The 288,358-nt window shown below is 41.8% G+C and overlaps 3 protein-coding genes, 1 long non-coding RNA gene and 1 pseudogene across 8 annotated transcripts; 4 read left to right on the forward strand and 1 right to left on the reverse strand.

The window, feature by feature from the left end:
• Positions 1-1,787: 1,787 nt before the first annotated feature.
• On the forward strand, positions 1,788-58,543 carry Lvrn (laeverin). 2 transcript variants are annotated; one of them, XM_021150951.3, is made up of 20 exons: positions 1,788-2,574; positions 16,889-17,031; positions 18,594-18,733; positions 25,680-25,806; positions 28,577-28,731; positions 29,925-30,038; positions 32,154-32,297; positions 32,792-32,857; positions 32,948-33,013; positions 33,739-33,911; positions 35,940-36,016; positions 36,350-36,489; positions 38,454-38,509; positions 41,057-41,210; positions 42,433-42,527; positions 45,303-45,410; positions 46,194-46,370; positions 46,537-46,674; positions 52,209-52,284; positions 56,699-58,543. In XM_021150951.3, the coding sequence occupies exons 1-20, from the start codon at positions 1,889-1,891 to the stop codon at positions 56,837-56,839; spliced, it is 2,976 nt and encodes a 991-aa protein (XP_021006610.1). In that variant the 5' UTR covers positions 1,788-1,888; the 3' UTR covers positions 56,840-58,543. The 2 variants fall into 2 exon arrangements, with proteins under 2 accessions (XP_021006610.1, XP_085689585.1); XM_085833459.1 differs by having other exon boundaries at positions 35,943-36,016.
• Positions 58,544-71,688: 13,145 nt separating this feature from the next.
• Arl14epl (ARF like GTPase 14 effector protein like) lies at positions 71,689-83,510 on the forward strand. 2 transcript variants are annotated; one of them, XM_085833522.1, is made up of 4 exons: positions 71,689-71,769; positions 78,279-78,382; positions 80,666-80,805; positions 82,703-83,510. In XM_085833522.1, exons 2-4 carry the CDS (start codon positions 78,287-78,289, stop codon positions 82,923-82,925), a joined length of 459 nt encoding a protein of 152 aa, XP_085689648.1. In that variant the 5' UTR covers positions 71,689-71,769; positions 78,279-78,286; the 3' UTR covers positions 82,926-83,510. The 2 variants fall into 2 exon arrangements, with proteins under 2 accessions (XP_085689648.1, XP_085689647.1); XM_085833521.1 differs by lacking the exon at positions 71,689-71,769 and adding an exon at positions 73,866-73,913.
• Positions 83,511-105,481: 21,971 nt separating this feature from the next.
• On the reverse strand, positions 105,482-110,640 carry LOC147000289 (uncharacterized). The gene is made up of 3 exons (XR_015046043.1): positions 110,395-110,640; positions 108,813-110,305; positions 105,482-106,509 (listed from the first exon to the last, which is right to left on the reverse strand). It is a non-coding gene; the product is annotated as an uncharacterized LOC147000289 (long non-coding RNA).
• On the forward strand, positions 110,596-241,981 carry Commd10 (COMM domain containing 10). Of its 3 annotated transcripts, none has more exons than XM_021150690.3 (7): positions 110,596-110,698; positions 112,172-112,262; positions 115,514-115,624; positions 119,597-119,752; positions 140,228-140,338; positions 240,247-240,306; positions 241,019-241,981. In XM_021150690.3, the coding sequence occupies exons 1-7, from the start codon at positions 110,658-110,660 to the stop codon at positions 241,055-241,057; spliced, it is 609 nt and encodes a 202-aa protein (XP_021006349.1). In that variant the 5' UTR covers positions 110,596-110,657; the 3' UTR covers positions 241,058-241,981. The 3 variants fall into 3 exon arrangements, with proteins under 3 accessions (XP_021006349.1, XP_021006350.1, XP_085689586.1); XM_085833460.1 differs by having other exon boundaries at positions 110,616-110,701; XM_021150691.3 differs by lacking the exon at positions 115,514-115,624.
• Positions 241,982-275,806: 33,825 nt separating this feature from the next.
• On the forward strand, positions 275,807-277,183 carry LOC110285160 (arfaptin-2-like; annotated as a pseudogene).
• The last annotated feature ends 11,175 nt before the right edge of the window (positions 277,184-288,358 follow it).

Here is a 288,358-nt window from a genome sequence, read left to right on the forward strand (position 1 = left end):
GTTATTACTTATCTCATTATAGATGGTTATGAGCCACCATGTGGTTTCTGGGAAATGAACTCAGAACCTATGGAAGAATAGCCAGTCCTCTTAACCTCTGAGCTATCTCTCTAGCTCTGATGTCACTTAGAAATATCAAATATAATGTCCATAATAATCTCAAAGAAAATATCTATAGAATGTGCACATAAAAATAGAAGGAACTGGCCATTGTGTCTATGCCTGTAATCCTATGATTCTATTTCTCTTTCTGTCTCCATCTCTATATATCTGTCTCTCTCTGACTCTCTCTGTGTCTCTCTTTGTCTCTGTCTCTTAGTTTCTGTCTCTCTGCCTCTGTTTCTCTGTCTGGGAGAGTGAGGGTGGGAGGGAGAAATGGGGAGCATAAAATCAATGTATTAATCGATTTATTAGTTGATCAATTAACTAGCTCAGTCACAGTTTCCATCTGATGACAAACCTTGTGACCTTAGGTCACAGCAGAGAGGAAACTTGCTTCTCATGTCCACCCAAAATCTTCTGAGAATCAGGCACATGGTCACAATTATTTTTAAACCCGATTTTCTCTTTTCTGAAGAAGCAAAGCCAACCAAGGAGCAGGAGACTGGCCCACAGATGACAGGGCATCTTTACAAGTTTACTATCAAACTGACTTCTACCTCCGCGTTTTAGTGGTGTTGATTTGATTGATTTCGGTTGGAGGAAGGAGGAAACACACATTTCCCTCGGGGTTCGGTGCCGTCCACCCTCAGCTGAAAGGATTTCATCAGTGGGAGAATTAAGGGCAAAATGGAAATGCTAATCCTCTGTCACAGCTGCCAGGCAGAAGCTTTTCCACCAACAACTCTGGAGGGAAAAAGATGTTTAAAGACTGGATACTCTGAAACGCATCTTCAGCCTTCAACAGATCTTAATCATGGCTTTTTAAAATTCGCCCAGCAGCTTGTACTCTGGTGCCTGCAGAGCCAAGACAGGACTCCGCGCACAGGCGGAGAACCCGCCCAGACACACAGGCTAAATAGCAAACAGATGCCTGGCGTGCCAAAGAACGCTTTAAGTTAGGGCACCACCAGAAAACAGTGCAGCCCCTGGAGAGAGAGCTTTATCTTCTTTGCTTGAGATGATCGGATTTTATAAGCAGGAGTTCCTCTTGCCTTATGAATAAACAGAGACCCAAATCCTGCTCCTGGCAAAGTCGCGGACCTAAGCGGAGGCTTTTCGTCCGTCCACTCGCTTCGCTCCTTTCCATACACTAGGTATCGCTCTCTGCTCCCTGCTTTTGTTTGTTTGTTTGTTTGATTGATTGATTTTTAGTCTCCCAGATCCAGCAAAACCCCTTAACTCACGCTTGCTGTCTGAGCAGCGTGTGTACCCAGTTTAATCTGAACGTGACTTGGGGACACCAACTTTGGTTCAGATGTTTGTTTACTAAGGCGCCTTGGTCGCTCTTTGCAGACTCAGCTTGGAGAGCGTCTTCAAAACTTCATCCCACCCCCTCCCTCAGGAACCTGACCCTTTCTTACTCAGTCAGTCCCAGTAATCCAAAATAACAAACAAACAAACAAACAAACAACCGTCGAGGACATCCAGATGGGAGCTTTGTTTGACGGTGCCTCCCCGTGAGGACCAAAGGGAGTGAGGGGTCCGCCCTTCCTCCCAATGTCTGATGGGGCGCGGGTAGGTAGGCAGGATCTGGATCTGGTTAGGGGAGGGGAAAACCGTGGTCCCAGGCGCTTTCTTCAGTCCCAGTCTTCTCAGGCTCCTAGAGGAGGAGGGACAGAACAAGAGCGGAGGGACTGGGAAGGTGTCCCATCCTTGCACATCCCGTCCTGGGTTTAACCCGCTGTCTGTCGCTAGTCTCCGAGCTCTCCTACCCCAGTCTCCCGCCATGAGCCGTCCTTTCAGCTCCGGCGTCTATGTGAGCCGCGGGGTGGCCCTGCTGCTGGCCGCGCTGACAGCCGTGCTCCTGCTGGTGCTAGTGGCTCTGGCTTCCTTGTATGGCAGCTGCGTGCACGTCCAGCCTTCGGAGCAGGGTAACTCCCGGGTGAAGAACACCTCATTGTGGCCTCCCGGCGGCCAGGAGTGGGCGCTACCAACCCCTGCACAGGAGCCTACGGTGGGGACCTCCCAAGACTTGGGACCTCCGTCGGGGCCCTGGGATCATCTGCGCCTGCCTCCCTGGCTTGTCCCACTTCACTATGATCTGGAGCTGTGGCCCTGGCTACAGCCGGATAAGCTGTCCCCACCGAATTTGACCTTCACGGGTCGCGTGAACATCATTGTACACTGCACAGTGGCCACCTCGAGATTGTTGCTGCATAGCTTCCTTCTGAATTACAAGCAAGTGGAAGTGTGGGGTCCTCTGGCCCCAGACACTAGGAACGCCACTGTAGGCCGCATGCCGGTGGAGAATGTGTGGTTTGCGCCGGACATGCAATTCATGGTGCTGGATCTGGGCCAATCCTTGGAGCCAGGTAGCAGATATGAGCTGAGTTTCCACTTCTCTGGCCAGGTGCTTCAGGTTGGCTTAGAAGGACTCTTTCTGAACCTCTACCATGATGAAGATGAGCTCAGGTAAGGGCTATGGCCCGGTCCTGCATGCAACCCCGCCTGCCCTCAGTGTTCATCCATCTTCTACCCTGAGAAATACATTTTCTCCTCTTCTAGAGATGAAGGCTTCCTTCTTTCACCTCTGAAACTCTGAAGACATTGAGACCCAGGTCTCTCCTCCGGTTACTTTTCAGCCCTACTTCTGCTCATCCAAGTTGTCCACATTGGGGTTGTTTTTAATCTCAGAATTTTTCGGTTTTGTTGTTGTTTTAAGAAAGCCTTTCTCTATCCAGAACATTTTAACTCTCTAAACAAATGATTTCGTTCTTAAAGATTGATATTTGGATCAATTACTGCTAGTGACCAAGAGACCCCAGAAACACACCTGTTTGCATCTACTCTCCACCAAAGGGTTCAGAACCATCCAGTGCTTCTGGCCTTAAAGTCGGGGAGAAGCTAGAAGCACCTTTCTTTTCTCAATATTCTCTGCTAGGAAGCTCTGAGCTCTCTCTCAGCTTTGCTCCGCCCTGCTCCACTCAACCCGGATAGCTGCAGCTCTAGAAACATACCCGAGGCAGGGTTGTCTGTCCCATATCCTTTTCTGTGTGTTTTGTTTTACTAACAGAATAGCAATTCAATTTTCTGACCTGCCTCCATCAGGGCTCTCATCTCCTTTTGCTGACAATCTGTGGCATATGGCGCGTTCTACCAAACCCTGAGCCAGACCCTTCTGCAATTCTTCTGTTGGGATTCGATCCCACCTAACTGTACACATGTTCTTCATACACTCGCTTTCGGTAATTTCTCTGACAGGGGGGTGTTTCCAGCCACTGCTCAAGAATCTTGCACTCTCTGAGGTCACACTACTGAAAAGCTGCCAATATTGTGAAAATTGGATAATAACTTCCTTCATTCACTCATTGGGGGAACATTTGTACTCTCTGCACAGATCTGTGTATACTGCCCTTTATTAGAGGAAATGTTTTTGGATGCTGAGGGGCAGCAACCACATTGAAGCAAATGCTAAACCACCTCTAACAAGTTTTTTTTTCAAAGTTTCAAAGGTCTTAAATACGTTTAATGAGCCCCTTTAGTGGATAAGCCATCTTAACTTTTAAAGTGCAATGTGTTCGCTTTTCCTCTGTCAATGCATTAGTTCTTGAAAAACAACTTGAAATTTTCTCTTAAGAATGATGTGAAGCCAGGCAGTGGTGGCACACGCCTTTAATTCCAGCACTCCGGAGGCAGAGGCAGGAGGATTTCTGAGTTCAAGGCCAGCCTGGACTTCAGAGTGAGTTCCAGGACAGCCAGGCTATACAGAGAAACCCTGTCTCGGAAAACCAAAAGAATAAAAATAAAAAGCAATGGTGTGAGAAACAAGTCACACTACACTGAGAATGGTTTGACATAACCGAGCCTCAGTCTTGCAGACAAAAGAGCTGAAACACAGGGCACGTGGCAGAGGTTTCTACTGTCCACACATCTTGGCTTGTTTGCTGGACCCTGCCTTTCTTTCTCTCTGTCTTGGTAGGGAAAGCCGACCTGTCCTGTCTCTCTGTTCTGTCCATGTCAGCTAACACGGGAGAGGAGAGAGCCAGTCCATTTTCCTATTGTACCAGTCAAGATGAACCAGATTTTCAGAACATCAAAGCCCAAAGAGAGTTCAGATGGGAGTTTCTGAAGAGCTATTACCAACAAGTTGTTCTGCCTCTGCTTCTAGACCCAAAACAAAAATATGCTTGAAGCTGGGGTCACAAAGAACCTGTATAGAATGATATCGGGTGGTCCAGTACACCGTGACTGCTGCCCAGACCCTGAGTTTGCTGCTGAGCCTGTCTCTGCACTTCCCTGAGTCTGTTCCTCCATCCCTGGAATAGATACAATTAACAGTAGGTGTTAGGACACTGTGCAGAGTATCATTAGGCATCATTCCATTGATTTTTTTTTTTAACCAGTCGAGTTTGGTACTACGTAAGTCTTTGGGCTATCCAGTCTCTGGTTCCTGGCCCTCCAGGCATTGTCAGACACGAGCTCAGTCTCACAGCATGGGTCTCAAGTTGGACAACTTATTGGTTGGCCACTCCCACAACTTCTACATCACTTTTACCCTGGCACATCTTGCAGAAAGGACAAATTGTAGGTTGAAGGTTTTGCAGCTGGCTTGGTGCCACTAGCAGCCATGCCTTGTTATAGGAGATGGAGGATTCAGGCTCCACAACACCCCATCACTAGGAAGGAGTCTTTGCTAGGGACACCCTCATAGATCCCACAGAGTTTCCATTGCGCTAGGTTTTAACTTCACTCCCAAAATGCCACCCCACCAGGTCCAGTCGTTTCCCCATTGAGCTCTTCCTTCATTCCTCCAGTCTGATCCCTCCTGTTCCCACCTAGTTCCTGCCCCCAGTCCACCTTCAAAATCTATTCTATTTCTGCTTCCCAGGGAGATCCTTATGGTAGGATGGAGCAACCTTTGAATACATGCCCCAAAGTGGTACAGCTATGTCTTGAGGTAGATCAGTTCCCAATTTTCTGAAAAACTGTCATATTTCTTTTCAAAGTAGCTGAGAATTCTGAGGCCTCCCTGAGCATCACTCCACCCAAGCACATCAAGTCAGTGCAGGACTAGCACATCCTCTCCCAGTGAGGCCAGGTAAGGCAGCCTGGGGAACGGGATATGCAGGCAGACGACAGATTCAGGGACAGACTCTACTCCAGTAGTTGGGGGACCCACATGGAGACTCAACATCTGCTACATATATAGGGAGGGGGCTTAGGTCCAGACCATATATACTCATTGGTTGGTGGTTCAGTCTCTGGGAGTCCCCAATGGTCCAGGTCAGTTGACTCTTAGTCTTCCTGTAGAGTCCCTATCCCCTCCGGGTCTCTCAATCCTGTTAATATTTCATTGTTTTTCTTTTTTTGTTATTTATTTATTTATTTATTTATTTATTTATTTATTTATTTATTTATTGGCCATTTGAGATTCCTCTTCCGAGAATTCTCTATTTAGATCTGCACCCCATTTTTAATTGGATTATTTGGTGTGTTAATGCCTAGTTTCTTGAGTTCTTTATGCATTTCGTATGAACAGTTGTTGGACTTTATGAAATACCTTTTCCACATAATTTTTTGTGATAATATGATTTTTCTTCTTTAGCTTCTTAACATAACGTATTATATTGGTTAATCTTGAATATATTGATCCAGACTTAATTTTATACTCTTTGGGTAAAAAGGTTACTGAACAATGAGGTAGGTGAGTCCCTTTACTATAGGGAGGCAGGAATGGAGGGGAGAGAGAGAGTGAGAAAGAGGGGTGGGATGGAGAGAGCAAGTATGTTTGACAAGGGTATGAACTCAAATTCTCCTGGAAAAGTAATTTCTTTTTAAAAACCATTTTATTTTATTTTATTTTATTTTATGTGCATTCATGTTTTGTCTGCACATGTGTTTGTGGCTGTGAGCTTGCCTGGTGCCTACAGAAGCCAGAAGAGGCCATTTGATCTCCTAGGACTGGAGGTAGAGATAGCTAACCATCTCAGTGCTGGGAACCAAACCCAGGTCTTCTGGAAAAGTAGCCTGTGAGCCATCTCTCCTGTGCCCTGAAAGCGATTTTTTTAGAAAGTGTTTCCAGGAAAGAAGAGATACAGACTGGTGTGGTCTGACTGGGGGAAAAGTCAACATAGGATGTGAGATCAGATGAAGCCCTAGCAAAAAACGTTCCCAAGACTGAGCCACACCTCAGAACTGTTCCTACTGTAAGCAAGGGAGGAATGTTTGTAGTCTCCATATTGCCTGCAGATTGACCCTGAGGTCAGATTAATCCAGGAACTATGTAGGAGTACAGTCAAAGTAGTTTCATGGGAGCCTTGTCAGCCTGACACTACAAAGAGCGTGGTTCCTAATTCACAGAATACAAGTGTCTTAGGTCATGGACCCTAAACACTGCATTGGAGGTCTGAGGGACTCTAGAGGATGGAGGGTGTTGGCTAGATAGCTACACCATGCCAAGAATAAAAATAAATATTGTAGTGGACACTATAGAAGCAACTGTTTAAGATGGCTTCAAAGGGAGGTTAGCCAGGCTCTGGTGAGGGACTGAACACGTAGGAGCCCAGAAGAGGATCTTTGCATCATTGAAAACCACTGAGCCTTGGTTATTGTGAGTTATTGTGACTCATGTCACGCCAGTCCAGAAAACGCTGTCACATGGATCCGGTTAGGAGGCAAACTCTTCTCTTTCTGAGAAGTTTCATCTTTCTTTTCCTTTTTCACTAGGACATCTGGGAGTAGAAAGATGCATCTTAGATTTTTTTTTTTATCCTAAAGAACTAGTGCGTCTTGAAAAGAAGTTTGGGTTTTGAACTGGCTTTTCCCTGGCACAAGATTGATTTACACGGTCACAATCAAGTTCCTCTAATTGATGAGCCTGCATGTTTTTTTTTTTTTTTCTGTGTCTTGAGTGAAAAATGTAGATCTCGGAGTGTGAGACAGTTGGTTTTACACATCTGAGTTCTGAAAGGTAAATTTTGGTGATAGCCTACCAGCAGCTCATCACCCAGCACACACAACCGAGGTATAGTATTGTTTCATCGTTTCTAATCAATTATTGAGACGTCCATAAGACATTGTACTACCAACTCTGCTGTGTACAAGTGCTATTGTCCTTTGGAATCCACTGCAGGGGATTTATATCATGTTCTTATATGGAAGCACATTTGTTCATTTGGTGATGGTTGCTTCATCATTAGAGCCTGTGGGTTTTTTTGTTTTGTTTTGTTTGTTTGTTTTTTTCTGGTATATACCACATGAGTCAGTCAAACATTCTAAATTCCTACAACTTGACCCTGGCCATTTTAAAGAACTAATGAAACCCTTGATGAATACAATCCTGAGGGTAAGGTTAATGCCACCAGCTCAAGAGTACTGGGCGTCATGTTCTGTTTCTGTTCCTTGAAGATGAGTACACTGATGTAAGAAAGGCAGGTTTTTTAATTTTGTTTTTGAAATAGGTTCTTGCTGTTCAGTCCAAACTGGCTCCCAAGTCACTATCCTTCTGCCTCATCTTTCCAAGTGCAGGCATGTGCTGAGGAAAACAATATTTAAAACAATACCAGAGGCTATGGCCACTTACTACTGTTGCAACATAAATAGACTTTGGGAGAGATCTCTCTCTCTCTTTTTTTTTTAAAGACTTATTTATTTGTATTGTACATTCAAATGTTTTGCATGAGTCTGTGTTCCATGAGTGAGTGATAGCCATGGAGGTCAGAAGAGGATGCCAGATCCCCTGGAACTAGAGTTACTGGTAATTGTGGACCACTATGTGGGTGTTAGGGGTTGAACACAGTAATATGTGCTCTTTAACCACTGAGCCATCTCGCCAGACCCCAGAGTCAGATCTTTAACCTGAACCCCTCAGAAAATTTACTAATAAAGTTCAAACCTTCGTTAGAAATTCCAGATTCTATGCTCCTGTCTGCAAGCATACCAGAGTATCATTAATAGTCTCAGGGTTGGCTCTCTGCCATGAGATGGGTCTCAAGTTAGGGCAGTCATTAGTCATTCCCTCGGTCTCTGCTTCATCTTGCAGGCAGGACAGATTTTGGGTTTTGTGGGTGGGTTGACGTCCCCCTCCTTTCACTGGTTACAGGAGATGCCCACATCAGTCTCCATATCCCCAGCTGCTAGGAGTCTCAGCTAAGGTTGCCCAATAGACTCCTGTGAGCCTCCCCTGTCCCAGGTTTCCAGTTTGTCCCAGAGATGCCCCCATCAATTTCCATTCTCACTCCCAGTCCTTTCCTACACCTCCTTTCCCCACACCTGATCCCCATCTGTCAACCTCCTCTTTCAACCCCTCTCTCACTCAGTTCCCTTCCTCCATCCATCTATGACAGCTATTTTGTTTTTCCTTCTGTGTAAGATTCAAGCATCCTCCCTTGGGCCTTCTTTGTTACTTAGTTTCTTTGGGTCTGTGGATTATAGCATGGTTATCTTGTGCTTTCTGGCTAATATCCACTTATAAGTGAGTGCATACCATGGATGTCTTTCTAGGTCTGGGCTACTTCAGTCAGGATGATAATCTCAAATTCCATCCATTTGCTTGCAAAATTCATGATGTCTTTGGTTTTTGTTTGTTTTGTTTTGTTTTGTTTTGTTTTGTTTTGTTTTGTTTTTTTGGTTTTCTGAGACAGGGTTTCTCTGTGTAGCCCTGGCTGTCCTGGAACTCACTTTGTAGACCAGGCTGGCCTCGAACTCAGAAATCCACCTGCCTCTGCCTCCCGAGTGCTGGGAGGCTGATGTCTTTGTTTTTAATAGGTGACTAGTATTCCATTGTGTAAACATACCACATTTTCTTTATTCATTCTTCAGTTGAGGGATATCTAGGTTGTTTCCAGTTTTGTGCTATTACAAATAAAGCTGTTATGAGCCTAGATGAGCAAGTGTCTTTGTAGTATGGTGTAGCATCTTTTGGGTATATGTCCAGGAGTTGTATGGCTGGGTCTTGGGGTAGAACTGTTCCCAATTTTCTGAGAAATTGCCAAACTGATTGCATAACTGTCTCCCAAGAGGCTTAATTGAACAGCATATGAAAACAGTTGCAGAGACCCACAGCCAAACAGCAGGCAGAGCTCAGGGAGTCTTGTCAAATAGTGGAGAATAGAGGGTCAAGGACACCCCAAGACGACCTACATAGTCAACTAGCCTGGGCCCATGGGGCATCACAGAAACTGAACCATCAAACAAAGAACATGTAGGGGCTGAATCTAGGCCCCCTACACATTTGTAGCAGATGTATAGCTTGGTCTTCAATTGGCGCAGGAGTTGTCTCTGACTCTGTTGCCTGCCATTGGATCCCCTTCCCCTGTATGGCTTGTCCTCTGTGAAAGGATGAACTTAGTCTTTTTGTGACTGGATGTCCTAGGATGGGTGGTACCCAAGGGGGCTTCCTCTTCTCTGAGTAGGGATGGGAGTAATGAGGGGAGGGATTTGTAAGGATGGGATTGGGAGGAGAGGAGGAAGAGGGACTGTGATCGGATGTGAAGTGAATAAAAAAAAGAATTGAAAAAAAAAAAAAAGAATTCCAGATTCTTCTTGAGCTGTCCACATCAGCTTTCGAAAGACTGTTCAGGGCAGGGTCCATTCTCCACCAGCATCTTCCAGTCTTCCTACTCCAGCTTTCTAAAGCCTGAGTTCCCACAATGTATCTTTTATTGTCCATTTGTTTTTAACCTATAATTCAGAATATTAAAAATGACTTTCCATTTGTTCTCAAACACATTTATAAGATATTTAGATCATTTCCAGTATTACAAAGAAATCTACTACAAAATATTTTGTTACAAAGAAATCTACCAGGCGTGGTGGCGCACGCCTTTAATCCCAGCACTCGAGAGGCAGAGGCAGGCGGATTTCTGAGTTCGAGGCCAGCCTGGTTTACAGAGTGAGTTCCAGGACAGCCAGGGCTATACAGAGAAACCCTGTCTCGAAAAACCAAAAAAAAAAAAAAAAAAAAAGCTGAATTTTTGGGCTGGCGAGATGGCTCAGTGGTTAAGAGCACTGACTGCTATTCACGAAGTCCTGAGTTCAAATCCCAGCAACCACATGGTGGCTCACAACCACCTGTAATGAGATCTGATGCCCTCTTCTGGTGTGTCTTACATATAATACTTACATATAATAATAAATACTTACATATAATAATAAATAAAACTTAAAAAAAGAAAGAAAAAAAAGAAAAAGCCCGTGGCGCACATCTTTAAAAAAAAGAAGAAGAAATGTGGATATTCCAGAAATATCCACACAGAGATCTTTATGTAAATTTGCTTCTTTTGATACTGTATCAAGGGTAGAATGGCTGTATAACATGGTAGGTGTATGTTTGAAAAATGCAAAAAACAATTTTCCAAGGCATTTGACCACTTGCAACTTTCGTCAATAGTAACAGAGAATTCTAGTTGCTGTATTTCTTTGCCAACACTTGGTGTTGTAAGTTCTGTCTCTTTTAGCTATTTAAATAGGGTTTTGCTTTTGTTTTTTCCCCTCATTAAATAGGGTTTTTTTTTTTTTGTTGCATTTATCTCTTAGACACTGGAATTACTTGATGTTCTCTTGCAACTTTTTGAGCCTTGTTTGTAATCAGAGAGCAACTCTATAACTGCGCTTCCGCTAGGGTCTCTTTAGTTCCCTACTCAGACATTATCTTCCCAACTGTTCCACTTAGGTAAGTCTTCTTTAATTACCTTTCAGAGCTATGTGTAGTGGTATGTGCTATTAATCCCACAGTCATGGGACAGAGGTGGGCAGAGCTCTGTGAGTTCAAGGCCAGCCAGGGCTATGTAGAAAGACCCTGTCTCAAAAAAAAAAAAATCTTTAGAAAGGTTTTATTCACAAGTATGCTTTACTATATTTCATCCCAATTATTCCATACCTTTAGAATTCAGAAGCAGAAGCATTGAGTCTGTTGTCCCTTGTTCTAAGTTCCCAGGAAATTGGGGTTCACATCTGTAATTTAACATGGCAGGGTTTTACAAGCTCCTTTTTACTTTTAAGTTATTTGAAGTTTCTTCTTTTAAAAATTTGCATTTACTTATGCTGTGCCTGTGTTTGTGTGTATGAAGCTCAGGAGATAACTTTTGGGAACCGTGTTTCTCCTTCCACCTCTGGGTCCTGGGGATCAAACTAAAATCAGCTGGCTTGGCAGCTAGCATCTTAACCTACTGATCCATCTGGCTGGTCCCTACTTCTTAACTTAATTAGAACAGATATATAACCATGTTCTTGAATTCTTGGGAATATTCTTGCATTTTGATCATGGTATTCACCTGATAAAATATGAGAGGTAGCCGGGAGGAATTTAGAGAAGGGAAATGAGAAAGCCCCAGGGAAGGAATTTACAGAAGAGTTGTAAAAAAAATCCAGATCTTTATTGCAGTCAGATAAAGGAGACAGTAACAAGATCAAAATCAGGCAGAGCGAACTCGGAGTTTTAGAAGACTTCCTGGAAGTTGCTTCTTATGCTAAGAAATCTGACACAATGCCTGGAGTATGACACACTTTCAAAACAGAAAATTGAGCAATCCTGGGAAAGGAATGTGTGTGTCTCAAAACAAGGTCAGTGAACTCTAGTACCAGGCACGTGATGTCGATGGAGAGGGAGGAAGGAGGCAGTTTCATCGCCAGGGTAGGTGTTGAACTCATATTTTGTGTGACCAACAGTTTTTCTGGGAGGTGATTTTTGCTACCATCCCATAACTTTTATAAACCAATGTGATTAGAGTATCATGAATGCATGCAGATCACAAATGCATATCAATAAAAAGAGCTTCGATTTTCCCACTCTTTGTTACAGTTTAGGGGGTGGAGTTAAACTTCTACCTTTTCCTCCCGTGAAGCCCGTATATTTCCATGTTTATTTTTAAGTGGCAGACAATTGGTCATGACTAAGTTGTAAATACAATCAGAGGCAAAATCCGAGAGAACCTGGCTCTGGTTACTATAACAGCATATGCATTTGCTGTTGATGCTTCCCTCTCGCCCTGCATCCTTCCTCCCAGCCCCAGGGCCTGATTCCTGGCTGACACCTGTAGTAGAGCAGGCACAGTTATCTACCTCTTGCCTTTATGCTTCCACTCCTTGTCCATCTTAGTAGGTGCTGGTCAAACATCACAGGTATCTGGTAGGACAGGCACCATAAGAGTCACACAGTAGGCACTTTTTACTCCAAGTCGTCTTCTTGCCATTGCTCACGCTAGCCTAGGTGATGCCTTATTTTCCTGACATATGTACCTCTTTTGACATTTCCTAGCTTTCTTTGTCATTGATCTTTCTCCTCCACATTCCTTAACTTAGCCGGAGATTATCTTATTGCTCTGCTAAGGTGGTTACTGACTTCACTGCTTCCTCAGTCCAGCCATCAGGTAATGTTTCCTTAAGTTGCTTGATCCCCTTCTAGGTGGCTCTACTGGATAAGACACAAGAATGTACCAGTTATGGTTCACAGTGTCCTGGTCCCCAAAGTTCTACTGTGGGGCATTCAACCTACCTTGCCTAGGACTGCCAGGCATCTGGAGGCAGCAGCTCACTCTGGCTCTGCCTCCAAAGCAGCCAGCTGTTCAGTTGCCTCTTAGGTCCTCAGTGGGTAGGAGCAGAGTCCAGCCAGACTCTGGGTTAGTTTCAGTTATTTTCAGGGAGAATGAACGCCAGCCTTAACTGTTTCAGCTTTGAGAAATATTCATTGGGGGCTGGAGAGATGGCTCAGCGGTTAAGAGCACTGACTGCTCTTCCAGAGGTCCTGAGTTCAATTCCCAGCAACCACTTAGTGGCTCACAGCCATTTGTAATGGGAGCTGATGTCCTCTTCTGGTGTGTCTGAAGGCAGTGTACTCATATAAGATAAATACATCTTTTCAATAAATAAATAAATAAATAAATAAATAAATAAATAAATAAATATTCATGCTGCTTTCTGAGAGTCTTCTCTCCACTAGCTCAAGGTTAGAGCTGGGTGCCTCCTTCCAACTCCTTGACAGCATTCGAGGCTTGGCAAACACCACCTACTGCTTGCTAAAAGTTCTGTTCTCTGGCTCATGTTCTCTCCCTGGCTTTCCTGATCTTCCTATATTTGAGCTGCTCAAAGAGAGACCTCCTAATTGCAAGGCCATTTACTTTGAAGAACTTCCTAACCCAATTTGGCATCATTTTGGCCTAGTGGATTTTGCAGCTATTATATTTTGTTGCCTGGTGAAAACTATAGTTTTCAGATTCTCTTACACACCGCAATAAACAAACATAATTCATGGGACAACCGTTGACCCACAGTCCAATGGTTGAACATGTGGCTCTACTAAACATTTTGATTTCTGGGTGTGTGCTGCATGAAAATATTTAAAGATTGCGGCATTATAACTCTTGAAGAATTTTACTTAATCTCTTACCAGCTCTGCTATTTATCAATTGTTAATGAGAGATGTAGCCATATGGAGTTCATAAAATAATTTGGAATAAAATGTTTTACTGAGTGCATACAATTGATATCTTTCCTATGGAAATAGACTTACTAACCCAAGTGCATGGATCTTGGCCCCAATGACCTCTTCCAGTCCTAGAGTGAGGTGAAGACATGATTCTAGAGCAAGATAAGAGGAAGTGGAAGATATTCTACAGTGCTGAAGCACTAGGCGGCAAATTCCCCTACTGTAATTCCCGCACCAGTGGACCACACTAAACACAGACTTAAAGGACACCATCATAGAATGCTTCCATAAAATTTGAAGGGAGGAAAGAATGGCAGATCATCTTGTGTTCTGAAGGCTAGACAGCCTCTCTCTCTCCACAGGCAGAGGGAGAAGGCAAAGACACTCACTGTGTGATTCTCAGATGTGGTATAGCAAGATCATCTTGCTGCTGCTTGCCTCTGGCCTTTGCAGTTAAGGTTAGAGCCAAATGGTTGTGACTTGTGGGGAATTTTCTTGAAGTGTTTATATAAAAAACGGGCAGAGAAACCGTTGCAGAAAACTCATGAGGATTTCTTTTCTTTCATCTCTCAGGAGACTTAAACCATGGACGTGGAAGCATCTGCTCTGGGTTTGGTTTGCTATAGCTAACCCTCTAAGCCCTCTAAGTTTTCATTTACCACTCATAACCAAACTCATCCTGTTTCCACTAAGCGTCTAAGGGTCTTGCAACCTCCTCGAGATTCATAAACTTCATGGCAGAGGAGCTGCTGTCAAACTTCTCTTTCTGTGGTTTGGCCTCAGGATTTGGCTCTCCCGGTACCCGATTGTATACTCTGTAGTGAGATGTGCCTTTTCCCTTCATATTATTCTCTTTGGTACTAATATGTTACCATCTGTTCAGAGTGTTCTAGTTTCAAGAGGTGTGGACTTCCCAAGGGGCATGGATGAACTCTTGAGGGAATCCCTCCTACCAGCTCCAGGTGGCTTAATCAGGGCCACCCTGTAGGCTTTCTCTGCATCTTCTTAGATGTGTCTAGTCCTCCTTCTCATCAGCACCCCCCAGTATCATGGTTTTGGACACCTGATTGGTCATTAAGATCAAGTAACCCCATTCACACATTCCATGGGAGAAGATGTCTAGAGGCTTTAAACACTTTTCTTAAAGTTACATGGCCTTTAAAAATGTATTTTATTCTGTTCATCTTAGTGGAGAACTTGGGTGACTCAGTTCTCTGTTCAATGTTGTATCTCTTTTCAAACACAGCAACTCAAATCACAGAACAGGCAATTTTGCCATTCTGTGCAACACTGCAAAGCTACTGAAGGGTCTTTTGTATATATTAGTAAAGCTGGCTATATTTCGTAGCAACCCCAAAGCTGTGAAGTTGTTCTTCTGTTGTAAATTACATAAGTTTAAAGAAGGAGGAGGAGGAGGAAAAGGAGAAGAAAAAGAAGAAGAAGAAGAAGAAGAAGAAGAAGAAGAAGAAGAAGAAGAAGAAGAAGAAGAAGAAGAAAAGAAGAAGAAGAAGAAGATGAAGGAGGAAGGAGAAGGAGAAGGAGGAGAAGGAGAAGGAGAAGGAGAAGGAGAAGGAGAAGGAGAAGGAGAAGGAGAAGGAGAAGGAGAAGAAGAAGAAGAAGAAGAAGAAGAAGAAGAAAGAAGAAGAAGAAGAAGAAGAAGAAGAAGAAGAAGAAGAAGAAGAAGAAGAAGAAGAAGAAAGAAGAAGAAGATGAAGGAGGAAGGAGAAGGAGAAGGAGGAGAAGGAGAAGGAGAAGGAGAAGGAGAAGGAGAAGGAGAAGAAGAAGAAGAAGAAGAAGAAGAAGAAGAAGAAGAAGAAGAAGAAGAAGAAGAAGAAGAAGAAGAAGAAGAAGAAGAAAGGAAGAAGGAAGAAAGAATAGGAGGAGGAGGAGGGAAGAGGAGGAAGAGGAAGAAGACAGAACCCCCTAGCTTCTGGTCCTTTCTAATTGGAGGGCAAACAATGACTTGTATTCAGTTTGTGATCAGGTGTAATTCAGACAACTTTGGAATTGAGTTTACTCCTAATGATAATCAACCCACCTGTAACATAAAAATGCCATCAATATTGAGTGTGACTTGCCAGGCTGGAATATGTAGGGAGCACGGGTGACTTGTCATCAAGCTGCTCACTGATAATGTATGACAACAGGTGTGAGTTCAAGTAGCAGTGCAGAGTGTCATATTTGCCACAAGTGCCATTGTGTGACCTGCCCAGAATGATTCAGTGGGTAGCGGAATGACCAGGCTACTGTGAAACCACAGGCTTCCTTAAGCCTCCACAAACAAGGCTATAATAAAATGAGGGAAACACGAAGAACAAACAGGCTGGATGCTAATTATAGCTTTGTCAGTAAAGTTTGGACACTCACAATGGGCTGTCTGTGAGATGGTTCACTCTTATTTTTTTCATGAGAGGTCTCAGAATGTCCTTACTACTTGTATGTCCCTCCTAAAGCTGTAAATTTTTTTATGTAAACAAAGAAGCTCTTTTGCCATGGAGGAGAGATTTGCAGAGGTAAGGAGTGGATGAGACAGGCACTCTCGGGATGGTTGTGTTGGTTTACCTTTATTTATCTAGGAATGGTGCCTGAAGCAAGAGTCAACACGTGGCAGATGGTAAGGACCTCGGTTGAAAGGGAAGTTCACCATTCACTATTGTCCTCTACAGCCAGGTCTCCAGGTCACTGAGTCTTGGCAAATAAAATAACAAGAGCGAGGAGAAAGCTGTTTGCTGAAACCCATGCTCTTCAGACACTCGGGCAGGATGTGACTAAGGTGAAGCTGACATCATGGGGTTTGGTCCCTAAGCTTTCTGCCATAAATCTCCAGTGACCACAGCAGTATGCTCTTCTTTGTATTTTTCCACGGAAGTAGGAGAAGCCACAGTAGGGCTGTGGCCAATCTATCTGTAACTGAAGGACATAATGTTCAGCTGGCACGTACCCATATGGTTTACCCCCAGAGGTGTCCAAAATAGAACTGTACGTTTTCAATTAGAAAGAAGAGGAAACATTTGAGAAAAGAAAAAACAAAGACATTCTTCAGACCGGCTCACCCTTTGGTGATGGATGAAAGCAACAGATTATTCTCAAAGAAGCCATCCTGGCTTTCCAAGGACTAACATTCCATGTTTATGTTTGTCTCTGCTTTGCTTATAAGAGGTTTATGATGCAATGTGACAAAAATCATTTTGAGGTTGAAAGTTACAGAGATCATTTTTTAATTTAGGTCTTACGAGAACCCTAAGATGTAGCGGGAAGCGGAGTCTGTGTGTGTGTGTGTGTGTGTGTGTGTGTGTATACTTGCTTCCGTTGATCTAAGACCAAAAAAAAAATGAATAATTTTCCCCCAAAAATGTATTTCAGAGCCCTGGTAGCGACTCAAATGGAGCCAACATTTGCCAGGCATGTTTTCCCTTGTTTTGATGAGCCAGCTCTAAAGGCAACTTTTAATATTACAGTTATCCATCATCCTGGGTATGCGGCTCTTTCCAATATGCCCCAGCTGGGTAAGTAATGCTTCCTGTCATTGTATAGACATGAAAGCGTTAGCCTCCATGTCAGCTTCTCTAGACAGTGTGTCAGTAGCCTTCATCGATTGTAACCGTGGAGACAAGTATTGACCCTTCCACTTAGAGACGATCAATCCCTCTTCTTAATGTATGGGAATCTGGGGACATGATACCATCTCTACATACTGTTAGTGTGCCTGCCCGTTAATTAGTGCTCCTACTATGGGTCCTTATTGATAAGGGGTTAGTGTCCTTGGTCTGAACTGAAACATAGATGAGTTTTATTTACCATGGGTGACTTTCTTATATTGACTGTATTGGTTTCTAACTTTTAAAGATCCAAAGATAGTATATAAAAACCTAGCTCTCTGTAACTCTCACACTCAATTAACACTGGACTTTCAGTGTTTATGCGACTTTAATGAATAAAGGCCTGGAAGGGGTTGCTGGACTGGAGCTGAGCCACTGTAAACTGTCTCAATCTTGCTGTTGCTATATACAATCCTTCAGCTATATACTACCATGTAACACGTCAGCCAGCTAGCCCTCACCAACGTCTGAGTTTATGATTTCAGCTGTAGGTTCCTGGACACTGCTGACCCCTCTGAAACATGACAAGGGTGGAATTGCAGTTTCTGATTCACTTTAGACTCAGACAGCTATAGATTAAATTCCCTGAGAAGTGTTCTCCACTAGAAAATAGAAGTAGGTGGGAAAGACATTGTAGATTGGGGACCACAGTTACAATGTTCATGGGCTGGACATTCGGTTAAGCCCTCAACACTGGGAATGCTGATTCCAGCCTAAGATCCCATCCTTGTGTCTGTCAAATGTACTCTTTATTTTAAAATTATTATAATAATTCTATACATTTATGGGGTAAAGTGTAGTGATATGGTTCAACTGTGTAGTAGGTAATGATAATACTGGAGTAGTTATCATTACAAAAGAAACTACTTGGAAATAGTTCTGGGGACTTGGGAGATGCACAGTGAGTAAATACTTGCCGTGCAAGCACAAGGATCTGTTTGATCTCCAGCACGCATGTAAAAAGCCTGGCATGGAGGAATACAACTGTCACCTCATTGTGGGGGAGGCAGAGATAGGGCGTTCCCCGGGGGCTTGCTGAACTGGGGAACTCCAGGTTTAGTGAAAGTCCCTGTCTCAAAAGACAAGATGGAACACAACTGAGCAAGATGCTCAGTTCTGGCCTCTGAAAATATGTGTGTACCCCCCCCCACACACACACACACTCAACATGTCCATATACAAATGCTTGTGAATAGCATTAGTATTTTTCATATTTTTGTGCCATAGTGTGATTATTTCAGTGCAATTAACATTTCTATCTCTCTATTGCTAACTTCGTGTTTGGATCCCAGGATGACGAGGGTTCACAGTAACCCGATGGAGTGTTGATGGCTTAGAGAGAGAAAAGTCAATCTAGACTACAGGGAATGACTAGGAAGAAATGGCTTGTGGACAACTGTTTTGATAAATTATTTCTAGGTTGCATATCATCTAGGTTTGCAGTGATTTGGACTAAAATATCCCCCCAGGTCAGTCTGAAAGAATCGATGTGAATGGAAGCAGATGGACTGTCACTACCTTCCATCCCACACCCCGCATGCCAACGTACCTTGTTGCCCTTGTTGTGTGTGACTTAGACCACATCAGCAGAACTGAGAGAGGCAAGGAGGTGAGTAGGGAAGACCCTGCAGATAAGGAACAAGATGCTGGCTGCATGTTGTTTGCCTAGTGTACCTCATAACTATAACCTACTGTCATGTCCCTCTTCCTCCGGCCAAGTTCTATGGAAATGTGGCTTTGCAGAATGTGATGTAACAAGGTGGGTATTGTAGCATAGGTTTATAATCCGAGCACCTGAGAGACAAAGGGTTATGAATTTGAGGACAACCTTGGTTACACAGTGAGATTCTGTTTTCTCCTTTTTCGCTAAATTAAAAAAAAAAGTGTGTGTGTGTGTGTGTGCACGCGCGTGTGCATGTGCACTTGTAAGGGTAAGACATACTTTTTCTTATGTAACTGTTTCTATGAAAAAACTGCACCTTAAGCCCAGTCTTCAAGGCAGATTCTAAGTACCCACTTCCTGTTCCTGCTTTCTTAGACAGCAGGGTTGAACAGAGTGGCTGAACTAACCCTGGGAGAGATATGTTCTATGCTGGACCAGATTTGAAATGTTTAGTGACCAGGATGAGCCTGAGATTAACCAATAAGAGCAGACACTAGCCCTAGCCAGGTGCAACTGTTGTCACTGGAGTGGCATGTGCCAGTTCACTGTCATTCCTACTCAGGAGCTAGGCCCTGTGGGTGTCCCACAGCTCTGGGTGTAGAATACTTCCGCAGAGTCGTGTAAAGTGAGGTGAGCAGGCTTCGTCCTGAAGTTCTTAGTTCCCATTGTATTCTCATGACAGTGTAGTATCATGGTTGTCATGACAGTGTTTTCCATATTTGCTTACTCCCTCCTATGGACAATATAGCAGTAACTAAGGTCAATGCCTTACGCCTAGTTCTTTCTGATTTTCTTGGCTTCGTTGAGTGAGAAAGGTCAAGCTGTGCAGCTAACTAAGCATCCCTTGGGCTGGCCTGAGATCTTCCAGGCACATACCATTGACATATGGAGACAAGACAGCTGGTAGTGAGCCAAACTCATCTTGGAAGGAGAATAAGCCAAAGCACTACTCCAGTACTCCTAGCCTAATGAATCACAAATACAGAACTGGATGCAAACAACAGCTTATCATCAACCCGAGCTGCTGGCTCCTAGCCCCTGTTTCTCTAGCTGAATAATTACTAGGAGATCCTTGACACTCACTGATGTACACACTTGCCCAATACCAAATCATAGCATATATCAGTGTATCTGTGTAGGCGTGATCTAGAAGCATGCTTTGAGCCTGGCAAGAAGAAGCAAACTTCTCATTTCTCACAGCTAATGAGAGACCCAGGGTGGTCCCTCACACCCACACCAAATAGCCTGTAATCCTCTTCTCAATCAGCAATTCTTGGGAAATGATACAAATCAGTTTATTCCCAAATGTAGAGAATGCTATTATAAATAATGCCAGTTGCCATAGAGACAAAAAGGAACAAGAGAAAGTAATGCTCTTGGCCAGAAAACAAGGTTTGGGGTTGAGTTTATCAGTGGAATGCTGTGCTTGGCCATGACTGAACACTACAAAGTGAGTCAATCTACTGTGTGTTCTGTGAGGTAAACAAAATGCAAGCCTGGAATAGTGTCCAGCTTATCCCCAAATTACCCACTCACTAAGAGAGCATAAACAGAGGATACACTAGGGAAATGGCTAACTTGGTAGACTTGGGCAACATGGGTATGTGCAAAACATTACTGTCTGATCTCTAGAACTCCCATGTCCAACAAGGGCTATCTGAACACGAATACCAAATGGCTGAGAAGCACCTAAAAAATGTTCAACATCCTTAGTCATCAGGAAAATGCAAATCAAAACAACCCTGAGATTCCATTTCACACCAGTCAGAATGGCTAAAATGAAAAACTCAGGTGACAGCAGATGCTGTTGAGGATGTGGAGAAAGAGGAACACTCCTCCATTACTGGTGGGATTGCAAGCTGGTACAACCACTCTGGAAATCAGTTTGGCGGTTCCTCAAAAATTGGACCCAGCAATACCTGGGCATATACCCAGAAGATGCTCCAACATGTAATAAGGATACATGCTCCATTACATTCATAGCAGCCTTATTTATAATAGCCAGAAGCTGGAAAGAATCCACATTTCTTTCAACTGAGGAATGGATATAGAAAATGTGGTACATTTACACAGTGGAATACTACGCAGCTGTTAAAAACAAAGAATTTATGAAATTCTTAGACAAATGGATGGATCTGGAGGATACCATCCTGAGTGAGATAGCCCAATCACAAAAGAACATACATGATATGCACTCACTGATAAGTGGCTATTAGCCCAGAAGCTCAGAATGCCGAAGATTCAATTTGCAAAACACATGAAACTCAAGAAGAAGGAAGACCAAAGTGTGGATAATTTGATCCTCCTTAGAATGGGGAACAAAATACCCACGGAAGGAGTTACAGAGACAAAGTGTGGAGCAGAGACTGAATGAATGACCATCCAGAGACTGCCCCACCTGGGGATCCATCCCATATACAACCACCTACCCCAGACACTACTGTGGATGCCAACAAAATTTTGCTAACAGGATCCTGATATAGCTGTCTCCTGAGAGGCTCTGCTAGTGCCTGGCAAATACAGAAGTGGATGTTCACTTCCATTGGACTGAGCACGGGGTCCCCAATGAAGGAGCTAGAGAAAGGACCCAAGGAGCTGAAGGGGTCTGAAGCCCCACGGGAGGAACAACAATATGAACTAACTGGTACCCCCAGAGCTCCTGGGACTAAACCACCAATCAAAGAAAACACATGGTGGGACTCATGGGTCTAGCTGCATATGTAGCAGAGGATGGCCTTGTTGGTCATCAATGGGAAGAGAGGTCCTTTGTCCTGTGAAGGCTCTATGCCCCAGTGTAGGGAGGGGAATGCCAGGGCCAGGAATTGGGAGTGGGTGGGTTGGTGAGCAGGGGGAGGGGTTAGGGGTTTTTTGGAGGGGAAACCAGGAAAGGGGATAACATTTGAAGTGTAAATAAAGAAAATATAATAATAATAATAATAATAATAATAATAATAATAAAAACAGGTGGGTAGATGCGATTTTCAGAAACTTTACTGCTACATCTAAAATGGTCCTAATTGGTCTGTGTTTCTTGCTCCCTCCTAGGGGATACAACCCCACTCCCAATCCAATATGAAATTTCCATCATTTGTCTCTCTTTGGACATGCAAAGTGATCATTTGTGGGAGGGGATTCATAAACTGGAAGTTTTATGAACATGGAAGAAATCATTGGTGATGCTATTATTTCACAAAACACAGATTGCATTGTACTCCCTCCCCCCTGTCGAGAGGCTTTCCAAGTCTAGCGGGCTTCCCAACTTTGGCCTCAGAAGCTGTAAATCTAGTGAAAAGGCAGATCCAAGGCCAGAAGCCATTTTTCTTTTCCTACTAAATGAGGCCTCTGTAGCACAGAGGAGGAAGAAATCAGCGAGGGAATCCAGGCTAGTGCCTCAGAAACAGGTGGCTGCATTTTGTGAACAAGAAACATTCCCCAACTCCCACGTAACTCAAGACAAACAGAATAATGAGATGGATCTGTTCCTGGAAAGCATGTGCCTGCATTGTGCTCTATTATTATTACTATGATTATGATTATTTTCTTAGTCCTTTTGGATAAGGGTCTGCAGAGAGGACTTTTTTAAGTTAAAAGACCTCACATAAGGATACACTTTGTCATTCCCATACCTCTAACTTTCATCCTCAGGACTTTCATTTTCATGCGTCTTCCTTGAAATCAGCACTGACAATTCTTAATTCTATTAAACTTTGCTTACAGAGAAAATGTTAGAGCACACGGTGCTTCTGATTCCTCATAGCACAGTCAGGAAAGCCACACGGTTACATTCTCCAGTGCCAGACGACAGCCAATTCGCATGGAAAGGACTGGAAGTGGCAGAGGTGCCTTTCCCCAGCAAACTTGGGAATGTCATTGCAAAAGAGTGTCGACTATAACGCACTTGCTTCTACAGGTTCAAAATTATAAGACTTTTATGGGCTTTTTAAATGAGGGGACTCAGTCTGATTACATTCTTGAAAATGAGATGGGTCAAGTAATACTTGAATTACTAAGCCATTTAAAAATTCCAAGGTTTAAAGTTGGTCATACAGAACGCCATCACTCTTAACACTATTATTCTGTTTTGAATCATTGGAATGTTTTTAAATGGGAAGGATTCAAGATATTCTTTTACATGGAATGCACAAGGATTATTCTGCAATTACAGAGCCACACATCTTTAAAGATTATTTTCATTACTTTTTATTACTTAATATTTTTATACAATATATTTTGATTATAATCTTTCTCCACTCCCATTTAAAAAAATATTTCTCGGTCAGCGCCACAATCTTGTGGGAATGAAACCAACCCTTGGCTGGGAGTAGCCTCTATGGAGGTCTCTGGCCAGTACTGCTTCCACCTGTCCTCAAACATGGGGAATATCTTTGAAAACCTCTTCAGTGGCCGATTTGGCAAAATAGAAGTGCGCATTCTCACGGTGGGCCTGGATACCGCAGGGAAGACAATTCTATACAAACTGAAGCTAGGTATTATAGTGACCATAATTTCTACCGTTGGTTTCAACATGGCGACAGTTGAGAACAAGAATATCAGCTTCTTTGTGTGGGATGCGGGCAGCCAGGACAAGATCCGCTGCTTCTTCCAGAATACTCTGGCTTGATCTTCATGATGGATGGTGTGTGGGAGTGAGGCCGGTGATGATCCCACGAGGATGCTAGCTGAAGATGGGCTCCAGGATGCCGTTGAGTTTGCCACCAAGCAGGAGCTCCCAATGCGACGAACGCAGCCTAAATCACAGACTCTACGCCACAGGAACTGGAGCCACCTGTGCCACCAGAGGGGACTGGCTGACCAATCAGCTCCGGAACCGGAAGTGAACCAGGCCCCTCCTCTCTCCCACTTCCTCTTCTCTGTCCTCCCCTTTCCTCGAACTTGCGACTCTGTGGTCCTGAGTGCCAGAAGCTGTCCTCCACGGGTTGGTCACAATGAGCATTGCACCGTAGTGTACATGAATAGGCGCAGCCTGCAGCCAGGTTTTCATTTAAAGTAAATAGTTTCTATTTTCACCGAGGCAGTTTCTGGTACTCCTATGTAATATTGCTTTTTTTTTTTTTTTTTTTTTTAACTGTAAAAACAGATTCAACTCATTGTCAGTACTGAGAAGGGATTTGGGTTGTAGAGGCACCTGACTTCCGGGGGTCATTGTTTGTAGACTGGTGTCCATTTGGTGGTTGGTTTTTAACCCAAACTCAGTGCATTTAAAAAAAAAAATAGTTAAAAAAAAATACAGGACAAGAACACTTGAACACACAGAATGGAGACGATGCCTAGTGCAGGTTTTGCAGATACGGCCTGAATGCTAGGCCTTCAGATCATCTGTTTCTCTGTCGGTGCAGGAGAGAAGGTGACGAACAAAGCACCATCTGCTGCATGGACACAGCAGAGCCCTGTGATTCGCCTGGCTTTAGGTCACCTGTGTTCCGTAGCATTGTGCCTGTACTTTGTGCTTACGTGGTCAGGGAACAGGTGGGCAGGACCCAGCCTGTACTTGGTGTGTGGCTGTGAAGGATGCCAGTTTGCATAACCGCCTTATTCTTGGATGTGCTGAGAGGAGGCCTGGGTCCCTCGCATGTAAGCTGGGAGGGTCGGTCCAGTCCAAAGCCAGGTTCTGGAGCACCCCCATCTCCGTGTGTGAAATAGCTTCCTTCCTCAGCCTGCAAGGGTCCGAGTTGCCATCGAAAGACAACCTCTACTATTTTCTTTTGTATTTTGAAACACTGAAGAAGTTGGAGCTGTTAAGTTTATCTTGGGGGAAATCTCAGAACTGGCTTATTTGGAGTTGTGGAGCCGCTACCTTTTTTAATACCTAATTAGTAATCAGCTATATTTGTTTTCTGTTTTCATCTTGACAAGGACTGTAGTTGCAGCTATTAGAATAAAGTCTCTTAACTACTTAAAAACATTTCTCAGTCGTTCATGTCCCGTCATTTGAGAACTTTCAAATTCTATGCCCCATTTAAAAATTGAGTTATTTGTTTTCTTGATGTTCGGTCTTCTAAGTTCTTTGTATATTTTAGATACGAGCCCTGTGTCAGATGTATAATTGGCAAATATTTTTCCTATTCTGTAGGCTGCTGCTTTGCTCAAAAAGAATGATTGTGCTCTTTTCTATACATAGACTTTTAAGTTTCATGAAGTTCCATTTATTAATTGTTGGTCTTAATATCTACGTCATCAGTGTCCTGTTTAGAAATCTCTTCTTGTATCAATAAGTTCAAGCCTATTACTTGGTTTTTTTTCCCTCCAATGGGATTGATGGTCTTATGTTGCTATTCTTGATCCATTTGAAACTGAGTTTTGTGCAGGGTGGTGGATAGGGGCCTATTTCCTTTCTTCTACACACAGCTTCCAGTTTGACCAGCCAATTAATAGATTTCCAAAGTAAAAGTTAATGTTACATATTTCTGGAGGGGGTGGGTCAGTTAATACTTTACCTTCTGGGATTTTCTCAGCACGTTTATGAGTTTAATAAACAAGTTCTGTCTTGGCTGCTTTTCTTTTACTGTGACAAAAAAAAACATCGTAACTAGTAGGAGAACCGGTGGGTGTTCACATCTTCATCCGTAAGCAGGAGGCAAAGACAGAATACTGGGAATGTTGCCAGTCTGTTGAAACATCAAATCCCATCCCATAGTGACACACCTCAATAAGGCACACGTCCTAATCCTTCCCAAACAGTTCTACCAACTGGGGAGCGGATATTCAAATATATGAGACTGTGGGGGCGGGGGTCATTCTCCAACCACCACAGGCACGTAGCTTCTTCTGAAGCTGTGAGGCTTCAGCTGAGCAGTAGCGAGTTGGCATGAACAGGATGACACTTTTCAAAAGCCCAATATTGCTCTATGTAATTATCGCTTGTTTAACTTAGATACGTGTCTGGGCCCGGAAAGACGACATTGCAAATGGATATTTAGACTTTGCTGCAAACATCACAGGCCCCATCTTCTCATTTCTGGAGGATCTGTTTAATATCAGTTATCGGCTTCCAAAAACAGGTGATGCATTTAAAGAACCTCAATGTATGATATTCTGTCTTGCAGGCCCCAAGTTGAGATCACATGATATACCGATGAGCCTTTGAGGGTGTTTTGGAGCCATTTAGCTTTTATTTTGGAGTTAGCCTCATGACCATTCACCATGGTGTTTGATACCTTTCAAAACACAAAGATCCGTTTGTGTTTTCTCTATCTGGAGCTATGTATCTTGTGGGTCAAGACCATTTGCATGTCAGCTCCCTCATGGGCATCCGTGGCTCCTTCTCTAGACTGGGCTAAAACTCTCTTATATAAAGATTTTCTCTGTGGTGGCTCTGCAGTGCTGGGCTCTGAATGTTTTCAGCTAGTGAGCTTGCATGACTTATCCCAGTGTCCTCTAGTGAGATTTTAGGTCTTGTTTAGCTGTGACTCACTGACCTAGTACTTGTTGTTCCATCCGTAGATTTCCTCATAAAAATTGGGATCATATGTGAATATAATATGATCCTTGAGGACTTATGTAAATACTTTATCTCTCGTAGATCTAGATGGTATGTCTGCAAAGGCCCTGTGGCTGCTCAACTCAGAAATTCGTTTAATGCAGTTTTTCTTCTCTTTACATAGTGTGTGTCATGTAAATTTGTTTTGTTCTTCAACATGTTTCTGAAATCTTGGGTACACCATGCTCTGCCTATACAGGCAGATGGCAGAAGAAGGTGGGGAGAAAATGTTTGGGCTGTGATGCTCCAGAGTCTCTGCTGCTTGAGCATTCTAGTTTAGGGGGAGTAAAGAGCGAAGGGCTGAGAAGCAGCCTAAGCCAGGTCAGAGACTCCAGTTTGCCTGTCACATAAGGAGCTGGAGACAGCAGCCTTACAAACCAAGTTCCCAGCTCTCCCATGCTATAGGTGCTTACAGTAGCTAGTTTTTTCCCCGTATTGGAAAAGAGAGAGAGAGAGAGAGAGAGAGAGAGAGAGAGACCCATCACCACCACCACCTTTTATGCTCATTAGGTGAGGAGTCCAGAGTCACCCTTGTTCCTGCATGGTGTCCTGTCCATTCAAGGATCTGCTTTCGTCTTCCCCCCCGCCCCCAGCTACTTACTGCTTCCCACTCCTACTTTCCCCTGATATAAACCACCAGCATCCTCACCAGACCAGTCTTTGTGTGGGATCACCCTCTAATATGTCCTCCTCCTTTGTGAAGCCAAAATCCTTTCAGAGAAATAGCTGGTTTTGTTAGCGCCCTCTTTAAAACCACCCTGAGGCTTCCTGTCACCATGAGGATGTAGTCTGAATGCTGACCATGTCTTTACAATGATGTACCAACCTATTCCAGGAGGTGGGCAGTTCCCAGCTATGATTGCTGCCTAGCACAGTCTCGGTACTCCCCTCTATCCTCCGGGCTCTTCACACCATGTGTCTTGGGATGTCTTTAACTTAACTGGATGATTCTGCCTTTCCTATTTGTCAACTCAGACAAAAATGGAGGTCGATAGGAGGATTGATGAATAATAGTGAGAGTAGAGATAACGTCACACAATAGAATACTATACAGCAATGAAAATGAAGCACCATTTCTGAAGTTTAAAACACAAATGTGACTTAATATGATGAAACAGAATAGAATAGATAATCTACTAAAAAAAAGGGAATAGTAAACACAAAATGTTATGGGAAACAGGGCATAAAGTTGAAAGCCTTCTCAGCCAGTTCTAAAAGGTTGAGTGTTAGACCCAAGGTTATTTTGAAACAATTAGTGAACCGTTTGTATAAAACAGTGCAGGACCTTGTGGGAATCAATGAGGATGATTTGTTTCTCAAAGCCCCAATGACTTTGCTTAATTAAATGGTATCCATTTGAAGTTTAAAAATGTTTTTAAAATAGTCATGAGAAGAGGGCTAGCAGGGTGGTTCAGTGGATAAACGTCTTGCTGCTTAGCCTGACAACCCAAGTTCAGCCTCTAGGATCCACAGAGTAGGAGAGAACTGACTCACATGGGCTGTCCTCTGATCTTCACACACACACACACACACACACACACACACACACACACACACACACACACAGAGAGAGAGAGGGAGGGAGAGAGAGAGAGAGAGAGAGGCACACGCAGAGAGATACAGACACGTGCACACATGCAAACACACACACATATGTGTAAAGATATGATTTTAAGAAAATTTCAAATTAGCCATTAGTATCTGTAAGAAATGGTTTCTTACAGCTCTCAGGGCTAGACTCCAGGGGTTGATAGAATCCATCTTTTGAGAAGAGGGTTTCCCGAGATAGTAAGCAGGGTCAGTTAGCAGAGGAAGTCTTGGGTCAACAAAAGGAATCGAAGGGATGTATGGGTTTGCGGTGGGGTGAGAGTGGGGAGCAGTTTAGATGGATGGGCAATGTCACCTGAGGCTACTAAGTCTGATGTGTGTTCTGAGGCACAAGTCCCATGGAGCTGGGGAGGAACCAGGGCACAGTGGTGGGAAAACCCTTCATGGATGGAGCTTCTTTTGTCTTCTTGTTGACTTTTGAGAACCTTCTAGATCTTGAGCCTGAGTCTGTCATCAGAAGTATTTGATCTTTATGTGATTTTCATAGAGTCGTAATAGCCTATTTTATGGTTTCTATCTTCAGTGTTAGGTTTTGAAAAGACCATTTTCTCTTTGCTCGGGTTACACATTTTTCTCTTTATTTTTCAGTCACCTTATGACTTTACTTGGACACGATTTATACCTAAAACAACGTTGTACTGGACAAGATGATTTAATTTTTTTCCCTACTTAAACCCACTTAGATATAGTTGCCTTGCCTATTTTTGCCAGCGGCGCAATGGAGAACTGGGGCCTGTTGATATTTGATGAATCGTCCTTGCTCCTGGAACCAGAGGATGAGCTGACAGAGAAAAGAGCTATGATCTTGAGCATTATCGCCCATGAGGTTGGGCACCAGGTGTGTGGTGGGATATTCTGATCCACGGGGAGGCATTTTCCAGCTGTTTTTCTCAAAGCAGCAAAACCCAGAAATGCCAGCCACACTCCAGATTTGGACGGGTAGGAGAGCCATCTCATACGATGTATAACTATGCATAAAACAAGGAAGGGTCTGTGCGGTGTCAGTCCAGCTGAGTCCCAGCCTTTGAGGTATCGAGAACCTGTTTAATTTTATTCTGGGAAGACACTCGATGGATGTAGCCAATGTGTTAGTGAGGAGCATATGAGGGCTTCAGCTGCATCCCCAAAAGCTGTAGCCAGGACCACATTATCATCACTGTGTGCTTCCTCTTGTAAACGTCTGGGCAATTGACTTGATGGAGAGTCTCACACCTACATTTTAGTCTCTGTTCCATGAACACAAATGTGCCAAGCAAGAAATAACCTGAAGTTAGATAGTGCTATTTTCTTTAATTTGTGTAACTCCACAAGTTTTAGAAAGAACAAAATAACATCCCAGTTATACATTCCACCTACTCCCATGAGTTTGAATCAGTTGTTCCAAGTGTCACTTCTTATTGTTACCTAAGTGACATTTTTAAAAACACAAGGTTCTAACAACTGCTCTAAGAATTTAGTTAGCTATCAGGACATTTATTTATTGGTTTGGGGAATTGTATTTTTCTTTCCAGAGACATCTATATGTTTTCTTGCCCAGTTTATCTCGAATAGAAAGTAACGCAGCTACAACTCATTACAGGGCATACCCTTATGTGAGTGATTTATATGTGGCATGTCTGAAATCACAATCTAAAACAGAGCATCTACTTACAGTGAAGTCATGGTTAGAGTATAAGGGGCATAAATAGCAGGGGTGAGAGCCTAGCTTCACTTCTGTTTCACTGAACTAAACACAGCTCGTGGGCAAGGCCAACAGTTTATATGTTCAGCTCGCCAGCCTTGTGCTTAAATGTCAGTTTTAAAGCAAACACAGCTTCCAGTTACCAGAGGTGAGGCAGTCATTTCTGAGAAATGAATAGCTAATCGTGTAAAAACAGCAAGGCTATGCTGGGGAGTCCTCTATTTTCAAGTTTTGTTACTGATGGCAAACAATGTGTACATCTTTTTGGCATCGTGCCTCCTTAATGTGTATTTGCAATAAAGATAACTTAAATTTCAGAAATATCTTCTTCTCTCTCACATCTCCAAAAGTGGTTTGGAAACCTGGTGACCATGAGCTGGTGGAACAATATCTGGCTCAATGAAGGCTTTGCATCTTATTTTGAACTTGAACTAACTAACTACTTCTATCCTAAAGTTCCCATGGTAAGTAATTTAAACATTTTCCCTTAATTATAAAAATAATGCATAGTTATTCTTGAAAAATATTTTTTTTTTATAAAACACAGACAAATCTAACAACTACTAAATTACTAAAACTCTCATTCCAAGGTGAGTCAGGCTGCCTTTTCTGTTTTTTTTTTTTTTTTTCTTACAAGCTTCTTACTATTTTTGTTTAAGTGAGATTTATACCAAAAATGCTTTTGGCTTAAAATGTTGGTATTTATTTTATTTATTTATGTATTATTGTGAGTGACAGGCTGCATATACCAAAGTATGCATTCAGAGGACAGGGAGTGGGAGTCCAGTCTCTCCTTCCATCATGTGGGTGTCATTAGCCTGTGAGCAAGTGTCATTTACCTGCTAAACCATCTCAACAGCTGGGTAGGGAGATTTCTAATGTTGGTGTGCCAGGTGGCTGGTGTGCCAGGTGACTGGTGTGCCAGGTGGCTGGTGTGTCAGGTAGCTGGTGTGCCAGGTGGCTGGTGTATCAGGTGGCTGGTGTGGCAGATGGCTAATGTGGCAGGTGGCTGGTGTGGCAGGTGACTGTTATGGCAGGTGGCATGTGGCTGGTGTGGTAGGTGGCATGTGGCTGGTGTGGCAGGTGGCATGTGGCTGGTGTGGCAGGTGGTTGGTGTGACAGGTGGCTAGTGTATGGCTGGTGGAAGGTGGCTGGTGTGGCAGGTGGCAGGTGGTTGGTGTGATGTGGCTGGTATGGCAGGTGGAAGGTGGTTGGTGTGGCAGGTAGCTGGTGTGGCAGATGGCAGGTGGTTGGTGTGGCAGGTGGCAGGTGGCTGATGTGGCAGGTGGAAGATGGTTGGTGTGGCAGGTGGCTGGTGTGGCAGATGGCTGGTGTGCCAGGTGGAAGGTGGTTGGTGTGGCAGGTGGCTGGTAAGGCAGGTGGCATGTGGCTGGTGTGGCAGGTGGCAGGTGGCTGGTGTGGCATGTGGGTTAGAAGGTAAAGGAACTTGCTGTGTGAGCCTGACAACCTGATTATGATTTCCAGAAGCCACCACATAAAGGTGGAGGAAAGACCCATCTTTGCACTCCCACCGAACAGGATATGTTGCCAGCTGCCTTAGCTCCTGTTGCTGGGACGTCTCAGCTATGATGAAATACACTCTGGAACCATACACCAAAACAAACACATTCTTCCTTACCTTGCTTTTGGCAGTATAGTTTTTCACCGTAACAAGACTAATAGCTATAAGTATAAACCGAATTAATGGCATTGCTAATCAGAGCTTAAGCTAGGAGTAGGTTGGAGTTGATCAGAACGTTAACAGGTGGAAGTAGAACAGAATTCAAATGTTTACCTGATGTTGATGTAGTGTGTGACAGAAACAGTCAAACTGGAATTCCAAGTAGTCAGGATTTTAGGCTCCGTGTGGCTGGCCACTCACCAGAGTGCAGAAGACTAGTCAGTGCAATGTCTCGCCTAATCTCTGCTGGTTTTTTTCCCCTCATCCCAGATTTCTCCTTGGCTCTAAATCAGTTTTCTTTCTAGCTTTACATCAGAAAGAAATCATTCTTGCCATGTGCCCGAGGGGAAGCCCATGTCTTGGACAGTCCTGTAGTTCTCAGTACAGTGCAGGAAACCGCTATCTCGGAAAAACCTCTGTCTTGGAACATATGAGCTGCAGACACTTGTATCTAGTCTGTAGATTTCTTTCCAGTTGTGAGCTATTATGTCCACATCCTTGTCAACTTATAAAGCTAGTGTGAATTTTTTTTGTGAATATGCATGGAAAAATACCAATCAATTTTAAGAAGCCACTGATTCACCTGACAATACAATCTAGTGGACTGGCTCTATGTAGAGATGACACTGGGAATCATGAGAAATACGTGCCTCTTAGGGGTCACACTCTTCTGTAATTAACTTCTTAAAATTTAAAAGAACAGATAGAGACCAGGAAGGAAGATGGCGTACAGTTTTGTTACTCAAGGGATTCTTATGTTTGAGGAATATTGTAGTTCAGACATTTTCCGTTATCATTTCCCTGTTTCAATGTGAGTTTTACAGGCTATCTCAGGAATGCTGGGTTTTGTATTTCTGTAACCCTGGAAGTTAATCTGGCTCAATCTTTTCCTTTGTAGAATATGATCTTTTTTTTTACCGTTTTACATGGAATCCTCGGAGAAGACCATGCCCTGGAGTCTAGAGCTGTGTCCACTGCAGTGGAAAATTTCACAGAAACAAGTGAAATAAACAGACTCTTTGACTTATATACTTACAAGAAGGTACAAGCACATTCTTGTCTTTTGTTCTCATTTAGAGAGTTGTTGTAGAATGGATTCCACGAACTATAAAGTGCTACATGCTTAAAACTATGGATTAAAGTAACTTGAATTTTATTGACTAATAGATGTCAGAAAATGCCTTAAAGTCAGATTTCACTTAGCAAATATTAATGCGGTCATATTAGATATTGGGTCCTTTACCAACTCAGCCATCTTACCAGATCCAAACTCCTGTTTTATTCTTACATTCAATATCATAATTTAAAAGTTTTTGTGCACCCCAACTCTTTACATAGAGGACATTTGGTCACTCTTTACTTATTGCTTAGTGATAGTCTACTGTTTTATTAACATACCTGGGGCTAATTTGAACAGGAAATTCAAGGACAAATTGCAATCAGAAGCCTAGCATGCGACAGCGTTTTTAAAAACAGAGTGTGTCGGTGTGTAAATACTGAATTTCGTTCAGCTCACAACAGCTTTGTGTATCCTAGGGAGCATGCATGGCCTGGATGCTTGCTAGTTTCCTGAGCCCACACTTGTTTATCAACGCACTTAAGGTGAGTTGCTGAGAGAATTACCAGCGTAGCATCAGACACACATCACACATCGCATTGATGTCGCTTTAACCTCAATTCCTGTTTTCACAGTCTTATTTGGAGACATTTTCTTATTCAAATGCTGAGCAAGATGATCTGTGGAGACATATTCAAATGGTAATTGTCCCTCTTTCAGACACTTTCTTGCTGAGCAAGACTGTATCTGTCTGATACAGTCCAAGATCAGGAGGCTGTACATGAATGACTGAATCACAGCAACAGGACTTTTCCCTATTTAAAAAACGCCCTTAGGTATGAATGGTTTCTTTAGTCTTCATTGTACTTCTGTGCCCTAAGTAGAGGATGGCTATTATGTCCATAAATATCTGCTTAGTGAATAAATAGATGACTAAATAAAGAACCACTCATATTATCAGTGCGCTGTGTTTGTTGTTCTGTATCTATGTAGTCAACCAAATCCCAGATTAGAAATAGAAAATGATCTGTTCGTACTAAACATATATGGTCTTTTCTAGGGCCATTGTTCCCCAAACAATACAATGTAATAAATATATGTTCTCATACCACTTGCACTGTAATATGTATGACGAGTCATCTATAGATGATTTGTGACTCCTGTACATGGCTTACATAGTACCTACTGATCTATTTTATATAAGGGCATCAGCATCTGTGGATTCCTTAGGTGTGCTAGAAAAAGCATCCCCTTTCAGATACCAGAGGAAAGCCCTGTAGAGATAAAAAGTCCTGGATATCAAACGCTGGGGGTTAGTATATACAGCAGGGAGATGCTGAATAATTCTTATCTTTGGGGGAGACAGCTGCTTCATGAGGTTTTGCTGATAAACCACGTCTGTTTTGTGATGAATTTTTTTAACCAGGCCATAGGTGAGCAGAATGCAATTCATTTGCCAGCAACAGTAAAAAGCATAATGGACAGCTGGACACACCGGGGTGGCTTTCCTATCATCACAGTAAATGTGTCTACTGGCGTCGTTAAGCAAGAGCCGTTTTATCTTGATAAGGTTGAAAATCAGACCCTTCTAAGCCACAAGTAGGTCATCTCACTCCTCTGTTGTCACCGGACTTGGGGTTGAGCAATGTGGGGTGGAAAGCAGTCAGCAGTGAGGGTGTCCATCACTTGCTGGACACATGCCCTCCTCCTGGGTGAATCCCTGAAGGCATGGTCCTGCGTGTGAGGCACATGCCTGCAACTAGGGACCAACACGTGCCCCTGTCTTGGGACTTAGTGCCATCTGAGTGACCAGAGCATTGGAATTCTCTGTGTTCCTGGTTGTCTGTCAGACATAATGGATTACTCAAGATTCTGGACGAGAGGCAAGAAGATGACGTCACAGTGGCACAAGCTCCCAAGGATGGAGCTGTGCATATGCGTGCATGTGGTGTGGTGCACATGCGTGTTTGAATACTTACAGCCATACCTGCAGTTTTAATACGATGGCCTTTGGGTCTGTTTCAAATACTAACTTGCACAAAAGTCAAGCTGTATGTGGGTCTTATTGAAGTTCTCTGGGCTCTCTTGTCTGTAACACAGACTGGGGAAATGTAAAACTGCAACCATGAGTGGTTGTACCACTGCCGGCCACCTTCTCCTCCCTCCCTCCTCTGTTTCCCTCCCTCATTTGTTAACATGCAACCTTTTAAGGGAATTTTGACTCTGACCTCTCACTGTGGCAGATATCAACATGAATAGTGATTTTCAAACACTACCAAAAAATTCCAAGGGGCTGGCAAGATGGCCCAGTGAGTTTGCCCCCAAGCTTGATAACATGAGTTTGATTCCTGAAATCCATGTTAAAGTTTGAAAGAAGGAAGAACTAACTCTACAAAGTTGTCCTCTGACCATGCCGCTGGTATACTGCTTCTCACATTCTACACACACACACACACACACACACACACACACACCAAACAATAACAACAGTAAATCAAACAGTCCTACTTTTTCCTCAAACCCACCGGGAAAAGAAACCCAAGGCTCCATTGCATTCTGAGACTTTGAGAAGTGAGCAATCTTATGTATGCAGATGAGTGCTGACTTTTTGTTTGTTTGTTTGTTTGTTCGTTCGTTTGTTTCGAGACAGGGTTTCTCTATGTTGCACTGGCTGTCCTGGAACTCACTTTGTAGACCAGGCTGGTCTTGAACTCAGAAATCTGCCTGCCTCTGCCTCCCAAGTGCTGGGATTAAAGGTATGTGCCACCACCGCCCGGCAAGTACTGACTTATAGCTAAAGGAGAGATGCCAGATGTGAGAACTAGAAGATGATTGAAAACAATTGCCTGAACTGTGTGTCCGTTTGTTGTTGTTAAGATTTTATCTACATATTTTATGTATCTGAGAACACTGTTGCTCTCTTCAGACACACCAGAAGAGGGCATCAGATCCCATTACAGATGGTTGTGAGCCACCATGTGATAGCTGGGAATTGAACTCAGGACCTCTGGAAGAGCAGTCAGTGCTCTTAACCACTGAGCCATGTCTTCAGCCCCTGTGTGTCCTTTCTAAAGACTGATGTAGTCCTTACAGTCAGCTGATCCATCCAGTTCATGTTCACCCGTGTGGGAGGGAAAGGTAGACAGATGGCCAGTAAGTACAAATGTGGCTGATGCCTGTTTCTGGCAGAGAGAAACTTTGAGGTCAAGAAGTATTTTAAAATGTTGGCAAGCTTTTTCTTTTTTTAATCACCCCTCACCTCTCTGGGCATGGACAGATTTGGGTCTGCCTGAAGCAGTTGAGTGACCCAGAGTGAGGCCAGGTGGCTGTAATTTAGTAAAATGGGTTCTTTATCGCTTCAGTCAGAAGGCAGTCTCAGCAGCTGTCTATGCTCTAAGATGTCAGTCCGTGAGATACAGCAAGAGGAAGGGGTGAGAGTAAAGAGTCAGTGCAAGGTGGGCTAGCAGAAACCGCAGCGAGTAACCGCAACAGCACAGCCCCGAGTGCCCACTGGGATTAACTAACCATAGACTTGGAGGGCTGCTACTTCAGCATGTCTTTAATTTGGGTTGAGTGTGTACTCTTGTGTGTGGAAAGAGCTAATTCTTTTCTATTCTTCCAAAACAGTAGTACATGGATTGTCCCTATTTTTTGGATGAAAAATGGAATCCCACAACCTTTAGTCTGGCTAGATAAAAGCAACAGTAAGTAAATATACATATTTTTATTTACAAGTGAACATATTAAATACATATATATCTTCATATGTATGTATAAAAACAGAGATAGGCATTTTGTTAGAACGTTGGGTTTTTGGAAACCTGGTGTTGAATAGAGAGCTTTAATGATGCACGTCAGATTAAACGTCATTATTCATAAAAATTTAGTTATTTGGCAGACCAATATATACTTAAGAGCTATCTTAATTTTTATTTTATTGGCTTAATGTTTAGAAGTGTGAGCATATTATATATAAAAAAAATATATACTGGAATCTTTTTAAGAACCTTTCTGTTTGTTTGTTTGTTTTGTGGTAGTGATGTTCCCTGGGATGAAACTTTCAGATTCTGACAGTGACTGGGTGATTTTAAACTTCAATGTGACTGGATATTACAGAGTTAATTATGATGAGTTAGGCTGGAAGAAGTTAAGTCGGCAACTTGAAAAGGATCCTAAGGTATGGGCTGGGTTTGGTGTTTTGATCAAGTGTCAGCTGTCATCATTTGGAGGATGTGCTTTCTGATGGAGAGCCATCATCCCATTAGCCTCTTCTCTACCACTCATGACAGACGCTTTTACTCTCATTCATAGGAAGGGCTGATTTTGGTTGCATGTGTATCTCTGAACATACTTTTTGATTTCCAAAAATAAGTTTACCTTTTGAAATGAGAATCGGAATACGTGCCTAAGTTACTTTCATGTTCGGTTCCGTGTTTCACATTGCAATGTAAGTATTTGTTGAATTCATCATGCGTGTAAGAAACGGTAGGGAAAGATGTACCCGAAGTTTCTAAGCTCACACAGAATAGGTACATGCTATGTGATAAAAATTATTGATCTTTTTATTCCTAAAATAAATTCTTCTCACTCAGAGGGATGGATTTAGTTTATACAACATCAAGAGTCCACTGTCACTTTCCACTATAGGTTTTTAAGAACCTATAAATGACAGTGAAATCTGTGCACAGTGGGATGTTGACCAGGTGGTCAAGCCAGTCAGACTTTAGCTGATTGACATCATCAGATCCATGAGTAGAGAGGAATGCTTGCTTAGGAGTCTACACGACTCGATGAAGAATCTTGGGCAGTTCCCTTGGTTGGAGTAAATCTGTCCTGAGTTTCTCTGTTGGAGACACAGTAGCCTGCCCAGCTGAGGAGAATATACACCACACTGGCCCAGAGTTTGAGCTGTGGATCAGGAGACTTCAGCTTACAGTTTTGTTCCTCATTTGCCTAAAGTGTGATTGCAGACTGGCATTTGACCACTATTTCAATTTCCTCATCAATAGAATGGTTGTGATACACTAGTCTTACCTTGAGGTTGGAGGCTAACCTTAAAGTGCCCCTGTGAAGACAGGGTAAGATGTCTTATGTTTAATGGGGGACAGACACAGGCACTCAAAATATGTTCAGTAACTTAAGAAAATGTTATTGAGATTTTTAATAAATCAATAAAAGCTGCTTACAATATTTCCTTCTAAAAGCCCTTTCGGACTAACTAAATTCTTAGTAGCTTCCAAAGGTTCTGCATCCCATAGAGGTATGAGTTATACTATTATGACAATCACTCCCTGACATCATTGTAGGCTGATTTATTGAAATACCTAACTAATCTACTTTTGCAGCACAATTGGTGAGAAAATGAAACAAACTGTGTGTGATTCAAATGTATCACACATTTGTGATATGTATGTAGAAAATGTCAGCATTCTAACTGCCACAATGAAAGGAGACTATGATGAGCTAAGGAAGAATTAGAATTGGGAAGAGAACTTCCTTTGGAACAAATACATGGAGATGCTGGAGCTGTTGGAGGGAAAACAAGAGGCTTTGGGTGCCTTGGAGGGCCCAAGCTGAGATCAAAGTTTGTAAGCTGTCAGTGTTGAGATGATCAGACAGAGAGGGGCCTGTAGACTTAGCCTGGCAACTGGCTTTTGCCGCTCCAGGAATATGGGGTCACATTAGTGAAATCTTGAGAGTGCAGATTCCATTTAAAATAATATTAGTTAAGTATTTATATGAACAATAAATATTACAAAAATAGTGCTAAATAACATTTATTTTTTTCTCTGCTATGCCAAAATTTTCCTGAAAATTCGTAAGACATCATAATAGCACTCAGGATATCCGTTCTCTTGGAGAAGCTTTGAACCTGAGTTGCAAACTTTTGTTTTTGTAACACAACGTTTTAGGGGAGTATCTTGGTAACTGTTTGCCATGTATAAGCATTATAGTTGATACCAGAAGGATCTCTTATCGAAAGCACATATATAATAACACATTTTGGTTCTTGGTAGCCACTATTTCTTTACTAATGAGACAATTTCTTAGGAATGGATTCTTCGGCTAGGATGGTCTTGAAGTTGCTCTATTGAAAATATCTTCCTCTTTTCTTGAGCGCATTTGGGTTTCTTTCTGCAGGCCATTCCTGTCATTAACAGGCTGCAGCTGGTGAGCGACGCGTTCGCCTTGACTAAGTAAGTGTCTTTTCTACTCTCACTGTTCAAGGGGATGTCTTGAGAGCTTTATAAAAGTCACAGCCCCGTGACTATGAAATTGGTTCTTCACTATGCAGAGGCCTTAACTGATTAAGATTAGGATCAAAAGTGGAGAGTGGTTGTTCAAACCTATAACTCAGCTCTTGGGAGTCTGATGCAGGAGGATTGCTATGAGACAGCAAGATACAAGCAATAAAAAACAAGATTAAGGACAAATTTTATGCTCTTAGAGAAATTTTATAGCATAAATTGTTGTTGGATATAAATAAACTAAAAATAGAGATTTTGAAGTTACTCAAAGGTGAGGGCCGATGGCTATAGTGGTAAAGATATGTGGGTTACATTTTGATACACTGCAGAATTATAAATGTTATATGTATGTACAGGATTAGTATAAACCATGCCACTAAAACTAGAAATATTATTACATGTTCAGGATTTAAGTTTTCAGGTTATAAAATTAAAGAATATATTTATATACATATACACACATACATGTATACACATACACACACACATATAGTTACCTAGTGTGCCTTCTTTTATGCCTGTCATATGTGTTGAGTATTCGTCATTTCTTTCCTGATTGTCTCCTCTGACACCTGTTGCTCAATGCTTGGCTGAAACACCTCTCTAGAGTTACTATGGCTTGGATACGCTGGCCATATCCTCCAAGAAGTATATCCTTTTAGCTTCTTGACCCTTTTTCCACAGACACTTGCTTTTCTGGCTTTACTTTTTCCTGTCACTGTGAGCATTCTTTTTTTTTTTTTTTTTTTTTTTTTTTTTTTAGTTTTTTTTTATTAGGCATTTTCCTCATTTACATTTCCAATGCTATCCCAAAAGTCCCCCATACCCTCCCCTCCCTACCCGCCTACCCACCCACTCCCACTTTTTGGCCCTGGCGTTCCCCTGTACTGGGGCATATAAAGTTTGCAAGTCCAATGGGCCTCTTTTTCCAGTGATGGCCGACTAAGACATCTTTTGATACATATGCAGCTAGAGACGAGAGCTCCGGGGTTCTGGTTAGTTCATAATGTTGTTCCACCTATAGGGTTGCAGACCCCTTTAGCTCCTTGGGTATTTTCTCTAGCTCCCACTGTGAGCATTCTTAAGCACAATCACATTTATGTCTTCTTCCTTCCTTTGTGTGACTCATTTCATCCTATAATCTAAGTGGTTGTTTTAGGGACAAGGCTCGGGAAGATGGTTCAGCTATGTTCTAAATAGGCATTGCGCCCGCCCTCTTTCTCCCTTGTCTTGTGTTTACCTGTAGTCAAGTTATTACCTTAGCCACCAGATTTTATTTTTGTCTCTAATTGTTCCTGCTATCAGTTATAATTATAATTAGTCGATCAGTCTCTCTGTGTGTCTCTGTCTGTCTCTATGTGTATGTGTGTGCGCACACACGTGCATGTCTGAACCACATACCATTATTCTCCCCATTGCTAAAACCTGAAGCCTCAGAGGCATCCTTATTGTCCCCATCTCATGCTTGGCCCCTCATCATGTCACATCTGTCTGTCCTTGCTGATACCTTCTGAGTTCCTAGCTTCTCAGTTCACTACTTATATACTATGCCACTTCCATCATCTCTCTTCTGGCCTTTTGTCTTAGCTCTCAGCCTTTATTTCCCTTGAGTTCCACTATGACTTTGGCATTGTAACAATACAAGTCCTAGATATCAACTCTCTCACATTATTTTGGGAGCTTAAAAAAACTAGATTTACTTCCCAAGAAATCTTTATTCTGATTTGCAATGATCTCCTCAGGTTTGAACCACCTGATCCCCTTCTCTGTGTCTCTTTTTCAGACCCAGAATGGCTTGATCCACTAGCCTCACCTCTCACTAGACATAGAATGCCCTGCCTGTTGGCTTTGCCAGCCCATCACAGCGCTCCCCACTGTTCCTCCTTTGTCCTGTGCTACCTGTCTCTCCCTTTTCAGTCAGACATGACCGTTGGTGCTCTTCTCAAGGGTTTCTCTCTTGAGGCTTTCTCTGACTTTCCCTGTCTTCCTGGTGTTTTTGCGTTGGGAACTCTATTTTCACATAGTCATTACCCTTTCTGAGAGGTTGTCCTCAGTTTCCTGGGTACCAGCTGAGCTCTGCACTGAGGCTCTTAGCTGTAGGCAACTGCAAAGTCCTACACTGCCTTCTCTGCCCACCAGCCGCTGGCAGAGCATTAGGCTGGGGATGCTAATGACTGATACCTGTTGGATGGAATTTATATTGCTGTGAGAACACATAATAAGCACTCATAGTCTGTTACTCAGCATTTGCCCTGGGGTTTTCTACAGCTTCTAATGTAGATGCCTGAATGAACCAAATGGACATGGAAGCCTGGCGGCATTGGTTGAGTTCCCTGTTAGAGCTTTGAGGGGACCGTGGCTACCCTTCTGCTTGGCTTGCTTTCATGTGTTGTTGAAGTTAGACATTAAGAAATAGAGCAGACCTGGTAATAGAGAAAATCCTTGAGCAGGTCGTGTTTTGAGTGTTTTTTTTTTTTTTTTTTTAAATCCAAACAGAAACAATTACATTGAGATCGAGACGGCACTTGATTTAACCAAATACATTGCTGAAGAAGATGAAATCCTGGTATGGTTTGAAGTCTTACTGAACTTGATAAACAGGGAAGTTATTTATGATGTGAACAACTATGCTTTATATCCACTATTGAAGGTAATTTCATGCTTTGTTATGTGGCTTTTAAATCAATTCTTCTTTCCTCTTTCTATGTTCTAGCCAGCATCTGTGGGACAGGCCTTTCCAAAAGCAATGCTCTATTCATTCCAGATGTTTTGTGATTTATTTCTTTATAGCTACAACTGATTATTCTTAGAAGAAAATATGTTAGCCATAGACCTGGTCTTGTAGTTGAGTGAGGGAGAAGGGTGGTAGGGTTTTCCATTCTTGGTGAAGTTAGAATATATCCAAACAAAATAAAACAAAGCAAAGGAAAACAAAACAAAAACATCAGAAGGTGTATAAATTATATTTTGTCTTATAGAAAAATAGTATTTATTTGGAACAATGTCTCAAATTTATTTTTTGGCAGGAAAAGAGTGTCTTACTAACCCTGTGTTCATCACCCCATGTTCAGGTCTGTGAGATCAGCAATTTCAACCTGAGAAATATGTGTCCAATATATATATATTTCAAAGTGGCTATGGTTGTTAAGAAAATAAAGGTGGAAATTAGCATTTATGACACAGTGACATGTCATCATCAATGAGGGAGCATAAGAGGGGAGGTTCCCATCAGTAGATCTGAATAGGACTTGGAAGAAAGATGTCAGAGTAAGATCAGCCCTTTGGACAGTCAAGGCCCACAAGCAAATCCTGAGTGATGATTGCAAGTGAGTTTCTGAGGGTGATGTTGTAAACACCTCAGAGTCCAGGTCCTCTTTTTTCCTCGTATCCAAAGTAATGTTAAAAACGTAAGTGGATGTTGGAAGGCTGACCTACAGGAGGACCCTCTGGAGATTAGTTTTGGCCAAGTCTGTACAAACTGACAGTTCTACTGACTAGAGAGTTTCAGTGGGTCAATAGCATCTAGTTGGTTCTGAGTAAAGCTAATGAATGCCTGACTTTTGTAGCCTCATATTTCCCAGCTGATACATTTGGACTGGTCACAGATAACAGTAATTGCTAATGTTTGCAGGCAGTATACTTCCCTCACATTTACACTTGACTGGTCTAGTTACAAACTGCTTCATGTGGTTTTATGTGTGAGGCACTAGCCCTGGTGAAGTTTAAAAATAAGTATATTTAGTAACAAAGACCATGTCTGAAAAAGTGTCCGTCTGTCTTATTTCTATTAATATCTTTCAGATAAATACTAATACACTGGGATTCAGTGTTGTGTGCCAGAAATAATAGTAACTTTTCTTTGTGGTTTGTAGAAGTATTTACTAAAGAGATTTAACTCAATATGGAATACTTATTCAGCTATAATTCGAGAAAATGTGGCATCATTACAAGACAATTATTTATCTCTGTAAGTATTTTTAAGTAGTCATAACTGAATAAAATGGCTCAGTAGATTGACTTCCATATTTGTGAAAGAGAATCTTTTTTTTAATAACTAAAATCTTAGTACCTACTACTGAGAGTTCTGTGCTAATTTAGAATAATTCCAGACCTGGTAAACTATGTGTGTCCTTAGAGGAAGCAATAGCTTGCAATATTAGTTGACCTGCAGTACACATGTGTGTGCACATATAAGCTTAAACTCTGTATTTTCAAGAGTTAAATGGCTGATTGAAATTTTAAGCGTATCCTGTTATGGGTATAAGGTCGTACCTAGGAGATTTACTCTACACCAGCAAACCAAAGGTCACGGGAAACCGACAGGTGGAAAGCTGACTTGCCTTTGGAATTTTGCTCCAGCAAAATTTTACTTCTCAGTGTCTCAGTCTTTGTATTTTCTGTTGAAAGAATTCAGAAGTGACACATGGGACTTAGTGTAGAGACAGAGTTTCTTGCAAAGTAAAGTGGAACAGCCTTCAGGGTAGACAATGTGCAAACCTACATTTTAGAGTGTGTTGTATACTGTTTTCCAGAGTCGGTAAAGCAGATGCCGTATCTGAGGGGTCACTTCCTTATGACCAGCATTACTGAGTATCACAGTGGATTACTGCTAATCGCAAGGGAAAAGCTAATGACGTGTTTTTCCTCTTTACCAAAAAGCCTCCTGCTGGATAAGAATTTTTCTTGCCATTCATAAGGTCACATCTCTACAGAGGGCCAGAGACACAACTCTTATCCCATTTTTTTGGCTAAAACTCATATATCAGAGCAGATTAAAAAGAATCAAAGAAAAAAATCTATAAAAATATACTTTTTTTAACCAGGAAGAAACAACCTTCTTAACAGATGGGCATCAACAAAGCCCTATTACCTCTACCTTTCTCCATTTTATACAATATAATATCTTAAATCTTACAGAGGGACAACTATAATACTTCTGCTTCCTTCATCCATCAGTACAAAATTAATGTGTTACCAGGGACACAGAGGATGAGGGCTTACAGCTCATTAAGGGAGGAAGTCCATCCTCCAGGGCCTTTCAGTCTACTCGTTTCTAACTGGCTACCTAACATTTCTCTATTTATTGTTAGCAAGAATTGTACCATGATGCAAATATGAACTAGGCTGACAATAATACTGATTAGTCACTTATATATCATCATGCTTAATTACTGTAAATGACTATCCTATGGAGAGCAAGTACTTCTTCATGATGGCTTAGGAAGGAGCCGGAAGGAAACACGAGGCTGTGGTACCTCTGTTCTATTGTGTATGTAATGTTGGAAGTCTAGATTTGGAGGTTGGTGGTAGCCAACATCTATAGGTACAACTTCTAGAAACATCAAACTTCAACTAACCAGACCACACAAGAAATAAAAATACACACAAATATGATCATTCTTACTCAGTAGTATCCTGCTGAGGCAGTAGAAATTAGTCACATGGTCTACAACTCGAAGTCTATCTAGAACTGGATTGGTAAGTTAAGAGACAGTGTGTCAGCCAGGCGTGGTGGCGCACACCTTTGATCCCAGCATTTGGGAGGCAGAGGCAGGAGAAATTTCTGAGTTCAAGGCCAGCCTGGTCTACAGAGTGAGTTCCAGGACAGCCAAGGCTACACAGAGAAACCCTGTCTCAAACAAAACAAAACAAAACAAAACAAAACAAGAGACAGTGTGTCAGGCACAGATTGTGTGGTTGGACAGGAAGGCACAAATGCCCTCAATGAGGTAGCGTACGTGTTAACCAAACACACTCTAGGCTCTCCTAAAGTAGAGCTGAAAAGCTTTCATTTTGTAGCATCCTGGGCCAGTGTTTCTCCTTCAGCAACTCCTGGGACAGGCAGAATTTCAGAGAATCCCATCTTTTTGCAGCTAGTCTAAGTTAGAGTTGGGTAAAGAGAGGGAGTGAACTCATAAACAAATTTCTTAGAGGATCTGTCAGGGGACCTCCACCCACACACATCCCAAGTAGCCTCATCACCAAGTCCAGGCCATGCTGCACTGAAACTAGAGGGTGGAACAGAAGAGCCTTGGCTTTTGTATTTTCTAATAACTTGAAAATCAGTCTGGCTTCCTTCGCCCAGACCCCAAACTTGATGACTTTAGCAAGACACACAACAAAGCGTGGCATCTTTGGGTTCATTGTTGTTCAGAGCCTTTCTTTGAACTTGTTTTGAACAGTAATGCAGACTCTTGCTTAGCTATAAAAAGAAATGAATACTTCTGCCTTTCTTTGGACACGCACAGTGATTGACAGGAGTCAAGGAAGGTTCGGATGCTTAGCAAGGGAAAGCAAATTGAATAGGGGGGAGAACATCTTTTCTTAAATAGAGAAAGCATCCTATTTTTCAGTATTAGATCAGACACACCACAGATATTTCTAATCCATAACAGAATTTTTGTACAAGAGGGAGAAAGTAAATTGACAACAGATGTATCATATGTGCACACTCATGCATCTTTAGGGGTGTTGAATGATGGGAAAAATTTATTTCTAATTTTGTAAAAAATACTATTTGTTAGGAACTTGCTGGTGCCCACAGACCTCTCTAAAAATGTTTTTCTGGACCTTTAATATGTTTGTCATCATAAAAGCTATTTTTAAAACGAAACCTGATAGCACCAGGAGATGTTTGAAAATTCTCATTGTTTTGTGAACCATATTCTTAGAAGCAGAAAAAAAAAATGAAGACGATAATTCAAAGTTAACCACTCCGGTTTGACTTTTCTTTTCCTTCAAGATTTTCCCTGGAAAGGATTTTTGAAACTGCCTGTTGGTTGGGTCTTGAAGACTGTCTCCAGCTGTCCAGAGAGCTCTTCAGAAAATGGACGGCTCATCCAGAGACAGCGTAAGGGCTTCCTTGTACTTCCGGTGCCCAGCTGTGTCAGCGCCCACGGTTTCTCTCCTCTGGTGGTGTTCTTAGAGTTGAGAGGGACCATTTCTGCTCTCCCTCCGTTGAGCTCCTCCATTCCTTTTCAGACCCCCGTTCCAGGAAAACTATTATCTAAGTCAGTTGTGGGCGTGACAGGAGATTAGAACTCACTGAGATCACAGCCTTTGGCTGCTGCTCTGTTTTCTCACGAAGCGCTTCCAGATTGCATGGTCTATGCTTGTTTCAAATCTCGGTAGACTGCTCTCTAGGATTGCTTGTTAATGTTATAATCTATGAATATGTAGGTATGTTTGTCTCTCGCCTTTTCGATATGGACTATGTTTCTCCAGCAAGAATGTTCAAGCGGGGGTGGGGGGAACCTCCCACCCCCCATCTGAGTTTTCAGTCTCATTAACTGCTGAGACTTTGGTGTTTGGGACCTCATTGCCTTTCATTTACCACCTCAGACGGACTCTAAGGAAATGTGATAGAGACCCGACACCAAACTACCTTACTGACGTATGTACGCTATGATGTTTATAAATTCCTTTCGTGAAAACTCAGCCACTCGGCTAAATGGACGAGTCTTATCATAAAGCTAATGACAGCTCCCTCGCTTGCTTCTTTACACCCCCACCTTTGGTCTTTATAGCTCTTTATAGGTGATGTTACTAGATTTATGCTTCCGAGTATGACTTCTTGGCTAACTATGTTTCTGAGCTACCATAGGGGAACCCCTTCTCCTCTTATGCCTTTCAGAATCCCTCCTCAGATTGAAAACGCGGTCCTCTGCAGTGCCATTGCTCTGGGGAGTGATAAGGACTGGAACTTTTTGTTTAATCTTTACATCAATACGACCGAGGAAGAGGACGAGAGCCGCCGCCGCCGTCTTGTTCACGCAATGAGCTGCAGTAAAGACCCGTGGATACTTAACAGGTGAGATGATCAACTTACCTTGCGCATTTTTGCTGGAGAAACACAATCCGTATCAAAAAGAAGAGAGAGAGAAAGAAACACACGTTATTTGTACGAATACTTAGAACCATTTTAAAATTTAACTTTTCATAAAGCTTATTCACATCTTACAACTGGACTCTTGTAGATTTATGGAGTATGCCATCACTGCGGTTCCCTCCAATTTTAGTGAAACAAATATAATAGTTGTTGTAGCAACATCTGAGGTTGGCCGGTACATTGCAAAGGACTTTCTAATGGACAACTGGGTAGCTGTGACTGAAAGGTAAGAAGGAACCCAGGCCCTCACTTTCATTTAACTCACTAATTGCTTTTATTTCCTATTTTGACCAGAGAATATAATTTGGATAGTTTTATGGTTTGATAATTACACATACGTGTATGATATGCCTTGATCTAGCCCCTCTGCCACTCCCTCCCTCGCTATTCTTCTCTCACACACACCCTGACGAGTCCCTCTCAATGTCATGGGTTCTTTTTCTTTTTGAACTCACTGAGCCCACGTCATGCTGCTGATATGGTGCATGCATGTAGACCTTTCTATAGAGGGGAGGCAGTGCTCCTTCCAGACACCATAGCCTCTCAAGTAAAGAGCTCGGTGCTGGGCATAGGTTTTCTCTTTCCAAAGTGTTGGTCAGTGGGCTCCAGTAGACACCCCAAACATTATAGCCTATTGCCACTGTTCCTAGTACCCCAGGACACTGATTATGGAAACGTTCACCTTCAGCCTGACTATGTCAGAAAAGTTCTTTCACGCACTGAAAATGTGATGACCTTTTCCCCATATTGTCTCACCACCAAGTAGAAAGCATTGAAGACCACTTATCCTTAATTTTGGCTTCCTGTATGAAAATGGACTGCATGTACGTTTATTTATCTCAGTTTCCCCACTATATCCATCAAGGAGTCTTGTTTGTTTTTGTTTTTGTTTTTTGAGACAGGGTTTCTCTGTATAGCCCTGGCTGTCCTGGAACTCACTCTGTAGACCAGGCTGGTCTCAAACTCAGAAATCCGCCTGCCTCTGCCTCCCGAGTGCTGGGATTAAAGGCATGCGCCACCATGCCCGACAAGAAATCTTAAGGAACATTAAATTGAGTAAGTCATACTTTTGGTATGATGATAACCCCACCCATTCATGTAGTTCATGATGCCTAGCACCATGGCTTCAAGAAATACTTGTTTTAAAAACAAAACAAAACAAAAAAATTCAACCATTTGATTTTACCAATGAAAACTCAGGAGCCAGATGCTAGGGTGAAAACCAGAGCTCAGAGAGGCAGAGAACGCACCCAGCTGACTTTCTTACTCCACTGACTTCCCAGAAGGGAACGCTCCTCTCCTTCTCCTCCTCCACTCTGTCTTAAATACGCTTCAGCTCGAAGACTCCCCTTTCTGTTTCCTTACGTTCATTCCGCATCAGGTGGTTACTTGGCCGAGGGCTGACTTTATTTAGCTCTTGGATGGAAGGTGTGCACTAGGGCTGAGCCACACCACATCTACTTGTTTCCAATGAACAGAAGGCACTTCGGTTAAAGGTACATGCTAAGGCTGAGCCACACCACAGCAAGCTTTTTCCAGCTCACATCTTGGGGTTCCCAATGTGATCAAATGCTCTGCAACAAACAATATTACATCATTAGCCTGAATATAACACATGTTACTAATGGTGGTCATATTGCTTTTATTTATCTGGATTCTGTATTGTTGAATTTTTATATTTTTTACCCTTTAGGGTTAGATCTTCCTTCCTAGGTCTTCTAGTCAGCAAAAATATATATTTAGCATGCAAAAGTCAGAGAGCATGTCTTTGATGGTTGCTCCTTCTAGAACATTATATAACCATATATTTTTAAAAGATAAGAATTAATATTAATAATGCATCTGCCTAGACACTATACATTTAGCAGATAAAACATGGATAAGGTTGAAGCACCTGAAGTTTTTTTTTTTAATTATCATTTTTTTTAAATGTATGTGAGATGGTTGTGAGCCTTCATATGGTTGTTAGGAATTGAATTTTTAGGACCTCTGCTCGCTCTGGTTGGTCCTGCTTGCTCCGGCCCAAAGATTTATTTATTATTATACAAAAGTACACTGTAGCTGACTTCAGACACACCAGAAGAGGGAGTCAGATCTCTACGGGTGGTTGTGAGCTACCATGTGGTTGTTGGGATTTGAACTCAGGACCTTCAGAAGAGCAGTCAGTGATCTTACCTGCTGAGCCATCTTGCCAGCTTGAAGCACCTGAAGTTTTGCAAAGAAGTTTCTTCCTTCAGAATAAATTCATATTCTTCTACAATTTTTTTATCTGATTTTGAAACAGGGTCTTATATAGCCCAAGCCCTTGAATATACCATGTAGCTGAGGAAAACCTGAAGTTCTTCAACCTCACATTTAACTTCTAAAGTACTAGGATTACAGCCATGTGCCTACCATGCCAAGATGGCCAGAATATAAATGCTAATGACCATAGATGTACATGAATATCTCGTAGAACAAAGTAATTGATGTTTTGTAAACACTTATTGAGCACCTTTAGAACATGAAAACGGTATGAGGTTTGTTTGCACTAGAAAATTTAAAACTATATAGATGAAAGCTCATTTATACTGCTTCATTTCTTTAGCTCATCATAGAAACATACATATTATATTCACATTATGAAAACATTGTTTTTATCTTTTGTTTAAGGTTCTCTAACTCTTGGTTATATATAATTTGACATATAATATGTTATATAATATGATATATAATATTATATATAGTATCTATTCCTAATGAATTCCTAATATGAACACACATACATATATGTATGTACCACATATACATACATGCATACATATATATGTATTTATATACATATAAACGAATATATATCACCCCTAGTACAATCCACACAGACAAATGAGCTTGCCTCTGAAATTTGGCAGAGTGGCTAATAAGCATGAAACCTCCAAAGCACAGCTGCCCCTTGAAGACTGGTATAAGATAGAAAGTCTCTACCTTTTACTGGTTACTCAAATGACTCAAACAAAGTTTAGCATGGGCCCAGTTGATACTGTCTTTAAAATTATATACAGTGAAATTGAGTGTGTTATCTCAATGTTGTGATCCTAGCACTTAGTAGGTTGAAGCAGGAGGATTGCCATGACTTCACAGCAATCCTGAGCTACATAATGAATTTCAAGTCAGTGTGGGCTACAATGTAAGACCCTGACAAACAGACAAACAAGCAAAACCAAAACCACTTATCCTTGCTCAATCTGCTAGCCACTAGCTAACATGTAGATAGTTACATTTCCACTCATTGACGTTTTCAAAAATTAAAATTCAGTTTGTCAATTCTATTATCCTTATTTGAAGTGTCCCATGTGACTAGAGGCTGCCACATTTGGACAGCCCGGCTAAAGAATACCTTCATCAGGATACAGAAGTCAGCAGGCAACACTGATGGATCGAAACTAGATAGACCCTTCATTAATTTGCTGACTCATGCAAAGTGAAGGGAAAAATTCAAACTTCAAAACTGCATTAAACAACTCACTCTAAAATTATATACAGAAATCAATACACGGTGTCACCCGGGCAGTGGAGAGCACGCTTGTCTCTCTGTGATGCCTGACTCATGTGGGCACCTCGTTAGCCAGTGGAAGCCGCTAGACTGGATAGTAGAGCTTGAGGGCTTGCTTCTAGCTGAACAGATTTCTCACTTCAAAATTAAGGAACGGTTGGTTTGGTCATTGTGGCACATGTGTTGTAGAGATGCTAAATTGTAAGAAAAAAACAGATGCAAGGTAAAGGCATAGAGTGGTATTTTTCTAGTTCTTGTACATTTTTTTTCCTGCTTTGGCTCTGTCTCCTACCTCGAGGGCCTTAGTGATAAGAAAGATTGCTTTTAATGTAAGGGGCCGGCATGTGTCAGTTTTGCTCCTCATAAGAATCTTTCTTGCCTTTAGAGAACAGGAAAGTGTTGGCGACTTCCTAGTAAGACTTAAATCCTACTCTCTAAAGAGTTGATTGTCTTACAATTTGATTTAGCTAACCCATATAAGCACATTAAATAAAACATATAAAGAATTCCTTTAAAAAGCAAAAATAAAAACAAAAACTTCTAAGTGAGTCTCATTATCTCCATGAAGTTTGTAGGATTGTAAGTGCACTAACTGTTCATGCCTGGGCTCATTACTTTTATATTTTATTCTAGAGAACACCAAATTCATAGAAGATGCTATATTTATGGTAAATTGTATTAGTTTACTTCTTTGGCATATTCTACTACAAAGAGTATTTTATACTCAACTAAATGTGTTTTACAAATTGAATACATTTATTTTTATTGTTTAATTTATATTGGAAGTCTTATTCAATTTTGCTAATGGTTTTGTCTGAATAAACAGTGCAATTATGAATTGTTGAAAGCTGAAGTTCAAATTCAGGATGAAAACATGTTCGCTTAAATGACATAGGAATGCACATTTAGATCTTTAGATATCAGAATATCTATGGCTTATTGAAAGTATAATCAGCATTGAGCATGATTATGTCGCAAATCTTCAAGACAAATTAGATTCAAAGGTACGGCTCCAAAAATGTTTATAATTCATCACCTCATTCGTTATTTTAGCAATATAAAGTTTCTAAGAAAGAAACATAGAGCTTTCAGCTACCTAGCATTTTAGAGGCACAGCCTCTTGTATATATATATATATATATAGACCAGTTGTCCCAGGAGAAAGAGAGATATGAGAGACAATGTTTTCTGTCATCTCAAACTGCAAGTGAAACAACCCTGGCCTGATTTCTGTCTACTAATTGACACTTAGGGTTTGGTTTCATCCTCTGTGAAATGGCAGCTATTGTGTTTGATATGGCCTAAAGTTTTCCCTTGTAATCTAAAAATGCAGTTGGTTTGAATTCAGAAAGGTTAAACTCAAGAGTCAGCCATCATATATCACGAGGGAAAGAAATCAAAGCCCTTCCTTTGGATGGCAATTTTAGCAAGAAGTAAACCCACATTTGATTTCTCCACTTCTCTCTCCTGTCTTTATCCTCCTCTGGAGGAGTTTTGAAGTATGTGTATTAGCTACCAAAGCAATTTCTGTTCAAGTCACTATAATAATCCTATTTCAATTTTTCTTTCTTTTTTTTAATGCATCCAAAAGTCCTTCCCCCTTCCCCCTACTACAGCAGTACTTTGCACCGGTATGTATCTGTTCTTTCTTTGAAACACTTTACAATTTTTGTTTCCTAAATGGAGCTAACGCAATCATGGTACCAAGACATCTTGAGACTGCCAGAATATAGAGATGCCCATGCCAGAAAACACACAAACATAACTTTAAGGACACCGCAAAGCATTTTAGTCAGTGGATTTTGAAATCTATTCCATATTGACTATTATTTCTTGAGGAACCGCATTTATTTATTTATATACATCCTTATAAAGTTTTTTTTTTTTTTGCTTTGTGACATGGTATATAAATTCTAACTGCCCATAGAATAGATGCCTATAATTGTTGCTATAAAGAAATACTTAGATTTAGATTAAATATTTAGATTAAACTGCAAACTTTATTGCACAAAACTGTATATATATATATACACTTCTTTAGTGTTAGTAGTTCTCTGCATAACAGATATCCTACTTAAAGGCAAAGCTACACAAGTTCATATGTGGTTTCCCTTAGATTTGTGAGGAAGACATCAGCGAGGCTACATATGTAGCTATGTATCTACTGCAGAAGCATGCAGCTTCTTCCGCCAGCCTTTTTCACTGAGCAGCACCTTGTTGCTTTGCAGGTATGGAACAGATTGGCTGGATGCTCTAGTGCCTGTCTTAGGGAGGACCGTCAGTACAGATCAGCAGATCACAGAGGTGAGCACTGATAGTGTTGTGAAGTAGACTATTTGGTAAGCACCCTTGATATAATTTGACGTGGTAAGATTAAAATTCATATGCTTATCTGAATCATCTCCCTATGCTTTGTTAGTGCTATTGGTATTATATCCGTTGAGTTTTTCTAAAGCAGCCAGGTTGCATATCAGATGTCCTGTGTATCAGATATTTACATTGCAAGGCAGTGCAGTAGCAAAATTACAGTTAAGAAGTAGCAACAAAAGTTTCATCATAACATGAGGAACTGAATTAAAGGGGCGCAGCATTGAGAAGGTTGAGAATTTTTTTCACTCCAGACATAATCTTCTTTACCTCCATTGTAGAGAAGCATCCAGTTTCCCGTTAGCAGTCTGGATCAATCACCCCTCCTAACACTGTTATTCCTTTCTTAGCTTGTTGGCTTAAGGGCGTCAAAAGCCAACAAGGGCCAAGAGGAGTCTGAGGTTCTAGATCATTGGAATATTTGTTGTCTCCCCAGACAGGAGTGATCCTCCATCTGGAACCAAAACTTCTAGGCTAGCAGAACTTAAGGAACGAAAAAGATCCCTAGTGGGTCAGTAAAGGTGATAGCTAACGTAACCAGTCACTTCTCCACCCCTTGGTTTCTGAATCTATGGATAGTGTCTAAGGGAGAAATCATACCATATATTGGATGTGGCTTCAAATCACTGCTGCTGTGTGGAGCATCTTGCTCTAGCCTTCCTGACTACTGTCACTTAATTGCTGCTGTAACTGTGTCTCCAAAAGGTCATTTCATCATTCTATTAGACCAGCTGCTTCAGGATGATGGGGAACATGGTAAGACTAATGGATTCTGTGAATGCAGGCCCATCGTCACACATTTCTGGCTGTGAAATGAGTTCTACAGTCAGAAGCCACGTCATGTGGAATACCTCAATGGTAGATAAAGCATTCTGTAAAATCCATGGCTGGCAGTTTTGGCAGAAGCAGTGTGTGCAGGAAAGGCAAATCCACAGCCAGAATAGATATCTAGTTCAATAATGACAGAGCCCTTTAGTAGTTTGTACACCATCTCATGGACAAAGCTTCCTATGTCCTCTCTGGAAGCCTGCTCAGCCTTAAGTCTGATTATAGATATAGAGGCAACGTTTAGAGGGCCCTGGCACCTTCTTCAGGGAAGATTACCCTGGTTGAGCAGACAATGAAGGATGGATTTTCTCAGGCAAAAGGGAAAAGGTCAATATTGCAGGGGTGAGAGTAGAGGGGCATCCTCTGCTAAGGATAGGGAGATCACTTTCTCAGATGAGATAAGCCCTTCAGAATCTGAAGTTCAATATCCTTAGCCTCAGTAGGGTCCCCTTACACATCCCACCCCATGTTACACGATCCTATCCCTTACCAATCAATGCCTTTACTTAAACTGCTGATACCCTCCAAGGTTGGGTATCAATTCCAAGGTTGGGTCTCAATTTTGTTGTTGTTCAAGCATTCTTATACTGAGAGCTTTGGTTTGCTTTTCTGCAACTTGAGCTCTCTGGCTACTGGAGAGACGATTCTTTTCCAGGGCATACTTGGGAAATTTTTAGACTTTTTCTGTGCATCTGGAGCCAGTCAATTGTATACCTGAGTTCTTTTCTTGCTACTGTATCTGTAGATGCTATAAAGTGATTAATTTTACCACAGAGTCCATTATTTCCTTTGTCACTGTATCCTGAGATACAAGAAGTTGGTTCATTTTTATCATACAATCCATTTTTTCCCTTTGTCAGTTTATCCAGAGATGCTAGAAGCAACCAGCCAGTATTATTATTTTCCTAAAAACAGTTAAAAGTTATATGTATAGTCACTAAAAAATTTTTTACCCTGCAGCAAGCCCCTCAAATGTTTCAAACAATGGGCTTTCAGTGTTCTCCATATTACCAAGGGAGTCTTCAATAAGTGTGGGTGTTGGTGAATTCTAAAGTCTGTTCCAGACACTAAAATCTTCATCTAGAGCCACTCCCTTAATCACTTCTGTCTTAGTTACTTTTCTGTTGCTCTAATAAGACATCATGACCAAAGCTACTTACAGAAGAGTTTGCTGGGGCCTTGCTTACAACTTTAGGGAGTTAGAGACCCGGATCATTATGGCAGGGAGCATGGTAGCAGGCAGGAAGACATGGCAGTAGCTGAGATCTCAAAGCCCACTTCCAGCAAGGCCACACCTCCTAATCCTTTCCGAACAGTTTCATCAACTGGAGACCAGGCATTCAAACTTATGAGCCTATAAAGACCATTTTCATCTCCACTCCCTGTTTCCCATAGGCTTGTGATTACATCATCACATAAAATGCATCTAGTCCAACTTCAGAAGTCCCTATTGTCTTTCAGTCTTAACACTGTTTAAAAGTCCAACATACAAAGTCTCTTCTGGGATTCAAGGCATTCTCTTAGTGGTAATGTCTTGTAAAATCAAAAAGCAAACTACATGATTTCCAACATATAATGGCAAAGAATATGCAGGACCATTACAAAAGAGAGGAGTTGGGACATAGTGAGGAAAGAGTGGGCCAAAGAAAAACAGTCACCCAGCAGGGCAAACTCCAAATCATAGAGCTCTATGTTCAGCATCAAATGGGTTAGGTGGCTGTGTCCTTTCACCTTTGCTGCCTGTAATACACTTCTCTCTCTTGGGCTGGCTCCACACCATGTCTGAAGGTCTCCTTGGCTCTAAGACCTCTAATCTCTTGGGATCTCCAACACAATCCAGGCTTCATTTCCATGGCTTCACACAATGGCCTCTCCTTGTCTGTAGCTGTAGTTGATTAAGCTGCTCTGATCTCCCTGGAGGCAACACCTCGAGTTCCTCGCTACCTGCCCCAATGCTCTGTATTCTCAAATGAAAGACACACACACACACACACACACACACACACACACACACAGCCGTATATTTAATATGTCTTAACCAGCTCAATGATGTCTGGGCTACTCCCAAACTTCCATGTTGCTAGCACCTCCCCTTCGATACTCCTGAATTATTACTTACTAAAATCTATATTTCATCTTTACTACCTTAGAACCAATAGGGGGCAAAGGGACCTGAGACTGCTCTTCCCTGGCTCTTTCATGATTGTGTGCTTTCTCTCCCGCAGCTCTCAAGCCTGATTCTCCTGCTTGTCCAGCATGACGGTACTAAACTTTCTTCTTCCCTTAACTCCATTGCCCAGGAAATCTAAAAGACTGTCTGTCTCCCTGTCTCCCTGTCTACCTCCCTGTCTACCTCCCTGTCTGCCTCCCTGTCTCCCTCTCTGTCTCCCTGTCTGTCTCCCTGTTTCCCTGTTTCCCTGTCTCCCTGTCTGTCTCCCTGTCTCCCTGTCTCCCTGTCTCCCTGTCTCCCTGTCTTCCTGTCTCCCTGTCTCGTCTCCCTGTCTCCCTGTCTCCCTGTCTCCCTGCCCAGCCATTAGCTGCTGGCAACTTTTCTTACCCATTAGAACCAACTGGAGGCGGGGACCCACAGTGTCTTTCTTACATGCAGGATTCTCATGTAATTTTGGGGAACCCAATTAACATAATACAAACAATAAACTCAATCCACGACAAGTGTCTCTTGACTTCTCAGAGCCTTCATGCCAGGGCTGCCCTGTCACACGTTGCCTGACCGCCCTGGCCCTCCTTACCATGGAGGAAGATTCCATAACTCCTTCCTGAATGTGTGACTCTAAACCCAGATCCACGTGGACAACACTGCCAAACTTGGCATCCTGTTTGGGATGGAGCGTAGCCCCTGGAATCACATCTACAGCATGCCACCATGCCCCACTTCTAAGGCGGGAATTTACCTCAGATCCTCATGGTTGCATAGGCAAGCACTTTGCCAAATGAGCTAATTTTCTAGCCCAACAGTACTGATTTTTGCATATTAATTTTCTATCCTGAAACTTCACTGAATTGTTTATTTGTTCTGATAAATAAAAGATCATGACATCTATAGACAGTGCCCATTTGACTCAAACATTCAGAAATGAAGCATAACATCTATACAGATATAAGTAGCATCAGTATTGCACTCTGGAAGCTTCCAAGTCCCTTTGAAATTCAGAAGGGTCTCACTAAGTCTCGGTTCACAAATCTTTTGCAATATCCTCTACGTAGTTTGTAACTATTTGTTGAGCGCTATCATGTACTTTGGAAACAGGGAAGTTAGTAGGCCAAGTTCTTACTATATGGACACTCCTTCCGGCTGACATGTCACCTTTCTGGGGAGGTATGGTCATAATCACACTGCCTCACTCACAGCCTCCCCAGGGACACATGCTGGAGGTCTGCACAGCTGTTCCTAGGAACCATCAATGCTCTTTGCAAAATGGTTTGGCTATTTCCCGGGAACTCTGTTTTGATTTGTGCCAGTGAGACGTCTGGTGGCACTGATCAGTTGTCTCTGTCCTCCTAGTTGCAGCACTTCTTCAATACTGTGTTGGAGGAGCGCCAGAGGGTTGTGGTTCAAGCCAAATTACAGGCAATGAAGACGAAGAATCTGCAAAACAAGAAGAGAATTGCCAGGGTGGTTGAGTGGCTTCGGAAAAACACATAATCTGTGGCTTCTTGCAGGATGCTTCTTGCATCTCATAATCTTGTTTACTCACCGTTCTGGCTTCCATATTTAGTGACTGGAAAAGCCACACACGGCTTCTTTTATTTCGGTCCCATCTCCTACTCAGAGTCATGTCCTTCCTGATTTCACGTCTTTGCTGAGGATCTTGTCAACATTGCCATGTATCTGGGCAAACTTTTGCTACCCGTCAAGCAAGAAAGCCACTGAAATGATTTTAACTGCTTTCTTAAAAACAATATCAACAAACAAATCCAGATTGACCTAAGTGAGCATCACTTATTCAGATGAAGTGGAGGCCAGTGAGCGTGAGATCAGTCGCATCCATGGGGAGCACACTCCATCTGGAGGGAAATCCAGACCTGAAATACTCTGTGCTTTATTAATAGTTTAAAATGAAAGACCTGTGGGAACCTAAGGCAGTGTAAAGACACAGAAGCCAGAAATAAAGGAGATTGATTAGGACGAAGCTCAACCAAAGAAAGCCAAGTTAAGTCAAGTCTGAAAAAGGAGTCGACACTTTCAAATGCCACAAAGCAAAACAGATAGACCGACAGACAGGCTGCCTCCCCCTCCCCCATTTCTCTCTCCTGCAGTGCCTGCACCATTGACTCCTACCTGGCTGTTACTGTCAAATGTTGTCACAAAAGGACAAATGATTGTCGAATCTGCAAAATGCCCTCAGGATCTCTTTGAGGGGATGAAAGCTCTGCCCCGGGGACTCTGTGTGGAGACTCTGTGTACTTGCCTGTAGGGGACACTCTTTCAGAGTGCCTGAGGTCAAGGGCAGTAACCTTTGCAGACTCATCTTCTGGGCTAAGGAGAAATCCTATAGGAAGAGAACCAAATGTCAGACCACAGCACAGTTCTTGTCATTTTGTACACAGGAGAGTAAATTCACTTGGCCATGCTGAACCTACTTGCAATGGGGGCCCATGGACTTTACAGAGTCACCGAGACACTGAGACACATGGAGTGAGCTTAGAGCACAGAGCACATCCCTCCTGCTACAGACACTGTGTAGCTGCTCATCTAGTGCTCCTTCCTTTACATTTTGTTGGTGGGTGGTTTTTCCAGAATGAGGGTAAAAATTGTGTATCTCCTATCTACCTCACAGTAGCATTGTAAAGATCGATAAATACACTGTCTATGAAAAGTCTTTAAAACTCCCAGACAAGACTAGAAGCTTAGAGAAGTTTGTTTTGGGCGACTCTGTTAACGAGAGGAATCACGTAACAAGGGAAAGACTGTATTCCAGGGACAGAAAGAGCAGTCAAAGAGAAAACAGGACCAGTGAACAGCACAGAGGAAGACACAAGGGATGGAAAGAAAAATAGGTCGTTGTCTGTTTCCTCATCCGTGCACATCACACAATTATGCAAAAGTAACACTAAATGAATACAAAATAAACAGTTAAGTCATCACACATTCAAATGTCGATTTGGAATTTGTAACATTTCACATTACTTAAGGCCTCTAAGTTTTCTGGAGAAGGTTTTGTATAAATACTGGTGAAAGTAACATTAAGTCACTGTGTTAGTGAGCCAACTCCTTCTACTCCATAGTAAAGCTTAAATGGCATGCTGCTATCTCCTATAACTGACAAGGCACCCTTTACAAACCCAGAAGATGTAACTGTACAATGCCTTGCATATAGCTGTACATTCCTGTGACTAAGGTGACTTAATGGACGCAAATAAAAACTTCTGTGCTGGCAACTTCCACTGGCTGGCCGTCCCTTTACCACCTTCCTTCTCAGAGAAAATGTAAGTAGATGAATAAAAGTTATTTTGACTTGATTTCTTTTTAAAAGTTTTGTTTTTAAGTGTGTGTGTGTGTATTGTATAACCTTCCTGTCTTGGGCTGAACTACACTGAAATCTTGATTTCTATGGAAAGGAATAGCAGGAGATGAAGATTTCCTCTCGTTCTTTTCCTCCCCTCTCACACACTTAAAGCCGGATGTGTGTGAGATGCAGCTATCACATCTGCTTCCAGCCTGAAGAAAGTGGACATTTTGAAGATATGAAGGTTCTAGGCCTGAGAGCTCAGAAGTACATGTCTGAGGACTGAAGTGGTGGCTTTAACGGGACGGTGGGATTCCTACCCGTGGTGCAGTGATCACAGTATCATTTAGAAATGGACCCTTAATTTTAACCTATCTCATTAGAAATAATCATAGGTGTTAACCCCACTGATTCTCAGGAGCAGGAATAACTCAATATTGATAAATCTCAAGCTTCACTCGGGAGATTATTTTAGGAATGCTCTGTAGCAGAGAACAGATGACTCTAGTTCTCCAAAACGTTGATAGGCTCCTTCATCCCCACCAGCCAAACCCCAAGGCATAGAGAAAATATATTTATTTTAGGCAGGAATCAAGAGAAAGAAATCATGGCCTAACTAATTACAAGGGGCATAATGAAGCTGGCAAGTGATGTAATCGACAGAAAACACTACAGCTTCAGCAAGCGCTTCCTGCAGGATACACTGAGCATGCGCTGTACAGGATTCTCACCACTTGAACACATATCTCTGCTCGTCAGTGTCTATTCCTGTGGATTAAAAACAAAGCCGGGCATGGTGGCGCATGCCTTTGATCCCAACACTTGGGAGGCAGAGGCAGGCAGATTTCTGAGTTTGAGGCCAGCCTGGTCTTCAAAGTGAGTTCCAGGACAGCCAGGGCTATACAGAGAAACTCTGTCTCAAAAAAAAAACAAAAAAAAAAAACAAAAACAAAAACAAAAAAAAAATAAATAACAAACCAAAAAACAAATAAAAACAAACAAGCAAACAAAATAAATCAGACTAATATTCTGTTCATTTGTTTTAACAAAGAGATCTAAATTCTAGGTTTGTTAAACAGATATCGGGAACATGCAAAGCAAACACAAACAAACAAACAAACAAACAAACAAAACCAAATAGACACATTTCAATGGGGGATCCTTATTTTGAATTTCAGAACTTCTTCACTTTTCAACCAATGCCCTAATTCTCACACTGGTGACTTGACAGGGCTTGAATTTAATTTACATTGCAATGATACATTCTACAGAATATCACAGAGCAGTTACAAAAATGCAAGCTTTCTTCTTCGCGCGCGCGTGGGGGGGGGGGGAGAAGGGGGCGGGGGGAGCAGAGGCAGCTGCCTCTTTGGGGGACTCTGGACTCTGGACTCTGTGACTGGCTTCTCTCATAGGCCACAGACTTGATCCTGAAATCGCTCTCTGCTTCCATGTAGTTGATGGCCTCTATGTTGAGGTAGTTGGAGAACTTGAAACGACGTCCCTCTGACTCGTTGACGGTCAGCCCAGGATGGCTGAAGAGATGCACACATCCACGATGCTCCCAGACTGGAGAGCAAGACAGGTTCCTTCATCCTCCTGACTCTGCTGTGCTTGCTGCTGCATACAATGGTGTTGAAAAGGGATTGGCCTGTAGGCTCAGACTGCTGAGCCTTTACCCAGGTTCAGCACAAAGCTCTTGGCTTTGGAGGCCATCTTGCCCTGAACTCTGAGACACTCCCTTGGCTTGGGATTCAGGTTGCTGAGACCCAACCAGGCCAATGTGAGAGTGAGAGGACATCAAGGTAGGAGCTACAAGGTGCAAGCAGCTCGCTGTCCCAGTGAGAGAGAGCTGGGCTACCTCAGCTACTCAAAGGCTCATATTGGCCATGACCATGGTCCACTCCTTGAGGAATTGGTTGCCTCTGCTGCCCTGGCAAATTAGAAAAATCAAAAACAAAGAGGGGTCCTGGAACTGTACTCAGATTTCTGAGAAAGGAGTGGTCAGCCGGTGCTGACGTCTCTTCTGGGAGAAAGAGTAGTTTGAAACACTGAGGCAAAATCCTGTGAAATGGAATCTAACAAACAAAGCAAGTCGGGCAGAGCAGATAGAAAAACTAGAATGAAATGGATAGGAGCCAGCAAGCTCTCTAGATCGCTAGCTCTCTCTCGCTCTCTGGTGCCCTCTGATGGCAGAATTGGAAAAGCCAAAATACAGTTTGTTAGCCTTTCCAGTCCTTGCATCCTAAAGCGAAGATTCATCTGGCACTGACAGTCAGTAGCTAGATATTCAAGGCGGGTTAATACAAATGCCCTGACTTTATTACAAGTGAAATCACAGGCTTAATGTGTCAGCGCTAGCAGAGAAGGGGACACAGAATTCAGGACTCTTTCTTTTTTTCTATTTATTTATTTATTTATTTATTTATTTATTTATTTATTTATATGTAAGTACACTGTGGCTGTCTTCAGACAGCCCCAGTAGAGGGCGTTAGATCTCGTTCTGGATGGTTGTGAGCCACCATGTGGTTTCTAGGATTTGAACTCAGGACCTTCGGAAGAGCAGTCAGTGCTCTTAACTGCTGAGCCATTTTGCCAGCCCCGCAGGACTCATTCTACCTACTGCCCAATCCACCGACCTTTGGAGTTAGTCTGCTTTCTTGAGACAAGCCTGGTAAAGCCAGGGATACACAGAGAAACTGTCTCGAAAAAAAACAAAACAAAGCACAAAAACAAAAGAAAACAAGACATGATGAACTCGATAGTATTGTAGGTTGGGAAGCTGCATCTGAGAGTTTTTTTTTTTTAAAGATTTATTTATTTATTATATGTAAGTACACTGTAGCTGTCTTCAGACACACCGGAAGAGGGAGTCAGATCTTGTTACAGATGGTTGTGAGCCACCATGTGGTTGCTGGGATTTGAACTAAGGACCTTTGGAAGAGCAGTCGGGTGCTCTTACCTGCTGAGCCATCTCACCAGCCCACCATCTGAGAGTTTTTAAATTCACACATCTTCTCTTGGCCAGAAATAAATGATGTCAAGTAGTAAACTCTTTTTTTTTTTTTTTTTTTTTTTTTTTTTTTTTTTTGGGTTTTCAAAACAGGGTTTCTCTGTGTAGCCCTGGCTGTCCTGGAACTCATTCTGTAGACCAGGCTGGCCTCGAACTCAGAAATCCGCCTGCCTCTGCCTCCCGAGTGCTGGGATTAAAGGCATGTGCCACTACCGCCCAGCCTAAGAATAGTTTTTAGGTTTGTATTTGTATTGAAAGTAATTATTTGTCTTTAGAGTTATTTATTTTATTTTCATATGTACATATATGCCGTGCCTGAGGTCATCAGAAGACATCAGATCTACAATAATTGGAGTGACAGAGGGTTACAAGCCACCAAGGCATGCTGGGAACTGAACTCCTATCCTCTGCAAAAGCAACAAGCGCTCTTACCCATGGACCTGTCTCTCCTAAAAAGAAATGTTATGTAACTGTGTTTAAATAGGTTGTTGTATATACATTATTTAGATCAATTTTGTGGGACTTCTGACCTGATGCTATCAAATTACTTTATGTAATGGCTTATAGTTGCATTTAAAAATTACAGTCTATTAAGAAAGCAGCGTAAGGATGTTTTTGCTGATAAAAATAAACCTCACCTCTAAATATAACCTACGGGCATGCTGTGTCACTCAAGAAAGCTTGAGTACTGAGTTTTGTATAGTTGCAATAAGTCACATTCAACCATAGGATGGATTTAAATGGTACCAAGATTGCAAATCAAGAAACTCAGGGCTGGAAAGATGGCTGAGTGGTTAAGAGCACCGACTGCTCTTCTGAAGGTCCTGAGTTCAAATCCCAGAAACCACATGGTGGCTCACAACCATCCGTAATGAGATCTGACACCCTCTTCTGGTGCATCTGAAGACAGCTACAATGTTCTTAGATATTATAAATAAATAAAATGAAAAACAAAAACCTAGTATATCATAAATCCTAATTTATTGTCTACTGTCAAAAGTTTGAAAAGCATTACTGTTGAAGAATTTTATGGGTGGATTTCAAGCAGACTTGATGGTTTTCTTTAAAAGCATCTAATGATTTCTTTTGCATTGTATATGTGTTTATATCTTCATTTCCATATATTTTCTAGCAAATATAATGATCACATCTTTCTTTATGGCTGAAAAAGATTCCATATGCTGATGGACATCTAAGCCGGCTCTGGTCCCGGGCTGTTACAGATTGTGTAGTATAAGCATGAATGTGTAAGTATTTCTGCAGTATGTTGACTTAGTCTGTGGGGTAGTATATCAAACTGTGGTGTAGCTGAGACATATGGTAGTTCCATATTGACTTATATTGTGACTACATCACTATATTCCCACCAACAGTATGTAATGAACATTACATCTTTTAATGCATCTTTGCCCCCATTTGTCATTTAATTTTATGACAGTAAGTCATTCTGACTGAGATGGGATAGTAGCTCACCTTGAAATGTTTCATTTTCTGGTTTGCTCCTGTTATTCCACCATGCAGATGCCTCACTCTGAAGCCTCCTCTGGCTTTATTGCTCTTGCTCTGTATTCGTTTTGGAATGTCTCCTCTCTGACTGTAGACTAACAGACAAATGGATCTTACCTGTCAGGGACGGACATTGCTTAACTGTGTGCACGTTGATAGATACCTGGTCACACAGAAGCATACCCTTCCCTCGTGTGGAATTCTTGAGATAGTGAGGGGTCTGTTTTACCTTAAAGATACTTTAGTATTAATGTACAAGAGTCTTAGTTCTACTCCTACCCTTGAAAGAAACCTCTTTCCTGGACTAGGGCTTTTGCACCATCTGTTGGACATGTTTATTTTATACATACAAGAGAGAAATGTTGGGAGCAGAGAGTAGGGCTGGTGGAGGCAAGGCCTCGCAATGGTTATTTTTTGTAGTTTTGCTAGGAGCTGAGGGATGAGAACCAATGAACTAAGGCTATATCTTATGAGAGCAGAGCATCAGAAGTACAGCATTGTGGGAAGCCATTCAGGACTCCCTGGCCAGCCGGACAGAAATCTATTCCAGGCAGTAAACAAGCCCATATTTGGTGGATGGCCCGCCCTTAATCCCTGATTGGCTGAGCAAGCCTGCCTAGTGAGGTGATGTGACCTGTGGTGATTGGTGGGGGCGTGGTTGTGGCTGGAGTGGAAAAAAACACTTGTGACCAGAGAGGCTGGGGGATTTGAAGAGAGAAGCTGCCTGAGTAAACTGCATTAAGAAGAACCAGTGGTTGCATTTTCCTTGCTGGTCGAGTTGGACGCAACACAGCATAATATGAAAATATTACGAATGTTTGTAGATGTATAAGACGTGGAACATAGAAATATAAAAAAGGATGAGAGCCAAGAAGTTCATTCTCTTTAGAATGGAAAATGTCTGAAATAAAGCATAAATAAATGGTGTGATAGGTAGAAAAAAATGGTGACTATAGATGCTGCAGACACAAATGACAGCACAGTGATATTATAGACAAGTGAGTGACAATAAGTTAGCAAATTAAAAGGTGTGATTAAATTCCTAGAAAAAACCTACCAAACTGTGTCAAAAAGAAAAGATTTAAAATCCTCCACATTCTCATATCTTCTTTCTTATCAGTAAAGTATTTATCTATAAACTTACATTAGCTTTTACCTATAAAACTATATAACACCATTTTATTGTCTTAGTGTTCTGTTGAAACACCATGACTATGACAACTATTTATTTATTTATTTATTTATTTATTTATTTATTTATTTATTTTTGTTTTTTCGAGACAAGGTTTCTCTTTATAGCCCTGGCTGTCCTGGAACTCACTTTGTAGACCAGATTGGCCTCGAACTCAGAAATCTGCCTGCCTCTGCCTCCCGAGTGCTGGGATTAAAGGCATGTGCCATCAGATGTTTACAATATCGCACATTTTCTTGATAAAGTCACTTATTGTCTTTTACTTTCTTTTCGATTTTATAATTTATTCCATTAACACAAAACTTTTTGTTGTAGTCGAAGTTTTGCAAAGATCTACATCTTTATAATACATTTGCTAAGGAGAAGGCCTATGTTCAAGCTTTTGTTAGAGGGCCGGAGAAATGGCTCAGCAGTTAGGAGCAAAGGACCTGAGTTCAGTTCCTAGCACAGACACATGGAGGTTCACAACCATCCACAGCCCCCATTCCAGGGAACCTGCTTCTCTCTTCTGACTTCTACATGCAGCAGGCATGCATGTGAAAGAACCTAGTGGGGAAACCCCCACTCAATTCCCACTTCGGTGTGTACCCAAGAATCATGAACAGAACAGAACGCCTTGATGTAAAAACACGAGGTAGTTTAATGGCGGAGCTCTGGTCGAAACGTATCTCACGCAGGAGACAATGGATTCGACCACAAGGCTTGGAAGCTAGGGGTTTTTATAGAAAAGGGGTGGGGCTGGGGGAGGAATTGGCTCGGTTTCACATGATTGGTTCATTTAAACATCAGCAGCCTGTTAACATTTAACATAGGTCAGAAGGGCGGGAGATAGGGAGGTGCTGGGCCAGTCCTGCATGTCATTCTCTTTATCTCTCTTTATCTTTATGGCCAAGCAGCCTCAGGAATGTCTTAATGATGGGCCTGCCCGGGCATGTCCTGGTCTGTTCTGCTATGTTCTCAACCCCAGGTTTCAAAGCTCACAAACAACTCTTTGGGTTATTTGACATACGTTACATGAATCACAGGTCTCAAATTTTATTTTCTTTCACATGCACATGGTGCACAGACACCCATGCAGGCAAAACACTCACATGTATTTTTTTAAAAAGATATCTAAAGTAGAAGACAAAGCCTTTTTTAAAAATGTACCAGATAGCTATAGTTTATACATTGAACAAGCAACAGAAAGTATCAGTGGAAGAGAGAATGATAGGACCAAAGTGAGGTTCCAGCAAATACAGCTGTGTCTTGGGACTGGGAAATATTCCATGCAGTAATAAGGGTGCCGCGATATTGGTAAATCAACTAGTAATATGGTATTTGCAGAGTATTTGCTATAATAGTAAACAGAAAATAAAATAGTAGTATAACAAAATAATTAAATTAAAAATAAAAGCTGTTAGGAGGCTGAAGAGATGGCTCAGCAGTAAGAGCACCGACTACTCTTCTACAGGTCCTGAGTTCAATTTCCAGCAACCACATGGTGGCTCACAACCATCCATAATGGGATCCGATGCCCTCTGCTGGTGTGACTGGAAAACAGTGACAGTGTACTCACATGCATAAAATAAATAAATCTTAAAACAAAAACAAAAACAAACCTGTTAGCCTGCCTGTCATAGTCACTTACAGTACTCTGTTCAGGTTGGAAACTCTGTAAAACGGTGTGAGTAATTCCCAACAGGGAACTGCTGGAGGTCCCGAATGTATACACTTCTGCTTGTTCCCTCTTGGTGGCCTTATCCTGTCTGCCTTGTGGCCAGCCACACAGATTTTTTTGTCATTGCCAATGGCACATCTTGGAGTCTATGTCATCATACAAAGGCTACCTTTGGCTTTCAACCCAGGGAAACTGGCCAAGCCCGGTCAGTCAGTCAACAGGTTCTCCAGTTCGGAAGGATTAAAAAGAAAAAAGACAGTTAGACAACATTGTAGTGTGACCCCAGTCAATTCTGAGACTGAAGGCAATTTTTTTATTTTCCAACCTACTTTTTATACCACTTTAATTACATGCAAGTATTTTGGGCAAGCAATACAATAAGGAACAAAGCAGCAGTAAGATAAGGAACTACTAACAAAGCAGCAAGCGAAGTCCCTTGATTACTCCTGATAGTTATTACAAAGGGCTTATCATAATGACCGGAATACTTGAGCCCACTTCCTTGTCCAAGCCCAAAAATCTTGCGGCAGGCCTAGTTCCACCCTAAGAGTAAAATCTCTGCCTTATCCTACTTCCCAATCACAGCATAAAGTTAGATTCTTTCGGATTCCTCATCTTGCCCTAAAATCAGATTCCTGACTGAGATTACTTCCTTGTCCTTGGCCAATGTCAGATTCTTGTCTGAAGCCCACTTCTTTGTCCTTAGCCAATGTCAGACTCCTGCCAAAAGGCTTTCCACATGTAACCGTTCTGCAAACCTGTAGACTTCTTATATTTAGTTCTTGCTTGGAGCAAACCCCTCCTCCAACAGCCAATGCCTTTTCTACCCACTCCACCCTTCCTTTAGAAGCTCTTTTGGATGCATTTTGACACTTTTGGTTTCTCTTCTTCTGGGGGCAGCTCACAGTTCTTTTCCTCTTGCTTCTGGCCCAACAGTGCTTCTGATGTTTATGGTGGATGCCCTGTACTCACTTGGTCACATAACTCCTCAAAGCAGATCTGAGAGCTCCTCGAACAAAGGAATTATGACCTGAACAAAGGAAGAATTACCACTTGCTAAGGGAAGGCTTCAAAGAGCAGCAAGGACTGACGATCTTAATGGCCTCCAGTGATACTGACACTGCGGGTTTTGCTTACCCTCACACACTTATGGATCCTCATAGCAGTTCCCACCAGGAAATGGGTCCTTTCAAATGCATGAGTCTTTACCATTTCATAGTACCTTAATCAAACAATAGCTACAGCAATCCTAAAGTAACAGATTCTAGGCGATACTGGTGGTTCTCATGGGGGCCTCTCCAAGAGCGGGTTGACTAATTCATTAGCTGCTACTGAGGGAGATGCTAGAACGCTTGGGAAGATAAAAGCAGACTGTGCTGCAGGGGCTCATTAGATGCTCATGCCTCGAAAAGCAGGTGGCTTTGCAATTACACTCACAATGAATTGAGTATTGAGTTTGTTAAAATTATTTGGCTAAAACAGGAATCTTATATTTTGTTTGTCTTAAATGAGAATAATATACACAATCCTGACTTACAATTGTTTAACTTATGGTTTTTAGTTCCTTTTTAAAGGTTTTAAATACTATTTCTAATCTGTTTGTTTGTTTGCTTGCTTGCTTTTTTAGATTTTTGAGACAGGGTCTTTATGTAGTCCTGACTGTCCCAGACCTTGTTGTGTAGACCAGGCTGGCCTCAAATTCAAACTCAAACTCACAGACATCCTCCTGCACCACCCATGTCCAACTATTTCTAATGTTTTGCATACACACCCAGTAGGAAACGACTTTCGATTTTTTTTCTTTATTATTTTTATTTTTTGGGTTTTTTGACACATGGTTTCTCTGTGTAGCCCTGGCTGTCCTGGAACTCACTGTGTAGACCAGGCTGGCCTCAAACTCAGAAATCTGCCTGCTTCTGCCTCCTAAGTGCTGGGATTAAAGGCGTGCACCACCACCACCTGGCTCTCGAATTTTTATCTTGATATTTTCCAAGATTAATGATGCTTGGCATGATATTTCCTTCTGATAATCAGCAGCAGCAGCAGCAGCAGCGTGCAACTGTAATTCCCCATGATGGCAAATGAGGAAAACTTGACAGTCTACAATATCCTCTCAGATTTGACGTTCACTGGGTTACTTGTGTCTTTTTCTTTCCTCCTCCTTCCCCCTCCCTTTCCCTCCCCCCTCCCCCTTTGTCTCCCTCTCCCCCTTTGTCTGCCCCTCCCCCCTCCCCCTCTCCTCCCCCTCAAACTCCTAGTGGCCAACCCTAAGGACTGATACATATTAGGCAAGTGTTCTACCTCTAAGCTGCTCAAGCAGGCAAGCCTGCATTTGGGAGTCATCATATCTTAGAGCTCTGATGGGCTGATTGATACGGAAATTTACTATAGTTGAGTACAGTTAACAGTCTTCAAATTTTACTTTTAAAATTTACTATGTGTACCGTACATGCATATATTTCTGGGTGGGTGTATAAGTGTGTGGTGCTTGTAGGTGTTTGTGTGGGTGTGTGCTGATTATTATATAGCATGTGCCTGAGCAGAAGAGCTGCCTCACCCCATGTTATTTCATTAAAATTGGGAACAAAACACCTATGGAAGGAGTTACAGAGACAAGTTTGGACATGAGATGAAAGGATAGACCATCTAGAGACTGCCATACCCGGGGATCCATCCCATAATCAGCCTCCAAATGCTGATACCATTGCATACACTAGCAAGATTTTGCTGAAAGGACCCAGATATAGCTGTCTCTTGTGAGGCTATGCCGGGGCCTAGCAAACACAGAAGTGGATGCTCACAGTCAGCTATTGGATGGATCACAGGGCCCCCAATGGAGGAGCTAGAGAAAGTACCCAAGGAGCTAAAGGGGTCTGCAACCCTATAGGTGGAACAACAATATGAACTAACCAGTACCCCCCAGAGCTTGTGTTTCTAGCTGCATATGTATCAGAAGATGGCCTAGTCAGCCATAATTGGAAAGAGAGGCCTATCGGTCTTGCAAACTTTATATGCCTCAGTACAGGGGAACGCCAGGGCCAAGAAGTGGGAGTGGTTGGGTATGGGAGGGGGGGAGGGTATGGGGGAACTTTGGGGATAGCATTGGAAATGCAAATGAAGAAAATACCTAATTAAAAAAAAAGAATCCTTTTTATTCTTTTTTCATATCACTCCATGCTTGTCATATGTATGTAGCTATACCATAGTTTAATTACCCATTCTCCTGTTTATGTACTCCAGCGTTTTGCAAGTATAAACAAGAGGTTGAAGTTGTTTTAAGCATAGTACATGTCAAAAATTAATATAGAGATAGTTATAAGCTGGTATAATAAATTAGTATAATTCATAAGCATTAAGGTTTTTGCTCTCTGGGAATTAATAAGAAAATCAAAGAGAGGTTTAAAGTGTGAATCCTTCATTTGAAAAGACAGTTTTGGATTACATTCAACTGACTGACATGCCTGAGGAAACCCGACAAGAAGTATATCTACTTAGTTAAAGTTATATGGAAGGAAATGGATTCTAGATGCAGGGGAAGTTAATGACGGACTTAAAAAACGCCCTTCTGTCTCTGAAGGTCAGATTGTGATGTTCAGGAGAAGCTAGGTCACAGTGACCCCCACGTGAAACGTCCTTCACAGGTAAATGCGTTTTAACACCTCCTTAGCTGGTGGGAAGGCCGTGGAGAGTCACTAGAGGAAGTTGATCACTCCGGGGTGGGGGTGGGGGGTGGTTTGTGAGGTTTCACGGGTTTCTTTCACATCCCGAGCCAGTGTGAAGTGTGAGTAGAAACCTTCCACTCCTAGGCCCATGCATTTTCTGCCGTCATGGAATCTGTCCCCTCAAACAATATTGCAACATAAATCTTTCCTTCCATCAGTTGCAAAGTCCTCGTTAGCGTCAACTGTGAACCTCACAGCCTAGAATCACCTGAAAATGTTTCACCTGACTAATTGTTTTATCACGTTGGGCGGTGGATCTATCTGTGCATGGCTGTCTTGATTGTCGGGACTGACTTAGGAGGGCACAGCTCACTCACTGTGTGTGACACTTTCCTTTTCTCAGCCCATGGTCTGAGCTACTTAGGAGAGCAATCGAGGCTTGGGCCTGGAATGAGCCACGGAGTAGATTCTCCTGAGGTTTCTGCAAATTTCCGCTCTGGCTTCCCTCACGGATGGACCAGAAATGTAAGCCAAAGAAACCCTCTCCTCCTCCACGTTGCTTTAGGTCAGTGTATTTCCTCACAGCCACAGGAAAGTAAGTAGAGCACCAGGCATTTTGTCATAGCAACAAGATACAGAACTAGTAAAGACATTTTGCCGGTTGACAGTCTTCAAATTTGTGTTAGAGTATGCTTTAAAAACTTAGAAAAGCCAGGCAGTGGCGGTGCATACCTTTAATCCCAGCACTTGGGAGGCAGAGGCAGGCGGGTTTCTGAGTTCCAGGTCAGCCTGGTCTACAGAGTGAGTTCCAGGACAGCCAGGGCTATACAGAGAAACCCTGTCTAGAAAAACCAAAACCAAAACAACAACAGCAAAAGCTTAGAAAAATACAGGATAATTACTTTGCGTGCCTAGGGACTTCTGTACAGTGGTGGTGCATTGCTACTTTGGGGGCACCTTAACCTTTTAATCAGACTCTGGGTTTGCTACTTCTCCTCGTCCGCCATACTTTCCCTTTAGGGTTGTTTCCTCTGCCTAGTCTGAAACACTTCGCTGCTTTTGAGCTCAGCCAATCACATCTGACTTTTCCCTGTCGATCATGAGTCCTCTCATAAGATTGGCAAAATGGACCTGCTGCTGACTATACAAGAATGAAGCCACACTTAGCCAAAGGTCATGCTTTGGGGCGGGACTGACTCTGGCAAACTCTAGTTTCATCAGTCCTTAACTCGCAAAGTAGAACACGCTTCTGATTCTGCACACTGTTACTTGGGAGTGTATCACTGTGTTAATAGAAAGCTCAGGTCAAATGCAGCTCACTCTGGAACCAGCTTAAGGTTTTACACTATTGCTGGACGACTGCAAGCTCACAGAGCCAATACTTTTGTTTTCTTTCCTTGCAGTAAGAGTAATTAGGAATGAGATTGTAGGTTTTACCCTAATTCATAAATGAACAGGGCTGGGATCCAGCTGCTAGGGAAGTGGTTTTAATGACCCACAACATAATACTGGGGTCCTGGTGGCAGAAGACAATGTTTAGAGGGTGGGAATTTAGGGATTAATGAATTTCTTAGACACAATCATAAACATGGGTTAGTTTTCTCTTGGGACAATTTTTTTTTTCATTAGAAGAATGTACGGACTGCAGTATTTAGACAGAGAGAAAGAGAGAGAGGTATAAAATAGCCCAAGAGTAATTGGATGTTAATATTAAACACTTGAAGTCAAGATGCAAGATGGGGCTCTAGAGCCAAGACCTACTTGTTTTGAATTGAAGTTGGAAGAGAAGATGCTATAATATCTTCGGTTCACTTGTAAGACTTTAGAACTGACCTGCACTGAGAGATTGAAGGGACATTTACATCTTGTGCTTCCCCCTCCTCCCAACTCCCTCCAGGCCCACTTCCCAGCCCCCCTCCACCTTTCTTCCTCCTGAGCCATGATTACACAAGCATTAAATTGTAGGAACACTTGGGATACTTTATAATTTTTCCCTTGAGGGTTCTATGGTTTCTTAGCAAAACAAAGGAAACAAAGGAACCCAGTTTCTGTCTCTTTCCTGTGTCCTGATCTTCTTTTCATCCTCCTGAAAGGTATGTGTGCTTCCCTCTACAGATGACCACCTTGGCTCTGTTGGCAATCACTGCTAAAGGAGCGGGAGCAATCAGCCTGGCAGGTCATTCGAACAGGGCTCTACTAGCAATGTGGGTTAAATCGGAGGCAGGAGAGAACACACGAGCCAGGCACGGTGTGCTGACTCAGCTGCCCAGTTAACGTGTTAGAGTTAAGAGTGGATGACAACCAGAGTCCCTCTATTGCAGCAGGGACCAAGACAAAGTGAAAACTGAGAAATAAACACTAAACAGCTGTTGGGGTCTGGGAGGAGGACCCACCATGCTTAAGTACCGAGATGAGTGGTTCTCTTTCTCTCCTGTCCGTGGGGCATGGCAAACAGGTGTCTGTCCTTCATGATCCTTAAAATCCGCACTGAATTCTGCACTGAGGGCAGAATGAGAGAGATCTACTTCATAAATAAGGCCCATGCAGCTGGTGACCTGTTACTGACCCAGACCAACACTCGGTGGTGGGGGTGAGGGTGGGGTGTGGATCAGATGCAAGAATGCTGTAAACACAGTTAAGTATGCAGAAGTATTTTATTCTCTTGATTGCCAGATTCTTTGCTAAGCACATTTTTGGATAATTTTAAATAGGTGGGTGTGTTCTCATATTGAGCCATAGAATCTCTCTCTCTCTCTCTCTCTCTCTCTCTCTCTCTCTCTCTCTGTGTGTGTGTGTGTCTGTCTGTGTGTAGGAAAAAGTATCTCTAACTACAGTTGTTTCTAAACACATGACATTACTTATTTAACAACAGGCTCAAAAGGTTATTGTTAGTTTAGTGTAGCTTAGTGTTTTGTTTTGTTTTGGTTTGGTTTCTTTTTGTTTCCTTTGAGAGGGTTTCTCACTGTATCCCAGGCTGGTTAGGAACTAACTGTACTATGTAGTATTTCTATAGTAGTACTATATTGTAGGCTGGCTTTAAACTCAAAACAGACTTCCTACTTTGACTCTTAAATCCTGAGAATATGGGCACAAGCCCAGCTCGGTATTTTTAATCCTTATGAACACATGATAATGGATTCTTTTTGCTATTCTTTTAAAAAGAGATTGATAAGCAGTTTTGTGGCTTTGAATATACCCGCCTCAGTTGAGAGGCATCAGCAAAGGAGTCAGATAACTGACCACCTGCCCTGCCCTTTCTAAAAAATGCCTTTATTGGAGCCAGATACCTGTCAATTGCCGTAGTGGCCTGGTATTTTTAGTAAGTACAGGAACTGAGGCTAGTGACAGAAAGAGGTGAAGGAGAAGTTTGCCTCGTTTGTATGAATGACGTACATTTCTTCTAAAGAGCTTACGGAGGAAACCTTACAAAGAAATATCTGAGTACATGGCTTTATCTGATGCTGAGTGAAAACAAGAGGCCAAGACTGGGGCGAGTTTAAGCCAAACATTTTTCCTGCTTTAATGATTTGCAGGCGTGTTAGCGATAGCGTGAAGCAATCCTCTTCCTTTCTTTCTTTTTTTTTTTTTCCCGAGACAGGGTTTCTCTGTGTAGCCCTGGCTGTCCTGGAACTCCCTTTGTAGACCAGGTTGGCCTCGAACTCAGAAATCTGCCTGCCTCTGCCTCCCAAGTGCAGGGATTAAAGGCGTGTGCCACCACACCCGGCAAATTTTTTTTTGTTTTTTGTTGTTGTTGTTTTGTTTGTTTTTTTTTTTTTTTTCCAGACAGGGTTTCTCTGTGTAGTCCTGGCTGTCCTGGAACTCACTTTGTAGACCAGGCTGGCCTCGAACTGAACTCAGAAATCTGCCTGCCTCTGCCTCCGAAGTGCTGGGATTAAAGGCGTGCGCCACCACTGCCTGGCCCTCATTCTTTCTTATACAAGACACAATCAGCCTTCATAAAACCAACTCCACATGTCAGGTGGGCTTGCTGTAAAATGTCCCCGTAGGCTCGTGTGTGTGAAATTTAGACAACTCGCGTCTCCACGGGGCTGTAGGGACAGGTTGTGGAGCCTTTAGTTGACAGGGCCTTGTGGGAGGAAGTGGGTCAGTGGGGGGTGGGCCTTGAGGCTTCATGACCTAGCCCTACTTCCTGTCGTCGTTCTCTGCTTCCTGGCGGTGGATACAGGCGATCAGCTGTCTCCTGTTCCTGCTATGGTGGGCGGTATCCCTGTGAATTGTAAGCAAAAATGAGCCCTTCTTCTTTTCAGTCGCTTTTTTCAGGGTGTTCCAACCCAGGAACAAGGAAAGTACCTGATACACCAAGGGACCCTAAAGAGCCCGGGGTTTAAAGTGTAGCTTGTTTTGTCTGAAGCTCGCTTGGCCTGTACAAGACGGAGGTCTGACTTGGTCTCTTTCCTCAGTGATAGGAGGCCCCTCGCGAGGCTTCGACAGAGTGTGAAACTTGTCAGGGTTTAAAAGCAAACACTGCTTATCCTCCGTCGATAATTTAGCCATCCTGACTCACAAATAAGCCACTACTTCATCTGATGCTCAACGGAAGAAATGGTGACCAGTGTCAGAGAAATATAGTAGTAGCGTTCTAATGCAGCTTTCTAAAAAAGATAATTTAAATGGGTAAAATCGATTGTAACGGACTGAATTATGAATAAATTCAATATATTTAGATATTTTATTACAATTAAGTATATTTAATAGGTGGTGGCACACGCCTTTAAGCCCAGCACTTGGGAGGCAGAGGCAGGTGGATTTCTGAGTTCGAGGCCAGCCTGGTCTACAGTGTGAGTTCCAGGACAGTCAGGACCATACAGAGAAACCCTGTCTCGAAAAAAATCTAATACACACACACACACATATGCATTTATATATAATATAATGTATAATATTTATTATATGCATTTTACATATAAATATATAATATACCTCTGGCTCATGTGCTTAAAACAAGAGTCTCTTCCTCTTGAACTCTCTACCTAGAAGGAGGTGGACTCAGGTGACCTCAGTGCGACCTTCTGGTTTCCTTCCAGGCTTCTCTTAGTGCTAGGATTAAAGGCATGGGCCACCACTGCTTAGCAGTGTAGTGAAATTTTAATGAAGGACTTTATGTGGAATGTTAGTAGAAGGGATGTGCTTAGCATGTAACAGGTTCAGTAAACACAAGATTCATAGTGTGTGTGTATCTGTTTTAGACAGGCATCACTATTGTGTCTAGACTGGCCTGGAACTCAAAAAGTGTTCACTAGATTAGCCTTGAACTCGTAGAGATCTGCCTACCTCTGAGGGCTCATATTTAAGGCATGTGCACCACACCTGGCTATTCACAGGTGTGAATTATTACTGAGCTATTACTGAGCACTGGCTGTTTTGTGAGCTTTGGCTTCCCGTGGGTAAAGAGAAGTGTAAGCGGACTTCAAAGATAAAGACCTAACCAAATAAGAAAGTGCATTTAAAAACTGGCCCTGGTAGCACATGTCTTTGAGTGCCATGCTAGGAAGGCAGAATTAGTCAGCTGTATCTGTGAGTTCAAGGCCAGCCTAGGTAAGCCAGAGCTACATAGTGAGAACCTGTCTTGAGCAAGCAAGCAAACAAAACTGAGCTGACTTAGAGAAGGAAAATGAGTGTTCAAACAAGCTTGCCTCTAGAGCGACTCCAGCTTCCTGTTTAGGTTGAATAAAAGAACTCCGATCAGGATGTGGAGGCACCATGTTCCCTGTAGGAAGACAGTATTCTCTGCAGTAAACTGTCAGCTGCTCTGCCCAAGGAGCTGGAAGCAGGTGATCTCTGCTCTGGCAAACCTGTTCTCGTTCCTATACTGAGACCACACCATCCTCTGATGGCTCTAGGTCTGGATCGGCTTCAGGAGTACATTAGGCATCTAGACAAGTCCTTTCTTTGACTTGGCTCATGTTTTAGATCTTTTACGATTAATCTGACACTAGGGCAAAATGCAGTGTGGGTTAAACTGATTTCATGTGCTTTTAATCAAATATATGACTCAAGATTTGCTGGGTGTCCAGCCTTCTGCTTGGAAATGAGCTTCTTCCGTAGCTGGGACAATGCTAAGCTGGGACCTTTTAATTTGTGTAACCCTGATGGTGGGAATGGTGACAGCAGGTTCTTGGGAAAGGCTCTTATTGCTTGTATGTGTGTCGGGAACTGCATTGGCAGTCAGAGTTTCAGTTAGAAGTTAGTAGAAATAAATACATTTTACTTACTTGTATTCAAAGACCACCCTGTTGCCTGGTTAGGAACTTCTACCTTAGGAAAAATCAAAGAAGGGGGAAAAGTGAGTTCTGACCATTTTATTACTTTCATGAAACGTATGTTTGGGGCTCATAATGATATCCAGTTACAATTTAGTGGCTGGCGAAATTATATTATAATTCCATTTTTATTTATCTGAAGCATGTAATGAATATAAATAGTTTTAATCATTACTTAACAGCCGCTAGTATCACCTGGTGAGAGAATGTAAGTGAGAAAAACCTAGGTCAAGTTGGCTTGTGAGCAGATTTGTGGAGGATTATCTTGATTGTGTTCACTGAGGTGAGAAGGCTGCCCACTATGGGTGACACCATTCCGTAGGCAAGGGATTCTGAACTGTAAAAGAAGAGAGAAAGCAAGATGAGTACAAACACATGTAATTTAATTCCTGTTTGCTTTTTTTTTTTTTTAATTGGGGATACAACATCTCAAGCTCCTGCAGCTGATTTCCCTGCTAGTATCTAACATGAACCTGTGATATTAAAAAAAAAAAAAAAAAAAAAAAAGCCTTCTCCCCTAAGTTGCTTCTGTTAGAGTATTTTATCCCAACAACAAAAATGAAAACAGGAACACAAAAGAGCAGCTTTGCCCCCCCCCCCTAAAGTATTTGTGGGGACTTATATTTCATAAGTTCCTAAGAAATTAATTATCCCTGGACATTTTGAATCCCATAGTGCTTCAGGAAAAGCTCTTGCCCGTGGAGACATCTCTCTCTCTCTCCCCCTCTCTCTCCCTCTCTCCCTCTCTCCCTCTCTCCCTCTCCCTCTCTCCCTCTCTCTCCCTCTCCCTCTCCCTCTCTCTCTCTCTCTCTCTTTCTCTTTTAATTTCCTTTAAGAAGGGTATTTGTTATAAAGAAAATAGAGGGTTTGGGATTTCATTTGGATATTCTTTTGACGAAGCACTTAATAGAATGTCCCCAAGAGAAAAGATTCTTAGTGAATCAGGAAAACATTTTGGGCTGGAGAGAACCCCAGGGCTCTAAGTGTGAAGCTTCAGTTAAGTGAGATGCGCACCAGCAGTCAGAGGTAGCAGAGAAGTCAGGTGGCTTTGGCTCATGTTCTGAGTGTTCAGGTGAGCCTGGGCATCTTGTTAGAGACAGCTGTGAGGGCCCTTCCCTGATCACACCAGGGATGTGGGACCGAAGCAGTGAGGGATCGAATTTAGGGACGTAAGGTGGTCAGAATGTGTTCAATGAATGCGGATGGAAAGAAAGTATGGGGAACAGGTCTAAGATGAGCCGACCAGATTGGATAGGGAAAATATATCTCATTTTTCTCTCTGATATTTCTTTGTCAAGTCCTAAAGTGGGATTTTAACAGTAAAATAAATAGGCTTCACTGTGGGGTTTCCCTAGATAGTTACACAATTAACTCTTCTGCTTTTTTCTCTTCTTCTCTACTGCCTCTCCTCTGGCTCCTTCCCTGATCCCGATATCCTGTCATCCATGTGCACATCCTGGCTTCACCTTCCTCCTGCTCCTCCTCCTCCTCCTTACTTATCTATAAGAGAACGTGGGATATTTGACTTTCTGGGTTCTTCAGTTTCACCCATAATGGCATTTTTCCTTGGGGCTGATAATACTCTATTGTGTATATGTACGCCACATTAACTGTTCATCTGTTGACAGACATAGAGGCAGTTTTTAAACATGCAAGGAAGACTGTTTAAGGATATTGTAAACAAACAAACGACCCAGCAACAACTAGAACTCAGTTTGAACTCAGTTGAAGCAAAAGGTGAAAGAGTTCTTAATGGGTAGGATATGCGACTAGAAGAGTCCTGGGGAAGTTGGGGTACTTGGGGGTGCTGGGCGGTAGGATGTGTGAAGGACAGTGAGTTCTGAGTTTGCAAATACCCGTCTCTGTATGTGACAAGGGCACTTGCACTTGGCAGTGTCCTTGATCAAGGTTGGAGTCCTGTCCTCTCAGGTAGAACGGAAGAGGATAATTCACAATTACTGGGGATGGATTGTGTTTGAAGATCTTACTTTCCCACCCCACCCCCCATCCCCAGAGAGTCAGCACAAAGGGGGAGACGTGAATTATTCACCCCCTTTTTAAACAAGAGGGTGCTCTGCAGCTTCACCCACTCCAGAGCCATCTTTGATCCTAAGGTTGGTAAAAGATGCCACCTGGAAGAGAAAAGTGTCATTAGAGCAGTTGAGGGGAGGAGGGCGCAGGGGGTTAAGAGTGACTGGGGAGAGGGAGCCAGCCTTTCTCATGGAGTGAGGCTTTGAATGTGAGAAGAGCAGGACAGAGATCAAAAGGCAGCCCTAGGGTGACATTGTTGTGCTTCATTTCTTTCCATTTTTTTTTTATAGTTGCCAAAATGACTGAACCATCACAGAAGAACAACTCCACTCAACAAGAGCCCACTAACCACATGTTTCCAGAGAAAAGCAGTCCGATTGGACAGAAGCAACTGGTATAGCACACAGATTTAATGATTCTGTGATTCGATGAGTTTCTAACATGGGATGTCTGAGATGTTTATGGACACGACCGTAGGTCAGGTGGTTGGGACTTCTCAAGAAAGGACTTTGCTCTCCAGCTGTTGGGATTGTCTGACAAATTTCCTCTTCCCTCTGTCTTAGCCCAGGGTTCTGTGTAACACTAGGTCTTGGCCTCACAATACAGTACTTGAAAAAAATCTAGTCAAATTGTCTCTATTTAGTTAACACATTTGCATTTTGTTCTAAATACTTTGTGTGGATTGATTCACCCAAGTCTTATCACAGGATACTATTAGCCCTATTTAACAAAGAATGAGCCGATGATAGGGCTCAGAGAAGAATTCATGCAGTTTACCTAATTTACAGTGAGTAGAACCAAGAACAGCAGCAGGCTCATCTGCTGTGTTCATTTCCTCGTTTCTTGATACGGAAGCAAACAGGAATTGCGAGTGCTGGGTTTTACACTTTTCATAGCTGTACATACCCAAGTGTAGAGCTGTTGCATGGGGTAGGTCTGGAAAACAAACTGATGCACCCCCATCACGATGAAACTTTACAGACATGCTGATATTATTCTAGATAGGCACCTGGACTACTATTAAACTCGCTACGATGAAGAAAGCTTGTTACAGTGGAAGTGTCCCTTTTGTTTCTAGGAATTGAATTTCCAGTGGAATCTAGCCTGTGAACTTTGAGGCTACCCACAGTGTTTTATTACATGCTTAGGGAATGTCCTCACGCTGGCTGTAGCTTACAGGTATAAATAGCCTCAGCACTAAGGTGCTGAAGCAGGATTGCCACAAGTTCAAGGCCAGCCTTGGCGACACAGTGAATTCTAGGCTAGCCTACTATAGCGTGGGACATGTCTCAAAGAAAGAAGCAATGATAGCAAAAGTAAAAAGTCGCATTTTTATTTTTATGTGTAGATCCATGCTTGCCTGGGTGTGTGTGTCTGTACCTCATGTACACGTGCCTGGTACCAGCAAAGGCTAGAGGAGGCTATTGGGACCCTTAAAACTGGAGTAACAGGTGGCTTTGAGCCACCATGTGTGAGCTGGGAATAGAACCCCATTCTCTGCAGGAACAGCCAGGGCTCTAACCACTGGGCTCTCTCCAGCCCCGAGTACCATGCTAGTTGAAGTATCTGGTTTTTTGTCTTCACATTCAGGCCCCATTTTGTTTGTAAATACAAAACATCCCCTAAACAAAGACTTTTGAAAATCTCCTCTAACACTCCAGAAAGTTGTCCTAGCAAGATTTCTCTTGCTCAAATCTGGCTTTGATTGAGAGGAAACTCTCGGTGCCACTATCTCTGTTGCAATCTGATGGTGTGTGCAGCCCAGGGCAGGACATGGTTCTGAGACCCATTTCATAAGCCTGAATTGGGCAAGGAGGATGGTGCGTGTTGTGGCTTCTCGTTTTTTTTTTTTTTTTTGACATCATGTCTTAGGGTTTTACTGCTGTGAACAGACACCATGACCAAGGCAACTCTTGTAAGGACAACATTTTTTTTTAAAGATTTATTTATTTATTTATTTATTATATGTGTGTACACTGTAGCTGTTTTCAGATACTCCAGAAGAGGGCATCAGATTTTTGTTACAGATGGTTTTGAGCCACCATGTGGTTGCTGGGATTTGAACTCAGGACCTTTGGAAGAGCAGTCAGTGCTCTTCCCACTGAGCCATCTCACCAGCCCAAGGACAACATTTAATTGGGGCTGGCTTACAGGTTCAGAGGTTTAGTCCATTATCATCAATGATGGGAGCGTGGCAGCATCCAAGCAGGCATGGTGCAGGAGAAGCTGAGAGTTCTACATGTTCATCTGATGGATGCTAGTGGAAGACTAACTTCCAGGCAGCTAGGATGAGGGTCTTAAGCCCACACCCACAGTGACACATCTACTCCAAGGCCACACCTCCTAATAGTGTGCCCCTCTCTCTCTGCCAAGCCTATTCAAATCACATCTAGTACATGGGTTTCTTCAGTGTTGGGGGAGTACCATTACTGCTCTGTCCTTATACCCAAGAAAAGCTGGAGTTTGCCTTGTCAGGTTTGCAAGGTTGGCTGGTGACTCACAGGTAAGCAAGTGTTTTGTTCCCTCTTGAAGCTTTTCCACATTTTTGTTACATGCCCTTTATGCTCCATCTTTAGAAAGAATAGCCTGATTTCAGAAATCGCTATTTTGATGAGTCAGGGGCAGTCGACTAAGAAAGAATGAACACAACTACTAAAACACTTTGTTCATTTCACAGCAACAGATAGAACGGCAGCTAAAGTGCTTAGCATTTCAAAACCCTGGACCTCAGGTGGCAGATTTTAACCCCGAGACAAGGCAGCAGAAAAAGAAAGCACGGATGTCAAAGATGAATGAATACTTTTCTGTGAAGTACAAGTAAGACCTTCATGTATTTCATTGTTGGGATAAATTATGCAATGGACAGATTGCACGCATTCTCCTTGATTTTTATTTTTATTTTATTTTTTTTTTTTTTTTTGGTTTTTCGAGACAGGGTTTCTCTGTAGCCCTGGCTGTCCTGGAACTCACTTGGTAGACCAGGCTGGCCTCGAACTCAGAAATCCACCTGCCTCTGCCTCCCAAGTGCTGGGATTAAAGGCGTGAGCCACCACGCCCGGCAACTATCTTTGTATTCTTTTTTTTTTTTTTTTTTTTTTTTTTTGGTTTTTCGAGACAGGGTTTCTCTGTATAGCCCTGGCTGTCCTGGAACTCACTTTGTAGACCAGGCTGGCCTCGAACTCAGAAATCCACCTGCCTCTGCCTCCCGAGTGCTGGGACTAAAGGCGTGCGCCACCACGCCCGGCTCTCCTTGATTTTTAAAGCAAGTAATTGAAGTAATTGAAGGTTACATCTCCATGCTTTCAGTTTTCTTCTATAGTACACGACCCCGTAGGTCTGGATGTTAGCATCCTTAAACCTGCTGAGAGCAGGGTGTGGTGGCACATTCCTGGATTGCCAGCACTTGAATGCTGAGGCAGAACGATCCCAAGTTCAAAGACTGCTTGGGTTACTTAGGGAAACTGTGGAGGATGGGGGTGGGGAGGTATCTAAATCTCAAATTAAAAATCACCTTTTAAAACAGGGTTTTGTACTACTAAAACAATGCTTTTAGTAGAAGAGTTGACTAAATAAAACAAAGAAGTATCATTAAAAGGAAAAGTCATATAATTGTAGGAATGGATTTGGGATATTGAGTAAGTACCTAACTACAACCACTGCTAATGCCCTGGGATATAAAATACCTGGAGATGTAGCTCAGCAATGGAGCACTTGCCTGCATGCACAAGGCCCTAGCGTCCAACTTCAGCTGGGCAAGGAAAGAAACTACAGGGTAGGGAGCTGGAAGGAAGAATGGTTCAGCAGTGGGGAGCACGTCCTGCTCTTTCAGAGCACCTGAGATGGTACCTAGCACCCAGCTTGAGCAGCTCATAACTGCCTAGAAATTTAGGGAATTTAGGGAATCTGGCACCATTTTTCTGGCTTTTGGGAGGGGTCTATACACACACATACACACACACACACACACACTTTAAATGATTTATATGAAACAGGAGGAGTGAAAGCTAAGCACTCCTATTTTGAAAATTTGAGATTTTCAAATATTCCGAAGGTGATGGCATAAGCCATCGCTAGGATGGTATTTTTTTTTTTAATTTCTTTTATTGAAAATAGATTCTTTCCTCAGCTGGGTGATGTCTTTAATCTCAGTACTCAGGAGGCAGAGACAAGCAGATCTCTGAGTTCAAGGCCAGCCTCGGCTACAGAGCAAGTTTCAGGACAACCAGGGCTACACAGAGAAACCCTCTCTGGAAAAACAAACAAACAAAAAGGAAAAAGTGCTGGGTAGTGGTGGCGCATGCCTTTAGTCCCAGCACTAGAGTCTGTAAAAAATCTTGCCTCATGACATTATGCTGGTTATGGTGTTGCAGGGACCCCCTCCCCAACAGGAAAATACCATCAACATGCTGATATTTTAGAGGAAAATGTAGAACTGTGTTAGCGGGAAGCATCAGCCAGCTGTTCAGTGCTTTTAGATGGATTGTTAGATGCTCCAGAAATGCTGGACAACCAAGTTGTTCTCAGCTACAGTCCTGACTGCACTCCCTGGCTGACCATCCCAGCTTACCACCGCCATTTCACACAGAAGACTCTTTCTGATAACGTCTGGGATGGTGTTCTCTGAGAGTGGGTCCATGCATGGGACATGCTGTGCATCCTCTTCTCACAAGGAAGATAGCAGGCTAGCTTGCTCACAGCGTCTCCTTCTTTGCAGGGTGATGAAGAAGTACGACAAAAGCGGCAGGCTGATCTGTAACGACGTGGACCTATGTGACTGCCTGGAGAAGAACTGCCTGGGATGCTTCTACCCGTGCCCCAAGTGCAACTCCAACAAGTGTGGGCCGGAGTGCCGCTGCAACCGCCGCTGGGTCTATGATGCCATCGTCACCGAGTCTGGCGAGGTCATCAACACCCTGCCATTTAGTGTTCCTGACTAGATGTTATGCATAGATTCATGGCTAGATTCACCTCTCTCCCTGTCCCTCTCCCTGTCCCTGTCCCTGTCCCTCTCCCTGTCCCTGTCCCTCTCCCTCTCCTCTCCCTCTCCTCCCTCTCCCCTTCCCCCTTCCCCCTCCCCTCCTCCCCTCTCTCTCTGCCTGTGTGTGCTTTGTGTGTGAGGGTGTGCATTTATTTGTTTTGAAACAGGGTCTTATTCTGTAGCTCAGGCTGGCCTTGAACTTATGGCAATTCTCTTGCCTTAGCTTCCCAAGTTGTATTAATTTAGGTATAGTACATCATGCCTGGCTTCTATTCCTTCTACATGCATGCATGCATACATACATACCAACAAACATTCATGAATGAATGTATGGCCCTATAGAGAATATATTTTATATATGTACACTTTTAAGTCAAGCTTCTTTCTCTTGGATAAGTGTTGGTGCAACAGATGGCTGTAGACTGGACAATCATTGTATAGACCCTCTCAGCTTCCTCAGCTGGACCACAGGCTGTAAGAGTGGACACTCGAGCCGGGCGTGGTGGCACACGCCTTTAATCCCAGCACTCGGGAGGCAGAGGCAGGCGGATTTCTGAGTTCGAGGCCAGCCTGGTCTACAAAGTGAGTTCCAGGACAGCCAGGGCTATACAGAGAAACCCTGTCTCGAAAAACCAAAAAAAAAAAAAAAAAAAAAAAGAGTGGACACTCAGTCTTCCTCATTAGCAGCACCCTCAACTCTGCCCTGAAGCTACACCTCTGCCTTCTCAGGGTGTCTGGTTGAGAACACCATAATTTTAAGGTTTGCAGAACTCTGCATCTGAACGCTGTTACCTAGAACATACAACCAAATGTATGTTTTTCTTGGAATGTCACATATTACTAAGAAAAGCCAACTTGTTCTTTGTACTGTATATCTTTAGTCTTATTTTTTATATTTTGATGTTCAACTTAAATTTGGTAATTACAATATTTTTATTACCAAACATTCATATTGTACTAAATTGTATATAGTTTACTAAATTGAGAAGCAAAGACTTGAATATGCTAAAAGTCTGTGATTAACCCATTACTTTACTGAATCAGTATTTCAGGGTTTGTTTTTTGTTTGTTCTTTAAGGAAGTTCGCCTTCAGTGATACCCAGAGTGGCTTGTATGTTTACTAGTTGGATGTATGGATGGGCAGCTGACAGAAAGCATGATGTGGCTGTCTCTGTTCTAACATACGGTAGCAGGTGTCTGGAAAGTTGAATTCTGCCTTCTATGTACTCATTTCTTTGTGCTCATGTGCAAGTGTGTGTGTATCTTTTGTGAACTTACGTACATCAGTGCAGGTGCCTGCAGAGGCCAGCGATGTTGGGTTCTTCAGAGCTTGAGTTACTGGCTTTTATGAACCACTTGAAATCAGTGCTGGGAGTCACCAGACTTTTCAAGAGCCATATGTGCTTTAAATGTCTGAACCATCCCTCTAACACCAAACGTACTCATTCCCCCATTTTTGAGTCAGAGTTTCTTTTATGTTCATTGTCTGGGGGGGGGGGGGGGCTCGCAAATCCTCAGTTACTAACTTAAGGTATGTACTGTGACTCAATTTACATTTGAAACAATTTCCCAGATGATGTCACAGGCCTGGGGGCCCTGTATAAAAAGCACTTCTTTAAGTTACACTAGATATGTAATGCAAGGAAGTATTTAAACAGTGGGACTTAGTGACTTGGTACTATTTTAAACCACCAAGAATTTTGTTTTAAATAAATGTGAAGTGTTGAAAGCTGGGTTTTCAGGGTTTCTTTTTTCCTCCATGTGTTGACATGAAAATCTAGAATGTTTTGACATGAAAATCCCAAAGATTTTACTGTGCCCATGAGACTCCTGACACATAACAGGAGAATGTAGGTTCCCTGCTCTGTTTCCCACAGTTTACCCGCTTTTCTGGATTCCAGTTACTTTTGTGGCTGCATGTTGAACCCAGGGCTTTGTGCATTCGCAGTAAATGTTTATCACTGAACTGCACCCAAAATTCTCAAGTCACCTTTTTGGAGTATCTATGCTATAAGCCAAACACTATGCCAAGTGTCTCTAATTTTGTGACCATTAGCCCTCACAGTCCTGAGAGAAAGCTAAGTGAAATCACCCAAGTCACATCTTTTGAAAGCTCACTGAGGCTAAAAGGATGGAGGTCCCTTCCATTTATCCATTTTCTAAATAGTGAACCTGATGCACTCCATAATGACTTATTTACTATGTACTGTTTCCGCTCATGGGAAGGATGGATGGGTCGAGAAACACCCAGAGAAGGTTGTTCTGTGCCAGTCATTGATCTAGATGCCAGAGACAGAGCACTGTAAGACTCCGGGGAGCCTTAGCTTACCCGGGACCCCCTGGGTGAACCACGGATTGATGGAAAAAGCAAGAGGAATTTATTGTTCCAGTGCACCGAGGTCGTCCCAGACCCAAAGGAGAGGCAGCCACCCCCAGTACCAGTTCAGCGAGTTTTTATTTGGTTTCCAGTAGCAGAATAGAGCATCAGCAACTAGGCACAATATGATTGGCAGAACAGTGCACCCTTTAAACTGATTGGTGTTTAGGCAATGAGGTGACAAGGACTTCCCTTGTCTGAAGGTGAGCAATGAATGAACTTGTCCCCACCACCCTGTGGCCTAAGAAATGCTAATTAATATTGCAAGCGCAAGAAAGAGAGTGAGAGAGTGAGTGTGTGTGTGTGTGAGTGTTTCATGACCTTCCCAAAGTTCCTATGCTGACCTTTTCAGTATCAACCAAAATCCACCTTCTCTCTACCTTCATGGAGTTTGTGCGCTTAAACCAAACCATTTTCATTTTTGGTTCTTTTATCCTGCCTTTACAACTGAGTTAATTCAGCCCCAATTAAATAAGCTGGACCCAGGGAGCATTCACAAAAAAGCTAGCAACCCTGATATTGTTTGAGATAGAATTTTATGAAACCCAGGCAGACCTAGGACTCCCTGCTTAGCAGAGGACGACCCCAACCTTCAGATTCTTCTGCCTCCACCTCCTGAGAGCTGGTAAAAGTGTGTATCACTATGCCGTGCTAGAGACAGAACCCAAGGCTCTGTGCATGATTGCACACCCTCTACCAGCTATGCTAAGTATACCCCAAGCTTACCCCTGATCCTAACACTTGCCCTTGTAACACACCAGGCTAAGTTGGCCAGCCCATAATCACATGCAGGTACTTTGAATAACATTCCTTTCTGAGCCTGCTCCTAATCCTCCAAATCTGCACTTCAGAACTGCGTCCCAGGCAGCTGTTTCCTCAAAGCAGCTTCCTTGGTGAGCCTCCTGGTGAGTGTGGAAACCCTCCTTCTGTTGCCAGTCCCCACCGTCATAAGTCATACTAAAAACAAAGTGACACTATTCTATTTCCTCTTGCCAGTCTCTGTTAAGCAGCAAGGTAATTTGGCCTTAACTGATCTGTCTTGATAAGTAAGTGTATTAGCAAGTTATATTTGCAGCTTTCCCAGTAAATCCAAAAATAAAAGAAAAACGATTCCTCAGCAGACATTGCCTGCTATTTACACAGAGCCTAGTAAAACATGGTTCAATGCAATTTTAGAAATCAGGTTTGTAAAATATGACTTTAAGAATCAGGTTTATGAAATACGATTAGAAATCAGGTTTATTTCGTTCATCTTGATTGAATATGCACTAAATGGGTTTTTGAAAAGCCTCCTGCACTAAATAATTTTTGCAAAAATAAATTTTTGTGACTTGACAGAAATTCATTTTGTAAGTATCTAATTTTGATCACGGACTGACTAAAGCTTACTAGCTACTTGATATGAATTCAGATTAACAGGGAATGCAGTTCCATGGTCTGATTGCATTAACCAAGGAAATTGTCTCCTTGGAATAATGGGATTTTTCTCTTCTCTGCTTGGCTATCATTGTATGCTGATGGTGTGTCTCATGAATATGTAATAGTAAGGAAAAAAGAATTCATGCAGGTCATTTGAATATAAACTGGTGTATGCTAAAGGATTTAGACAAGTCACCCTGTGCCCATTTATGCAAAGATTTTGAACTGGAATGGCGTACCTCGCCCATCTGTTTGACAATGTTGTGGGACTCTAGTTGGTAATAGTGGAAGAATATCCACATAGTGCTTGATATGACCTGTTCTCCTTCCCAGCCCCAAGGCCAATATAATTAGTTACTTTGGGATGATCGTCAGAGAGGCACCATTTAACCTTTAAGATTTAAGGGTCTATTTGCTTTCCTGAGAAGGGAGCAAGCACCTACTTGGATGTGTAGTGTCTCTGTAGTGTCTTAGAAACGTTTAAACGTCTGTATGAGCAAGTCTTCAATCCTGGGCTGCTCACCATTTACTCTGTAAGTCCAGGAGTTCCTTTTACACAGACAGTGCCAGTGATGCTTGCTCCCCAGAGGTACACAGCACCTGTGCTTCCGATTAGCTCATATTCTTGTGTAACATAACTAATAGAATCTTCATAGCCCTTTTCCTCACCCAGTTCCTCTTTCCTTCCGGCTCTGTAGTTCCGGTAAACAGGAAATGACATTTGCTAGGGTGTTTTAGACAAAGTTCTACACATTCTAACTTAAGTACATGGCCTCCGAACCTTCACAAATTTAGAGTTTGATCTAGAAAATTCTCCTCAGCTTCTCAGCTTTCCTACAAATTCTACTGTTCCCATAGTAAAAGGAAGGGAAGTGACATCACATCCCGTGTTGAATAAGTGGCATACTCTTTACGATCTAATGCTTATACTTGCTTTGGATTTTTTTGGTTTTTGTTTTTGTTTTGTTTGTTTGTTTGTTTTCAAGACAGGGTTTCTCTGTATAGCCCTGGCTGTCCTGGATCTCACTTTGTAGACCAGGCTGGCCTCAAACTCAGAAATCCACCTGTGTCTGCCTCCCGAGTGCTGGGATTAAAGGTGTGTGCCACCACGTCCGGCTGCTTATACTTGCTTTAAAAAAAAAAAAAAATTGATTATATTTGGCCGTGGTAGGGACAGAATGACATGGTTTCCTGCCCCTAGGACAGGATCTGCAGGCATGAGCCTCCAAGAATGTTGACCTCTGCAAAGAGCTTAAGGCTTGTTTGTATTATAATGTACACATTTTACATTCCTCCTTTAAGGAACTTCCTCCCTATTAATGTTAGTGACTCCCTGATAATCAGACAGCAGGAGTCCAGGAAGCTAAGGTGTGGCTAACTTCTCAGCAAAGTGATAAATTCTGGGACCTTCAGGATAGCCCTTAAGCCTATGGAAAAGTACTCCAAAAACATGAGTTTAAAAATATATAATTCTCAACTATGCAAAAAATAAGGATGTAATATTAATTATATGAGGAGCTTCACAGATCTAAAGGAACAAGAGTAGCTATACTATGAACCAGCTCGTCAGAAAGATTCAAAGGCAGGTGGATACAAAAGCAGGCAGATTTCTGAGTTCAAAGTCAGCCTGGGACATAGCAAGGGTAGGCCCCGGTGTGGTAGGAATTATGGTAATTTCAGGACGTGGTCCCACCCAGCTAGCTTAGCTTTATAGAGGCAGATCTCTGAATTCTTTTACAATGTTAAAAGGAAATGTGTTTTTACTGTCTCTTAAGAATTAAGGGCCTGGGGTCCTAGGATGCTGATTCATAGGATAATCAAAAGGAAACCTAGAATACATGACTAAATATGTAAAATAAAAGACTGGGCTTATGATCTGCAGGAGATAAGCTATCCAGAGAACTTTTTAGAATAGAGGTAGAGCACTACTTGGAGAACTGTATCAGCAGAACGTTGTGGGTGTGTGTGCATGTGTGTATGTCTATAGATCACCACAGAAATCAAGAAAGTAAGTCAGAGAGAGAGAGAGAAAGCAGATCAGAAAGAAAGCAGAGCCAGGCTGGAAGCTGACTCCAGCAGAGCATAGGCCACCAGCTAGGACCCACATTTTGACTTTGAGTTGTTTGTCTCGCCACTCCCACATACCCTTTCCTCAGAACACCTCCCCAGGCTGAGGCTGGTCCTTGGCATTGCAGTTTCATTAAATTATTTTTTTCATGAATGTGTGTGTGTTTATGCATGTGCATTGATGCAGGTATGCGTGTGTGTGTGTGTGTGTGTGTGTTTGTGTGTGTGTGTAAGCACAGGCACACACACAAGTGTAGGCCAGAAGTTGTAAGACTCTGGGGAGCCTTAGCTTACTGGGGACTCCCTGAGTGAACCATGTGGAGCTGGGATCGATGCAAAAAGCAAGAGAAATTTATTGTTCCAGTGCACTGGGGTTGTCCCAGACCCAAGGGAGAGGCAGTGACACCCCCCCCCCCCAGCACCCATTCAGTGAGTTTTTATATGGTTTCCAGGGGCAAAATAGAGCATCAGCAACTAGGCACAATATGATTGGTGGAACAGTGCACCAGTCCATCCTGTGGAATGTGCCCCCACCCGAAGGTTGGTTCCCCGCCCTGTGGTCTGAGGAATGTTAATTAGCCTCTCCCTTCTGGAGGGGCAAATGTTCCATGACCTTCTGGAAGTTCCCAAGCTGACCTTTTCATTCCCCCCTTTTCTTTGGGCATGCTTCAATCTTGAAGCTATTGTGGATAGTTATGCAGCTCATACTCCTGGTCCTCTGTACTTAGCTCTTGATATCTTTGTCTCAGGAGCATCAACTGTACCATCACCTATGCAGGCTTTAATAAAAGCAACTAAACAATTTAGAATGTAAGGGTCAAAAGTCAGAAGCAGGAACAAAATGATCAGGGTTCCTAGCAATGCAGAAATCAAGGTAGTAAACCAGGGGGAGCTGTTAAACCAAAACTCAAACCAGCCCTGACTCTGTTTCTCTCTCTCTCTCTCCTGCTTGGCCAACTCTCACCTTGGCCAATGAATCTTTAACTATCCTTGGAAAGGTCTCCTGATGTTTCACACCCCCAGGTAGCATAGAAGAAATGGTCAGCCCCCTAACAATGATGGACCTGTTGCTGGCTTCTCCCATCTCGGGGACACACATATATGGGGGTATCTTGCAGGACACTCTTCAATTTTGGGTGTCAGCATCCTAAGACCCACCCTCCAAGGCCACTTCTAGGACACAGTTTAGATTTACAAGTCCCTTGTCCCCCACATTCAGGCAATCCCTCTCCCTGTGTCTACAGGGCAGTGACACCCCAGAAGTCAAGGTCCACCACTAAGTCACAGAGATCAAAGTCAGGGTCCAGCCACCAGATACAATGTAGGTAGTGGACCAAGCCACATCCCCAGTGGTTGAAAGCACCTGCCAAGTCACCCTTGTAGGGTTGTGGGGGCTGTCAAGGCTCAGAGCTGGAAGATACACCATAGCCATCTCTGGTTTCTCTGGCCTTGCAGAAGGGAGTTGCTCGGGTGTCTGGCTGCTATCTAGCTGGCATCAGGCGCAGGTGCTGCTCTGTTGTGAGCCCAGGCAGTTACTCCATCTGCTTTAATGGAGGTCGGGGTGCTCAACAACACCAGGAATGGCCCTCTCCACTTTGCTTCCAGTGTTCAGCACAATGTCTCTTAAAATATACTTGAAAGACTCTGTGGTGGGGAGCCCCATACTCGGGATGTTGTGACACCCAGGAACCCACAAGAGACTGTTCTTGTTGTAACTGCATGAGGTTTATTGACAGGGTCCAGTGCACTGGGGTCGACTCGTATCCCATGCAGGGGCAGAGGAGTTTGACGACGAGTTGCTGGGTGAAGGGGTATTTAAAGGAGAAAACCACAATCCAGGGGGTAGGGAGGACGTCTTATGAAAATACCAAAAATACCAGTGCAGAGTCACAAGAGGAATGGAAAGTCACAAAGAGAAACACCTAGTTTCACAAGATTGTTTTCAAGTTATTGATCTAACTTAATTCCTGGAACAGAGTCAGTGAACCAGCTTGGATAATCATCTGTTCTGTGGTCAGCCAGTTCTCAGATCAGGCTGTAGTCAGCCAAGCTCCAAGAACAGGCTGGGCTGTTTTAGGGCCCAACTATTTTTCTTTCTAGGCTCCAACTTGGTTCAGGGGGTCAAACTTAAATTTGTACCTTACATACCCAATCTCCAATTTGGTACTTGTGTGGAACCTCTGGGGTACCTGCACAAGTTTAGGCCACAATTCCTGGTGGCTGATCTGAAAGGCTTGCAATCTTGCAAGCAAGATCCTTGTCAGTCTGAAAAGTCACTCTGCGGGGATCAAAAGCTGGGATCAAGGGTCAGGTTAAAATGATTAAAGCAGATGGAGTAACTGCCTGAGCTCACATCAGGGGGTGTTCAGGGCCAAGGGGAAGGGCACCAAACAGTCCATGCCAGTCTCCAAGGTCAATTTAGTCAAGTTCTCTTGTAGGGGTTCTGTTTATTTTCTTTATCTGCCCTGAGCTCTGGGGATGGTACACAAAATGGGGTTTCCTAATAGTTCCCAATATCTCTGCCAATCCCTTACTTACCTTAAGAGACAAAGGCAGGACCATTGTCCAATCCAACTACCTTGGGCACTCCGAACCTCTGGAAATTTTTCTTCTAATATCTTCTTAGCTACCACAGTAGCTGTTTCCTGCTTGCTGGGTAATGTCTCAACCCATCCAGGGAAAACATATACAAACACTAAAAGGTATTTGTAATCATATTTTCCTGACTTCTGTAAAATCGACCTATCAATAAACTCTATGTATCGAAAGATGGCCTAGTCGGCCATCACTGGAAAGAGAGGCCCATTGGACTTGCAAACATTATATGCCCCAAAATAGGGGAATGCCAGGGCCAAAAGAATGGGAATGGGTGGGTAGGGAAGTGGGGGGGGGGTATGGGGGACTTTTGGGATAGCATTGGAAATGTAATTGAGGAAAATATGTAATAAAAAAATATTAAAAATTAAAAAAAAAATAAACTCTAGGCTGTTCTCCCCTAGGTCTTTTGCCCTGTTTACTCCTGGCTGCATAAGCATTTACTTGCAGGCATACTTTACACTGTTTTACTCTCTTTCTGGCCCAGAACCTGAGGTATATATATATTAGGTCTCTTAACTGCTTGGACAAGCTTTTTATCCCCTAAATGAGTCCATCAGTACATTTGGCCTAGTACATTTTTTGCTTGCTTTCTGGGGAGCATAGTTCTCCCTTGTTGTGTGCGCCATTGTCCTACCTTCTCTTGGTGATAGTTGGTAGGGTGGCTAGCAATCTGAGTCCTTTCTTCTATATATTTTAAGTGAAACCATCTCTTAGTCCAGTCCCATTTTCCAGGAGGTGTTTCTTGCAGGCCCATAACCAGGATAGGCTCCTGCATAGCCACTTCTTGAGCCACTTGATCTGCCTGGTTATTGCCCCAGGACACTGAGTCTCTTCCCGTCTGGTGTCTTGGGCAATGAATAATACTCACAGTTGCTGGCTTCATCAGATCCAAGATGATCCAATTTCCTGCTTGTTTATTTCTTTTCCCTCTGATGTGAGCAGTCCTCAGTCTTGCTATATAGCCTCATGGATGTGGGCTGTGGCAAAGGCTATCCATGTAGATGTTGATCTCTTTGCCTGCTCCCAGGGCCAAGGCTTTGGTCAGAGCCATCAGCTCTGCCTTTTTGGCTGACATTCCCAGAGGAAGTGGTTCTGCCCAGACCACCTTGCACCCGTCCACAATGGCGGCTCCCACCTTGCCCTTTCCCTCTACCAGGTAGCTGCTGCCATCAGTGAATCATGTTGCCTCAGCATCAGGGATTGACAGGTCCTTTTGCCATCCCTGGTCCTCAGCTAGAATCTGTTGGCAATCATGAGCTGGTGAATTGAGGTCAGGGCCGGGTAGCAGAGTGGCTGAGTTGAGGGCCACTGATGACATGACGGTCACCCAATCTGAGTTTAGCAACAGAGTCTGATAATGAGTCATTCGGGCATTGGTCAGACATCATCAATCCAGGGGCTAGCAAACAATGCTCTCCAAGGTATGGGGAGCTTGGGATCTGTAGCCAGCAGAACCCAGCTGTAATTAGAAACTCCTGTGCCTGCTTGGGGCTCAGTAGGGGGGTTGTGCAGCATGGTCTCCTTTCGAGCATAGGAGAGCCAGTGCCGGCTGTCTTTCAACAGGCAGCCCAGATAACTTACTTTTCTTTTGCAGATTTAGACCTTCTTGACCGAGGCTATGTGTCTAAATCCTCCCAGCTCCTCCAAGAGGCATTTAATCCCCTTCTTAGTCCTCCTTAGACTTGGGCCCCAGGTTTCTTCACAGGCAGGAGGGGAGTATTCCAAGCCCATTGGCACTTCCACAGGATCCCTTGTTCTAGGAGCCTGGTAATGTGGGGCCTGATCCCATCCCAGGCATCCCTCAACATCAGATATTGGTGCACAGACATCGAGGAGGCTTGGGCTCTGAGTTCCACATGGAGGAGGGGGCTGGTTGATGGTCCTCCCCATCACTGCCATCTCAGCCCCGGCCTGGGGAAAGGCCTTGAGCTACCAGTCTGGGTTCCTAGGGTGCCCTGTCCAAGGTCTCAAACAACTTGTATTCATCTTCTATCCTGAGAGTCAGGACTCTGTAGATTCCTTCCCTCCCTCCCTTCCTCTCCCCTCTCCCTCCCCCCTCCCTCCTTCCTTCTATCTTTTTCTCTGCTCCTTCTCCTCCTCTGCCTCTCTTTAGAGTAGATTTTCTCAGCAACCAATACTAAATCCCTGAACGACTTATCCTGTCTTTCTAGCCTCTGACACTTTTTCCTTATATCTCTACTAGCCTGGTCTATAAAAGCCATTGTCACACTAGTTTTATGCTCTTTGCTACTGGAGTCATAAGGTGTATATCGGCACTCTAGAAAGGCTACGGGCGATTCATCTGGTCTTTGCTTTACCTCATATACCTTGGTCAAGTTAGTGGCTCATCATGAAGCCCCCTTGAGACCTGCCAGTGGAGTCTGGTGGTGGACTTTTTTTTTTCTTTTTGGTTTTCTGAGACAGGGTTTCTCTGTATAGCCCTGGCTGTCCTGGAACTCATTTTGTACACTAGACTGGCCTCCAACTCAAAAATCCACCTGCCTCTACCTCTGCCTCTGCCTCCCGAGTGCTGGGATTAAAAGTGTGCGCCACCACGCCCGGCTACTGGTGTTTTAAGTGCCCCTTACCTTTTGCCATATTAAAGTTCCAGTCAGGGAAAGCCCACTGTCCACGACAGCCTGGTCAACCGATGGTGTCCCTGTGTCTGAGGGAATATTCTTTCTGGCTTCTGGCTTCCTGCATTATAAATAAAACAGTCTCAAAGAGATTAACCAGCCGGCCCTTAGTGGGAGAGCCACCGTGGTATCAGGGGAGGTAGCTCTCAGACTTTGTGTCCCCATGGTGGGGCTGGAAAGTTGGGGGTTCCCTCCTGCTCTTCCCTCCGGTAAAGGGGAGCGCAACGGACCCTGTTCTGTATGGGCCGAGGATCCCGGAACCAATATTGGTGTTGGCAGGGCCATGAGGGCAAGGATAGGGAGATATGGAGGAGGGTGTTGGAGCAACAGGTCCACTGTTGAAGGGTCTTGGAGGATCAAATTCTTCTCAGGTCCAGATCTCTCCTCCCGTGCTTCTTTCTTCCTGACAGCCAGAACCTGTGAGGTGGGTCTTGAAGACCCCATGAGGGGGTGTCCTCCACTAGATTTTTCCAGGTGACTATATAGGGTACTTGGTCTGGGTGGCCCAGCGATCCTGACCTAAAGACTCTCTCCTCTCTTGCTTTGATCACCTGCAATTCCAAGATCCCTACAAGTGGCTACCCTACTCCAAAAGTGGACCATTCAGAGGAATGGAGAGTAACTAACTTGTTTTTCAGTCTGTCCAATGTCCAAAAAATGTCCGTCAGTCTAAGTCTAAGAACATAGAACAAGATGCCAACAAACAGAGAAAAACAATCACCACACAGATAGCTCCACCCTGCCACAGGCAGGCATCCTAGGTCCAAGAACACAGAGAAAGAGAATCAACACACAGTTCACCCCTTCCATGGGCTCAGTTACAGACACCAGGTGCTTCTGCCTATATGGCAGGAGCCAGATACACCAGGTTATAGCAAGACGTGGCTCCCACCAATATTGTCTTGCCATTTCCAGAAGGAGCAGAGCCTTACTGGCTCCCTCCAGGGGGGCCTGAAGCATCTTTCAGTACCCCCACCCACCCCAGAGGTCAAGATGTTAAGGCATGTCTGCCCATCGCACTTGACCGCACCAGACACCATAGGCTCTCTAAGCCTCCTGAAGCTTTCGAGCAAAAGTTCAGACTTACAGACTCAGATTTTGAGTCAGGTAAAAGCTCAAGACCTCTGATTCACTGCTCCAGTGTGTTCCCACAAGAAGTTGTTTCCTGGCCAAGGCACCAAATGTAATACTCTGGGAGCCTTAGCTTACCAGGGACCCCCTGAGTGAACCATGTGGAGCCAGGATTGATGCAAAAAGCAAGAGGAATTTATCGTTCCAGTGCACTGGGGTCCTCCCAGACCTGAAGGAGAGGCGACTACTCCCTGCACCCGTTTTTATATGGTTTCCAGGAGCAGACTAGAGCATCAGCAACTAGGCACAATATGATTGACAGAACAGTGCACCCTTTTAATTGATTGGTCTTTAGGGAATGAGGTGACAACTTCCCTTGTCTAAAGGTGGGCAACGGTCCATCCTGTAGAATGTGTTCCCACCAAAGGTCGGTTCCCACCCTGTGGTCTGAAGAATGTTAATTAGCCTCTCCCTTCTGGAGGGACAAGTGTTCCATGACCTTCTGGAGGTTCCGAAGCTGACCTTTTCAAAGTCATCCTCAGATATCATAACTCAGAAGCCATCCATCCTTAGTTTGAGACCTTGACTTGTTGGCTAGATTAAGCTGGCTGGCCAACAAGTAAAGTGGACATTTCTGGTTTCTTTGAAGACTCAGTTGTGTCATGTGATGTTTTTTTTGGAAGCTGTCTTACGAGAGGAGGTTTTCCTGTTCTGCTGAGAACAGACACGTGGTGTAATTCTGGAAACTTCCTGAGGAAAGTATGTGTGTGATTTTGCTAGAGTGGACACATGATGTTAGGAAAGGGTATAAGTATAACCCAACAAACAGCGGACGACACTGTGTCGTTGGTTCACCTTGCCACTCTTTGCTAGTCTTTGTTGGGTTTTGCTGATACTGGTCTTTTTGATGATTCTGTGATATTGGTTCGCCTTGCCTTCATCACTTGTTCAGACTTCATAGAGAGAAACACACCAAAACAAAACAAAACAAAACAAAACAAAAAACAAAAAAACACCAAAACCCTCATGATATTCCAGTTTCATAGAAAGAAACATACCAAGGAACTTCTCATGATACTCCAGTGGCCTCTGGCAGCTTCCTCAGACGAGGGCCGAATGGCAGAGCCTCTCCATTTCTTCTGGGCGAATTGCCATTCCTGATTCGTGAATGGTGTTTGTGAGTGGATCGAGATGGCACTGCTGATTCTTGTGAACTGAGCTGCTGCTATCCTGACAATGAAGATTGGAATCATTCCAAAGAACTATTTCTAAACCGTTTCATACCTCCCTTTGCCCTATTAACCTTTCCTTTCTACTACCCCTGGTGTGGAGTGGGCTAGAAGGGAGGTTATAGCGTTGAAGAGCCCTTAATAATGTAGGCTGTGGAAAATCCAAGCTTACAAACAAGCCCCAGATACCTAAGTGTCTTATCTTCCCCATGGCTTCATGCACAACCATGCCTTAGTGCACTGCCATGTCTGAAACATAAAGATAGGTAGAGCAAGTCTTCTCACTTGGTTTTCCTCTTTAAAACTTGTTTGTTTGCTTTTTCTGGATGTGATGGTAAATACCTGTAGGGGAAACAGAGGCAACTGGATCTCTTTGAGTTCTAGGCCAGCCAGGAGTACATAGTGAGATTATTTTGTTTAGTTTTTTTTTTTTTTTTAATGTGCTATTTATAGTCACTTGCTTTTCTACATACATTGTAGAATGTACACGGTCTGAAAGAGTTTAAGCAGCCTTACAGAGTATTGGATCATATTTCCTCCACATCCCCATCATCACTCTGTAGTTTGGGGTAAAAAAAAAAATGTTGGCTGGCATGCATCATTAGATTTACAACCATGTGTTTCTGAGCAGTTGTAAGTAAGCCTATTTTATTTTATTTTATTTTACTTTATTTTATTTTGGGGAGTTTTAAAAATTAATCTTTCTATTCATTTTGTTTGTTTGGTTGTTTTTTTTTTAAAACAAATTGTCAATTTCTTCACTTCACTTTATTTTGGTTTTTTTTTTTTTAGGTATTTATTTTATTTATTATATGTAAGTACACTGTAGCTGTCTTCAGACACTCCAGAAGAGGGCGCCAGATCTCGTTACGGATGGTTGTGAGCCACCATGTGGTTGCTGGGATTTGAACTCTGGACCTTCGGAAGAGCAGTCGGGTGCTCTTACCCACTGAGCCATCTCACCAGCCCTGTTTTTTATTTTTTGAGACAGGGTTTCTCTGTAGCCCTGGCTGTCCTGGAACTCACTCTGTAGACCAGGCTGGCCTCAAACTCGGAAATTCGCCTGCCTCTGCCTCCCAAGTGCTGGGATTAAAGGTGTGTGTCACCACTGCCCGGCCGGCAATCTTTCCATTTGTTTACATCTCAAATGACATCTCACTTCCCAATTACGCCTCCAGAATACCACCATCCCACATCTACCCTCTCCCGCCCCACCGCTGAAGCATCCCGACCTAGACTGGTGCATCCAACCTCCCCGGGACCAAGGGCCTTGCCTCCTGTTGATGTCAGGCAAGGCTATCCCCTGCTACGTATGTATCTGGAGTCATGAATCCCTCCCTATATGCTCCTTGGTTGGTGGTCTAGTTCCTGGGAGCTCTGGGTGGTCCGTTCAGCCAATGTTGTTCTTCCTATGGGGTTACAACCCCTCGTCCACTCCTCCAGTCCTTCTGCCAGCTTCTCAACCGGGGTCCCTGAGCTAAATGAGCCTATTTTAAATAACAGTATTCACTGCAAACATTCAGACATACAGCAGATTTTATGTGTGTTTGCCATGTACCTTACACATTTCCAGAGCTTATTAGTTGTAGAAGGTTCTTTTGTGGGCTGTGGTTCTCTGCCAGGGGAATCTGTCCTCTGCAGACAGGGACAACTATTTCTTCCTAACACACGTGTCTTCTGTGTCCTCCTCTTCCATCTCTATGTGATCAGAGTCCGGCTGTGTCACAGGGTGAGGCACAGGCAACCTCTCCTGGGTTTGATCTCAGGAGAAAACAGCCAGTCTTTGATGAGAAAACCTAATCATTGGCGTGGGGCTCGAATACGGAGAGAGTGCCTGTCCGACGGACAGCGTTGACTTTCCCCTTCCGTTCTGAGGGATATCTATCTTTGTTATAGGTTCAGTGTATCCCTTTCCCCTCCCACTCAGAACGTGTTTTGGACACTTCCCCCTGGGCCCTGTGGTTTCTGCAGATAAACTACCTGCCATTTGATTTGTTCCTCTCTCCACCAATAGTCTGTTTTCTCTTCAGGTGTTTAAGCTGTCTTGGTACAGACCTGTCCTATTGAGGAAACCTGGCACAGTGAGACCAGGGTAGAGGGTCCCCACGTTCCCACTCAGCTGGGGTGGGAGAGAGGGCAGTCTTGACCTATTGCCCTCGGCTAGAATTGAGGGTCCAGGGTCCAGAAGTGTTCTGTCTTGTAGGGCTAGCTGCCCCTTTCTTGGCCGTTGGTTGCAGAAGCCATGCTGGTGAAGGCCTTCCACGAATGCTTGGCATTTCTGAATCACTGTCATCTCCATTAGCTGATCTTCAAATACCCAGGAGTGTGCTGTAAAGACTACAAACTTGCTCCTGCGACGAACCTAAGACCAAAAAGAAGAGGGTCTTCTGAGTCCTTACAGCGCACGGGTAACCAGTGTTTCCTGATTTAGAAATGGGTAAGGTTCTCACATACTCAGTTGAAGAACATTTCATCTGGAGTATAATAGAACTTACCTTGCTTTGGGATGGTTTCTGCTAGCAAACTCAGAGAAAGGGAGAAAGGGGGGGGGGAGGAGGCGGGGGGAAGAGAATATAAGAAAGAAAAAAGGAGGGTTGCCTTTCATTGTGTGGTTTCAGACTGAGAACCCTACTTTGCCTCTGGCTTTGCCCATACAGTACTCAGAAGCAGAGCGGCATTAAATAATATGCTTTGCATAATTTTTAGTATAGATTCTAGAAGGAGCAGGGTTCTTTGCACTAATTTTTAATAATCCACTTCCTTAAAAACTATAGGAAAAAGAAAAAGAAAAAACATGCATGGTTTTGTCTCCCCTTGCTGGCCATTTATGTGTAGTTCAGTTTTAAACCAGACGTATCTTTCCCACCACTGTGAAAGTTATTTTATTTAAATTTGTTGTTTGAGATTTTCCTACATGCATACAATAATGTTATGATCAAATCCCCTCTCTCTATTCTAACTGAGCTCACAGCTGGGTAGGACTGCGGATACCTTCTCTCCCCGAGTAGAGTGTACAGCCCCTTCTGGCACTACAAAAGATAGGCAGGAGGGATGAAGATTCCATATCAGTACCAGCTTGATTTCTTCATGACCTACGATCCAAATGTACGGCCTCCTCAGCAATGGGGTCACACCATCAAGCTCTGAAGAGTGACCAAAAACACTGGAATTCGCCTATAATGTCTAGTGTGTGTTGGGGTCGGGGAGGACTGCATGGGACCAACAACTGGAAAAGAGGTAGCTTACACTTGGCCCTGGGTGTTCTGTTTCATAGCCTGTAGTGTATGAGAGAGGCATTACTTCCTGTACACTATAGAGGGTAACTTAAACCTTTTGTATATGTATCCATGTGTATTTAAGTCTAGTGCTATCTACAAAAAAATCAGAAACAATTTTTAAAAAAGATTATTGGAATGTGATGATGCTGAGAGTTTTTCAACACATTTGCAACAAAATATTTTCTCAAAGGCTTATCTACATTATTTTATTTCTCAACATTTTGACAGATTTTTTTTTTCAATGCGGTAAATGTCATTTGAGTTTGGGATTCTTTTTAACCTCGGAACTGAAATTTTATACAAAGGACACATCGAGAAGAAAAATAAAGTTAGTAAATAAAGTGGACTAGGGGTTCGGCTGGACGCTGTCTGGCTCTCGGGCTGTCCTGTGACAATGTCTCCCTCTGTCTAGTCAGACAGACTTGCTCCTCAGCGGCCACGTGAGTGCTACTGTGTTCAGACTGCTACCTTTCCATGCTCTTAACAACACGTCCAGCTCGTGCGAGACGGTGGCTCATCTGCTGTGTCCTCTGCTGTCAATTGTCTGTGCCCTGAGCAAGCTGAGCTGACAAAGCTAGGCTGTCAGGTGTCAGAGTAGCCAATAAAAGCAACAAGCCAAGAATCAGACAGACAGACCTCCAGCCCCTCCCCCGGATGGAAATAGGCTGCTTCTTCTCGGTCCCTTTCATAGACTTGCACATTAAGTCATGGGTTATGTTTTTGTGTCAGGCACTGCATGGTACCTGGCATTCTGAGGCCATTGAGGGATGTATAAGGATGGACATACACATTTTGGACAGTTGGATTGTGATGGAACACAGTCCTATGTATGATAAACCGTTTTGCAGTTCAGAGAAGAAAGAGTGACTAGGTGGCTGCCATTGTAGAAAGAGAACTATATTGGCCTCTGGAATCTTGACAATGTGGTTTCTTTACTCGGTTGCTATTCACATCAGGTGAGCTTATGAGAACTGCTGGGAGAGCCTATCTCAAAGGAGACACCGCAAGGCTAGGAGGCTAAGCACGTCATGCTTGATCAGTGAGGAGGCTGGGCAGCCCTGAAAATCCTGTGTAGTAGCTCCCGGTTCTCACGAGGCACATTGAACCCCTCCTGCCTGCTTGGCTTGTTAGACCCACCACTTAACTTCAGTAGTGCTGTGCTGGCTCTGATCCCGAAGGAACATAACTGAGCCCAGCCTGTCAATTTACTAATCTAAGCAAACAGTGAAGAGAAAGCCTTTTAAAGATCCTCTGTAAATAAAATATGGGTGGCTATATTGAAGATATGTGTTTGGCTTCTTTTCAAATGCAGTTGTATTAATAATTCAGATTTTCCTTTAACACAAAAAAGTCTTAAGTAAATTTTGATAACGTTTAATGAATTACTACCCCGTATAAGATACCAGAAGGATGGCATTAGGAGGCTGAAAAGAGCTCAGTGGTGGAGTACTGTTTCTTTCTGAGAACTAGAATTTGATCCCTAACATCCATGTCAGGCAGCTACAACTTCTTGTAACTCCAGCTTAAAGAGGATCTGACTCCTCTGACTTCTGTGGACACCTTCTCTCCCATACATATACACATATGTATACACAGACACATACATACAAACACATAGGCATAGACATATGCACACACAGAGACATATACACACGGAGACACATACACACATACACAAACACATACATACAAACACATAGACATATGCACACACAGACATATACACACATACAGAAACACATATACACAGACATAGAGACAAGCCACATACACACAGATACACAAACACAGACACATATACACAGATATGGACATACACAGACACATACATTGACACATACACAGATAGACACATACACACATACAAATACAAAGCCATACACGCATACACAGGCATGTACATGTGTACATGTACAGGCATGTACACAGACACACATATAAACATAGACACACACATACAGAGACACACAGACACAGGTACAAATACAGATACATAATTCAAAATAATAAAAATAAATCATGTTTCTAAAGTGATTTTAGAGACAGGTGTGATGGCACACACCTTTAGTCCCAGCAGTCTGGAGGCAGTGGAAGGTGGATCTATACAACTTCAAGGCCAATCTGGTCTACAAAGCAAGTTCTAGGACAGCCAGGGCTACACAGAGAAATTCTGTCTTGAAAAAACAAAACAACGACAAAAATATATTCGGTTCCCAGTTCTCCAGAATGGATGATGGAGAGGTTATCTTGATTTTTTTTTACAATGCCTTAGAAACACCACTCGTAGATAAATGGGCAAAAATCATAATTTTACACAGTCAATATTTGTAGTAGATATGTCACATATTTTAATACCTAATGTTTAGGAAAAAGTAAATAGCCACCCTCCTTCACTATTTTTGTATAATGGCTCACTACTGGGAATTCAAGAAACAAAGCAGAAATTATTGATAATCTTATCAAAGAGAATAAGGTCCCTGAACTCACCCACTCTGGTGATGACTACAGATATTTCTGTCTATCAGTCACGGCATCTCCTGTGTAGCATATGGGTTGTGTGTTTAAAGTTCTGACTGTCCTGTTTCTGTAGTCTCTAACCATGGGACAGGCGCTGGGCAGTTTTGTGGTTTTCGGCTTCTTTGGCTTTGTTCTTCACACTAATTTTGTTTTATCGAGTTTTCCTTTTGCTCTTGACCATTGTTAATTTCCACACTCCGTTTTGTCTGAGCACGCCTCTGTCATTCTCACGGTTTATGCGTGATGTGTGCATGTGTATCTTTGCACACTGTCAACTTACGTTAGGAGTTTTCTGTAGGATGTCCGCACAGTTTCCATGGTGCCTCTTCCTCCCTTCTCGCCTTACCTGGGCAGGTCTGCCAGGGCTCCACTCTCTTTGATATTATGCCAAAGCTTTCCTGGTTCTTTGGCATATTTGTGTAAAATCAATGTGTCTTTCCATTTAGAATGTCAGGTGGATGTTTCAGTATTGAATTCTACTTACTTTTAATAAAAGCTTAAAGGGAATCTGATATTGTGTTTATTGGTGGGTTCAGGTTTTACCTTCCTCAGTTCAGCTTTTGCTAACAGACCAGTATCAGAGGATTTGCTCACTTTGCCAGTTTGTATTTAAGCCCCAAGAAGATGCCCCAGGTTGCAGATCTACCCTTAGCTGTTGTGTCTCTGATTCCTCCTGAGTCAGCAGGGTGGGTGGTGGTGGGTCGGGGTGGGGTGGGTCGGAGGTGGGGGATGCTACTCTACCTATTTCATGCTTTCATTGCTGATTAGCATTGAGAAAAGGGGTTAGAGTGTTTGTAGGGGTTCAGAACACTAACAAAGAAACAGAGGTGTTGATCGAAGCTCTTTGTCCCGTGGTTACAATGTAACACTTCCTCTATTTTTACATTTGCAAACTCCCTGTTTATTGTGTGGAATAATAAGGTGTAACTTTCACCCCTGTCTTACTGCTTCTGTTTACTGTTCAATCAACAGCATTGAAAGAGTAGCCCCTGGACCACTCTAGCCTCAGCCATGACCTGTATCAGCCCTGGAGACCCTTGTTCTCCAAGGATTTTCCATGATTCTTCCTTGGCTAACCATTGACTTCCAGTTCCACTCCTGTCCAAACTGGGGATACACCAGGCTTTTTATGAGCACCTTCTCTTCCCATTTCAGACACTCGGGGTGCACATGTAGCATCCAGCTTGGCTGTGGCTCTTTTCATAGCGTATCAAGCAAAGCTTTTCTCCACTACAGCTGTTAGCTTTCCTGATGGCTGCTAGTGACATTTACTAGTTTCCATTTTCTTCACCAGTTAGTGGATAAAAAGCACTCTATCACGTCTACGTGGGAAGCACCATCTAATCCCTTTCAAATGGCGTTCGTAGGTGAAAATTACTGAAGAAACCAGTCAGGTTTTCACACATCCTATGTGCGAACACCAGCCCTGTAAACGGCAGTGGCCTCTGGGAGGTGGAATTGAGGAAAGTAGGTGCAAATGAAAAATGGAGAGAGGTGAAAATTCCACATTTTTTTTTTCAACTTCCAGCTGGAGCATAGATCAGAAGGAGATCCATTTGTGTATCACAGAGTATATTTGTTCTTCATTTTAATTAAGGTTTGCATCCTGCCCTCGACCCTACCATGCATCTGATGACGGTAAGTGAACGCAGATGAGGTTTGTACTGGCAAACATAGTCTGTGGCTTTGACCCTATTCTTTTTTTCTTTTCCTTTTCTAGGCATTTAGTCTTCTTTGCACATCGACACACATTATGCAAATCCTCGGAGAGCAGGCTGTGTTCAAGCAGCCCTTATTTCTCAAGCATCTCACCCAAACAGGAATATTTATACAACCAACTCATGAGCCAAAATGCCCAGTCTAAAAACATTATGCCCTTTGGAGTCTGGGGAGAGATTCTGGACTGAACAGTGACATGTTTACAACCTACAAAAGTGTTCTTTGCTCACAGTCCCAATCGAGTCTCCCACACCTATGAGCTAACTGCCAACTACAGCTAAAACAGGGCTGCCAGCTGTGACGGAGTGTTGGTGTCGGGGGCAGGGGGCACTCAGTGTTAGGATGGAAGGAGGACATTAAAGACTGGCTTCTGAGAGATGCTCTACAGGTTTGTGTTTGTCCTCCATCTAGGATGAGCCATGTGGAGCAGGTAATGCGGATTCTGCCACACTGGTCCTTGGCTTCATGCACCTGACTAAGTTGCCGAGGGCTGTGCAGGAGGAATGACAAATGGCTTTAGAATGTGGCCACCGGCTAGCACAGCCAGGGTGGGTTTGCCTCAGACAGGCATGGCCCGGAGGGCTGCATGTTCTGAGGACTTTGTGCTCTTGTGGAGTTCTGTTCTGCTTGTTTCCCTCGAATCTCTCTTCATCTAAGAATTGTGCGGAAACTCTCAGGAGGCTTCCAGACCCTCCCTGGGCTCACAGGCCCTTTCTGGCACTCACAGTACTAAATGCTTGATCTTTTTCAGACAATGCCACTGGAGCATTCCTGGTGATTCAGTCACCGCCCTAGGAAAGGAATGGAAATATAGATTGTCAGCAATGACCATGACCCTTAGAAAACATTGGAAATTTTGGAAAAATAAAATTGTTAGTTATGCTAGGCTAAGATGTTTCTGCTATTGACTCTGATGTAGAAAATCTTAGGGAACAATTTGAAGTTCAGAAAGGTACACTTTTATTAGGTAAGCTAGGGACCCTTTCTGGTCAGGGAACAAGAACAATGGAAGCACTGGCTGATGTGATTCCCTGAGGCTGACTGGTGAAGATTGGTTTCTTATACCCATTTTTGCCCTCAGCTTCCTGATATGATTAATTAAAAATTGCTGATAAGTAGATAGGAATTCTGAGGATTTAAAATAGATATGACTGATTTTTATATAAAAGTTTAGATTTGTGATTCTTTTTTTATTTAAAGATTTTTATTTATTTTATGTATGAGTACACTGTTGCTCTCTTCAGACACACCAGAAGAGGGCATCAGATCCCATTACAGATGGTTGTGAGTCACCATGTGGTTGCTGGGAATTGAACTCAGAACCTCTGGAAGAGCAGTCAGTGCTCTTAACCAGTGAGCCATCTCTCCAGGCCCCTGGATTTGTGATTCCTTTAAGAGTCTTAATAAGATTACTTTTAAAGATAAATAATAAAATAATGAATCCTTTCTTTGTAACTGCGAATTGCTGCTTGTCAGTAAGAGAAACTGGCTGAGAAAACTCCCTTGCTTGCTCACACTTAGTTAATCTTAACAAGTTGCTAAGTTACAAATATATATGGGTTCTTGGGAATAATTTGTTTTCTTTACTGGTACTATGTAATGCTATTTCTTATAAAGGTGTTGGGGAACATACTGTTTTTTTTTTCATAGTCATTCACTTGAAGAAAAATAAAATACAGTGACATTGTAATTTTATACTGCTTGAAAGATTTTACTGGGAGGGATATATAAGGTATGGAAGAAAAAAGTTGTTGGGGCTTTGTTCCATCTACCTACCAAGCATGTGTTTATATGTATATGTGCATATGTATATATGTGTGTATGTGTGGAATGCTTAGAGCCTGCTTGTTGGAACTTTGTCCCATCTATTCAGTATGTGAATGTGTATATGTCTGTCTGTAGGTCTGTATGCATGTATGTATTTGTATGTATAAAATTATTGGAGTCAGTCTGACTTTTGCTTCAACAACTGTGTGTGTATGAATTTTCTCTCTTTCCTTTCTTAGTAGCTCCTAAGAGCTGTGCCTCACGAGGAAGGAGGAGTGTTTCCAAAGCCCTGATAGCCCACCTCCTTCCCTCAGCCTAACCCATCACAGCCTCTTCCTTTTGGTACTTTTTGCTCAGGGAGGGACATTTGTGATTCTTCCTCCTTCATTTTCCCATCAATTTCTCACTTGCAAAATTGGAGTGGTTAATGGGGACACAGAAAGTTGGGCCTGAAACAGGTTCTTAAAGAAAGAGACGGAGCCAGCCTCTGTCCACAAATCCTTCAAGAAAAATGGGGGTGGGGTGGATGGGTAGGAGACCTCTCCTAACATTAGAATCTTTTACCTATTGCCTCATAAAAACTTCTGAGGCTTTTTCCTTTTTTTTTGTAAATAAGAGGTGATGCAGATGGCCTCTGCTCCATTTTTCCAAGGTCGGCATCAATCTCTCCATTCCTCACTTTGTTTCACTGGAGCCTGTGGGTCAGTAGAAGTCCCAGAGTCCAGTGACAATATTGTTGGGGTTGTGAGCACGTGCTGATCGACTTCTGAAGACCATCACTTGCGTTTGGGGCTAGGAGGCTGAAGGCTGGATTTGGAGTGGCTCCTTGGTGTGTCCAGAGTTCATTTAGGGCTGGAGGAGATTTCTGGAAGAAATTAGCCTACTTTACTTATATTTTTATACCAAAAATATAAGTCACGCCTACTGGAGAGAGTGTGAGTGCACAAAGGGGCCCTCAGAAGAGACTTTGTAAAAGAAGGGACTCCAGACAGGACCAGGTTCATAGGAGAAGGAAAGGCAGGTTCCTAGGAAAGACAGGGGTGGGGGTAGCGGTGGGGGTGGGGGTGGGGGTGGGGGTAGGGGTGGGGGTAGTGTTATATTTCTTTTTTAACCGGAGATAGAAACTGGTTGGGCAGACATGTGTGGTGTTGCACACCTTTGATCCCAGCACTCAAAAGGCAGAGAGGCAGGTGGATTTCTGTGAGATCAAGGCCAGCCTGGTCTACAAAGTGAGTTCCAGGACAGCCAGGGCTACACAGAGAAACCCTGTCTTGAAAAACAAATGAGAAAGAAAGAAAGGGAGGAAAGAAGGAAGGGAGGAAGGGAGGAAGGGATAGAGGGAGGGAGGGATGGATGGAGGGAGGGAGGGAGAGAGGGAGGGAGGAGGAAATAAAGAAAGAAGAAACTGGTTGGAGAATTTTAGGGCAGCGATTCTGAAAGTGAGCAGTTCTGGTTCCTGTCTGTGGTTCTGTCCCGAGCAGACAGAAATGCCAGAAGTATTTGAGGTTCTCGTGTTTTGGTCTTGTCTGTATTAGGTACTTTCCTTGTTGCTGTACCAAAATGGTGGATCAAAGCAACTTAAAGAACAAAGGGTTTATTGTGGCTTCTTCCAGGGGAAGTTCATTAAGGCCAGAAAGGCATGGTGGCAGGAGCATCCTGTGGCTTAGTCACACTGTTTCTACAGTCAGGAGTGGCAGATGCTGGTGCCGAGAATGCATTCTCCTTTTCATTCAGCACAGGACCCTTGCCCAAGGAATGGCACTGCCCATGAAGGCTGGATATCCCCACCTTAATATACCTCGATCCTCACAGACACAGGGGGGGGTGGATCACAGAGGGGGGGTCATGGAGGAAGGCCAGGGCAGGGCAAAAGGCTTGTCCCTGAGGTAAGTTTAGATTCTGTCAAGTTGACAGCATTAGCCATCACACAATTGGATAACATCGCTTTGCATTTTACTTCTTTATTTCTTCTCTTCTGCTCTCATTCCCACGTCTCTGAAATTACCTCTAACAAGGCACTAGTGTGTCGGTAACAGTGCTTGTTTTCCAGAGAACTGTGGATAACACAGAATGTAGAAATGGTAGACTTGAAGTAGAAAAATGGAAAACCTGGCTGGCGAGATAGCTCAGCGGTTAAGAGCACTCACTGCTCTTCTGAAGGTCCTAGTTCAAATCCCAGCAACCACATGGTGGCTCACAACCACCCGCAGTGAGATCTGACGCCCAGTTTATCATCATTATTGTGGCGCACGCCTTTAATCCAGCACTCGGGAGGTAGAGGCAGGCGGATTTCTGAGTTCGAGGCCAGCCTGGTCTACAAAGTGAGTTCCAGGACAGCCAGGGTTATACAGAGAAACCCTGTCTCGAAAAACCAAAAAAAAAAAAAAAAAAAAAAAAAAAAAGACAGAAAAAGTGTGTGGGGGCGCTGGAGAGATGGCTCAGCTCTTCCAGAGGTCCTGAGTTCAATTCTCAGCAACCACATGATGGCTCACAACCATCTGTAATGGATCTGACGCCCTCTTCTGGTGTGTCTGAAGATAGCAGCTACATATAAATAAAATAAATCTTTTTTTTTTTTTTTTTTTTTTTTTTAAATCTTTAGGCTGGAGCAAGCAGGGACTGTGACCGGAGCAAGCAGAGGTCCTAAAAAATTCAATTCTCAACAATCACATGAAGGCTCACAACCATCTGTACAGCTACAGTGTACTCACATACAAAAAATAAATAAATAAATCTTAAAAAAAAAAAGAGATGGGAAAAACTTTGCTCCATTTAGGAGAGCTGGGTCTCTATCTATAATAGAGTAGAGGTAGTGGGCCTGCGTTCTACATCCATCCTGATGCTGGCCTGACTACTTGAGAGGGCATGAGTAAAGGGTGGCTATGGAATCCTGACTCCAGTCGGTCCCTGTGCCGCAGCAAGGGGTCACAAGTAGACAACTTGAAGGACTTTCTCATGGACATATGCACCCATACACCAAGACAGTGTGAGGACAGCCTAGGGGTGACATTACGCACAGCATCACCTCATATCAGCAAGTAATCAGTCATTTATGGAAAGAATTGGTGTGACAGACAATGTTGACTGGCAGGGACTCTCTTTGGGCAGAATTCTGGAGGTCTGTGCTTTGTATTATTTTTAGAAGAGAGTCTCTCAAAGATCACATACCTTAGTCCTCACCACAGCCCAGGGAAGCAGACATCGTCCTCTCCACATTTCTTGTCAGGCCCAGGAAGGTGTGTGAGGTTACAGAGTCCGGATTTGAGTCTCCTTTACTAAAGCTTCAGCTGTGATTTTCAAGACAGCCATGGAAGGGCTGACACTCACAAGGGATTTGAAACAATTTTAGTTAATTAGCGACTTGACTTCAGCAATGAATCAAGACACAAGGAGAGTGTTTTAAAGGCTGAGGAGAAATTGGACCCCCTCTAAAGTTATTATGCCAGGTAAGGCAATCTATGTTTGGACCACACACCCACAATTATGTAGATTCACACACAATCTTTTTCAGATATGCATAAATTGGGGAAGTGTGCAGAGTGTTGTGGAACTAAATGTATTTGTATGTGTTCAACATACTGTATAATTGACTCAATTATCCATGTGGGGATTATTCACTTTTAATTTGCAATCTGGCTTCTCTCAGTTACAGTGTTGTTCGGTTGCTCCAAGAATGCCAAACTAATTTAAATAATAATTTAAGTAAAACATAATTAGGGAGGAAAATTAAATTCGATCTTTTGCCAGCTCTTGAACCGTCTACTATTGAAATGTAACTCTAATCCCCTGGCTGTCTTCATTTTCAATGCCTTTCACTCTCGCAGGACTTGACTGCAGAGAATTTATTTCAGTAACTTCCTGTACGGTTTTCCTTATTATCTCTTTCCAATTGGACCATCTTTCTAACAGTAATCTTAAAGATAAACGAACAACCCCTGTAACATTGAGTGACTGCCCATTTATCTACAGATAGGTGCACAGGGCCAAAGCCTCTCATAGTAGTTGCTTCTAACATTACTTCCAGACTGTCTTTGACACCCCAGACAAATCGTTCTTCTATTCCACAACCTTTGCTCACTCTGTCTTCTGTGGAAACACCCTCAACTCTGCTGATGTAGGAAGCTTTCATATCTATCAACCCTATGAGCTGTAGCTCTCAGCCCTTAACACACTCCACTGTGTTCCCCCCCCCCCCCCCAGTCCCCCAAAGGCAGATGAAGATGTTTGTGAAAATGCATGGTCTCCTTTCTCTCTTGTGGGAAACAACTATACACTTTGCAGTGATTTATATCCCTTCTGTGCTATGGTGGACCCCAAAAAGAGTCTCATGGAATACTTATCCATTTTAATCGCTGATAAAAATGTAGAGAGCAGGATTTTTGGTATTTTGCCCGTTTGGATCTCCAGTGCCTGGTTCAATGCTAAGTAAACAGTAGGCACTCAATGAACCCACAGTGGAAGGAATTGGACCAATACGCCCAAGGCCAGAACTCTGCTCTGCAGAAAACTCTGGGAATGTGGACCGGGGTTGCGGTGGTGGGGGGTGGGGGGTACTCAGTAGCACAGGAGTTGGCAGCATAATCTCTTCTGATAGGGTATGCTCTTTGGCCCATTTCTCTGTCCGCAGACGCTTAGGAGTTTGCTTAAACCCTCCGCTAAACCTGAAAAAAAAAGTAAATGCATCAAGTACTACATGTGCGTAGATGCACAGCCATGTATAAACGTACATAAAATGCACACAAACACACACCTAGCCAGGGATGCAGTTATAGGAATAAAAAAATGTTATGTACAGCCTCGGTTTCACACGGTCAGAATGGTAGAAAGGAGCACCAGGACCTCTTTCTTCTTTTCCGGACCACGCACAAGCCTTCGGAAATCAAACGCACAGCAGCTCGAGGTCGTAAACCTGGCCCGGCGGCGAGACTTGGCCCTTCCGGGTTTCCGTCAGGCGCGCCGTGATTGGCTGGACTGTGCACAGCTGACAGTCGCGCGGGCGAGGGACCTTCAAGGATGGCGGCGTCCGCAGCGCTGATCCTGCCCGAGAGCCCCAGGTAGCGGTCAGGCTGAGCGCCGGACCATGCGGGGGTAACCTGTTGGGGAGGGAGCAGCGGTGTTGCCGCCGCCTGCTGCTGTAGTGCGGCCGGCCAGGCTCGGGAGTCGGAGTGGGGCTGCGGAGGGACTTCTCGGGGCGCAGAGTAGGGCGTGGGCGGGGCGTAGAGAAGGAGTGGGCGGGCGTGGGCGGGGCGTGGAGGAGGCGTGCTTCCACTCTGGAGTGATTCCTCTTGAAGCTTGCAGGGTTGGCCCCTCCTGCATCGGAGTTAGTGACGAGAGACTTTGAAGTGCAGGTAGAAGTTGCTAGATGCCACCTGAATTCTGCCCACTCTCTTGGGAAGAGACTCCCTGTTTTTAGTTATTTCAGATGATGGTGAGAAAGGCTCATTCTGGTAGGGGCGATTAACAAACAACACGCGTTTTGAAACCAAGGTCTGATAGTTCAGGCATTAGTGACTTATTTAGCTAGTTTTGGCATATTCAGTATATGCACAGTTATGCTTAAATACACAATTTGAAAATGGTTATTACAAGTGACAGGTTTTAAATGCCACTGATAGTGTTGCCATTTATATAGTTTTTATCTTTGGGGTGTGTTAGGTAAGACTGGCTGGGTCTGGTGATGTAAAGCCCAGTTGTAAAGTTTTTTTTTTTTTTTTTTTTGGAGTGTAGCGGTTCTTACCAGGTTGCTTAGGCTAGCCTCAAACTTGTGGACCCAAGATCCCCTACAACAAGCTGGCTCTATTGGCCGTCCTACCACATCTTGCTCAGATTTTGCCCATTAAAACAAAATTATTTCAGAAAAAAACTGACTCAGTCTGTGGAGGCAGAAGAAATATTCATGTATGCAGGCAGATATTGAACGTTGAACACAACACTCCTACACTGGGAAGAAGACAGTTGGTATTGTAAAGTTTTTCCTTTTTTTCCTGGATCTGACACCCACTTCTTACCTTCAAGCCCATGTCCTGGGGGAATTCCCATCACGAAGGCATATTCAGTAAGTGCACAGTTTGAAGTTGGTTATTCCAGTCGACCCAGGTTTTCAGATAACTGTGCATTCCAAATAATTATGTATTGTCTTCCCCACTTCCCTCACGGTTACTTGCCACCGTTATCCTTTCTGGTTTTGATGCAGTGCCCTCATTTGCTGCTTTCTTTCTTGCAGAGTTCTAGTGTGGATTACATGGTAGCTTGCATCCCCACTGCTAAAGCTCTGTCGCTCCCTGACAGGGTACAGACCTCCGCAAGTGATTTGCTTGGGCAGAGAAAAACTTGTCAGACATACTTCTTAACAGGAGTGCTTTGGGGAGAGGCGTCCTTGGGGGGTGCTCAATGATTGCCTGAGTGTCCTTCACATCACTTTATCTCTCTAAGAGGACACAGCTACCAGAGTAGTTGAAATAAAAACGTACAGACGGCAGTGGCAAATACAGTTAAAACTCATTCTGAAACTTTGCTTACACATTTAGCATGAAGAAAGCGGTGCCGCTGATAAATGCAATAGACACGGGGAGATTCCCACGACTTCTCAGCCGGATTCTTCAAAAGCTCCACTTGAAGGTTTGCATTTCTGTGTTCCTGTGGCTTGTGACCCCTCTGATTCCCTGGGACATTATGCTAGTATATGGAGAATTGTGAGAAATAGTGTCCACTGGTGGATTCTTGGGAACTCTAGATCTGTGGAAGTTTGATGCTGTTGTCTGGTCAGAAGCTTAGAAGACTTTGTATTCTCTAATTAAAAAAAAAAAAAATGGAGCTTTGTAGAATGTTTTGCCTGCGAATATTTGGGTCATACACTGGAGGGTTTGACTTGGGAATTGCTTTACCTTGGTATATAAAGCTCTATGGAACATGCTTTAGGGAAATGCTGGTTTCAGTCTTCCTGGTAATGGTAGTTCAGGCTGGAGAGATGGTGAAGAGCACATACCGAAGCCAGGCAGTTCTGGTGCATGCCTTTTTTTTTTTTTTTTTTTTTCTTTTTGGTTTTTCGAGACAGGGTTTCTCTGTATAGCCCTGACTGTCCTGGAACTCACTTTGTAGACCAGGCTGACCTCAAACTCAGAAATCCGCCTGCCTCTGCCTCCCAAGTGCTGGCATTAAAGGTGTGCGCCACCACGCCCGGTTTTCTGGTGCACGCCTTTAATCTCAGCACTTGGGAGGCAGAGGCAGGTGGATCTCAGAGTTTGAGGCCAGCCTGGTCCAGGACAGCCAGGGCTACACAGAGAAACCCTGTCTCGAACCCCCATTCTTCCCTGCCAAAAAAGAGCACATACTAGTCTTGCAAAGGACTTGTGTTTGGTTTCCAGCACCCACCTAATGGCTCTTAACTACCTATAACTCCAGTTCTAGGGATCTGATACTTTCTTCCAGCTTTCTTGAGTTCTTATATGCATATAGTATATATAAACTTAAGCAGGCACATATGCATACATATATAAATAATCAATACATCTTAAAAATAATTCGGTCAGTATTTCTTCTCACACAGGATTCAATATCTGATTTTTCTTCTTGCTTTTATTTCAAGTGTTTGTGTGGATGCTTGGTAATGAATTAATTCATTATTTGGCAGCCAGTTTAACTTAATGTTCTTTATTGGGTTATAAAACTGCAATGACAGTGTTTATGGAGCACATACTGAGTATTCTGCATGTTTCTAGGCGCAAACATTCAGTTATATCCAAGACCCTTATCTTCCCTTTCTTTATTGGCCAGGAGACAGCTCCAGACCCATGGTCTTTTCCCCCTGAATTGTCTCTCAAATCCAAATTCTCCACATCGTCTTATTTCAGATCCTCTTGTTTCCTGGCTATAGACTAGTGTCTGTTGCTCACCATCCTTTGGTTTTGACCTTTTTTTTTTTTTTTACATTTATGTATTTTTATTTTAAAAAAAATGTGTCTGAGTGTTTTGTTGCATGTATGTATGTGCACCATGTGTTTTCTCGGTGCCCCTGGAGGCCAGAAGAGTGCACTGAATCCCCTGGAGCTAGAGTTAGAGATGGTTGTGAACCTGCCTTACGGGTTCATCTCTTTTGCAAGAGCAGCAAGAACTCTTAACCACTAAGCCATCTTTCCAGCCCCCTGCTTGATCATTAGGAAATGATAGCATTACAGTAATGTTTCTAAATGTTTTTTCTCTTTTTAAAGTGTTGATCATATTTCCACAGCATGTAGAGACATCAGTGACTGTCCCTTACCACATGGAGAAAACTTTAGGATCCTTAACACTGTGTGAGAGCCATTAGACAATGACAGTGGTCTCCGGCCTCCCTCCTTTGCACTTGCAATGTCACTGGACGGTGCACGCTTACTACGCTATGCTAGGCCCTTCTCAACTCTGCGTTGTGCATGTGTTCTTGTCCTTGCTTCCGAATGCTTCCCTGAAGGGATATCACCGAGTTGTAAGGATGCTGTGGCCCCACTCTCAAGCTCAGTGTAATTCTCTCCTCTGTGCCTCCAGAACATTTGTTCCTCAGCTCATATTAGCACTGCCCTGTAAGCACATATTTCACAATCAGAAAACGACCAAATCCCTGACCTCCCTCACCAGTCTTTCTGTCTGTTGCCTTGAGACCCGTGCCTTCCTCATCTGTAGAGTTCCCTTCCCTGATACACTGCTCAGTATACACTTGGTATGCAATGCCCACTCTTGGAGTTAATTCTTTTCTTTTACGTGAAAAATACAAAGCAACATAGGACCCCCAAGTTCCTGCCTACGGTAAATTTGTGACGTAGATGATGAGTCAGGAGGAGTAACAGTTCTAGGCACAGTCTGTGGCATGTCTCATCTTGCAGGTCAGCAGTCTGCATTGGGAAAAGCTGAGGGAAGTCGCAGACTTCTGTTGCTGAGAACTTAGAAACATGTTTGTGGCTTCTGACCTTCAAAAATAGTGGTTCTAACTCATCTAATGAAGAACCCTGTGTTTGACCCCATAGGAGAGATTTTAGGCCACCACATGAAACCCGTGGATGTAACTGCTGTGGGCCTCACTCTGTAGAGCCAGCTGTTTGGGTTCTTGACCCGGCATTTGAGAAAGAGCAAGACAGACTAGTGGAGGTCAGGTGGGGAGTGTTGGTGCCACTGTGATGGTCTGAGTAGGCAGTTTCAAGAAGTGACTGCTAATTTTGAGATGGAATGAGGAATTAAGAAAACCGTATGTCCGGGGCCTAGCAAACACATAAGTGGATGCTCACAGTCAGCTATTGGATGGATCACAGGGCCCCCAATGGAGGAGCTAGAGAAAGAACCCAAGGAGCTAAAGGGATCTGCAACCCTATAGGTGGAACAACATTATGAACTAACCAGTACCCCAGAGCTCTTGACTCTAGCTGCATATGTATCAAAAGATGGCCTAGTCGGCCATCACTGGAAAGAGAGGCCCATTGGACTTGCAAACTTTATATGCCCCAGTACAGGGGAACGCCAGGGCCAAAAAGTGGGAGTGGGTGGGTAGGGGAGTGGGGGGGGGGGTGTATTGGGGACTTTTTGGAGAGCATTGGAAATGTAAATGAGGAAAATACCTAATTAAAAAAAAAGGAAAAAAAAAAAAAAAAGAAAACCATATGTAAACCAGGAATATAAAGTATAGGTGTCTAAGATGGTGTAAAATTTGAGCAAAAAGCCACCCATTCCTCAGCCCAGCGTCCCCACAGAAGGATTGTTTAATTTCTTACAGTTGTCTGGAATGCACGTCATAATGTAGAGTATAAGCACACCACTTTCCTTTCACGGCGGCCTTCCCTTTTCCTACATGAGGAAGGGGGTCTTCTGAGCGTGTGCTCTGTGCTGACCGAGTGCTGTGTTTGTAGGCCGAGAGCAGTTTCAGTGAAGAAGAGGAAGAAAAACTTCAGGCTGCATTCTCTCTAGAGAAACAAGAACTTCACCTGGTTCTGGAGACAATATCATTTGTTTTGGAACAGGTATTTTTATTGCCTCAAATTTCCTGTTGACTTCATATTTTCATGACTTTAATATCTGTGGCTTTCTCTATATCTATATATCTATATAAGATGAAATGTAGCAGAATATTTTAATCAAGAGTTTCAATATACTGAACCATTTTAGAATGCCTGGCTTCTTTCCATAGCACTTCATTCTGCAAAAGTAACTGATATAGTAGTAGTTAAAGATGTCCCACTCAATTGGGCCTTCCTCTGGTTTTAACTCTTTGTTTCTTGGCATGATTGGAAAAGTGAACACTTTCCCTTTAGGAAGTTGAGCAGGTGATAGGGTGGCATGCACTTGATCAGGATGATTCAGAAAAGAAACAATGGCATTTTTGTTTTTTTTAACTCTTGAGTTTCCTTCCTATACCATTTCTTCTCAGATTCATTCCACGATTTTCATGCCCATAAGTCCTATCACTGCAGCCCACATTGCTTGGATTTCCTTCCCTTATTTGCGTGCTTTGGTCATTCCAGTAGGGCATGTTGGTCGTCTTTCATTATTTCACACACATCAGCTTGTTTCCATCACTAGGACCTGGAATGTATCATGGGCCAGAATCTTATTTATTTATTTATTTATTTATTACCACTTTTATAAGCTTAGCTTAACATAGCTGAGCTTAAAATAATATTTTAGAAAATGCCTATCAGTTTATTAAATAGGATACTTGTAAAATGAAAGATTCAACAGTACTGTGGTTTCATGGGCCTTGTAGAGAACAGATACCATTAGGACAAGCTGTCAGGCAGCTGCTGCCACCTTATGGAGGCTATAGATGGAATTTGTTACCACGAGAGAATACCTGAAGGAACAGCTTTAGAAAGGATTTATTTTGTCTTACAGTTTGATTCCAGGGAGGAGGGATGAGAAGATGTGGGAGCAGCTCCTGTCCGTGATGCAGGAGTTTAAGCCATTCCACTCATATTTCTGCAGATCAGGAAGTGCAGAGCTTGCCCTGCAGTTGGAACTGGGCTCTAACGAATATGGCCTGCTCTCCAGTGATCCAGCAGGACCCATTTCCTCTCCATAGCCTCTCCAAACAGCCACTAGCTAGGGATTAAGCCTTTAAACACACTAGCCTATTGGGGAACACTTCATACTGAAACCATAACATTCTACCCTTTGCCTCCACATTCTCTTTGCATCTCATAATGAAATAAGAATTTAGTCTAGCCGGGCAGTGGTGGCACACACCTTTAATCCCAGCACTTGGGAGGTAGAGGCAGGCGGATTTCTGAGTTCGAGGCCAGCCTGGTCTACAGAGTGAGTTCCAGGACAGCCAGGGCTACACAGAGAAACCCTGTCTCGAAAAATCAAAAAAAAAAAAAAAAAAAAAAATTAGTCTAAATTCAGACTTCTCCATAGCTTTAAGTTCTACGCTTTTCAAAGGTCCAAAGACCAAACCCTTTCGGAAACTCAGAGCAGTTTTTTAGCTATGAACTCTTGTAAAACAAGCAAACAAACAAACAAACAGTTCCCATTTAAAAAGGTGACATGCCATGGAGAGATCAGCACACATCAGGGAAAGTCAGGTTTTGCAGTTTTGTGCCTAGCATCTGGAGCTAACATGGCATGATGTGGATCCCAGTGGGCTTAGGCGGCCCTGTGGCACAATGGATTTCTGTCTTGGCCTGGCTTCACTTGGCACCTGCAGCTTTTCTCAGTGGATGCCATGCATTTCTGGTATTCAAATGCTGCTGTCTCTGTTGCACCTTTGGGTTCATCTTTGCAACTACGTGAACAACCTAGTCAAGCACTCCATTCAGGGATTCTCACCACTATACACGGTCTGACCTCATTAGTTTTCTGTTACCTGCAAGTCGCCATAATGCTATAACTCCTGCATTCTGCTTAGCTACAGAACCTGCAGTGTATGAATGCTGCTCTCAGTTTCTCCTGCAGGGTTGAGATGTAGCTGAGCACCCGTTTATCATAGCTGCAGCATCATTTGTGTGGGAGAGCAGTAACCCAGGCAACCATTTTCCAGCTGTTAGCCCTGGAACTGTGTCTGTGTAGGCACTCTGTGTGTTTTCTGCCCTAGAGGCTTCAGGGGGTAGCATCTTGTTCCAAGTGCTTCATTCCTATTGTTCCAATGGGAAGTGTAAAGTGCCAGGCTTTCTTCCTTAGTCTCATTCCTCACCTTAGCAATCAGTACCTCTGTGCCTGCATCCACTGTGCCTGCCCTGTCTTTAGTTCTGTGTTCCAGTTTATTTCTTTTCATTTTTAAATCTCTTTTCTTTTTACCTTCCAAAACCTGGTTAAAAGCAGTGAGCAGTAACCATGCTACAGACTGTGTACTGCCTTGACATTTCCTCCACCAAACACATTATCCTTTATCTTTTATGTTTATGGGTCTGTCTGGATACTGTCTGCATCTGTCTGTGTACCTTGTGTGTGTCTGGTGCCCTCAGAGTCCAGAAAAGGGTATGGAGCTAGAGTTATAGACAGTTGGGAGCTGCCACGTGGGTGGTGGGAACTGAATCTAGGTCCTCTGGAAGAGCAGCCAGTGCTCATAAACTGCCGAGCCCTCTCTTCAGCCCCCAGTCCATTATTTTTTAATTTGGTCTCACTCAAAATTTCAGGACACGTGAAGAGTGTAGTCACACAGTTTGTCAGAATGTCACATGAATGACTTCTTATTCCATTTCTGATCATCCTTATTCCTCTCTGAAACCTCTTGAGCGTCATCTTGCCTGTCAGCATTAATATCAGAGTCAGCATCATGTTCTCCCTAGAGCATTCTGGATCTCTTCTAGCCTGTGGTTATAGTTCTCTCATATGCTAATTACAAAGGCCTATAATCCCCATGGTCAGGTTTATCACAGGAACAGCCACACTCCATATACCATTTTTCTGTTATTTGTTGTTATTGTAACCAATCACATGACCCACAGTAGGAAAGGTTTATTTTGGCTGATGAGATTTTAAGGGGCACAGTACATTCTGCAAAGCGTGGAGATGGGAATGACTTGTGACTGGGGCGATGGGAGCATGCAGCTACTGGTTATATTGCATCAACAGTTAGGAAGCAGAGAGCTCAGGCCTAATTAGGGGCAGGCTGTGACCCATAATGCCCTGCTCTAGATAGGCCGTGTGTTAAAAGGTTCTATATCTTCCAAAGAGAGTGCCGCCAGCTGGGACTTAGTGCTCATGCTTATGAACCTGGGAAGGACACTTCACATTCAGACCTTAATGTGGAGCCTAACGATGGCTGTGCTTAAGCTCGGTGAACCTTCAGTAGAGAAAACGATAGTTGAAGAGAACAGCACAGGGGATTGTGGGAAAGTTGTTCTCAACTTGGGTAGGGAACAGAACAGATACATTGTTAAAATTATTTAACTTTTTTATTATGTGTAACTTCAGTTGGTTAGATAAAAGGTAGTTTTAAGGATTCCTTGGGAAAAGTTTGTTTGCTGAGACCATTGTAAACTTCAAAGTAATTAAATGAAATGAATGGAATGAAACTTTCCTAAGTAGTTTTGGTGTTATTTAAACCACAGGCAAAATGAAGCATTTGGCCTGAACAAGTTAGGCCTACTGACTATGAACTTTAGCTGCTGGCTTCGTATATTAATAGAACTGGTGAAAATGCGTGCGAGAGTTCCCTGAAGTCTTTTTGGTTTAAATAGTTTTAGTGCTGAGGCTGGAGATATAGATAGCTCAGCAGTTAAGAGCACTTACTGCTCTTGCAGAGAAGTGAGATTCAGCTTCCAGCATCTGCTTCGGGCTGCTTAAAAGCACTGTAATGTGCTAGCATCAGGAATGCAATGCCCCTGGCCTTCATGGGCCCATAACTTACACTCATGTACTCTCACTCGCAAGTAAGCAGACAGACAGACAGACAGACACACACACACTACTTAGTTTGCTTTAAATATGCATGTATTGCTGTAGTCAAGTCTCCATGTGACCTGAGGGTGTGCGTCCTTCCCTGTCTTTGGCAGGCAGTGTATCACAACGTGAAGCCAGCAGCACTGCAGCAGCAATTAGAGACGATTCATCTTACGAAAGACAAAGCGGAAGCCTTTGCCAGTGCTTGGTCGGCTATGGGTCAGGAGACAGTTGAGAAGTTCCGCCAGAGGATCCTGGGCCCTCACAAGGTACAGGACATGCTGTCCCAAACATCTTTCTCAAAAACATTATAGCACCCAGTCTTACAAATGATAATATTTTTGTTAAGAGGTAAAATAAGGTGAAAAGTCAAGTTGAATATTCCCGTTGAGTCTTTTCTATATATTAATATTTGTTACCACAACATGATTTAATTTTGACTGTTTAAAATATGCCTCTGTAATTCAAGAGTAGGAATGAGGCAGTAGTACCCTTATGCCCTGTTTCAGTGATCTCTTTGTACTCCTGGGTGAGACTTACTGTTACACGTAATTCTTGCTTGGTTTTGTGGATGCATTCCTGCCTAGCAGAGCCCCTTGCACTGTGGGTGCTTACCACGTGCCAGTGCCCATAGAGCAAGCACCGGCAGAGCAGTAAGTCAGCTTCACAAGGCGCTCTGCTGACCGGGTCTCACAGAGCAGGCATGGTCTCACAGAGTAGGCATGGTCAGGCAGACGGTGCCTTTCCCAGCACAGTCTCTGTGTTACTTTGATCTTCTGATGTGCAAACAGTTTTGTGTTCCCGGGGTAAATCTTGTGCGTCATCCTTTTAATATGTCGCTGGTTTGATTTGCTGATATCTGGCTAAAGGTTTTGCCCTCCTATTTATGGTACATCCGGGCTCTCGAGCTGGGAGCAGCTCCTTTGCCTCCAGGAGCATCTCTGAAGGATCATTGGTGTTGCTCAGCGTTAGCAGGAATACGCTGGGTTCAGCAGTTCCACACTGTGCAGCACTTAGGATTGCCAGGGGATTTTTTTTTTATTATTAAATTAAAACTGTTGCATTAGGTTTGCAGTGCTAGCTTGTGTTTTTAGCTTACTTTCCCTCAGTACACAGTTTTGATATTGTTTTTATGTACTTGTGCATATGTATCCTGTGGTAAAGTGTCTGGATATTTTGCTTAACTGTACTCCATACTAGATAAGACAGATATAGCTTTCACTGTATTCCAGGCATATATCCTATAGAAGTGCATTTTTTAATTTTTTCAGTTATACTGTATGGAGGGTGCTTGCTTGCCTTCCTTTAGGTTGGAATTGAATTCCAATTGAAGTTCTAATTCTTGATGTGATGCTCTGTGCGATCTGTGATTGGACAGTGTCTCTGCCGGTCTGTAGCTGCCTTTCTTTTTTCCACAATGGCCTGCTCCACACAGCTCACACTTTAATTATGTTGGTGCCCCATGTATCCTATGTTGGTACTCCGTGTATCCTTTGGTCTGTTCTTGAGACCATGCCTAGTTTTGTGCCTAGGAGTTTATAGACAGCTGAGTATTGAAATGGTTGCTCTTCTGTTCCTCGTCAGTGTTTTATACAGTGTTGACCTTTGCATGTAAGTCTGAGATCCATTTTGAACGACGACGCTTTGGTAAGGTGCACAGTGCAGGCTGAGGTCCATGGTTTTCTGTTCATCGTGCCAAGTGCCAGTATTGTCACCACAGTTGCTATGGACATTTATCCTTTTGTCTCCACATTATCCCTACCCTTTGTCAAAGTCCTTTGACCTTTTTGTCTATCCTAGCATTCCTCCGCCTTAATTGCTGGAGCTTTGTAATAAGAAGGCCAGGCGTGGCTCAAGCCTTTAATCACAAGGCTCAGGAGGCAGAGACATTTGGATCTCTGTGAATTTGAGGCTGGCCTGATCTACGTAGTAGTGAATTCCAGGATATACATAGAGAGTGACCTGCACACACCTACACAAATACCCACCCACACCCACACCCACACAAACACCCACACACCTTCCCACACACAACCAATGAGTGTGAGTGGATCTGGAGAGATTGCTTACAGTAAAGAGTGCTTGCTGCAAAGGACCCAGGTTCTACTTTCAGTAGTCATGCCAGGTAGTTCACAGAAGCCTTTAACTTCAGCCCCCTGGAATGACATTCCTCTGCCTGCCTCTGTAGGCCCCTACACACACACACACACACACACACACAATCAGAAATTAGTCTGAGCTTTATGGCTTTGTACTCACTTTCATGTTTTTTTCGGATGTTCTAGTTTCTTACACTTACATATACATTTGGGAAATTGACTTTTGTTATCTGCAAATAGTACTGCTGGCGTATTGATTAAGATTATGTTTGATTTAATGACGAGTTGGTGCAGGAATAAATTCTTAGCAGTATGGTATAAATTTTTCCACTTATTAATCTTTTCTTTGATTTCTTTTGGCAGTGTTCTTTATTTTTATCACAGAGCCTGTGCATATTTTGTTATTTTATAGCTAAGTATTTTATTCTGTTTTTAAAGCTGTTATAAATATGCTATTTTTAAAACATTGGTTCTGATTGTTTATTGTTAGATACTAGAAATAGTTCAATTAATTCTTCAGAAACACTGTTTTTGTGATAATGGTGATTGAGCCCAAGGCCTCGTGAATGTGAGCAGTGTCTCCAAGACATGACTTCTTTATGTATAATGACCTGCCCTGTGGTAAGTGTGGTAATCACTAATTAGGGATAGGAGCTTTTTAAAAATAGATTTCTTTCAATTATTTTCAGATACATTTTTGCATAGATATTTTCAGTATTGGTGAATAGAGACTTTTCCCCACAGTCTACACAGGTTCCCCACTGTTTTGTTTTTATGTGATCCATATGCATGTTTGTGTGTGTGTGTGTGTGTGTGAATGGCAGAGGGTCATGTTGGGTGTTTCCCTCAATCTCTCCCCACCCCACTCCTGACACCTTTTGTTTTGGGAGGCGTCTCTCTGTAGGACCTGGAACTCACTGATTCAAGTAGACTGGGATGGCCTGTGAGCCCCTGTGCTGGCCTGTCTCTGTCTTGCTGCTGTGGAAGTTACAGATGTACCCATTGTCTCCATGGATGCTGGGCATCTGTACTGGGTCTTCATGCTAGCTTAGCAATCCCTTTACTGACTCGGTCATCTCCCCAGCCCTCCTTTGCCTTATTTTCTTGTCTTCTTGATTGACGTGTTCCCAGTTTGGGGAGAAAACACTGTCTCACACTAAATATTACCCCCCAGTGTCTAGCAAATGTTCCCTGTGGTTTCCAGCTGAGTTCTCCTCCTTGTCTGGCCGTCCTTCTGTCCTCTGAGTTTTTCCTGGCTCTTCATCCTTTCCGTTTCTTTGTTTTCTTCCCTCCTGTGCATATTTTAGTCTTCCATTTTGTTTCCTTGAACTTTATTCTTTTAAACATCTCTATTTGGAAAATCTTCTCCATATTATTCTAGTTTTGCTTGTGATTTCCTTCCGAGTTGCAGCGTCTGCTTCCGGTACATCCAGCCAGGCAGGTCTGTGCCGTTTGCCTGTGTGAGGCTCTAGCTGGGAGGTAGTCCTCAGTGTTGCTGAGCAGCTACCTTCAGAAGGAGCCTTCTTCTCTCCTCCTAGGAAGTGATAAGTTTAGATGCTGCTTAAGAATCAAAATAGCCAGTTGCAGTTAGGAAATATGCAAAATGGAAAAAAGAAACTTGAGAGCTGGGTATTGTGACCTGTGTTATCCTACCAGCTTGGGAGTCTGAGGGAGGAGGGTCACAAGTTGAGGACATCCAGGACATGGAAGTAATATAATAAAACCGCCTCTGAGAGAATAAAGTTGGGAAGCCTGGAAGAAACTGGAAAGAGCTGATTGTGTCTTGTCATCGTGTATGTGTATATATATGTACCATGTGTAGGACTGGTGTCAGCAGAGGCCAGAAGAGGGCGTTGGAGAACCTGGAACATGAGTTACAGTTGTTTTTGAGTCTTTATATGGGTGTGAAGTGCTGAACCACTGAGCCTTCTCTTCAGTCCCCAAGTTATCTTTTTAATGATTGAATAATATTCCACTGTGATTCTATAGTCTTACTCATTCATCCGCTAGAAGACACTTAGGTTGTTAGTGTGTCTTGGCATTGTGAACAGTGCTGCAGTGGACATGGGCATGCAGGTGTCTTCAAGATGCTAGCTTCATTTCTTTTGGATATTTACTTAGCTGGGATCCCTGGTACATATGGTAGTTCTATTTTCAAGTCGCTTTTGCCTTTACTAAATTTGTCTTTGACAGTTCCGTATGTGTGCATACTGCATAGTGACCGTTCTTCGTCACATCTTCCCTTGTTTGCCTACTGTCCTCAGATTCTCCTGCCTTCCCACAGAGCTGTCCTTACGTACATACCTCTACATTACCTATACATTTTGCTTTGTGAGCCGCTGAGTTTCACCAGAGCTGTCTGTGTGGCTGTGGGTTTGGATCTTTCTTCTGGAGGTTGGTGGGTTCAGTAGTGGCTACCGGGCTGATAACAGTGACTCCAGCTCCCAGAATCCATCAGTGGCAGTTTTCAGTGTTGAGGCACACCCCTGCTGTTTTCAGTAATGGATGAACCAATGTACATTTGTAGTGTCAGCATGAGGGGTCCCTTCTGTCTGTTCTCTTGCCAGCTGTTGTCTTCTCTTTTTAATTTTAAATCTTCATTTATTTTATGTGTTATGGGTGTTTTCCCTGGATGTATGTTTGTGTACTAATTGTGTGCCTGGTACCTACAGGAGTCCAGAAGAGGGTGTCAGATCCCCATTTGACTGGAGTTACAGATGGTTGTGGGTGGTGACAATCCAACTGGGGTCCTGTGGGAGAACAGCTAGTCTTTCTAACCACTGAGCTGTCTCTCCTGCCCCTCTTGTCTTCTTGATAACAGCTGTGGTGGTTTGAATAGGTTTGGCCCTCATAGTCTCATGTGTTTGAATGCTTGGCCCATAGGGAAGTATGGCCTTGTTAGAGTAGGAAGTGTGTCACTGTGGGGGTGGGCTTTGAGGTCTCCTATGCTTAAGCTCCACCCAGTATAGAATTCCAGTCTCTTGGCTGCCTGCGGAAGACAGTTTCAGTTTCCTCTTGGCTGTCTTCCTATCAAGATGTAGAATCCTTGGTTTATCCAGCACCAAGTCTGCCTGTAGGCTGCCACGCTTCCTACCATGATAATAATGGACTGAACGTCTGGAACTGTCAGCCAGCCCCAGTTAAATGCTGTCCTTTATAAGAGTTGCCGTGGTCATAGTGTCTCTTCATAGCAATGCAGCCCTCACTAAGACAACAGCTTTCTAACATTTTGAGGTGACACTCCTCCCTGGTTTAGTTTCACATATTCTTGGTATGGAACTCACTTTGTAGACCAAGCTGGCCTCGAACTCAGAAATCTGCCTGCCTCTGCCTCCCTAGTGCTGGGATTAAAGGCGTGTGCCACCACGTCTGGCTTTTTTTTTTTTTTTTTTTTAATTCTCCATTTTTAATTGTTTTGTTAAGATTTATTTTTATTTTTAAACTTGGTGTTCGTGTGTGTGTGTGTGTGTGTGTGTGTGTGTGTGTGTGTGTGTGCCTGTGCCTGTGCACTTGAGTGTCAAAGCCAGAGGGGGCCAGAAGAGGGTGTCCGGTGTCCTGGAGCTGGAGTGATGGGTGCTTTGAGCAGTTTGATGTGGATATTGGAAACCCAACTCAGGTCCTCTGGAAAAGCAGCGAGTGCTCTCAGCAGCTGAGTCATGTCTCCAGCTGCTGAGTCATGTCTCCAGCCCAGCTCCACCCATTTAAAAAACTGGATTGTTTTTTGTACATCCTTGTTTGGATTCTTTTATTTATTTATTTTTGAATACTTATTAGATAATATGATGTTTTTCTGTTTTGCACCTTGCTGTTCAAGGACTTTGAGTTTAGCACAGTCACAGTTACTTTTTTTAATCTGTGACTTTCGCCTTTGGTTTTATATCCTAAGCTCTACCGCCAGAGCATTGCAGAAAAGCTCTTCCCAGGTAACATTCATGATACCCGGTATTTAAGTATCTAAATGACTTAGAATGAATTTTTGCATATGCTGTAAGAGCCCAGTTTGTGTTCTTATGCATAGCCAGCTTCCAGCAGCATTTGATAAGAAGCCTGCATCTTCCCATTGTGTGAGTTTGGTGTCCCTCTCAGAGGTAAATTGAGAAGTAGTTGAAAGGTATAGTGGAAAACAGCTCTTTCTGTCTTTAGTATTTGGGTCTGGGAGGTTGGCTAGAGTACTGAGAAACCATCATAATCGCCTTTTCCAGCGCTTTACTGCGGGGAGTTTTCAGTTCTGTCTCTTCACTTTTCAAAGCACTGTCTTAATCTCCTGGAGACGGACATTGTGCTGCACATCCGGCTTTGCATCCTTATCAGAGCTGTCTGTCAGCAGGGCTTTTGGACATTGTCCCAATGCTATGTGATCATGATACTTCGGTATAAACCACAGGAAATGAGCATTATTCTTAATTGTATTCATTACATTTTTATTTAGAATTCCTTAATATATTCGAACCATATTAAAAGTAAAAACTGTTGTGTCAAATGTTTTTGCCAGTAATAACTTTGTTTCTGAAACTTTTCTTTTTGAGGCATTGCTCTTAAATTGTGTTTTTGTATGTTTTTTTCTAAAATACCTTTAAAAAGGCAATGGAGAATGTCTGGAAAGCCAATCATGACCCTTCCTAAAGTAGCTTGTGCATTGATTTCTCTTTTTAAGAGGATTTATGTATTGAGAGTTTTTAAGTTTAACCCGTTTGTTTTGAAAGTTCACAGTGTGTTCAATGTGATTTTCCTTTTGTCAAGCACAGCTTCCTCTTATTCTTGTCACCATTTACATATAGGTTTATTCAAAATATATAGCCATTGTGTTGCATGATGAAATTTTATTGTCTTTGGACATGGTTTACCTGCATTTAAAAATATATGGTCAAGGTTTTCTAAGACAGTAATATTTCTAAACACTAAAATAACTCCCTTTAAGCCATTACAAGATTTATTGTATTAACTATAACAGTCAATTGTTTATTTCATTGTTGAGTACCTGTTTTTGTTTAGGGTATCTTTGTTTATTTGTTGAGAATTATATACATATATAAAGTGCATTTTGATCTTAGTAACCCTCTTTTCTCCGTCTTAGTCCAACATGGCTTCCTTCCAACTTCATGTTCTTCAATTAAAGAAAAAGAACCCCACTGAGTCCAGCTAACTATGGGGCCATGCATATAGGGAACCTACTTGCTGGCCACATCCCTACACCAGCCAACAGCTACAAATAGCTCCTCAGCTAGGGATAGGGCCTCGTGATCCCCTCCCTCACAGCTTGCTGGCTTGCTCTTCTGTAGACTTGTGCAGGTGACCACAGCTGACTGGTATTGATGAGTGCAGTAGTCACATCACGTCCAAAAGACAATATTTCCCAGTACTCCTTGCTGTCCCCTGGTTCTTAGCTCACCTCTGTGATGTTCCCTGAGCCTTGGGATGGAGGAATTGATATAAATGTTCCATTTATGGGTGAGCGTGCGGTCTCTTACTTTAAGCATTTTGTTGCTATACTGACCTCTGCCCACTGCTTCTCTGGCCAAGGTTAAGAGCATCACAACTGGTTACAAACATAATTCTTCTTTTTTTTTTTTTTCTTTTTCGAGATAGGGTTCTCTGTGTAGCCCTGGCTGTCCTAGAACTTACTCTGTAGACCAGGCTGGCCTCGAACTCAGAAATCTGCCTGTCTCTGCCTCCCGAGTGCTGGGATTACAGGCTGTCTGTAAGGAGTTTAATGTAGCCTGAACTACTTCTCAGCCTTTCCTAGCTCAGGAGTGATTGTCTTATTCTGTTCCTTTTCTCTCAGAAATCCTTGAGTGGCCTTCTGTGTTTCTTATGATAGAATCCATTTCTTGCAGTTGCCTGGGTGGCCTGGTAGAATCCATTTCTTGCAGTTGCCTGTGTGACCTGTAGCCTCGCTCAGCCTTCACTGCTGGGTACCCCTCACCTGGCCCTCTCTGACTCCCTCTGATCTCTGTCTCAGAGGCTCTTCTCTGGCCTGGGCATCCATATGGCTGCCTTCTTTACCATCGTCAGATCTATGTTTAAAGGTGGCATTTATCGTAAACCCTCATAACTGGAAGACCCTTTTATCGATGCTTAGCTTATTTGTACCATACTACTTTATATTTTCCCTGTTTGCTCCTGTCCTACAAACTCCACAAGGACAGAACAGTTTGTCTGCTTTGCTCTTTGTTGTAGCTTAACTGTTGTAGTGGTCTCTGGAAGATAGCAGATCCTCAAGGAATGAATGGTTAAGTCACCAATTGTGCTATTTTAAAATTCAGTCTGTCTGCTTTTCTTATAGAGAGGAATATTTCTACTTATTGGTGAGAAAAGAGCAGTTCAGTGAAGAGGTGTGAATTGTATTTTTTGTTTCCTAGTGTTTTTTTTTCACTTTAATTTTTCTTGTATTTTATAAACTCTGTGTGTGTGTGCATTGTGTGTGTGTGTTTCATTTATGTTACGACTCTTGAATCTTGTTAGAATACTAAATTCTGGATATTTAACGTTTTCTCTTTAAAAGTGAGAGTATAGGAAGAGTTCCTTTAGCTTGAGAGAGATGGAAATTTTTCTAGGGAACAAAAAGGTGATGGATTTTGCTGTTGATACAGCAGTCAATTTAAAGGGTTTTAATTTAAGAGACCTTTAATCAGCCTTATTTGGAGATGTATTCTCTTCCAAGTAATTTGTTGGGAGCAGAACCATTAACAAATTGAATAAAGATTTTGCTAATGCCAGAGAACTGTGCTGTTAGCAAGCTTACCCCGGTGATGTCATCGTGCACCAAGATGTGCGCTTGCTAAATACAGCTGTTGTTTTTTCAGCATTGCCAATTTGAGATCATTAGCTGAATGACTTTTCACTGTCCTCAAACTTGGACTATTTATATATTTTTGACACAGAGCAGTAGCAATGTGAAAGTCATTGATGTGTCTTACCAATGTCTCAAACTTGAATTTGGAGAGACGTCTCATTATAGGATCAATCTGTAGGTCAAGAAGCACACATTTCGTTGTTACCTTGAAAGTGAGGCTGTGCTGACTCCTGTGTCTAAGCCTGAGAATATAGTTCGGGCATCTCCCCAAGTTGTGATGTTTGTTATACGCATTTCTACCTCTTAAGGCTTGGTTTGGTAACATGAGAAGCAGAGGGCTGAAAGTAGATCACTGGTTCAGTTCAGTTTCCTTTGGACTTTTGCAGAAGGCAGCATGTTCTGCTGACCTCTGGACACTGCTCAGTGGGTTGTCTTTCCAGAGGTCTGCACTGTATGGTCTGTGGAGGGAGACAGTCACTTAGGAAGGTCTCCCGAGTTCAAGGACGGCATGGGCTGTATTAGTGAGTCCTGGACAAATCTGGGCAACATATAGCAGGAGTTTTTAAACAAACAAACAAACAAGAAAGAGGCTTTTAATAATGATGGAAGTTCAGAAACCTACCCAGCTTTCACTTTCAAGTGAATTTGCATTTTTAACTTGTGCATTTTCCACAAGTGTTGTCCTGGTGTAAAGTGCCAGGTTCCTCTTCCCTCGCACGAGTCTCTGTAACTGCTACAAATCCTTTATTGTCTGCTTGGATTGAAACCACACACCTTTCCCACCAAGCTTCTTACTCTGGTCTCACGACAGACCTGGCTGAGAGCAGCAAGCGCTGACTGTGCCCCAGCCTGAGGGCCACCAAACAGAGTAGTTCATTGCCTTTAAACCCAGCCTCACTCAAGTTCTCAGGCCAGGTTGCAGCTAGATTCTCTGCTACAACATCACACAGATGCCAGTCCCGGTTGGAGCCCTTGCTCTCCCTGGACTCAGAAACCAGGCCTCCCTCCATTGTACACATTCTTGTCTTCTAAGCTCCCACCAGAATGCTCCTTCGAGACTTTTTTAGTCCAAAATTCTCTTGTTTCTGCTGCTCCACTGCAGAGCCCCCTGCCTATTCTGCCTCTCCACCTCCTATCTTATGGGTCTTACCTCCCGTTTCACTGTAGCAGTGCTGGGGTTAAAGGTTTGTGCCACATCTCAGGCTTTTTACGCAGCTTTTGAAGATGGAGCTCAGGTCTTAAGCCTTGTATGGTCTCATTGTTTTCCAGGCTACGTGCTTTAAAATTACGCTTTTGTCCACCATTTCTAACCTTCTTTTATTTTATTCTTACCACTCAGTGCCACACAGTATTGCTTACTTATTAATCATTAATGTATCTTTTACCTGCTTGAATGTTAACTTCAGGAAATTAGGTATTTTCGTTTTTTTCTTTACAATGTTAAACTGCAAGCCTACACTAGTACCTAGGGCACAATATGTCATTATTGAATGCTAGCTGAGTAAGTTTTAGAACAGTCACACCACTGGGATAATGCCAGAGTTAGAGCATCCAGGAGCGGTGAGTGGTTCTGACCAGCTTGTCATCGTACATGCACATCGATGCATCTGTAGCATCTATAAAAGAAGTCTCTGGACTGTTAGGCATGTTCAGGGCATCTGTGAGAGGCCTGTGGTTTTAAACTGACTCTACAATGGCTCACATTTCATTGTCTCTGGGGTGAATGTTAGTGTTATAACGCTTGCTTGTTCTCTCTGTCTGTCTGTCTGTCTGTCTGTCTGTTTTTCCCCCTCTCCATTCACTTGGTGGATAGCTGCCACATTCATCACCTAATGTCTTTTTCACTGTGTTGAAGAGACTTGGCAACGTCACTGTGTGAGGTTATTTGCACAGATGGCTCCTGACTTATTTACTGACATTTGATTTCCATATGCTTGCCCTCAGCACTGCTACAATTCTTAGAGTGTGCGGGATGCAGCATTCCCTTACCAGCTGACTAGCTGGCGTTTTGAAATGGGACCTCCTGTGCTTCCCGGAGTTGGGATGTTAAGTGTGGAGAGCATCGCTCGCTGGCTTTACACAGCAGCTACGGCTAAGGCGTTGTTTCTACAGCTATTTAAAAAGTGGACAGAAAACTGAGGCAAAAGTGCCATTTTACAGACATTCTCATGAGCATTAAATTAATATTCTTTACTCAGAAGTAGAAATCATCCCTTTTCTGACAGGACCAGGTTGTTTTTGTTAGGCTTGTTGCTTAAAATTCATACTCATGTGATAATTTTTATAGTTAGCTTCTGCTGTCAATTTTATATGAACTAGGTGTCACCTTGGAGGAGGAACTTCAGCCAAAGAATTGCCTCCATCAGATCGGCCTATGACAGGAATGTGGGAGCATTGTCTTAGCTGCTCACTGATATAGGAGGGCCCAGCTCACTGATATGGGTGGGCCTGAGCTGTAAGGAAGGCAGCGACCAGGGCGGATGGAGCACGTCAGTAAGCAGTACTCGGCCATGCTCTCTGCTCAAGTGCCTGCCATTTCTTACCTTGACTTCCCTCCACGAGAGGCTGTAACCTCCATACGTTGCATTCGGTCATGGTGTTGATCACAGCAGCAGCAGCAGCCTAACTAGAACAAAGTATTTAAGAAAAATCACATATAACATGCTGGTCAGTACAGATTGTCTAATGCCAGATGTTTGTTTGGTTTATTTGTTTGGCTTGGTTTGGTTTGGTTTGGTTTGGTTTGGTTTGGTTTGTCTCTGAGGGCAATGAGAATGACGCTTACCTTTGTTCTTTCTGATTTTAGTTTTACACACACTTGTCATTAGGAACCTATCCTATACAAAGCAGGGAATGACATGCATTAAATTACTTGATAATGTAGCAGTCATTACTTATATCATTCTGACAACAGAATGTAAAGTCAACTCTGGCTTTAAATAAGAGACAACTTGATAGAACATATTTGAAAATAAACAGCTATGTGATTTTATAAAAACAAAAATAGCAGATGTATGAAGAAGAGAAATGAGTGATACAGTAGAAATGAGAGCCTGCACTGACACACTGAAGGAGTAAGGCAGGGTTTGGTTTTGTCTGTGATGTGGACAGAATCACGTCCACCCTCAGAGGATGGGGTCACAGTGGCCATAAGAGAAGTCAAGTCATGTAAAGCCAACTCCAGAACTGTGTCATGGAACCAAATCTGTAAGAAGGGACACAGTCCCCACCTAAACTGCTTTTGAAGAGAGAGATTAGAGGTTATTACACTTTTGGACAAATGGGAAAGACCTGCCCTGAAATCAGCTAGGCAGACATGGAAGCAAATTAAATGTCTGTAAGTTCTCAGGCTTAAAAAGACCCTTAAGAGAATTATTGTAAAAGTAATTGACTGGGCTGGAGAGATGGCTCAGCAGTTAAGAACACTGGCTGCTCTTGCAGAGGACCTGGGTTCAATTCCCAGCACCTGCATGGCAGCCCACAACTGTCTGTAATTCCAGTTCCAGCGGCTCCGACATCCTCACATAGACACACATGCAGGCAGAACACCAATGCACATGAAATAAAGATTAAAAAAATAAAATATAATAATAAAAAAAGGAATTGGCAGTGATTGCGACCTGAAAGGGGGGGCTGGAGGGCAGTATTTATTGTTAATTCCTGTTTGATTTTATACGCATTGCCAATGCTTTTACAAATAAATAGCTTTCACCCACAAAGCTCAGTTTAGTGGTTGAATCAGATTACCTCAGTTTTCACCCAAGTGAAGAAACTGATAGCTAGAGTTAGGTGAGCTGTCCAGCAGCAGGGAGGAGGGAAGAATGAGTTAGAGTCCAGACCTGACTGACTGACCAGGGAAATGCGGTGCCAGAGGAGGTTGTCCCTGCACTCCAGACTGGGGGCCTTCATTTCTGAAGATGTCACCTGAAAAGTCAGCTGATGTGATTTGCTGCATTTTATATATATACCTAGATACAGGAAAATCCTAATTTCTGCCTTTTACCATTATCTTTTCCCTCATTGAACAGAATATTAGGAGATCCATCAGCCTCATTGCCAGCTGTGCTCTCTTTCAGAATTACGTCACTGTTCCCTCCAATGTGTGACTACTATGCCTTTTTAGTAAACGACCTTAAGGTACAATTTTTTTAAAACATTTTTTATTAGGTATTTTCCTTATTTACATTTCCAATGCTATCCCAAAAGTCCCCCATACCCTCCCCCCACCCCCCTACCCACCCACTCCCACATTTTGGCCCTGGCCTTCCCCTGTACTGGGGCATATAAAGTTTGCAAGTCCAATGGGCCTCTCTTTCCAGTGATGGCCAACTAGGCCATCTTTTGATACATATGCAGCTAGAGTCAAGAGCTCTGGGGTACTGGTTAGTTCATAATGTTGTTCCACCTATAGGGTTGCAGATCCCTTTAGCTCCCTGGGTACTTTCTCTAGCTCCTCCATTGGGGGCCCTGTGATCCATCCAATAGCTGACTGTGAGCATCCACTTACGTGTTTGCTAGGCCCCGGCGTAGTCTCACTAGAGACAGTTATATCAGGGTCCTATCAGCAAAATCTTGCTAGAGTATGCAATGGTGTCGGCTTTTGGAGGCTGATTATGGGATGGATCCCTGGATATGGCAGTCTCTAGATGGTCCGTTCTTTTGTCTCAGCTCCAAACTTTGTCTCTGTAACTCCTTCCATGGGTGTTTTGTTCCCAATTCTAAGAAGGGGCAAAGTGTCCACACTTTGGTCTTCGTTCTTCTTGAGTTTAATGTGTTTTGCAAATTGTAACTTATATCTTGGGTATTCTAAGTTTCTGGGCTAATATCCACTTATCAGTGAGTACATATCATTTTAGTTCTTTTGTGATTGGGTTACCTCACGCAGGATAATGCCCTCCAGGTCCAACCATTTGCCTAGGAATTTCATAAATTCATTCTTTTTAATAGCTGAGTAGTACTCCATTGTGTAAATGTACCACATTTTTTGTATCCATTCCTCTGTTGAGGGGTATCTGGGTTCTTTCCAGCTTCTGGCTATTATAAATAAGGCTGCTATGAACATAGTGGAGCATGTTTCTTTCTTACTTGTTGGAACATCTTCTGGATATATGCCCAGGAGAGGTATTGCGGGATCCTCTGGTAGTACCATGTCCAATTTTCTGAGAAACTGCCAGACTGATTTCCAGAGTGGTTGTACAAGCTTGCAATCCCACCAACAGTGGAAGAGTGTTCCTCTTTCTCCACATCCCCGCCAGCATCTGCTGTCACCTGAATTTTTGATCTTAGCCATTCTGACTGGTGTGAGATGGAATCTCAGGGTTGTTTTGATTTGCATTTCCCTGAAGGAAATGCTGAACAAAGGATGCTGAACATTTTTTCAGGTGTTTCTCAGCCATTTGGTATTCCTCAGGTGAGAATTCTTTGTTTAGCTCTGAGCCTCATTTTTCTTTTTTTTTTTTTTTTAAAAGATTTATTTATTTATTATATGTAAGTACACTGTAGCTGTCCTCAGATACTCCAGAAGAGGGCGCCAGATCTCGTTACGGATGGTTGTGAGCCACCATTCGGTTGCTGGGATTTGAACTCTGGACCTTCGGAAGAGCAGTCGGGTGCTCTTACCCACTGAGCCATCTCACCAGCCCCCGAGCCTCATTTTTCAATGGGGTTATTTGATTTTCTGGAGTCCACCTTCTTGAGTTCTTTATATATATTGGATATTAGTCCTCCATCTGATTTAGGATAGGTAAAGATCCTTTCCCAATCTGTTGGTAACCTTTTTGTCTTATTGACAGTGTCTTTTGTCTTACAGAAGCTTTGCAGTTTCATGAGGTCCCATTTGTCGATTCTCGATCTTACAGCACAAACCATTGCTGTTCTATTCAGGAAATTTTCCCCTGTGCCAATATCTTCGAGGCTTTTCCCCACTTTCTCCTCTATAAGTTTCAGTGTCTCTGGTTTTATGTGGAGAAGGTACAATTTTTTACTTGACCTTTGAATTGTCTGATATTAATATAGCCCATGCAGCCTTCTTTTATATGCTAGTTGTGTGGCATGACTTTCTCTCATCCAAAACATTTTAATACATCTATTTTTAGAGACATACCAGTTAAAATTTAGTTGCTTGTCTATTTACTTGTGTGTTTAGCTACTAATTTATTTGTATGTGCTCAAGTGTGTGTGTATGAGAGAGAGAGAGAGAGAGAGAGAGAGAGAGAGAGAGATCACTCTTTACTGTATGTTTTGAGAGACAGTCTTTCACTGAGCCCATAGCCGGATTGGCTAGACTGGCTGGACGGTGAGCTCCCCGGATCTTCCTGCCTCTTTCTCTGCCCTGCATTTTATAGGTGCTGGGGACCTGATTGCCATGCTTGTATGGCAAATGCTTTACTGACTGAGCCATCTCTCCAGCCATAGTTATTATTTTTTTTAGCTTTATAGAGTTAATATTATAGTCTTTTTTTTTTTTTTTTTTTTCGAGACAGGGTTTCTCTGTGTAGCCTTGGCTGTCCTGGAACTCAATTTGTAGACCAGGCTGACCTCGAACTCAGAAATCCGCCTGCCTCTGCCTCCCAAGTGCTGGGATCAAAGGCGTGCGCCACCACACCCGGCTATTATAGTCGTTTTTGTTAACTTGGAACATGTTCAGAATTGTGTTTTACAGAGTAATTATAAGTTAAAACTTGGCATGGACATAGGAGACAAAAGAAAGTCATTTATCACTAACTAGTAATATTTTCAAGTAAGAAACAATATTTGTTAGATGCTTAGGTATTGTATTTAGTTCTGGAATGCGTTAAAAATATTTAAACTATCAGTGGTTTATTCTCCATCTTTTAAATTTATTTTGCTGACATTTAAATCCAGACCCTGATAGGATAGTGTTTTGTCAGCTTGATACAAACTAGAGTCATCTGGGAGGAGGGAGCCTCAGTTGAGAAAATGTCTTGATTAATTGCATGTAGGCAAATCTTTGGGCTGTTTTCTTTTTCTTTTTAATTACATATTTTATTTATTTATTTATTTATTTATATATTTATTATATGTAAGTGCACTGTAGCTGTCTTCAGACACACCAGAAGAGGGCATCAGATTTCATTATGGATGGTTGTGAGCCACCATGTGGTTGCTGGGAATTTGAACTCAGGACCTTTGGAAGAGCAGTCAGCGCTCTTAACTGCTGAGCCATACCACCAGCCCTGGGCTTTTTCCGTGATTAATGATTATGCTGTAAATGAGACTATAGATAGGGTGAACAGCCCATGGGAAGCAAACCAATACCATCGCTCCTCCAGGCCTCTGCTTAGCTCCTGCCTTCAGGTTCCTGCCTTGAGTTCCTGCCCTGACTACCCTAGATGATAGACCATGAACTATACGCTAAATAAGCCCCCCCCGGAAGTTGCCTGTGGTCATAGTGTCTTCACCACAACACACGAAGCAAACTAAGACCCTTAGTTTTAATTTGAATATAAATAATACAACAAGATTCCTGAGCATTTTTAATGTACAAATGTAGAGTATACACAGGACAGAGTTTTATTTTGAACAGATACTATAGCTTAGCTAACTTAAGGCAGAGCTCTACACTAAATTTTGTTGTGTTGCATGTAATTAAAATATTGATGATAGCTATATTTGCTTCTTGTTCTGGGTCTCAGAGGACTAATTAGTGAACCATGAGACTCTCACCTTAGCAGAGAGAATGGCTCTTGTTCATATTTGTATCACCAATGCTCTTTTCAGATTCAGCAAATAACATGTTCCAAGCATTGTAAAAGGTTCCATCTTTTAGTTTCTCTTTTAAGACATTCGTGTGTTTGATATATACATGTAATTTATTTTGTGGGACAGTCCTTAATTTGTAGTTTTCTATTGTTTTTTCATAATCTAATTTGTACCTCCATCCCCAAGGGAGCTAATGCCTTACAACCTCTCTGTAGGTACAAAGTACACATGAGGTGCACATAGATGCAGGTAAAGCACACAGAAAATAAAGGAATAGAGTTCATCTGAGTCTGTAATCACAAGGACGAGCTGCACGTGGCGAGACATGCTTTTCCATAGCGGCATAGAAACAAAGAACAGTGCCAGTTGTTCTGAGTAATCTAAGGCACAGTTACTCCTATCTGCTCTGCCCGAGAGGGGCATGGAAGCACGTGCCAAGAACAACTCCAAGGTTTTGAAGAAATAGGTCCTCACAAGCATCCAGAATTCCCCTCACACAACTCGACTCTTGAGCCATGTCTCAACACTGGTCAATACCACAGATACTCTGAATAGATTTTTTACTTGGGGAGAGGATGGAGGAGAACCGTCCAAAATTGGATGCAATTGTAAGTGTAGTGTATGTGTGCAGTGTTAACAGATAATATCTGTGCCTTTCAGTTATCACATGGTTGAACCCCAATTAGTGACTTAGAAGTAAAGTTGTACTTTTTTGTAAAATGACTCATTTCTTTTAAATAATTTTCTAAAATAAGCATGCATAATAAACATCACAAATATATCAGTTTAAAAAATCATGTGTTTAAATACTTCAAAGTCAAATGCATAAAAGTTTCTTGTACTAATGATTTAAATTGTAAGTTGTATTTTTCGGAATCATAATATATAGTTTTAGCACAGGAAGACATTCAGAACTGTTCTGTGAATGAGTACATACCTACTTAGGAACAGGCACACATATTGGAAGCAGCACAAGTTTGTAAAAGTTCGGCCAGGCAATGGCATTAAGGTACAGCATCTAACTCTTCACACATTACTGACAGTGGGGTGTGGTTTTCCCATTGTGCTGACTGATGAGTGAATTGAAGCTTAGGGAAGTCACTTGCTTAATTAATGCCAACTTGAAAATAAGCCCACAGTTCACATTCTTGACTGTCATTAAAGCAAGTGGCAGATATGGGGTAGTCTTATTCTTCATAAAAAGTATCTACTAGGCATGCTTTGGTCTATAGATAGCAAATTTAACTCCCCCTCCCCCCAGTGTAGGGGTGGAGAAAGGAGAGAGGGGAGAGGAGAGACAGAGATACCAACCAAGCAAATGCCAGTTCTATAATTTATAATAATTTTGACTTGTTAAAAAGCCATATCTAGTTAGAAATATGACTGAGTTTTTGCTCCCTCTCTTGCCATCCATTTTAGTGTGAACATTTCTTCTTTAAAGCAGAAGAATACATAATGTGATTGATTGATTATTTATTTGAGAAGAATCCCTGTTAGGGCTGTTGCAGGTTATGGAGATATGGAGGTGATTTATTCTTGCTTCACCATGATGGAGATTACAGTCAACCCTGAGAAGAGGTACAGGCAGATTATTACAATGTGCTGATTAAATACTAATAGAGAAAGAAACAGTGTCCTGAGAAGCAAAGCATCCAACTACAGAGGGAAGAGAAGGAGAGAACATGAAGTGACAGAGAAGTAACATAGGAGCCAAAAAACAGCCATTCAACTAGCATAGTGTATCCTGGGACACACAGTTGGAGAAGGAAAATGGAGACTTGAGATTGGGGTAGAGAGAGGGCAGGGTCTTGGTTACAAACAATCTGTGGTAGTTTGCAAAGAGATGGCTAATGATAGTCTGAACCAGGTTAAGTACTTTGGTGAGCACATGAGAGATACAGAAAAAGCTAGGCAACTAAAATGCCTTGTACTTATAGTTCTTTAAAATATCACCAACACTATCATATGTGTTTTCTGTTTCAATACATGTTAAGGAGGTTCGGGCAAATGGAGTTCGACTCTGCCTTAGCCCGGGGTGTGGGGGCAGTGCCTTACGTGTGAACCAAAGGAGGATGTTCAAGTTGAGTGGTGGTTGCCTTATGCCAGCGGTAGGCAGCACCCAGGCGTGCATTCGTCTGTGGCATGGACAGTCAGCCAATAAGGTCAAGAAACACAGATCCATGCAACTACCTAGAAGGACATGATATGTCGACCTTCTCATGACTGTTGAAAGCATGTTAGACGCCGTCCCAGAGACTGTTCCAATGAGTGTTAGCAGCCAATGTTAAGAATCCTTAGTGGACACCTTCTAAGTGAGTTCTTACCTGGTAATGGCTGTGGGCATGCCCTCTAACCCCTGATGAGCTGGGAGAAGCAGCAGTGCATCTTTTCTCGAACATCCTCTCGTGCAGATGATGCTCTCATTGAATCCTTTCCAGCTTGGCCTCGAGTCACTGCTGTGTCTGTTCAACACGCTTTCAAGCTAAGGGATCAGTATTCTGGTCCAGTCGTAAGCGTTGGGAGGCTGGCATTCCGACTCCGTGCAGCAAAGGTGGTTTGCCTAAGTCATCAGGAAGGCTGTCTTGTCAGAGGCTTGTAACTACTGTACTCCACAAAGCTTGAAACTGGAGATTTGTAGGGAGCTGAATCTAAAACCACATGATCATACTGCTGAACCTCGTCTCATAAAGCTCTGTGTATGCTGTGTGTGTTTGCAAGGGAGCCTACACTGCCATAGTCTTTCTCTCCTCATTTTGTCCTATCTGATTCGCTTGTACTCTTGTGTTAGTAGATTCAAAGGAAACAATTAGTTTCTACCATAATTGGGAGCCGTAGTAAGTTAATGCACTCTGGAGAGTATAATAACCTCTCCGGTTCCACAGGCAAGCTGACAGGTCAGCGGCTTCTTACCTGGATCTCTGTTTATTGACTCTGCCTCGTGGTGTGAACCATACACTTGGGTTTTCTTCTCTTTTTTTCCAAAAGAAAAAGAAGAGGGGGATAAGGGAAAGAAAGCCTTCTTTGTATAACACAAAGATTTTTGAAAGATAGGAAGTCAGCAAACAGAATATGTTATTTACTAGTTGAAATTTCTATTTTTTTTTTTTAAATCTGAGTTTCTCAGATGCAAGAGACCCACAGCCAGATATTAGGCAGAACTCATGTAGTCCTTGAGAAGAGGGGGTGGTGGAGGGGAGGATTGTGGGAGCCAGATGGGACAAGGACCACAAGAAAATCAACTAACCTGGGCTCACACAGACTGAACTCATATCCAGGCAGCCTGCATGGGACTAACCTAGGCCCTCGGTACATGTATTACAGTGTGCAGCTTGGTCTTCTTGTAGGACTCCTAACAGCGGGAGCAGGAACTGTCTCTGACTCTGTTGCCTGCGGTTGGAACCCATTCCTCCTACTGGGTTGCCTCAACTAGCATTAATAGGACAGGAGGTGCCTACTCTTACTGCAGCTTGATATGTCATGGCTGGTTGATATCCATGGGAGGGCTGCCCTTTTCCAAAGAGAAACAGGAAGAGTGGATGGGGGAATAGGGTGAGAGAGTGGAGGTGGTGGGGAGAGACTAGGAAGAAAGTAGGGAGGGGGAATTGTGGTCCTGATGTAGAAAATAAATAAATAAATAGCAGGTTTCTAAAATGCTATCTAAATGGCAAGGTTTTAAAAGCCATTGGCTCAGCTAGATATGGTGGCACATGTCACTAGGTATTGTACTTGGGAGGTGGGGTGGGAAGATCAGGAGGTGAACACCATCCTAGCTACACGATGGGTTTGGGAAACATCCTTTGCCACCCCTAACACCCACCCCCCCAAAAAAACAACCCAAAATTCAACCCGCAGTCAGCTGTTTTTGTGTACTTGATTGCTAGCATTTTTATCGTTTAGAATAGTCTGTTTGGAGACCACTTTCAGTGTTGGATTTGACAAGTATGACAAGAGGCTGATCTACTGAGTCTAGAGGGAAAGTTTACAGAGATTTCAGGTTAAAGGACCCTGAAATTGACTTTTCATTTAGTCTGCGCTATTTGTGTTGATTCCTACAGAGTGCAAATGTACTTGAAGTTGACTGTTTTCTTCTTCTGTCCCATCTTAACCCAGTCCTCATTTGTCTTTTGTAGCTAGAGACAGTAGGATGGCAGCTTAACCTGCAAATGGCCCACTCGGCTCAAGCAAAACTGCAGTCACCTCAGGCCGTGCTGCAACTGGGAGTGACCATGGAAGATGCAAAGGTAAGAAACTGCGCCCTGGGGAAATGAGGTATTTTGTTTGGTAAGTCTCTTGCCTCATCAACAAAGAAGTCCAGATTTAAAATGTAAACCAGTTACAACAGCTTGTCTTGCAATGTGAAATTCAGTGAAGTCACTGTTTTTGATGCCCCCATCCCCTCATTCGTGAGTGTGTGTGTGTGTGTGTGTTAAGCTGTAGGCTGCATGCTTAAAGGGAAGGGTACGTTTGTTGTCCAGCCAATGCCTGGGACAGTCGGATAATCTGAATTATATTTTGGGGAGTAGTGTGTTCATGTGTGTAAATCCATCCTCTTGTAAGATCGGTTTTTGTACCAGTTTTACATCATAGGGCAGTTTCCCCTTCAGTATCAGTCTCAGACTAACTTGAACATAATTACCAGAGGTGAAGAAGAGCCATGGAAGGCTTCCCACTGTGGCTCAGAGAGACGTGTATTTCTGATACAGTGAGAGCTACCTATCATAGTTTATACTGTAACTACCCGTTTAAGATAAAAGACAGAGAGCAAATGTACCCTCTAAAGAGGTGAGACTTTGTATCTATCATGTTGAGATGTTTAGGTAGAGCTGGGCGTGGGGTGCTGTGGGAGATGTGAGGACGGAGAGTGACACCAGTAGCCGTGTTTATCATGGGATCGAATGTACTTGGATAGCGTGGTCACAATAGTTATTATGTCATAGGCATTTCTGTCATTTTCAAGAGCTGGGCCAGTGGCCAGCCCAGGTTATATAACCACAAAAGACGGATGTGATTTAAGTCTTATACATAATAAATTAGCTTAATGCAGTGTTCCAAAATCATTTCATTTCACACATTTTTCACTGGAAAACAAACAATATAAACTTACTAGTGAAGTGTCAAACTGAGAAGTGTATTGCTAGTGCTGCAGCTTAGGTGATGTAATTCGGGCATGTAACTAATGTCTCCGTGTAGCATGTAGTGTGTATATTGTAGGGTTTCTCTGAAAATTACATGCCTTTTGTGTATAAAGCACTTAGGCCAGTGTGGTGAGTTCTCAGTGAGCACTGGCTACCACCACCACCATCATCATCACACTGTGGGAAGCTAAAACAACTAATCAATCAGTCGATCAATCCATTTGCTTCAGGCCAAAGTTTCTTACTAACCTAATTTGCTAATGGAGTTATTGTCATTTTCTATTCTCTTTCCTATGTCATCTCTTTTTATTCCCCCCTTGGTATACTTTTAATATTTATGCTTACTGGGAACCCAGGAGCACAAGGACAGTCTGGAATGTCCCTCTCCCTCCTGACAACCTTTAGTTTAGGAGGACGGTCTGGAACACGCTGGAGTAGACTGGGGCTCACAGGCCTGAACATGTGCATGTTTAAGTAGCTCTGTGCTGTCAGTTTCTCTGTGGCTTCTGCATGTTACCTCCAGGTAGCTACAGCAGTATGTGAGGTTTTTAAACCAAGTCTTAGATAAGCTTTGGGCACCAGGGCTTCTATAGCACTTTACTTTGGGATGTTTCAGGCCCCCCAGCTCTTGCACACAGGCACACAAACATGCCTTTATGCCCATGTGTCTGTTTTCTTGTTAGGCAATGGACATGAAGACCTAAAGCTTCTAGCACAGCAGTCTTTTTAAAAAATTCATGTTATCCAGGAAGTCAGTGCAGATATGAAAATACCGCTCATTTGTGATATGGGCTCAGGGACATTTACTGTCTTCCATCTTTTGCTCTCTTGAGGTTTTGATCGGATCTTATTGCATATGAGTGTTATTTAGCCTCATAACATGCAGAGCTGGAGCATCAGTGTCATTCACAGTAGACAGAGGAGAGCAGCACTGTGAGGGCACTGGGACTCCATTCTGTGTGCAGACTGAGTCTCTTCTTTACATTGTCCCTCCCCTGTGCCGCTGTGTGGACTTCGACCTACCTAATATTTCCTAGGCAGTAACACACAATGAAAAGTAAAGCCATTGTCAACCAGGGCAGGGACATGCTGTGACCAAGGGATGCTGAGCTCAGGGGACAGTTGACAGCCACACTGACTCCTCCGCAGGCTGCTGAGCTCTGCCTGGAGTTGAATCTTTTCTTTACATTTTCTTGTTATCATGACTTCATTTTTAAAATCCTACTTCATGTGGTTGCTTGGTGTTAATATTTAGGTTACTTCTGTTATCAGAGACTACAAACTATACTGTGTTGTCTCTCGGTCTCCTGGGTTCTTAAATGAGAATTTGGGGAGTGGGGATCGGCTGGAAGTGAAAAGGCAAGGCGATGGAACAGGGTTTGGAACCCAGACGTATTGAAGGGAAGCTGCTGTTAAAAGATTAGAAATCAGGACTGCTTACAGCATTGTGAAAGGAACCACGGAATTATCAAATTATTTAAAATAGCGACCTGTAGGGAGGAATTCTTTTTACATATGTATTGTATGACCTAGTTACCCAGGAAACGTCCATGCGTTGAGACCGCAAGAGGCCTGGACTCAGTGTAAATTAGAGTCTATCTGGACAGTGTTTACTTTTGAGCCCTGAGCTGAAAACACAGAGAGTAGTTTCTAAGGAACTGGTTTTCCTGGCGACAGCTTTCAACATGGCACAAACGTGTAGCTCGCAGTGACGTTTTCCTTTGTTACCACACTCGATAACACTGTTTGGCTCTGTTATCTTTGCCCTAAGAATATTTCTGTCTCAGGGCTTTCCTGTTTTGCTACTAATTTTATCGTGAAAAATGGATGATTGTAGCTTTTGGACAGATCTATAGTCTAGTGATTTTCAGCTAGTATCCTTTGTATTTCTGACTGCATTTTGCAAAGTAAGATGATTTTTCTGGTTCACAGATACTTTAAAATGAGTTTTCTTGTTTTGGTTTGGCTTGGTTTGTTTCATTAGGGGGCAGTAGAGCACTTTGCCTGCTGAACCATTTCTGGCATTCACAATGTTATTTAACATAACATTCCCAGTAGTTGTGGGAAATGCTAAGTGTTTACATTTCTAATCTGTACATAACAATAGAGTTCTTCTGTTTCCATCAACAGAATTAATGCCAATTAATCAGATATGTATGGAACAAATAAATGAGATCAGCATGAGTCAGCTTTTGTTAATTTGTCTGTGATCATTTGCCAAAATGTAATTCATTAAAAGCCTTCTGCATGGTTGACTTTTCTTGTGCATTCTGTCAGTTATATTTATTTCTTTATAAGAAAATGAAATAAAATAATCCCAAAGATAGCTGAATGACTCTGTTGGGTAATAGTTTAAACTACTTCCAGGCTTATTATAGTCTGTTGAATTAAAAAAAAATTTTGAAGAATACAATGTCATTAGTAACAAGTGTTGGTAATATTGAATATTATCAATACTTTGAATATTCTAAAAATACTAACATACTTAAAATATACACTTAAGTTTCATCATCTGTTTGTTACTCAACAGAGTCCTATTTTATTAAAGTAGAAATTAAAATCATGTTTCATTCTTTACCCACAACCAAAATTACTTTCACAGCAGACTTTCATTTCTCATAATGCTAAGCTGGACTTTACTTTGGGTGCAGAAGGCATTTATGGATAAGTAATTATGATTTTGAGTGAATATAGACCACTTCATGCTGGCTCCTGAGGTAGACATCTTCATATTTCCAGCTGAATGACATATTTTGTTAGAGCGAGAAAATGAGCTTTATTTTTTGACTGTTCATAGTGTTTTCTAACCATGCAGGGAAGAGAACTCAGGGCCTGTACGTGCTAGGCATGTGCTCTACCACCAAGCTACCTCCCACCGCTTTCCTGTGTTTGCTCTGTCCATGACGCTAGATATTGCCAGGTTCGGATGTCTATGGGTTCTCTTTCAGTCACGATTGTAAGTTTTTGGATAGATAGGGATGGGACGTTCAGAGAGGTTAAGTCATTTCCCCAGGTCGTAAGGCTAGTAGCCTGCACCTCTAGAATTTGAAGCCAGACCATTTTATTTCAGAGTACTGCAGCGCTGTTGGGTAGGTACGGGGCTCCTTTCCTCCTTAGGTGATTCAGTGATGCATGCTGTAAGATCACACATATGTTTTGATGTTGAATGTTATTTTAAAATCCGAGGTTTTGTTGTTCATTTTCTTCTTAAGAACTGTATTCTAGGTTTCCTGTTTTCTTTTTATGTGATTTAGTCTGGGGAGTTGATAATTTTGTCATTAAGAGATACTAGTTACTTCTGCAGAGTGAGTGTATCCATGTTTATGTATGGACCATATTTCAATTGAACCTACTTTTCTTTTTCTAAGCACATCTTGGTATAAAGATAATATTATGTGTCATTGCATGAAGCCTTTAAACAGACTATGTTACTTAAGGGGGAAATAGACATTCTGATTTATTTATGTTATATATCTCAATTAAATCCTGAACTCTTGTTATGGCAATTTAAAATACTGTGATCCCCTTAAAGGTATTCTACTGTATAGGATTGATTTAATTAGTTGCACCTACAGATTATTCTAAGATGTCCTTAAATGTAGGTCTGAACATTCTAAATATACTTTAAGGTATGCTATATCACATCTCTATTAGCATAAATCACATTAAAGAATAATTTCTTACTCTTAATCATGATTGGAGCATAAATCAGATGTGGAAAAGAATTAATTTCTGATGTTTAATCCCCACTGAATGCCTTTTTATTATATATACATATATATATATGTATATATAATATTTGCATTATCTACTATGTTAACATAAATATACCAAAAAAGTGATTACTATAGTTGAGCAAATTAGGAACGGCTTTGCCTTTCATAGCTTTTTTGTATCTGTAGTGAAAACATTTCCAAAAAAAAAAACAAACAAACAAACAAAAAAAATCTAAAATCTATTTTTTCAGTGAATGTCAGTGTGCTTTTGAGCCACCCTGAATTTCAACTTGATCATGGTAGATAATCAGTTTGATGTGTTCCTGGATTTGGTCTGCTGGCATTTTGACGATATTTTCATCTGTGTTCATAAGGAGTCTATAACTTTCTTCTTTTGTTGGGTCTTTGTATGCCTTTGGTATCAGGGTAGGAATTAGGAAATGTTCCTTTGGTTTCTATTTGATAGAAGAGTATGAGGTCTATTGCTGTTAATTCTTTGAGGACCTGGTAGAATTCTGCACTAAATCCATCTGGTCTGGCATTTATTTGCCGGGAGACTTTTAAATACTACTTCAATTTCACTAGGAGTTATGGATTTTTTTTAAATTGTTCATTTTATATTGATTCAGCTGTGGTAGGTCACATAGATCAAGGAATTCATCCATTTCTTTTAGGTTTTCTAGTTTGTTTGGAGTACAGATTTTTAAAGTACGTTCTTATGATTCTTTAAATTTCTTACGTGTCTCTTTTAGTGTTTTTCTTTTCATTCCTCATTAATGTGGATCCTCTCTCTGTGTTTTGGTTCATTTGGCTAGAGGTTTGTCTGTCTTGCTGATTTTCTCAATGAACCAAGTGTTCATTTCACCAATCTTTGTATTGTTTTTGTTTTATTTCATTGATTTCAGCCTTGAGTTTGGTTACTTTGTCCTATCTACTCTTTTTAGTTGTTATTTCTTCTGGTTGTCTTAGAGCTTTGAGTGGTGTTGTTAAGTGATTAGTACGCCACCTCCAGTTTTTAGATGTCTGTACTGATTTGCCTCTTAGAACCACCATCATTGTATCCTGTAGGTTTCGGTATGTTATGCTGTCATTTCCATTAAATCTCTTTCTTGGTTTCTGTCTTGCTTTTCACTCAGTAGTGAGTTAGTCTACTTTCTGCTGTTCCTATTGCTGTTGATATCTGGCTTTCATCCATGGTGGTCAGATAGGATACAGTGTGTTATTCCAGTTTTCTTATATTTGCTGAGACTTGCTCTGTGTGCTCGTATGTGGTCAGCTTTGGAGAAAGTTCCATTAGATGCTGAGAAGAAGCTAGGGTGGAATGTTCTGTGGATGTCTATTAGGGATGTCTGATTTATAATGTTATTTCACTCCAGCATTTCCATGTTTAGTTTTTGTCTGCATGATCCATCTGTTGGTAATAGTAGAGTATTGAAGTCAACACCACTGTAACTATGTAAGGTTCAATATGTGATTTTAATTATAGTAGGTTTTTAGTGCCCTTGTGCTTTGTGCATAAATGTTTAGAAGTAATATCATGTTGGTGGGCTTTTTTTTTTTTTTAAAAAGTAGTGTTCTATTTGTTTTCTCTTTAGTTTTGGTTTGAAGTATATTTTATCAGATATTAAAATATTTAAGTAGCTATACCAGCTTGCTCCATGGATCTATTTGTTTGGAATACCTTTTTCCATCCTTTGCCCTAAAGTGATGTTTTTCCCTTGATGGTGAGGTGTGTTTCTTGGATGTAGCAGAAAGATGGATTCTGTTTTATAATCCAGTTTATCAGTCTATGTTTTGTTTATTGGAGAAGAGAGAATATCACTATTTATGAGTTAGTAATCAGGAGTAATTTTTGATTCTTGTCTTGTGTCCCTCCAGTTTTGATTAACTAGTGTCTTGATTGTTTGTTTTTTGTATCCCTTTGAATGTACTTGGTATAGTTAACCTTCTCTTCAGACAAAAAGTTTCCCTTCTAATGCTTTCTTTAGAGCTGGATTGGTGGTCTGAAATTGTTTTTATTGTGAAATGTTTTCGTTGATTATGATTGATAGATTTGCTGTGTATAGTACTTTGTTAGAGCTTGTAGGTCATCAGATAAGGCTTTTTTTTGGCTTGCAGAGTCTCCATTGGAGAGTCATATGCTATTCTAATGAGTCAGTCTTTATATGTGGACTTGGTCTTTTTCCCTTGCAGCTTTAAAATTTTAAAAATAATTTTCTGAGACTTTAATTTCATCATTTTCCCTTTTCCTTCCCCCTCTCCACACCCTGTCATAGACCCTTGCTCCCTTTCAAGTTTTTGGCCTTTTTTAAAATTAATTTTTACATAATACACACACACACACACTCCGGAATACACAAGTGCAACCTGCTCAGTTTGTATAATATTACTTACATGCATTTGTTTTCAGGGATGCCCTTTGGTATTAGACAACCCGCTGGTGTGCTCTTGGCTGGGAATACTGTTGCCGCAGCTCTCTGCAGTCCTCAGTTGCCTGTAGTCCTTTGTGTGGAGTTAAGACCTCACAGGGTTTCCTCACCACATCAACGATTGTTATTTTGTTTTTCCTGCTTGCAGCTTTTTTTTAAAACAATATTTTTTATTAGATATTTTCTTTATATACATTTCAAACGCTATCCCGAAAGTTCCCTATACCCTCCCCCTGCCCTGATCCCCTACCCACCCACTCCCACTTCTTGGCCCTGGCATTCCCCTGTACTGGGGCATATAAAGTTTGTAAGACCTAGGGGCCTCTCTTCCCAATGATGGCTGACTAGGCCATCTTCTGCTACATATGCAGCTAGAGATACAAGCTCTGGGGGTACTGGTTAGTTCATATTGTTCCACATAAAGGGTTGCAGACCCCTTTAGCTCCTTGGGTACTTTCTCTAGTTCCTCCATTGGGGGCCCTGTGTTCCATCCACTTCTGTGTTTGCCAGGCACTGACATAGCCTCATACAAGACAGCTATACCAGGGTCTCTTCAGCAAAATCTTGCTGGCATATGCAATAGTGTCTGGGTTTGGTGGCTGATTATGGGATGGATCTCCGGGTGGGGAAGTCTCTGGATAGTCTATCCTTTCGTTTTAGCTCCAAACTTTGTCTCTGTAACTCCTTTCATGAGTATTTTGTTCCCTATTCTAAGGAGGAATGAAGTATCCACCCATTGGTCTTCCCTCTTCTTGATTGTCTTGTGTTTTGCAAATTGTATCTTGGGTGTTCTATGTTTCTGGGCTAATATCCACTTATCAGTGGCTTCTTTTGTGATTGGGTTACTTCATTATCTTGCAGCTTTTAATATCTTTTGTTTGTTTGTATGTTAAGTGTTTGGATTCTCATGTGTCTTGGAGAGTTTCTTTCATGATCCTATTTATTTGTGTTCTGTATGCATCTTAGACCGTGATACACATCTCTTTCCTTGTATTGTGGAAGTTTTATTAAAATGCTTTCTGTTCTTTTATTTCGGTTTTTCTCCTTCCTATATGCCTGCTATTCTTAGATTTGGTCTTTTCATAGTGTCCTAGTTTTTCTAGACGTTTTGTCCCTTTTTGTTTTGTTTTTTAAGATTTAATATTTTCTTTGGCTGAGCTATTTATTTCTTTTACTTCATCTTCAAGACCTGGAATTCTGTCTTTTGTGTTGAAACCTGTTAATGGGACTCACCTTTGAGGGTTTTGTTTTACTTTCTGAGTTTTAATTTCTAGTTCTCGTTCTCTCTCTCTCTCTCTGTATGTCTGATTCTATTTCTTTGTTAAATTCTATTTCATGTCTTGAAGTATTTTCCATTATTTCATTCGGCTGTTTATGTTTTCATGAAGACATTTATTTACGTTTCCCCTAATGGCTCTTGAGCATACATAATTGCTGTTTTGTGGTGCTTCAGCTAAATGGCTTTTCTCATGGCTTGTTGCAGTAGGCTGGCTTCCTTTGTTTGTCTTTTTACACTGGGATCTAGGCATCTGGGTAAAGATATCTGAGGTAGCTGGCTCTTGTTGGGTGAGGTTCCGTCCTTTGGTTGCCATTGCCCATTCTGGGTCTGAGCCAGAGTGTGTCTGTCAGCTTGGGTTCCCTGGAAGAAAGTGGTTCTGTTGGTCAGATGGAGTCACAAGGATGGGTATGGGTTAGAGGCAATGGCTGAAAGGACTGGCAGAAGAACTAGCGGGACCAAGGACCTTAAGTCTGCACCAAGAGGCTGAGTCCCAAGGGGATGAGGTGAGCTGGAGAAGGGCTTAGGCTAGCACGAGGCCGCAGGGCCTAAAGTAGTCTGGAGAGACCAGAATGATGGCGAGAATGTTATAGGTGCCTACCTGGGTCTTAGCCTGTGTGGTGGTTGTAGGGTCCCTGGTAGAGAGTTCTCGTGTTGGTCAGGTGGGGAGTCCCAAAGGAAAGGAGATGGGCTAGAAGGGATGGCTGATAGAGGTGAACAGGCAGGGCCAGGGGAGCATGGCTCAGCCTGAAAGTTTCCTTTACTGAGCCCTTTCTTCTATAGCTGTGGGTAAGATGCCTTTAAGAATTTTCTCCAGTATTTTTTTAGGTTGTTTATTTTAGAAGATCTTTATTTCTTCACTAATTTTAAAGGATAAGTTAGTTGGATATAGTAATTTTGGTTAGCAAAATTTATTCTTGGGGCTTTAAAAGTATCACTCCATGTTTCTCTGTCTTTCACGATTTCTTCTAAAATGTTTGATGTGGTTTTTATGAACTTGATCTTGCAAGGTGGTGCCCCCTCACCCCTAAGTTTTATTTCCACATTCTATACTATAGTCCTTTAAATTGAAATGTTATGGGGCGATCTGGACATTTACTTCTACGTGGGCTCCCAACTGTCTCCTGTACTTGTGTGGCTCATAGCTTTCTGTGTTTCTGAAAAGTCTTGTTGGTGATTTCATCGAGTAGTTCCTGTTAGTTTCTATCTGAGCTCTGTACACCCTGGATTCCTGGGTTTGTTCTTCCTAGGGGTCACGGTTGTTCCCAAATGCACGTGCCTTCATTTCCTCTGTAGCATGGCATGCCCTTCCTCTCATACAGACCTGTGCTTGTGGGTCCCCATCTGTATTAGTTAGGGTTTTACTGCTGTGAACAGACACCATGACCAAGGCAAGTCTTATAAAAAACAACATTTAATTGGGGCTGGCTTACAGGTTCAGAGGTTCAGTCCATTATCATCAAGGTGGGAGCATGGCAGTATCCAGGCAGGCATGGCACAGGAGGAGCTGAGAGTTCTATGTCTTTATCCAAAGGCTGCTAGTGGAAGACTGACTTCCAGGCAACTAGGGTGAGGATTTTATACCCACACCCATAGTGACACACCCATTCCAACTAGGTCACACCTATTCCAACAAGGCCACACCTTCAGATGGTGCCACTCCCTGGTCCAAGGATATACAAACCATCACAGCATCCAAGACAGCGTGGGCTAGTTCCTTGGCCCCACTGATCCTTGGGTGGCTGCTCTCTTGGGCAGCAGAAAGGGAGGCATTGTGTCTTGGATATGTAAAAAATTCAGGGACTTCTGCCCTCTCTACCTGAAAAGTTTGACTGTAAGCCCTGTCTTACGGAGATTTCCCACCATGGCTCCAGCTATCTGAGCTCTGCAGTGATAGGGGCCCCCTCTCTGGTACTGGCTTGTGTAGATTGCAACTCTCCCATTCAATGCAGTGTATTTTTCCAGCACACAAAATTGAACATATGTGGGGCCTGTTGAGGCCTTCCTGTTTTCTCTTGCTTAAAGCCTCACTGAGGGGACCCTCCCTTCCTACTCCATTGCTTGGTGCCTGACGATAGGCTCTGTTTTTTCTTCTACAAATCTAGACTTGGCAAGTTCTAGGTTTCATCTGGTCTGCCGGTAGTTTGCTGCCGTATTCTGTGGCCTTCTGTGCCACCCACTTCTCTGCAGCCACACACCTGATGTTTTGTTTCAGAGTCTTGAAGATTTGGGCAAACGTGTGTTCCCAGTCTGCCGTTTCCCCAGGGTCTAGCATAGTCTTATTTTAAAAGCCTAAGGTTCATTTTCCTGATGTGAGTGGTGGTTATGTTTTTAATCCCCATTTAAATGGCAGGATTTTTCCCCCTTCTACTTTGACTCTTTGACTCTTTTGTGTGCATTTACCTCTTTTGATTCTAAAGTACAGGAAAATGTGAAAAATGTAGGTATGTACCTGGTACAGTCTCACTGAGCCTTTTTGCTGCAGACAGGTGAATAGGACAATTTGTAGATGTCTTAGCTTTGCCAGAGGATATTGTGCTTCCAGTTATGCAAAAGCTCCATAATAGCCACCCACTCAAGATCTTTAGTTCTGCATAATAATGATACGTAATAATAGGGGCTGTTTTCATAGCACAGTGCACTTAGGTGTCTCTTTTCTGTTGTGCATTTCTTTGTAGATAAAATATTACTGAATCCTATGTGTTTTAGAGAGATGGGTTAAAACACCAACAAAGTAGTAATCTCTGAAAGATGGACATTTGATATAAGAAAATTTATGTCAAGAAATAAACCTCGCCAAGACTGAGAGGAGAGCAGACAGTGAAGAAGGGAGAGTACAGGCTGGTAGAGACCACACAGGGCTGTGGTGGTGCTGGTAGAGACCACATAACTGCTCTTGCTGGAGACCTGGTCTCAGTTCCCAGTGCCCCATGTCAAAGCGCTCACAATCTGTAACTCCAGCTTCAGGGGAGTGGGACACCCCTGGCCTCTAAGGGCACTTGTACTCACGTGCACATACTCACATAAATATACATAATTTACAGTATTAAAAATACATTTGTGAAAAGAGGAAAAGTGAAATAAAGGTAGGCCAGTGTTGAGTTCTAATGTAACTTTCAGGGAAAGAAGGAAAAGAGAGAAACCCATCAAAGTTGCTAAGTGTGGTTTGGGACCATTTGAGGCAGAGAAAACGTCAGATTAACTAATGGTATTTGCACATTTGCAGGCACCTGAGCTACTTCAGTGTGTCACTCCCCTCTTGGCACTGTCACCTTCTTTCTTTTGGGTTGGCCTTCTTTCTTTTGGAATTGGTGATGTTGACTGTGCAGAAGCAAGAGTCACTATGCTTGACGCTCCCATGTTAGTCCATCAGTTACTATGTGCCAGCCTTTGTTCTGTGTGAGCTTAGTTTCTCATTGGGCCTTCCAGATTGATAAGTGGGTCACTTCGTTTATCGTCCCAGAGGACTGAAAATAATTTATGAGTTAATAAAGAAGCTACTCTGTTTCCATGGTCATCACTTTGTTTCCTGTCTTAAGTAAGATACCTGATTTGTTTAATAAATCCTATTCTTACATTTTTTTCTGGTACTGTCTCACTCTTAAACACTTGGATAGCCTTGAAGCTCCCCTGAGGACAGGTGATTTATTCCCATCTGCCAGCTGGAGGAGTGAGACCATGCCCCGATACAGGACTGGGCTGAGACGCGTTCCACTCACTCCTGTGAGGGCTTTCCGTATGATGGACTTCTTGCCGTGTTAGAGAGTCAGAGAACTCCAGGTTAGGGCCTGGCAAAGACTGTGCAGGGCTTGCTGGGCGTAGATCAGCAAAGTTCATGGAGGCTCTGCATCTCCTGAGCTATTGGCGGCCTTGCCGACAATGATAGTCTTACGTAGAGGACGCTGTTCCCTTCCAGACAAGCATCTTCCTTTACCCTAAGAAACCGCCACAGCCACAGCCACACTTGCTCCTCGGTAGTTGTCGCAACAGTTTGCTCTGTCCTTAGTTAGGCACTCAAGAGTACACGGGTGACTTTTAGCATTCGAGTTGTCCTTTGCATTCTTGAGACCCTGGAAACGCATGAGACCTTGTCATATACCAACCAACGAAGAGTTGTATGTTTCATCTCATGCCTACTCTCAGGTTCACACTTATTCAAGACCTTGCTAAATTGAATTGTCTGCAGTTTTTTGGTGTTTTAGTTCTGGTTTTAGTGTACACTTGAGTTCATGTGTGCACATCATAATTAAGTTCCCTTGCCTATTTTGTTACTCTACTGTATTAGTGAATGACTTGTGTTATAGGGCCTTGTCCTTCTTTTTCATTTATTTACATAGCCAAAACCTGATGTTTCTTATTTTGTGACATTCGTTAAGCATTACTCCCGTGTTCATTAAGCACTCTCTCCCTGTTAGCTCTCATCAATTGCTATAGCATCGGAACCTGAAGGAGGTTCTTTCATGGAAGCTCATCAGCATTCTGCTTTGATCATTGAGAATTCTTTGTAGCAATCATACAGATAAACAGGCAGCCTCTGTGACTAGTGAAGAAAAGGAAACAGTGAGATGGTGGAGGTGGCAGGTTAATAATATAACAACTGCTGTTGGGAGGACGTGAGTCTACTGTAGCTGTCTCCTAATGTTAAGAATTCTATTTTTTCTTATTTTCCTTGCAAATGTATTGATTCAGATTCAGTTGTTTGCCAGCCAAGTTATTTTAATGGGTTCCACACATATACATGTACATGTACATGCACATGTACATGTACATGCACATGTACATGTACATGCACATGCACATGCACATGCGCATGCACATGCACATGCGCATGAGAAGCGGGTGGCTGCTTCTCGAGACTCCCACCTTTGGAGGTTTTTCATCAGTGCTTGCATAGTATGACATTACCTTTATTTATATTAATAGCACGAACCACCCATGATGTTTCTTCCTTTTTGGCCATTAAAACCTCACATTCATTTGTACCAAAACAAATCTTGAAGCCAGTAATTCTAATAAAGTCCTAAAGTGTTTCAGAACAATGATAAAATTTGATTTATTGCATTAAAAAGGTACAACTGGAGATTATTCTTGTTTCTTTTTCTTGGTGTTACTAATACTGTAAAGTGTTCTCAGAGAGGCCTTAGACTTTGTTAGTAAACAGCTCATTGTTCTGAGAGAACTGTGCCACCCGTATGGTCCTACAGTTTAATAGAAAATAAAAAGTGTGAGTGGAGTGATCACCGCCAACTAATTTAAAAAGTAGCATTGGATTAATACATCTTTGAAAGTTAACAGAGGACAAGGTGAGCTGATGACGGCACTGACATACAGTTAGAAACAGCCCCGGGGTTGGAGCCATCGCCAGTGCATGAGCACAGCATCTGCAGAACCTTGTGATTGCTTAGCCCACTGAAGCTCAGTTCCCCATCTGGAAATTTGGGCAGAATGGCCACCTCACAGGCTTCCCTGAGGACTCAGAATATAGTACAAAGCCTCTTGAAGCCTAGGTCCAATACTGGGACTCCATTGCCCATCAAATTGAGTTGGCTAAAGCAACCTCCAAGGTTGTCTTGCCCTCACAGTTGTCTGGACTGTCATTTGATGGCAGCTGCTGTGATGATGAGAGCTGATGTGAAGTCACTTGGGAGGAGAGAGCTGAGAGCTGCTTTGCAGTTGGGCGACCACAGTGTATCTGCCATTTATTTGCTGTAGTTAGCATTTTAATAGCCCTAGCACAAGTACCAAAATGAACAAATTAAAAGAGAAAGGATAGATTTTTTTTTCTCATGATTTCAAAAGTTTCAGTTCCTAGTCCTCATCTCCATCAGTTCTGAGATCATAGTGAGGCAGAAAAGATGGCACTGGGAGTGTACAACAGAAGTTTCCCACATCATGGTGACCAGGAAGCAGAAGAGAGGAGGGGACCTGCAAAACCCTCAGAAGCCATGCCCCTAGTGACCTGCTTCCTCTCGACCTAGTAACGTAGGTCTCACCTCCTAAACTTTCCAACCCCCTCCCCCAAATGCTATTAGTGACAGAGGTTGTGTTCAGCACATGAGCTTGTGTGTGTGCGTGCGTGCTTGCGTGCGTGCATGTGTGCATGTGTGTTGGGGTGGGGGTGGGCATCTCATGTCATGCCGTAACAGCTGCAGATATTTACAACAATTCTCTATCCTTCCAAGAGTTCAGTAGCACTTACAGCTGGAGCAGTAAACTTGAAACTCAAGATTGTCTTCCTGAAGTCAGAGCATTGCTCTTGGGGACAGGCTTCTTTTGTTCTAGAGATGTAGCATTTAGAGAGATTATTTCTTTCTATATACCTCAATGTTGATGTCACAGGGACAGGATTAACCTCAATAGACTTTCCTTTTCAAGAAGAACAGGAGGGATTTGCCTCTATCTTTGAAAGCTGATTTGAAATCCTCTTGGATTGTTACTACTAGATTATGTTTTGTATTTATAATCCTAGTAACAGCGAAGGCTCTTGGGTTAGACCTTTGTTATGTCAGTTCATTTGTGATGGAATGTATTCTCCAAAGCTCTGAACTAACTCCCTTTTGGGTCAGTCTTCCTCCTCCATTGTCACCTATAACCACTTCTGAAGACAGGACTAGAAAGTAGACTTACCCTGCGAGCAACACTCTCACATCTGCAAGTGGTTGCCATAGAGGCCTGTTTGAATTTTGAATAATTTTAGGCCCCTTTAGTCAGATTGTGCTCATTTTGACCAGTATAACTCTCTTAAAATGTTGTGGACCATTCCATTAATCTAGCCCCATCTAAATTTGCCAGAAGCCATACCTAGCCTTGTTTTGGGGGCACATTCCTTTGTCTAGACTGAGTTTGTGTGTGGCAGACTGCCTTGGGACAACTTCCTTTCAGAGTGAAGAACACCTTTGCTTTAATGGATTTTAGGACGAGCCTCTCTATTTGTTTAGAGCTATTAACAAAGGTTTGATGTGTCCTTTGGGTTAGAGAGTGCCTTTTTGCCATTTCATTGAGAGTGGAGCTGAGGCTGTCGTATCTCCCAGCTCATGCCCTGCTCGCTTGCTCGCTTGTCCTTCCTTCCTTCCTTCCTTCCTTTCTTTTTTTCTTTCCTCTATAATTTGCTTACCATCAGTTGGATTTTCTTTACTTATTTCTTTTTGCTCTATTGTATTACCGTGTGTAGAGAGCTAGAAGCTACCTGTGGCCTCTCAGCTTTTTGCCTGGACATCTCAGGCAGATGCAAATGTTCACTAAGTAAAATGTTACCTTCGGAATTATACTGGCAACATAATTTGTCAATAATTTTGTTACTTTATATCCTTAGTTTTTATTGTTTTCAGCATCAATGAACAGTTTTGCTACCATTTTATAGCTTTCGCTAATAGTTTGATCATCGTTTTTCAAATGCCTGGACTCCTATTCCAAAGTCCTACATTTCAGCTTTAAAGTATTGCAGGATTATGTGGCTGGTGCCAGCAGTTAGCTGCTGCTGTAATAAAGCATCCAAATGAGAGGTTTAAGGCGTTAGCCACTATAATTGCTCCAGTCTGTGGTGAACAGGGTAGTTTGTGTGGCTGGACTACTCCCGTGGGCCTCGGTAGCGTTAGCTCAGGTGATGTTCTTGAGTGGGTAAAGGGTGCCCTGCCTCATCTTTCTCCTCATTTAGTGACTTAATGTGGGCTTGTTCACTTGGTTCAGAGGACAGAAGGCCTCTTGAAAAGGAAGCAAGGATGTGCACATATTTTTACTGCATTCTGTAGGCTAATGTAAAGGGGCCAGCTTAAGGAGGAGGGACCTAGATTTCAATTGTTGATGGGAAATAATCAGTTGTGTTTCAAAGAGCATGTTGATAGTGAGAGGTGAAGAATTTCATTTTTTTTTCAGCTTATACACACACTCATGCACACACACATACACGTACATGCATGCATATATATGTATGTGTGTGTACATATTTGTGTGTGTGTGTGTATGTTTAATTTTAAAGTAGCTGCACAGCAACTTGTAAAGGTTGTGACTATTCTGCATTCCTTCTAGAACTTGGTAGTGGTAACCCTTTAGTTTTAGTCGTTTTGATATCTTGGTGACGTGCCATTGCGGCTTTGACATTTATCATATGTTACTCGCTAGTAAGAGAACTCACTCATGATAGTAAGTCAACGTTGTCAGCTTGATGAGATCACCTCGGAGCCGGGCCTGTGGCTATGCCTGTAGGAAATTATATTATTTGAGGGGAGACTATTGCACCATTCCCTGGTTGGGATCCTGCACTGTGAAAGTGGAGAAAGGGGAGTGAGCTGCAGCCTGCACTCCTCGCTCTGCTTGCTGACTGTGGATGGGATGAGGCCAGCTTTTCCCAGCCTTGCTACACTGACTTCCCTCGTGCTGGACCTGTGCTGGACCGTACCTTGAAGTGTGAGCTAAAATAAACCCTTCTTCTCTTAAGTTGCTTTTGTTAGGCAAATTTTACCACCACAACAGGGAAATCTAAGATACTGCCTTTACTCCCCTCCCTCAGCCCCGTCCCAGATAGTTTCATAATGTAATCAAGCCCCAAACTCACTTTTTGGCCCAGGCTGGCCTCAAGCTCCGCCTACCTGAGCTTATGGGCCACTCAGGCCCCTCGCACACCTGTACCCCTGTTTTTAGGGACAAGTCTGACCAGATTGCATCTCTTTCTTTACTTGGCCATTTGAGGAAGAGGTTAAAGAGGGATGCAGTGTCACTTCTCCAGGTCTCTTCAAGGAAACGTTTAAACAGTTTATTTTCAGTTATATTTTGTCAAATTTCTCCAGTTTATTTTCTTTTTTTTTTTTTTTTTTTTGGTTTTTATGAGACAGGGTTTCTCTGTATAGCCCTGGCTGTCCTGGAGCTCACTTTGTAGACCAGGCTGGCCTCGAACTCAGAAATCCGCCTGCCTCTGCCTCCCGAGTGCTGGGATTAAAGGCGTGCGCCACCACGCCCGGCTTCTCCAGTTTATTTTCAATGAGAGAATGGGGAGATTAATTCGTTATCTTTATACTTACTATTTCATGACCTGACAGATTTGATGAGCCACGTTTAAATTAATAATGCATGTTTTGTAAAGACCCTTCTAATGAAGCAACAGGTTTTCTTCTCTCTCTGAGGTCCTATTTTGCTGACAAACATTTTTGTCACATTTGACAAGTAACAGGTGGTAAGATCTTGTTGCAGGGAATAAAAGGTCTAGGTCACCATGTTCATTAATTAAATTCAGAAATTGTCTTTCTCCCTGGCTAATCATTCTCATTTGACACCAATCTGTCCTCTGTGCCTCTAGCTTTCTTGCTGTTACCTTTTTCCTTGGCTATGTTTTTTTCAGACAATAGTATAATTTTTAGAATGTAGTTTATCTTGTTATATTTTTCTTAATTTTAAGGACTTCCCTTATAATTGAAAGCACAAGTGACTTATTATACCCATGAGAGGCAATGCCATCTTCCACTGTGCTTGCTCGACTTCGGATTAATATGGTTAGTCAACCTGCTCACTCTGCTGTAACTATAGAGCTTGCCTTGTTCTTCCTAACCGTTCCAACAGTGGTCCTGCCTGGTGGCCGTGGGCTTTTCTGTTCCCTATTTAGAGTGCCTTCCCCTTAGGTGCCACAGGGATCACTAAAGTCTTCACTTCAACGTCATCCCATCAGACAGCCGTCCTTGAGCATAACGGAAGTCATTGTCATGTCCCTCCTCTCCCACCAGATCAGAGTTTTGAGTTGTGTGCCAAGTGGATATAAATGGATGTTAATATTCCTGTTTTGGACAGCTGGACTAGTAGGAAAAAGACTTGGTTGCCATGTGTCCCAGTGAGAAATGTGGCTAGCATCGAAAATGGTGCCCTAAATATTTGATGCTTACACGCAGTGAGGAATTGTGAAAGTTTCCTCAAAGTAAAAGCTGGGCTCACGGGTACAGGAGGTTTGTGTAGCCACAGATGAGGCTACAGAGGGAAAATCACATTTGAAAGAGGCTTTAAGAAGTGAGTGAGAGGGCTGGAGAGATGGCTCACTGGTTAAGAGCACTGACTGCTCTTAAATTCCCAGCAACCACATGGTGGCTCACAACCATCTGTAAAGGGATCTGATGCCTTCTTCGGTGTGTCCGAAGACAGCTACAGTGTACTCATATACATAAAATAAATAAAACCTTAAAAAAAAACAGTGAATGAGAACTGACCGAGAAAGAAATCTGAGAGATGGGAAGAAGGTATTAAATGCAATAAGGTTGAAACTTAGCTTAATTGTCCATAAATGTGTTTATTTTTCCTCTGTTATTGCTTTTATTTAAATAAATCTACAGTGTGAATAGATTGTGTTATCCTCCTATAGATTGTCAGAAACAGAATATTTATTTATTTATTTATTTAAATCTTTGTATAGTGTGGCTAACTTATACCATGTACAATATAGTAGCTCAGTCAGGACACTGTTTGAATGGATCCAGTCAGCTCAGGAGTGTGCTTTCCTCATTGTTATTTCATATCACCCAACATTGGTTCAAAAAATATGTAGATGCTTACATGTCTATTGAGTGTGCCTTGGTCTGAAGCCATTTGTGGACTGTGAGGATGGAGGGCTGGTGGATCAAGGATACCTAAGATAGTATCCAAAATACTAGTTACTCATGAATAGTAATGAATACACAGGTGATTCCAAGTGCTTAAGGACCGCAGACACCAGGTTGTTGACCCCATTTATTTTCTTTTCTTTTCTTTTCTTTTCTTTTCTTTTCTTTTCTTTTCTTTTCTTTCCTTTTTTTTTTTTTTTTTTTTTTTTTTGGTATTTCGAGACAGGATTTCTCTGGCTAGTCCTGGCTGTCCTGGAACTCACTTTGTAGACCAGGCTGGCCTTGAACTCAGAAATCTACCTGCCTCTGCCTCTGCCTCTGCCTCCCAGGTGCTGGGATTAAATGCTTGTGTCACCACGCCCGGTTGTTTTCTTTTCTTAATCCCTTGATCCCTTCCTCTGTCTAGTAAGTAGATTAAACTAGACACCAAAATATGGGAGAGACTGCAGTGAGTATTTAGATGAGTTTTATGAAGGAGAACTGGGAAGAAGCTGTGTTTTCAGAGACTGATTGACTGATTGGGACTGAAGGTTTTTGTTTTTTGTTTTTGTTTTGTTTTTTGATATTTTATTTATTTACATTTCAAATGATATCTCCTTTCCTGGTTCCTCCCCCAACTTCTATGAGGGTGCTACCTACTCCTGCCTCACTGCCCTGGCATTTTCCTACACTAGGGCATGAAGCCTTCACAGGACCAAGGGCCTCTCTTCCCATTGACAAGGCCATCCTCTGCTACATGTGTGGCTGGAGCCGTGGGTCCCTCTATGTGTACGCTTTGGTTGGTGGTTTAGTCCCTGGGCAATCTGGTGAGGGGCGATGAGGTGGGCGGGCAGAGGTGATCTGGTTGGTTGATATTGTTGTTCTTCCTATGGGGTTGCAAACCCTTAAGCTTCTTCAGTCCTTTCCCTAACTCCAATATTGGGGTCCCCCTGCTTAGTCCAATGGTTGGCTGAGAATTTGTCAGGCTCTGGTAGAACCTCTCAGGAGACAGCTATATCAGGCTCCTGTCAGCAAGCACTTCTTGGCATCAGCAATAGTGTCTGGGTTTGGTGTCTGTATATGGGATGGATTCCCCAGGTGAGGCAGTCTCTAGATGGCCTTTCCTTCTGTCTCTGCTCCAGACTTTAGACAGGAGCCATTCTGGGTTAAAAATTTGGAGATGAGTGGGTGGCCCATCCCGCAACCAAGGGCCTTGCCTAACCTCTGGATATGGTCTCTACAGGTTCTCCCTTTCCTTTGTTGGGCATTCCAGCTAATGTCATCCCCTTTGGGTCTTGGGAGCCTCTTGTTTTCCTGGGGCTTTCTGGTTGCTACCCCCACTTCCCCATCCCCCATTGCTACACACCTCTGTTCAATTTCCTGACCCTCTGTATATCATCCCTGTCTCCTCCCATACCTGATCCTGCCCTACCTTCTCCTCCTCTCTCTTTCTCCCAAGTCCCTCTCACCATCTACTTCCCTTGAGTATTTTATTCCTCCTTCTAAGAAGGACTGAAGCATCCATACTTTGGTCTTCCTTCTTCTTGAGCTTCATATGGTTTGTGAATTGTATCTTAGGTATTCTGAGCTTTTGGGCTAATATCCACTTATCAGTGAGTGCATACCATGTGTGTTCTTTTGTGACTGAGTTACCTCACTCAGGATGATATTTTCTAGTTCCAGCCATTTGCTTGCAAATTTCATGAAGTTGTTGTTTTTAAATGCTGAGTAGTACTCCATTGTGTAAATGTACCACATCTGGGTTCTTTTCAGCTTCTGGCTATTATAAAGCTGCTATGATATTTCAGTTATATAGCAAATGTAAAAAGTTTAAGGACTTTAAATGCAATTTAAATGAACTAAACAGTGAACAGAATACTGTGAAACTGAAGCCACTGTTTGATTGGAAGTGTATTTGCCATTTTCATTCTCCATAGTTATACCAGTGGTGTGTGATAATCTGGATGGGTATTGACTGATGTTTTAAATCACCACATGCATTATTCCTGTAGTGCTGTTCTATCCATGTAGTGGATACTAGGCATATACTCTTTGCATTTTGTGGCCTGAAAAAAAGCTATTAATAATAATCAGAGCCAGACCTCAAGGTAACAAGTATGCTTACCTCTATTATTTTTGCTACTATTTATGACCAAGACAGCTTTACTGGGACCTAGTGCACTTTTAAAGCATTTTACTTTCCTTTCTTGTCTCCAACGAAGCATTTTAATCCTTATTTTTATAAACTGGGGGCTATCCAAAAGTAGAATGATTTCCCCAAGGCAATATAAGCACACTTATAATTGTGAGGTAGAATTTATTCATTAAACCCCTTTGCACATGGTGAAGAGAATTGTTGTCTTGGCACCAGATAGGTCGGTTAAAGGAGGTGTTTTATGTTGGAACAGACAGATTTCTTATAAGTTTTTTGGGGAACAGAGTTTTTAAGTTTAAATATTGTAGAGAATCTTTTCACATAGCTTTAAACACCTAAGATAGCTTTAAACACCTGGAGATGTTCATGTACAGTAGTCCAAGTGGACAAAACATAGGCAGTCGCTTCTTCTTTTTAGACATAGATCTTTCCATCACTGACTACAGTATGTTGGTAGCACCTTTGCTGCTCTTCCCGTGACTCTCCAAGGCCTCATGCTTTAGTTGGGCTCCTGTCAGCTCCATCCCACTGATCTCCCTTCAGCTCCTAACTTACTCTCTTGCCCATCTGCCCTTTACAACCTGTCAACATTGTTTTTTCTAGCATGAAATTCTGACATGACATTTTGCTACTTAGAACTTTTTAATTGTACCCCATTATTTGATATGAGGCTGAATGCGTTGGATCTCAACCTATCTATCCATACTTTAATCCCACTTCCCCTGAGCCCTGTGAAGGGCTCCTTTCATATAGAATTTCTCAAAGGTTCCCAAGCATCCTGCCTTCTCCTTTGTGTGTTCGGTATTGTCTGGTGTTCTTTACCCTTTCACCTGGATCACATCTGCTGAGCCTTTGTTCCTATCCTTAAAGTCTTTCCCTGCCTCTAAACCTCCTTCAGAGCAAAGTCACCATGTCCTTTGGATTGCCTCTGTGCATTGTTCTCTTATGAGTGTGTTCTCACACAGGGTGCTAAATAGATACTTTTTATAGATGAATGAATAAAAATACACTCGTCTTTAGTATTTTTGAGTCAAGTAATGTCATGATCTGCCATAATCTAAAAGATAGCAAGGCTCTGAGGCTCTGGCCTATAATCCCAGCTCTCTAAACGTTCAGGTGGAGGATGGGAGTTGAAGATGAGCATGGGACACATAGTGAGATTCTGTCACAAACAAACAGCAGGGTTTGGAAGAACATACATTATAGTCGAATAAGCTTGTGCTGATAAAACTTTTAATTTTCATGGTTCTCTCTTCTTAATACTTTCGCATAGTGCTGTGTGGTAGAAAAACTAGAGATAAAAGAAGGTGAGTGAGATGAGAATAAGCCAGTTGCTAACAGGGATGATGGAGGAAAATTAGGGTGTGCTTCATTGTGAGTTGCCAAGGACCAGCCTCAGCCTGAGAGCAATTCCTGAGGAAGAGGTGTTTGAGAGCCCCGTCGGAATCCTGGGTACAGTTTCCTGGGCTCTCCAGACAGCTCAGCTCTTGCAGATCAAAGCCCAGTCTTTTCTTTGCATACCAATCAATTCTGTCTTTTACCCAGGTTCCCTTTTGATCATCCCATGAATCAGCATTTTATGACCTTAGCCCCTTGCTTCTTAAGAAGAGGCAGCCAGTACATTTTTTTAAAAAAAACATAGCAAATGAATTCAAAGATCTTCCTGCCTTTGTAAGAACAGACAATAAGCTAGCTGTGTAGGATCTTGCTCTGAGATCACCATTCCTATCATGTCTGTGCCTAAACTTGCTCTGTCCCAGACTGACCTTGAACTCATAAATCTGCCTGCACAAGCAATATACTTAGCTGGGTGGGATTTTGCCCTGCAGTCACCACTCCCCAAATTTCTTTACCTTCTTTCTTAATACCTTTCTGACAAGCTGGCCCATAGTGCAGCTGCCTCAGTTCTTTTAGGTCCCTCATACAATTCATATTACATCCTTATATTTTGCATAGTTGAGAAATTATATATTCCTGAACTTGTGTTTTCAGAGTTCTTTCCCACAGCATTAAGAGCTGTCCTGAAGGTCACAGTGTTCACCACTTTTGCTGAGGAACATCAGACACATGCTTGCCTCCCAGACTCATGCTGTTTCTAATTTTCATGGAGTCATTAACCTTGGCAGGGGGAGCATCTCTTGAAAGAGGAACATAAAATAATATGTACAAATAAGCCTCATGCCTAGCAACTGTCAACACTTGTGGAGTCCCACGTCCTGCCCTGTTAGCTCTGCTCCAGGGGCAGGAACTGTGACACTCTGTCCCTTCCACATGACCATGCAGGACTTGGCAGTGAGTTATCATCTTCCCATAAGATCAAGAAGACAGCATTTATTTATTGCGCTCCATTGTGTAAGAGACATTGTGTTAGACTTAGCATTTAAAATCCTGTACTCATAAGGTTCTGTGATTAATTATAAGATTCGAGCCTTAAAACACTTAAAAACATGGGTTATTATGTAAGTATTTGAATAGGTTATATAATTATTACAAAACTATCATGTTAAGTAAAAATATTACAAACTATTAGTGAGAATACTAGAAATATATCTTGTATATGACCGTACGTGCACAAGCATATATGTGTGGCACACTGTGAGAATTCATACATTTTAAAAATTGGCATATAACTGTACTGTGGATGATTACCATCCCTGTTTTAGTTTCTGACTCTGAAAAAAGTTCTCCTTTTCCTGAGAGAAACTTAAAAACTATTGTACCAGGAAACATAACCACTTTGACAGCTTTCTTTGTAGTCTGTTTAAGGCCTTTGCAGTTTATTATGCTTGTCCTAGTAGCTGTAAATAAAACTGGTTTGATAAAATGATTTTTAACAAAACATTTGATGCCATGTTATATTCTTGGAATGGTGAGCTCTTGCTCATGAAAGCAGTTCTTGGACTCTGTTGGTATAAACATCTTTTATTCCAAATGACTAGAAAGGGTAATATGGTTCACTTTAGTTCTTTGGTTGCAGTAGCTGCCTACTATTCTGTACCACACTTGAACCAGACATTTGCAGATTGCAGGCAGTCTTTATTACAGGAATAACAAATAAGTATATTTGAAAATGTTACACAGCAGACTTCTGGCCCCATGTTTATCTATTCAGATTTACAATCCCATATCCAAAATAAAAAAGCTGAAAGACAGTAGCTCTACTATGCTTTACTGAGTTCACAAATGCATAAGACATATGACTTTCTTCCTTATAATATTTGTTAATTATTTGTACTTACATATGTAATTTAGCAAATATTTCACTTATATAAATCCCTACTTAATATAATTAAGTAACAAAACTTTAAGGCAATAATTGTGTTAGGAACTAAAGTATTTAATCCCTAAGTGAGTTTAGAGATAGTAGAATTCAACAGCTCATGTTATTGCGGAGGCAGAAGTGTGGATTATTTGTGGTTTCAGCCTTTGCTTGGAGTTATATTTTTGTTTGAGTATCTGTGAGCCACCATAGGCTCACATATTTGAACACTTAGTCCCCAGGTGAGTTATGGCACTGTTTGAGGGGCTTTGGAGACTTTTGAGAAACAGGACACTGCTGGAGGAAATATATCACCGGAAGTGAGCTTTAAGGTGTTTTGGCCTTGCCCCACTTCCTGTTCTCTTTGTATGCTTCTTCTATGTCAGTGAAAATGTGATCAACCAGCTTCCCACTCCTGCCTTTCCTTTCCTACCTGTCTCATGCCTTTGCTAACTGCCCCCATGCTTTTCCTAACTATAAGTGTTTCAGCTTGGATGGAAGGGCATCCTGGGACTCAGAAGCCCAGGAACCATACAGCTCTGAGGGGAGGAGTATCCCAGTGGAAGGGCATCCTGAGATACAGGAACTCAGGAACCTACAGCTCTGAGGTGGGACAGTGTCCCATGGAAGGGCATCCTGAGACATGGAGCCCAGGAACCACTCATCTCTGAGAGGAAGCAGCCTCAGCAGAGGTGTTGCAGCTCCCAGGGGAGGGGATCCCCAACTGAGCTGAGGAGCTCAGGAGCCTCAGGCCTGCTCCGCTTCTTCCTTTCTTCTCCCATTGCTTCTTGGCTTGATGAGAGTGAGTCACGCGAGGCAGCAAATCTCATGAAGGAGTTTTATTGGAGGGTCCAGGGTGTGGAGGAATGAAGCCAGGCAGAGCTTCCCTCTGCTCCTGGGAGTGGGCAGCAGGGCATTGAACAAAGGGAAGGGCTTATATAGGTTTTCTTAGGGGGTGGAGCTTTTCAGGGCAGAGATTTCCAGATTGAGGGATTGGTGGGATTTCAAATACTGAACTTGAGGAGCTCAGGGATTGGTGGCTTTTTAAACCCCCCTTGACCCTGTATCGGGCCCATGGGTTAGGGTGGGAAGTCAGTCCTTCTTGGCTGCAGGTATCTTTGGCTGAGGTGTCATCTCTGTGGGCCTGTGAGGGAGGCTGGAGAGGAAGTGCTGTCACTGTGGATAGCTCCTGTGGGACAGCTCCTGCTGAGGTATTTCACCAAGGCTGTGTTGGCTGTGGCAGGAAAGGTGCCACCATCACCACCACCACCATCACCACCACCACCATCACCACCACCACCACCACCATCACCACCACCACCATCACCACCACCACCATCACCACCACCACCATCACCACCACCACTACCACCACCGTAGACAGCTTCTGAGGGGCTGCTCCTGCTTACAAGGGAAAGGCAATGTGCCACAATGGATAGTTCCTGTGAGGGCTGGAGGCTGAGGAATGTGGTGCCATCATTTTGACAGGAACCTCCATTTTTGACAGCTCCTGCAGGGACATTTCACTGCAGCCATTGGTTGGGGCAAGAGGGCAGGGCTGCCACTGCTTTGATGGATTTTGCAGTGTGCTGCTTAGGGACTACAGTCTCCATGCCTTCCCTAACTGTCCCCAGGACTTTCCTTTCTCCACGTTTTTCTTGTCTCTGTGCCTTTCCCGCCATAATGGCCTCTGTAGCTCTGGACATAGGCCCAGGTAAACCCTTTCTTCTTAGATGCTTTTGTCAGCAACACAAGGTAAGTAGTGCAGTCACGCTGCTGGGTCATGTAAGAGCCGGGCCTAGAACCTGGATCTCCTGCCCTTGCTTAGTCCTAACTCTTTTGTTTGAAAGCACTCATGACCCTGACAGTAGTGGGCTGGGTTCAGGGAATACAGAGGAAGTGAGCGTTGATGTGTTTGGGTAGATGAGGAGGGAAAAGCTGGTGTTCCACACTGAAGGGAAAGAGCAGAAGTTTAGACAACCGGTGAAGGCCAGGGGCACAGCTCAGTGACAGCAGGAGGCACGCAGGGGTCGGAATTAGAAAGGGATTGCAAACCGCGTGGTTTTGATGTGATAGACATTGGCCTATGACTGGATAAAAGTTAGATCATTGGAATGTGAGTTTGTGATGGTGAGCCTTAAGAATGAAGTAATACCAGGGATAAGATAGGAGTACAAATGAGGTAGAAAATTCAGATCCACAAGACATTTCTTGAGGTAAACATGTTTGGACTAGATAGTAATTTTGCAGTGAATAGAAGGGAAGAGAGTATAGGATGTCAGAACTAAAGGAACTTCAAAAGAATAGGATGAATTGAGTCTGTCATTGTCAGTCTGTCTGGTGTTCCTTCCCTCTGTCTTTCCCTCTTCCTCCCTATCTCCTTGTTCATCTCTCTCTCTCTGAACATAACACACAGACCACTCATATGTCAAACCTACAAAGAATTTTAAAAACCTGTCCTGTTTGAAGATAGTATCAGGTTGTCCAGTTGAATATATCCTTTGGGAACTTGAAAATAACAGTACTCCCGTGAATATCTAATGTCGGCATACAGATTGTGGAATTTTGCCAGTGAGATTATGTTGAAATTGTATGGCAGATGAGCTTACTGAAGACTTATCTGGAGAGAAGTAGTGGAGATACAGTCTTGGAAATGTTGCCCATTATCAAGGGAAAAAGGGAGAAGTAGAGGCACTAAGGAGGTCAGTGTGGGGCACCGTAGGCTTCAGAACCAGACAGACGTAGAGTGAAGTCTAGCCTCTGCTTCCCATTGGGGTTGGTATCTTTTGAATTATTCATTGTTTTCATGTACAGTGGGACAGTAGTAGAACCCACATTTTAACTAAGAGTTACTGTGATCCACTAAAGCCAAGAAAGAACTTTGCTAACTCTGTGTTTGTAGGTCCATTTGGTAACCATTAAAACTAAAAATGGGCCATAAAATCACAAAGAATACAGAAGTGTCATTGGCTCTGAAAAGCTTGCACACAAAAGAAAGCTAACAAGTAGCTATTGACAGGTGTGTCTGGGGTAAGGGAGCAGCATCCTAGAGTCACAAGATAGGCCAGTGTGACAAGTTCTTCAGGTACGGGTCACTTTTAAGTAGAAACTACAAACTGGGGAAGCCTCTGTTATTTCTCATGACATTGAATTATTGCTGAGGCTTGGTGAAGGCCCACTGGGAAGTAACAATGCAGTTTACATTTGTGACTTCTCTGTGTTTTGGGAAGTCAGTAATAAAAGTTTTTAAGTGAAGGTTAGTAATTAGTCTGTTGTATATGCTTAGAAGCTCTTAGGTCATCTCTGTACACTTGCACTTATATGTTTAGACTAGCATTTTCATTAGAATGCTATATATTTAGTTTTACAGAAAGTCACGATGCTATGCTGGTCACAGTATTATACATTATTTACAATTGCCGCTGCCTTGTTGCTCGCAGTGCATTCTAAAATGCACTCAGACGCAATAAGAGTCCTGCTCCAGCTAAATCACTAATTTGTTGTTTGTTTAGGTCCCAGGCCTCTGGAATAGAGTGCAGTTGGAAAATCCTTTCTTTAGTTCCATTTCCCCTTTATTAATTTTGGGATAATGCGTTTTTCATAAACTACTCCATGGTGTTTTAAAATATTTTAATACAGCTGGTCTCTTTGACCATAGGTTCTACATCAGCAGATCCAACTGAAATTACATAAAAATATTTTAAAAATATTATATCTGGGCTGAGCAAGTTTAGTCATCTCCTGCTCTTCTTCGTCTTCCCCAAACAGCACAATAGAGCAGATATAGAAGGCTTTCATTATATTAGCTTTCATACATAGCTACAGATGCCTTAAATTATATGGAAATTCCATAGATTATATGTAAAAATGGCCTTGGTTTATTTAAGGTACTTGATCATCCACAAAATTCAGTCTTCCCATGACATCAGTTCTTTCCATTTCTTTTTCTCGGGGTTCCTGTGTTGGGGTTGACTCAGTGCCACCGTTACAGATGCTGAGCCTGTAACGACTGGGGTCGATTCCATGCTACTCTTACAGATGCTGGCCCCATGTCCTAGTCACACAACACCTTTCAGTGTTGCACTTCCCTGTCCAGCAGCTTTCAATGTTAATGACATCACTTAACACTCACTAACTTCAGGGGTGGAGTCCCATGTGTCCTGACCACGTGGAATTGGGACATGAGCCCTGTGCTTGAAGCCACACCAGCTTTTCCCGAAGCTGTGGAGAGAAGCGTTATTTACCAAAGGAAGCAGCTTGAGTTGGAGCCACTGTTATGCACTGTTAGAGTTAGAGGATCGCTCGCAATGGCTGAACTGTTTTTAATAGTATGAGGGAGAAAACCTCTATGGGCTTTTAGCCAGAGGATTTTATATAAAAATGGTACTAGAGGAGCCATGCGATGTTTATGATTGTGAAGGCAGTGTGATGTGATGGGTTGGCGCTTAGAGATCAGTTGCCTTTAATCCTTATTATCTTTGTGACTGTGGGTAAGTTGGATGGCCTCTTTGGCCTTAACTTCCTAATTGTACAAAATAGGACATCAGGTTTCCTGAAATGAATTTTGGGAAATTGACTGCAGTGATATACAAAGATTTCCTAATGAAAGGTTAGGCATGCCGACATGTTCCAAAAGGATATACAGGTTTCGTTGCTAAGTATAGAAAAGGAGATAAAATGAAAGTTTCTTTCTTATTTACTGGAGCTCTGTGCTCCTGGGTTTCTGTATTATCTCAATTAAACAAGGCACACAATAGTCCCAGTATGGGAGTGCCTTGAGAAAGTGTGGGGTTTAAGTTTCTCCTTTCAGTTTGAATCACGCCCAGTGTATGCTGAGGTCCTAGGTGCTGGGACAGAGAAGGGCTGAAGACTGTGGGACATTTAATGGGACACTGGGTCCTACTTCTAAACAACCAGCTACATGTTCTTGTTTGCTGTTTGTATTCCTTTTAAGATACTGATTGAAAAGGGGGCCTGTGTATCATACAGGAAAAATTTGAAAACAGAGGTATGTTTAAGCAGCCTATTCTTTAGCCTTCTCAGGCTCCACTTTGTGTCTTGGCTTTCACAATGTGTGGGAGTGGCTGAGTTAGTGTGGGAGCAGGGTAAGGAGGGGTTATCATCTGCTTCCGTTCATGGACCTGTCAGAGGATACAGTATAACCAAGGGGCGGGGTACCTCAAGGCCACTTAGCTCTAGCACTGATCCCTAAGCATGAAATACCTTTTATTTATCAGAAATTTGTCTGCTGGGAAATAATAACACAGGCACACCCTCTTTAGTTACTTCCTTTGTCTGTCTCCTTCTTTGCCTTTCTTCTATTCTCTCTCCCTCCCTTCTTCCTGTCCTCCCTTGCTCTGTGTATGGCTGTTAGTGGTGATCAGAGGTGAATATTAGGCCTCTCTCAGTTTTTCTCCAGCTTACTTTTTGAACAGACTCTCACTGTTGGAACTCATCCAGTCAGTTAAACTGGTTGGCTTGTTACCTCCAGTGATCAGCTGGGCCTCTGCCACCACCCCTCTGCACCTTCAGTGCTGGCCTTAAATCCAGAGCTGGCTTTTATGTGGGTACTGGGGTACTCACGCTTCTATGGTAAGCACCACCCTGACAGCACCGGCATCTTGTCTCTTCTTATTCTGATTTGTCATTTTATTATTATTATTTTTAAACCCACCTGTCTTGCTGTACCCATCAGTAAGAACTTGGTCTCAGAAGTCTAACCAGCTTCACTCTGCCATCAAGCACTGTTGAAGAGAACAACATGTTGAACAGGCTGGTTCTGCGCTCCGGGTTCCAACTGTTTGGGTCATCTTGGTGGTTTCTTTCTTGCAGTTTAAATGCTGTTCTGTTTGACCTGTCACACTGACATTTAAATGTGCCTAAGGAAATCCAGCCATCAGCTAGTCACCGCGCCCAGAGTAATTGAGAGCAGAATGCTCGCCCTGAGCTCCGTAGACCAGGGAACATCAGAGGAATACGACTTAGTGTCTGTCTCTGCTTCACTTTTTGAGACATTTTTTTCATTCTTTATTTTTCTGTCTATTTTTTAATATTAGCATTTACAGAATAGACCCAGATACTTAGGAGGAGTTCACGAGGCAGTTCATTAAATTGTCCCCTCAGTTTCTCAGTTTAGTGTAGCAGTTCCTGTCCTTGGCCTGATCAGAGTTTCTGAGTATTTCTTTCAGCAAGAAGTTAAAACGGACAAATGAATCGAGTCTCTAAAAATATAAAAAATAAAATTGAAGCAACTATAAAACATTTTAAGAGCACATGTGCTCAAAGGAAACCTAAGAAGTTATTTCCTTCTGGATGTTTTAGACTTTTCTCAGCTATTCATGGTATAGGAAAATAAAATGTTCCAAAAAATTTCCAACTGTGGTGTGCTTGATAGCTGGATTACAGCTAAAACCAGCTAAAAGAGGATACAAAAGAGCCGGTTGCAGCAACACTTTGTATAGAATTGTCATTTTTACATTATTATTTAAAATAATAATATGCATTTAAATATAATTGTATGTTCACACGTAAGTGCAGATAATACGGCCATATTTTATAAATTTGCATATTACTTATTTGTCTCTTTAGTGTGACAAAATGTCTCTCAAAATCAGTTTGAGGAAGAAAGTGTTTCTTTTTGCTCACACACAGTTCATTGGGTCAGGAGATGCTGGTGGTAGAGCTCCACGCAGCTGGTCACGTTGCTTCGGCTCTCAGTGGGCAGCGTGTGGCTAGTGTGGAGTCCAGCTTACTTCCTTTCTTTTGTTCCTTCTCACTCTGCAGCCCATGTGGGTATTGCCCACAGTTAGAGCGGGTCTTCCCATCTTATTTAACCGGTCTAGATAATCCCTTACAGACACACCCAGAGGTTCATTCATTACCACCGTGATTCCAAATTTTGTCAAGTTGTCAATCCCAACTAACCAGTTGACAGTGTTAGTGTTGAATTCTGAAGATATTTCAATGTTTAGAAGTAACTTTTATGTTAATTACACGACTTTTTTGTTCATCGATTAACTAAATAACTCCCAGCACCCTATCCTCACGTGGCTATGTCAAAAATGAGTGCCAGGATCCAGGCTTGTACTACAAAGTGGACTAAATGATACCCTCGTTACCTCATCTGTTTCCATTATGTGGGAATATGCTCCTTGTGTATTTTAACTCAAATGCACAACAGAAATGTAGAGGTGAGTGCAGTTTGTGTCCAGCTGAGTTGAGAGAAAAACATATTGAGGTAAATTGAGCTCTGTGTTTTCTATTTAAAAAACATTTTATTGGTAAACTCCCTAGATTACATACACTTGTATTTTAATCAAAACATTTGTATATTGTAAGCAAAATTTTCTTCTTAAATGCTTCCTTTATATCTTCTACTGTTTTTCTTTTCTTCTTGAAACTATAAACATGTGGCTTAGGTTGAATTCTCACAAGAATAACAATGGTCTTTACTCTGCAGTCACAGAAACAGTTTGTTACTGCAGGAGCCAAGTGACAGGTTTTTCCTTCCAAATGTGTAAATAATCGTCTGAGCAGAAATCTTGGGAGGGGAGCTACTCCATCAGTGTCAGTCAGAACGGGATGGCTTTGCAGTCGCTGCGCTGGAAAGAAGCACAGAAGAGTCAGTGGGGAAACCGCTGTACCTGTGACCTGCCATGGTCTAACTTAGACAGGCCACAGTTTGATTGGATTTTCTCCCAACTTTATTAAAACCATCAGCTTAATGTATGTTCTCCAGGCAGGATAAATTGAGGGGAAAGGAACTGGAGTAAATGTTCAAGAATCGTTTTTCTACTTAATTAGAATTAAGACCCATAAGGCTTAATTCATCAGTGTGTGGTATTGGTAATATCTTTCTTACATCTGACTTTAATGAAGATGATGCTGTCAGTCATACAGCAACATAATTACCTAAACCAATTTATTGAGGGTTCCTTATGTCTTTGGGTTTGTTCTAAGTAATTTAGTCCCTAAGAAGCCAAACTGAGGCAGATATGCCCCTCTTCAAACTCTTTCAACAGTATTTTGGGCACATGAGGAAACATCACCAATGGTGGATATCTTTGCATGAGATATCACCTAGAGGGATTTGTAGTAAGTTGATCTGGTGCTGCTATGTATTCAAATGCTGAATATGGACTCTCCAATCTGGTTACCCCTGACAAGCAGATCTCACAGACACCAAGTAATGCCAGGTAAACCTGCCTCCCCAATTTAACTGGTCAATAAAAAGCTAGAGTCTGTGATTGGGCAGTAGAGGGAGAAAGGTGGGACTGGAGGATCAATTGAAGGGTCTCAGGAGGGACCAAAGGAGAAGATGGAAGGACACAGAGAGGAGGAAGTCGACACGGGAGGAGATGGAGATGGCCAGGAGAAACATCAAGTGACAAGGGACACATGGCTGAGGTGCAAGTTAGAAAAGCGCTAAAATCTGCCCAGTCTAGGCTTACAGCTTGTAAATAAAATACCCGGACTGTGTGTCTTTTATAGGGGCTAGCAAGAATTTTTTATTCATTTTACAGAAATTGTGATGCAAAGAAACATAGGCGAACATAGAAGGCCCTCCTTTAGTGGCCATGGAAGGGGCTTTGCTGGCATTGGCCGTGCAGTAGCAACAGTCTCAGAGGATGGCCTGTCAGCTGCACCTCAGCAGTCAGGGCTCAGCTCTCAGCACAGTACTTGCCTTGAGTTAGGTGAGTGTGACTAAAATCAGACAGTCTCCTGCATCATGTGAGGCCCAAGAAGCCTGCATATCAGAATGGGGCTGAGAGGGCTGTGGAGAGAAGGTATTGCTTACAGCATGCTTTGAGTCCAGCTGTGCCCGACACTGTTTCTGTTGCTGTAATTGGCTTTTGTGACCCAGCCTGTTGCTTCTCTGTGTGTACCATGTTGGATGGTTTTCTTTGTCAGCAGCCCATACTGTTTGTGTCTTTAGGATATAAATCATCTAGATTTGAGATCATAATACATGATTGCTAACATTTTAGGACTTAGTTATGTGTGTGTATGCTGTGTGCATGTGTGTCTACATATCCGAATAAAACTGTACCTGGACAAAAAAAAAATGAACTTAAAGATGAAGAACTAACTCAGAAAGACGAGGATGAAGAAGACCCCAATGGACTCTGTTTGGGCTGACCACATTGTCTTCATATGTACATATGTAGAAGACTAGTTAGAAATAGAAGGATATTTAAGTCATATCATTGTGTTTTAAAAAGCCAAAACTTTTAAACATTTTGCTATAGCTAAATACTTAATATAATTTAGAACTTTAATTAAATACTTAATATTTTTATTTCAAATGTAGACATAACCCTGTATATGTTGCCTTGCTCTAATAATTTTGATACTGAACTGAAACATCATAATTTTCAAATTTCATAAATGAAAATAAAAGCTTATAAATGGGGATCATGCTAATTAATGTATATATTTTAGTACAGAATTATATTTATTATTATTGCCATTAGCTTCCTCCGCTCATTTTTTTTCAATGCTCAGTCAAAGCATGGTGAAACTAAAATGTCTTCAAAATTACCATTGAGTTTGTTTTATGTTAACTATCTACTGCTGGGCAGGGGACCTGTCCTTACGTCTGGCTTGTATACCCCATGAGATTGTGTTGCAGAAAACTAATTTTTCCTTTGTGCGAAGTTATCAACTGAAAATAGTGGGTTAGGGATGGGGGCTGTGTCTGCTTTCCTCTCAACCCTGGGACCCATCTGGCTTAGACCTGTGCAACCCCTGTGCCATATATCTCTGGGTTTTTATGAGCCAGTCCTCTTGTGTCTAGAATGTCATACTTTCTTGGTGTCTTCCATCTCTTTTGCTTCCTCATCTGCAGAGTTCCCTGAGCCCTGAGGGGAGGGATTTGATAGAGACATTTTATTTAGGACTGAGTATTCCATGGTCTCTCATCCTTTGCACATTGTCCAGCTCTAGGTTTCTGTATTTGTTCCCATCACAGGAGGAATGGGTTGCCAATAAAAATAAACAAACAAAAATAAAAACCACCTCTTGGTTCTGTTAAATTCTCTGCTGATGGCTGAGCAATATACTGATCTGTGAGTGTAGCGGAATGTCGGTACAGTCATTTTATTGCTATTTTCCTAACAGGACAGTAATATTTTATTTTCCCTTGGGTCTATGGCCGATCTGGTCTCAGGTTCTTGGCCACCCGGGCAGTGTCTGGCATGGGACCCATCTCACAGAGTGGGTCTTAAATCCACTCAGCTAGTGGTTGCTTACTTCCACTGCTTTTGTGACCCAGTTGCATCAGTGTGTCTTGTAGGCAGGCCACTATCGTAGATTCCAGGCTCAGCCTCATTCTTTATCCCTTGTCTTTGGTACTCATCTCTAATGTGAAACTGAAATCTGCTCCCCCATTGCTGTTCATCCTTGTAGTGCACCTGTGCGGGTGAAAGTGTAGAGCTCGTGGGAAGAGCCCCGAGATTGCAGGGAATCTTGTTGGTGAGGCTCCTTGTGAGTACTAATTCCGAAGGCCTACCATAAATTAACTTAAAAATCATATTAAACCTATCACAAACATTATGTGAGCAAAACATATTAACTACTTTTCTATATTTTATACTCCTGTGTTCCCTTCCTGTGTAGTTTTGACAGTGCAATATTGTGGTTTTCTGTCAAGCTTCATGAGTGAAAATATGTAAATATAATAAGCTTGTAAATTTCTGATGCAAATAGCTATGCAGACACAAGAGCTGGACCCAGCCCACTCAGGACAGAACCCCCTGATTGAAGCCCTGCTGTTCTTTCTCTGCATCCTTGGACTAATTGTACATCTCTGCCTCTCTTTGACTTCTCTCATAAGTCATCCCAAGGAGCACGGAGCTATTTCCTTTTTAATCCTGGTCTCACTGTGTAGTCTAGGTTTGTCCTGATCTCACTGTCTTCCTTCTCTAGCCTGCTCAGTGCTTCTGATTCAAGCATGTATCAATACCTAACTGTATCATTCTTATTATGTATATTTCAGATGAATATGACTAAGTGACTGTGATTTCTGCCAATAGAGGGGTATGGGTGGTATTAAAAAATACACAAAATAAATAAAACCCACCTCTTTGTCCTGTTTAGTTCTGAGCACCAGGACTGGAGAAGGAAGGCAGTGACATCAGACTCACATTGACTAGGGGGAAGTGTAGATGTTCTCTGCAGTCTAGCTCCTCTGCTTTTCACATCCAGCTGCCCTGCTTGCTGTTTCTCTGCCTCTTAGCTGTAATTACATTCATTCAAGTTGCCCCCTTCTTGAAGGCAGAAGGGTGTCTGTCAGGACTGAGTCATTTATACCCAGTGTAAATCCCATCGGGCTGGTTCCTGCTAACAGGACTCTGTGGAAGGATGGGTGGTCCGGACTACGGGCAGGGGAGTGGGTGTTTTGAAGCTTAGCACTGCAGCAGGGTGGCAGGCAGCATGGACCTGGAAGTCCTAAGGACCTACGTGTGAGAACGCTGTCATTTCTCATCTGTGAGACCTGTAAAAGGTCACTTGATTTTCCAAAGCCTGATTCTTTGCCTGTAACATGAAGATAATAACAGGTTCCTTATAAAGAGCTTATGAACATGAAATGGAATAAATATAGAAAGTTCCTCACAATGCCTAGATGTGGGTGACATTCCTACGAATAGTGTAATAATAAACTGTCTCTTTGTTTGTTCTCAGGTAGCCACAGTTTCAAAGAATTAAAGAGTTCAGATGTGTTCTGTAGTTAGTTAAGGCAATGTTCTCTTTTATAAAATAGTTTAGAAATATTATTACTCATCTCATTGGCTATATGGGGAAGTGGGTTTGAATTTTTTTTTCAGCCAAAACAAAATAGACATTTAAAACACAACTCATTTTTCATTATATTTTTATATATTTGTTTCTATCTTAAGTTGTTTCATAAAGGGAAGGCTGTCATATGACTAAAGGTTGGAATCTGTTTAATGCAGTGGTTTTGGATTGAAGGATTTTCTAGCAGAAGAAAGCATCTTGCAGAGTTTCCTGGCTGCTGTAGGATCCGTCGTGACCGTGTGGCTCTGGGGACATTTGGGGGTAGCTGGGCTAATGCAGCTGCAAGTGCAAGTTCAGGCTGTGTCGTCATTTCGTTTCTCTGTCGCTGGTTAGTATTTCCTTTAAAAGCCCTGTGATGACCTGTGGACGGCGGGGTGAGGAGCTGTCTGACTCAGTGTTAGGAAATATAAACGCGCAGATCATTCTGAACCCGAATCTCGGTATTGTTATGGAAGTGTATCTCAGTGACAGTCACTCAGACAGAGCAGGATCACTGTACAAAGCCACAAAGAGTGGCTGTTACCCATGGTTTTATTAACAGTATCTAGTACAGAGGGGCATTTTTAAGCTATTCATATTCACAGAAGTCAGAGTAACTCTATTGATATTTATTGGAAGGACATATATGCCACTAAAACTACCTTGTTGTCAGGTGTGAAAAAAACTGATGAACAAGTAGTCTTAGACTCACAGAGCTGTAGTCATTACTTTCTAATATAAGAAGTCAGCAGCCAGATCTGCTACCTGGGCCTTGTTGATTAGTGTAAGTGTGCCATATGGTACTTAGGAGTCATAGGTGTCAAGGCATTCGTCTGCTCCCGTTTAAGAAAAAAAAAAAACATTATTGTTTATGGAAATAGACAGTGTATGTTTCTATTTAAACATCCTTCCAACACTCTGTTAGTCACTAAAATGCTAAATATGTACTTGTGAATGTCTTGTCACAATCTGTTTGGAAAAGAACTAATTTTTAAATGATACATCTTTATCTTCATAGATAGGTATCACATGTTACTAATATCCAAATTTATTTAGAAAATACGACATTGAAGACCACCTAAAATTAACAGTTATCCTTTTCATGTGAGAAATATTAGAGCTGAGAAGTTTTTATATGAATGAATTTCTTTTTTTTCCCTAGTGTTTATTGGGGGAAGGGGAAGGGTGAAAGGCTATCTCGGAGTGGGGATATAAGGGAGAGATAGAGGCAGACAGGCAGACAAACAGAGAGAGAACAAGACAGAATGAGGGAGGCGAAGACAGAATAGGAGAGAGAACTGGAAAGAGTGAATGAATTGCTATTTTTAAATGGTGTTTGCATAAAATAATCTGATAATGGTCTTGGTTATTTTTCCGTTGCTGTGATAAAACACCATGAATAAGGCAGCTTATGGAAGAAAGAGCTTATTTGGGGCTTATAGTTGCAGGAGCTGAGTCCATGACCATCCTCAAGGCAGCTTGGCAGCAGGCAGGCAGCCGCCGTGCTGGAGCAGCATCTCACATCTTGAGACAAATGTACCCCAGTGCCACACCTCCTCCAACAAAGCCATGCCTTCTAATCTGCCTCCCACCCCCAACTGTTCCACCAACTGAGGACCAAGTGCTCAAATATGAGTCATAGGCCAATGAGAGGAGTCTCATTCATTCAGACCTAAGTATTTTTCTTTTATTGGGTGTGTTCCAGGGCTTATTTCAGAAGTCTGTAATCAAGAAAACATAGTCTTTCTGTCAACTAAATATCCTTTTTACTATTTACTGTAAGACCTTTTTTTTTCTTTTTTCTTTTTTTCCCGAGAGACAGGATTTCTCTGTGTAGCCCTGGCTGTCCTGGAACTCACTCTGTAGACCAGGCTGGCCTTGAACTCAGAAATCTGCCTGCCTCTTCCTCCCAAGTGCTGGGATTAATTGTTTTATGTGGTGCCATCATATCACTTAATCTAGTTCATGGTCACAGAATCCTCGGATTTTGATGAAACTATAAAGTTAAGCTTATTCATTTACAACCATCTGAGGGTCGTGTGCTTTGAAGACTTAGTAAGACATTAACACATGGAATTGTGGGTTTTTTTTTTCACTTTCCAATATACTATGATTCATATAAACATTAGGTAAATGTATAAAAATAGGGCAGTGAAAATGCTCAGTGGATAAAAATGCTTGCCACCCAGCCTGGTGACCCGAGTTTGATCCCTGGGATACTTGCTGTTAAAGGTAAGAACCGACTCCCACAATTGTCCTCTGACCTCCACATGCAGTGTGGCACAGACACACACACACATGTATGCACTCACGCACATGCAAATAAACAAATAAATGCAAATTTAAATTGCAGTAATATAAGAGTTATACTTAGTTGGGTTTGACTTTTACAGAGATAGGGACTTTGTTGAAGAGCTCTGTTTTCTTCTCCTTTCTGAGAGTGCAGGGAAGAGTAAAGCAGGCCATCGTTTGCACTGGAAAAGGCAGGTGACCTCTTGGGTAGAATCCAGCTCAACTGCAGAAGCACATGACTCGCCTAGGTTATTGATCTGTGGTATGAAGCCCTGATGTGTACTCTGTTCATCTCAGAGCATGGATATCCCTTGGGGTTATTTCTAGGGATGACTGACAGCTGAAGACATAAAGAGGATCTCTTCTGTTCATTGTACCCCCCCTCCTTCATGGCTGTCTCTCTTCTGTCCCCCACCCCACTCCCATATGCAAGGATTGATCAATTTTTATAAACTTTTTAAAGCCACCCCCCCACACACATTTCAAGCATAATTTTGATGTGTTTTTTTAAACCTCCATCTGTAGCATTAAAAGTTAACCTCAGCAAAGTTGGTTGCTGCCCTCAAGAAGAAAAATCTTATCAACCCAGCTTGCTTTAGAGGAGGAAGTGTAGAATGAAGAACACTGTTTAAAACACATTAGCTACGTTTTGTTTTATATTAGCAATTTTTTTTAGTATATCAGCAGTGCACTTTTTACACTTTTTTTTACATTTCCAAATTCTTAGTTACAATTGTTCTTTGGCAATCTCCCACATGTATATAATACATAGTGACTACTCTCAACCCTTCACCCTACTACTCTTGCTACTCTCAATTTTTCTATAAATATTTTTCTTATATTCATATTTGTTATTTTGTTTTATGACCTACTGAGTTTAACCAGTGTCTGTGTGACCATCAGTTTGGAGCTGCCTGCCAGAGCTTGCTGTACTCAGCAGTGGGTACACAATTGAACAATGATTGCCATTTCTCAAGATCTGTCAAGAGCTGAGAGTTCCGCAGAAAACACCTCTAACCTATCCATGATTGCTCACGGGTCCCAGTGCAGAGGTGTGAAGGTGTGAGTTTCTGACTGTGGTGGTTGTGTTAAGTCTAGAGGCTGCTATTCCACATCCCTTCGCCTTATCTTCTGTATCATACATACTTCCTGCCTCTTCTACAGTGTTCCCTGAGCCTTGGGCGGGGGTGGGGGGTGGGGGGGGCACCTTTAAGTTACATACTCACTCTATCTGTACTACATGTCACATTTACACAGGAAGACACCTGGGGAATTTACTTCACTGGAAGAGGGTTACAAATTGCTGAAGTGGGTGTGGCACAGAAATTCTTAGCTACCGGGTCAGGTTCTCTCCCATCCTCTACTCCATTCCACTCTTCTGGAAGGTCATGTGAGTCCTATACACAGTATCCTTCCCTATATGGAATTATATCATGATTTCCAAACTCACACTTGCTTGACCATCCCTACTTTTCTGTATGTTCCTGATAGTGCTGAATATTTAGAAGAATGCCTGCCTCCTAGAAGGAGGAAGTTCCTAGTACTCGTGCTCCCTCTCTGATTTATGCTCTAGGCGTTGAGGAGCTGGAGCGTGCAAGTACTCCTTTTGTCGTCACTGAAACTAATAGAGTGTGCTCAGTTCACTGCAAACAAAAAGCTATTTATATGCTAAGAACAATTCAATGCCATTATAAAACTGTGAAGTTTATCATCATTGTACATTTATTTTAATGTTATTAAATGTTATTTATTTTAATTTTTTATAATTGGATGTCTGCATGTAAATCTTTTATTTACTGTGGAGGTCATGATATATGATATTTAAAAAGATGGATCAACTAGAACTCATTCTTGCAATGAGCTCCCAGGATCCCAGAGCAATTTCAGACAGCACATGCTGTTTTACTGGAAGAGTAACTACAGGATACAGTCTGATCGCTCTCCACCTCCCATGGCAAACCTTCTGTTTGTTTTGTGAATTTGGTAGTTAAAGGTGTGTGATAAAACTTGCCATCTCTGCTAGATGCTGCTAAATCAGACAGTAATAAAATGGCTGCTGAGCTCCAGCAGGTCTTTTTATTTCATTAAGCATAGATTTCCTAGATGGTGATGGCATCTGGTTTGTCCAAAACTTGCTACTCTGCGAGCATTAAAATCTACAGCATAAAATTTAAATTTATATGAAAGAGAGGAAGGAGTCATGAGTGAAAACATACCTCAGACAAATGAAATCAAAGAGAATGCTTCATGGAAATTTTATCTCCACACTCTTGACCATTATATAATTATCTCAGTAATATAAAGCAATTCCCCGCAGTCCTTCTCCGTTTAGTTGTTGGAGCAGAGAAGTACATTAAATGTTAATTAGCTCTACTATCTATGGTCGCATCTGCTGCTACTGAACTTCTGCCTGCATCTCAAAGCAATACAGTAATCATTCTTTACCTGGAGGACTCGTTCCAGCACTCAGTTTCATAACTTTTTTAGTCTTTTACCTATGGGCTTTGCTAAAACTTCTCATATAAACACATGCACATTGTCTTAGTCAGGGTTTTATTGCTGTAAACAGACACCATGACCAAGCCAACTCTTATAAGAAACAACATTTAATTGGGGCTGGCTTACAGGTTCAGAGGTTCAGTCTATTATCATCATGGTTGGAGCATGGCAGCATCCAGATAGACGTATCACTGGAGAAGCTGCGAGTTCTACATCTTGTTCCAAAGGCAAATAGAAGACTGGCTTCTAGGCAGGTAGGATGAGGTTCTTAAAGCACACAGTGACACACCTAATCCAACAGGGCTACATCTACTGTAATAAGGCCACACCTCCAAGTAGTGCCACTCCCTGGGCCAATCATATTCAAACCACCACACAATGCCTATTCATATAGCCATATATCATATGTAGATTTGTATAATTTTTATGTCTTGGAAAATACAAGATTTTTTTTATTAAACTAAGCTAGATATTTTGAAACTTGTACATTTTTTATTTAGTTTGGATATCCTCTAACGTCTACTTGGTATTTATTTTGTATCCTTGGTGCTCTATTTTATATTTTCTTCCTGTGATTTCTTTTGTTTTCTATTACCCTATACCCCACCTCCCTTGATTCTTCTTCCTCCTTTGCTAAATTACATATTTATATGATGGTATCTAAAAGTCAAAGTGCAGGTTAGAAACAAAGCTTAAAACAGTGTCATCATACCTAATTTTTAGTTTGTTTTTTTTTTTTTTTTAAATAGCTCATTGATGAACATGGGTTTGAACCAACAGGAGATTTCCATTTAATTTGTGTTTGGGATTGTATAGTGTGAGTGTTCATAGTGTTCTCTGCACTTTGTTACAAGTTTGAACCAGCCAGCTTAGAGACCACTCACTCTATCAAATGCCCATAAAATTGCACAGTATAGTCCACCTTTCCCTTGGTTAGATATAGACACATATATCATCCATTTCCTTTGCTAGAATAATGTAGAAATTAGTGGGGTTTGGCTGCATTTTAAGAGGAGGAAGAACATTTCTGGAAATTTCAGGGGAACTTTCCCTGAAAATAGAATTTGCTTTTATAAAAAACCCATATGTATTCTGTGGAAAATAAGCCATAAAAAGCAAATGTCATTAGCAGAGCTTTGAGTTTAGCACAGAGTAATAAGTCAGAGTCCATTGGGAAGCAGTCCTCCCCAGATTCAGTCCCTGAGACCCTTGTTGTGACTGGAGAGAACTGGCTTCCAAAAGCTGATCTCTGACCTCCAAGTGCATGTGGTGGGTCATGCCTTTCACCCTTACAAAGTAAATAAACAAATGTAGAGAATTAATACAAGCAACTGAATTTACTGCAAAGTTGCCTTTTCACACTGTGGTTTCAGAAGAAGGCAATAACAGGTACTCAGTGTTAAGATGGTGCTGCATTCTGTGAAACTCAGATTAACATATAGCATTTTCAGTTTCTCATCAGTGGTTAAATTATGGCCTCAAGACCTCAGGCCTCAGTACACATAGCAAATGCAAATGTGCACATGAAATCCATGCCACTCTCTTACACGGATCAGCCACTTCATAATCCAAGCATCGTGTAGCAAACTTTTATCATGATCATTTAGACAGGAACTTTCTTGTAACAGCACTGTATAACAGCTAATGAGGAGACATCCTTATGCCTAATTCTTAGTAACCACCAGCTACTGGGATGGGCTGGTTAAATCATGAAGGTCTTCACTGCAGCCGTCTATGCCAGGAGCAGAGATAGACGCTCATCTTTCTTGGTAGTTTGAGTTGTTAACATCATTTTTATTTTGCCTAGTTTCTTAAGAGAGAAGAGGCATTTGTACATTAATGATTACACTTTCGCTGCTTTTTGTTTTGAGGAATAGCTTCATTTTTATATTTTGGTTAATTCTGCAAGTATATATCAAATGTGTAGCTATAGAATATAAGGAAATAAAAATTTAATAGTATGAGAATTTCATAAAGAACTAAGTATACAAAAAAGTTTATTAAACAAAGTACTTGTGGTTATTTAAATGAGAGTATTGATTAACTGGGTCTATTTAGTTGAGAGAATATGATAGAAAATAATATTGTCTTAATCTCTATTATATATAACTTTTATAAAATGGAGGATATTTTAAATTCATGAAAATGATATCTAATACTTTGTACAAGAAAGTATTTAATTTAAACTTTGATGTTTTTTCTTGTGTTTTGTTTGAAATCACTATTTTAATTACCTATGCATTTATTTTATAGAGCAGTGTATATTCATTATTTTAAAATATTTATTAAATTTCTGAGAATTTCCTACATTGTAAATCTTATAACTCCTCCCAGATACATATAGTTTTTAAACATAAGGTTTTTCTTGTGTGAAGAAAATTTGCAAATGACTGTTAAAAGACAAGAGTGAGGGTTTGAGAGCAATTTTTTTAATTTTTTACATCTTTTATATTTCACAACAAGATTTTGTTATGTAGCTGAGGTCAACTAGCAGTTTTCCAGACTGAATGTCGAGGTGACAGCATGGACCAATTTTAATCTAAAGGGACAAATGGCAAAGTTGTTCATGATGCTGTTCGTGGGAAAGGAAAAGGCTTATCATGTGTAGACTTTGATGTAAAGGAAACAATTGTCCTGAAGTAAAACTGTCCAGACCATGTCCACACAGATAATTTTATCCAATTAGATAAGCTAACTGCTTTAATCCTACAAAAACTTAGTATTCAATATTTTGGTGGTATAATGTTTTTGGCTACAAAATAAATATTTTTGCTAGTAAGGAAATGGTTTGCCTTTGATTAATATTTTTAACCTTTGCATAAGGTTTTTTTGTTTTTTGTTTTTAAATTGCAAAATGGATTGGCAAACTGATCAGATTTCACATCAAAGAGAAAACTTGGGCTTTTACAATCCTTCAATTTGTAGTATTTCCTATTGTGTTCCCATAAATTCTAGAAAGTACTTTACTTATTACTCAGTTATTTGTGTTAAGGAACTAGTTGAATGAAACAGTATATGTATAAAGTTTATCTTGACTGGAAAGTTTCATTGAGTTTTTTGGTAGAAATAGAAAACTAATGTTACTTTCTGTTTTAAAAAATGGTTTCCTAATGTTACAGTTGATTTTAAGATTCATGTCTTTTTTTTGTTTTTTTGTTTTTTGTTTTGGCCAGAACTGCTTAGCAAACATAACAGCTGCCAGTGCATGTGATCTGTGTCCAGCATAGAGCTCTTTAGAGTGAATTCCAGTTAACTGTGCCCTTGCTGAGTGCTGATCTGCTGTGAAGCTCTTTGTAAGCTCTGTGGTTCTGGGATTGTACTCTGAGTACAAATGTCTGTAAAGTGTTTGGTGTTGGTTTGGAGATGGATGTCAGCTGATGTTTTTGAGCATAATTTTGAGGAAACAGCCATTAACCATTTAAAATAAAACTTTATGTATATTTCTGTAAAGGGACTTTTAATTCTAAAAGTAAGTATAAAAAGAAAAAGTCCACTGCAGTTCCACCATGCAAACCAGCCTCTCTTAACAGTGAGTTTTTAAGCATTGACTGCTGTATAGATTATATTGTTTATAAATCCTCACTATTAGAAGCAGCCTCACCCTGCACAACTTCTAAAGGCTGCTTCCTAATGACATCAGAACCCAGTTTGTGTGAAGAAACAAGTCCAGCTTGCTAAGCAGCAGCAGCAACAGCAGCAGCAACAGCAGCAGCAAGGAAGGGAGTCGTGTGTTTGGAACTTCAGAAACAAGCCTGTGGGTTTCTGCGAGCCAGCTATGTCACAGATTTTCCAGAAATAGGGGAAGTGGGACCATAGTTACTGATCTGTCTCTTGATGAGGCAGAACAATGCGAAGAGTTGGTAGGATGGGAGGTGAGATTCTTAGCTCTAATCTCAAGTGGCTAAAAAGTGGCAAAAGGAGCTCACACGGAGTCTCTTGTCCTTAGGCAATTCCAGCTAGCTTCCAGTAGGGTTTGACTTGACTGGAACTACACATGAATACTCCTAGAGAGTGGTTGAGGCGCTTCCACCAAGTTCTTAAGTTGTAGCCCTAATTTACAATATGATTTTTTTTTTTTGAGAAAAGCCTCTAACATGGTAATTAACATTAAATGAGGGTAGAGCTCTGTGGAGGCTTAAATGAGAATGGTCATCATAGACTATATGTTTGAATACTTAGGCCCCAGTTGGTGGAATTGTTTGGGAAGGATGAGGAGGTGTGGTCTTGTTGGAGGAGGTATGTCGCTGGGCAAGGGCTTTGAGGTTTCAAATGACTGTGTCAGGCCCAGTCTCTCCCTCCCTCTCCCTCTCCCCCTCCCCCCCCCCTCTCCTCCCCCTCTGTGTGTGTATATGTGTTTGTGTCTGACAGTCAGTATCACACTAAGTGTTGTCATGGAATGGAAGTGCTCAGCTCTTACTCCAGCACCATGACTGCCTGCTGCTGTGCTCCTCACCATGATGGTCAAAGTTTTTACGCAGTCAAGTCTATGGCAGTGCTTTACAGAACTCCAGAAAACTAATATAGAATAGCAACTGTAAATACATTTAGCATTTATTGATGTGCTTTTTTAGATTTATTGGTGTGCTTTTGAATCATGATTCCCACCCCCTTGAATTTAAAATGAGCTGACTCTTTCCTGTTTTTGAGCCACTATCTTATTCTCTTTTTTATTGAAAATATATTTTTTTAAAAAAGAAATTATGCAATATTCTGATTATGGCTATTTCTTCCCCAATTCCTCCCAGTTGGTTTAATAAGCTCCCCTCCCATCCAGATCCAGTCCCTTTCTGTCTCTTGTTAGGAAGTTAGAAATCAAACAGGTATGTAAGGAATAATAATAAAATAATAAGATAAAACAAAACCAAGTCAGTATAGGACAAAACAAACAACAGAAGAAAAAGAGCCAAAGAAAAAGCAGGAAAAACACATACAGACTGAGAGACACACAGACAGACAGGTTCACACAGGAATCCAATAAAAACACAGAACCTGAAGACATAATATATAAGCAAAAGACACATTGTGAGACAAAGAGCCTCCAGAGATGTCATTGAGTTTGTTGTGTGTTGGCGTCTACTGCTGGGCATAAGGCCGCAATGCAGCAATAAAATGACTCCTAATGACATTCTGCTATACTCATAGACCAGTACCATGCACGGCCATCACCAGAGAAGTTTCCTCCTGCAGTTGGTGGGACGAAATACAGAGACCCACAACCACACATTATGCAAGAGTGAGTGGAACACTAAGCTTTACCTGGAGTGTCTCCATCGAATCCCTCCCCTTAGGACTCAAGGAACTGTACAGAAGAGGAGACAGAAAGAGTGTGGGCCAGATGGAATGGAAGGCACCTAAGGAACAAGGCCTGTTAAACATGGCATAAGCGATACACATATGAACTCACAGCTGCTGTGGCAGCATGCACCAGGCCCACATGGGTCTGTACTAGATGAAGTCCTAGAGCTGAGAGAAGGGGGTATGTGCCCCACAGCTAGCCCCATTGATAACCACTTGCAAATGAAAAATTAGGTTTCTCCAAGAAAGTCTCACCTGGGAAACAAACCACCATCTTACTCTTAAAGTCTGCTAAGTCTTTAGCAATATTTAGATTATCATCTGGCTTTTTACTAAGGACTGAAATTCCTTTTTGAACTTTTGCTAAATATATTTATGTAGTAGGAACCCAGATCACGCTAACTTTGGAAGGTAGGCATCAAGAGGGAGGTTTCCTATGATAAGTAATTGGAAATAGTTTTGGTTCTTAAGCCGGAGACACCACACGAAAGGGGTTTAATAAGAAGTAATACAACATCCAGAGCCATTTATAGTTACCGTGGCCTACGGAGCTGTTGCTGTCTTGGGCAGCAGTGTTGGTACTAGATTCCTCAAGAGCATTTTGTTGTACTGTGTTCTGCAGGGGTAGAAAAAAAAAAGTGTATATGAGAACTTAGCTGGACACTGAAAAGCCGAGGCAGCCGGGAGTGCTTTCACCACTGACAGAGGGGTGCTGGCATTGCTGATATCTGTGGGCTCTCCTGGGGAAGAAGTGAACGTCAGAGAATCCTAAGCTTTGGGGGCATCAAGGGATGATGGGAAAATTATCTGTGTAGATCAGAATGTCTTAGCTTGTGAGCTTGGAATTTATGTGAAAGGAAAGAAGTACAGAATTAAGAAAAACACATGAATTCGTGCATGTAAACATATAAAAATTAATGTATTTCTTATCCAGATATTGATATTGTTAAAGACATTTGTAGTTATATTATTTACTTATGGTTATGTTGTTAACCATAGAATCCTGATTAAAATGTGTTTTCAGGATTGCTTAGAAATGCTACAATGATTCTAACCTTGGAAAAAATGAGGTAGGATAGCCAGTTGGAGGCCAGCCTGGGCTTATATGGTACTAGCTCAATCTGTCTTTTGTTTGATAGGAATGCCTTGTCTCAAAAAACAAAAAAGTGTGTATATATGTGGTGGGGGGATCTTGTTAGGTTTCCAGTGCTAATTCCTAATATTTTATTTTGCAAAACAGAGTAACTTTTATTTTTTGATCGTGAATAAGCATAAGTTCCCAATGAACTGTTTGGAAGTTATTAAATCCTTCCTATTTTATAGAAATGTTCTTAAATGCTAATTTTGCGCGTGCACTGTTGATTTAGTAAGCTCGTTTGAGACACCCTCTGAACATTGAGGGCGCTGTGTTCACTTCTATCCAATGATGTTTATTTTCAGACTGGAAAGGATGAAAAGAAAGGTGGACTTTTAGAGAAAGTACCCAAGGAGCTAAAGGGATCTGCAACCCTATTGTTGGAACAACATGATGTACTAACCAGAACCCCGGAGCTCTTGTCTCTAGCTGCATATGTATCGAAAGATGGTCTAGTCGGCCATCAATGGAAAGAGAGGCCCATTGGACTTGCAAACTTTATATGCCCCAATATAGGGGAATGCCAGGGCCAAAAGAATGGGAATGGGTGGGTAGGGAAGTGGGCGCTCTGGGGGACTTTTGGGATAACATTGGAAATGTAATTGAGGAAAATATGTAATAAAAATATTAAAAATTAAAAAAAAAAAAAGAAAGGTGGACTTTTGATGCCTTTTGTTTTTCTTTCCAGACCCTTTTCTTCTTTGAGGAAAAAAATAGTTCTTAAATAGAAAGATAGAAAAATAGACAGGAATATACAACCAGGAACAAAATCAAACATGGACTGCAGATTTGCAAGATGATTGGAGCCCTTGGCGTGTGTATTTTCTTTAGTTAGCAGGAGCAGGTGTGGGTGAAGTCTTGTGCACAGAGGGCAGCACTGGTAAGTGTGTAATCCGTCAGAGATGGTTGAGGAAAGTAGGATTGAATGCGTGCCCGTGCTCCCTGGGGACCTGGGGACAAGAGGAAAACAGGAGAATACTTAAGAAACTGTGATATGCAATTCTCTGCAGTTGCAGTTAAAACTAGCTTAAGCCTATAACTCTAAATATCTTATAAAAATATTCCCAAGAGCTGAAGAGAAAGCAGCCTGTGAGTCTTAAGAATAGTTTTGACTATTGAAATTAAGTTTTAATAGTTTAATTTAGAGATTATGCATCTCAAAATCTCAACTTGGTAAAAACAGGATCTTGTCATCCTGTAAGCTGTGGTCCTGGTGTCCCAGGTGGCACTGGGCTCACTTGTTGAATGACAGCTTGCTTCTTACATTGGAGGTTACTGTAGGCATGAAATAGACAGGGTTTTGTGAGGAGCTCTAACATTTTATCAAGGAACACAAGTCTTGAATTTAAAGGAAATTATTTCTGTTTTCCACTTTGACCTTTACACAGAAGAAACTAGGGGAAAAGTGCATTGGCTTTATCGTTTTAACACAGAAAGTATCTGATTCCTATGAAGACATATATAATTTTAAGATGGGAAAGACATGATAAACAATATCAATTACAAGAAAATGAATATAGACTAGTAAATTAAGAGAAAACATTATTGAATATTTTATATCCTCTAGTCAAGACCAATCTGAAGACACTAATTAATTAAAATGATATTTAAATAAATATCATTTGTTTAAGGATATTTATTGACCTCCAAAGCGGGCATTGAAGATACTAGCAAGCTCTGGGACTGTATCTGTGAATGTGTTGGTGAGTCTGGTATTCAATTTATAACTAGAAATTTTAGGAGTTCGAACAAGAGAAAACTGCAGGTGCTTTTGGAGCCCAGTCTAGGGAAAGTTAACATAATTCAGGCAACACCAGTGTGGCCATGGACAGAGCGAGGCAGAAAGTGTGGGACTTAAGTGTGGGAGTATTCTAGGAAGCAAAAAGGGCATTCTCAGAACCCTGCAGGGACTGGAGTGCTTGGTAAACACCCTGAAGGAAGGGCCTGGTCCCTGCAGTGGAGGGATGCAGATGAGTGCAGGCAGGGAGGTAACTGAAAGAAGCTAGTTTACAAGTGTGTGATGCAAACTAGGTTCTCATCCCTGGTTAGGGGTGAAGGCATTTTAGCTGGTGTTCTTGGCCCATTTGCTTCATTTTTTTTTTTTTTTATAGCTCTAATTGCTATCTAGCATCATCTCTCTTCAGCCTGAAGGATTTCTGTTGGCACTTCTAATTATTCTCTATTATCAACCTATTCTCATTTCTCTTTTCCTGACTCTGACCTTATTTTATTTTACTGTTAAAGATACCTTTCTAGAAGTAGAATTTATGAATCTCTTCTGCCCTCCTGGTATGCTGTTTCAATTACTTCGATGCCCATGGATTTGGCTGTCATTTTAGAAACTTTCCCCCATTTTAGAAGGCTCCCCTCTGGATCCTTTGGCAGTGCTGGTATCAGATGCAGAGCTGTGTGTGTGCTACCCCAGAACTGTGCCTTAAAGATCTGAAAGTGTTCAGTAGTTTGACTACTTGGGCTGAACTCTGTCTTCTACCAGACTGGAGAATGCTTTCAGTGCCCTGCCTTAGCGGTTTCCCTTCCCAATCCTCCTCTGTTCTGCTCAGCTTCCAGCCACACAAATGTGAGAGACCATTTCATACTGTCTGTCCCACAGAACTCTGATTTTTAAATCAGCCTTTTCCTTTGCAGGAGGGTTGGGTCTTTCCTGTCGACACATCTTTAATTTTACTTCTTCTGCTCTCTTTGTTCTCTGTTTGTCTGGTAAGAATTTCATTCCAATTACTGTGCTTTTCTGGAGCAAGAGGTCCTTTTCATTTGTGCTTTTCTGAGAGCCCTTGCAACTCCATTCCTCATAGCATGTATTTCTCTCAGGTTCTCTTATGGAACTGTGTGAATTCTTTTACCTTTCTCAGTTACTTCATGTATAAACTTAGCATCGTAACCTACTTACAGACATTCTTACTGGTTACCCTTCTAATGCAACATCCAGAAATTCTTCTGTTGAGATCTGTTCACTGTGAGCTATATGGGAAATTACTCTTGGTTCTCATAGATTTTTTTTTTCAAAGCCATTTTTTTTTTTTAAATTGTTCAGGGGGAGGTCAGTTTGCCTGAATTGAAAGTGTAGACTGTCCTGTGAGGAATGTGGCTTAAGCTTCCTCTGGGACTTTCTTGATTCCCTGGAGTGCTCCTGAAACCTAGGGTCCAGCAGTCTGCCCATCCCTCCTACTCTAACCCCTCTTGGTCAATGTCCCCTTCCAACTTCATTCCTTAAAAATAAAATAATAATAATAATAAACCCCTTGAGTTGAGCTGAGTTAGTGCTGCTCATGCATACAAGTATGGAGCAAGCTATCCACTGAAGTATAGTCTACCTACCAGAGACCACACTTAAAAAAAATGGACTTTCTCTCCCTGGTATCCGTGACCTGCTACCAGCGGCTCAGCTAGGGGAAAGGGCCCTTGTGCCCCTTCTCTATCCATGCTGGAGCACTGCATTGATCTCGTGCAGGTCTCGTACCTGCATCCACAGCTGCTGGGAGCTCGTAATGTCCTGTCACGTCCGGAAGACACTTGCCCCAGTCCTCCCCACCAGTTCCCCCCCTTTCACCTCAGATCTTAAATCATCAGGCTTGCTGCCAACGCCTTGCCCTCCAATCTGATTTAGTTTCCTTTTTAAAGTCACTAATGAAAGTTTGCAATTATTTGCTTTTTGTGTGTATGTGTATTTGCTTATCATTATAAAAATTAAATTGTATTACATGGGAAACAAACAGTTCAGCTTAACTTGGAGAGTTTGTGAAGAAAAGAAGAAACTTTAAAATATAATTAACTTTATCTAGTCTTACATTTTAAATATGATCATAAGCTTACTTTGCTACTCTTAAGTATAGAATTCAGTGTATTAAGCTATAAATATATTTAAATTTGTAAGTGCTAGGTTACTTATCAACTGAAATTTTACCTTGCTGGGAAAAAATGGATTATTTTAAAACATTGTACATAAACTAGCTTGACTATTTTCTATTCATATTTTCTTTCTATAGTAAAGTTACATAACTAAAATGTTACAAATGGTCAACTATTTGTAACATTTTAGATATGTATCCTTACTATTTGTGATGGCTTATTCATGTTTGGTCCAGGGAGTGGAACTATTAGGAGGTGTTGCCTTATTGGAATAGGTGTGTCTCTGTGGGTGTGGGCTTTGATACCTTGGTCCTACCTGCCTGGAAGTCGGTATTCTGGTAGCAGCCTTCAGATGAAGAAGCAGAACTCTCAGCTCCTCCCTCACCGTGTCTGACTGGAAGCTGCCATGCTCCCACCTTGATGATAATGGACTGAACCTCTGAATCTGTAAGCTAGCCCCAATTAGATGTTGTCCTTATGAGAGTTGCCTTGGTCATGGTGTCTGTTCACAGCAGTAAAACCCTAAGACACTATTTACTATTATTTTTTGGAATTCATATGATATGCTTCTTTTGAAATACATACAGAGTTTTTAAAATTCAAATGATAAGTGATTTGGTAGTGGTTGAATCTGACAAGAATTATAGACAACTGAGTATATTAATTGCTAGGGTATGGAGATGAACTTGTGGGATCCATACCTTCATTCGTAAACCCCGGAGTGCTGAGTTGTTGAGGTTGAGGGAAAATAAGAAGTCAAGCTGAAAGACTTACATAATCTTTATTTCTTGATTTTGCTTAACTCCTTGACTTGGAGAAAAAAATGGTCTTTTATCTATATTATATTTCCCACAATGAGCCAACTAGCTTGGAGAATAGCCTTAAGCAGCACACAGCTGCATCGGAATGATTGGGTACTGTTTGCTAGTCGGCATCAAGGAGACTTGGCTACGGGTCATTATCACAGCCTGCTGCTGTTTCAAGCCTTTAATGCCCATAGTGGGGGTGGGGCTGCACTCTGTACACCACAGGGAAAGGCCAAAATAACAGGGGTCATTGCTGTCACCATCTGTGGAGCTTGGCTAGATGTTTTGCCTTTTTAAATTAAATTTCAATAACAATTGATAAGATACGTAATTGTGACATCTATCTCCTAACATTGGAATCCAGTTAAAATAATTTTTTTTCTGAATAGCTGACATTAAATATTATCTATCACAGTCTTCATCATTGAAACTCAGGAAAGAGCCAGCACCGTTCCCCATTGTGGTACAGTATTGCAGTGTGGCACAGAACACTGCCTTGCTGAGCATTCAGGTATAGTGAGTCTACCCCCCGCTGTGCTCTTCCACCACCCGCTAGTGTTCTCTGCATAGCTTTCTTAGCTGTATCTGTCAGAGCACACAGTCTCAGGGGTTACGCAGGTGCTGAAATTCTAAGATAAATTTCACCTGAGTGTCTGTGGGCCTCCAACTGGGGCGCTCACATGCAGGTTCATGCTAGCAGTGGCAGTAGCTCACTTACAGTGATTCATGTCCTTCCTGTGTAATGCAGGCTGCCTCCTTCCTACAGTGAACACAGCAGTCAAGTCAGAGAGGTCCTGGAGCCTCTAGCTCATGACCACAGGCTCCACATGTTTGTTTCTCTCTTCTAGGAGGTGTACAAACTACCTTTGTAATGTATGTCCTTTTAACGCATTTGTCTTAGAGCTACTAGGTTGTTGTCTTTAAGGGTTTTTTAACTTGCATATATTTACATGTAAAAATGGGCTTTGTTATAGCATTTATATAGTATAAATAATATATTTGAGCATGGTCATTACGCACTCTCACCGATCCCCTTCCTCTACCCAGCCCGTTCTCTTGTACTTGGTGTGTGTATATATACTGATGATGTAATGCAGCATGGTCATGAGCACTGACAACTTAGTACTGACACACCCTTCCACTCACCTGTCTGCAACCTCTGCAGCCATTAGCTGCTGCTAGTCAGGCAGGAGGCAGCGGGCCCTTGTGAACCCCTCACCACTCATAGTTAAACCTCATCCTGATTCCTCTTTGCTCTCTTTGCTTTCTGTGCGTCATTGAGGTATCATTTCTCAGTTTCTTGTGTCATTGAGATGTCATCTCGCAGTTTCTTGCTTCCTCTGCCACATCTACTGTTCACAGCCATACCTCCTGCCGTGGTGGAGTCTTATCCCTCTGGAACTGTAAGCTAAAATAAATTCTTCCTTTCCAAAGTTACTTTTGGAAAGGGTATTGTATCACAACAATAAAAGTAACTAATGCACTAGCCTACTTCAAACCTTGTCTCTCTGACAAGCCTGGTGAGTGAGAAACCCTTTCTCAAAAAATAAGGTAGAGAGCCACTAAGGAAAGACGTGAGTGTGCGCGCGCACACACACACACACACACACACACTAAATTTTACTGAATTGAGTGCAAAACATTAATCTGTCAGTCCTCATTGAAAATCATGGTTTAAATTTAGTATAAAATTGTGATTTGATGGAACAACATGATGAACTAACCAGTACCCCGGAGCTCTTGTCTCTAGCTGCATATGTATCAAAAGATGGCCTAGTCGGCCATCACTGGAAAGAGAGGCCCATTGGACATGCAAACTTTATATGCCCCAGTACAGGGGAACGCCAGGGCCAAAAAGTGGGAGTGGGTGTGTAGGGGAGTGGGGGGGTGGGTATGGGGGACTTTTGGGATAGCATTGGAAATGTAAATGAGGAAAATACGTAATAAAAAATATTTTAAAAAAATTGTGAATTGAGTTAAAAAAAACCAACAAGCTATGTTATTCCTAATCTGCTTAATCAAAGAAACAACATCACTGAGTTTTTTTTTTAAACATATGCCATATCCTTAAAAATCAATTTCATACAAGACATTGCTGCTAGCATGTGAGAATTATATTGTTTGAAGGAAATGTGCTTCCATGGCTAAATGCAGAGTCTTCAAGATGGTTTAAGATCACCCAAATGGTTAGTCTAACCACTTGGGCACATTAAACAGACATTTTTGGAAATGATTATTATGTTAACTATTATCCCATGATGCTGTACCCCAGCCCTGCCTCTGTGAGGTTCTGCACTTGGCTAGACTCATTCAGTGGCAGTTTGTCCCAGATAAAATATAAATTTGAATTTTTCATGTTCTCATCAGTAGAAATAGGTTTTGTGTATAAATCAAGTTGATATTTCAGAGCATTCTCCTAGGAGCGTAGACATTTCTTTATCTTCATAACAAACTGTAAGTTAATATTAGAACACCACTTACCTTTGTATCATGGTGGATACTTTGTATGAGGTGCACTGAATAAAACCTGGAGAGGGTTTAAGGTGCTCTCTCAGGAGGTGGAACTTTTAATCCAGTTGAAAGTGCTCAGGATGCTTTATAGGAGAATCCGTAAAGAGCACACAATTGCCCAGTTTAGGTTCACTGGTGGGCTTGTCTTTTGACCTGTTAATCCCAATAATGTTCTTTGCCATGTGACTCAGTAACTACTAGCAGGTTTTCTCTCACCAGTAGTGTGGACTGTCTGAGTGACAATTTCCTGTTAATGTTTTATTGCAGTGGTTATAAGTAATTCTTTTTAAAGTAATATCCTTCTTAGAAGCATCATTTCTTGCAGAAAACAGCCTTTCATCTTGGAATGAAAAGTTCAAGGGGAAGTGTCCTTTTAGAACTGTGGGCTGTTGCTATCTTCAGACCTGAATTTTGTACAACTTGAGTTATATTGATTTTTCAGAGAATATGAATGTATTCAAATGAAGAGATGATGACATCTGGGAACATGTTTTTAGATTTGTTAAATGCACCTTGATTGGAGCTAAGATGATGGTTGTGAAACAACAGTGGCTTCGTGCTTTCACCTTGTAATTGTGCCCAGTTATCTTTTCTGGCATCTGCTGATACTTTAACTCCTCAGATGGAGTTGATTTTATCAGTGCAAGTCACGAGTGTCAGGTTAAGCAATACTGTTATCTCATAAAGGTGCAAAAGTGCAAAATTATTTTATGAAACGTATTTCTTTAATAGGTATAAACAGATGGCCTCTGTTCATAATTTGTGTAACAAAAAGTGGATCATTGGTCCCCATTAAGATATCAATGGTATCCTTCACAAGAACTAGAAAACACAATCCTAAAATTGTTATAGAAGTACAAAAGATCCTGAATAGTCAAAGAAATCTTCAGCTAAAAATTCACAATTGGAGCCACTTTAACGCCTAACTTCAATATATACCTCAGAGCTATCTAACCCAAACATGGTGTTGGCACAAAGACAGACTGAAGGCACTGTGTCAGAATAGAGATCCCCACACACAGGGTCATCTCTCCAGAAGCACACGCATACCCGAGAACATACAACCCCTTTAATCTCTTAGGTTGCTGTGAAGAAACACTGGCCAAAAGCAACTTGGACAGAAAAGGGTTCATATAAAGGCTTATCCTTCCAGTTCACCCTCTCAGTGAGCGGAGTGACAGCAGGAACTTGAAGCAGAGAACATGGAGAGTGCTGCTTGCTGGCTTACACTTAGCTCGATTTCTTACTCAGCCAAGACCACCTGAGGAGGAGCCACCCACAATAGGCTGGGATATCTTATATCAGTTAGCAATCAAGATGCTGACCCACAGCCATGGCTAAAGCTGGACAAGGCTTCTCTCTCAGCCGACTTTAGATTGTATCAAGATGGCAGGTACAGCTAACTGGGAAATCAGCAAGGAATGCTAGGCAAACTGGAGATACACATTCAGAAAAATTGAAACTTGACTCCTATCTCTCATCCTCAAAATGGAGCAACAATCTAAACGCAAGATTTAAAACTACTAGAAGAAAACAGAGGTAACTTTTTAAGACATTGGTTGGTTCAGGTACTGAATTTCTGAACCTTAACATTGCAGGAAATGAAGAAATTCTAAGTACTGTTGCTACAGTAAACCAAAGGATTCTGTGTAGCTGAAAAGCAGTCAGCAGAGTGAACACACAGTCTGTAAAATGGAAGAAAATGTCAACACAAAACATCTATGTTAATATCCATAATTTATTTTAACAGTTCCAAATAATCTCTAACCAAAAATGCCATCCAATTTAAAAAATGGGCAAAATAATATGAATAAATACTTCTTGGAAGAAATAAAATGACCAATAAATACATGAAAAGAAGGCAACAGCCATGAATCCTCACAGCTGGAAGCTGTTGAGAGCTCATGCTCATAGTCCCAACACTCAGGAAGCTGAGGCAGGAGGATTTCAGTTTGAGTTTGAGTTTGAGTTGAGTTTGAGGTCAGCCTTGACTATATATAGTGAATACTATGTTAGCCTGGGCTACAGTGAGAAACTGTATCTCAAGAAACAAAACAATGGGCAGTGGTGTCGCATGCTTTTAATCTCAGTATTCGGGAGGCAAAAGTAGGTAGATCTCTGTGAGTTCAAGGCCAATCTGGTCTACAGAGGGAGCAAGGCTACACAGAGAAACCCTATTTCAAAAAACTAAAACAAAACAAAACAAAAAAGGGAAGAACACATAAAACCAACAATATAGTTCTAGAAGGGAAATAAAGTTTAAAACAAACAAAACAAATTTAAAATAAAGTGAGATACTATCTTCCTCTTAAAGCTTCTCAGAAACAAAAAAGGAACATGCAGGAAAGATGTGAAGAAAAAGGAGTTTTTAAACACTGCTACTGGGAGTGTATATGTGCACAGTTACGGAGCCTGGGTGGAAGGAGGTTCCTCAAGACACTAAAAGGATGAGGAGGCTGAAGCAGGAAGATTGTGATCCCAGGCCAGCCTGAGTTGCCGAAGGGTCAGGTGAGCAGTTACTTAAGGAAGCCACAGACTTGGCCTAGAACCCAGAGTCTAATGAAGCCTCACCCTGATGGTAGCGACCGGTTCCAGTACCAGAAGGACCAAACACAGCAGAGAATCTGGCGTGTTGTCAGCCTTTCTCTCTTTAATCACCATTTTTAACTGATCAGCCGGTAATTATTAGTTCACACTCTTTATTATAGTATCAACATGCCTTGTTTAAAAAAAAAAAAAGATGAAGGCCGGGTGCGTTTCACAAATGGAAAAAGAACACATATATACATGTATTTGAAACATGCGTGTAATTATATAAGTATTTTACAGTTCTTTATTTGAAGATATTCATAAGGTGCTTTGTGTCTAGTTAGGTATGCTGTGAGAAGATTTTCTAGTAAGATGAAATGTCTGCAGACCTGCAGAGACTGTAGTTGCCCGGCTTGTTTCTGAATATCCATTTAGAGCTGCTGAGCTCCTTCTGTAGCAGCCCAGAAGCTGCAGTTCAGCTGGTTCCTGGGTCCTGCTGCCATTTTGACTCAAGGAGACTTCTTCCTGACTTCAGAAGAGGAATTGAGAGAGCCCTTTAAAGTCAGTGCTCTACAGATGAAATTAGCCTGTTGGGTCTGTTTTCAGAACTCAAGACTGTTTGCTGGATAATTCATAACTTGATCTCTGTGTAAATTATTTACAACTGGATGTAGTTCCACACAAATTGCTTCATTGAAATGCACCATTATTGGACACATCAGTAGCTTCTCCATTTGTACATTGAATTATATTTGATTTCAAGCATTCACATAAGCAGTCTATGGTGCCTCTGATTCCAGTGCTCTACAATATTTTACCCTTCATCAAAGGCATTAGATGGTTTGCACCTTAGAGAAGTCATATGTGAACTAATAGTATTTTTTCTGTGTGTCTTTGCTTTAATAATAATTACAGAATTGAAACTTTTTTCAATGTGATCTATCTCCTTTTGTTTTGTTGTGAAACAGGTGGTGTTTCAAATGCCCAGCCTGTCAGTTAGCATATGGGTACCTGTCAGTTAGCATAAGTGACTGGCATAGCAATCCAGTGAAAGTGTGTCCACCCTTGCCTGCTACTAATCCCATGAAGACTCTCTTATTCCCTCTGATTCTCATGTCAGACTTTTCGTTTCTTCTTCTGCCTCCACTGACACTGGCTTCTGCAGCTGTGTCTGCCCTGGCCCCAGCCTCTCCAACTATGTCAGCTGGGGAGTTGCTTTTACTTCCTGAAAGGGATACTGACCTTTCAGACATATTAGCCTCAAATTATTAGCTTCTGGTTTTTGTTCATTAGTCTACCTCCTCTGCAAATACAGTCCTCACTTTTCTGGGGGGGAATGTCCCAGATGGCTTCCAGTCTGCAAACGGTATTTGGTCCTGGCAAGGGCCTTGTGTGATCTGTCCTTCTTCCTCCCTCACTATCCCAGCCCTTCTTATGTTATTCCATTTACACTCTCGTCCTGATGTTCTGGAAGACACCATGCATACTATCTCCTAGAGACTATTGAAGTTCCCTCCATTTGGGTTGTTTTAATCCTGGATATCCTTGTGTGCCCCCTCTCACTATTTTGGGGTTTCAATCAAATGTCAACTTATTTATGACACTTTCTCCGAGCTCCACATGAAGGAATAGTTCTCAAAAATCTTTGGTTTCAAACTAGCTACATGGGTTATTAGAGAGGCTAGATATTCTTCTTTGTTTATTGTGTAGTGAACTCCTCAACCAGAATTCAAATTCCAAAAGGATAGAGGACTTTAGTTTTATAACCATTATTATTCTAAATCCCTAGAACTTTGGTTTGGAAATTCTATTTGGTTCTCAGAGCTTAATAAACTACTGTTATGGGCACTTGGAAGATAACTCCAATCTTCAAGTGCAGACAATGGAGGAGGCCCCGTTAGTGACATTTCAGAGGGAGGTTTGGGAGTCCCTTCGAGACTCTGTCAAGCCATTTGGTATTTTAAATTGAGAGTTTCTGGTTTTGGTCAGCTAAGGTTAAAGGATCAGCTGCATTTTGTTGTTGTTGTTTTGTTGTTGTTGTTGTTTTGATTTTTTTCCCCTTGGCCCAGGGAGTGGCACTATAGGAGATTTGACCTTATTGGAGTAGGTGTGTCACTGTGGGTGTGGGCTTAAGACCATCACCGTAGCTGTCTGGAAGTCCATAGTCTGCTAGCAGCTTTTAGATGAAGATGTAGAACTCTCAGCTCCTCCTGCACCATGCCTGCCTGGATGTTCCCATGTTCCTGTCTTGATGATAGTGGACTGAACCTCTGAACCTGTACACCAGCCCCAACTAAATGTCCTTAAAAGAGTTGCCTTGGTCATGATGTCTGTTCACAGCAGTAAAACCCTAACTTTTTTAGGTTTTTCTAGTTTATTTATTTTTTATTAATTAATATTTTACTTATACGCCCTGAATGCTGCTCCCTCTCCTGGTGCCCCTTTGCCAGAGTTCTTCCCCTCGTTCTCTTTCCTCTTCACTGCTGAGAGGGTGCCTCTCCCTAAGGTCTCCTTCCTCCCTGGGACATCAAGTCTCTATCATCTTCTCCCACTGAGACCAGACAAGGCAGTCCTCTGGTGCATGTATGTCTTGGAGACCAGTGGCAATGGGCAAACTCTTATGGTAACTGTTTCCTCTGGGTAGCACACAGAAGCTGTATCAAGAGGGCCATGAATAGAGAATAGCTACTCCTTGCGCTTGCAGTTGAACTAATGTGTAAGAGTCTCCCAGGGAGTACTGGTTTTAAAAGTAGGAAGTATCAAGAAGCTGAGGAAGCTGACATCAGGAGAGGCCATTGGTGAAGTTTATAGTAGAATCTCTAGCACTGAAGACCTCATGAAGAGATGTTGAGGCTTGGAACCCCGGGTCAGGGTCAGAGAATCTATGGTGGTTCTTTAAATAACAATGGCCCCCAAAGCCTCATGTATTTGAATGCTTAGTCATCAGAGAATGGCACTATTTGAGAAGTATTAGGAGGTGTGGCCTTGTTGGAGGAGGTGTGGCCGTGTTGGAGGAGGTGTGGCCTTGTTGGAGGAAGTGTGGCCTTGTTGGAGGAGGTGTGGCCTTGTTGGAGGAGATGTGGGCTTTGAGGTTTTAAAAGCCCATGCAGGGTCCAGTCTCTCCTACTCTCTGCCTGGCGGATCAGTATGTAGCTCTCAGTTCCTTCTCTAGCACCACATCTGCCTGCTTCCATACTCTCTGCTATGATGATAATGGACTAAGCTTCTGAAACACTAAGCAAGCCCCTAATTAAATGTTGTTTTAAATAAGAGTTTCCTTGGCCATTGTGCCTGTTGCTGTGATGAAACACCAGGGACAAAGCAAGTTGGTGAGGAACACATTTATCTGGCTTACTCTTCTATATCCCAGTTAGTTCATCATCCAAGGGAGTCAGGACAGGAACCCAGTGAAGTACAGTAGGGAACCTGAAGGCAGGAGCTGATAGAGATCATAAAGGGGTACAGCTTGCTTGCTCCCTATAGCTTGCTCAGCCTGTTTTCTTACAGAACCTAGAACTACCTGCCCAGGAACGGCGCCACCCACAGAGGGCTGTCCCACCCCCATCAAGCACTGATCAAGAAAATGCCCTACAGCAGTGGTTCTCAACCTGTAGGTTGTGACTCCTTTGTGGTCTCATATCAGATATACTTCATATTCAAATATTTACAGTACAGTTCAGCAAATTTAGAGTTACGAAGCAGCAACAAAAATAATTTTACAGTTGGGTTCACCACAACATGAAGTATTCACATCCACTGTTACGTCCCAATAGGCTTCCCTTGAAGAGGTTTAGTCTGTCAGTGACAGTTAAATAAATGGTAAAAAATAAGCAATCTAGTAGCTAATGATGAGTTTAGAAGATGAGGCCTGGCTATAGTCTACAACTGTAGCACTCAGGAGGCTGAATCTGGAGGATTGGGAGTTCAAGGTCAGAATGGGCTACAAAGAAACATCCTGTCTGCATTAAAGTGGGAGGAGGAGGAGGAGGAGGAGGAGGCAGTAGTTACTTTGTATTAATCATTTTAGTGGAATACACAATGCATACTTTACAAAGAAATACAATGTCATTCTCTCGAGCTGAAGTTAGGAAACATCTCTTGTATCCTCTCCTGCTCTCTCCTGCTCTCTCTCTTACTGACTCAGCCAGTAGCCATGTTAGTCCTTTTCTGCTGTCCAAAGCTAACTCTATTGACTGTTCTAATGTTGCCTAGTAGTGGGGCTGGAGAGATGGCTCTGCAGTGTTTGGTGCTCCTGCAGAGGCTGCAGGTTTGCTTCCCAGCACCTGCATGGGAGCTTACAACTATGCGTATCTCTAGTTATAGAGGATCCTGTGCCTGCCTTCTTCAGGTCCCCGAGGGCTCGTGCATATATGATGTAGTATGCAGACAGACAACCATACAAACAGACACACATGCACAATAAGAAGTACGCTAATCATTTCAGTAAGTCTTTTTAAGTTGTATAGTAGTTTTGCCTATTTTAATGCATTTTAGAAACAAAACGAGTGAAAATGTCCTCCTTTGTCTCTTAGTTCTTACTTTACCTTTATACTGGGAGACTCCTCTACATTTTATGTAACACTGGTTTGTGTGTGTTCATACTTGAGAGTTTCATTTATAACACAATGTATTCATGCATTTCTTCAGAATGGAAGTAAGTTTGTACTGTGATTGATACATATATGCATGCATATCTGGTATGTATATACTTGGATACAAATCACTGGATCACAGAATTTGCTTTCGTAGATAATGGCAGTGTTTGGTTGTCGAGTTAGTGGTACCAGTTTTCTTCCTTTGAGTTGTGGTTTCTATATTTCCTCATTCTGGCTTTATCTTTTAACTATCTTTTAAGGTGTTTCTGATGAAGATAAATTATCTTTTTAAATATAATCTAATTTTAAATTTTTATTTCTCAATCTTGTTCTTTATTATTTCTTCTTTCTGTTTTGTTTAAGAAATAACTCCATTCCAAGTCTATGAAATATTCTCTGGTGTTATCTAAAAACATTTTCTTTACCCTAGTCTTCCTTAATTATACCATGTAGCACTAAAATTCAGACAGATTCATCTTCTATGTATAATTTATTTTAGTGGACTAGCTATATATAAAATGGCTACAGTATACAGTATATAATTATACATAATACAGTATATATAATTTTAGTAATTATATATGTAATATAGCATATATGTAATTCTACATAAATAAAAGCCCCAGAAATAGAAAAATTAGATAAATGCATATACATTCTAGTATTTTTTCTGATTTTATATTGACCACTATAGAATTAAATCATATAATTAAGTTGATTATTTAAAGTATATAGGAAACTGAACTACTTAGTAGTCTAACCAGAAAGCTTTTCATGGGAAAATTTCCCTTGATGACCATTTGAGAAAATATACTATCTGCAAGGTAAAAGTTACTCTCTGCATTTTTATACGTAGTCACATCAGAACACTCCTACTCTCCAGTTAGTTAGGTGTATGGTAGACACTAAATATTTGAGTTTTTCAAAAATGAAGATTTAACTATTTTTGTTTAACTTCTCAATTAACTCCCAAATAGCTCTCTATTTATCTAACGATTTTCTTATTTTGCTTATGAAAAGTGAAGGGAAAATTTGCCTACTTGCATTTTCCTTAAGGTACTTTTTTTAAAGCCTTATTTTTCCAGACCATGAATTTCTGGTTTCTGGTGGCTTTTTCCCTTGTGACCCAGGGCTGTTGTTCACCGTTTCCCTCCCTTTCAGAGAGTTCCATGTGTGTTAATCAGCAGCTATCAACCTGGCCGGTTCACTGTGGGGTCTGAGAATAAGTGCATTCCCTGGTTTTTGAAGGAATTGATATTCTAGAGGAAATTTGTCTGCTTAAGTTCCTATGTGTTTATTTTACCTTTTGCCTGTTCCTCACAGGGCGTGGGGTGGGGTGGTTATTTTCAAGTTCCTACATAATTATCTTTTAAATTGCTAGCATTTTTCTTTGCCTCAAAAATTAAATCTAATGACCTTTTTCTTGAATCTCTATGTGATTGAAGGGTCAAAAGACAAACAGAGTTAAAGGGCAGCTTAGTATTAATTGGTTTTTAAGTAGTTGAGGAAGGCGATAGGTTTCCTGGAATTATTTAAGCATCTGGTTTCTTTGTGAAGTGAACTAACTGGGCAGTAGTCCTCCCAGGTGGTTACATAGTTGTTAGATCCACTTTGATACAGTTTGGGTGTAGGATGAAAAACAAAGCTCCCAGGGTTGGGTTGGGCAGCTTTTCCTGAAGTGACTTTTGCTTTTCAGCTGATGAGATTGCTGGTGCTGAGTGTCTGCCTGCCGTGGGAACCACTCATCTCCTTACGAAAGGCCCGGAGTTATCATTTGCTAAGGGATCTTTTCTTTTTCTCTGTGATTATTTTTTCCTCCTAGTTATCTTCCTCTTTTCCTAGGTAACTTCCGAACTTCTAAATCTCCACTAGTCTTTTTCCAGTGTGTTCTAGAGAATCTCTTGTCTTTATCTTCTCACTCAACAGTTAGATCTCTGAGTTCTTTAATTTTCAGCCCATGTTTTAAGGTATAATTTTGTCATTTCTTTTCTTGTCTTTTTCTCTTTCCTTTTCCCTTCCTTCCTCCTTCCTTCCTTCCTTCCTTCCTTCCTTCCTTCCTTCCTTCCTTCCTTCCGAGACAGGGTTTCTCTGTGTAGCCCTGGCTGTCCTAGAACTCACTTTGTAGACCAGGCTGGCCTCGAACTCAGAAATCCGCCTGCCTCTGCCTCTCAAGTGCAGAGAAAATATACTATTAAAGGCGTGTGCCACCACTGCCTGGCAATTTTGTCATTTCTATTTCTAAAATTTTGAGCTGTGTTTTTTGTTTGCTTTTATTTATTTATTTTTATTTACTTTATTTTATTGAGTGTATGGTGGAAGAAGGAAAATGGGTCAAGAGGGAGGGAGGGAGGAAGAACCATCTTTCTGTGCTGGGAAGGAGGGCAGTCAGTCCGTCCTTGTTTTTATTTTTATTTTTTTAAAATGCACTGATCCATTTTTATTCCTTTCAAAGTTTACAGAGATTGACATCTCTATTTAATAAGGCTTTTTTGTGGTGGTGTTTGTTGTTGTTGTTTTGTTTGGTTTGGTTTTTTACCTAGCCTGCAGGTTATTTCTTGAATTTGTTGTGTTTGTGTTGTGGAATCCTACTGGGCTTTCCTCACATGCTCTGTGATCTTCATGTTATATGTGGAATTGAGGGACTACACTGAGCAGCCGTTTCATACCTGGAGATTTTTTGTTCTTTAACCCAGATCAGAATCCTTCTTTACTTCCTAGGTTTTGTAGTCTCCTTACATGAGTCTTCATCCAACACTGCAGTGTGAGAGCAGACCTGGCTGAGTTGGGCCCTTTGCTGTGGACCACTGCCATAGGGTTTGAGTTCCTTTCTTGCTGGCTATTACCAGGTCGTCTTGTCTGTAATCCTGCTCCTATTCTGGACCTCCCCACTGTCAGAAATCACGGCTGAATACATAATGGATACCTGCTTTCACTGATCAGTCATGGGCTTTGTACAGCTGATCCTTCTTTGCTTGTTGTAGCTGCAGATTTCTATGATCTGATTATGATCTAATGTTTTCAAATCTCCTTTGATTCACAGTTTACAGAATTTCTTCAAATTGTCTCATTTGAAGTAGCAATCTTATTTTTTTTTCCAGAGCTAGGTTCTTTTATGTCTCAAACTGGCTTTACTTACTATGTAGTTGAGTGTATGGTTTTCAATTTATCTTTCTGCCTCCACCCAAGTGCTGGGATTGCAGGAAATGGACTACCTTGCCTGACTTATGTGGTGATGGGATCGGAACCCAGGGCTTTGTGCATGTTTGGTTATGATTCTACTGCGTGTCTTAGTCAGGGTTTCTATTCCTGCACAAACATCATGACCAAGAAGCAAGTTGGGGAGGAAAGGGTTTATTCAGCTTACACTTCCCACATTGCTGTTCATCACCAAGGAAGTCAGGACTGGAACTCAAGCAGGTCAGGAAGCAGGAGCTGATGCAGAGGCCATGGAGAGAAGTTCCTTACTGGCTTGCTTCCCCTGGCTTGCTCAGCCTGCTATCTTATAGAACTGAGATTACCAGCCCAGAGATGGTCCCATCCACAAGGGGCCTTTCCCCTTGATCACTAATTGAGAAAATGCCTTACAGTTGGATCTCATGGAGGCATTTCCTCAACTGAAGCTCCTTTCTCTGTGATAACTCCAGCTGTGTCAAGTTGACACAAAAACTAGCCAGTACACTGAGCTACACCCCAGGCCTAATATGCTGTCTTCCTTCCTTCCTTCTTTCCTTCCTTCCTTCCTTCCTTCCTTCCTTCCTTCCTTCCTTCCTTCCTTCCTTCTTTAATTTAACACAGGGTCTCACTATGTAGCCCTGGTTGTTCTGGGATTCACTATGTAGACAGACTGGCCTTACAAACTCAGAGACCCACCTGCCTCTGTCTCCTTAAGCACTGGGATTAAAGGTGTGCATCACCACATCCAACTTCCTTTTAAAGTTACATTGTTTTGACTTTGAAGAGAAAGGGAAGAGGTAACTATGCCCTTGTCTCTACTGTGAGCCATTGTCTTTAAAAATAAAATGTAAAAGTACAGTTTGAAGTTGAGAAGCCAAAATGATGATGAAATCATCTTAATGAAATCTTATATAAATATATTTGAAAATGACAAAAATATGCTGTTTGTAGTACTTATGAAGGTCATTATTCAGAATTCATTTCTATTATGACTTCATTTTTTCCCCAGGAAAAGAAGTTGAATCTAATTATTTTAACAAAATGTATTGGACAGTATTTATTATTGGTCATTCTGTTTAAGAAGAAATTGCAGCCGGGCGTGGTGGCGCACGCCTTTAATCCCAGCACTCGGGAGGCAGAGGCAGGCGGATTTCTGAGTTCGAGGCCAGCCTGGTCTACAAAGTGAGTTCCAGGACAGCCAGGGCTACACAGAGAAACCCTGTCTCGAAAAACCAAAAAAAAAAAAAAAAAAAAAAAAAGAAGAAATTGCTTCAGAGTATCTTTATCATTAATAGATAAACTATCTTGATAATATTACGTATTCAGGGACCCATTTTACTAAATATGTATGCTATTTTCAAAAGTTAAATGTCATTGCAGCCTTGTATTTGTAATTTTAACTTTCCAGTACCAAAATAAATAAAAGAATTATTTATTTTGATGGGAATTATGAAAGATTTCATTGCTTTGTCTATGAAAGATTCAATAAAAATCAAATCACATGTTGAGCTAACAAGACCAAGTGGGACTGGAGAGATGGGTCAGAGGTTAAGAGTACTGACTGTTCTTCCAAAGGTCCTGAGTTCAATTCTCAGCAAAACCATCTGCAGTGGGATCCAATGCCCTCTTCTGGTGTGTCTGAAGACAGCAACAGTTTGCTATCATATATGAAAAAAAAATCTTTATAAATGTTTATCTGAAGAAGACCAAGCCTGATGGTCTAAGTTCAATCTGGCATATGGCAAAGGGGAAACCTACCCCTGCAAAATGTCCTGCAGTGTACACATATGTGCTATAGCATGGGAATGCCCACACATGTACAATTCCCACACACGTACACACACATACACACAGACACACACAGACCACCAAAAATAAACATATGTAAACAGAGGAAATCACATGTTCTTTGAGTGGTCATGGTTGCCGAACCTACATGAATGGGTAAACAAACTATTAAATAGACAAGAGTTGTTTAAAACTAATTTTAAAAAAATACATTTTAGAAACATTACAATTAAAGCTTGGGCCCTGGGATTGACTGTCCCATTTTTTATAATTATATTTTGAAGCAAAGTTTGCCAATGTTTAGAAGAGAATATGGAAAGGTTTCATTTGCATATCTCAGAATCTTTATGAAGTGGTCGTTATGTTTTTCATTAAAGTATTCTAAAATGAAGGAAAGTTGTGAAACCACGTGCTCTCCTTTTGAAAACGTGTTAGTCAGCTTGTCTTTGTTCCTGTATTGCTTTGTGGTAACTAACAATTTTATTTTTACTTTTTTCTAGTACAATCAGTTCCTACTTAAAAAAAAAAAAGTAGCTCCTGAAACTTTGTTAATTTTATTTTAAAAGCACACCTGCATCCAAGTTTTAAAAGAAAACAACCATACTGAATTACATTTCTCAGTGCTGTCTCATTTGCCAGTATGACTAGTTTTGATTTAAAAAGAAGTTGATTAAAATGATCAAAAGTGTTCATTGAACAGAAAATCTGTGTGCAATTAGAAATCATAGGTGCCACCCATGGAGTTCTAAATGTTCAAACCTTAATGGTGATTGCTGTTTCTTTTCAAGATGTTAACTGATCGTGCTAGGATATTTGGAGGTCTTTCTGGTGGGTATCAGCAGTGTCTCTTACAGTCTGGGAGGCACACTTGATGTGCATGCGCCTTCTTACTGCATTTAGGAAAATCCTGTTCTCAAATTGATCAATACAGCAGGTGGCCCTAAATCATGCTGCCATACAGCGGCTTTTACTGCGGTGACTCCAGATGACACACTCCTGGCGATTTTCTTCTCTTTGCTCATTTGATTTTGCGCTCTCTGGTGTACGTGCAGATATCTTGGTTCCTGATGTGTATCAGCCAAGCTTCACCAGTCCCAACTAACTTTTTGTTATCTGACTTTTATTTTGGGTTACTGTGTTGGTTAAGGTTCTCTAGAGAAACGGAACTGATAGAATGAATCTATTCTGGAGAGAGAGGGGACTTATTAGAGTGGCTTACAGATTATGATCTGACTGTTCAACAGTGGCTGCCTCCAGATGCAGTCTAAGAATCTAGGAGTTGTTCAGCCTATGAAGCTGGGTGTCTCAGCTGGTCTTAGATTCCGATCTATATTCCAGCTATATGCTGGAATACCAAGGAAGTGGGCTGGAATGCCAGTGAAGGAATGTGCTTGCCCATGAGCGTGAGCTCAAGCAGACGAAGAGCAAGAACTTCCTTCTTCCATGTCCTTTATACAGGGTGCCACAAAGCTGTGACCCAGATTTAAGGAGAGTCTTGCCACACCACCTACCTCAAAAGATCAGGATTTAGGGGGAGTGAGTCTTTCCACTTCAATCTAGAAAACCCTTTCACAGGTAAACCCTGCTTCTTGGCTTTTAGTTAATTCTAGACGTGGTCAAGTTGATAATCAAGAGTAGCTATCACACTTACCAACTTCGTTTTCTTACTTTAGGCTTAATGAGTGGCTTTACTGTGCCTGTTTTTTTCTTTTTTTAAACTTTCTTAAAATAGTCTTTTCATTGTTTCTTTGTAAGTTTCAGACTGTGTCTTTTGATCACATTCACCCTATTTCCCCAACTCCTAGATCCACCTCACCGCACCCCAACTATGCATCCAGCTTCATTTGTTTGTGAGTCTGGTTTTTTTCTTTCTTTCTTATCTTAATGTAATTAGGTAATTTTGATCCAAACCAGTGTCCACTCCCTTTTCTCTACATTCTTCTCTGGTTCTGAACTTGTGAACAAAGAAATGAGTCCTCAGTGTGTTATCCTCAGAATCCCAGAAATGTGTGTGTGTGTGTGTGTGTGTGTGTGTTATAAATTGGTTAAAAAGTTTCCCCCTTCCCAGTTTCCCCTCCAAAGCCCCCCTCCCCCCTTGTTACTCATTACTCATGGGTGGGGAGCCTGATCCTTAGCGTGGTTGGCCTGCCATGTTAGGAAGCTGACTCTTGCCTAGCAGCTGCCAAAGGCTAGTAATGCCTCCTGTGGATAGGACTTCGTGCTCTCTCCCCTCTCCCCTCCATTCCGGGTTGCTGTTTGGTTTGATCTTGCACAGGCAGGCCTTCTACATCTGTCACAATCATTGTGAGGATTGGGGACAGTACCCCAACTAGATACCACATGTGACCAATAAAAACCCAGTACCAACAAGAGTTACCTCTTTTTGAGTTACTGACCACCGGGTTCCCACTGACTTCCAAACACCGATCTTGGTTATTCTCCAGAATTTGATGGTTACTGAACCCAGATTCTTTTCTTAAGAGGATGTTACTTAAGATGTAAACATGAAGAAGTCAAATGGATACTGACCTGAGAGCTTCGTCCCTGCTGGCTGGCTGCCAGAAGATGCTGTGCAGGTGACCCCACAAGAGAGAAGTACTCACCAGTCTCACCATGCACCTTACAGAGCTCTCTTCAGTGTCTAGTGCTGCCAACCCACCAGTCAGGTCTTTGGAAATAATTACCCTGCTTCCTTCACTTTCATCTCTATGCTAAGAGTCCTTGAGTTTCATCTCTATGCTCGCTACGAGTCCTTGAGCACTTGCTGTATATTTACTACTCTAAACCGACTACATGTCTCATTATCCTCACCACAAAATTCGAGGGAATTTACTGCTATTCTTCTTGCTTTAAAGATAAGGAGGGTTAGGAATGAAAGGTTAATTACTTTGTATAAAAGGCCACGCAGTTACAAGTGATGGGAATCAAACTCTCACACAAACATTTGAACCGAGGAGCCGAGACTTTACACCTCTCGATGCTGTGTTACTCTGACTAGTATTTGCTGTCACCTTGCTCTGTTTGGGTCCAGTTGTTTATGCTCACAGTTGACTCAAAGCTGACTTAAATACTATTATATTAAAAATTTCCCACATCACTGGCAGATGAGCCTAGTATCAGTTAGTGTAATTTTATCAGTGTAGACAAATTTATGCTGCACTTTGAAAATAAATCGGAAGAATTGCCATTGTAATACTCATGATTAGAACTAAGACGACTTAGAGGAGATCGAGTAGATATGTGTGCCTTTATCCTAAGCAGGCATTATTAACAGCTATTTTTCATCATTAGCAATTAAGTATGGTATTTAAGAATTGAAGATTAAAATTAGGGCCAGTTTTTTTTCAATTCATGCATAGTATTTACACATACCTAAGGTGTATATACATCATGGTAATTTAGCACATGTGTGCAATGCATAATAATCAGGTTTGGATAATAAGAATTTCTGTCTACTCAGTCATTAGTTGTCTTTATTTGTTGCTCATTTTGTACTCTTCAAGTCACTTTTTAAGAACCTCATAAATTAATTTAACCACTAGTTACCTTATTGCACTAAGACCCAGGAGGAATCCTGTTCCACATTGAACATCTTTCCTTCTCCCCTCCCCCTTGATCTCCGTGCACTCACTAGCATTTGTTTTTTGTTTTTTTTTTCATATGTGTGTGTACATAAATTGTGAAAATATGTAGATGTATTGCCCGCGCTTTTGTCCCCCCTGGTAAGAACACGCTCAGGGCAACCGGAATCTTCTGCGGCACAAGCTTTATTGCTTACCCCTTCAGGAGCCAGTGGAGAAGAGAGCCAGAGAGAGAGAGAGAGAGAGAGAGAGCGCCAGAGAGATCCATAGAATGGCGGAAACCCGTCCCTTTTATTGAGGACTGTCCTCCGCCTCGGACGTGTCGCTCCCTGATTGGCTGCAGCCCATCGGCTGGAGTTGTCCTCACGGGGAAGGCAGAGCACATGGGGTGGGAAACTACCCCGGCGCATGCACAGATGGTTTGATTACACAGGTGCCAGTGCCATCAGCGCCATCTTGTAATGGCGAATGTGAGGGCGGCTCCTTACATAGATGTGTTTATAAAATCTGTGCACACAAATAATCAGCATCCCAACTGTGGTGAAAAGGTGTGCCCTTGTGGTTTTGATGCAGACTTCTTTTGCAGTGGTGAAGCTGAGCACGTTCGTGTGTTTGTTAGCAGTTTGCCTGTCTCCTTTGGTGCCTGTTCATTCCTTAGCTCATGCTTCAGGTGGACTGCCTATTTTTCTGGTGTTCTTATTTTTAGCCCCATGTATATTTTGAATATTAATCTCTTGTTGATGAATAATTTGCATTTTCTCCTATTGTTGTCTCTTATTTTTATAGATCTTTTCTTTACTGTGTAAAAATTTCTTAATTTGATAACAATTTTATTTATCTCTTCTTCCTTTTGTGCCTTTAGGCTCCTGTTGGAAATGTTGCTAAAGTCTGGCAGGATTTTGTTTGGTAATTTCATAATTTGAGATGTAACAATTTTGAAATTATTGTTGTAGATTTTGAACTGATGGAATCTACACTCATGTTTCTGGATATCCAACATGGCTATCAACATTTACTGATGAGACTTCCTATTTTTGAAGTCTTTGTCAACAATCAGTGGCTGTATGAATGTAGATTAATTTTTGAGTTCTCTTGCACTGCTGTGCCCCTCATCTCCCACTGTTTTAATGTTAGGTTCTCCCCCTCCCTCTCCCTCTTCCTCCCCTCCCCCCCCCCCCCCCCCCCGTTTCCTCCTTCTCTCTCCAGCATCACTCGGACTTTTCTGTGTCTCTTTTGGTCCCATTCAGTTCTAGGATTCTTTCCTTCTTTTTCCGTAGGAAGCTGTTCATGTTATAAAGGAATTACATCAGTTCTATAGATTGCTTTGTATAGTTTTCTGACTCATGGGCATAAAATACCTCCCTGTTCTTATGTGTACCCTCTATCATTTTATTCATATGTGTTTTACATTTTTTTCTGTAGATACCTTTTATTTTCTTAGCTACTGTTTTTCTCAAGATTTTAACTGTTTTGCTTTCTTAATTTCTTTTTTGGTAACTTCATTATTTATGTATAAAAATGCTATTGCTTTCTGTATTCTGTGTATTTTGTAGCTGTGCTGAATTCCTTTATAAGTTCTAACCGTTTGGTCAAGAAGTATTTAGATTCTTCTGTTAGAGAACTGTACCATTGACGAACATGGTTGGTGTGATGTTTTTTTCTTTATGGTTTGAATATCCTCTCTTGCTTCTAGTTGCTCAGCTGTCCTTGCTGCAGCTTCTATTGCTATATTAAGAGGGAATGAAAAATGAATGTCTCTGTCTCGCTACTGATCTCGTAGCATCAGGTTTTTTCAAGTACATTAATTATTATAAAATGTATAAATGTACCAACTGTAAATTAGATTATTGTCTAAGTGGTGGCTGGCACATCTTCGAGTTCTGAAATGTTTTACTCTAAAATAAGCTTTTTATTCTTTGTGTTTTCTGCCACAAAATGAAAGTGATTTTATGACCTTGTTAGTCAGCCTGTAGTGATTGATGGTGCACGTTGGGCCCATTTGCACAGTATTGGGCACTTCTCTCAGATATTTTTCAACCTCACATTTAAAGTGGCTAATGTAAGTAAGTATTATTAGGGACATTTCCCCATTTTTTAAAAAAGTAGAATATTTGAAAACAATGGATCTAAGATAGAAAGGGAAAGATTAAAGTGTTTCATAGGTTTGATGTTCTCATAACTAAAAATATTTTTTAATTATTTCAAGATTGTTTACTGTTGGTTTGATATTATCATGATTCAAATTTTCTGTGGTTGCTTAGAATCTCTTTAGTAATATATAAGCAAAATTTTACTTATATACACAATAGGTATTTTAGAAAGTCATTAGTTCATATTTTGTTAATGAAAAATTTTCTTAGTTAATATTAATTAGACATTAAGATGTATTTGAATTGGAGTCACACTTCCTGGGAAGAATTAGAGAGAGATGGGTTTATCCAAGGAGTGAACCTACTTCTAGTCAGAATCATGCCTGACCCTAGTGTGGGCCTGTGTAGGGCCCACCCAGGGCTTCCTTCCCAGGGTGTGTTCTCCACAGAGGCCTTCTGATGGATAAATCACAGGATGAACAAAAAGAATCTTCTTCGACAAATTTATCCCGATATAATTCAGGTCAAAGTTTGAATGTCTGTATAAAGCAGAGGTTCTACTTGATATTCTAGTTCATTCTCTTTAGTAACTACAAAAATTACTGTTTAGAAAAGTTCATCTGGTAAGGGCATCTTTTCCCCGACATCCTAGGTCTGTAATTTGACATTTCATTTCACAGCACCTCACATTACGTGACCTTCAGGGTAGCACTTAGCGCGCCAAGATTTTATTTTCTGCAACTCTTCTGTCACCTCATTTATCAGTGACTAAGAAACCATTAATTCCAAGGCATAGAAAGGACAAGTCCAAGCTTAATTTTAAAATGGAAGTGTGTGCATTTCTGAGTTTCCTGTTTGTAATAAAGACCAAATTGCCATTCCCTTTAAAGACAGTTAGGCCCACACGCTGTGTCCCATTGCTAATGTGTCACTCCCCTTGCTTGATAAATATTTTCTTCTGCTCTAGAGTTTGATGGAGAGAGATACCATTTCTGGTAGATCTTGTAGAATATCTTAAGCTCCCTTAAAAAAAGTGTCATCTAAATATAAAACATTCTTGTAATCTGAGTTTGAAGCAATATCATACTATGAAAAAATGACATATAGTCACACAGCCCACCATGAATAAGTTATAGTCTTAAGTCTCAGTTAAAGCCTAGATTTGGGGCAATAGACATGTCATCTTGTTTTCTTGTGTTTAAAAGGATAGGAAAATGTTTTTAATGTTAATACTATAGCTTAATTTCCGGATTTAGTCAGCACTGAAATGAATTTTATAGTCAGTCTATTACAGACATTAATGTATGAATATTTTCAAAACAGTAATATAACTTTGCTATTTTGGTGGCCTGTGCTCATTAGTTAAAAATAACTAGTTGTGATTTTAACCTGAAATAAAAGAAAAAAGCAAAACAAGAAAAGAGGCTAACTCTTCATGCTCTTGCTTAAACCTGAGTATTTTGTGTGTTGCCCTTTAGCCCTCTAGAAATACTACTACTTAAAAAGCCGTTCCGGTCAGGCATAGTGGCCAACCCTTTAATCCCAGTGCTCAGGAGGCAGAGGCAGGTGGATCTCTGTGAGTTTCAGGTCAGCCAGGGCTTCATAGAAAGACCCTCTCTCCAAAAACAAACAGACAAAACGTGACAACTGATCATGTGTATGAAATATGCTCAGATACCTGTGCAAGCATTCTGTTTTTACAAAGCCATTGACTTCTTCCAATTACATGGCACAGATACTTTTTACAGATATTACTGTACATCCCAGCAACCTTAGAGTTTTACATAGGTTAACTCATTTCTGATTTACAAGTATGTATCACTTATTACTACTTTGGGACTAGACAGGTTTTTGCCTAGATTGGAGGGGGGTCACTAGGGAGCTCGTTTATCATCTTCGTTGTTCCCCTCCTGTTCTGGACTTCTAGTCCTAGGCTGTACATGCTTAGCAAATACTCTGCCAACTGAGCTACACCCCCAGCTGGAAGTAACTTGTATTTACACTGTTCTCAAGCCTTTTAGGGAATGTTCTGTCTTCATTCTCTTCCATTAGCCTATGATGATGAAGCAGCCATATGTGGCCCATATTCACAGGCTAATATGCCGGATAAATGCTCTCACCATTTTGGCATTTTCCCACATTCAGGTAGGAAATGCCTTTGTTTACTTTCCAGCACAATTTTGAGTTCAAAATTATTATCAAGAACTTCTTAGCAGGGTATTTTAAAGTTAGTTTTATTAAGTTGGCCTGGGTCACAGAATTCATTAACATTAATGACTAAGCTAGCAAAGCACTTAGCCCCTCTAATCAGGAACAGACACAGAGCATTAAACCAATCGTAAGACTCGGTTACGCTGTGAGTCAGTCCAGCAGGGCCACATGTCACAAGCAGACGGAGAACAGCCTGCCCGAATGTTTCCCAGCCAACCTTTGGCTTCTGACTGAATTTCCAAAACTCAAATACATTTCTATTGACGTCATGTGAATACATGAAATAAAATACTTGGGATTAACCACTAGTGGTTTGAGAAAAGCGCCACAACTCCATTCCTAATAAGCTATTAAAGAGAGAGAGAGAGAGAGAGAGAGAGAGAGAGAGAGAGAGAGAGAGAGAGCGCAACCTTGGGAACACACTTTTCTTTCTTGAGCATGTCAATATTAAAATTACATCCATTCATTAAGTTTACTCAAGTCATCCCCAGCATCTGTGAAATTCATATAAACATGAGTGGCTGGGTGGCGAATTCTGTTCATCCAAAGCCGCTGAAACTGTCATCAGCCTTTCTTATAAAACAGAGACGTGTCAGAGGACAGCGAAGGCCTGACATTTTCACTTTGAAATAAGCAGTTACATTGTTGATTCAGATCCCACTTTCTCAGGATGGATGAACAGCACGTCCTTACAGACAGCGTGAGCACAGTGAGCATGGCCAGTGCTGCCCAGGCCACTCTGGGAAATAGAACTAATAATCTAAGACATCGTGACAAAAGTGATTAGCAAACCTCCCTGAAAAGCCAGATTCTAAATAGGTCAGGCTTGCTGAATACTCAGTCCTGTGGCTGTAATACAGGAGCAGTCATAGCCAATGTACAACCATAGACGATGTAATAAATGAGAGAGGCTGTGATCCAGTAAGCCTTTATGTTAGAAAACTAACAGCCATTCTGATGTGACATCTGGGTTACAGTGGATCAACCCCTGCTCACTGAATGACCTTGCTCTCTGTTACCCACTGGGAATACTGGGCTTGGCTTCTCCCTACCATGCCACCAAACAAGCTTTTGTTGTCAGTAACATCCAACCTTGTCACTGAATCTAGAATAAAAATTTACTGCTCTTTGTTTTCATTGGATTATTGTGTGCCATTGCTATCCCAGTCATTCCTCTTGGAACTCTCCAGGAGCAATGACAGCACTTTTTGGGTTTATATGGAGACATTCTCTTAATGGTTGTGACGTCATCATTTATCCTCAATCATCTCCACATACTGTCCTGTAGTCTTAAACTCAAATTGGTAGCTGCTCCCCTGTCCTCATGCCTTCAAGTTTATGTCTTTGACCCAGGTCTCTAACTCTGAAAAGTTTATATATTAAATAGTTTGTGGATTCTTTTCTACTTGATTATACAAAGATACTTCCAAATCAACGTGTGTTAATGTGAACTCATAGTTCCTGCTCTTTGTTTCGTCACTGTGCATTTTGCTTCCTCAACTTACCACAAGCTGAAGTCATCTGAGAGCCAAGAACCTCAGTTAAGACAAGGCCCTCATAAGATTGAGCTGTAAACAAGCCTTTAGGGCATTTTCTTAGTTAGTGGTTAATAGGGAGGGCCTGACTCATTGTGGGTGCTGTCATTCCTGGGCTGGTGGTCCTGGGTTCTATAAGAAAAAAGACTGAGCAAGAAAAAAGACATGATGAGCAAGCTAGTAAGCAGCATCACTCCATGGCCTCTGACTTCAGGTTTCTGCCCTGTGTGAGTTCCTGTCCTGACTTCCTTAGATGATAAGCAGTGCTATGAAAGTGTAAGCCAAATAAACCCTTTTCTCCCTAGTGTGTTTTTTTGTCATGTGTTTAATTACAGCAATAGAAACCTAAGACAACCCACCCACAACCCTTCTTCCTTTACACTCATCTAAACAAATGGGTCTACTCATCATGTATCCCAGCCTGATGCTTCTCTTTCATTCTTTTTTTTTTTAAATAATTTTTTATTAGGTGTTTTCCTCATTTACATTTCCAATGCTATCCCAAAAGTACCCCATACCCTCCCACCCACTCCCCTATCCATCCACTCCCACTTTTTGGCCCTGGCCTTCCCCTGTACTGGGGCATATAAAGTTTACAAGTCCAATGGGCCTCTCTTTCCAGTGATGGCCTACTAGGCCATCTTTGGATACAGATGCACCTAGAGTCAAGAGCTCCGGGGTACTGGTTAGTTCATAATGTTATTCTACCTATAGAGTTGCAAATCCCTTTAGCTCCTTGGGTATTTTCTCTAGCTCCTCCATTGGGGGCCCTGTGATCCATCCAATAGCTGACTGTGAGCATCCACTTCTGTGTTTGCTAGGCCCTGGCATTGTCTCACAAGAGACAGCTATATCAGGGTCCTTTCAGCAAAATCTTGCTGGCGTATGCAATGGAGTCAGCGATTGGAAGCTGATTATGGGATGGATCCCCGGGTATGGCAGTCTGTAGATGGTGCATCCTTTCATCTCAACTCCAAACTTTGTCACTGTAACTCCTTCCATGGGTGTTTTGTTCCCAATTCTAAGAAGGGGCAAAGTGTCCACACTTTCGTCTTCGTTCTTCTTGAGTTTCATGCATTTAGCAAATTGTATCTTATATCTTGAGTATCCTAAGTTTCTGGGCTAATATCCACTAATCAGTGAGTACATATTCTGTGAGTTCCTTTGTGATTGGGTTACCTCACTCAGGATGATGCCCTCCAGGTCCATCCATTTGCCTAGGAATTTCATAAATTCATTCTTTTTAATAGCTCAGTAGTACTCCATTGTGTAAATGTACCACATTTTCTGTATCCATTCCTCTGTTGAGGGGCATCTGGGTTCTTTCCAGCTTCTGGCTATTATAAATAAGGCTGCTATGAACATAGTGGAGCGTGTGTCCTTCTTACCAGTTGGAACATGTTCTGGATATATGCCCAGGAGAGGTATTGCAGGATCCTCTGGTAGTACTATATCCAGTTTTCTGAGGAACCGCCAGACTGATTTTCAGAGTGGTTGTACAACCTTGCAATCCCACCAACAATGGAGGAGTGTTCCTCTTTCTCCACATCCTCGCCAGCATCTGCTGTCACCAGAATTTTTGATCTTAGCCATTCTGACTGGTGTAGGTGGAATCTCAGTGTTGTTTTGATTTGCATTTCCCTGATGATTAAGGATGTTGAACATTTTTTCAGGTGTTTCCCTGCCATTCGGTATTCCTCAGGTGAGAATTCTTTGTTCAGTTCTGAGCCCCATTTTTTAATGGGGTTATTTGACTTTCTGGAGTCCACCTTCTTGAGTTCTTTATATATATTGGATATTAGTCCCCTATCTGATTTAGGATAGGTAAAGATCCTTTCCCAATCTGTTGGTGGCCTTTTTGTCTTATTGACGGTGTCTTTTGCCTTGTAGAAGCTTTGCAATTTTATTAGGTCCCATTTGTAGATTCTCGATCTTACAGCACAAGCCATTGCTGTTCTATTCAGGAATTTTTCCCCTGTACCTTTATCTTCAAGGCTTTTCCCTACTTTCTCCTCAATAAGTTTCAGTGTCTCTGGTTTTATGTGGAGTTCCTTAATCCACTTAGATTTGACCTTAGTACAAGGAGATAGGAATGGATCAATTCGCATTCTTCTACATGATAACCGCCAGTTGTGCCAGCACCATTTGTTGAAGATGCTGTCTTTTTTCCACTGGATGGTTTTTGCTCCCTTGTCAAAGATCAAGTGACCATAGGTGTGTGGGTTCATTTCTGGGTCTTCAATTCTATTCCATTGGTCTACTTGTCTGTTACTATACCAGTAGCATGCAGTTTTTATCACAATTGCTCTGTAGTACAGCTTTAGGTCAGGCATGGTGATTCCAGCAGAGGTTCTTTTATCCTTGAGAAGAGTTTTTGCTATCCTAAGTTTTTTGTTATTCCAGATGAATTTGCCTTTCTAATTCGTTGACGAATTGAATTGGAATTTTGATGAGGATTGCATTGAATCTGTAGATTGCTTTTGGCAAGATAGCCATTTTTACTATATTGATCCTGCCAATCCATGAGCATGGAAAATCTTTCCATCTTCTGAGATCTTCTATAATTTCTTTCTTCAGAGACTTGAAGTTCTTATCATACAGATCTTTCACTTCCTTAGTTAGAGTCACGCCAAGGTATTTTATATTATTTGTGAGTATTGAGAAGGGTGTTGTTTCCCTAATTTCTTTCTCAGCCTGTTTATTCTTTGTGTAGAGAAAGGCCATTGGCTTGTTTGAGTTAATTTTATATCCAGCTACTTCACTGAAGCTGTTTATCAGGTTTAGGATTCTCTGGTGGAATTTTTTGGGTCACTTATATAAACTAACATATTATCTGCAAAAAGTGATATTTTGACTTCATCTTTTCCAATTTGTATCCCCTTGATCTCCTTTTGTTGTCGAATTGCTCTGCCTAGGACTTCAAGTACTATGTTGAATAGGTAGGGAGAAAGTGGACAGCCTTGTCTAGTCCCTGATTTTAGTGGGATTGCTTCCAGCTTCTCACCATTTACTTTGATGTTGGCTACTGGTTTGTGGTAGATTGCTTTTTATCATGTTTAGGTATGGGCCTTGAATTTCTGATCTTTCCAAGACTTTTCTCATGAATGGGTGTTGGATTTTGTCAAATGCTTTTTCTGCATCTAATGAGATGATCATGTGGTTTTTGTCTTTGAGTTTGTTTATATACTGGATTACGTTGATGGATTTCCATATATTGAACCATCCCTGCATCCCTGGGATGAAACCTACTTGGTCAGGATGGATGATTGTTTTGATGTGTTCTTGGATTCGGTTAGGGAGAACTTTATTGAAGATTTTTGCATCGATATTCATAAGGGAAATTGGTCTGAAGTTCTCTATCGTTGTTGGGTCTTTTTGTGGTTTAGGTATCGGAGTAATTGTGGCTTCATAGAATGAGTTGGGTAGAGTACCTTCTACTTCTATTTTGTGGAACAGTTTGTGAAGAACCGGGATTAGATCTTCTTTGAAGGTCTGATAGAACTCTGCACTAAACCCATCTGGTCCTGGGCTTTTTTTGGTTGGGAGATTATTAATGACTGCTTCTATTTCTTTACGGGATATAGGACTGTTTAGATCATTAACGTGATCTTGATTTAACTTTGGTACCTGGTATCTGTCTAGAAACTTGTCCATTTCATCCAGGATCTCCAGTTTTGTTGAGTATAGCCTTTTGTAGAAGGATCTGATGGTGTTTTGGATTTCTTCAGGATCTGTTGTTATGTCTCCCTTTTCATTTCTGATTTTGTTAATTAGAATGCTTTCCCTGTGCCCTCTAGTGAGTCTGGCTAAGGGTTTGTCTATCTTGTTGATTTTTCTCAAAGAACCAGCTCCTCGTTTGGTTGATTCTTTGAATAGTTCTTCTTGTTTCCACTTGGTTGATTTCACCCCTGAGTTTGATTATTTCCTGCCTTCTAACCCTCTTGGGTGAATTTGCTTCCTTTTGTTCTAGAGCTTTTAGGTGTGTTGTCAAGCTGCTAATGTGTGCTCTCTCTAGTTTCTTTTTGGAGGCACTCAGAGCTATGAGTTTTCCTCTTAGAAATGCTTTCATTGTGTCCCATAAGTTTGGGTATGTAGTGGCTTCATTTTCATTAAACTCCAAAAAGTCTTTAATTTCTTTCTGTATTCCTTCCTTGACCAAGGTATCATTGAGGAGAGTGTTGTTCAGTTTCCACATGAATGTTGGCTTTCTATTATTTATCTTGTTATTGAAGTTCAGCCTTAGTCCATGGTGATCTGATAGGATGCATGGGACGATTTCAATATTTTTGTATCTGTTGAGGCTTTTTTTGTTTCCAATTATGTGGTCAATTAAGGAGAAGGTACCATGAGGTGCTGAGAAGAAGGTATATCCTTTTGTTTTAGGATAAAATGTTCTGTAGGTATCTGTTAAATCCATTTGTTTCATAACTTCTGTTAGTTTCACTGTGTCCCTGTTTAGTTTCTGTTTCCATGATCTCTCCATTGGTAAAAGTGTTGTGTTGAAGTCCCCACTATTATTGTGTGAGGTGCAATGTGTGTTTTGAGCTTTACTAAAGTTTCTTTAATGAATGTGGCTGCCCTTGTATTTGGAGCATAGATATTCAGAATTGAGAGTTCCTCTTGGAAGATTTTACTTTTGATGAGTATGAAGTGCCCCTCCTTGTCTTTTTTCATGACCTTGGGTTGGAAATCGACTTTATTAGATATTAGAATGGCTACTCCAGCTTGTTTCTTCAGACCATTTGCTTGGAAAATTGTTTTCCAGCCTTTCATTCTGAGGTAGTGTCTATCTTTTTCCCTGAGATGGGTTTCCTGTAAGCAGCAAAATGTTGGGTCCTGTTTGTGTAGCCAGTCTATTAGTCTATGTCTTTTTATTGGGGAGTTGAGTCCATTGATATTAAGAGATATCAAGGAAAAGTAATTGTTGCTTCCTATTATTTTTGTTGTTAAAGTTGGCTTTCTGTTCTTGTGGCTGTCTTATTTTAGGTTTGTTGAGGGATTACCTTCTTGCTTTTTCTAGGACATGGTTTCCATCCTTGTATTGTTTTTTTTCTGTCATTATCCTTTGAAGGGCTGGATTCGTGGAAAGATAATGTGTGAATTTGGTTTTGTTGTGGAATACTTTGGTTTCTCCATCTATGGTAATTGAGAGTTTGGCCGGGTATAGTATCCTGGGTTGGCATTTGTCTTCTCTTAGTGTCTGTATAACATCTGTCCAAGCTCTTCTTGCTTTCATAGTCTCTGGTGAAAAATCTGGTGTAATTCTGATAGGCTTGCCTTTAAATGTTACTTGACCCTTTTCCCTTACTGCTTTTAATATTCTATCTTTATTTAGTGCATTTGTTGTTCTGATTATTATGTGTCAGGAGGAATTTCTTTTCTGGTCCAGTCTATTTGGAATTCTGTAGGCTTCTTGTATGTTCATGGGCATCTCTTTCTTTAGGTTTGGGAAGTTTTCTTCTATAATTTTGTTGAAGATATTTGCTGGTCCTTTGAGTTGAAAATCTTCATTCTCATCTACTCCTATTATCTGTAGGTTTGGTCTTCTCATTGTGTCCTGGATTTCCTGGATGTTTTGAGTTAGGATCTTTTTGCGTTTTGTATTTTCTTTGATTGTTGTGCCGATGTTCTCTATGGAGTCTTCTGCACCTGAGATTCTCTCTTCCATCTCTTGTATTCTGTTGCTGATGCTCCCATCTATGGTTCCAGATTTCTTTCCTAGGATTTCTATCTCCAGCGTTGCCTCACTTTGGGTTTTCTTTATTGTGTCTACTTCCCTTTTTAGGTCTTGGATGGTTTTATTCAATTCCATCACCTGTTTGGTCATGTTTTCCGTAATTCTTTAAGGGATTTTTGTGCTTCCTCTTTAAGATCTTCTACCAGTTTAGCAGTGTTCTCCTGTATTTCTTTGAGTGAGTTATTAAGGTCCTTCTTGATGTCCTCTGCCATCATCATGAGATATGCTTTTAGATCCAAGTCTAGCTTTTCGGGTGTGTTGGGGTGCCCTGGACTGGGCGAGGTGGGAGTGCTGGGTTCTGGTGATGGTGAGTGGTCTTGATTTCTGTTAGTAAGATTCTTAAGTTTACCTTTCGCCATCTGGTAATCTCTGGAGTTAGTTGATTTAGTTGTCTCTGGTTAGAGCTTGTTCCTCAGGTGATTCTGTTAGCCTCTATCAGCAGACCTGGGAGACTAGCTCTCTCCTCTGAGTTTCAGTGGTCAGAGCACTCTCTGCAGGCAAGCTCTCCTCTTACAGGGAAGGTGCACAGATATCTGGTGTTAGGACCTCCCTCTTGGCCGAAGACGAAGGCCCAAAACAGGACCTGTCCCGAAGCTGAGTTGCTTTGGCCTGTCCCAGAAGCTGTTAGCTTCTGTATTCTACACTCTCACCTGTGCAGAATACTCTCGGAGGAGTCCTGGAACCAAGATGTCTGCAGCCGATGGTCAGGCCAAGCGCTCTCGGCCCAGGTAGACCCCTATCCTCTGGCCGGGAAAGTGGCCGGATATCTGGGGCCTGTGCAGAATACTCTCGGCAGGGTCCCAGAACCAAGATATCTGCTGCCGATGCTCAGGCAATCTCATTCTTAACACCTTGTATCACATACATTTCTCATTGAAAGAGCTCCTGAGTTTTCCAGATCTTATTTCTTAAATGCATGTATTTCTTTTCGTTTTCTACAGCACCTCTGTTACCTCTAGTTTAGATTATTATGGCATTAAACTACTTTCTTTTAATGTTCTTCCTACATTGCCTTGCTCCCAAAGATTTATCTTTCAGATACCTGTCATTTCTTAGGATCTTGAATTTTCTGTTGACTCTACAGTGTCTTGACTGTTACAGCATTCAAATTATTTTATACTTTGTGTTTATCTCTGTTGCTCGTTTAAATTCAAGTAAAGCAAAACAAAATCTTTGTGCGATTATCATTGTTCTAGCCCTGACACTATTATTGTTGCTTATAAACATACACTGAAAACTGAAATTATTTGAAACCCCCAAACCAACCCCCAAGCCACACAATATTCTATACAACTTGTCGAAGATCCAGAACATATCTAATGAGTTAGACTTGCAGGGTTAAAGGAAATATGTAATCAGGAAGTTAAATTCATGAATGCAGTAAAGAGGTCACAGTTCATATAGGTGCTTTACCAGTGTTAGACCTTGGTCATTGTGGTCAATGCTGCAGTGGGCCAGATTTGCTCTGAGCTATGTTAATGTGTATGCACATAATCTTTAAGATGGTGGAATTCAGCCCTAGCTTTATTGAATCCTGGGTTTCAGAAGAAACATTAAGAAAAAAAAAAAAGTAAACTGGATCAGTTTGGGTAGTATAACACAATTTCTCCGACACTTTCATTTTCGTTGGTTTTACAGGTTAGAAATCCCCAGTGGAGGAGGAATGGGGGAAGACTAACCTATAATGTCTGTGTTCTACATTAGATACTGGATATTAATATATGTGATACTGCCTTGCCGTCAAGGGGATTGGTGCATGGTATGAAAGCTTCCATTAGAGTACATCGTAGCAAGAACTAACAGAAACCTCACTGATTAAAGAGTAGCGAAACAGGGGTCTAGGGTGGTGGGAGTTGGGAAGTCTCAAACAACGTTTCACAGAGGAGGTGACATTTCAGGAGTCTGGAATATGAGTAACAGGCCTCTCCTCCTTAGTTGTTCATATTTATTTTAAGACTACTTGTTCTGAAGAGCTAGGCGTCTTCAGTGTGGGTCAGTGACAAAGTTGAGTTTTTTCTTTAAACAGTTTGTTTTAAAATACATTGCTAATATAAATGTAGTTGAAAATCTGAGAGGTGTTTACTAACAAGAATGATAAAAGCTATTAACTAATAAGCGTTAACCTGGCAAACATAAACCTAATTCACTGTTCTTTATATCTCTATAACTTCATATATGGAATAAATTAAAGATATAGTTACGTGATCACATAATTTCATTTCTCTTAGTTTTATTACTTTGAAAAGAATATATGCTGAAAACTCAAAATAGCATCTTTATTATAAGGAAAATAAAAATACTCAAGGTAGTTGAGGTGAAATCACCTAAAACTAAAAGAGATTCAATATCATCACAGTTTAAGTAAAGGTTTACTGCCTTAGTTGTGTTAGTGTCTTATAGGTATGTACTTAAGTATATTACAGGGTTATGCTAATAATCTCACTAAGCCTGGTGGCAGAGCTATTCTTACAGTGACCTGACAATAGAAAAGGCTACAGCCCAGAAAAGCACTGTGCCTAGGACTCTAGTCTGAGCTTTCTCCCGCAATGTTGCTGTTCCTTCCCATAGTATCTCTCAAAATCCAAAACACTACAGACCAGTTTAAGAGCGTAGGCTTCTGGGGCCTTGCTACCAGATTAGATCTCGGACTGTCAGCCTGCTTGGCTGTGAGGGCTTAAGTAGCCTAAACTAATCTCTTTGTGCTTAAGATTCCGCACATCTAATGACGATAATTATAGTTCATGGCATTGATGTGGGAATTCAATTAGTTCATAGGTATGAAGCACCCAACATAATGTAGCTGGTGCATAGTAAGCATTATGCTTGCAGTTATTACTTAAATTATTAATTATCCTTCACTTTCTGTGGCAGTTGGAATAAAAATGGCTCCATAGGCCCATAAGGAGGAGGTGTGTCACTAGGGATAGGCTTTGAAGCCTCAGAAGCTCAAATCAGTCCTAGTGGCTCACAGGTACTTCTTGCTGCCTTCGGATCCATGTGGAGAACTCTCAGCTACCTCCCAGTACCATGTCTGTCTGTGTGCCACCATGATGATAATGGACTAACCCTCTGAACTGTAAGCCAGCCCAACTAAATGTTTTCCTTTTGCATGCTCATGGTATCTCTTCAGAGCAATAAAACCCTAACTAAGACACTTTTTATAGAATGTTTTCCTCAGCATTGTTTGAACTTATAGAACAGAAAATTTTAGAAATAGCCACCAAAAAGCCTTAGGAGTATCTATAGATAATAATTAATTTTAGGATTAATTGTTCATATCAGGAACTTAGGATATAATTCAGTGGTGAAGTATAAGACTGTGACACCATGTTCAATCCTCAATATGTTTTGGGAGATTAAAAACCAATGGTGTCCATGTTCTACTTTAGATACTGGGTAATGTGTGTGTGCGTGCATGTGTGTTAGATACTGGGTAATGTGTGTGTGCGTGTGTGTGTGTGTGTGTGTGTGTGTGTGTGTGTGTGTATATATATATATATACATATATGAATATGAGAATGATACTTCCCTTGATGTCAAAGTTTCCATCATAGCACATTACAACAAGAACTCACAGAACTCTCACTGTGTGAGAGTAACTAAGCACCCTAGGGTGGTGGGAGTTGGGAAGACTCAAAGAAGGTTTCACAGAGGAGGTGACATTTCAAGAGTCTGAAAGATGAGTAACAGGTTTCCAGGAGGAGGAAAAATACTTCTTAACATTATTTTTAAAAATAAATAAAATGTGTTTGTGAGTCATGTTCATGTGCTATTACATATTTTATTTTAATTGTCAAAGAAGAGAAAACTGTGTCAGCATTTTTGTTCTGTACTGTGTTTAGGTATATGTTTATATCATATGTGAATTATTAAATTGGAATTATAATCCAATTCCAACAATTTCATTTACTTGATTGGACTTTTTTGCTTAGCATTACATACTATGTGGCTATGTCATAGAAACACAGTAGATAAAAATTAGTCATAAAATATCACTTATACATGATTGTATTAAATTTTATATTGTTTTCAGAATAGGCGAATCGATGAAGACTAGATTACTCCTGCCCAGGGCTTGAAGGTGGAGAGCAGAGTAATTAGCAGTGTTAGCAGGCAGTGGCAAGAGGTCTGGAGTTGCTTTGAGGTGGCGAGAATATTCTAGAATTAACTGTGAAACATAGCCTTGTGATTGAATTACTCACTCTGAATGAATGAGTTGAATAACATATGAGAATTTCTATAAAACTGCTATTAAAAAGTAAGGTGAATTCTTCAGCATTGCTCCATTCTCACCTGTAAAACATACATTCCATCGTTGTCTCGCATATCATGGTATGGATGGAGCTATCTGGTGGTGGTGTCTGTGCTGAACTCACAGTAACTGCCACAGACTAACGTATTAAACATAAACTGAAAGCACTGTTGATGAGCTCCTGGCTGAGGATTAGAAATGCACAGCTTGTTCAAGCCACTTACTTTTGTGGGTTATGCATCATTAGTTCAGTTGATTCCAGGATGATTTTACAATTACAGTTCACAAGGATTTCAGTTATGGTCGTAATATGTCCTGAACAGTGCTGTGACAGGCTAAAGTGGCCTCTGGACAGTTGCTGCATTGATCCTGTCTTCTGTCATATTTTGTTTTTATACCTGACTGTCTTTAGGAATTTGAATATCATAATGACACATTGGCACACACATAATACATTGCAGTCAATGAATACTACATGGGATATACTTTGATTGGCTCCAAGTGTATGTGCAGTGCACTGTCCACCTTAAAGAAGAGAGATCTGCTGGTAGGACTGTCACACATGCTTTAGCTTTATCTGCAGGAGAGTAAAATATATGCTAACCAAAATGAAGAGTGTTATGCAAATCATAGGTCAAACAGCCAGGATAGATTGATACGCAATTAAATTTAGTGAAAATGTACATGCATTGTTCTACAACTTTTGTGTTATTTAAAGATTTCTGGCAACAATGGTTTGTTACCATGTTGGCAGCCAAACTACTACATTTTCTTTTCAGCTAAGTATTGCAAAACACTAGATTTTCTGCTTTAACCAGCTTAAGGTAAGAGTCGTTTCCCTGCCCCCCAAATTTATTGAGAATCAATAGTTACAAGTTAATGGCTATGTTACTACGTCCAATATTTTCTAAATAGAGTCAAGTACTATAATCGAATTGAAAATATTGCTGTCCTTTACACAAAAGCCTCTTTCTGATAGACTCCGTGGTCAGTGTGTTTCCAGAGGAAGATGAGTTCGTGTCAGCTGAAGTGTGAAGGAGAGTATATGCATGTGTGCACATACATTCTGTTGGGATGCTACTAGAGCGCCTAGAATCACAGAGATAAGACCCAGACGATAATGCGAAACACTGCTGGTACTTTCCTTGGTATCACATCCATCTATATGCAAGATGGTGCCTGAAGTTGAGTCTTTCAGCAACGTGGGACAAATTTTGGCAAAGGCCACACTAATGAGCATAGAGTTTGCTTTGCAGTTTATATGCTATTGTGTTCTGAAGCAGATTAGCATTTGCCAAGATTTTTTTAAAAAATTGTAATATGGTTGGTTGATTTAACCTTGAGAAGAGCTCTCTGTGGCTTGCATCCTCTGTATTGGTTGCAGATTTTTGGGTTTTTTTTTTTTTTCTTTGTTTGTTTTTAACTTCCATCATCTTTGACGTGAGCTCAGGTTCTCAGAATGCCTCCTCATGGAGCAGGGTCATGGCCGTGGATTTTAGAAAACTGTTGGACTGGGCAGTTTTTCCCATATTTCTTTGGAAACAGTAGAAGTCGGCTCCATGCCACGTGAGGATGACTGTGTCTATTGCTGCGTTCTGTCTCTCATATTGTCATTGAGTTAACACGTTTAGTCCTTTGTTTGAAATTAAAGTTTTAAATTTATGATATTATGTAGCATTTGTGAAAAATTCACAGTGACTTGTCTTGTTGTATTTGTTTTGTTTTTATTATCAAAGATAAGACATTTCATTAAAGTTTTTTTCAGCATGTTTTTGGGAAAGTGAAGCCTTTAACCTTACATTATATTTCTTTTTACTTAAGATAGTTAGACACCTCACAACCTATATTTATTGGCCATTGTACCATCATCCTAGTTCATATGTATTTCTGTGTAAAGTGGAAATCATTGTGCATATTCATGGAAAGAGGATTTTACCCCCTCTGAACCATCTTGGCATTCAAATCAAAGTCTGCATTAAGCCACGCCCATGGGACGGAGCATAGACGATGACCTGTCCCTTTCTGTCATTTGTCTGCTTTATTTTGTCTTCATAGAGCAGGTTTCTTCATGGCACTTAGGAGAGTAAGCAAGGTTGCTGGTAAAGCACTGTCTAACACTTTGTGTTCTAACCACCTCAGTCCAGAGGCTTCATTTGGCGATGCCGGTACACTTTTCAGTATCCTTAAGTCTTAAGACAAACAAACAAAAAGCCTTGGGAGATGAAGCTGCTTCATATCAATAATACACATGTAGCTCAGAGATTCCTGAATGATCAAATGCTGTGGGTGAGAGAAATGGCCAGTGGTTGTGCATGTAGAGGTAATAGCTTCTTTGTTCTGTTCAGAGCTGACATCGTATTGATCCTTTTTTGAACAATAATACTTGATAAAGATAGTAAGTCCCTAATGGTAAATATGCTGGAATATATTTACAGTTATCTCGAGTTACATATAGTATAGCCATAAAATCTACAGAGATATTTACTTGATGCCTAATGATGTCTGTTCAGTGAGCTCATTCCGTAGGGTGGAGTATCATTTACATGCTTTCTGCCTAGTTTCCTCTCCCAAAAAGAAAGCCTCTCCAGGGACCCATCAGAGTGTCCTAGGCCCTACAGAACAAGAGCTGGTAGCCTGTCTCTTGCAGGAGTGTTCTGCCTTTGTGCCTAAGTGAAAGGATAATTGTAACAACTCTAATTTTGATACTCAATTTAGGTTTGAAAGCAAAGCAATATACATATCAGTTCTTATCTGGGTTATTTTTATTATTTCTGTCTAGATAATTTGTGACAAAATTGGTGCATTTCTCTTTTCAAAATGTATTTGTGTTCCTCACTAATGGGAAAGCAGAAGATATTTTTAGTGTCATCTTTCATCAAGTCAGACCTTTCTGAAGACCAGAGTAAATTCTATTTCCATGGGAATTTTGCTAATGGGCACGAGCAGCATTATCCCAGCTCTGGTGGATAAGATTACAAATTTAAAATGAAGAGGGTTAGAGAAAGTGATCTTCCTCAAGACGGTGGCAGAGAAACTCTTGTTTATTTTCATTTTGCTGTGTTTTCAGGTCAAGTATAAACCATCCGAGTTTGGTGTATGAAAGTACACAGTTAGCCCCGATGGTAGAAATGATGAACTTTGTAAGTGGATTTTTAGCTGTAATCTTACGTATAAGACAGGAGAGGGAGAGACAAAATCTTCCAGTCTCTGTCTGTCTACTTAACAGTGTTAGTGACATCAGTGACGCTAGTGACAGGAAAATGGAAGGTTGAAGGCATATTTTAAAGCAAGCCACCCGGGTTGAGTGTTTGTATACTGACTTACTGATTCGTTGTAATAAATAACCAGTAATTCATTGTAATAAATAACGCATACTTGGTATTTATCCAGAACCTCCTTACCCTAAACCCCGAGACCTAGACACATTCTTGTGTTCCATGCTTTTACAGGGCAGCCTCGGCGGCTCAGTTTTTAGTGTCAGTGACTCCTAGTGTCTTTCTCTTCCCTAGCTGTCTTTCCCAGACTTACTTACTTGTTTTCCGGGTGATCTCTGCCTTCCTGAGCCCTTCTTTTTGATATGCCTTCTGAATCTGCTGCCCTTGTGTTACTAATCTCAGTCCTGTCCCTTTGTCATCTCTTTCCAGCAAACTGCCCGCTATTCTTCATCTTTCTACCCCTTATGACCTCCTAATCCCACCCCAGATTGACCATGGAGTGCTATTTGTTGTACTTTGAACAGTCTCTCTCTCTTTCTCTCTTTCTCTCTCTCATGCACACACACACATTTCTCTGTCACTCTAACCATCAGAGCAAGTTATCATTTCTTTTTTTATTATTTTTTATCCTTTTTATTTAATCTATCTTTCTTTCTTTCTTTCTTTCTTTCTTTCTTTCTTTCTTTCTTTCTTTCTTTCTTTCTTTCTTTCTTATCCAGATTATATTGCCCTCCTGGCCCACCCCCTGTCTTTTCCACATCTCGTACCTCCTCCCTACCCCCTGTCTCCACGAGGATATGTCCACCCCCAACCCCATCAGACCTTTAAACTCCCTGGGGCCTCCAGTCTCTTGAGGGTTAGGTGCATCTTCTCGGACTGAACCCAAACCCAGCAGTCCTCTGCTCTATGTGTGTTGGGGGCCTCATATCAGCTGGTGTATACTGCCTGGTTGGTGGTCCAATGTCTGAGAGATCTAGGGTGTCCAGGTTAATTGAGACTACTGGTCCTCCTACAGGGTCGCCCTCCTCCTAAGCTTCTTTCTGTCTTTCCCTAATTCAACAACAGGGGTCAGCTGCTTCTGTCCATTGATTGGGTGCAAATATCTGCATCTGACTCAGCTGCTTGTTGGTCTTTCGGGGGGGCAGTCATGATACGTCCCTTTTTGTGAGTGCTCCATAGTCTCAGTAATAGTGTCAGGCCTTGGGACCTCCCCTTGAGCTGGATCCCACCTTGAGCCTGTCTCTGGACCTTCTTTTCCTCAGGCTCCTCTCCATTTCCATCCCTGCAGTTCTTTCAGACAGGAACAATTATGGGTCAGAGATGTGACTGTGGGATGGGAACCCCATCCCTTACTTGATACCCTTTCTGCTCGAGGTGGGCTCTTCAAGTTCCCTCTCCCCATGGTTGGGCATTTCATCTAAGGTCCCTCCCATTGAGTCCTGAGTGTCTGTCATCTCCCAGGTCTCTGCTACATTCTGGAGAGTACCCCCAACCTCCTACCTCCTGAGGTTGCCTGTTTCCATTCTTTCTGCTGGCCCTCGGCTTCAGTCCTTTTCCCTCACCCAATACCAGATCAGGTTCCCTTCTCCCCTCCCCCCCCCAACTTGTCCTCTTTCCCTCCCAGCTCCCCCCCCCCTTGTGATTGCTTTCTTTTCCTTCTCAAGTGGGACCGAGGAGTCCTCACTTGAGCCCTTCAGTTTATTGACCTTTTTGAGTTCTGTGGACTGTATCTTGGGTATTCTGTATTTTCTTTTTCTTTTTTCTTTTTTGCTAATATCCACTTATTAGTGAGTACATACCATGCGTGTCCTTTTGGGTCTGAGTTACCTCACTCAAGGTGATATTTTCTAGTTCCATCAATTTGCCTGCAAAACTCAGGACGTCCTCCTTCTTAATAGCTGAGTAGTATTCCATTGTGTAAATGAACCACATTTTCTGTATCAATTGTTCTGTTGTGGGACATCTGGGTTGTTTCCAGCTTCTGGCTAACACAAATAAGGCCACTATGAACATAGTGGAACACGTGCCCCTGTGGCATGGTGGGGTATCTTTTAGGTATATTCCCAAGAGTGGTAGATCTATTTCCAAGTTTCTGAGGAACCTCCAGATTGATGTCCAGAGTAAACCCACCAGCAAGGGAAGAGTGTTCCTCTTTCTCCATATCCTTTCCAACATGTGTTGTCACCTGAGATTTTGGTCTTAGCCATTCTGATTGGTCTAAGGTAGACTCTTAGGGTCCTTTTGATTTGCATTTCTCTAATGACTAAGGTCTTTGAACGTTTCTGTAGGTGCTTTTCAGCCATTTGAGATTCCTCTATTGTGAATTCTCGGTTTAGTTCTATACCCCATTTTTTGATTAGGTTGTTTGGGGTTTGGGGGGATAGCTTCTTGAGTTCTTTATATATTTTGGGTATTAGCCCTCTATCACATGTGGGGGTAGTGAAGATTTTTTTTCCAATATGTAGGTTGCCAATTTGTCTTATTGACTATGTCCTTTGCCTTACAGAAGCTTTCCAGTTTCATGAGGTCTCATATATCAATTGTTGATATTAGAGCATAAGCCATTGGAATTCTGTTTAGGAAGTTTCCCCCTGTGCCAATGAGTTCAAGGCTTTTCCCCACTTCTCTTCTATTAGATTCAGTGTATCTGGTTTTATGTTGAGGTCCTTGATCCACTTGTACTTGCGCTTTGTGCAAATATGGGTCTATTTTCATTTTTCTCCATACAGACAGCCAGTTAGACCAGCACCATTTATTGAAGATGCTTTCCTTTTTGTGTTGTATATTTTTTTACTTCTTTTTCAAGGATCAAGTGTAAGTGTAGTTTTATTTCTGGGTCTTCAATTCTATTCCATTGATCAATGTGTCTGTCTCTGTACCAATACCATGCAGTTTTTATCCCTATTGCTCTGTAGCAAAGCTTGAGGTCAGGGATGGTGATTCCCCCAGCTGTTCTTTTATTGTTAAGAATTGTTTTCACTATTCTGGGGTTTTTGCCTTCCCAGATGAATTTGAGAGTTGTTCTTTCCATGTCTTTGAAGAATTGTGTTGGGATTTTGATGGGGATTGCATTGGATCTGTAGATTGCCTTTGGTAGGAAGGCCATTTGTACTATATTAATTCTGCAATCTATGGGCATGGGAGATCTCTCCATTTTCTGAGATCTTCTTCAGTTTCTTTTTTGAGAGACTTGAAGTTATTGTTATACAGGTCTTTCACTTGTTTGGTTAGAGTTACCCGAAGATATTTTATATTGTTTATGGCTATTGTGAAGGGAGTTGTTTCCCTAATTTCTTTCTCAGCCTGTTTGTCTTTTGTATAAAAGAAGGCTACTGATTTATATGAGTTAATTTTATATGCGGACACTTTTCTGAAATTGTTTATCAGCTGGAGATGTTCTTTGGTAGAGTTTTTGTGGTCGTTTATGTATACTATCATATCATCTGCGGATAGTGATAGCTTTATTTCTTCTTTGCCAGTTTGTATTCCCTTGATCTCTTTTGTTCTCTTATTGTTCTAGCTAGCACTTCGAGTACTATATTGAATAGATATGTAGAGAGTGAGCATTCTTGTCTTGTCCGTAATTTTAGTGGGATTGCTTCAAGTATCTGCCCATTTAGTTTGATGTTGGCTACTGGTCTGCAGTAGATTGCTTTTATTATGTTTAGATATGGGCCTCAAAATCCTGAGCTCTCCAATACTTTTAACATGAAGGGATATTGTATTTTGTCAAATGCTTTTTCTGCGTCTAAGGAGATGATCGTGTGATTTTTTTCTTTGAGTTTATTTATATAATGGATTACATTAATGGATTTTTGTATATTGAACCAACCTTACATCTCTGGGATGAAACCTACTTGATCATGGTGAATGATGGCTTTGATGCATTCTTGGACTTGGTTTGCAAGAATTTTTTTGAGTATTTTTGCATTAATATTCATAAGCAAGATTGGTCAGAAGTTCTCTTTTTGGTTGGGTCCTTGTGTGGTTTATGTATCAGATTTAATTGTGTCTTCATAGAATGAATTAGGTAGCCCTTCTTCTGTTTCTATTTTATGGAATAGTTTGAGGAATATTGGTATTAGGTCTTCTTTGACAATCTGGTAGAATTCTGTACTAAATCTGTCTGGTTTTTTTTTTTTTTAAGTTAGGAGGTTTTTAAATGACTTCTTCTATTTCCTTATGGGATATAGGCCTGTTTAAATATTTTACCTGCTCTTGATTTAACTTTGAAATATGGTATCTGTATAGAAAACCATCCATTTCATCTAGATTTTCCAGTTTTGTAGAATATAGGCTTTTGTAGTAGGATCTGATGATAGTTTGAATTTCCCCCATTTCTGTTGTTATGTCTCCCTTTTCATTTCTGATTTTGTTAATTTGGATACTGCCTCTGGGCTCTTTAGTTTGTTTGCCTAGGGGTTTATCTATCTTGTTAATTCTCTCAAAGAACCATCTTTTGGTTTTGTTGATTCTTTGTATTGCTCTCTTTGTTTCTAGTTGGTTGATTAAGACCTTATTTCTTGCCATCTACTCCTCTTGGGTGTGTTTGCTTCTTTTTGTTCTAGAACTCTCAGGGGTGCTGTTAAGTTGCTAGCATAAGATCTCTCCAGTTTTTGTTTGTTTGTTTGTTTGTTTGTTTGTTTTTAACCAGGGCAATTAGTGCTATAAATTTTCCTCTTAGCACTGCTTTCATTGTATTCCATATGTGTGGGTATGATGTATCAACATTTTCATTAAATTCCAGGAAGTCTTTAATTTATTTCTTTATTTCTTCCCTGACCAAGTTATAGTTGAGTAAAGAATTGTTCAGTTTCCACGTGTATGTGGGTTTTCTGTTGTTTCTGCTCTTATTGAAGACCAGCCTTAGGTCATGATGATCTGATAGAATGCATGGGATTATTTCATTCTTCTTGTATTGGTTGAGGATTGTTTTGTGACCAATTATATGGTTGATTTTGGAGAATGTACCATGATTTGCTGAAAAGAATGTGTATTCTTTTGTTTTAGGATGAAATGTTCTATAGATACCTATTAAATCCATTTGGTTCATAACCTGTATTAGTTTCACTGTCTCTCTGTTTAGTTTCTGTTTCAATGACCTGTCCATTGGTGAGAGTGGGGTGTTGAAGTCTCCCACTATTATTGTGTTCAATGTATGTTTTGAGGTTTAGTAATGTTTCTTTTATGAATGTAGGTGCTCTTGCATTTGGGGCATAAATGTTCAGAATTGAGATTTTCTCTTGATGGATTTTCCCCTTCATAAATATAAAGTGTCCATTCTTATCATGCTTGATAACATTTGGTTGAAAGTCTATTTTATTGGATATTAGGATGGCAACTCCAGCTTGTTTCTTGGGACCATTTGCTTGGAAGACCTTTTTCCATCCGTTTGCTCTGAGATAATGTCTGCCTTTGTTATTGAGGTGTTTTTCTTGTATGCAGCAAAATGCTGGATCTTGTTTGTGTGTTCAGTCTGTTAGCTTATGTCTTTTTATAGAGGAGTCCATTAATATTGAGAGACATTAAAGTCAGGTGACTGTTGGTTCCTGTTATGTTTGTTTTTGTAGGTGGCTTTCTTTATGTGCTGTGGTTCTCTTCTTTTGGCTTTGTTATGAGATGTTTAATATACCTTGGTGTAGGTACCTTCCTTGTGTTGGAGTTTCCTTCTAGGATCCTCTGTAGGGCTGGATTGGTAGATAGATACTGTTTGAATTTGGCTTTGTCCTGGAATATTTTTATTTCTCTATTTATGCTGATGAGAGTTTTGTTGGATATAGTAGCCCAGGCTGGTATTTGATGGTATAGTGGTGAGCATAGTTTCCTTCCAAGTCATCATTTCTTATCTGAACTAAATCAGCAACCTCATGGCTGCTTTGTCCACAGCCAGTTTAGCCAGTTATAATCAGTTTTCAAAGGAAAGCAAAATTGAGCTATTGACTGTAAATAGAATTGTGTCACTCTTAGACCTGAAGTCTTCAGTGATTCCCATTGCTTTTAAGAGTAAGATTTTTGCCAGGCAGAGGTGGCACACACTTTTAATCTCAGCAATCAGGAGGCAGAGGCCGGTAGAGCTCTGAACTTGAAGCAAGCCTCATCTACAAAGTAAGTTCCAGGATGTCCAGGGCTACATGGGGGGATTGGGGTGGGGGTGGAATGGGTAATAGATTTTTATTTTAATCTCAGAAAGAGATAGAAGGACCTACATTAGCTTTCAATGACTCTCTATTGGTCTGGGTTTTAATTTTGCTTTTTGTTTTTGTTTAAATAACAAAATACATGAGAAAACAACTTGAAGAGGGCAAATATTTATTTAATTCATAAATTTAAAATGTGTCAGTTCAAGTGGTCTTGAGTAGGCTTTAGGAGTTTTTGGTAAAGGCCACCAGCTGGGGTCCAAGCCTTTAACTTATGGGCTTATGTGGGGGTGAGGGGGCCAGGGGGAGACTGAATGTTCCAGCCAGAACAGGCTGCCATAACAAAGTGACACAGATGTACTTCAAGCATGAAGTTATTTCTTCACACTTGTAGAGAAGAAGACCCAGACTAGACTGTGAAGCCTGTCTTCTGGGCTAGAAAATGACCATCATCATCATCTCCCACTGGTACCTTTACATTGTGCTTACTTTATACAGAAATCTGCCCTCATCTCTGCTTTAAGAGATGCTGGCTTAGGCCCAGTCTTCTGACTACTCTTCCAGTTCTGTCCAGAGGTGCAGTGATATTTGTGCTTCAGGAGTTATTGTTCCATGGTGTGAGTTCAAGGGAGGTGCTGTTCAGCCCAGAACACAGCTTGAGTTCTAGGAGGAGGAACAAGTGGGACTTAGGACTCCATAGTGTGTCTCTACCTGTGAGTCTGCTGTCTACACTGTTGGCATCAAACCTGAGCTGCTGTTCAGTCAACACATCTAAGACAGTCCTTTGGTGCTGGGACAGCCACTCACTTTCTGGTGACAGTGACAGTGACAACGACAGGGGTAGGCAGGGAACAGGTGGAGAATCCCTCATCTAATTTCAGTTCCTGAAGCTACTTTAGCTGGGCTTTTTTATTATTTTCTTCCACAAACGCCATTGTTACAGTTGATGGTAGCTGAGGCGACAGAGTTGAATCTCAGCCCTTTTCTCTTCTCTCTCCCCAGAGATGCTGGTGAACCATGGATTGACTCAAAAGGCAGAAGGATATAAAGTTGAGGAAAGATGTTAGATATCCAATTACCCCAAAGAGCAGCATTCCAAAAAATTCTAAATCTCCTGGACTGTAAATGATTTTCTATCTTCTTGGTTGGGTCAGAGTAGCCACTGATTTGTGTAGATGTTAAAGTGGAGAGACGCTGTTAAAAGCTTGTTTCCCTCACTGGGCAAAACTTCCATACTGTGTGTAGACGTGAGAACATCCACAGCCTCTCCTCTGGCCTCCAGGGGTGCCAGATGTGCACATGGGCACAGACATACATGCAGGCACATTCATACACATAGGACATAAAAACAGGGATTGTTCCATGTGATCTCAATGTAAAATGACATACAGATCCTTTCGCCTGCACATCCGAGTCTCCATACAGATTTTTATAAAGAAAGCACTACCCCCCAAACCCTTACAAATCTTTGTTTTACTACGACCAAACTTGGGTCCTCTGTGAGAGCAGCAGTCATTGCTAACAGCTGAGCCATCTCTTCAGTCTCTACCTTTAATTTTTAAGGAACCTTCATGTTCTTTTTCCTTTAAGATTTTTATTTTTGATTTTGTATTTGCAGAGGTGTGCACTTTAGTGCAGGTCTCCTTGGAGGCTGAGAGAAGCCATCGTCTAGTGGAGCTTGAGTTTCAGGCAGTTGTGAACCACCTCTAGTGGGTGCTGTGAGCTGCGGAGCCATCTCCAGCCTCAAGCAAATTTTCTTTTCTTGTCTTTTCTTTTATTAGATAGTTTCTTTACATTTCAAATGTTATCCCCTTTCCTAGTTTTCCCTCCCAAAATCCCCTACCCCACCCCATCCCCGCTCCCCAACTTCCTGGCCCTGGCATTCCCCTATACTGGGGCATAGAACCTTCATCTAGCGCCTCTCTTCCCATTGATGACAAACTAGGCCATCCTCTGCTACATATGCACCTAGAGCCATGTGTCCTACCATGTGTTTCCTTTGATTGGTGGTTTAGTCCCAGGGAGTTCTGGGGGGTACTGGTTAGTTCATATTGTTGTTCCTCATATGGGGCTGCAAACCCCTTCAGCTCCCTGGGTACTTTCTCTAGTTCCTTCATCGGGGATCCTGTGCTCCATCCAATGGATGGCTGTAAGCATCTACTTCTTATTTGTCAGGCACTGGAAGAGCCCCCTCAGGAGACAGCTTTATCAGGCTCCTGTCAGCAAGCTCTTGTTGGCATCCACAATAGTGTCTGACTGAGTTCGGTGGTTGTTTATGGGATGGATCCCCAGGTAGGGCAGTCCTTCAGTCTCTGCTTCACACTTTGTCTCTGCAACTCCTTTCATGGGTATTTTGTTTCCCCTTCTAAGAAGGATCAGAAGTATCCACACTTTGGTCTTCCTTCTTCTTGAGTTTCATGTGTTTTTCAAATCGTATCTTGGGTATTCTGAGCTTCTGGGCTAATATCCACTTCTCAGTGAGTGCATATCATATGTGTTCTTTTGTGATTAGGTTACCTCACTTAGGATTATGTCCTCCAGATCCATCCATTTGTCTAAGAATTTCATAAAACCATTGTTTTTAATAGCTTAGTAGTACTCCATTGTGTAAATGTTTCACATTTTCTGTATCCATTCCTCAGTTGAGGGACATCTGGGTTCTTTCCAGCTTCTGGCTATTATAAATAAGGTTGCTATGAACATAGTGGAGCACATGTCCTTATTACCAGTTGGAACATCTCCTGGGTGTATGCCCAGGAGAGGTATTGCTGAATCTTCTGGTAGTACTGTGTCCAATTTTCTGAGGAACCCCCAGACTGATTTCCAGAGTGGTTGTACCAGCTTGCAATCCCTCCAGCAATGGAAGAGTGTCCCTCTTTCTCCTCATCCTCACCAACATCTGCTGTCACCTAAGTTTTTGATCCTAGCCATTCTGACTAGTGTAAGGTGGAATCTCAGGCAAATTTTCTGTGGGGGTTACAGCAGTTTAAAGTCTCACTGCTGGTATGCAGGGGTTCCAATCTCCCCATGCACCTTCACTTGTCATTTTTTATATTTTTTATAGCAAGTCCACTGGTGTGCACTATGTATCTAGGGTTCTCACAGACACATTCTGGTCTGTGTTTTGTTAGTTCAGTGCCTTTGTAGAAGAAAGATGGCTTTGTGTTTTCTAGTCTGCCACATGCTGTCACAGTAGCTATGATTCCTTTAATAAGTGTGTTCCATTATTCCATCTCCTAGTGTAACATTTTAGGAAACACCACCTTAAAACAGAGCAAAGCAGAATACAACCTCCTTTTGTGCTGGGTTTAGGGTTAGCTGAATCAGTTATTTTATATAGTTGTTTCCCACTTATTCCCTCTTAGCTTTGACATGGAACTGAGAGAGTAATCCCCTTCTAACTTCAGGGAAAATATTGTATCACTACATCATGCTGGTTAGACTTTTGCATGTTTAATGATGTGTGCAAATCAGCCACATATTTTTTAATACAGTTCACAACTGTCATAATTTACACCATTTCTAAGGGACCAGGCTACACAGGTGATAAGCTTCCCATTCTCTAAGGCTTAAGTGTGTAAAGAATTGTGCAAGTTGGTCCCCTAGTGCTTAGGCTTCATGAAGAGGGAGGCACTGTTTCTGATTCAGCCCACTGACCTAAGAGTTAGCTGGAGATAACTTGGTTTGAAAATTTTGGCTTTGTTATAAAAAATGGAAACCATCAAAACAGATTTTTTTCTGTTTTACAAGAACAACACAGAAGCTGAGAATTGAGTTGATACAGTGAAATTAACCAGGTTAAGTTCTAGAATTAATGTCTGTTTACAACAGCTTCCCTCCCACCTCTTCAGTCATGGTGCTCAGCCCGTGTCATGTGGTCAAAGCAGTGGACTCAGCAAGGGTGCCACATCCCTAACTTTCTGCCATTGGTTTTGCCTCTTCAGGGGAACTTTGGGTAAAGTACTTAGCAACACTGTGGCTTGCTGTTTCAGCTAGGTACTTACAGTTGAGTTGGTTGGGAATCCACTTAACTAGATCTCTGTCAGTAGAAACAGGTGGTTTATCTGCAGCACCCAGAGTAGTTGCTCCAACACGTGAGATGAATCTAAGATGACTAAGTCCTGGCTTTGAGATCGTTGTGTTAACTATTAGCTTTAGCTGAGTGTCCATTAAAGGAGGTACCGATCTTAGCACGTTAACATTGTAACTGTCAGGGCAGTGCTCGGAGGCAGAGGCTGTGCCCATATGAGACGTTAGTGGCTGGATGAGTTCAATCAGATACACCATGTCCAGTGTCTCCATAATGATATTTACTCGATTTTAAATCGACTGCTGAGAAAGATGAAATATAATCTCATGTATTACCTCTGTATTGAAAAAAAAGTTAATTAAATTGTTCTCTTGCTAGCTTAAATTTTATTAACTTTTGTGGAGTCGACTTAAAGAAAGATGTCCTTGTAGAGTTGAAAGCTTTTGCTCAGATGGAATGTTACCCAGTGATTTTGTGAGTTCTAAGAATCCCATATTCCCAGACGACCTGGAGAGTGGGAAGTGCAGTGTGCACTGCGTACAACTGAATGTCTTTCCCTTGTTTCTTTACAGAACATGGAGAAAGTTCTAGTGGAATTCAACCACAAGGAGCTGTTCGATTTCTACAACAAGGTCTGTGTTTATAAATGTTTTCTAGTGTGTAGAAATTTCATAATGCCTCCTTGCTTTAATGAATGTTTATTTTTGAGTGCCTTATTATAGGCAAATTATAGGGCCAAATTCTTCAAACTCCTATAAACAACTTATATTTCACAGTAGGAAGAGGCGAAACCAAGATGAAGAGACTCTGAGAACTAAATCAGAAGGAGAACAATAACTAAGAGATAGATAGATAGGATTCGTGTTTTGTGTAGAACTAAACGGGGCACTGTGTGCGCCCCACAGCCACTGGCCCATTACACGTAGACCACCTGGCATACAAAAATGGCTGAGCCCAAGGATAAAAGGAAGCTGACAGATTCTAGAGACTTATCTTTGAGCGTGTTTCATTTTTCTTTCCAATGCATCTCACTAACTACCAAACGTTAACGTCTTACCGTGTAGTGACAATTTACTAAAATAGCTAAGTGCACTTAAGACAGTAATACTTCTTCCTTCGTGAGTGTAAAAACATTCAATGATGAGCCTAAATCCTAACGTCTTTACACATCCAGAAAAGCAGCTTGAGTGTTACCGTTATGCCGTGTTATGCTGTGTGTGGTTCACTGCACAGATTCCCTTTGCTGCCTCCGTTTCCCTTTGGTTTGCATGTTTCTAAGCGTTTTGTATGCGGTGTATTCCCCTCACTCACTCACTGCTGTCTTTATTTTGTCTATGTAAATAGCTGGAGACCATACAAGCGCAGCTGGACTCCCTCACATGATGTTCTTGAAGACTGGCTTCCTTCGCCATCACATTCCGGCCACCTCACTCTTTCACACTGAAGAGAGACTGCCCAAGTATATTTTCTAGAGGATTCGGTGACTCTATTGCTACAGATAATATGACTTATTGCATCTTAGACAAATAGCAGTGATGGGAGATCACAGTAGGAGCACTGGGTTTCGACTGTGCCTTCTCTCCTCACAGGAGCAATTGTTGAGAAAACGGAAGAAGTAAGGAGTGAATGCCATGCTGCTTTTTCTTTTCTCTCTCTCTCTCTCTTTAACAATTATTTTATTAGATATTTTCTTCATTTACATTTCAATGCTATCCCAAAAGTCCCCTATACCCTAACCCTACCCCGCTCCCCATCCCTCCCACTCCTGCTTCTTGGCTCTGATGTTCCCCTGTACTGCGGCATAGAAAGTTTGCAAGACCAAAGGGCCTCTGTTTTTTCTGTCAGATTGCTTTCAGGGATCAAGGAAAGTCTGTAGGCAGAAGGTATGATGGTGCCCTAGCAGAGTATGAAACCTTACCCATTACAGTAATTAATTAGGGAAGCAGCCGCAGGCCGTCAAATGTTTTGGCATTTGTCCTGCAACATTCTTTTGCTTGAGGTATAGTGCAGGAAAGAAATCTAAAATGGTGCCAGTACTGCTGTGAGTTCATCCCACTGCGCTCCCCTTGACTCCCCCTGAATGTTCCTGACTTTAATGACTTCAAAATCATCTAGGTTTACATATATCTCTGCAGATTACTAACAGTGCACTTCTCAGTGTTTCAGATTGCGAATGAAAACTTGACCTGTAATGAGTATGACATGAGAATCTTACATGTTCACTCAAAAACTTTATGCATCCTTTTATGAATATACATGTTCACTGGTTTCAGTCAATAAAAATTTTCTACCTTAGAATTATTTAAACTCAAGTGTACAATGTTTTTATTTTATAATGTACTTTAAGCTGTGACACTATATAAATACATGATTTCCTGAGGGGGAAAACTCACTTGAAACTTGTGTTAATGAAATGTCTTCCCTTGTTTCCAGGCTCAGACATAGGCTGCTTCACATGAAGGAATGTGGTTTCAGAACATCCTGTAGTTAAGCAAACAGAGCAGTTAACAGTTGAGCACATTTCTCATGCGAGGGTCCGGGGTACTACAGCGCTCACTCACCTCCAGTCAGAGCTCACTATGCACCACAGTACCTGTACTGTTAATGGAGAATGCTGTTGCTTAGAATTGAAAGTTGGGGTTATTGCAGAAGGCAAGTGTTACAGGTATTGTCCATAATTGCTTGATTCTAAGGGTTTCTAAGGCCCCAGCTGCCATTGTAGTATAGCTCAGTGTGGGTTATAATATAACTTGATACATTTCTTTCTGTGGCTGAAAAGATCACTCGTATTTTCTTTTTCCTTAACAACACCTTAGTTAGGGTTTCTATTGCTGCAACAAAAGAGCAGGACCAAAAACAACTTGGAAAGAACTGAGTTTATCTCCGCTTAGAGCTCTGAAGTCCCACGCGATCACTGTGGGAAATCAGGGCAAGTACTCAGGACAGGAACTGAAGCTCAGGCCATTAAGGGATGCTGCTTACTGGGTAGCTCTTATGGCTTGCCCAGCCTCCTTTCTTATGCAACTCAGACTGCCTATCCAGGGTTGGCTCCAATCACAGTGAGCTGGGCCCTCCCACACTAATCACTAATAAGAACATGCTCTACAAACTTGCCTATAGGCTAGCCTTATGGAGCTATTTTCTCAATTAAGGGTCCTTCTTTCAAATTGCCTTTATCTTGACTGAGACAAATGATTTCACTACTGTCTTAGTTAGTGCTTCTATTGCTGTGATAAATCTACATGATCAGAAAGTAACTTGGGGAAGAAAGGGTTTATTTCAGCTTACATTTCCACATTGAAATATCAAGGAAGGAGGGCAGGGCAGGAATCGATGCCATGGAAGATTGCTGCTTACATTCTCCTGATGTCTGTCTCGGCCTGCTTTCTTCTACCAACCCAGGAACACCTGCCCTGGGGTGGCACTGCCCACAATGTCCTACAGGCTTCCTACAGACTGATTCCACAGAGGTATTTGCTTGACTAAGATTCCTTTTTCTCTAGCTTGTGTCAAGTTAACACAGAAAGACTGTATTATATCACTGTTAGCGGGCTAAGTTGTGAAGGTTTCTTTAAGGGCATTCATTCTCCATGCACAGTGATGGAATTGCCTGGTGATAAATTTCTCAGAGCATTTTCTCATCCCGAAGCACTTGATGGTTTACTAGAAGGAGAATTACTCATTAGAACGGGGAGTAAATACCTTCTGCAAAGATGATGGTGCTTCTGTGGTTATTTTAAATTAGGAAGTACATAAAAATCAGAATGAACCAGTGTGAACCTGTGGAGTCTCGTTATCCAGAAATGGCCATTAATAGCATTTTAGTGGGTTTTTCATTTCTTAAATTTCCTGGCCATACTTTTTTTCTTATTCATTTTCTTCTTTTCCTAGCAAGTTGAGGTTATGCTATAGTTTAATTTTTTATGTTGTATTATAACTTGGGCATTTTTCATATCCTTATTATCCAGAACATAATTTTAACCTATAGTGAATAAACCATCATTTGAGTAAGTTAAACCTCCTTCCTCTATTGTTAGGCATTTAGATGATTTCCACTTTTTAAAATGTTAATAATGAACCTGCTGACATACAGCGCTAGACCAGATATCTCTGTGTTATTACCAGAGATTTGTAGAAGTGGAATTGCTTCTGCAAAAGTGTGAAGATTTATTTTCTGTTTTTATCTTTAATGCTAATTTTTATTATAATAGAAACAGTTTTCCATTAGGGGCAAAAATACCCAACTGTTCTACTTTGCCATTTCAAACCCTAGAAGTGCCCTTTTTATGTTCTTATTTATTATTTTGAGGATTTCATGCAATCTATTTTGGTCATGTTCTTCCCCCAACTCCTCTGCGATTGGTCTCCCACCCACTCTCTCAACTTCATGTTCTTTCTCTCTTAAAAAACACATTCGGGCCGGGCAGTGGTGGCACATGCCTTTAGTCCCAGCGCTTGGGAGGCAGAGGCAGGCAGATTTCTGAGTTTGAGGCCATCCTGGTCTACAAAGTGAGTTCCAGGACAGCTAGAGCTACACAGAAAAACCCTGTCTTGAAAAAACAAAACAAAACAAACAAACAAACAAAAACATTCAAAAAGGCACAACAAACTTGGAGTTGGACTTGCATCCACTTCCCCTTGTCTGCCTTGGGGTTTTGGCTGGCTTGACCTCTGCAGATCCCGTGCATGCAGTCAAAGTTGCCATGAATTCATATGTGCATCAGTCCTGTTGTATCTGGGATCCAGCTCTGGCTCTCATGGTCTTTCCACCTCCTCTTCCACACAGATCCCTGAGCCCTGAGGGGAGTTTGATAAACTCAGTCCTTTAGGACTGAGAGCTGTGAAGTCTCTCCCTCTCTGCACACTGTCCATCTGTGGGTCTGTCTGCTCCTTCTGATCTACTGCAAAGAGAAGCTCTTCTGATGAGGCCTGAGTGCCTCCCTGTTCTACAGATAGACAGAAATGTCATCAGGACTCACTTTATTGCGGTGTTCCTGTAGCAGGATCAGAGTAGGGTTAGAAGTGCTTATTTGGTTGTGATAAATGGTTTGGTTTCTCTATTTTCAGACAAGTGAATACATATACAAATGCCTTAAATGTGTTTATATTTATTTCGAGGCCTCTGATGGATATTGCTACATTGTTTTCCCAAACAGTTATTTCAATGTTTCTGCTCCTTCCACCAATGACTAAGAATTCACTCCCCAAGCCTTTCTCTCCTTCACTGGGAGTTACATAGTTTGTCTCAGTCCACAGACTGAAAAAGGAAACACTGTTTTCTACTAGAAATATATTGTGTTAGTAGTTCTAAGACCGAAGAAGAAATGTTGTTGTGTTTTTTTTTAAGATAGTCAGATGTGTACAGAGCAGTAAGTATAAGGGCCTTGAAGGTCAGATATTTATTTTCTTAATAAATATTCACCAAATAACATGTTGCCAAGAATTCTGCATACTTAGCCACTATGTGACCATGATGAGCAAAACAAGCATAGTCCCTACCCACTTGAAATACAATGTAAGGGTCAAGAAAGTGGATAATCGTGCAGTAAATTGGCAGAGGTGAGGTAGGTATAATTGGATTTTATTAAGAAAAACTCCAACGTGGAACCAAACCTAAGGATAGTGGGTTTCTGGAAGGATTCTCTGGGGAGTGAGACTTGGATAAGATACAACGACAGAATGGGATTATAGGGGGGGGGAAACAAACATTTCAGACAAACAGTCTGCTCCAAACAAACACCCCAGAGGTTAGAAAAGACTTACTAGTGTATTTAAGAACCAACAAATCTATATGGCTAGAGTGTGCTGGACAGACTAGCGCAGCTGCTACAGCTAGTGAGCTAGACAGACGTCAGTCCCTTACCAAGGGCTGTTGTTTTTTATGATCTAATATATTATAAATTTATTTCTAGGTCTCTCCCATGTCCAAGCCACCAGCGTCTTTGCCTTCACACGACCCTGCATCCAGTCCAACTCTCCTTCAGCCCGGGCTTCATTCCGGGCCAATTAAACACTAATTCTACTAATTATTCTGTTTCCCTGCCTTCCAAGGGTCCCATTATCCACCAAATAGCACGTAATGGACTTGGCCCCTCAGCCAGTGCCCGAGTCATACCCTAGTTCATGTTTGCTGTGCATATATTAAACAAATTGCAATTTGCTAATGATCATTTCTTTTGGCGTTAATACAAATAATAATTCCTTAATAGGAATAATAATCTAAATAATAACAAGGTTTTGAGGATTAAGTGAGATAATTTGTGTTAAACATTTTGTCAAACTCTGATTCCCGTGATCACATGCAAGTGTTAGTGGTATTTTTGACAGCCCCTGAGAAAATAGGCCTTCTACTGAAAAGGCTCCAGGTGAGCTTGAATTAATGTCAAAATTACCAACAGCCTTATGAAAGACTTTCTCTTTGAATTTATTTTGAGTTCTAACAGTAACTCCTTCTTTTCTACTGTAATGCTAATCTGTCACTTCTTAATTTTCTTTTAAGTAACTATTGTGGTTGTGGGTCCCTGATAGCACTAGAATAAGAAACATAGTTTTGTTTGTTTGTGTGTTTGGTGAGTACCTTTCCACATGGCCCTTTTGGCTTTAAGAAATCTTTGCCTCAGGCTGGGGAGATGGCTCTGTGGGTAAATGTACTTGCTGCTCAGACCTGCTAATCTGAGTTCAAGTCTCCAGAAGGCACACAAAAGCAAGACAAACAATGTGAGCATCTGTGATCTCCGTGTGCCTGTGAGAGAGATGGGAAACAGAAACTGGTGCATCCTGGAAACTCACAGCCTAGCTAGTTTAATGTGGGCAGTGGGAAACAACAGAGAGACTGCTTCAAACCAGAGGGAAGGCAAGGACCAGCGCCTGAGGTTTCCCTCTGACCATGCAGGCCACTGGTGCGTATCCACAGCTGCGCATGCACACAGGGTGCATGATACTTTTATTTCATTTTGCCTTAAATGATGTCTTCACTATTTGTTTATTATATCAGGGGCCAGTGCAGTGTGGCTCTGCTCATCGTGTTTTTCTCAATAGAGCGCCATTGGAATACGGATCTCTAGCTGCCCAACTCACTCTAGAGACAACTGAACCTGTTAGGAGAGAGCATGCGGTTGGGGGCATATGGTAAGGGACTATGGGTGACTCGAGAAGCGACTGAGAATGTAGCCAGCAAGACTTGAGACCCAGAGCCCTATGGCCAGAAAGAAATCCTGCAAAGATCTCCAAGAGCCTGGAAGTAGGCTACACGGTGTAGTTGATTCTTTGACTTGTGAGATTCTAAATAGACAAACTGAACTATGCTTAGACTCATAACCTGGGTAGCTGTGATAAAATGTGTTGTTATAAACTCGTAAATTCATGGTAATTTGTTAGGACACAGTGAAGAGCTAATGCAACAGCTATATCATTTATGCATAATGTGTGTCTACTTTTGCACCGACAGCAAAGTTGGGTTGACAGAGGCTCCCATATAATATGCAAAGCCTAAACTGCTTATCACGTACATGGTCCTTCACGGGGGAAAAAGTGTACAGATGCCTGCATTATAGTCTGCCTCCTAAACCCAGGCATCCCTAGAGGACACAGGAAGTTGTATGATGGGTGAGTTGTTTTCATAGCTTCATTTAAATCAATATCCAAACAGAAACTACATTTCCTATCCCGCTTTGCAGCTACTTCAGACCACAAGGCTAAGTCTCACCAGTGAACGGTGGTGGAAACAGATGTGGAGCTAAGTCAGCTTTGAGCAGGCAAGGATTATGATACTTAAGGGATGAGGAGCAATAAGGTGGAAGGAACCTGGGTCCCCATCTCCTCCCATGGTGCACTGCTGCCTATGTGCCCTTGACAGATAGACTGCTACATGAGGAATTAGAAATGCTTGAGCAACTATATCTGGGACAAGTGAGCCCATAAACTGCAATTTAGCCTATAACTTAATTTAATAACATAGTTTTTTTTTTTTTTTTTTTTTTTTTTTAAAGATTTATTTATTTATTATATGTAAGTACACTGTAGCTGTCTTCAGACACTCCAGAAGAGGGCGCCAGATCTCATTACGGATGGTTGTGAGCTACCATGTGGTTGCTGGGATTTGAACTCTGGACCTTCGGAAGAGCAGTCGGGTGCTCTTACCCACTGAGCCATCTCACCAGCCCAATAACATAGTTTTAATTATACAGTGATTTAGAATATATTTTAGGGTGAGAACTATTTCACAGCAGATAGTTCAAACTGTTTAAATGTCAAAGAAGAAATAGAAAGCATAAAGGAGGAAAGCAAAAGCTGAAGCAGTCTACAACTTCAGGACCAACTGTAGAAGTTGCTATGACCGTCCTTCTCTCCAAGAAGGACTACTTGAAGAATTTGAGGAAAACTGAATGGACATTGTGAATTTGCCCAAAAGTCTTCCCATAATCCCCTTCAACTGCTAAAAAGAGACAGCTGGGACAGTTCTCCCTTGTTCAGACTTATTAGTAAGACACTACTAGGGGTTTAAAATTTGAAGGTTCAGATCAGTCAATTTTACTTCCCTAAAACTCTGGGTTTTTTTAAATTATGCAAATAATCTACTGAATAGACCAGCCTCATTTAACACTAAAATTAGAAACATTCTACTTGAATTTTATAGTAAAGCTTAATGGCATTTATAACTTTGAAAAACTGAAGGAATCTTCATCATTGTCCTTCTACTTGTGCAAACTTGAAACCTCCTGAGACCATTGAGTCTCTCTGGAGGATGAGTGGAGGGTGAGGTGTTGAGGTCCACGGTTCAAATCCAAGTAATGGTGGATGCTACCTTGCTTTGTCTTAAAGTGGGAAAATTTCAAAAGAAGTAGACTATAAGGGAATCCGTGTGTAGTGGGTCCAGTCTATATCTCCATAAGGAAAAGGAACCTGGCGGATTAGTCTTCAAGACAGGAAAAAATACCGAGTCTGTGATACCATTCCCTCAGCAGAATCAGAGTTCAGCCATTTTTAGCAGCTTATGAAAATCTGAGAATCGTTTTGTAAAGGATTGAATTTCTTAGAGTGTCTCTTTCTTCAAAGAAATCTATGCGAAGGAAAGCAGTAGACAGTAAATTTAAACATTGCATTTATTTTTACTGGTGTTTTGATTCCTTCCTTCTTCACAAACACAAATTGCATATGCATTTATTTTTGAAATTGAATTTTGAAGAGCATAGTTCATCTTACTTGAACTGTTTAAGGCAAAGTCAGTAAGGAAGGCTGCCTTTCTAGCACACAATACAGACTCTCTGCAAGCTCAGCCGGCCGCCTAGAGACAAAAGACACCCAAAAAAGATGCCCTAATACTTCTGTACTGGATGCTCTAATTTCACACACGTGTGTGAGCACAAGTGTGTTTGAGTGTGCCCATGCACGCATGCACACACACACCATGCAGAAATGCAGTGATGCTTTGGCAGAGAAACAGTAATTTTCAAAATGGTAGAGGACAAGTGACTCTCGGACCCCAGACCACGTGCTCCACGCTGCAGCCCAGCCTCTCCATTACACGCTGATTTCAGCAGGCCTGCAAGCATCATGGTCCTCCTTGAAGAATATAGGGTTCATGGGGTGCGTGACCAGTGTTTCTCCCGCTGCCTCTTCTCTTTTGCACAATACCATCTAAATGCTTAACCAAAATCCTTGTAACCCCAAGTTGTACAAGAATGCTTTTCAGACTCTGCGCCAAGTGCATCTGCGATTCCGTAAGGGAACTGCCCTCCTGGGGAGCATCTCCTGTAGTCTCAGATCCCTTCAGTCATCGTGTGCATATGGAGAGTAAAGGCTTCATGACCAGCTGAAACCCAGATTTCTGCCACCCAGAAGGCTAATGCCTGTTCTCCCATTGCTCAGAAGAGATTTATGACAGTCATGAAATTGACCTAGACATGCTTCTGGGTACTGATGCTGCAAGCACTGAAAACAATTACATTCCTAGCAAATTCCGGGATTACTTATAAGACGGAGTCAAATGAAGTGCTCCAGAGAGACATCAACAGCATTCTCCTATTAGGAGGTATGTTCAGCATGAATACAGGCTGTGAGCTCATTGCCCAGAAGACTTTAATTTCCTGCTGAAACGTGCATTTTGATTGAAGACGTGTAACAGACACATCCTGTGTGCATTCCCTACAAGATGACTTTACGCACTGATTGGAGACAATTCAGTGACAACGTTTGAAAAATAGATCTTGTGAGGCAGATTGTTCAAGGTAATCACAAATGTGCTATCTGATTAGAAATATATATGTGTGTGTGTCTGTGTATATGTATGTATGTACACACACACACATATATACACACACAGATTGCAGGAAAGGTGGGAAACCAGATACCACAAAGGTATTCAATATTCGGGTTAGCATTCTACCTATGCAACTGAAATTGTGCCCTTAGGAGTGGTGTCTCATAGTGGAATTGTTTTCTTGTTGATAGAATGTCCAACTACAAAGTTTTGCTACCTCACGCAGAATGCCCTATGAGCCCTAAAGGCTTGGTCTTTCTGTCAGCACCATGGCGCTTTTCTCTGCAAGGTATGTTCTATCCTTTGTGTGGTAATAGAGCAGTAAACAGAAAGTCACCAGATGCATCAGTCTTGAGGACTTGACAGTTACCCTGTGCAGAATACCTGTAGACCTGGGAGCTCTGAGGGTGTCCACCTTTGCTAACTATGCTGTTAGCCCCTCATGTTTTTGGGTCAGCAATCTTGCGAAGTTCTCTTTGATGGGTTCACGTGTGTTGGTGGGCGCTCTGAGCAGATGATGCAGTGGAGTGTGATGACCATCAGCGAGCTCCTTCCTTCAGGCACTCATTTCACACAGTGCCTTGGCTCTGAACTAGCTCCTGGGAACCACTCTTCTCACTAATTGCCCTGAGTCACTTGCCTTGGGGTGATGCCATCCCATAAATGCTGCTCTACTCCTGTGTCCATTTTCTTAGTTCAGCTTCCTTTATAATGAAGAAAAAAAGAATCTCAAAATATTTAACTCACCACTTGTGTTTCAGATCTGTGGTTTATGTGGAGTTGGCAGGGCTGTACACAAGCTGATTGCAACAAGTTAGATTTTCTTCTCATAGAAAATATTTTGAGATGTGAAAATAAAATCTTTATAATTAAATAATTGGGCATTTCATAGGCTTTCTCAAATTGACCCTTTTTTTAGGTTTCACTGAAGGAAGGAAGCTCATCTACTTGATGAACTTCTCTGCACAGGATATCTACTTTAACACTTAGAAGGAGAGGATCAATGTTTGATAGGAGAGTTAATGACCTACCTCTTACCCCTTCCCTGCGGTCACTTGTAGCCATTCTCCCTGGAGGAAGAATAATGTGTCTGTTGACAAGTGTGAAGTACAGATGGGCAGAGCAATGGTAAAGATTGTAAACAAACTCCTCTCACTGCTGCCAATGACTAGGTATCCTTCATGGTCTTTCCCTCTTCCTGTGCCATGGAAGTGCACTGTTGCTGTGGTTTTAATGCCATATAACAGGCAGGGATGAGAGAGATTGTCCAGACTTTGAAGTGAAGCTGGGGTGTGATGAAGGGAAGTCCTTGGCTAGGCAATATGGATGGACCACATGCTCCAACCCCACATTACTAAGTTCTGAGAGATCAAGTGTCTGTCCTTCTGTATGCAGCTCCCTTGGGAGAAGAGCTGAGGAGTGATGATTGACAAGGCAAGACTTGCATACTTAGTTCTCAAGCCAGTGCCTTTAGTTCAGAAAGAAATGTATCTCGGTCCTTTATGGCTCTTCTTAGAAGATCTGTCTGATACTCCATAGGAAACATCTGTGGAGAGCTGTAGACAGAAATGTCAAAGGGATCATTCATACCTTTCAATTCTCAAGTGGGTACAGAGTAAGAGAAGGAGGCTTTGAAGTCAATGAGTTTAGCTCACTCTGAGAAACACTAGCAGGAGACTTCTAACTGTGCACTCAAGATAAGCAAAATGTCCACCTCTCTGAGAACAGAGGAAAGATATGGCTGGGCCAGCATCAAAGACTCGGTGGACTGTTTGCCTGGCACGTGGGAGGTCTGGAGATCCATTCCCAGCACCGTGAAGAAAACAACATTGTGCATGAGTGCTCCTTGTAGGATGGAAAATGACCTCATGCTCATTCTTTCTATTCTTTCTTCTGAGACAACTTGAACTGAAGTCTCCCAACTCCTGGGAAACCAAGGAGGTGTGGGACATGCATGTCCCCAGTGGCCAGGATTCTGTCTCTCAGCCTTTGATTTCATTTATGGAATTAGAAGAATAGGAAGCATTTCCTCCCCCTGTCCCCTTTAGGATGCTGCCAGGGTTAGCAGAAGCCAGGAGAATGGATGTGATGTTAACTGACAGATCGAGTTACCCTAGTGTGCTCCAGTAACAGATGTCCAAGATACTCCAGGGCCACATTCGGGCCTCCTTTTCCAAATGCATTTGCTCATCTGCAAGTAGGTCTGATTCGACTCATATGAAGCCTGTGTGATTTGCTTCAGGCAGGGGGATGAATGAATTGAAAGCCTCTTCCATGTGTGATTCACTCTAGTATTTCACCATCCCAGTGCATATCAAAAGCAGAAGCAACCGTTTTTATGATGCCAACAGACTGCTACCTCACTCAATTAACTAGTGCCATGCCTGGGTCTGTAAGTGCTCGCACAATATGTGGCACAGGCAGTGAAAGGGAAAACGTTAATTGTATTAGTGGCATTGAGCTTTAAAGAACATGTAGTATTTCAGTTCCCTGCATGGGGTTCTGAAGTGTCCTAGGATAGGTTTCAGAGTAATTAAACTCATTTGCCTCTTTCTGCTTTTACAGGACTGCCTCAGAGGGGGAGGAGAGCCAGATGGTAGGAGGATCATTCCCCAGACCAACCAACATGTCCTCAGCACCCTGCCCCCTTCAGCCACAGCTTGTTCCCAGCTTCCTCCCTCCATGAATCATGAGCAATCCCAAGACAGGCAGAATGGGAGCTGCAGACCACCAAGAGCTAACCCTTCTGGCAGAGAGATGCTCTTCAGATCTCAGATGGCAAGACCCAGGATGCACAGGCAGGACCCAGGATGCACAGGCAGGACCCAGGATGCACAGGCAGGACCCAGGATGCACAGGCAGGACCCAGGATGCACAGGCAGGACCCAGGACGCACAGGCAGGACCCAGGATGCACAGGCAGGACCCAGGATGCACAAGCAGGACCCTGGATGCATAGGCAGGACACTAGTGCATTCTTTGAGTTTTGTGCTGCAAGAACATAATAAATGAAGGGAGATGTCAAGGGTGTGTGTGTGTGTGTCTTAAGACATTTTTAAGAGCAAAAAAATGGTTAGATGGCTTTTGGTAGTATCATGATTATTATATTCAAATGGGATACTGGACAAAGCCTCTGCCAGGAGATTCTGTTTGATGGCGTACTTAGTCATTAATACATCTATTTAACGCAGTATTTGATAACCCACCAAGCAGGTTACTGCTAGGAGTCTTGTTGTGCTGGAGGATGACCGCTGCGCTAACAACCTTGCCGTCAACCCGTTGACGGCTGTGGATGTAGCAAGAGTTGCATGAGCTAAGTCAAGCCACGTTGAGAATGTCTTTGTAGGCTGTCATTGAGAAGCTGATTAATTGGTTTGGGATGTGCGTACACCTCTTTGTTGGGAATCAACCTTGCTGACCAGTGGGGGAAGAGGCTCTTCCGACTGACTCCTGAAGTCACTGGAAGCTAGGGGAGCGGGGAGTTAGAAACACACATTGAGGGACAATGACTGGTCCATGATTGACAGACCCAGCATTGCCTTAGCACTTCCGTTGATAGGGAACATGCACTTCTGTCCCCAGTCTTAGTGCCAGGTTGAACGTCACCCACCCTGAGTGTGACACGGAATACACCCGCTGAGCAGTGGCCTGTTGGAAATGTGTGGTACTTTGACATTTGCAAAGACCACTCCTCTACCCACCCCCAACACCTGTGCTCATTGGATGCTCTCAGAATTCTTTAGAAAGCCGTGTGTGTGGTTTCCATGATCTAGATGAAGAAATCAGGTTTTCTAAAACCACACAGCTCATGTCAGGTTAGAATCCCAAGTTTTTGAAACTGAGATTAGGGCTCTGTTGATTCTGTGCTGGTTAAAGTTTGCCTTTTACAGACAGACTCCCAAGTACTTGCTAGCTTAAAAGCTGAAACTCCAGTAGGCCCTTCAGTTTGTGTGGGGCCTGTAGTAAACATTCTCAGCGAAGAGAGTTGAGGCACGATGCCAGTGTGCCTCATTCAGTGTGCGCCAGTGGCTACGCCACCAGTGACTGGTAAAGGTGTGACCATCTGCCCCATCCCCGTGTCCAAAGCACACAGTCCACTCATGAACTTGCAAATTCCAGGCTCTCTCAACACAAGATGCTGGGCAGGACTTCCAGCCCTCTGCATCCCCACACTTCTCCTCTCTAACCAGGACCCTCCTGCTTTCTCCCCGGGTATCACTAGTCTGAACCTGCCCACCACTTTCTTTAAGCACGGGCACACAGGGGTGGGTGGTGAAACAAACAGCCACCAGGAAATATACCTCAATACATGGCTATCCTTATCCTAGTTCTCAAAGAGTTAACTTGGGGAATCCTAGCAATACCGTGACCTTCAGTATAGCAAACAATGGTCTGTCCGATATGCAGGGTCTAGGATCCATCTGGCTCCCGAAAGTAGTTGTCTTGTGTTAAACCCTGGCACCCCCACCCCACCCCGAACTGCCCTCCCCAGAACATCCCTGGATTGTCTGGTGTGTTCTTACAGCTGAAGGAAGGCAAACCCTCTCCGCCAATCTTCTGCAGCCTTTGTGCCTTGAGAATGCTAAGGATCCTTCTTGTCACGTAGGTTTCCTTATCAGGATGGACTTTTGGTTTTTGTTTGTGTTGTTGTTGTTGGTTTTCCCCCCCTTTTTGCTATTGCTCAACCATTGTTATTTTTCTAGGGTGCCAAGGCTAGGACTCCTTAATGAAACAGCAGAGCCAACAAAGCCTGTTGCACATACTCCTGTGAAGCTCTGCTGAAAGCATGACTCTAGCTTGAGCTCTGAAGTGAATGCACGGGCATATGTGACACACTACGTTGGACCCATTCTTCATCAACAGATGGGTCACAGATGAGCCCGTTGACAGCTGTGGATGTAGCAAGAGTTGCATGAGCTAAGTCAAGCCACGTTGAGAATGTCTTTGTAGGCTGTCATTGAGAAGCTGATTAATTGGTTTGGGATGTGCGTACACCTCTTTGTTGGGAATCAAGAAGCACATGGGCCCAAAGGACATGTGTCTGAGTGTCCTGGGAAAGGCCAGCTTCTCTGCCAGGAACTCCAAGTGAAATGGGGGCAGCTCTTAGCAGACCAGCCCCGGCTGGAAATGTGTCCCAGTGGAGTCGTGGGGGCATGGGAAATAGAACTATACTCTGGAGAGATTCTGCCATAATGACCACAGCTCTGTCTGCCTGGCCCAGTGACGTTAATGAAAAAGGACACTGTCAGAAATTCTACATGCATACATAGCCTAGGTTCTGCATACATAACCTAGGTTATGCATACATAGCCTAGGTTCTTCATAGCCTAGGCTCGCTATAAGAGCCATGAGACATGTTCTGGCTTTCCACAAAACCCCTCCTCCTCCTCCTCCTCTTCTTCCTCCTCCTCCTCTTCCTCCTCTTCCCTCTCTCTTTCCTCCTTCTCCCCTTCCTCCCCCTCCCCCTCTATCACCTCCTCTCTTAACCTTCTGAAATCTTGACTGTGCAGTCTGATGCTCCCTCTGGGAATAGCCTTCCTTTTCTCTTGTCTTAGGTGCTTCTCAAACCTGTGTGTGGTATCTATCCCCTTCGGGGTTCAAATGCCCCTTTCACAGAGGTCAAATCACACATATCCTGCATATTAGATGTTTACTGTGCAGTTCAAAACAGCAGCAAAATTTCGGTCATGAAGTAGCAATGAAAGTAATTTTATGGTTGGGGGTCATCCCAACATGAGGAACTGTATTTAAGGGTCGCAGCTTGAGGAAGGTTGAGAGACTGTCACACTCATTCATTCAGGAGACACAGTGATTGACACTGTCCGCAGCCCCCATGAGGCTTCACTGTTAGCCAATACCTTGATAGCATTTATATTTTTAAAGACTTAGTTCATGTATGTATTTGTGTGCACCCATGTGTGTGTTAGGGGGCATTCTATGGGGGAAAGAGGAAGGCAGATCCCTTTACTTTGGAGTTATAGTCATGACGTAGAAGGGTCCTTTTGTTACATGGGTGCTGGCCTCTGAACTCAGATCTTCATATGGAACAAATGCTCTTAACAGCTAAGCCATGTCTTTAGTCCCTTATATGTCTTTAGTCAGGTCTTCCTAACATATAATGTAGGACTCGGTAGCGGCAGCATTTAATACGGTGGACTTTGGAAGTCAGAGGGTAAGGCACTCTCAGAGCTACAGCCCCACCCCTGGCTAGAGTGCAGACTTTGACATTTCTTGCTTCACAACTGAGACAAAACATTTCTGCCATCCCAAGTATTCTGTGTTCCTATGCCATCAGTCTCCTCTATCCATAGCTCCAGACACTCAAGCTGCATGTGCTGTCAGCGTGAATGAATGCTGCCTCTCCTAGAACATCGTACAAATGAGAAGCATATAGCATGCACTCTTTTGTGTCTGGCTTCTTTGGCTCAGCTTGTTTTTGAGATGCATGTGTATATTGTCTTGTGAATCCTGGCCATCCTCCTCTATAGCCAACCCGTGTCCTTCTGTCTGTAATGAGTGTTTTCTGGTCCTCTATTGATCTGACAACACCAGCGTGGTGCTCTGAGAGGTGACACTGCTATGGTGCCCATGCAGACTTCTGCCTTTTGGGAGACACGTTTTTTGTTTTTGTTTTTGTTTTTTTTTTTCATTGCTTCTGTGAAAATGGCCAGAATTTGCTCTAACAAGTCATGCGGACAACACTTGACAAGTTATACATGGAACCACCAACTCCGAAATGACTGAGAGATCAACAGGGCTTGCTATTGCCATTTCTTCCCCAACCTCCCACCCACCCAACTTTGTTGCGGCCCGCCCGCGGTCCACAACACGAATGGTTCACTGAGAATGGCAGTTCCCTGCAAAGAGAGGAATCTAGACGGGGCGGGCGGAAGAAACAATGGAGTCAAGACAAGACTCTGATCAAGACTCAATTTAATATTTCCAGACACTCAGTTTATAAAGGAAGGGGGAGGGAACCCAATTTCCCACCAAGTAACTCAGGGTCCAGTAGCAGGACGAACACGTGTGTGACTCCAGGCAGCAGAGGCAGGTTCCAGCAGTGGGCGTGGCAGGACGAATGAGCCGGTAGCTCCACCCTTGAGCAGGCAGGTTCCAGGCTGGGGGAAGGGAGGCCACATTTCCCCCCATTAGATAACAAAACAAAAATAAAAAAAAAGGGGGTGGCCTGTGGCAGAAAAATTATCTATGTTCAATAGTTCTGCCTGAGTTCCTAGGGCTAAAGAAAAAACCTATTTCCGTGGGATTCCCTAACTATTCTAATGGTAAACTGTATCTGGCTGAGACTGTCTTAAAAGCACTGACTGAATAGCAGCACTGGGCTGTAGGCTCTGACTTTATAATGCTAATTAGTGCTGAATAGGTAGCTACCTGTTTGCCTTTTAAGTAGGGCGTTGGAACCCTGGCTGAGTTTAACTAAACAATTTTAGAATAACACTGAGCTGAAAATTATCCACAATTTTGGGTGAAAGGCAGGGGGACAGGGAGAAGGGGTTAAGACTGGCTGGCTCCTAGTACAAGGCCAATTGGCTTTTTTATTTTTTGGGTGGGAGGCAGTGAAGGCCCGCTCTTACGACAGCAAGGTCTCCAATCTCTCTCCCCCCTATTAATTAAGTTTAAATAGGCAATGCTTAACAGAGGTGATCAAATGATTTTCTCATCCGTAGATGAGTGGGCCTTTAACCTTGACTTGGGTGGACATTGGCCTGATTCCTCCCGTGAGCATTGTAACGACTCACATCTGTGGCTCTTGGTATCTTTTGGGGAGGGGAGGCAGAGCCTTAAGTATTTTTGGTTTTTAGCTGGAATCGGATACCAACCTCCATCAAATCAGGTGTGTCGCACAGGGAACTCAGAAACGGTCAAACTGGACCTTCCCTCCGCAGTAATCTCCTGCACCAAGCGGTACCCATACCGTATTCATATGATTATGAATCAGTATCGCAATTCTGAGTTATTGCGAGGTCTCTATATGAGACTTGTCAACCTCAGATTTAGCAAGGCCTAGACAAGAATTATGTCAGTATTAACACCATTAATTTTGGTTAAACTAGGAGCTGAAAGTCTTTCCTCTTCATCTCTGTTATTCCCAGTAGCCTGAGGAACTAAGGACACCTTGCAGTAACAGCAAGGGTGAAAAGCCAGAGGCCAGCTAAGGGACTAAGCCTATATCTATCAAAATAAGAACTAATCTTTGTAAATATATATGAAATTTCTACTTCCCTAGCTCTCCTGGTAAATCTAAATCTTATCTTAGACTGAAAAGCCACATGCTGGGATGTCCCTGGAAGGGAGATTAGCAGAACCACCTGTTTGCTCGTAGGGGCGGGGCGGAGAACCGGAGAATGTAGATTGACCTGCTTGAGAGAAGGAAGAATACTAAACAATGAGAGTGTAGCAATGTAAATTTTCTGTTTGGAGAAGTCAAGGTACTTTATTTAGATGCAAATTGTAAAGCTAAAGTTAATCTCCGGCCTCTTGTAGGGGAATTGGGAAACAGAGGAAAACAATTTTTTCTGAGAGCTTCCACTCCCAGCTCAAGAGGAATTTTAGTCTTTAGAATGATACTTACGAGGAGAGACAGAATCTGTGTTTACCTGACGAATTAATCTCTCTGGTAGCCACCGTGCTTCATCTTCATCTCGTGAAAAAACACAAACCGAGCCTCTTCCCCAGATTAGAACTGGATCTGGACCCTTCCATTTATTAGTCAGGGCATCCTTCCATTTTACCAATGCATAAGAATTAGAAGTAACTGGGTGCCAGTGGCGTTCCGCTGCAGACTGACCTTTAATGTCAGTTTGCAAAAAGTTTAGGACAAATAAGGTAAAGGCAAGGTGAGCCTTTGGTGACCTTGGGGGATATGCTCTGAATTAACTTTGCTAGGTAAATTAGAATATAGGAATCTCTAATAATTGAACTGAATATTAGACCAGTCTAAGATTGAGTTAGAATGGCTGGTCACACTGAAGAAGAGTGAAAAATCATTATGACTCTATTAAATGACTAATTTTACTAAGTCTGAATATACAGTCTCTGATGTACTATTGCCATAAAGTTAAAAGGCTAGAAGCTAGTCTAAACTGGAAAAATGACAAGCAAGGATGGATCTAAAACATGAATTTAATCTTTTAGTCCTTTTAATCAGGACACTGAGTTAACTTACCTGTCAGCTCAGCACACGAATTACCAATATGCTTCTGTAGAGTTCTGTGGAGAGAACCTGTCTTTCCCTTTTCTAATAAGGTAGCTGTTTTAGGATCAATTTATAAGCCAATAAGTATATCCTTTTAAGATACTAAAAAGCATTTATTAAATTTGACATTTTAATCTCAAATTTTGAAAATAAAGGTATGTTTTAAATAGTGTGCATGGAAATGCACTAAATAGTATATATGGGAATACAATTTCTCTCTTTTGTCTTTTAAGAGGTTAAAGTTTAAAATTTTACAATATCTAACCTTTTGAATTAACAACTTGTTGGACAAAACATTTAAATATTTGGCTGTAAAGGGGCAGTGACTAATTGCACTTTCAATTATTTTTCTTAAGGAACGGTTGTAACTAGAAGGCTAGAAAAGTTATTAAGAGTCACACGTGTATAATTTATTTATTTATTAACTAAAAATATGTATAAGCAATTGTAAATTTGAGAATTAATAGTATCTGAGGGACGAACAATTTTAAGTAATTATGAGCTCAGAGATATAGCATTGACTATTAATATATAAATTAAGGTTTGATTGTTCAGCATTTTAAAACACCATCTACAGCACACAACCAGATTATTTGTGCTGGGATAGGGGCAACTCTGTGTCTTAAGACTCTGCTCCACAACAGCTAGTTGGGCCCACGTGGCCAACGATCGGCTGGGAGGATGAGAAAAATGACTTTACAATAATGTTTTTTCTGGCCAAAGAATTGTCTTCGGCACAACTAATTTTTAATTACCAATTAACAACAATTATAAAAGCTTTCTTTATTTTTTGTAAAACCTTTTGTAGTAAACTAAAACACTAAATAATAAAAGGATACTGTCTCTGAATCTTTTGGGTGAGAGCAAGGATTTAAGGTAAACTTCCTTTGAGAAGCATTAGTTAATAAAATACTTTCCACTTAGGAAACAATATATACTGAAAGATTAAAACTTTTGGCTTCTTGTAAAGAAGCAGAAACAATAAACATTTTTCTTACATAATGTAAAGCTATATTAGCCATACATAGAGGCAAAATTTTCTAGTGATTACCAGTTTATTAGAAGCAAAAATCTTTGAATTTAAGCATTATTTTAAACATCTGAATAGATCTGTAACACTGTTAAAAAGAAATTTTCTTGAACACAGGGAAAAACTTTTTTAGGCATTGTTTGCAAAACAAAAGAAAAGGCCACAAGCCGCTCTGGGGCTGCCCAGAGCCCTGTATTGACTCAAAGGTAAAATACTTTTTAATCTGAGGTGAGAATTCTTTGTTCAGTTCTGAGTCCCATTTTTTAATGGGGTTATTTGACTTTCTGGAGTCCACCTTCTTGAGTTCTTTATATATATTGGATATTAGTCCCTTATCTGATTTAGGATAGGTGAAGATCCTTTCCCAATCTGTTGGTGGTTTTTTTGTCTTATTGATGGTGTCTTTAGCCTTGCAGAAGCTTTGTAGTTTCATGAGGTCCCACTTGTCAATTCTCGATCTTACAGCACAAGCCATTACTGTTCTATTCAGGAATTTTTCCCCTGTGCCCATATCTTCAAGGCTTTTCCCCACTTTCTCCTCTATAAGTTTCAGTGTCTCTGGTTTTATGTGAAGTTCCTTGATCCACTTAGACTTGACCTTAGTACAAGGAGATAGGAATGGATCGATTCGCATTCTTCTACATGTTAACAACCAGTTGTGCCAGCACCATTTGTTGAAAATGCTGTCTTTCTTCCACTGGATGTTTTTAGCTCCCTTGTCGAAGATCAAGTGACCATAGGTGTGTGGGTTCATTTCTGGGTCTTCAATTCTATTCCATTGGTCTATTTGTCTGTCACTATACCAGTACCATGCAGTTTTTATCACAATTGCTCTGTAGTAGAGCTTTAGGTCCGGCATGGTGATTCCACCAGAGGTTCTTTTATCCTTGAGAAGAGTTTTTGCTATCCTAGGTTTTTTGTTATTCCAGATGAATTTGCAGATTGCACTTTCTAATTCGTTGAAGAATTGATTTGGAATTTTGATGGGGATTGCATTGAATCTGTAGATTGCTTTTGGCAAGATAGCCATTTTTACAATGTTGATCCTGCCAATCCATGAGCATGGGAGATCTTTCCATCTTCTGAGATCTTCTAGAATTTCTTTCTTCAGAGACTTGAAGTTTTTATTATACAGATCTTTCACTTCCTTAGTTAGAGTCACGCCAAGATATTTTATATTATTTGTGACTATTGAGAAGGGTGTTGTTTCCCTAATTTCTTTCTCAGCCTGTTTATTCTTTGTGTAGAGAAAGGCCATTGATTTGTTTGAGTTAATTTTATATCCAGCTACTTCACCGAAGCTGTTTATCAGGCTTAGGAGTTCTCTGGTGGAATTTTTAGGGTCACTTATATATACTATCATATCATCTGCAAAAAGTGATATTTTGACTTCATCTTTTCCAATTTGTATCCCTTTGATCTCCTTTTGTTGTCGAATTGCTCTGGCTAGGACTTCAAGTACAATGTTGAATAGGTATGGAGAAAGTGGACAGCCTTGTCTAGTCCCTGATTTTAGAGGGATTGCTTCAAGCTTCTGACCATTTACTTTGATGTTGGCTACTGGTTTGCTGTAGATTGCTTTTATCATGTTTAGGTATGGGCCTTGAATTCCTGATCTTTCCAAGACTTTTATCATGAATGGGTGTTGGATCTTGTCAAATGCTTTTTCCGCATCTAACGAGATGACCATGTGGTTTTTGTCTTTGAGTTTGTTTATATACTGGATTACGTTGATGGATTTCCGTATATTGAACCATCCCTGCATCCCTGGGATGAAACCTACTTGGTCAGGATGGATGATTGTTTTGATGTGTTCTTGGATTCGGTTAGCAAGAACTTTATTGAGGATTTTTGCATCAATATTCATAAGGGATATTGGTCTGAAGTTTTCTATCTTTGTTGGGTCTTTTTGTGGTTTAGGTATCAGAGTAATTGTGGCTTCATAGAATGAGTTGGGTAGAGTACCTTCTGTTTCTATTTTGTGGAATAGTTTGTGAAGAACTGGGATTAGATCTTCTTTGAAGGTCTGATAGAACTCTGCACTAAACCCATCTGGTCCTGGGCTTTTTTTAGTTGGGAGACTATTAATGACTGCTTCTATTTCTTTGGGGGATATAGGGCTGTTTAGATCATTAACCTGATCTTGATTCAACTTTGGTACCTGGTATCTGTCTAGGAACTTGTCCATTTCATCCAGGTTCTCCAGTTTTGTTGAGTATAGCCTTTGGTAGAAGGATCTGATGGTGTTTTGGATGTCTTCAGGATCTGTTGTTATGTCTCCTTTTTCATTTCTGGTTTTGTTAATTAGGATGCTTTCGCTGTGCCCTCTAGTGAGTCTGGCTAAGGGTTTATCTATCTTGTTGATTTTCTCAAAGAACCAGCTCCTTGATTGGTTGATTCTTTGAATAGTTTTTCTTGTTTCCACTTGGTTGATTTCGCTCCTGAGTTTGATTATTTCCTGCTGTCTACTCCTCTTGGGCGAATTTGCTTCCTTTTGTTCTAGTGCTTTTAGGTATGTTGTCAAGCTGCTAATGTGTGCTCTCTCTAGTTTCCTTTTGGAGGCACTCAGAGCTATGAGTTTTCCTCTTAGAAATGCTTTCATTGCGTCCCATAAGTTTGGGTATGTTGTGGCTTTATTTTCATTGAACTCTAAAAAGTCCTTAATTTCTTTCTTTATTCCTTCCTTGACCAAGGTATCATTGAGAAGAGTGTTGTTCAGTTTCCACGTGAAGGTTGGCTTTCTATTATTTATTTTGTTATTGAAGATCAGCCTTAGTCCATGGTGATCTGATAGGATGCATGGGACAATTTCAATATTTTTGTATCTGTTGAGGCCTGCTTTGTGACCAATTATGTGGTCAATTTTGGAGAAGGTACCATGAGGTGCTGAGAAGAAGGTATATCCTTTTGTTTTAGGATAGAATGTTCTGTAGATATCTGCCAGATCCATTTGATTCATAATTTCTCTTAGTTTCACTGTGTCCCTGTTTAGTTTCTGTTTCCATGATCTGTCCATTGGTGAAAATGGTGTGTTGAAGTCTCCCACTATTATTGTATGAGGTGCAATGTGTGCTTTGAGATTTACTAAAGTTTCTTTAATGAATGTGGCTGCCTTTGTATTTGGAGCATAGATATTCAGGATTGATAGTTCCTCTTGGAGGATTTTACCTTTGATGAGTATGAAGTGTCCCTCCCTGTCTTTTTTAATGACTTTGGGTTGGAAGTCAATCTTATCAGATATTAGAATGGCTACTCCAGCTTGTTTCTTCATGCCATTTGCTTGGAAAATTGTTTTCCAGCCTTTCATTCTGAGGTAGTGTCTATCCTTTTCTCTGATGAGTTTCCTGTAAGCAGCAAAATGTTGGGTCTTGTTTGTGTAGCCAGTTTGTTAGTCTATGTCTTTTTATCGGGGAGTTGAGTCCATTGATATTAAGAGATATTAAGGAAAAGTAATTGTTGTTTCCTGTTATTTTTGTTGTTAAAGTTGGCATTTTGTTCTTGTGGCTGTCTTCTTTTAGGTTTGTTGAGGGATTACCTTCTTGTTGTTTCTAGGGCGTGGTTCCTGTCCTTGTATTGGTTTTTTCCTGTTATTATCCTTTGAAGGGCTGGATTCGTGGAGAGATAATGTGTGAATTTGGTTTTGTCGTGGAATACTTTGGTTTCTCCATCTATGTTAATTGAGAGTTTGGCTGGGTATAGTAGCCTGGGCTGGAATTTGTGTTCTTTTAGTGTCTGTATAACATCCGTCCAGGATCTTCTGGCTTTCATAGTCTCTGGTGAAAAATCTGGTGTAATTCTGATAGGCTTGCCTTTATATGTTACTTGGCCTTTTTCTCTTACTGCTTTTAGTATTCTATCTTTATTTAGAGCATTTGTTGTTCTGATTATAATGTGTCGGGAGGTATTTCTTTTCTGGTCCAGTCTATTTGGAGTTCTGTAGGCTTCTTGTATGTTCATGGGCATCTCTTTCTTTAGATTTGGGAAGTTTTCTTCTATAATTTTGTTGAAGATGTTTGCTGGTCCTTTGAGTTGAAAATCTTCATTCTCATCCACTCCTATTATCCGTAGGTTTGGTCTTCTCATTGTGTCCTGTATTTCTTGGATGTTTTGAGTTAGGATCTTTTTGCATTTTACATTTTCCTTGATTGTTGTGCCGATGTTCTCTATGGAATCTTCTGCACCTGAGATTCTCTCTTCCATCTCTTGTATTCTGTTGCTGATGCTCGTATCTATGGTTCCAGATTTCTTTCTTAGGGTTTCTATCTCCAGTGTTGCCTCATTTTGGGTTTTCTTTATTGTGTCTACTTCCCTTTTTAGGTCTAGTATGGTTTTGTTCATTTCCATCATCTGTTTGGATGTGTTTTCCTGTTTTTCTGTAAGGACTTCTACCTGTTTGATTATGTTATCGTGTTTTTCTTTAAGGATTTGTAACTCTTTAGCAGTGTTCTCCTGCAATTCTTTAAGGGATTTTTGTGCTTCCTCTTTATTGTCTTCTGCCTGTTTAGCAGTGTTCTCCTGCATTTCTTTAAGTGTGTTATTAAAGTCCTTCTTGAAGTCCTCTATCATCATCAGGAGATATGCTTTTAAATCCGTGTCTAGCTTTTCCGGTGTGTTGGGGTGCCCTGGACTGGGCGAAGTGGGGGTGCTGGGTTCTGATGATGGTGAGTGGTCTTGGTTTCTGTTAGTAAGATTATTACGTTTACCTTTCGCCAACTGGTAATCTCTGGGGTTAGTTGTTATCGTTGTCACTGTTTAAAGATTGGAGCAGAAGCTGTGTTCCACTCACCAGCAGTCCCAAAATCCTGCGGCAGGGGTCGTGGGTAGCTGGCGGGTGTCAGGCAACCCTGCTATCCCGCTACCCCGGCGCTGATCCGGCCGGATGAGGCCTGTGGCCCTACTTAGGCCGGTTTCTGCTTCCCTAACTAATGCAGTCTCAGGTCCCGCGCAATTGGATTGGAGCAGAAGCTGTGCTCCACTCACCAGAAGTCTTAAGATCCTGTGGCGGGTGTTGTGGGTAGCTGGCGAGTGTCAGCCGACCCTGCGCCCCAGCTGCCCCGGTGCTTTTCTGACTGGAAGAGGGTTGTGGCCCTATGTATGCCGGATTTCTCTCTCCCCAACCAGAGCAGTCTCAGGTCCCGCGTGATTGGACTGGAGCAGAAGCTGTGTTCCACTCACCAGCAGTCCCAAAATCCTGCGGCGGGGGTCGTGGGTAGCTGGCGGGTGTCAGGCAACCCTGCGCTCCTGCTACCCCGGCGCTGATCCGGCCGGATGAGGCCTGTGGCCCTACTCAGGCCGGTTTCTGCTTCCCTAACTAGTGCAGTCTCTCAGGTCCCACGCAATTGGATTGGAGCAGAAGCTGTGTTCCACTCTCCAGAAGTCTTAAGATCCTGTGGCGGGTGTTGTGGGTAGCTGGCGAGTGTCAGCCGACCCTGCGCCCCAGCTGCCCCGGTGCTTTTCTGACCGGAAGAGGGTTGTGGCCCTATGTAGGCCGGATTTCTCTCTCCCCAACCAGAGCAGTCTCAGGTCCCGCGTGATTGGACTGGAGCAGAAGCTGTGTTCCACTCACCAGCAGTCCCAAAATCCTGCGGCGGGGGTCGTGGGTAGCTGGCAGGTGTCAGGCAACCCTGCTCTCCCGCTACCCTGGCGCTGATCCGGCCGGATGAGGCCTGTGGCCCTACTCAGGCCGGTTTCTGCTTCCCTAACTAATGCAGTCTCAGGTCCCGAGCACTTGGATTGGAGCAGAAGCTGTGCTCCACTCACCAGAAGTCTTAAGATCCTGTGGCGGGTGTTGTGGGTAGCTGGCGAGTGTCAGCCGACCCTGCGCCCCAGCTGCCCCGGTGCTTTTCAGCCTCCTGTCTTAAAAAAAAAATAGTGTATTTTTTCTTTGATGGCATATGCATTCTTTGTCCTAAGAAATAACTTCTTTCTTCAGAACCAGAAATGTTTTGACTTATATCGTCTTAATTTTTATGCTCAGATAGATATACAATTCATTTTAAGATGATTTTTACAAATGGTATGATAGAGAGCCCAGAACCATTTCCTTATAAATGATATCCTATTTTTACTACACTATTTGTAAGGATAAATATTATTTACAAATTGAATTATGTTGGTGCCTTTTTCATTCTTATTATTTAATTAAATGTGTATGTGTGTATATGGGGGGGGGTGTGCTGAGTCAAACACAGAGTTTGTGCATGCCAGGCAGGCAGTCACCTTACCTCCAGCTCTTCCCCAGCCTCATCTTGTCACCTTTGACTTACTGACTATCTAGGTCATTTTGCAGACTGTATTTGGTGTTATATATGTGTTGACCAAAACCATACTACTAGGGAACTGTAGCTATATAGCAAATTATGGTATAATTATTCACAAGTGCTTAAGATCGTCTATAAAATTTGGATTTTCCTATGATAATTGGAATGAGCTTACCTATTGTTATAAAAATTCTGGGATATTAGGATATCTTAGTTAGGATTTCATTGCTGTGAAGAGATACAATGATGAAGGCAACTCTTATATAGGAGATATTTCATTGAGGCTGGCTTACAGTGTCAGTGGTTCAGTCCATTATCATCATGGCGTGAAGCATAGCAGGGTGCAGGTAGACATGATGCTGGAGAAGGAGCTGAAAGTTCTACATCTTGATCCACAGGCAGCAAGGGGGAGGCTGGTCATCACACTAGGTGTACCTTGAGCATAGGAGACCTCAAAGGCCACTCCCACAATGCACATTTTCCCCCAATAGGCCACACCTATTCCAACAGGGCCACACCTCCTAGTAGTGCCACTCCCTATGGGCCAAACATTCAAACACATGAATCCATATTCAAACCAGCACAGAGGACACCTAACATTTGTGTTTATATTTCGCTCATGTCACCTTGCTGTTCCCACTTCTTAGTTCTAGTAGTGTCTTTTGAGAATTGCTTTGGATTTTCTATACATAAGGTCACATACTATTCAGAAAAATGTTTGGGGATGAGATGGCTCAGTGTGGAAGAAAACCTGGTCTTATTGAAAGCCTGAATTCAAATTTCCAATGCTCACACACAAAAACCTGGGAATAGCTGCATATATCTGTAACCTTAGCCTTAAAGGTTGCAAAGCAGGAGTTCCTCGGAGCTTCCTGGCCAGCCAATCCAGACAATATAGCAAATTTCTGGTTCAACGAGAAACCTTATATCAAAGAAATAAGGCAGATTCTTGACATCCTGTTCTGGCTTCCATGTGCTGTGAGCAAACTTGCATGATCCTGCATCTGTAGCACACACACACACATATACACACAGGTGCACACATATTTATATAAACACATGCGTATGCATACATACACACATATATGCATATATGCACACACAGAGAGACATACACACATCTATATATACACACACATACACATGTATGAAAAAAGCTACTTATTCTTTTATATCTCCATGCATTTCCTGCCTATCTCATTGTACTAGCTGTAGCCTCCAGGAAGACATTAAACAGAAATTACAAACACAGTAACCTTGTCTTGTTTCTTTCTGAGAAGGAGAGAGACTGTCCATCATTACCCATGACTCTTCCTAAGCTGTTTCTTGCACACATTGAGACTGAAAAGCTCTTCGGTTGCTGAAAACGTTTTAACATGGATGAGTGTCTAATTTTGGCAAGTGCTTTTTCTGTATTTAAGGGGAAAATATTTTCCTTATTTTTGTCGATGTGAGGGATAACATCAACTAGTTTTCAGTGTTAAACCAAACCTGCATTCCTGGTGTAAACACAACATGGTCAAAATACATTATGAAGAGCAAAAGATATCGTTTCTTTATTTTTTTTAATTAAAGGGGCTCACTGTAAAGCTGTCTGGTAGTTTTATTTGTAGAAAACCATTTCGTTTCTGTATTTATTATATGTTATATATATTAAAAAAAAAAACCTTTTCATCCCCCTGGGACTGGTTTTCAACATCTTGAAAGACATTAACCATTTTATCTGAGCTTTGGATTTGTCTCCTACATAGTGCCCACACTCAGCCATTGGCTGTCATTTTGTAAGACGTTCTTGCTTCGCTTCCGTTGTTGATGATCTGTGACTTCCTTCTGGGTCTTGTGGAACAGGCATTTATCAGTTTTACTGGTCTTTTCAAAGAACTAGGTTTTAGATTAGTGGACTCTTCCACTTTTGTTCTTCCAGTGTTACTGATTCTTTACTAATCTTTGCTCTCATTTTTCTTTCCTTTAGTTCCCTTTGAGTGAACTTGTTTTTCTCAGGCTGGGGACGTGGTTCAAGGGCAGGATGCTTGCCTAGCTAGAGATGGCCCTGTGGTTGATTCCTTATGCCACAAATCAACAAAAGCAAAACAAAGCAAACATTTTCCCTTGCTTCTTATGGTACAACTTTTGATTAATTTTTTTTTTCATTTCTCATACGCACACATACACATAGCCACTTTAGCTACATCTCACAAATTACTTTATTTTTACTATCATTCAATTCAAAACATTTACATTTTTTTCTAAGAATTCTTCATTGAGCCTTGTTTATTAATGAGGCTACTGTTAAACTTTCGAAAAACTTGAGTATCTTTTAAAATCCCAAGTATTCTAAAAAAAAAAAAAATCCCTTCAAGGATTCAGAATATATTAATTTCCCTTTTCTCATAATTACTTTTTAAAGGTTTGTTTATTTTATTTTATTTTATTTTATTTTATTTTATTTTATTTTATTTTATTTAATGAGTGTTTTGCCTGTATTATCACCCTGTGGGTTCCTAGTGTCAAAAGCACAATGGTAGCATATGCAAAGCAATGTGAGTGAATTAGATAAAAAGATAGGAAACTCCCATGACACAATAGCAAACCCATTCCCAGGTTGCAGCCGTTGATGCATCCTTGAAGACTCTGCCCTCATGATCCAAACACCTCCTACTGATCCCACATCTTACTACAGCCACACTGAGGCATTAAGTTTGCCACACGTGTGCTTCTGAGGAGCATAACCTATAGCTTTGTTCTGGCCTTCCAAATCCACGCCCTTCTTACCATGCAGAATCAATCATTCCATCCCAGCTGTTTTTAAAATCTTATATCATTCTCTCTTTTTTTCTTTTTTTTTTTTTTTTTTTTGGTTTTTCGAGACAGGGTTTCTCTGTATAGTCCTGGCTGTCCTGAAACTCACTTTGTAGACCAGGCTGGCCTCGAGCTCAGAAATCCACCTTCCCCTGCCTCCCGAGTGCTGAGATTAAAGGCGTGTGCCACCGCCCGGCCTAAATCTTATATCATTCTTGAGTCAAGTCAAAAGCCCTACATCAAAGCCAAGTCTCACCTGGGACCCAAGGTAAGCTCCTTTCACCCGCAACTCAAAACAAGTCATCCTGTCTTGTTCGTCTCAAGACAGGAAAGTAGAATGCAACAGAGGAAGCTATCCAATGGTCTACTTTGGCTTCCACTTAAATGCACACAGGTATGCAGACCTGTGCACTTATGTATACACCACACACACACTACACCATATATCATACATATAATATACATATACAGAGATAGGGGAGAGGGGGGAAGGGAAGGAGAGAGGGAGAGAAAAACAGGGAGGAGAATCTGCAGGAAGGAAGGGAAAAAAGAAGGGAGGGAAGGAAAGGGAATTTGCTTTAATATTCAGTGAGGGACATATTCTATAAGGGTGAAATAATACAGATAGGTACCTTAAAGAAGGTAGAAAACCAAGAATACAGACACTGAGTTGCAAAGCTCTGGAATAATCATCTTCCCCTCTATGTGCTCCTTCATAGACATACTCAGGAGAGTGGAGTCCCCAAATCACTGGGCAGCCCCACCCCTTCAGCTCCCGCATCAGTTCCCCTGAAATGGAGTTTCCCACTGGTGCCTGTGGTTTTCCCAGTTGAATTCTGTCTGTTGCCAGGAGTTCCACATTTCTGAGGTCCTGTGGATGTAATTCCACTCCACAGCTCCGGGGGAACTTTGGCCTGGTAAGCACTGCCTGCTGTGGCTCTTGCTGGTGACAGATCTTACACAGTCACTTGGGGTTTCTGTAGGAGCCTCTGCAGTCAGGTTGAAGAGTCACACCCGAGTCTGCAGTCATTCTGTGTGCCTGTAGAATTAGCACCATAGGAACAGTGTTGGGAATCACTGTATGGACCACATCTAGGGATGCTTAAGCTTTGTCTGGGATGGCCAGTGAATGCTGCCCTGGGGTGCAAAGAGCAGAATCCCCAGTGTGCCCTTGGGCCTGAGAGTACTCTCCATGAAAGTACCTCTAGCCTTTCCTCCTTCAGCTCTGGGACTATGGTAGAAGAGAACTCAAGAGAGAGGCTCTGGGCACTTGCTTATTTTCTTTTTCTGCTGATTTCTTTAAATTTCTCTGAGCATTCTCCATCCAAACGTGTTGTTACACTTTTCTGGCTAGGCTGCAAATTTCCCAAATCTTTACACTCTGTTTCCTTTTTAATTATAAAACCTGCCTCGAAGTCATGGTTTTTCTTCCTCACATCAGCAGAGGTAGAAGTAGCCATGCAGAAACAGACACTCTGCTATTCTCTGCAGAAATCTACTACCATCCCTTATGTAGTTCACTCTTCACAAAGCCTTAGGCCACGGACACAGAGCTCCAGGCTCTCTGCTACTGAAGAGCACTGATGGCCTTGACTCCGGGTCTCATCATGGCAGTCCTAGTTTTCATCAGCAAGCACTCCATTAGATGTTATTAGCAGCATTCTGGTCACTCACTTACGTAATCTCTAATAAATTCTAGGTTTTCTATAGCCATCTTGCTTTCTTTTCCTTTTAAAATTGTTGTTGTTATGTGCTTATGGCAAATATGTGTGGGCACACACATGCATAGTATGAATCCAAAGGTCAGAGAACTACTGAAGTTGCTCTCTGTTTCCACTCTGGGATAGAGGGGCTGAACTCATGTCATCCGCCTTTCTCACCAAGCACCTTATCTACTGAACCATCTTGCCAACCCCCGTCTTTCAGGTTTTTAATACTTAGTACTTTTTATCTAAATTTTTTTCATGCAGTGTATTTTGATCATGGTTTCCTTTTTTTTTTTTTTTAAAGATTTATTTATTTATTATATGTAAGTACACTGTAGCTGTCTTCAGACACACCAGAAGAGGGAGTCAGATCTTATTACAGATGGTTGTGAGCCACCATGTGGTTGCTGGGATTTGAACTCTGGACCTTCAGAAGAGCAGTCGGGTGCTCTTACCCACTGAGCCATCTCATCATGGTTTCCCCTCCCCTACTCCTCCCAGAACCTCCCACCTCTCTACCCACCCAACACTAATTCTCTCTCTTAAAAAAATTCCCACAAAACCCACAATGAAAATCAGAACAAATAAGCAAAAACTCAGTAAGTCAAAAAATGCCAAAATAAAATAAAAAGTCTACCAAAAAACAAACAAACAAACAAAACATAGATTTTGTTTTGTGTCAGCCAAGTACTCCTGGGCATGGGGCCTGCCGTGGAGTGTGGTTGATATACCCAGGGGCATTCCATTGGATAAAACCCTTGCCAGCAGGTGTCAGTTGAAAATACCTTCTTTGTTAGCAAGGGGACAATGTAATTAATTTTGGAGAAAGCTCTCTTGGCTGCTGAGAAGAAAATATATCCTCTAGTGTTTAGGCGGAATGCTCTGTAGATGCGTTGAGTCTGTTTGAGTTATGATATTTGACTCCAGCATTTTTCTGTCTACCTGGATGGCCTGTCTACTGGCAAGAATGGGGTATTAAAATCATCCACTATTATTTTGTGGGGGTCAATATATGATTTTAGCCTTAGTAGTAATACTTCTTCTATAATCTTGGGTGCCCTTGTGTTTGGTACATGAATGTTTAGAATTATAATATCCTCTTGGAGAATTTTCCCTTTGACAACACAAACAGTTTTCATGAGATTTTCCCTATCTCTGATTAGTTTTAGTTTTAAATCTATTTTGTTGGATTAATACAATGGTGACACATGCTTGCTTTTTTGGATACATTTGCTTGGAATATCTTTTTTTACCCTTTTACCCTGATATCTATCCTTACTAGTAAGGTGTGTTTATTGACTGCAGCAGAAATAGGGATCCTGTTTTCTATTGCAATCTGTTATTCTATGTCTTTGCATTAGGGAATTGAGACCATTAACATTGAGAGTTATTAATGAACAGTGTTTATTAATTCCTATTATTTGTTGTGGTGGTTCAGGTCTCTCCTCCTTTTGATTTACTGTTCTTTTATTTATTCCTTGGGTTCTCTTTGGTTCAGTTAAACTTTTCAAACTGATATTTTTCTTCTAGTGCCTTCAGTAAGAGCTGGACAGTTAAATAGAAATTGCTTAAATTTGGTTTTATCATGGAATATTTTTCTTCTCTGTCAACTGTGATTGATAGTTTTGCTGGGTATTGTAGTTTAGCCTGACATCTGCAGTCTGTCAGACTTTGTAGAACATCCATCTAGGTCTTTCTGGCCTTCTGAGTCTCCATTGAAAAGTCAGGCATTATTCTAAAGGGTACACATTTATATATGACTTGATCTTTGTCCCTTCGAGCTTTTCATATCCTTTATTTCTGATTATTATGTGTCATGGGGAGTTTTGTTTGTTCTCTGCTCCTGTCTCTTTTGTACTCTCTATGCTTCTTGAACTTTGATAGCATATTTTTCTTTAGAGTGGGGATTTTTTTTTCCTCTGATTTTGTTTAAAGTATTTTCTATGCCTTTGACCTGGGCTTCTTTTCTTTCCTCTATCCCTATTATTCTTAGGTTTTGGTCTTTTCACAGTGTCCCAGATTTCCTGGTTGTTTTATAGCTGAAATATTTTAGATTTCACATTATCTTTGACTGAGCTATCCATTTCTTCTGACTTGTTTTAAGACCTGAAATTCTTTCTTCTATGCCTTTTATTGTTGGTGAGGCTGCTCTCTGAGGTTCTTGTTTAATACCCTAAGTTTTTCATTTCCAGTTCTATATGGTTCATTTTTGTGATTGTATTTCTTTGTTAAGTTATACTTCCTTGAAATGTTCTTACTGTTTCATTCAACTGTGTTTTCATGGTCTTCATTAAGCCATTTATCTACATCTTCCTCGTGGTCCTTAAACATATTCATAACTGCTATTTTGAAGTCCTTATCTTGTGCTTCAGCTAAACTGCTTTTTTTCAGGACCTACTGCAGTAGGATTGCTGGCTTTGTGGGAAGGCATACTGTCTTGGTTGATCATATTTGTGCTGGCTTCTAGGCATCTAGAGTTAGGATGGTTGAAGTGTTTCTTAGCGTAGATATCTGGTCTCATCTCTGATGTGGATATTCTGTTCTTTGGTTGCTCTCGCCCATTCTGGAATCTAGTCTGGTGTGGTGGCTATGGGGTCCCTGATAATGTTTCTGCAGGTTAGCAGGTGTCTGAGTGACTTTTCTACTTCCATGACAAAACACCATGACCAAGGTAACTTATAGAACTTCTTACAGTTCCATGGGGTTTCAGAGAGTGAGTTCCTGACCATCATTTCAGGGAACATGACAGCAAGCAGATAGACATGGCACTGGGGAGTAATTTTTCTAAGTTTCACACATTATCTATTCCCACAGTCACTTCTCAATTTTCAGGTATCTTTAGAACAACACTGTCACTTTCAGTATAGTTTTCTGTCCTAGTAATTCTGTGTTGCCATAGGAGAATACCTGAGGCATGTTAACTTATAACAAACAGAGGTTTCTTTGGGCTTGTAGTTCTAAGGTTGGAAAGCCTCAGGGCACAGCATTGGACCATTTCTCTCTGAGGGAGAAAGCAGATGGGCAAGCAGGTTCCACCATGACCATTAATCCAGTCTCTGGTGACAAGCATTTATGAGTTTGTGCGGGCATGGTCTGCATGACCCAAAGATCACCCACCACGCCCCACCACTTGCCACTGTCACCCTGACACCTCTAACACATGAATGTGGGCAAAATAGTCAAACCAAAATGCCCACACTGCATCTGGGAGTCTCTCTTCAGTTGAGGTTGACCTCTTTGAGTCATTCTGCTCACAGATACAATCAGGTTAAAAGCCACTGGTCTTTGTTTCTTTCCCACCACCACCACCACCCCCCAAATCAAATTGAAGGGTCTTCATTGTTTCATCTATTCTGTTAGCCTACAATTCATGCTTAATACTTTGGTGGGTTTCTGCATCATCTGAATCTACCTTCAAAAAGCATTCTGCAGGCAGTTTGCAGGCTTCGTGAGCACATGCTCCAACTCTTCCCACTCCTCATTTGTGCTTTGGTCCATTTTACTTCTTCATGTACTGTAGATACCATGTTGCTACTTTGTCTCAAATACTTCTCTTTCAGTGAGATTTTAAAAAATAAGAAAATAGATTTTACTCATATTTTTTTATTTCTAATCCTTATCTTTGTGTAGACACAACTTTTACTTATGTCCCTTTAGCTGGAACAATTCTCTTAAACATTTTTTATTATATCTGTTGGTGGTGAATTGATAGGGTCATCTTTTGTTTAGAAGTGTTAACTTAGCATCAGGTTGGACAGGGTTCTTTTGTTTGTTTTATGGTTTTGTTCTCAGCCCTTTAAGGTATTCTGTTGTCTGCTTGCTTACCTGGTTTATAATAAGGCATTGGCTCTGATTTTATTCTGTTTCCCATTTTTAATATGTCTCCCTCTGACTGCTTGTAAGATTTTCTTTGTCTTTGGTTTTCAGTAGTTTGACTGTGGTAATATCTAGATTTTCTTTTGCTTTGTTTTTGTTTTTTTAATTGCTAAGTTTATTGGTTATTTTGTTTGGTGTCTAATAGTAATTTTTGAAAATTCTTAGTCATTACTTATTCAAATATTAGTTACAAATAATTGCTTATCAAATATTTTCTTCTTGGTGAACTCTGATTTAATACTGCCCCACAGCTCTTTGGTGTGTGTTCTAGCACACCTTTTCACTGTGTAGTGTGTCTTCAGACTGAGTAAGTTCTAGGGACCTCCATTCATGTGCCCCAGAACTTTCTCCTGAGCTGTGTAGACACAGTCTTGAGTCTTTGGAAGGCAATCTTTATCTATAGCTGTTTTGGGAAAATTTCTTACATCACCACTTATTCTTGATTGTATGTTCTATTCTCTTCTGAGATTCTACCTTTTCCATAAGCCTCTGATAATTTTATCACAGGAATCCAGATTGTTCCAACATCTGAATCATGTTTGACTCAGTTCTGACAATTACTTTACCTCTTCATACTGTATGAAAAGACATCTTGTGTCCACGGTGAACAAACTATTACTGATATTTCATTTGCTTCAGGTTTCTAATGTTTTCCTTATTTAAAATTTTGACATATTCACCATGCATCACTTTCTTATCATTTTAAAATGTAAAACTATTACATTCAACAGTATTTATCTTGAGTTCTGGTCGTCTTTTAAATTTTGTGCATGATATAAGTAAAAAGATAGGAACCATAATAGTTTAAGCACTGGAGAGATGGCTCAGCAGAGGACCTGAGGGATTCGGGTGGATGAAATGGAGGAAGGAAGAGTCTGTTGAAGGAAGAGAGGAAGAAATACCAACGGATGTGAAAGACTAGTATTGCAGGGCATGCTTGGATGGCTATGTGCTAGGGTGGAGACCTTGACTTCAGTCCCTTCACTAGCCATGACAACCGGAATCCTAGGGAAAGCAGCCACATTTCCCTTCCACGGAAATGGTGAAGCTGAGCCACTTCCTGGTGATGATAGGCTGAGGCAGGACCTCCAGTAGGTGATGGTGTCAGGACCCAATCTCTATGAAACTAGTCTGGTGTCTATGGGGGGCTCTGGTGATGGAGCCACAGGTCTGGCCACCAACCATCTCACAGCACCTCCCCTTCTGGCCCTGGTGATGAGGTGGCCCAGGGTATCCCTGGAGAAAGGTTTGACATCATAAGAAAGGTTTTGACATCATCAAGAAAGGGGCATCAACATATATAAGTGCACAAAGCAGCTGTTATCAGAGAGATTTGCCCGAGGCTCCCCAGCTGTGGATCTGGAGCTAGACTTGCAGATTGAGTTGCTGTGTGAGACAGAGCACAAGTATAAAAGTGTCTTGCAGCTGTGTGTTGGCTACTTACAGCCCACCTCTACAGCCTGCTGCAGACCCAGCATGTGCTAAGTGATGCATTTGCTGACCTCAGTCAGAAGTCCCTGGAGTTTCAAGAGGAATTTGGCTATAATACAGATATGTTAGAGCTGCCGTACAAGAATGGGGAGACGCCTCTAGGGGCCGTGAACTTGTCTCTAGCATCAACACACTGGTCAGCAAGATCATGGAAGCCACATTCATGACTGTCAAACAGTATGAGGCTGCCGGGCTAGAATATGATACCTACTGGACAGACTTAGAAGAGCGGAGTCATGCAGGGACGTGAGGTTGACTGAAGAGTGCCCAGGCCACTTTCCAGACTCATCGGGACAAGCAAGAGAAGCTGGGGAGGGGGGAAGGGGGGGGAAATGTAGCCATCAAGCAAGCTCAAGTTCCTAGAAGAAAACAAGATCAAGGGGGCTGGTGAGATGGCTCAGTGGATAAGAGTGCTCACTGCTCTTCTGAAGGTCCTGAGTTTGAATCCCAGGAATCACATGATGGCTCACAACCACCTATAAATGAGATCTGACTTCCTTCTGGTGTGTCTGAAGACAGCTACAGTAAACTTATTTATAATAATAAATCTCTGGGCCAGAGCAAGCAGGGACTGAGTTAGTGGGGGCCGACTAGAGTGAGCCGAGGTCCTAAATTCAATTCCCAACAACCAGATTGAAGGCTCACAACTATCTGTGCAGCTACAGTGTGTACTCATATACATAAATAAATGAATCTTAAAAAAAAAAAAAGAAAGAAAACAAGATCAAGTTAATGCACAGCTCTTGCTCTTCTACAGTCCTACGTCTGCCTCCTTTGCTGGGAACCAGAAACAACTGAAGCAGACCCTGCAGCAGTTTCAACATCAAGCTACGGCCTCCAGGAGCCAAGAAGCCTTCCTGGTTAGAGGAGCAGTGAGCGGCTCACAGCCCGACTCGGCTCTCAAGAAGGACACTGGGCGGGGCAGCCCCAGGTAGAGTAGATTGGACAGGGGATGCCCTTTGTAGTTTACTTGCTGGCTTGGGCTCCCCTTTCCTGGCTGGGGTCTGACACCAGTTTTGCCCATCCTGCTGTGGTCTGAAGAGTGCCTGTAGACCCAGAAGCTGCTGCCTTGTCCTTTATCTTCCTAGCTACTGGGTTTCATTCCCAGATCTTTTCCTTCCACTCCACAGCCAAAGGCTAAGATGGAATCCTCCTGGCCGATGGAATCATCTCTTAGGTCTATCCCCCAGCTGGGTTTCATTCCCAGATCTTTTCCTTCCACTCCACAGCCAAAGGCTAAGATGGATCCTCCTGGCCGATGGAATCATCTCTTAGGTCTATCCCCCAGCTGTTAGGATGTGCCCCTGACCAAAGGCAAGTCCGCAAAAGGCTTTGTCAGCCAATGGCAGCTCTTCTTGGGTTCCGCTGGGCCAATAGTGTTGTCTCCAATACACTTTGTCCCTCTTCGATGTGTGTCCGTTGTAGAGAAAGGAACCAAAGGGGTGGGGATAATGCAAGCCCTTTTTATGGCCCTGCATGTGAATTGACCCGCTCCTGGTCCACCCACCCAGTACACATAAAACACTTGCAGAGGATGCCGGATCAATTCCCAGAACTCACATCAGGATGTTAACAGCCACCTGAAACTCCAGCTCCAGTCTGATGACTTCTTTCTATCTTTTTATTCTTTTGCCTTCATGGATGCCTGCACTCATGTGTATGTGCACACACATGTACACACACACACAATAAATCTTAGAGAAATGAATTACACTTAAGCACATAATTAGTATCAATGTTGGGCAATTTTGGTATGAAAACCATTCTAAAATTTTCTCTTAGATGAAAAATTAGTAAAGTACACATTTTACCAGAGTCAGAGTAGGGAAATGTTTATCTGGAAGGTTGAAAGTTTATGAGACTGCATTCCCAACTTTACCCAGACTGCTGCATAAAAAAAAAGTGAAGGGTCTCTCAAAATCTTCACATGAAGAGTCCGCTAGAAGCAGTGGAAGGTTTTTAAAGATGGTGTGTGTAGTGGCTAGTTTTGTGTCAACTTGACATGGCTGGAGTTATCACAGAGAAAGGAGCTTCAGTTGAACAAATGCCTCCATGAGATTCAACTGTAAAGTATTTTCTCAATTAGTGATCAAGGGGGAAAGGCCCCTTGTGGGTGGGACCATCTCTGGGCTGGTAGTCTTGGGTTCTATAAGAGAACAGGCTGAGCAAGCCAATGGAAGCAAGCCAGTAAAAATATCCCTCCATGGCTTCTGCATCAGCTCCTGCTTCCTGACCTGCTTGAGTTCCAGTCCTGACTTCCTTTGGTGATGCAGCAGTAAGGAAGTGTAAGCTGAATAAACCCTTTCCTCCCCAACTTGCTTCTTGGTCATGATGTTTGTGCAGGAATAGAAACCCTGACTAAGACAGTGTGTTAAGTGTCCTCTCCATGCAGCCCCAAGGGCTTGTTTCCACAAAAGAGCGCGGGTGCTGACTGGGTCCTTTCACTGGAAAGAGCACACTCACTCCCCACCAAGGCCCACCTCACAGTGTCTGGCTCTGAGGAACATGCCCAGGTAACACTTTCCTACATCTGCTGAGAACACAGGACCAAGAGCTAAGACCCAGGGTGGCCCTTGCTGTCTCCTGGCTCTGACGGTTGTGGCCTGATCATTATGCATTTGCCCATCTCCCACACACCAGGAGATAATGCTTTGAACAGGAACGTGGGCTGCTGTTTGCTATTTGTCTGTTTTACTTTAGCATTGGGAATCTCATTATGATAACCTCCCAGAATTCTTTGGGTTAGAAAAGACTCAATGGTACAGAAGAAATAATAATAATAATAACTTTGACTCATTAATACTTATAAAAAAACTGTAAAGATAAAATTGAAAACTAAACTACTTCCTTGGGGACTCAGGAAACCAATCCCAAGACAGAAAAGCTGGAAATCTCTATGCTTTGGTTTGGGTTTCACAAACCACTGTGGTTTGAGACAAGCCTGAGAGCTCAACATAAAAAGGACTCTCCTACCCTCTGGTCACAGTCAGGTAACTCCTAAAATTCAGGGCTAGGAGAGCAGGGGATTTTCAGGAGTACAGTTAGACATCCTCTGTCCTTAAGTGGCACACTCTACTGTTTGAGTCTTGAAGTTATAAGGACACACTTTATAGAAACCAGTGAATATTTGCCACATCCCAGGGTTGAACTTTGGTAACTGAATCTAGCTAAAGAGAGACTTGGTGGTGGATCAATAGGCACAGGGCTTAAGTTTTGCTTTAAAATGGAGAGAGCTATTGCTAAGATGCTTTTTACATAACCGATCAATCAGAATGAATTTTCAGAAATATTTAAATTGCACCAAGAAGACCATGATACACATATTAGACAAATGTTCAATACAGCCTGTAGTACATACCAAAAACTCTCTTTACCAAACATCACTGCTGTGGCATGGTTTTGTTTGTTTGTTTGTTTTTAACCTTAGCTACCTACCCAATAACCTTATTTTTCACATTAATGCTACACACAAGAAATGTTCGTCCAGCATGCTGAAATAACCAATAACCTATATAGAGGACTGAAATTGTATGATGCTGATTTGTGTGTCTGTATGCATGCACGTGCATGCATTCACACTTGTGTTCAGACCATCTGGCTTGACAGCAAGTCCTTTTAGCTCCTGAGCCCTAAAGCTGGTTTTTAAACTCTCCACTAACTTGCTTCTGGCTTAAAGAATTGTAAAGACATATGTCCACAGGAAAGAGCTATACCCATGAACACAAAGAGCTTAAACCTCAGGAAACGAGGCGAGGCTATGGCTCAGAATCAAGTATGTACCATGCAGGTTGCAGAATTAAGGCCCTGTTCACTACACAGGAGTCATGAGATATAGAGGAATTTTAATCCAGTAGCATGGCTGCTCTGGCAAGGATCACATCCAAAGACCTGGGTCTGTGTGATCCTGCTGGAATGTAGACATGCCACACACCTTTAATTCCCTTGGCTGGGGTACAGACAGGCCCTTTAAGGTAAAATTAGTTTGTAGAAGGAAGCAGCCATGCTTGAAAGTGACATCTAATTGAGGGACAGACAAAGTGATGAATCAGAGAAAGATTCGACAGAATGAGTCAAAGATAGATACACCCAATTCTCATGAGAACAACACAAAAAAAGAAAAGCTATTTAAGAGACGTGTGTGTGTGTGTGTGTGTGTGTGTGTGTATGAGAGAGAGAGAGAGAGAGAGAGAGAGAGAGAGAGAGAGAGAGAGAGGCAGTTTTACTGAGACAGGTTGCAGAGAGAACAAACTAGACACAGGTGAAGACAGAATGAACCAGAGAATGAGAAGGGGCTGGAAGGTTAGGACATATTACTGAAGCTGAGAGAAGCCGGATTGAATCAGTCAGTTTTGGGCCATAACAGCTGAGCTGAATCAGCCATCCAGAGTTCAGAAGGGACAAGAAGGGGTGAGCTTATGTAACTGTAAGCCTCCAAGATGACAGTTTCGTGTGAGGAATAAAGGTTTCATTTACAACTAAATTCTGACACTGAGATCTCTCTCATTGGAACAGCATTTCATAAAAAAACAAGAGTCAGTTTAGGAAAAGGCACACTTCATGTGTTTCTTAAAAGTAAGAATTCCTTTCTAGATTTTCATATTTGAAGAGCTCTGTGTAAATGTATACTATGCTTTGGACCATATCGGAAGTTTAGCCTCTTGTTTGGCACTATTTATAGGCAGAGTCACCTACTGAGAAGACCTAAGTTACTGGGAAACAGCAAGACGCCACTCCTTCTATTTCCACATTTTTCTCAAGTCATGAGTATCAATTGAATAGTTTGTCATGTGCTCATACTATGACACACTGTCTCATCTCAGACCCAGAAGCAATGGGGCTAATCACTAAAAGACCATGTCTCCAGAACGACATGGTAAAATGAATGCTTTTTCTTCATGGATAGTTTGTCTTACAGTTCTCTGACAGCAATGGAAAGCTGATAGTTTACTGATCTCAAACCAACAATACATGGTAGTCCTTTTGTCTATCTCTTTTTCTCCCACTAGCCACAAAGTGGGTAATCCAGCATTCATCTGGCATGTGAATTTTTTTTAAAATCTGCAAGGTCCTAAGGTAGGATGTGTCTCTCTGGGCAGATTCTAAAGGGATTGTGTCACATTGAGCCCCTTGAAGGTTTTGGAGCAAAGAGCTCTGGAAAATGCTTCTTTTCCTTTGAAGCTCATTGCAGTTGGCTGTTTATTGAGCTCTCGTAGATTTGACCATGAAGACATGAGATTACCATAAGCTTCAAGCCACCCATGATGGGTGATTTCTTTTATTTGTGTTTGTAATGGTGAGTAAGTCAAGAGGCATTAAGAGACAGGAGTCTGCAACATCTTGTAGGACTTATGGAACATTCTCTGTGATTAGCTACCTGCAGCACTGGAAAATTAAAATTCAGCTTTCAATTAAAGGTGATTTTCATGGTATATTGGCAGCTATACAAGCAGGGGGAGGTGGTCAGTATTGTGGGGGAGTGAGGGGGAGACAGCTTCTAAGTACTCAGGACTTTGATTCATCTATAATTCTGTCTGGTTTCATTTCTTTTGCTTTGATAAACAAAATTTAACCCAGTTTAACTTAAAGGAGTGTAGTAGTTTGAATATGCTTGGCCCAGGGAGCAGTGCTGTTAGGAGGTGTGGCTCGGAGGAAGTGTGTCACTGTGGGGGTGGGCTTTGAGGATCCTTTGTGTAGGCTCCACCTACCGAGGGAGAGACCATCCTCTTGTTTGCCTTCCAAAGTCAGTCTCCTTCTGGCTGGTTTTCAATCAAGATATAGAACTCAGCTCCTTCTCCAGTACTGTCTACCTGGATGCTTCCATGCTTCCTGCCATGATGATAATGGACTGAACCTCAGAAACTCTAAGCCATCCCCAATTAAATGTTATCCCTTATAAACATTGCTGTGGTCATGGTGTCTGTTCTCAGCACTTCACATCCTGATAAAACAAGAAAGAAAGGTGATTTTAGCTTACACTTCTAGGACACAGTCCATCATTACAGAGAAATCACAGCAGCTGAAGCTGGAAGCAGCTAGTCATAGCATATTGTCAATCAAGAGCAGAAAGAAAGGAATGTATGCGTGCTTAGTGTTCAGCTAGCTTGTCCTATTCTTATATAGTTCAAGGTCCCTAACCCAAGGAATGGAGGCTTCCACTTTTACACTGGATCTTTCCACATTAATCAAGGCAATCAAGATGACCCCCACCTCTAGATGTGCCCATAGGCCAAACTCTCGTGAGAACTGGGTGTATCTATCTTTGAACTCTCAGCTCCTCTAGAACCATGTCTGTCTGCATGCTGCCATACTTTCCGCCATAATGATGATGGAGTAAACCTCTGAAATTCTAAACCAGCCCCAATTAAATATTTCCTTTATAAAAGTTGCATTGGTCATGGAGTCTCTTCATGGAAATAAAACCCCAATTAAAACAGGCTCTATAAATAATAGGTGAGTTAACACATGTCTAAAAAAGATTCCTAACTGGCACAGTAAAAGCCAAGGATTGGTTGCAACAGACTCAGGTTAATGGCCAGCCTCTATGATCATCCTGGTATTAAATTTGGGCAGGATTTCAATCTCCTTTTAACATCAAGAGCTAGATAATTAAGGATCGTACTCAATAAAAGTTAGATCAAATCGTGTATTTCTAATTTTAACTTAATTCTTTAACTTTTAGCTGGTACCTGCTTCCAGTTTCTTCCAAGTATGCGTAGTTCATTTATCAGCCATAGACTTGCACAACATTCTTTTTTTTTAAATCTTTTTTAAAAATTAGGTATTTTCTTCATTTACATTTCCAATGCTATCCCAAAAGTCCCACATACCCTCCCCCCCAACTCCCCTACCCACCCACTCCCACTTCTTGGCCCTGGCGTTCCCCTGTACTGAGGCATATAAAGTTTGCAAGACCAATGGGCTGCTCTTTCCAATGATGGTCGACTAGGCCATCTTCTGCTACATATGCAGCTAGTGACACGAGTTCTGGGGGAGTACTGGTTAGTTCATATTGTTGTTCCACCTATAGGGTTGCAGACCCCTTTAGCTACTTGGGTACTTTCTCTAGCTCCTCCATTGGGGGCCCTGTGATCCATCCAATAGCTGACTGTGAGCATCCACTTCTGTATTTGCTAGGCACCGGCATAGCCTCACAAGAGACAGCTATATCTCTGTTCCATGGGTGTTTTGTTCCCAATTCTAAGAAGGGGCAAAGTGTCCACACTTTGGTCTTCACTCTTCTTGAGTTTCATGTGTTTTGCAAATTGTATCTTGTATCTTGGGTATTCTAAGTTTTTGGGCTAATACCCACTTATCAGTGAGTACATATCATGTGAGTTCTTTTGTGATTGGGTTACCTCACTCAGGATGATGCCCTCCAGGTCCATCCATTTGCCTAGGAATTTCATAAATCCATTCTTTTTAATAGCTGAGTAGTACTCCATTGTGTAAATGTACCACATTTTCTGTATCCATTCCTCTGTTGAGGGACGTCTTGGTTCTTTCCAGCTTCTGGCTGGAAAGGCCTTGCATGACATTCTTATGTACATAGAACTAGGATTTCTCTGGGCCTGTGCTTTCAGGGTTCCACTATTGCATAAAACCCTGAACCCCATTCCTTCCAGCCATTAAGTTGATGGCCTTTTGGGAGGGACATTTTGCTGGCATGAAAGTGTTGCCAAGTGTGCCTCATGCTGATCTCAGGATAGGGACATAAACATGGGATACTCACTCTCCCATTCACTTTTCAACTGTCAGCTTCTCTCTATAATCAGCATGCATTTTTCCATCACCAGAACAAGTAGGCTTTTTTTCTTTTCCTTTCCTTTTTTTTTTGCTGGATTTATAGTTAGTATTTTTTAAAGGATTGGCTGCATTAAAGCCAACTTCTTTTTAAAAGCATAATTTTCCCTTTCTGCTCTCCAAACCCTCCCTTGTACTCTCCACCCATTGCTCTTTTTCAAATTCATCTCTTCTTTTTTTTAATTAATTTTTGTTATATATAAATGTATACACACATACATAAGCATATGTATATATGTTTCAAGGGCTGACAATTTGGTCTTGGTATTGAATAATCAACAGGTATGCTTTTCTCTGGGGAAGCCTATTTCTCCTGCTTTCAATATTCCTTAGCTGTCTGTAATTCTTTGTGTAGGATTGTGGCCTCATGAGCTTTGTCCTGTACACGTTAGCGTGTCTGTTGGGGTCCTGTTCAGGTCATGTTTTGGCAGCCATGTTAATGAGACTTGATATAGTTTCTCCGATATTTCTAGGAAACACAGTCTCCTGGCAAGCTTCCTGTTCCTCTGGCTCTTACTACACTCCCTCTGCCTCCTCTTCCAATACAATCCCCGAGGCTTAGGTGCTGGAGTTGTATTGTAGATATTTCATCTCAGATTTCTGAGACTGGGCTCCAATCTTTGTATTTTGATGGGTTTGTAGTTTTCTACATCCATTGCACAGAGGAGTTTCCTTGATGAAAGGAGAGAGCTTTATTTATCTGAAAATTTCATGCACTATTATTTTTACTTATGTATATATCTACCATGCACATTCGGGTACCCACAGATGCCAGAAAAGGTGTCAGATTCCAAGGAGCTAGAGTTACAGGCCATTGTGAGCCGACGAATATGGGTGCCAGGAAGTGAACCAAGTTACCCTAGAAAAGCAGCGAATGCTCTTAGCCATACATCAACTCATTGATCTGCCTCCCTGCAGGTGATCCCAGCGTCATTCACTGTATGTACTCACAGGGCTTCCAACCCCACTCCCCTGCTCTCCCATTCACCATATCTCCACCCATTGCCCTCATGGACCGATATTGGCTGACAATCCCAGAGGGCACAGAGAGTCACATGCATGGTGACAAGAGAGATCCAACTCCAGCAAACTGGCCAGTGATATGTCTTAGTGGGTAAAGGAACCAGACAGCAAGGATTCTAATTTGCATTCAATCCTTCAGACCCACTTGGTGGAAGGGAAGAACCAACACTCATGAATTGTCCTCTGACTTCTACATATGTGCTGTGGCATGACGTCCTCACACATACACAAACACTTACATATAATAAACAAATAAAGAAAAACATGTGGCTTTTGTTCCAGAGTCATCTCTTATCAACATGATCAGTGGCAGTCTTACATGATCAGTGACAGTCTTATTTGCCACAAGTCAGAGTCTGTCCATGAGAAAAGGTAAGATACATAAATAAAACAATAATTTAACAAAAAGACCTCAATAGACCATACAGAAACTACCATGAGATGAGTAAGTATGGTTCACTCTCACATCTATATTTACTCTGGACAGTTAAACCAGGGAAGAGAAAAGCAGAAAGAGACAAATAAAGATGAAGTGGAGAGGGAGAAAGGGGAGGAGAGAGAGAGGGCAAAGTAGAGGGAGAGGAACACAAACATGCCTGATCAAATTCAGCAATAAAGCCTCATGTTTCGTTATAAAGGTGGAGTGTAGTGTTTTGGGATAGATAGTGTCTCTGGAAAGAAGGGGACTTAGCCTCCAATGAGCCATTCTTCCCCACCTTTGCCTCTGCACTGCAGGGAGAAACACATCCTTCCCCTCTCTTCAGGCTGTGACTATTGGTGATGGATGCATGGATTACATACTGGACTCTGCTCTGTGTCCTGTAGTGGCCCAGGCACTAAAGATAGTAGAATAAAATGAAGTAAATTTTTGTCCCAGCTCCTCTTCCCAAACTTCTTGGGAGTGGTGTTGCTGAGAAGATAAGGTCTTGCTATATAAGGCTGACCTTGAACCCACAGTCCTCTCAAGCCAGCCTCCTGAGTGTTGGAATTCATAAGTATGCCCCACAACACAGTCTTTCCTGCATTTTTGAGGGTCTACCAGTTACAAAATGCTCAGTGATGCTCTTTTAACATTTTTTTCTTACCGATACCTTTTGCCAACTCCCTATCTCTTCAGTTAATGCTGACCTGGTGAAACGTCACAAGCAATAGATTGAGAAAGTTTGGTGCTTCTCATAGCTGGAAAGTTGACCTCCCAGGCCACTGTCCTCTGCTAAATACATTAATATCATTCTCAGGGTTTTGCCACTGTGATGAAACTTGGAAAAATATTTCATGGGGATTATTGTATCAACTGGGTCCAATCGGGCCTGGGTTCTTTTTTGATAAGGCAAAATGGAGAGATGACTGTGCAACAGCTTTCGAACAGTAATAAGCCATGTATCTGAATATAAAATGTTAACATTGCTGGCAAGCAGAGATTGTAGCAATGTAAATTTTATCTTTAGAAACAGTCCCAATAGTATAGCTTTTAAAACACTGAGTTCTACTTGCAATTATTGCCTAGGACTTGAAAATTCAGTTTCTTTCCCTGGAGTAGTTTAACTATCAGAATGGTCCCTTCCTTTATCTGCCCATCCCAAATTACACAGTTGCCTTAATCCTTTCAAAATTAGTGGATTTCCACCATGGGATTTAGCCAGAGGATATTTTCCAGTTCTGCTGATACCAACACTTAAAGTGATTATGTATAATCTATTTTCATTCCACTATTTCATCTTAGAAAATACTGTTTTCCCAATTTCTCTCTCTTCAGTAGAAAAGAGATCAAAACTGGGTGAGCTATTGGCAGTTGGCTCTGAGCCATTTGCTGGGGGTGGGGTGGGGGTGGGGTGGGGGATAGCTTTCAGAATTGCTGCTGAGGTCTTTTTTTTTTTTTCTTCCAAAATCCTATACCCTTACCAGAGTTGGTTACAAGACAGGGAAGGGCAGGGGTTAGGTGATTCTAAGAAATTTGGGATAACTAGGGATATTTGGAGATACAGTCAGGGATGTTTATATTAATATGACTTCTCTGAAAACCTCTGCTCTTGGCAATAGTCAAGGAAAAGAAATGGGCAGTGACATTCTGTTCTCCCTAAGTTGTTTCAGTGGCATCAGGTGATGAAACTCGGCTCAGTTAGAGTGTATGGTTAGAGCCTAAGTTCTATTCACAAAAGGAAATACTGCACAACAGTGTCTACAAGACCTTAGCAAAGCTGAGCCATTTACTGTGTTTAGGTTCCATCTTCCTTCACCTCAAATTCCTTGCTTGGTGTTATGGGAGGGCTATAGGATGCACATTTTGTTGGGTATAAAATAATTTAGATATGATACTGAGTAGATGTTTCTAAGAATACATTATGTTTCTAAATGCTGCAACAGAATTTCTGAGACGAGGTAATTTACAATAGACATACATTTATTGACTCAAAGTTCTGGAGATGGCAAAGTTCAAAAGCAAGGCGGCTGCCTTTGGCAAGAGTCCCTCTGGTGTGTGTGTGTGTGTGTGTGTGTGTGTGTGTGTGCCTGGCTGGTTATGCATATGTATGTGTGTTTGTGGGGGTATCTGATGGATGTGCACCTACATGGGGGTGGGGTGGGTGGGGCATATCTGATTATGTGCATCTACATGAGGGTATGCATCTGTGAGCATACAGGTGGAGGCCAGAAGAGGATGCTTACTCTGTCACTCTCTGTCTTATATCCTTGAGATATTATTTACCTACTGTCCATACCCATAGTGAAGAGAATGGTTGTCGAAACCATTAAGATCTGAGAAAGGCAAAGCCTTGGAATTGGGGCAAATTTGATACTTATTATTAACAGGTGTATTTCCCTGAATTTTTTGAATATATAATCATTTTATTGGTGCTCAGATGTTGCAAATTTAACGTTGTTGAGCAGTTGGTTTGTTGTAGTCCTTTAAGTAGAATTAAGTATTTCCTGGCAGGTACTTAATGTTTTTCTCGAATTAATTTGATTCTTTGGACGATCATGTCTTTTTATTCTTGCTAAAGCTCAGTTTTAAAAGATCATCAAGACATGAAAAAGATGAAGGAATTATCAGAAGGGATGCTAAGCAGTTCTTTTAAATCTTTTGTGCTTATTGAAATAAATAAAACCATAAACATAATGAAGAAGGAAATGAAGGGTAGACGGAACGGCTTTTCAGTAATGAAAACCCAGTAGCTGAAATGAAAGTGGCAGAGCAGGCTTGAAAGGAGATTGCACACTGGAAGCAGAAGG

The sequence above is a fragment of the Mus caroli genome, unplaced genomic scaffold (assembly GCF_978045245.1).
Source record: "Mus caroli unplaced genomic scaffold, Mus_caroli_1 scaffold_19, whole genome shotgun sequence".
NCBI classification, from domain to species: domain Eukaryota; kingdom Metazoa; phylum Chordata; class Mammalia; order Rodentia; family Muridae; genus Mus; species Mus caroli.

Excerpts from the sequence above, each read along its gene's own strand:
- Lvrn (XM_021150951.3), top strand. The coding sequence starts at position 1,889 with ATGAGCCGTCCTTTCAGCTCCGGCGTCTATGTGAGCCGCGGGGTGGCC. Across the intron at positions 25,807-28,576 it reads TTATCGGCTTCCAAAAACAG|ATATAGTTGCCTTGCCTATT; the intron begins GTGATGCATTTA and ends AAACCCACTTAG. Across the intron at positions 33,014-33,738 it reads TGTGGAGACATATTCAAATG|GCCATAGGTGAGCAGAATGC; the intron begins GTAATTGTCCCT and ends TTTTTTAACCAG.
- Arl14epl (XM_085833521.1), top strand. The coding sequence starts at position 73,889 with ATGGTGGGCGGTATCCCTGTGAATT. Across the intron at positions 78,383-80,665 it reads CGATTGGACAGAAGCAACTG|CAACAGATAGAACGGCAGCT; the intron begins GTATAGCACACA and ends TTCATTTCACAG. Across the intron at positions 80,806-82,702 it reads TACTTTTCTGTGAAGTACAA|GGTGATGAAGAAGTACGACA; the intron begins GTAAGACCTTCA and ends CCTTCTTTGCAG.
- Commd10 (XM_085833460.1), top strand. The coding sequence starts at position 110,658 with ATGGCGGCGTCCGCAGCGCTGATCCTGCCCGAGAGCCCCAGGTA. Across the intron at positions 112,263-115,513 it reads TTCAAAAGCTCCACTTGAAG|GCCGAGAGCAGTTTCAGTGA; the intron begins GTTTGCATTTCT and ends CTGTGTTTGTAG. Across the intron at positions 240,307-241,018 it reads TGTTCGATTTCTACAACAAG|CTGGAGACCATACAAGCGCA; the intron begins GTCTGTGTTTAT and ends CTATGTAAATAG.